Source organism: Dromiciops gliroides, chromosome 3 (genome assembly GCF_019393635.1).
Source record: "Dromiciops gliroides isolate mDroGli1 chromosome 3, mDroGli1.pri, whole genome shotgun sequence".
NCBI lineage: Eukaryota > Metazoa > Chordata > Mammalia > Microbiotheria > Microbiotheriidae > Dromiciops > Dromiciops gliroides.
The window spans coordinates 65,634,481-65,919,723 of record NC_057863.1 but is presented as its reverse complement, the minus strand read 5'-3'; the positions used below and the strand labels follow the sequence as shown (position 1 = coordinate 65,919,723).

Below are 285,243 nucleotides of genomic sequence, written 5' to 3'. Positions count from 1 at the left end.
GGCAAGTCACTTAACCCTCATTGTCCCGCAAAACAAAACAAAAACAAAAAAGAATGTAAGCTCCACAAGGTTAGGGAGTATCTCAACTTTTCTTTGTTTGTTTCACCTGCATTTGTATTCCTAGTGCTTAGCATATTGCCTGGCATGGAGTAAGCACTTAATAAATACTTGCTGACTTGACTTGACTGATACTTACATAGCATTTTATGGTTTATAAAGTTCCTTGGATATATGCCTATATTATATATATATGAATATTTATACATACATATGTAAATATACATATATATTCAGTTTTAGTATATATTGATTTTTCTCAATAATCCTAAGAGAATACTCTTACTGGTTTATTTTGTTTGTTTTATAGTTTCTGTTTTCCTATCATCTTCATTTCCCAACATAGTCCTCTTTCTTCCCCACTTAGAGAGGCATTCCTAAAGGCAAAGAAGAAAAGAAAAATAAAGTAAAAATAAAATCAGTTCATCATAACTCACCACCACATCAATCCATCAACAAGCATTTATTAAGTACCTACTATGTGCTAGGCACTGTGCTAAGTGCTAGGGATACAAAGAGAGACAGAGACAGACAAAAATCCATAGCAGATTCATTCTCATGTCTCTTCTTGGGGGAAAAAAAAGTATGGTCATTAAAATCACCTAATGCATGATTTTGATTAGTTTTTGTTCTATCTTATTACATTGTTCAAGTCATTCTTTAGATTGCTTTCCTGGTTCTGCTTTGCAAAGTTCTCACTTTGCATTAGTTCTTATCAGCCTTCCTATGCTTCTATTTATCCTATATATTCATCATTTCTAACAGTGCAGTAATTTTCCATTGCATTCACAAATCACGATTTGTCCAACCATTATACAAAACACTTTATTTCTTGTTCTTTGCTACTACAAAAAAAAGTAGTACCTATAAATATTTTGGGTACAATGTACCTATTATTTTTGTTTCCATTTTGCAGAAACTAGTGTCTGGAGAAGGGCAGTCACTTCCAAATAGACTGAGAATCCAAGTCTCCTAATTTTTTGGTCTGGAGCTCCTTCCACTTTATGATGCATGCTTGGTTTTTGATACATAGTTATTAAATTGAGCCTGTACAAAAGATCAAAAGAAAGACGTGGGATCTGGGATTCATACTTAATCATAGTACTAGCACCAGCACTTGATAAACATTGGTCAGGATGCTAACAATAGAGCCCAGTGGAGTCTTCTTCCCTTTTCCCAACTAAACCCTCTTCCTTGTTTCAACCCAGAATGAGTTGGACCTAGAATTGGGCCCTGATTTGGCTATCATTTGCTACAAAGACAGGTTGGTTATACAGATATCTTTTACCCAGATAGAGCCCCAGCATGTTTGCCTAATGGTGTGGCTTCAAAGAAAGGGTAAAAACTTTCCAATGATGACAGAACGAGTTCATCCACCACTACCCCCAACCCCCAAGGAAAATAGCCCTGCTGTCATTTTAAGAACAGAGAAACCTGTTTCTTATAATAGTCAGTGCTGTATTACCATTTCCTTTCCTCATCCTCAGGTCATTATCTGTCATTATCTGCTATTCAAGCCTTCCCTTTCTCTTTTCTTATAGGAGACAAAAATAAGGAATTTCTCCATTCCTTGAAAGCCAGGCCATTGTTCAGTGTTATCCTTTGGTGCCCATTCAGTGTAGCTTTTGGATCTCTTAAGAAACCTTGTCATAGGGTCTTAAGCAGAGTTTGGCAGCTGCTAATCTGTCTGCCACCATTGTCTTAACTTCTTCCCTCTCTTTAGACAGATTATACTGATGCCACCTGGTACAGTACTGCCCTAAGGCATTTTCCTTGCCCCATTGTCCTTTCAGGGGTATTTGGTTCCCAAGCTCTTTGATGGGACTGATTATTTCATTGGGCTTAAATGTTTATCTGGGTAAGGGCAGGGGTCCAGGGGTCAGGAGTGCACATTAAGGAAGGCATTGTTTGTGACATTCAATGAAGGCACCCGAAAAAGATTGGTCAATTTCCCAGTGATTGGTCCTTTAGGCAGATTCAGTTGACTTGGCAGGGAGAAGGCAAACAAATTGAAATAAAAGAAGAGAACAAAACTTTAAAAAAGAAAAGAAAAATGAAAAACAAAGAAAAGAAAAAGAAAACTCTCCAAAACACAAGATGTTTTCAAACTGATATCTCCTATATATATATATATGTATATATATATATATCCTTTTCACTGTACAGTGATGAAAAAATTCAGTCCACAAAACTCCTGCAGATCACAGGGAAGATATGGATAAAGCTGATAAAGGTGCTTTACAATTAGGGTTGCAGGTACCTGCCTATAGACAGAGAAAGCCTTTGAAGTAATATGGGCATCATAAAAACAGAAAGAACCACAAAGCTTGGAAATTAGAATTCATTTAGAACAGGTTCTTAACCTGGTATCCATGGTCCTCTGAGAGATCCAAGGATAGATTTCAGGAAATCTGTGAACTTGGATGGGAAAAATAAATAAACTTTTTATTCAATAGAGTCGGTTTCCTCTGCAATTCCATGTATTTCATTGTAGGCATTTAAAAGTACTATTCTGAGAAGAGGTCCCAGATTTCGAGGGTGCATAATACACATACACACATATATGTAAAGAACAGATTATTAAGAATGCTGGAACTTCCCCCATTGTGGTAATTCTACACCAATCACCCCGACCCAGTGCCTCAATCCCAAAAGCATGATATTGGGGCAAATAGACACATCTGGCTATTTCATTTGCCACAGGTTTTTCATCAAGAAATGGATCCAGATGTTTCTAGAGGATTTGTATTGGACCTGAAAGAATCTGGATCCTTTAGGGAAAGTGCTATTTTGTAGGATAGTAACCAAGCCTTTTTCTCCAATCTATAAAAAAGTGGTCAGCTTTTCCCTGTCCTCCATGCGAGTTAGAACCATTGGAGGTACAAAATGTTGCTGCAATATACATGTTTCATTCTACGGGGCCTGGATTCTCTCCTTCTGCTTGCACCTGCAGACCACCCTTGAGACCAAAGGAACCTTGGCATCCCCTTAGTATAATGCAGTGTTTCCCAACACTTGCAAGCATCAAAAATGTTTTTAACATTAAAAAAATTTCAAGGAACCCCATAGGGGAATGCATAGACTGAGAAACTAGATAGTAAAAATCCATTATGAATCCATAACACTTTTAAATGCATTTATATGTTATTAATAATAACAGAATCATCACATTAAAAACAGCAAAATAGAAGTGAGAGATGGTATTTTTCAGTATGTATGTTTGCTTATTTATTAATTTATATTTGGATTCATGAATCCTTTGCAAAATCTCTGTGGCCACTCCTGAAATTCGTAGCTCACCAGCTAGGAACCATTGTTCTCTTAGGGAGATCATAATGCAGTGTGCTGGGTTATTAAAGATTGCACCCCACAGAAAATGTTTATTCCCTTGGGAACCCAAACTACATCACATTCCACAAATCCTAAGGCTAAGAAGAACCTTAGGAAGTCTGTAACCTATTGCTCACTTGTGGAAAGAGACATCCTTCAATACTAGCATTAACACTGATGAAATCCAATCCTCCTTTGCAAGATCTTTCTAGAAAGGGATCCTATAACCACCCTCAGTAACCTATGCCAATGTTTAACAACTCCCACTGACAGGAGGTTATTTTTATTTGGAGTTGAACCAGCCCAGTGGGTTTTTCCAGGCGTGTTGGGTTTGCCAGGGTGACCAGAGAAGAAATGGAAGTTGTCACATTGAACACTAGACATCTCATTCTGGGCGAGCCCTCCCCCCACCCCAGCCCTCTACCAGTGACCATGTTATAGAAAACCCTGACTCTGAATAGATAAATTCATTGGCTGTTATATGTCATGTGCACTTGCGCATACTGTGGCAAGCTCCTTTGCAAAGTCCTACTGGAGGCTTAGTACTACCTATTGTTTCTAAGGTCTCAACAACTACCTCCATAGGTCTATGTGTGTGCCTCTGTCTCTCTGTGTGTCTGTGTGTGTGTCTCTCACTGTCTGTCTCTTTATCTCTTTGCCTCTTTCTTGCTCTCTGTTTCTCTCTCTCTGTGACTCTCTCTGTCTGTCTCTATCTCTGTCATTCTCTCTGTTTCTGTTTGTCTTTGTGTCTATCTGTCTCTCTTTTTCTCTCTCTCTCACACACACACAAACACACACGCACACACGCTCACATCTCATTATAGCTAAATCTCATGGATCTAAATTGCCCTAAACCATATCTTATAACCCACAGCTGTTACCTAAAGAAAATGGTGTGGGTCAAGGAAATTCCAAACTGCTTCTATAGATATATCAGACAATCCCAGCTTGTGGAGTCTTACAAGTATCTTGATAAGGTCTCATTTCTCAAATATATAGGCAACTGACACAAATTTATAAAATTGCAAGTCATTTCTCAATTGATAAATAGTCAAAGGATATCAACAGTTATCAGACAAAGAAATCAAAAATACCTATAATCATGTGAAAAAATACTCTAGATCACTATTGATCAGACAAATGCATACTAAAACAAGTCTGAGGTATCATTTCACACCTATCAGAGTGGCAAATATAACAGAAATGGAAAATATTGGATGTTGGAGGGGATGTTGGAAAGCTAGGACACTAATCTATTGTTGGTGGAATTGTGAAAAGATCCAACCTTCTGGTGAGCAAGTTGGAACTATGCCTAAAGGGCATAAAACTGTGCATACCCTTTGAGCCAGCAATACCACTGCTAGGTTAAGATCTGAAAGATATTTCCAAAAAGAGAAAAAAGACCTATTTGTACAAATAATTGCCAATATTTATAGCAGTTCTTTTTGTCCTGGCTAAGAATTGAAAAGCAAAGGAATGCCCATTAATTGGGGAATGGCTAAACAAACATATGATGGCCATGGAATATTATTGTTCTGTAAGAAATTAAAAGCAAGATGATTTCAGGAAGGCTTGGGAAGACATGTATGAAATGATGTTAGTGAAGTGAGCAGAACCAAGAGAACGTTGTGCACAAAGATAGCAATACTGTTTGATGAAGAACTGTAAATTGCTTGACTATTCTCAACAATACAATGATCCAAGACAATTCCAAAGGACTATTGATGAAACATACCATCCACCTCCAAACAAAGAACAGACTGAAGTATACTGTTTTTCACTTTCTTTCATTTTTTTTCTTTTAATCAAATTTTCTTGTACAAAATGACAAATATGTTAATGTTTTACATAATCATACATATATAACCCATATCTGATTGCCTGCCCCCTCACAGAGGGTGGACGAGAGGGAGGGAAAGAGGGATAAAAATTGGAACCCAAAACTTTTTATTCAATTTTTATTTATTTATTTATTTTATTACATTTATAAAAAAGAAGTATCCTAAGGAATGAAAAAGGAAGACAGTAGAGATGATTCTCTGAGGCTTAAGTAGGGGCTCTCAAATACCCCATCCATCAGGGAATAACTCCTCTGGATTTGTAATATTGTCTTATTGGATTCCACTGATCATGTAACTCAAGGTTGATTTTGAGCTAAGTTCATTTGGTTTTTACAATTTCAGTCTTCAAAGCACTCATCTGAGTGCCATAAGTTACATTGCCCTGTATGTCCCTTCAATAATATTATGTGCTCACCTCAGAGACAGCATTCTCATTATTTACTACTGACCACATATGATACAATAGAAAGCCAAACTTGGAGTCAGAAAGATACAAGTTCAAGTCCCGAATCTTTTTTTTTTTTTGAGAGACAATGGGGGTTAAGTGACTTGCCTGGGTTCACACAGCTAGTGAGTGTCAAGTGTCTGAGGCCGGATTTGAATTCAGGTACTCCTGAATCCAGGGCTGGTGCTTTATCCACTGCGCCACCTAGCTGCCCCCTCAAGTCCTGAATCTTGATACTTAGGGCAAGCAACCATGGGCAAATTACATAATGTCTCAGTGTCCCTAGGCAACTTTCTAAGGTTGTAAATTCCCAATATATACACATAGAGGGAAATTCTTACAACAGGAAAATCTCCTCTCTTGGTATATGTGAATATACACACACATACACACATATTATACATATAAATATATGTATACATGTATGTATTTATACAAATATGCACATATAATATATATAATCATACTATGTGAACCTAGCAAAAGTCAAGAAATATTGGGTAGATAAATTTCATTCAATGTAATAAGCCTAAACTTGTTGTAAAAGATTAAAGTAAAGGAATCTGACTTTAGCAATAAGCTATCTCAGAGGTTCTTGATTTGGGACTATTGAGTCTTTGAAAATATATTTTTTACAATTCTATTTCAATATAACTGATTTCCTTTGTAATCCTATGTATTTTATTGTATGCATTTAAAAACATTATTCTTAGAAGAGGCCCAAAGGCTTCATCAGACTGACAAAGGGGTGTACAATACCAAAAAGGGTTAAGAATCTCTAATCTATTCTAACACTCTAATTTAGCCCAAATGGGGAAAAATTCAGCAAATGGAGACAAAATTAATCAACCAAAGTCACAGAACTAGTCTAATGGCAGAGATGAGATTAGAACCTAGTCATCACAATTATCAGTCCAGGGGACTTTTCACTGTACCCAATTGGCCTGATATGATTCGTGCCATCATTATTGGTTGCCTATTTAAATCGAGTCAATAAGCATTGTTTAAGCACCTACTCTTTTTCCAAGTGCTGTACTCAGCACTGGGGATCCAAAGAAAGGAAAACAGCCTATTGTGTTTCTAAACTAGAGGCAGCAACTTGAGGGAATATGAGCTAGGCTTTGAATCACCAACACTCATAACAAGAAGTATGACTTTATAATCCTTAGCATGGATGGCACTTGGGTTGTAGGAACTAATGAAGCTATGTGACTGCAAAATTGTAGAAGAACGGAGGCAATAATAACAATCTCTTTCCATCACCCCTCTGTGATTCCACTGTCTCTAGTTACATGGAGCTTTCAACACTATGCCAGTCTTTGCGTAAATAAGTTCCAGAAATCTTCTTAGCCAAGTTTCTCAACACAGTTTATAGCCTATGACTAGGCTAGACCTCAAGAGGTTGGACAAGTGGCTTGGGAGCTGGTCCAAAGTAGAGTCACACCACAATGCAGCAAAATGAAGAAGTGGGTTTTTAAGGTTATTTCTTCCTGTGGATCTAAACCTACCTTTAAAAAGCACATGTATACATTTTTTTTTTGCTGTGTTCACAAAAAAGAAAAGAAAGAAATGTCTTAAGTCCCATAAGTACGTGAATTTGCCTATGCCTTTATATGGCAGAATATAGCAGTGAGTGGGAGGCCTTATAGTCAGAATGAGCTAGATTCAAGTCTTTACTTTTATATAAATTAGCTATGTGACCCTGAGCAAGTCATTTAACCTCTGCCTTAATCCAATAACAAACCACTCCAGTATCTTTGCCAAGAAAACCCCATGCACATTATGGTCCATGGGGTCACAAAGAGTCAGACCTGACTAAATGACTAAACAACATACACACATTCAAATACTCAAAAGTATCTGTGATCAAATCTGTGGGTGGTGTCTCCTCCATTAGAATGCAAACTGCTTGAGAGCCGAGACTGTCTTAACTTTTCTATTTGTATCTCCAGAGCATTGTACATAATAAGAACTTCATAATATGCAATAATAATGATATGCATGCATTCATTCATTCATTATTTTTTTTTTTTGGTGAGGCAATTGGGGTTAAGTGACTTGCCCAGGGTCACACAGCTAGTAAGTGTTAAGTGTCTGAGGCTGGATTTGAACTCAGGTACTCCTGAATCCAGGGCCAGTGCTCTATCCACTGCACCATCTAGCTGCCCCTCATTCATTCTTTTCAACCCATATATTCTCTTTAGAATCTTTCCATGCTTCTCCATCCTTTGGAAATCTTATCTCTAGCCTCCGATTCATCCAACATGCTGGATGGAGAACTTCCTTGATAGTTCCTTTTATCATGAGGATGGGACAAGTAGGTGGATAGAGCACTGGCCAAGGAGTCAGGAGGATCTCAGTTCAAATCTTACCTCAGATACTTACTAGCTATGTGACTCTGAGCAAGTCACTTAAACCCAATTGCCTTAAAATATCCAAGATCATCTCTAGTCATCTTGATATACATCTTGCCACTGGACCCAGATGGCTCTGGAGGAGAAAGAGAGGTTGGTGACCTTGCACAGCCCTCCCTCGCTTAAATTCAATTCAGTGCAAGACATGACATCACCCTGATGTCATGATATTCTACTGGAATGAAGGACAAACAACAACAATGATATCATGAGGCTACCAGTGCATCTTTAACCCCCTCCATTTCAGCAGCCCATCTTCTTTTCCTAGCATGAATCCCCTAATAATATATTTTATGCCTTTTCTTCTTTATAGTACCTTGCCTTCTTATGCCCTCCATGGGCTTTCCATTGTTCTCTATGTAATATTCAGAGATGGGGGGTGGGTTATAGGGCGATGAATATAAATATAGAGATGTTATGCAGTCTTATAGAGAAAGAGCATGAATTTATGTATCTATTTTAATATAGATAAAATATATGAGTTGAAAAGAATGAATGAAGATTATTGTGAAGATCAAATGTAAAATTGTGTATATACAACTGTGTAGCTCTACATATGTGGATATAGAGATACAAAACACGTTAACATGTATAGGCATTCCTTCTCCTGACTTTGCAACAGGCTAAATTCCGGAAATGAAATTCCTAAAATGTCCTCTTCCTCACCTCCCCTTCTTATAATTTGTGATTACGTTCAAAACTCACCTCATGGGCCACCTCCCACTTGAAGCCTTTCCTGATTACTTTATTTGTTAGAGCTCTCTCAGCTAAGCAGGTAGACACTTGTCTATTTTCATGGTATACATTCCCCTCCCCCAACAAAATGTAAGCTCCTGGAGGTCAAGAACTGTTTGTGTTATCTTTCTATCTCCAGCCCTTTAAGGTACCTTAGTCAAAGTAGGTACATAATAAAAGCACTTCCCATTGGATTATATATGCACTCTTAGGTATGAAGATGTAGATGTTTAGAAGCTAGAATTGCTTGGGTTGGACTAAATGATGATGATGTGTGAGTTGCCTTTGAATTTCAATATTCTTGAACTCATTCTCTCTCTCTGTCCCTCTCTCTGTCTCTGTCTCTATATTCTCTATCTCTATATTTCTCTGTCTCTCTCTGTCTCTCTCTGTCTCTCTCTCTGTCTCTCTCTCTCTGTCTCTCTCTCTCTCTCTCTCTCTCTCTCTCTATATATATATGTATATATATATATATATATACATATATGCATGCATACATACACATATAGAGATAGAGATACACACATATGAGTGTGTGTACTTATAGCCAATTGGAGCAGATTGATTAGAATGTGCACAGGTCATAAGTCCCACTCACATGGTCTACAAACTGATGCGGTTTTTCTTGTTCTTTTTCTTTCCCTCTCAAGAAGAATTTGATGACCACCACCAGATATTGGGTGACTGAAAGCTCCCTCTCGGTATCAGGGCTGACAATCTCCCTTCATTGTAAATGTTGACTTGGAGGAATGGTTTTATTGTCCAGTCACTGGGTAGAATATTTCCATGTTATTTCTTTTTTCGGGGGAGAGGGGGGCAGGGCAATGAGGGTTAAGTGACTTGCCCAGGGTCACACAGCCAGTAAGTATCAAGTGTCTGAGGTCAGATTTGAACTCAGGTGCTCTAGCCACTGCACCACCTGGCTGCCCCTCTTCCCATGTTATTTCAATTCTGATCTGCATGCTTGTATTGCTGAGGGACAATCTTAGCAATCCTTATTTAGTCTCAAACATCAAAACAGAACAAGGTGGGGTTCTTTTTTTTTCTTTAAAACATGTTCCATCAAAAAAAGGGTTGGGGGTGGGGGGAGAGAATCTAATTATATCTGAACTGGAGTGCAACCATTGCCCTATTAAAAAGGTAGCAGTTATGGGCTATTGATCGCAGCTCACAGGAAAAGCTTGTCATGTAGAGTCAGGGGGTTAATGTAATTACAAGAATGGGCAGCAGGATCAGCTGTAGTATAGAATAGGAGAATAACTAAAAACTGCTTTAGAGACACGTAATGTTGTCAAAGCATAAATAATTCATCCCAACATTCGAGAAGAAATTACTCCTCCGTTCCAGCGTATTATTCAGCCATTAAAATCTTGCCCTTCTAAAGACTTTTGATGTAGTCATATTATCAGTTCCCAGAGTCATTTTGAGGCATTCAGCTTTTATTAAGGTTTATATCATGCTGTTTTCAAAGTATTAAAAGGATAAGAAATAGACTTTCAATTTATTGAATAACCGCATTGCCCCTCAGATAAGAGAGAAGGAAATGTGTAGATTGCAGGAGTCAAAGAGTGGACCAAACTGGGGCTATAATATGTCATGGAATTCTTTAATTCCTCTAAGCTAGAGTGAATTCTGTCTACTTCAGCTATTTTTTGTGTGCCCTTTCACTGGAGGACACTCAAGGGAAATAGCAACACGCCCAGGTGACTTTTCTGATGGCCTTCTTGCTGGAGCTTTGTGTGAGCTCCGACGACAAGGGCTATCTGGTTTGAAATTAAATCCACTTTTCATTAAATATGTACTTTGCCTGGGACTTAACAGGCCTTTCATAGCCTAGCTCCTTTCTACCTTTCCAGTCTTCTTGTACCCTGCTACTCAACATGTACTCTTCAATCCGGTGACCGAGGCCTCCTGGCTGTCCCACAAACAAAACACTCTATCCTCAGTTTTGGGCCCTCTCTCTGGCTTCCCCATCCCCCATCCATGGAACATTCTCCCTGCTAAACTCAGACTTCTGACTTCCCTGGCTTTAAGTCCCAATTAAAATCCCACCTTGTATGGGAACCTTTCTCTAAGCCCTCTTAAATCCAGAGCTATCTCTCTTTTATTTATATTCTATATAAGGGGCAGCTAGGTGGTGCAGTGGATAAAGCAACGGCCCTGGATTCAGGAGGACCTGAGTTCAAATCCAATCTCAGAAAATTGACACTTACTAGCTGTGTGACCCTGGACAATTTACTTAACTCTCATTGCCCCCCCCCAAAAAAAAAATATGTTGTATTTACCTTGTTCTGTATATATTTGTTTATATGTTGTCTCCCCCATTAGATTGTAAGCTCCTTGATGACAGGTACTATCTTTTGCCTCTCTTTAAAGCCATAGCTCGTAGCACAGTTCCTGGCACAAAGCAAGAGCTGTACAATATTGATTGATTAATGACAGATCTTGCATTTGTTTTCTGAGAACCAGACTAGCTTATCACCCAGTATGGTGGCAACTGGGTGATGATATTTTTTTATTTTATAGAACCACATAGGGAGTAACTTTAGACTTGCAGTTAGGAGGGCCTGAGTTTGAATCCTGACTCAGAGACTTACTAGGTAAATGACACTGGGCAAGTCACTTAAGGCTCTATGAGGCACTATATAAATGCAAGTAATCATCATTATTAGCCTCAGATTCATTTTCCATAAAACTGGGCTGTTGAATATCACTTCAAGGGGCAGCTAGGTGGCACAGTGAATAGAGCATCAACCCTGGAGTCAGGAGGACCTGAGTTCAAATGTGGCCTCAAACACTTAACACTTACTAGCTGTATGACCCTGGGCAAGTCACTTAACCCCAATTGCCTCACCAAAAAAAAAAGTTCTCCCTTGAATATCACCTCACCTCCCAAGATTACCACGAGGATCAAATGTAAAATTATCTTATATGCAGCAATGTGGTATATAGTGGTAGCTATTAGATTTTATTATCTCCTAAATTGCTGTTGTTTGTCCTTCATTCTCAAAGAGGACCGTTACATCTGGGTGATGTCATGACTTGCAGTGAATTGGATTTAAGTGAGGGAGGGCTATGCAAGGTCACCAATCTCACTCTCTCCTCCAGAGCCATCTGGGCCCAGTAGCAAGATATACATCAGGATGACTGGAGATGGACCCAGATGTTTAAGACAATTGGGGTTAGGTGACTTGCCCAGGGTCACACAGCTAGTAAGTGCCTGAGGTAAGATTTCAACTCAGGTCCTCCTGACTCCAGAGCCAGTGTTTTATCCACTGTGCCACTTAGCTGCCCCTATTTCCTAAGACCTAAAGGATGAAACCAGAGATTTTGTTTATACTCTGGCTACAGTTTCCTGCCCACAATATGTATTCCATTATATGACTGATTCTGGATACCGCACCTACAGGTTTGAGATTTGTGTCTAAAGGACACAGAATCTGAGGCAATGACCAACATGGTATAGTAGAAAGAAACCAAGCTCATACTTCAACTCTGAAACTAACTAGCTGAATGACTATGGTCAAGTCATTTACCATCCCTGAGCCTTGAATCACTCCTCTGTGAAACAGATTTTTTAAAAAGTTTCATAATCTACTTCATAGGGTTGTTGTGATTTATAATCCTTCAAGTTCTCTATAAATATGAATAATTACTATTATAACTGTACTTGTCTGGCAATGTGTGACATCCTGAAGGCTGTGAATCATTTAAAAGTTTGCCTAATTAGATCTTACCATTTGATATAGCATTACTCATGACTCATTTCAGCTGAGTTATCAGCAATATTTTACTTCTACAAATTTTCTAATTGTTTAAGTCAACATTTATGAAATGCCTACTACATGCCTGGAATGCCCTCCCTCCAGGCAATGAGGACAAAAGTGCAAATGAAAGCATCTCTTCTTTCAAGGACTATAGTGCAGATTTCACATATACACAGATCAGTAAACACAAAGTATACGCCAGGTAAATGAAAAAAATTCTAGAAGAAAAAAATCAATTATTAATTTATTAACATAAATTAATATAAAACATATAAAAATTAATTTCAAGGAGGATCATGTAAGTTCTCATGTAGGAAGTAGAAACCTCTGAGCTGTATTTTGAGGGAAGCCAGAGAGTCTACCAGGCAGGGATGAGGAAGGAGGCATTGTTTTCATGTTTCACTGATTTTTCTTTCATATCTATTACTATCCATTAATCTGCCATCATCCCTTCCAAATAGGAACCTTCTCTGTAACAAATATGTATAATCAAGTAAAACAAATCAACATGTTAGACATCTCTGAAAATGCATTTCTCATTCTGCACCCCATTTGGTACAATGCCTTCTCTGCCAAGAGGTGGGAGGTATATTTCATCATGGGTCTTGTGAGGTCATGATTGTTGACTACCTTGGTCAGAATTCTGACCTCTTTCAAAGTTGCTTCCCTTTTCCTATCTAACAAAATCACGTTAATGCCTTATAGTTCCAATGCAATCTTACCCTCAGGCCATGAACCTGGCTCCCTCCTTCCAATTCCCATGCATTTACATTTTACAAATAAAATCATGTAATAAGAAGTCCAAGGTAGTAGGGGTGGGGGGGCGTAATGGGGAACTATTGGAAGCTATCTCTTGCTCCTTGGCTGCTACCCTACTTGCACCAGCTTGGACTTAGCCTCCAGATATTCAAAGGACAAAGAGAAAATAAAGACCAGTGAGCCTGAGGGGCAACACTCATCACCTAGGTGCCCTTTATATAGGGCTCAGGGAATACCCAGTCCAGATTTACTCAGCTCTCCTTTGGAGCCTTTGCAGAATAAACTAGGAAACTGGTCTATAGAACTTTAAGCTAATTTGGGTCTGGTCCTGTGGCTGGCAGACAAACCACCATAGACAACTGTTGTCATCTGCCGCCATTGTTCTTTTTTTTTTCTCTTTCATTAAAACGTAAAAAGAAATCCGTTTAGCTTCTCCTAAATTCAAGGATTGGCTCCTAGATCAAAATCACCTTAATAGAGCCCTAGGTATTTCTGCCACCAGAATTAGGAACAAGTTTTTTGCTACTTTGGATTGTCATGTAAAGCAGCAAAAAGAGAACAACTGGCTTTCAAAGGACTTGTCAAGGGGTAAAAAGAGATTTGAGTCCTCAAACAGCTGTGCAAAAACAATAAAGGCCTTGGAATGAATATGAGCTAAATTCTCTGACCCAGAGGTCAGAGACCAGGCTTACATCAACAGGTGAAAGGAAGCCCACCTCTGATTTCTTAAATGGGGGTAGAAGGGAGGGGTGGAAACGAGTAAAAACATGGGATCTAAAGGTGGTGATGGAAGGGAGGGCAGCAAAGGGACAAAAAGAATTGAGACACTTTAGCCTAAGAGCTGAAGAATTGTTTTCCTGCTTTGTGGTAGGCTCAAGGATGGGGACTGGACCTAAGATGGAAATGGTTCAGGGAATTCCAAGATGAGGAAACTCCCCTGCCTGTTCTGTTCAATAACTTTCCCTAAAATTTATAATCTCAGAGAGTTGCTTAGAGCACTGATAGAGATTAAGTGACTTGCTCAGAGTCACACAGCCAGCGTGAGTCAGAGGCAGGAGTGGTTCCTGAATTCCTGGTTCCAAGGTCAGTACTCTATCACCTTGGCTGTGCTGCTTCTGCATGGAACAACCTGTATTTGAATAATAAAATGTACACAAGGTTGATACGGTACTTTTCTTACAATATCCCTACGCGGGCGATAGTTCCAATATCATTTCCCCCTCTTTCCAGGTGAGGAAACTGAGGCTGTGGCAGGTTTATATCAAAGCCAAAATCTTAATGCAGGGCTTGCAACTCAAAGACAGTATACTTTTCAATACGCTACACTACATCCCTCCCTAAATCAGTTAGTCAACAAAAATATATATTGGCATGTGCAGAGCATTTTGCTGACTGAGTATTGTGGGATTACAAAGATAAATGAGACACAGTATTTCCCTCAGGACATAGACTATATCCTAGACAGAGAGCATGGAAAGGCAGTGTGGTATAATAGGAAGATCACCGGGTCTCAAGATCAATGATCAGGCTTTAAATACTGGCTCTAGCACTTAATATCTTGTAAACAGAAGTAAATGTTTAACAACCAGCTGTGGGGGTGGGGAGAGAAACTATACATTCAAATACCATCACTGTCTCAGTTTGGCAAGCTGCAGGCAGCAACCTGCAGCCTGCATTTGCCCATCAGCTAAGAATGTTGTTGTTGGATTTTCTCTTTATGTTTTTAAATATAAACATGTAACTGGGGGGGGGGGAGACAGTATTCTACAAAAAAAAAAAATCCCTTCTTTCAAAAAAATTTTAAATGAAGTTTTATTGTATTTGAACATGTAAAAACCATTCTTAGCTTCGGCTTTGCCCTGATAGACAGTCAACAAAACATAAATCAAGCCCTAATTATTTGCCAAATTCCCAGGTGCAAATTCTCACACTGAAATGTTACCAATCAGCTGGCTGCAGCACACCCATGCTACCATTCATGTCACCTTGGTTACTTGAACTCTCTGAATCTCGGGTCCATCCTCTATAAAATGAAAACTTTGAACTACATCATTCCTGATGTCCTATCCAGCCCTAACATGCTGTGATCAATGCTGGACTTGGACTCATTAAGGCCTGGGTTTGAATCCTAGTTGAATTACTTACTAATCATCTGAACTTTGACAAGGTCTTTATCCTCTTTCAATCTATTTCCTCATCTGTAAAAGGATGCTGATAGCATTCACCTTACAGGGTTCGTATAAGGATCAAATGAGATAACAAGAAGTAAAGTGCTTTATAAACTTTAAAGTCCTATATAACTGTCAGATAAGCTACTGGTGATAAGTAGTTCATCTCAGGATGGAGCCTATGAAATGGCTAAAGTCCAAGAGTGTAATCCAAAGGCCCTCCACGGGTGACAGCCACATGAACTCAGCCAACAATATGTTGACAAAAATGTTATCAACCACAAGGCTGAGTAATGTAGATTATTTTTTTGCGTGGAAATGGAGAGTGGGATTTTGGCAATTTGGGACCGAGTCACTGCCAGGAGAAACTAGAGAAGGATTATCCTTAAGGATCTCAGACTTAGTGATTAATGTAGATTATTCAAGGAAATGATAGCAGCTTTATAATGTACATCACTATAAACTGGAAAAAAAATTGTCTCCTACCAAATACCTAGCAAGACATGAGCATGATCTAGTGGTTAGAATTACATATCCAAAACAGCCTATCTACCATGGACTGACAGAGAACAAATCCCCATGCTATACATACAGACCTCAAGTATCCTGGAGGAGTCTCACAATTAACTGTACTGAAACCAGACCATTATCACAGCCTGAATTGTTACTCATACTGACCCAGCCATAACACTGGGCAATCAAAACTTAAGACAATGATTTTTAAGGTGTCCAATCCATATTTATATGAAATCTTCCAAATGAGGTGAGGGTACTCACCACATTCCAAGTCCATATATTCCCTTGATGGATAATTCTAATTGCTAGGATTTTTTTTTTTCTGAGAGCAAGCCTAAAATCTGAATTTTGGTTCAGCCCACTGGGACCAAACAGAATAAGTATAATTCCTCATCCAAACGAAAGCCTTTCAAATATTTTGGCTCCTAAGATCCTGGATTTAAAACTGGAAGAGATCCAAGATAGATATCATGAACCCTTACTCTAGCACTTTTCTTCTCCAAACTAAACATCCCTGGTTTCTTCAACTTATCCTGATATATGTCTTTATTATAACTATAATGCAAAAAGAGACTATAATGGGAGAATTACCATGGAACCTGCCTGGGCTTCAACCCAGTTGGTCCTTTTGCTTATTTTATAAGGACTCAATTGAAAGATTTATATCAGTTTATTTACTTATCCAGAGCAGTTCCCTAACATAGATATAACATCAAAGTGATTCAAATACCAAACCAGGAAAAAGAGGAAACGAAGGCATCACCAATGAAACCTGCTATATCCTCATCACATACTATTCCTCTTTTGTAAAGTGGGGTGGGGGTTAGATGTTATATCATTGTTAGGGAACTGTGCTGAATAAGTAACAGAAGACCTAAATTCAAACCCTGATTCTGGCTTTCTAGTTATATGACCCTGGTCAAGTCATTTACCATTTTCCGGGCTTCAATTCTTCATCTACATAATAAGGGAGCATATAGGACTCAATGGAAAAGACCCTGATATTGTCATGACAACATATATTTTTTAAGTATTTTTTTTAGTGTGATGGATGGAGTTCTGGTCTTGGAGACAGGAAGACCCAGGTTCAAGTTCTCACTCTGATGTTCTAGCTATGTGATCCTGGATCACTTCACCTCTCTGTGTTTCTGGAGACTCTCTGGGACTTATTCACTAATTTGTAGATGGGTTGAGAGCTGTTTGGGGAAAATCCTTCCACCAACACTCAAGTTCTCACCACTGGAAAAAAAAAATCTCAGCTATTTCCCATACACTGTATTCCACTGACACCAAGATAATACAGGTGGGATGGATGCTGGCTACTCATCAACAACAATCAATCAATGGTCTTGCCCCACCATCCCCCACCCCCTCTGCCTCAATCCCTTTCAACATATGTCCATCCTTCAGATTGAGTGTTCCCATGTGGCTGTCTCTTTGGCTGCTTCTTTTCTCCTAAAGCACTTCAACATCTAGTCTTCCTAATGTTTATGCACACAGTTCTATTGATCAAAAGGGCATCCTTGATGTTCACATGATTTTTTTTTACCTTTATAAAGAGGTTAGAGAGTGAAGAAGATAACTGTGTAATTGATACTATGTCTCACTCCTCCCATCCTATCCTTGAGCTTAGGAATGGCCTTCCCTAGTGATTTTAATTACAAATAAGCATTCTACAGTGTTCCTTACAGAATCATAAGATTTAGAAGTAGAAGGGACCTTAGAGGTAGGAGTATGCTGATACATATTTAGCAATCAGTTCTCTTTAAAAACAATTATGCATAAAACACATTTTTAATAGCAAATTGCATGATTAACATTTTCTCCTTCAGTTTCTTAAGTTTAGATAACCAAAACCTAATTAAATCAGCTCTAAAACACCTCAGCAAGTTACAGGTAATCTAGTCCAATTTCCTTATTTTTCAAAGGAGAAAACTATAGTGTAGAGATAGTTAATGATTTGATCATCAAATCCTTTTGTGCACAGGCACTGACTGAGGTCATAAGTTTGTCTTTGGGGTGCATGGTTTCATGGTGATCAGCATTGCATTCATAAGGCTAGACTGACCAAAGTGCAAATTTTTTCATGTGATCAGAACCCAATTATCATTTGATATCCCTTGGTCTATATCTAAAATACAAAGAGGGTGAATCCCAACATGAACAGCCTCTAGGGAGAAATCACATGTGCCCATATTTCTGTGCCAAAAAAAATTTGTGCTCAAATTATTCTGGAATCAGGAAAGTCCAGTCTTCAGAAATGCCACAACTATCATAAGACAGAGGGAAACGTTCCCTTGTTGCATCTGGCTGAATATGAAGCCCAGCAACAGCAGAAAACAAGGACTGGGGTTGGTTAGCACACTCCAAATCAGGCATTCCAAAAGAATTTTCTGGGGAATTTTGCTTACCCCATAGAAATCCTCTGGTATCCATTGAACACTGGTTTAAAACCACCACTCCAGGCTACTATTCATAATAAGTTTCCTTCCTCTTATTAAATTTGTGGCAAGTTTTCTCCTCAAATAAGATAGTGGTCCTTGGCACTGAAATGCCTTCTTACTGTTGTTAACAAAATAATATTTTGTTGGTGAAATCAGTAAGGAATATGATCATCCAGAATGCTAAGTAAAAGCAAAATGTCCCCATTTTGACCAAAGCCATGCCCAGTTCTCAGGAGAGTTGCCTACATATTTTGTGTTTATCTGTTTATGTGAATTTATTTACTCTTCATCATATAATCACTCAAAATCCTGACTGATGGGGAATGGTGCTACAGTATTCAGTTGTTTCCAAAGAACCTAATAAGTTCCATCATTTCAGAAGCCTGATATTCTCATGAAATATCACTCATGAAAAGATACAAAAGAGAGGTCTCCGAAGGGCTGTCCTTTGGGAAAACTTTGTGTTGTCCTCTACTCAGCTGACTTAGTGATTTTTCCAAAGCCTGGGTGTGATCATATTACCCTCTGCTCATTGAATTCCATCTTACCTCCAGGAGAAAATATAGTGTTCTCTGGCATTTAAAACAGGTGGTCCCTTTCTACCTTCCAACGCTTGTTATACATTGCTCCCCTCTACACACTCCACAACAGATACAACACACTATGTTCCATCTCCATGTCTTTGTAGTGACCATCACCCATGCCTATAATGCTCTGCTCCTTCACCTCCACCTCTAGTTTCCCTGGCTTCTTTTACCTCTTAAAGGATGCCTCTCCTAGCCTAGTGGCTGTTAGTGACTTTCCCTCTCATATCACATTCCATCTACTCCTAGAATGTAGATATCATCTATGTACCTGATCATTTTCATGTTGTTTCTTGCATTAAATACATACTACTTGAAGAAAGGGACATTTTTTTTGCCTTTGTTTATAGCCCCATTACTTAGCGCAGTGCCTACCATGTAGTAAACACTTAAGAAATGCTTGTGGTTTTATTTATCATGACTTGAGGAAAAATAAATTTTTATTTGGTAGAAATCAGTATCACAGCCACACCTGTGCTCCCAAGGGCATCCTGAGTGGTCTAGACTAGACGCTAAAGTCAAGATTGGAGGTGAGATTCTAGCCAAGGAGTTAGAGAAAAAGAATAGACCTATGCTTTCCTTGGTACAAGGAACTCCCAGATAAGGGAACTCTCTCTTCCACTGAAGATTGGCATCTTTTCCGAAACTTATAGTCTTAGAGAGTTGCTTGAAACACTGGGAATTTGAGTTGCTAAGGGTCACACAGTCAATATGTGTCAACAACCAACAGTTCACTATCAGTTATGCCATACTGCCTCTCAGCCCAGGGGATTCTGTGTAAATTCTGTGTCACATATGGTCCAAAATCTTTAAGCTGGCACTTAAAACCCATGATCATCAGGCCTGGTATAAAAGGAGAAGGGGAATATTTTAATAACCCAAAAGAGTCTTTTACTTTTTGAGGATGCTGGACCTATTGAAATTTATTTTGATATTTGCTTAAATGGCTCATTTGTAAATTAGGGACTTCCATTGATTTTTTTAGTCAGCAGGCATTTGTTGTACTTCCTACGTACCAAGCATCATGCTTGGCGTAGGGAACACAGAGACAAAGAAAGAAACAGTCATTATATTTAAGTAGTTTATTACTACTATATTTGGTAGTATCTCTCAGGAGAAATATCTAGTTGGGAAAAAATAGACAAATTCTTATAAGCAGCTGAAGGGTCCCCTTATCCAAATTATGCTCACTAGGTCCTTCTTCTGACTCCCCCAACATCATCTTAGCCTTTTACCATTTCTCATCTTAAGGAGTTCTCCATCAGCTTCAATCCTGGCCAAGCCCTGGGAAAACTGAGAAACCACACTGTCCTGGTCTAATGAAATGGAGACACAGAGCTTACATATTTCTCTTCCATTAGCATTCAAGTATTTTAATGAACACCAGATTTCCCTATTTGTAACTTTTGGAGGATATTTGAGTTTGTCGTAGCCCATTTTCTTTTCAGTTTTTTCCCCTAAAAACACATTTCCTTGATTAGTCACAACTGTAATTACATCTGTAAGGAGTTGGCTGTGTTTGGTTAATGGAACATGCTTTATAAAAGTGGTGACAAAAATTAATTTCGTGTTCCTTTTGTGGGGCTTCTCACTTTTCTTTAGTAAGCTCAGAATGCCTTTAAACCGGCCTTTGACCTATGAAGTTGAACTATTGAGGCCCTGAAATACATAGAAATCTATCTATCCATACAAGCACATTGAAAAGAAAACTCTGGCGCAGTCAAAGTAAGAGATATTCAAATTGCTCCCTCTAACCACAAAGAAGAGCAAATCATCCCCAAACTGTAAAGTGGTTTAAAGACAGGGAATTGAGAACTAAATTTAAAACTGACATCTTGACAGTCTGGTGACCTAGTTTCAGAGCTGTAAAAGAAAGTGAAGGAAAAAGGAAGGGAACTAGGAAGAAGCAGGGAGAAAAGAAAAAGGAGGGGGTATAACAGGAGAGAGGAGAGGAAGTAGGGAGAGAGAGGAAGAAGAGAAGAATGAGAGAAAAGGAAAGAGAGAAAGGAGGGAAAGAAGGAGGGAAGGAAGGAAGGAGGGAGGGAGGGAGGGAAGGAGGGAGGGAGGGAGGGAGGGAGGGAAGGAAGGAAGGAAGGAAGGAAGGAAGGAAGGAAGGAAGGAAGGAAGGAAGGAAGGAAGGAAGGAAGGAAGGAAGGAAGGAAGGAAGGAAGGAAGGAAGGAAGGAAGGAAGGAAGGAAGGAAGGAAGGAAGGAAGGAAGGAAGGAAGGAGGGAAGTGTGGGGACCAATTTTTAATTGAGGGGTGCTAGCTAAGCGGCTCGCCACAATATTGGGGCAAGGAAGGAGACCAGCAGCCTCCCTCAAAACAGAACAAGATTTATTTTAACAAGAACGAACTTAAAAAAAACACAAACAGGATCAGTAGGATCAAGGGAAAGGAAATAAAAATGGGGAAAGGGAAATTATAATACCTGAAAAATACTACCGCCCAGGAATCAGCTGAAACTACGCAGCAGAATGCCTGTCGCTTTCCAGCTTCCACCTAGAATGCCCAATTCTCCTCCTCCAAACCTAGAAATACCCCACACAGTCCCAGCCAATGGGATGGCCACTCTGACAGTCACATGACTGCCCTCACTAGGCTTCCAATCATTATAATTTTGCCAGGCCCATGTAGGTGTCGGCGAGTGGTGATGACGTGAGGTGCCAGAGCCCTGGCAAGGGCTACAACCAGTGGGTGGAGCACCTTGCAGTTTTCGGAGTTCCAGGCCAGTGCTCGCTGAGGCATAAAAACTTCAAATAACAATTAATTCTTTACAGAAGGAAGGAAGAAAGGAAAGAAGGAAGGAGGGAGGGAAGAAAGGAAGGAAAGAAAGAAGGGAGGGAGGAAGGAAGGAAGGAAGGAAGGAAGGAAGGAAGGAAGGAAGGAAGGAAGGAAGGAAGGAAGGAAGGAAGGAAGGAAGGAAGGAAGGAAGGAAGGAAGGGAGGAAGGGAGGAAGGGAAGGAAGGGAGGAAGGGAGGAAGGGAGGAAGGGAGGAAGGGAGGAAGGGAGGAAGGGAGGAAGGAAGGGAGGAAGGGAGGAAGGGAGGAAGGGAGGAAGGGAGGAAGGGAGGAAGGGAGGAAGGGAGGAAGGGAGGGAGGGAGGGAGGGAGGGAGGGAGGAAGAAAAGAAAGAAAAAATTACTGAATACAGAAGTAGCCTAAGTCTAATTCATAATTTTTCAGTTCCATTACCAACTTTCTGGATATCCCTTGGAGAGTCACTTCTGCTGTTTTCCCAAAGGAGCTACCTGAATAAAACAAGAGAAAATTCAGGCATTTATTTGGCTATTTCCAAATATTTTGATTTTTGGCATCATATGCACCAAATTTTTGGATGTTTGATGGTATTTTTGTTTTGTTTTTGTATCTCAAACTCCTAGCATAGTAAGCAGATCCTTAGTAAATGCTTATTGGATTGCAGTGAATTTATTTATTTATCCGTTGGTTTGGTACTATGTAAAAATAACACTTGGCATCTCTATATCCAAATTGATATAATATATAATATAAGATTCCATGTATCTTTCAAGGAAAGCTAAGAATAAATGAACTATGCTTTGGGGATTTCCTATTGGCATTGAAAAACTTGAGGTAAAAGTCATGGTATCCAAAGGAAAATGTACTAATGGGCCAGATTGTCACAGTGCCTTTGACTGACATTGTCATGGGTCCTTTCCATCTGGAAGAAATACAAAAAGACTCAGGAGAAGATGGAAGCCTGGTGATTATTACTCTGATATGCTTTACCCCATGCAAATAACATCATATTTAAAAGCTGAAAGGGAAAGGGCATTGAATTAGGATGAAAAGCTTTGAGTCTGCAATGGTTTTCCATTTAAAAGGGTAATTTGGGAAACCTGAAAAGGTAAAATATGGCCCCATGTCAACTTTCATTATCGTGAATTAGAAAATAAAGTTCTGGTAAAGCAAACAAACCCATAGCCACCATGAGTAATCAAACTCCCTTGAAAGATGACGCTTATGGAAAAAGGAAAAAGGAACCTTATTAGCTCATGGATGAATGAGCATTAGAAACATGTCTCAGTATAAAAAGACATTTCAGAGTGTTAGCAACAATGGAGGTTGGACAACTTGACTGTTGATTAAGCCTGTAAGATGCTAGAGAGTGAAAAGACTGAACAATATGATGGGGTGGCGGGAAGATATGTAACTTCTTGGCCCTAGTCTCCATCCTAACAAAATACATGGAAGAAATTGTCTAATAAGTCATTATACTTTTATTTTTCATTAATAGGCTCATTTTCAAAGACTATATATGTTAATTCCAATGTTTAAGTCTCTTGAACATTTTTTTCTTGTAACCCTGTATTTTGGTAAAGGCCTCCCAAGCAGCGCATATTTAGAAGACACATATGGAACTAACATGTTGAATGTAATATATACACTTTACAAACAAATAAAAAGTGAGCTGTACATAATGAAATTTGCAGTTTTATATACAATAATCTTTCTGGTCTACTTTGTGAATAGAAATATTCATCTTTATTGGGGCTTCTCAAGTTGAGAATAATAATAACAATGAACACAGGGAAGGATCTCTCCAGTCCCCATCACCATATATCTTTTTTCAAAAATATAAACATAAATCTCTTATAATCTGTTGCATTTTGAACACCATAAAACCAGTTTGCTTTATACCAAGGAAATGCAATCATAAAATCCCTAGCAACTTACCTGTTGTGTCATTTAATCGTGCTAATGCACTGTGCATTGAGATTAGGGGAACTCCTTAGGAACCGAACAGTGACGTTCATTGGAAATCATATTCTGGACAAGCTAGGTGGCACACTGGCTAGAGCACCAGGCCTAAAGTCACAAGGACTTATCTTTGAGAGTTCAAATGTGGCCTCAGACACTAGCTGTGTGACCCCAGGCAAGTTGTTTAACCCTGTTTACCTTAGTTCCTCATCTGTAAAATGAGCTGGAGAAGGAAATGACAAACCATTCCAGTATCTCTGCCAAGAAAACCCCAAATGGGATCACAAAAAATTGGACAAAACTGATCTATGACCCAGAAATAGGTTTCTTTCCCAAGGTGATCAGGGGAAAAGGAAAAGAACCTTATATGTGCCAAAATTTTTATAGCAGCTCTTTTTGTGGTGGCACGGAACTGGAAATTGTAGGGATACCCATCAATTGGGAAATGACTGAAGAAATTGTGGTATATAATTGTGATGGAATACTACTGTGCTGTAAGAAATGATCAGCAGGTTGATTTTAGAAAAACATGGAAAGACTTACACGAAATAACAAAGAGTTAAATGAATAGACCCAAGAGAACAGTGAATACCGTAACAGTGATATTGTTCAAAGAATAACTGTTAACAACTAAGCTATTCTGAGTATTCTAAATATTCGCTCAGCTGCAAAGGAGTTATCCACATTCAGAGAAAGAACTCTTAAATAGAAGTGTGTGTGTGTGTGTGTGTGTGTGTGTGTGTGTGTGTGTGTGTGTGAGAGAGAGAGAGTGAAAGAGACAGAAAGACACAGAGACAGAGACAGAGACACAGAGAGAGACAGAGAGACAGACAGAGAGATAGAGAGACAGAGACAGAGAAATGGTGGCCTTTAGTGCAAGGTAGGGAGAGAAAGAGGAAAGCAGCTTGGAACTTAAAATGTAACAAAAACTGAATTTAATTTAATTTTTTTTAAAAAAAGAGTATTCCAAAAAAAAATGAGTATTCCATTTGAAGTCAGTGGTTCTGGGTTCAAATGCCAATTGATTGGGAAATTCACTTAGCCTCTTTTGGCCTCAGTTTCCTTAGCTGTAAAATAAGAGGATTTCAATTGGCTAATATGATGAAGGAAAATGATAAATGTTGGATAAGCTGTGGGAAAATTGGAGCACTAATGTGTTGGTGGAGTTGTGAACTGATCCAACCATTCTGGAGAGCAATTTGGAACCATCTCCAAAATGCTTTAAAACTGTGCTTAATCTTTGACTCCTCAATAGCACTACTAGATCTATATCCCAAAGACGTCATAAAATAGGGAAAATGACCCACATGTACAAAAATGTTTATAGCTGCTCTTTTTATGGTAGCAAAGAATTGGAAATTCATGGGATGCCCATCAATTGGGGAACAGCTGAACAAGTTGTGATATATGAATGTAACATAATACTGAGCTGTAAGAAATGATTAGCAGGGGACAGCTAGGTGGCACAGTGGATAAAGCACCAGCCCTGAATTCAAGAGGACCTGAGTTCAAATCTGACCTCTGACACTTGACACTTACTAGCTGTGTGACCCTGCGCAAGTCACTTAACCCGCATTGCCCGGCAAAAAAAAAAAAAAAAAAAAAAAAAGGAAAAAACGAAATGATAAACAGATGGATTTCAGAAAAACCTGGAAAGACTTACATGAATTGATGATGAGTGAAATGAGCAGAACCAAGAGAACATTGTACACAGTATCAACAACAGTGTGGGATGATCAACTGTGATCATCTCAGCAATACAAGACAATGCCAAAAGACTGATGGTGGAAAATGCCCTCCACATGCAGAAAAAGAACTGTAGAATCTGAATGCAGATTGAAGCATACTATTTTCCCTTTGGTTGTTGCCTTTTTGTTCTTGTTCTTGTTTATTCTTTCTTGAGTTTTTCTTTTCTTTCCGTTGTGATCCTTCTCTTACAACATGACTAATGTGTGTAATTTAAATTTCTAAATGTAGGTTCTAATCTGTTCCCCCAATTTTGGGGGAAACTGACTAAAATCACTGATAAAATTAGTTTAGGTTTTTAAGGGTTTATTGAAAGATAGTAAAAGAAAGAGAAAGATTGAGAACAGAATTCCTACAACCTGGCAATCCTATCTTTCCTCAATTCTCCTGAGAAGTCCTCTGGAGTCTCTCCCCTCCACTGTGGTGAAGTCAAGAACCAAAAGAGACAGAACTCCTCCCCCGCTTCCTACTTTCTGTGTACCTCCCAGAAATAGGAAGCTCCTCAAGTTGATTGGCTGGTAGCCTTGATAGACAATACCCATGAGCAAACGTCACTTCTTGATGCCAAGGAAAAGCCGCATGGCCTTGCCCTCAGAGGCATTCTCCTCATGGTGGAGCTTTCCAATAGTAAGTCTCCAGCAGGTGGCATCATTCCAATCTTTCATGTGGAAATATGTTTAAGATGATTGTAATGTATAACCTATATCAGATTGTTTGATGGCCTCAGGAGGGGGGAGGGAAAGGAGGATGGGAGAAAAAATCGGAACTAAAAAAGTATCTTAACATGTAATTGGAAAACAATTTTCAATAAAATTTTTTAAAAGTAAGATTGGGTTAATTGACCCCTGAAGTACCTTCTGACTCTAAATATGCAATTGAGTTTCTAATGTTTTTAGTGGTACTGACTATTCCCTACTACCTCTTCTCCACTGTCATAGTCTGATTCTCTTACTTTGACCCCTCACTAGTAATCTTCAACATCTTTCTAATCCTTGTGCTTTGAGCCTAATTGTCTCAGCAAGATTCTCATTGAAAAACTGTACGCCCATTTGGTCTCGGTCCACCAGTCAGTTGTTCACTGTGTGGGAATTAAGTGCTTTTAAGCCTACACTCCACTTTGCCAAGGTATGGAAGTTTCCCCCCAGGGTACATGCAGTGCTTCCTGAGGAGCAGAACTGAGCCAAGCCTGCAAGATAATGTACCCCTAAATTATACTATGTGAATTAGTTTGTTTACTGTGGGAAATTTTCCAGCTAATACAGGTCATCACCAGTCATTTTGAGAATCCAAATTCCAAATGAGGTGATAGAAGGAGTTTTTACCAAGAAGTTAGCCTCATCATTGGCTCCTGGAAAACCTAGCCCTGCCTGTTTGAATTCACTATGTAAGCGGATACAGAGGGACACAGGAAGGAAGCAGGACATAGGGATTTCAGCAGAGACATATACTGAATAGGTCTCAGCTGCCTCTCTTTGCTGCTGCTAGTGTGGTAATAATCATTTATTAAGCACCTGTTATTTATCAAACACTGGCTAATTTCTGGTTTTACAAAGAAATGCAAAAAAAAAAAAAAGTCTTTGCTCTCAAGGAGCTCACAGGTTACACAATCAGTAAACAATTATCCTGCCCCTATCTTCCAGGGATGTTGCGAGGATAAAATGAGATAATAATTTTAAAGTGCTTAGCAAAGTGCCTGGCTCATAGCAACCCTTATGGAAGAGTCTGGTAACAGCAGCAACAGCAGTAGCAGCAGTAGTAGCAGTAGTGGTGGTGGTGGTGGTAGTAGTAGTAGCAGTAGCAGTAGCAGTAGTAGCAGTAGTCATAGTCGTAGTCATAGTTGTAGTAGTAAAACAAGACATAGAGAGAAATTTGGAAATAATCAACAAAGGGAAGACATAGCATTATGGGGATCAGGAAATCTTGTAGAAGAAGGGATTTTAGTTGGGGCTTGAAGGAAACCAGAGAGGCCAGGAGATAGAGATGAGGAGGGAGAGAATTCCAGGCATAGGGAACAATCAGTGAAAATGCTCAGTCAAAAGATAGAGTGGCTCAAGTGAGGAACAGCAAGGACAGCAATGTCACTGGATCATAGAGTACATGGATGGAGAGGAGTCGAGGACAAGAAGACTGAAAAGATAGGTAGGAGCCAAGTTAAGCAGGGCTTTAAAGCCAAGCAGAGGATTTTATTTTTAATCCTGAAAATAATAGGTAGCCACTGGAGTTTATTGAATAGGGAGGTGGTGTAGAATGACAGGGACAGACGTACTTTAGGAAGATGAATTGAACAGCTAGGAAGAGGATAAATTAGAGTGGGGGGATCCTTAAGGAGAGATCATCTGAGGTTTATAACAGGTCATTGATTCATTCTAAAGGAATTCTGTCTAACCCTTTTTACATTAAGGGAAGGATTCCTAGATTCTAAAGAATAAGACCTGTGAGTAGGAAGGAAAAAGGAAAGCTGCCAAAATGTAGATTTGGGTTCAATGTAAGAACAAAAAGACAAAACAATTCCATGAATTCAGTGCTGTCCAAAAGAGAATACCACCAACAGTGGTGATTTTCCCCATCACTAGAAATCTTTGTGCAAAGACTGGAGGACCACTTGCTGTGGCTGTAGTCGTGGGGATTCATATAACAGGTGGGATTAGATAATCTCTGTTGTTGTTGAGTCATTTTTTGGGGGGGGTTGTTGGGATTTTCTTGGCAATGATATTGGAGCAGTATTGTATTTTCTTCTCCAGCTCTTTTTACAGATGAGGAAACTGAGGCAAACAGGGTTAAATGACTTGCCCAGCTAGCGAGTGTCTGAGGTCAGATTTGAACTCATGAAGATGAGTCTTTCTGAAGCCAGGCCTAGTGTTCTATCCATTGTGCCACCTAGCTGCCCTAGATAATCTCTGAAATCTTTTTCAATTCTGAGATTCTGTGATTTTTCTGATTCTATGAAATGAGGCTGAAAAAGAGTCAGAAAACAAAATGCAAGGCTAACACTTGGACTAATCATAACATTCCCTAGGAATATAAATCTGGCACCAAGAATGAGTATGAAGCCCAGATGAATAACAAATCTTGTGCAAGTAGAATTGAGATTGAGAAAAAACAGGGACAGCGTCAGCAGCAAATGGGGAGCTAATACCTGATTAATGGACATAAGGGGTTTTTTGAGGTTTTTTTATGTCCTGCTACACTGTTTCTTATACATTTTGTTCAATGTTCAAGATGTGAATTGTATTCAATTACATAGGTAAGAAAAGCAAAATCATCAAATAATGTTTCTAGATTTTCTAATTCTCATATGCTTGCCTGTAATTGCTTATATTTTGGTCAATTTGAAGCATATACACACACACATGCATATATATATATATACACATATGTGTGTTTATATATATGCTACAAAATGAAATATATATGTATATATACTTATATATTTTACTTTGTAGCATATATAACCTGAAAAGTGACCAAAATATATAGTATATATTTTGAGATTATATATCTATATTATATAAATATAATAGTACCTGTATTTACAATATAAAACCAAGAATTTGACCTTTCTTAAATTAATCTTTAACAAAGAATATGAAAAACATCTAAAAGTCTAAAAATATCCCATCAGTTATGCACCCACTATAAGATTTTTGCCAGTGCTTAGCCAGTAAAATCAGAAAAGTATCATTTTCTTTCATTTCTACTTCATTTCCCTTTTTGCAACTACTTTTAAAATTATAAAGATTGATCCAATCCACCTGGTGTCCTCTGCATGAGATGATGAAATACATTCTAGATGAAGAAATATAGTTTACATGCCCTGATAATATTACACCACTTTCTGGAAAGGTAACATTTGTGACTCACAAGGAAATAACACAAACCTGTACAAATAGCAATATTAATTATCGTGCCAGACAGTAAACACAAGAAACTGATCATTCTAGCTTTTCAGTGCCCAAACTATGCCAACATAGTAAATGTTGATCAAGGTGAAGTGATTTGGCAGGATAAAAATTGTATTCATAAGGATCTGGAATTTGAAGAGGAACAACTTAGAGTGTAGGGAAAATGAATGATGGGAAATTATAAAGTTGGTTCACTAAGAGAAATTCACTCTCTCCAGAAAGTCACTTACTTAACCAGTTGGTATGTAAGCAAAATTCCCCAGCTAACATAAAGCTCAGGAGGAAAATTCACACTATGGATAACAGAATATAGATTCAAAAAGATCTTTATAGGATAGCACATTGAACCAAATCTTATATGATTAAATGTAAAAGGAAGAAATATAAAGTCTTACTTGGCTTTAAAAAATAAACTTCAAAAGTAGAAGATAGAAGAGTTATGACTATGGGTTTTAGTTTAACATGAGTCAGCAGTGTGACTCCAGCAGGGCCTAGAGTTAGGAAGAGTGGAGTCCAAATATGGACTCATATATTACTAACTGTGTGACTCTGGGCTTTAGTCTCTGTTTGCCTCAGTTTCCTCATCTGTAAAATGGAAATCATAATAGTGACTACCTCCCAGGATTGCTGTGAGGATCAAATGAGATAATAATTGTCTTATTAGTGACGCTCCAGGTTTATGTACTGGAGCACTAGGATGTGTGGCTAGAATTTTTTTTTTCTTTTAGATTTTTTTTTAACCTTTCATCTTTTTTTTCTTATATCCACAGTAACTTACCGCCTACTTCCTTCCTCAATATTTGATCTTTCCCCTTTCATTGACATGGAATGATCTCTTCTTTAAAAAGCTCATGGCTTGGGATCCTTGTTCTCTTCTCAGTGGAAGACAGAAGGATCTAGCATGTTCCCTATGGAGAATAAAACCCTTTGGGAGAGAACTGACCCCCAACTAGTTTTCTAGTTCCCTTTCATTGCTCATGGAAGTCACTTTCTCTCTTACCATCACCTCCCTGCTGTGTCTTCCCTCCATTGTCTTTCCTTTTGTTTCTGTGGTTACACAGAATCAATGTTTTCTGTTTCATATGGGGTAGGAAGGTGTCATACTGAATCAATGGTATGGGGAAATTGGACAAGATTTCCTTCAGCGGGAGCCTGAAACACAAGCTCATTAGGTTGGTTGCACTGACTGGACCCATCACAGTGGGTGGGGTGGGTGAACAGAAGCTCAAACTGTTTAACTTCTGTGATCTTATTTCGTGAGGCTTTCACCTTGTTTTTCTGCTTTATGATCATTCGGATTCAGTTTTAATTATAGATCTGGAACATATTTCCCTTTTGAAGAGCTGGAGAATTTTGAGGAAAATAAAGTATTCTGCCATCTTTCTGTTCCCATAACTGTAGATTCTTTTAGCTAAACAAGAGCAGGCTAGTGGCTGCCAATGCCACCTAGTGGTTAAAATTATAATTATTATAGTATAGACATTAAACATTTTTGTTTGACTGTGTCTATGTTTTCTATATAAGGCAATATATTTATCTTCGTCCAACACAAAATTTAGTACAATGTTTTATATGCATAACACTTCATTGTTTCAAGAAAATGTGATTTCTTCAGGGTGATTACTTCCCACTCCCTAGATGTAGCTTATGACCTTACTTTTTTTTTTTTTTGGTGAGGCAATTGCAGTTAAGTGACTTGCCCAAGGTCACACAGCTAGTAAGTGTTAAGTGTCTGAGGTTGGATTTGAACTCAAGTCCTACTGAATCCAGCTCCAGTGCTCTATCCACTGTGCCACCTATCTGCCCCTGACCTTACTTTCACAGACAATTTAATATGACCTCCATAGCACCCCCCACATCTCCCCCAATCATCATCTTAAGATCAAGTCTAGTGAAAGGTTTTTTTAATTTAGCTAGGTTTGTCCTTTGGTAACAGGCATATAGTTTGCTATCCCCCTCCCTCTTTGCCCTCCCAATACTTGAAGCCTTTCTAATTTATTAGAATCTATCAGGGCTTTTATTACAACAGAGAAGAAGCCAGGATCACATCAATATTAAAATGAGGCATATAACCAAGGTTGGAACTCAACCCAGATCTTACTGACTCTAAGGCCAGGTCTATTCACTACATGATGCTGCCTCTCATTGATTACTAATGCTGTGTATAAATGTTTCCTTAGCCATATCTTCATCATTATTGATGGTGATGGTGGTGGTGCTGGTGATGATGGTGACGATGATGATAAATAATATTTATATAGTGCTTTAAGGTTTACTAAGTATTTATTTAGATTAATGTATTTGGTACTGTGGATTAGTGTGGATAGTAGTGAAACACCTGAAAGAAAAAGTGAGCAAATTAAATTGTATTTATTAATCATCTGTTTTGATTAACACAAGGCTAGGTGCTTTAGCATAGAAAGGATTAAAAAATAAATAGTGGAAATTGCAGAATTTTAGATTTCCATAATTTAAAGGGAACTTAATGGCTATGTAATCCAACATGCATCTAAAAATTAATTCTCTCCAAAACACAATCAACAGGTTTCTCTTGAAGACCTCCTATAGGGAGAACCCACTACATCCTGAAGTAACCTATTCTATTTTTAAATCCCTCTAATTGTCAGGGAAATGTTCTTTACCTTAATCCAAAATCCTCATCTTTTCAACTTCTACTTATTATTCCTAGTCCCACATTCTAGGGTTTACCAGAACGAGTCTATTCCCTTTCCCATGTGACACCCTACTTGATGAAATCTAGAATATTCCACATGAATCAACTTCTGTTGTTTTATGTGACTAGGATTTTTGAGAAGTAAAGTGATATTTCCAGGGTCACACACCCAGTGTGTTAGAAATGGGGTAACATCTTATATTTTCTTCACTTGAAGTTCAGATTTCTATTTACTGTGCACAGAAATTTATGACAATATGTAGCACTCATTTATGCTAAAAAATTTAAAATAGGAATAGAAGGGCATTTTAATATATTTATCACCACAATCTAACCTTAACTCAATTAAAAAACTCTAAAAGATTTCCCAGTGAACAGAGGAATAGAGCAAGGAAGTCACCTCTTCTGCTGTTATTTAATATAGTTCTAAAAATAGTAGTCATAGCAATAATGCAAGAGAAAGAAATTAAAGGTACAAATGTCAGCAAAAAAGGGGAGGGGTATTCTGTTTGTTGGTGATATGACAGTTCACTTAGAAAACTCCAAAGAAACAGAAAAAAAAAAAACCTTTTGAGACAAATAACTCCAGTGATCATACATTCACATATATCTACAAGAATGACCATGTTTTCTATACAGTAATAACAAAATACAAGAAGAAATGATATAAAAGAAATCTCAATAAATAAATAGCATATCTGGAAATCAACTTACTAAGACACTGTCAAGACACACAAATTATGCAGTTTCTTTACAGAAATATAGGAAGCCTTATATAATTGGAGCAATATTTAATGCTCATGATTTCATCATGCCACCATAATAAAAATAATTATACTACCTAAATTAATTTATGGATTTGGCCCTATACCAGCTTATGGTCTAAGTTATAGAACTGATCAGAGTAATAGCAACATTCAGTTGGAAGAAAAAGAGACCAAAAATCTCAAGGGGAATGTGAAAAGTAAAGTTATGATAGTATTCCCAGTTATAAAACAATACTTTAAAGCAGTCATCATCAAGTTGTTTTGTACTGGTTTAAAAAATCAATGGAACATAATAATGAATGATTAAAAACACAAAAAGATATACAGTCCAATATTTGACTAAAAAAACCCACAAAGTACTTTGAAAGGACTTTCTATTCAACAATTGTTGAAAAAACTAGAAAGCAGTTTGTTAGACCAGCATCTTATACCATATACAAGTTGTATCTTAAATGAAACCAGAGAAAAATAAGGTGGTACTTCTCACAACTATGACTGCTGGGTGAATTTTTAATTAAACAAGAGATAGAAGAGACCATTGTCATTGTTGTCGTTGTCATCATCATCATCATCCCAATTACATGAAATTGAAAAACCTTTGTATTAATAATATCAAAATAGCTTGGACAAAAAAGGAAAAGTGTTGATTGTTTAAAAAAACTTTATATAAAATATTTATGATAAAGGTTTGCTATTATTCTAATGTATAGGTTTATATATGTATATAATATATAAAATATATAGTTATTAGAACACATATTATATGTAGTTATTGAATAGATCTCTCTATACATGTAGCTATACATATGTTTATATCTATATCTATCTATACTCCACAGCTAATACTTGGGGAACACCCAGCATATGGGGAAATGAATAAATTTATGAAAAAAATTCATTAATTACTTAGCATGTGTTAAATATGGTACTAAACACTGAGGATCAAAAGGATAAAAATAGAAAAGTAATACAATCTCTGTCCTCAATAAGTTGACATCCTAATTAGGGGAGTCAACATGTATAGAAGGGTTTAGCTATAGGGCAGATAAAAAATCTCAGTTGTCCTTAGAGTAAAACAGTACAGAGAAATGGCAAGTTCCTAAGTTTCTTAGGGAGAATTATCAGACCATATGGCAATTCCCAGGGCTCTGGAGAACATGGTGGCAGGGCAGAGTATAAATCCTATTGGGACAGAGGGCATAGCAACAGGGCAGATGATAATACAGCCTGGGGTTTTATGATCTCATCAGAAGGATTAGTTGGTGACTCTGTTCATCTAAGTGGTTTAAACATCTATGCTCAACTCATAGGGAAAAGAGACATAGAAAAGCCCAGACCACAACCATTGCAAAGGGAGAATATGGGTCCAAGGGTCAGAGTGGAACAGGAGATCTGCATTACCTCTCAAGGGAATTCAGATACAATATCAGCATCTAGCCAGAAGACAGAAAGTGAAAGGGGAAATCGGAAGGAAATTTGTTGCTGCTTTTCTGGACCCATTGTGGTATCACATGAGAACTGATAATCAGAAAGACTAGGATGGGGAGGGAGAGGACACCTCATAGAACCTGCTCCTGCTGGATACAAATATTTAGACAAATATATCAGACCAAGAGCAATTCCCCCATGGGTAAGTGGTCAAAGGATATGAACAAATACTTCTCAAAAGAATTGTAAACTAAGAATTGTAGCATGAAAGATTGTTCCAAACCACTAATAATGAGAAATACAAGCCAAAACAACTCTGTGGTTTCACTTTACACCCAACAAATTGGCATAAATTATAAAAGACAGAAAAAGTCGATGTTAAAGGAGCTACAGAAAGACATCAATACATTTTAGGTGGTGCCATGAATTGGTCTAATTCTTCTGGAATATAATTTTAAATTGTAGAAAAAAATATAATGTACACACCCTTTAACCAAGAAGAGATACCACTGCTAGGCATATATACCAAGAATAGAAAGATAAGACTCATAAAAAACAAAATACTCATGGTATCAGTTTTGTGGTGGCAAAGACCTGGAAACAAAGTGGGTGCACATCAATAGAGAAAGTGTTTAAATATAGTGTGTGTATGTGTGTGTATATGTATGTGTATGAATATATATATGTGTGTGTGTATTGTACATATATGTACATGTAGATATAGGTATAGATTTAGATGTAATTTACCATAAATTATGAAAATTATGAAAATGAGGGATTCAGAGAAAATTGGGAAACCATGATACAGAGAGAAGTAAACAGAAAGAAGAGTGAACGTAATAAATACAACAATGTAAATAAAAAGAACAATACAATGAAATTGAATGGTTTGTCATTATAATGACCAAATGTGTCCCTAGAAAAGAAATGAGGAAATACATTTCTATTGGAGAAATGACTGACTCTCTACATGGAATGTCACATACAAGTGTCAAACACATTTGATGCATGCGTTGGTTTTATGTAACCATTTCCCCCCTCTGTTATAATGAAAGACTCCCAGGGTGGGGGGAGGGGTAGAAAAATATTACAAATCATTATGACTTTTTTTAAAAGCATCAACAAAATTTTTAGAGGAAAAAGCTAAATACTTTAAAACTTGGTTAGGAAAAAATAAAAAAAGAATCTGTGTCCTGAGGAGTTCCATCTTCATCCTGGTGGACTGGATGTGCCCTTCTGGACAGGGAAACAATAACAATTACCCTGCTCTCATGGTTTTGAAAGAGTAAGAGACATTTTTATATCTCTCTGCCTTTCTTTATGCAATACTAACTCATTGTCAGGAGTTATAAGTATTTGTCCATTTACCCAGTCAGAATTAGCTCTGAGTCCCCAGTTACTAGAAGCTAAATCCTGACTTCTTTATGAACTTAGAGATATTTTAGTAAACCTTAGTCATATGGCTTTAGCATAATGTAGTTGAGTCTCCACAATGACAGACAAAAATACTGGGATCCTGCAGACAGCTGGTTTTCACTCAGCCTAGAATCACTATACAAATAAACAGTACTTAGTAACAAGGAAGCATACTAACAAAACATCTACCAAGCAGTCATGAGTTCTCAGCCCTCTTCCATCCCCTGAAGTCCCTCAGATAGTACAAAAGTGACCATGACCCAGGAGTTTTGGGAAATGCTCAATGTGATTTGTGTTTCCTTTCCCACAACTCCACCACTGCTGCGGGCAAATAAATACTCACTTGTTCTGGACTCACATTTCTAGCAGGGCTAATTTTTAGATAAGGGCATAGAAATTTTGGAAGAACTCTAAACCTGGAACAAAGGGTAGACTCGGGGTGTATGTGGACTTGGGAGAAAACAGAAACACTCATGGGATGAGAGGCAGCTAGATGCCACAGTGAATAGAGCTTAGATAGGAAGTTAAGAAGTCTCAAATTCAAACCTGCTTCAGAAACTGCTCCTGCTGGGTACAAATATTTTGACAAATATATAAGACCAAGAGCTTCCAACAATTACTCTGTGACCCACCCCACCATGCCCAAGGCAAATCCCTTACTTTCTCTATGCCTCAATTTCTTCATCCATAGAACTGGGATAATAGATCTACCTCTCAGAGTTGTTGCAAGGATAAAATTGTATTTATAAAGTGCTTTGTAAACCATAAAGTACTATTTAAAAGCTATTTATGAGGATAAGGATGATGTTGTCTCTTCTCGACCCTCTCCTAGCTATCATTAGTCCATTACAGAACTGGCTGAGAAGACTTCATGACATGACTCATCAGGAAGACTGACACTCTCATTGTGCCCCAGCAACTCTCTCTCTAACCTTGAATGTGGCAACCTATACCTTGTCTCTTCTCTCTCTCCTCCTCTTTCTTTCCCTCACTCCTTCTCTCTCTCCTCTCTCTCTCTCTGTCTCTCTCTCTCTCTGTCTCTCTCTCTCTTTCTCTCTGTCTCTCTGTCTCTTCATGTGTCTGTCTGTCTGTCTCTCTCTCTCTCTTTCTGTCTCAGATCACTCCACCTTTGTTTATTTCTCTACGGGGAGCTTTCATAAGACAGGCCTCTGTCTTGACTGGTTGTCATATTTAATGAGTCATTTTAATGAGTCAATTTTATATCCAGCTTGATCTTCCAGATTTGGAATAGCTCAAACTAGTTGGTGCATACAGAGTGGGTAATGGTTGAACAAAATGATTGAACTCTCTTACATCTTATACACCCAATCTAATCTGAGCAGCAATTTCCTAATTCCAGTCTAGAAAGCAAGAAATAGTTAATACCCTTCCCAAAAGTATCATTTTTTGAGAGTAGCACTCAATCCATCAATAGATCAATCAGTCAAGATTTGCTAAGCATCCATCCAACTGATTGGAAACTAAAAAGCAGGAATCAATAGTCTCATAGCTGTGTTTTGAACAGGAGCCAGTATCTATTGAGCAGGGTCTGTTTTTAAAATCAGAATTTTAAGCTAATCTCATCATCTGTGGGGTAAGGTGGTAGGCTTCAGTTCATAAATAAAATGATACAACATTACATATTACGGATGCAAAATCAGATGTGCCAAAGAGATAACAGTCTGCCATACATTAGAGACATCCGCTGTTCATCTTTGTTCTAATCTGGAAGCTGTCTCTCATAAAGCACTCTCATACAAGACAATTTAACTAGTAACAGATTGTACCTTATAATAGATTTTTTTAATGACATCTAGTTTTGCTAGGTATCAGAGAGTATGTTTTTAATTGGCCAAATTGAAAAAAGCTTCCGCAGGATTAATTAACTACGTTACCTTGTTATTATGGCTACAGGGTTAAATAAAAACTCCTTTTAAGGAAAAACGTAGGACATCTCCCACATTTGAACCTTGGCTCAATCATTGAAATTTGGGCTGGAAATTTTAGGAGAGTTATACAGGATTGTGTCTATACCGCAATATTTCATTTGTCATAGAGCCATATCTTAGCTTTATTCTGTTTTTTGCCCCTTTTCCGTCCATATGCTCAAGTGCAATTCATCACACAAGAATCATTGAAATATACCACTTAAAGAAGCTGGGGCAACCACATTTTTCAACACATATTTTTGGGCAATGGAGAATTAACCTAAGTCCATATGTATAGGGACATATCATTTTGATATTAACATTGTTCTTTGGGTGCTGTTGTTGTTGTTTTCATTCAAGGCACAGGGTATTTGCAGTATGATACAGTGTACTTAAAACTGGCCTGGGATTCAAGAAACTCAGATCCTTGTCTACAGATCTGACAATAATTAGTAATAACAATAAACTCTGCAGCCTTGGTAAACGTGATTTAGTTCCCTTTTGTTCAATTTATTAAGTGCTCCTTATTATGATTATTAATGCAAAGAACTATGCCAGGTATTAGAAATACAAAACAACAAAAACAAAGCTTTCTCAATAAGCTTGTACTCAAGGGAAAACATACTAAATTTGGAGTCAGAAAGATCTGAGGCTGATTCCTGCCTCAGGCAATTAACCTTTTTACCTTGAACAAGTCACTTAGATTCTATTGCTCTCAGTTTCTTCATTTGTAAGAAGTTGGACTTAGTGACTTCTATTTCTATATCCATGATCCTATCACCTGCTAGGTTGAACAACAAATAAAGAAGTACAAAACATGATGATTTGAGGTAGGAGAGAGACCTACTATCCAGGATAGAAGGTTAGGGATCAGAGAGGACTTCAAAGAGGAGTTGACATTTGGGTTTACCCAGTAAGAGAACTCTGAGACACAAAGATAAAAGAGCCAGGGCATTCCAAGCAGAAACCATGACTTGAATTGGTAGTATAATCAGACTTGTACCTTAGGAAAATTATCTTTTGTAGTTATGTGAAAGAAGGATTAGAAAAAAAGAAAGATCAATTAGAAGACTTTGACAGAAGTTCAGGAAAGAGGTGGTAAAGTTGTGGCTATGCAAGAAAGAGAAAGAAGCAGTTGTAAGAAATGTTATAGCCAAATTTACAAGACAATAATTTATTGACTATGGGCAATGAGGAAGAGGGACTAGAAAAAGATGGCTCCAAAGTTACAAACCGAAGTGATTAGCAGGATGGGGGTGCTCTCATCAAGTAAGAAAGTTTGGAGGAAGAAAAAGGGGACATAATCAGTTGTGTTTTGAACACAATAACCTTGCAATTCCAATGGGACATGCACTGGGAATGTCTATCCTGCAACTGATTATGTTAAGGGGATGGTAAAAAGATAACGGCTGGTTGGAATAGAAAAGATAATTAAATCCATGGGAATTGATGAGATTACTAAGAGAGAGGGTGTGGAGAGAGAGAAAATAAAAGGACTCAATGCAGTTTTAAGAGACACCAATACTTAGAGGGAAAGAGATAGATAAACTAGCAAAGGAGTGGAGAAGCAGATAGAACTAGAGGAGAACCTGGCATGCCAGCTAAGAGAGGAGAGAGTTTTCAGGAAGAAAGAAAGATCAACAGTATCAAAAGCCTCAGAAAAGTCAAGAATGAAGACCAAGAAAAGGTCATTGGATTTAGCATTAGAGAGATCATCGATAACTTTGGAAGAGCAATTTCAATGGAGTAGTAGTGTTGGAAGCCAGATTGCAAGAGTTGAGAAATGAGTGGGTGAGGAAGGAGAAGCAGTGAGTGTAGACAACTTTTTTTTTTCTCAGAGTTTGGCTGTGAAATGGAAAAAAAAATATATATATATATATATATATGAGGGTAGCTGTAGGAGATGATGTGGTTAAGTGAAAAAATATCTTCTAACTAAAGTGTATAGGTGGCTGTGTAATGACAAAAACAGAGTGAGTATATATTAATAAATAAATTTATGTGTGTATGGGTGTGTATGTATATGTGTATGTGTGCATGTTGTGAGGGCCAAAATTTGATATACTGAGCATTATTTGGGAGACTCGCCTTAATATTGGGATCCTGGAAATATGAGGGACCTTTAAGGTTTAACCCTCCCCTCTGAACAGCCCTTTTTTTAGATATTTCTCCCAGGCCAATAAGAAAGGAGCCTCTAAGCTTTAGTTCACAAAAGAATCAGATTTTATTACTTGGGAATGAATCAAACAACAAAGGTGAAACAAATAAAAATCAAAGATGAGGAAATAGGAAAATAGAAATACAGATAGATATTCTTAACTCTAAGCTTAACCTGGACCCTTTCCAATTTAGCTAGTTCAAAGGAATTTAGGGTTTTCTATAAGTAACTCACCAAACAACTGAACAGCCTGCCAGTCTAAGGTTGCTTACACAGAGACAGCAGTCGCCCGAGACAGAGCAATGAACACACACTGCCAGCTCAAGGGCCCCAGCAGAAAGAACGCCAGCTTGAGCTCTCGTACCAGAAGTAGCCCGCCTCCCTTCCGGGAGCATTCAATGTCCCCTTCCCCCAAAGGGGAGGTCCTTCAAAAAGCTGCCTTCGTAACCTCAGGATGGGCCAGGTGTGGCCTCTCCCAAATGAGTTAGCTAAAATTGGGAATATTAATCTTTACCACAAATAATTTTTACCACAATGTGTATATGTGTATGTATACACACACATAAAGAGCCACATGGACATATGGACACAATGTATATATGTATTGCATGTGTATGTGTGTATAGGCATATGTGTACATACAATATATATACACATGAATATGCACATACACATGCACATACACATACAAATACACATCCATTTTTCTCCCTCTTCTCCTAGGGGCCATGTAGCTGGACTCATTCAACAGATAAGAGGAAGAAAGATGCCAAACTAGTATGAAGGAAATGTCAAGTAATACCCTGGATACTCCTTTCATGTAACTGACAGGGCTGATATCTTTTACTAGGAATAGAGTCATAACATCAAAAGTGAATGATGTCAGTACTCAGTCTCTTTCATGAGTATGTAATAGGATCATTTCAAGTTAACCTCAATCGAAGGAAGACTTTGCCTAGATTCAAGTGCCTGTAATGGATGGGGCCAGAGAGGGGAATGCCAGGGAATGACAGTCCAACCAAACCTTATGCCTGGACACAGGGATGATGTCACAGTCGGTCTGAATTTAGAGGAAGGAATAGGAGAGAGCACACAGTGAGTCATAGGGAAGCATGAGTCCTGGCGCATTCCTGAAATCCTACTGGTAGAGTTAAACTGAACCAGTCTGATGTTGTGGGACATGATCCAATCAGCAAAGGATGCTGATGCTTCGACCCATACTTGGTACCTTTGTTTCCAGAGACTTCAGAGGATGGGGGTTTTATTCCATATGGAAAGAACCGTCAGCCCAGATTTGGAGCTGAAGCAAATATAACCTAAAGGGGCTGCAGTAGACCTCTATGCTGGATATTAAAAGCATTCCAAGAAGAGACAGGAAATGTACTGAGGGATAATTTTTCCACTTCTTTTTACATTTCTAATGCTGGAGAGGCAATTATTCCTATTTTTGCATCTGAAGTAGAGACCCTGTTACTTGTTTCTGTCTTGTAATTTGCATAGATTTACAACTTAATTAAATGCTTCGGATTTGTGGCTCTGATATGGACTATACCAGGGGTCAGCAAACTATGACCCATGGGCCAAATTCCACTGGCCACCCATTTTTATAAGCCCATAAGAAAATGGTTAATAATGGTTTCAATAATGGTTTTCTTGCTTGCAGGCCTATGAAAACAATCATTGGGCTGGCTTCAGCCTGTAAGTCATAGTTTACTGTACCCTGGACTATTTCAAAGAATATTGCCCTAGATTCTGGGCTCAGGCTGTGATTTACATAATTGATTATCTTGGTAAGAAGAATCACCGAAGTCATAGTTCTCAGGAAACAATCAGGCCTCAGATTTTACATGGGGAAAGTTTTCAATGAAAAGAATGAGGTCTCCACCAGAAATCTATGATAGCTATATAGTTGCTCCCAGAGTTTTTTGGACTACAATGCAGGATTTCAAAGAAAAGTAAAAATGACAGCGTAGCTTGTCTCAACTTCAATATACTTGCTTTTATCTTGAAAACCAAGACTTTTATGCCAGATCTATACAGAAAACATGTCTGTTTTATATACCATAGAAGAACTGAGTGTGGATAGTGTTTCAGAACAAAAGTAACCCTCCTATCCTCCTAGTAAGTAAGGGTTAATGAGAACAGAAGTTGCCTTTTCTGCAAGTAGTGCTAGACTTCACCAAGAGCTAGTCAAGCCCTCAGATGCAATTCTCCAGACCAGCTGGCTTTCATCCACAAATAATTTTCTTTGCTTCTCTTTCACTGGGCCCACAACCTCTTTCTTATTAGTTTCACTAGAAAAATCCCCTGGAGATCAATACCTAGTTGAGACAGGCATATTGATACTGATTTCACGATCATACAAAAGAGGCCCAGTGCAAGGATTTTCAATAGAATTTCCATGGGATACAAACGATTACTAGAGATGCACATTCAGATATGAAATTCTTCATTCTCTAAACCTACTTGGCAGAATTCTGGATGTTTCATTGGCCCTGTGCTCTCATCATTGTGATTGCTCTCTCTGCTTGTGCAGACCCATGCTTTTTATCCTGTGCCATTTTTTTCTGTCTTTAAATATTTTTATGCATTTATGAGCTCATCGATAGGAATATTCTCTCCAACCTGTCCATACCTCCTCATCCTATGCAACACCATGGCCCTGTGTAAATAGTCCAATGGGGATCCATCTAGTGGGCTGAGCTATTGAAATTGCTTGGATACCAATGGTACACACAATCTATCCATTGATTATCTCATCTTGTCTTCAAATAATAATCGCATTTTATAAACTTCTGTAAGGTTAACAAGGTGCTTTATAAATATTGTCTCATTTGACCCTTACAAAAATCCTGTAAGGTAGATGCTGTTATTATCAAAATTTTATAGCTGAGGATACTAAGGCACCAAGCAGTTAAGTGACTTACCCAGGGTCTCATAGCTAGTAAGTGTCTGAGGCTGCATTTGAAGTCAGTTTTTCCTGACTCCTATCCCAACATTCTTATCTTTTGTAGCACCTAACTACCTAGATGGTTAGTCTACTCCCTCCAGATGTAACTCCTCCTGTGTAGTTCTTCCTTGTTAATATGCTACAGCTTAGTCATACCTATCATCTTTTTTCCCTCTTTGGGTGACCTGCAACTTGAAGTCTTCAGAGACTGTTATTCCATGTATTCCATGCTAGACAGCCAGACAACATCACTTTAAAACATTGGTGTTAAAAGGATGTGCTTTTGTTTCAGGAAAAAGAAAAAAGAAAAACTCGGGGTCATTAAAAAGCCCTGCATGATTTCCCCAAATTCATGTCCTTCCATAAATCCTCCATAGAGAATCTATCCAACATGCTAGAAGCTTCTCTCTAGTTCTTTTAATATTTCATGGATACGAGTGCAGCACTGGGGCTGTCCATCTGTTATCTCTCAGCTGTGCTCTAACCTTACCTCACATCCCCACTTTGCCTTCTAGTGAATTTCATAAGAGCACCATTCGATTGAGCAAAATGTGCCATTCTTTCAAAGTATAAAATATTCATGTGCCTGTATTATTCCAACAGTGACTGAGGAGTCAGAATGTGGATTAGCCTGGTGTAGTAGGGAAATGACTTAATTAGGAGAAGGAAATAGGAAATGGAATTTAATTCAGTCAATGATGTGTAAAAATTAAGAAGAAAAAAAGCCACTATAACAAAATATGCATCAACCAGACTGGGGAGAGGTGAAGGAGAGAGAGAAGGGGGCTGGGGCGGGGGATGGGGAAGGTTGATTGTCCCAAAATGGAGTGGCTGCTGTGGGAAATTAAGTATATTTTTCTCTTTGTGAAATGCTGAGCATCTCTGTTTCTCATTTGCGTTCTGAGGAGTTGGGGGGGGGAGGGGAGAGGAGAGGAGAACAAAATAATAGTAATAGCTAGCATTTATGTAATACTTTATGCTACAGATTTGTTTATGTATATAAAAAATAATATATTTATATATTCATAGATAACATAAATATTATGTGTTTATATATTATAGTAATTATATATAATATTACATATTATATAACACACTCATATATGTATACCTATACATATACATATACAAAATTTCACTTGATCCATACAATAATCTCAATTGGTAGATATGTATTATCCCCAAATGACAGATGAGGAAACAGTCTGAGAGAGATTAAATGACTTGCCCCAAAGTGATAGAGTACCTATGGTAGGATTTGAACTCAGTTCTGCCTGATTCAACCATAGCACACCATCTACTCTGCCACATAGCAAAGGGAAGAAATATTGTTTTGGGGAGAAGATGGACTAGGTCAACTAACCATTACTGTGATTATTTCCATTGTCCTTTGACTACTTTAGGAATTCACTATTTTTTAATGAGACTCTTTTATATTTGACCTATTTTATTGGAGTGATAAAAAAACAAGTACTAGAGCGCTGGCCTTAAGATGACAGCAGGTTTTATGTTCCAGCTTATGAAATAAAGCTTTCCAGATGCCTCCATAGCTCTCGGCTGAACCCTTTTCTAGCTCTTCAATCTTTTTTTAAGGACGTCAGGCAGACAATGGACTTTGCTCTAATCATCAGTTTTTCACTCAAAGATTGCAGGGCTAGACGTTGGTCTTTCTGTCTTGGCTGAAATTTGAAAACACTCCTTGCAAGTTTTCTCTTACAGAGTCACTCACAAGAAAAGAACTTCCCAAGAGATGTAATAAGAATCTAGCCAGGGATCAAAGATGAAGAAGTCAGAGGATTGGGGGATTCTCCTGCACCAACCTCATCATGGGTTGATCTAAATGACAAAAAGCCAGCTATCGACTCAAATGAGGCTTCTTCTTAAGTACCATCTATACCTTCTCTTTTATATATAATTATATGTGTACATATGTATACACGTGTGGAGATAGAAAGGAGGGAGAAGAGAAAAATAAGAGAGAGAATAGAGAGGGTGAGAGAAGAGAGAGAGAGAGAGAGAGAGAGAGAGAGAGAGAGAGAGAGAGAGAGAGAGAGGAGAGAGAATTACTATGTGTTGAATTTGTGTGCTACTAAGTGGCACAATAGATAGAATACAAATGTTGGAGTCATTCCTGAGTTTAAATCTGGCCTTAGAAACTTACTAGCTGTGTGACCCTGGGCAAGAGACTTAACCCTGCTTACCTCAGTTTCTTCATCTGCAAAATGAACTGGAGAAAGAAATGGCAAACCACTCCAGAATCTTTCATAAGAAAACCCCCAAATAGGTTCACAAAGAATCAGACATGCCTGAAAAATGACTGAACAACAACATTTAAATTTGCATTATTCAAAATTATAATAATATAAAACATGGTCATTGGCTCTAGACCAATGGAAATATGCAATACAAATTCAAATTTATATACATATATATATGCACACATATGTATGTGTGTATATAATGTATGTATAAACATATAAACACATATACATATGTACAGGATGTTCCAAAAGTCTTTAAGCTATTAAAACCTAAAACTACACTAAGACAGAACATCATATACACATCTATCTGTCTGTCTGTCTATCTGTATATTTGTGTGTATATGTATCTATCTATATGTACATATAGATACATACATACACACATACGATGTGCAAAAAGTTTTTAAGTATATAAAATTCTCTATTCATTTTGCCATGCTGCTCCTCTCCCATATAGTTTATAGAATAGAATTAACTTATAGAAGAGAATGTCAGAGCTGAAGAGAATTTGTTGTTGTCCAGTTGTCTCAGTTGTGCCTGACTCTTTGTGACCCCATTTGGGGTTTTCTTGGAAGAGATCCTGGATTGATATGCCATTTTCTTTTCCAGGTCATTTTACAGATTATGAAACTGAGGCAAACAGTGTTAAGTGACTTGCCCAGGGTCACACAGCTAGTAAATGTCTGAACTCACGTCTTCTTAACTCCAGGCCTGGTGTTTTATCTACCACACCACCTAGCTGCCCTGAATGAGTATGCAGTGGCATAGGTGTCTCGTCTCTTCCCAGAACAAGATACCTCATCTCTCTCGGTTCCAATTATTTTCTTTGGTTATTTCAATGCCTGAAATACTCCCCTCCTCAGCTCTACCTTCTGATTCCCTTGACTTCCTTCAAGTTCCAACTAAAACCCCATCTTCTACAGGAGGCTTCCCCAATCCCTCTTAATGCCAATTTCTTCCCTTTGTTAACTATCTTCTATTTATCCTGTACATAGCTTGTTTCTATGCTGTCTCCCCCATTTGATTATAGGCTTCTTGGGGGCAGCTAGGTGGCGCAGTGGATAAAGCACTGGCCTTGGATTCAGGAGGACCTGAGTTCAAATCAGCTCAGTCACTTGACACTGAACTAGCTCTGTGACCCTGGGCAAGTCACTTAACCCTCATTGCCCTTAAAAAAAAAAAAAAAAAAGGATGATGATTTCCATAATCCACAGGATAATTAGCACAGACTCCACAGACATACCAGTTTAAGCATAGAGAACAATGGAGGGGTCACAAAATCCAGTAGAAAACCCACAAAACAAAACACCAAGGGTGGATTATTCTGAGGCTCTGAATCAGAGACAGTCCTAAAAAGCAACAACAAAAACAACATATACACACTCTATGGAAGGTGAGTTATATTATTTATTATCTTTTAGGGAAGGAATGGGTACCCTGTTTTCACTAGAATTCTAGAAATAAAAAAGAGAAGAGTGATGATTTAAGACAAACCCTATATATGATTTCTACCTTTTTTTATCCTTCCAATAAAAAGAAAAAAATAAATCTCACCAACCCAGATAAATGACTTTCCTATATCAAATACATATTACGAACACACGGATTTTCATAGTCCTGAAAGATTTTGGGAATGCAGAGTGTTTCTTATTAGAATTTCTCTTTTCCCCTCTTCTGTGTTAGTGATATTGCTCATTTGTCTTGATTGGGAGTGAGGGACTGGCCTATGCTTTCATTAGTGGAAGATAATCTCAATACAGAAACTTTTTACAGTGATATATGTCAACAACCCTTCCTTTACCTTATAGAATTATAGAACATTGAATGGTAGAGATTTGCCCATGATTTCCCAGCTAATAGATTTCAGAGACTGGTATCTTTGACTCAAGGCCTTCTCTATAAGAAATATTATTTGGTCATGGAAAAAGAAAAAAAAATGGAGGCTTTCTTCAGAAAGAGAAAACCTGTAGCTGAGTTCCCTTTTCTTGACCATAATTAAAAGACTTGAGTGAATTTATAAATACTCTGCTGCCTGGTTCCTACAAGTGTTTCTAATCTGAGCCATGACAGGTGTTTGTTGTTTAAAATAAACAGTGAACTCTGGGTCTTTTGCTTAGGATCCAAAATATGCCATCATGAAAGCACTAAATAGAATATCAAATAAATTGAGTTCAGTAACAACTTGGTCAACTCCTGCCTGCCTCTGCTCCTAGGCCAGTTAACAGTACCCAGAGTACACAGGGACTAAAATCTGTTCTGTCAACATAGTGATTGGTGCCAAATCCTGTGCTTAGAAGTTTCAGCTAAAATCAGAAAAGCTATGGGGTAGTATAGCTGGTCAGGGACAGCTTGGAAAGGAGACTTGAGGGGTTTCAAAGAAAGTAGTGATCCAAACCAATCCCCAACCCATCCCACCCCTATAAGTTCACAGCGTATGAAATACAATGAGTCAGGGAGGATCACAGTTGGGCTCACCTACAATGGGAAGGGATCATAGCTCTAGAGCTATCAGGGTACTAGAACAGGCTTCTTATTCTTATTCTTATTTTTCTTAAGTACATCGTCATGATTTGACTTGCCTATAATCACCCATGTAATGAATGTCATAGGTGAGATTTAAATGGAGCTTCTCTGATCCTAGAACCAGTCCTCATAGGATCTAGCCTCTCGGACTAGCTCCGGACTCCGGGACCTCTGACACTGTTGTTTGGGATCTTGACAACAGTGAATTTTTTGCCACTTCCTTACCCTCCCCGGGCTCTAATGCCCTCATCTATAAAAGGAGGAGGCTGGATCAGATGGTCTCGAATGCTCTATCTGCTTCCAGAGCTATGATCCTATGAAATCTTAAGAAAAGGGAAAGCACATGGGGTATGCTGGAAAATGTTTCATAATGGATTCCCTGAAAAGTAGAACACATTTTAAAGTTTAATCTGCCTTAACATTTCCTCCATATCTTTCTTAAGTCTAAAAATAAACAAAACAATACATGGAGCCCTGGGTTGTAATACTTGCCCATTTCGAGGGTGTAAATGCTCGCACTAAAGATTTAACAATTAGCTCTTCTGATCTGGCTGCAGCATATCGCTGGAAGCCCATGAAACTATGGAGATGCTAGTAATTGGTCAGATCTGCTTTCCTCTCCATACGGTACAGGGAAGAGGAGAATACATCTATTAAGAAAACATTGGGGGCAGCCAGGTGGCGCAGTGGATAGAGCACCGGCCCTGGAGTCAGGAGGACATGAGTTCAAATCCAGCCTCAGACACTTGATACTTCCTAGCTGCGTGACCCTGGGCAAGTCACTTAACCCCAATTCCCTCACCCAGAAAGAAAGAAAGAAAGAAAGGAAGGAAGGAAGGAAGGAAGGAAGGAAGGAAGGAAGGAAGGAAGGAAGGAAGGAAGGAAGGAAGGAAGGAAGGAAGGAAGGAAGGAAGAAAGAAAGAAAGAAAGAAAGAAAGAAAGAAAGAAAGAAAGAAAGAAAGAAAGAAAGAAAGAAAGAAAGAAAGAAAGAAAGAAAGAAAGAAAGAAGAAAACATTGGACACCTCATGGGGGCCAAGGGGGCTCCAATCATAGGATTTTCAGTTAAGATCTGTATACCTCATAAGGAGTTGTGCTGGGGACAGAATTTTGAACTTTAAAACCAAGTTCAAATCCCACTTCAGACATTTACTGGCTGTATAACCATGGGCAAGTCAATTAACCTCTCTGAGTATTATTGTCTTTAACCATAAAATGGGATTCATATATATCCTTGAGCACGTGCTTTTGTTTTTAATCAAACCTGTAATTCCATCAGTGTTCAGCAGGTGAGAAACTCATTCTACCAAAGCATCCAGGAACCTTCTCTATAACCTATGTAGTAAATTTTAGCATTGCCCAGAGGCACCTAGAAGTGTGTGTGTGTGTGGGGGGGGGGTAAGGCTCGGCATTTTGGCCATAGTTACACAGCCAGTAGGTGTTAGCTGTAGCACTTAAACTCAGTCTTCCTGACTCTGATACCAGGTCTTCTCCTACTACCTTTCAATGAGTCTTCCCCTCACCAAAAAAAGAGTGTCCTCTTCTTCCTTCTCCCTTCAGCTTGTATCAAATGGGATAATGTATGTAATGCACTTTACAAACTTAAAGTGCTATATATTAAAGTGAGCCATCACTGTGACCTTTTCACAGAAAAGAAGACTGAGGCAATCCAGGGGGTGAGGGGGGTGACTTACCGAAACAACAAGCAGCAAATTGAGAATTCATATACAGACCCTCAAAGTGGCTGCTCCAGCACTTTTTAACCATTACACCATCCTGCTTTCTCTTAAGGCTGAAAAAATCTAGAAGTCTTCCATAGGTGAAAAGAAAGCCACTGGAGACAAAGCACCTACTTCATAGGTTTGCCTAAGGCAGGTCTGCTCCTGCAGTAGGACTTTAAGAGATTGCTCCATAAAGCACCTACATGTAGCAAGAAGGAAATAGCCATTATTCCACTGCTGAATTGTTTCCCTAGCACCTTGGGTTTCAGGAAGGCTGCACAGCCATTCATTAATTATTCCCCAAGGCATTTTGGAAAGATCTAACTGATGAGGAGACAGGTGCATCAAGATCAAGTAACTTCCCAAGGCCTACTTAGCACCACAAAGAGAAGAACCCAGCCAGCTCATAGCCTCCTTGTTCCACCCCAGTGTCCAAGCCCCCATAAACCTCCATGCTTCCAACATTGTTTCAGGGAAGAGCCAAAGGAGCATGGTAATGGCTCTCACAGGCAGCCAGAGATTTGAAATTCATGCTCTTGTGCTTAAAGAAAATGGGTGAAAACTCTCAGGTAAAAAAGAAAAAAGGAATTTGGCTTTCGAGAGTAGAATGGAGAGGAGAGAGCAGGACCAAAGAACACATACCCCTAAGATAAAGAATGAAGCTCCGAGAACAGCGCTTTCTGCAACCTGTAGGAGAGGCAAAAGAGATGGAATGGAAATTTATTTGAGTGTGCACAGGGGTCAAAAGATATTTTTTAAAGTAATTTCCAAAGAGAAAATCCAAATTTTTAGTCACTTTATGAAAAGATGCTCCATACTGCTAGTAATTAAAGAAGTGTAAATTAGAACATATATGAGGTTCCACTTCATCCTTATCAGATTGGCAAGGATGACTCCCACATAAAAAAAAAAAAGGAAAATGACAAATGTTGGAGTGGCTATGGGAAAACAGATACACAAATATACTGTTGGGGGAGCTCTGAATCATTCCATCCATTCTGGAAAACAATTTGGAACTCTGACCCCAAGTTACTAAATTCTGCATAAACCCTTTGACCAAGTGATACCACTGGGCCTACAACCTACAGAAATCAAAAGAACAAAAGGCCTATAAGTACAGATATATTTATAGTAGCTCTTTATGTAGTGACAAAGAACTAGAAACAATGGAGATGCCCATCAATTGGAAATTAGTTGAAAAAATTATAGTATGTGAATCTACTCAAATAGTATTACAAGAGATTCTTCTTTTCCTTTTTTCTTTTTTGAAGGGAGGAACGAGAGGTAGAGAAAGTAGATTTTTGTTGAAATTGAAAAATAAAATAAGTTCAAAAGAATCTACACTGGGAAGTCTCAGTTCTCCATTTGTGCCTTGGAGACAGGGAGGGGAACTGTTATCTACTCTCATGGGAAATTAGGTTCCTCAGCAACCTGGCATCACATAAGGAGTGTCCTGGTAAAGAGTGTCTCTTAGAGAATAGGGATCTCAACAGACCAAGAATAATGATACCATGGGAGTACATCTAGGAACAAGAATTCCCTCACTTGGCCACCCTTCCCTATCTGAATTCTTCACATAGAAATATCCATAAAAGAAGAAAAGAGTCTTCTTCCTCCTTTTCCCTTCAGGTTCTTCAAGAGTTCTTCTTCTCATCCAAGTTTATGTAGTTCAGACTAGAGAGGAAGACTTACAATGAAGGTCTGGAATTCTAACCCTCCATTGGAGACAGAACACAGTAGAGTGGAAAAAGTGTACCCTGGGTTCAAATCACAGCTCTATCATCTTCTACCTGTGGGTAATTGGACAAGCCAGTAATTTCCCAGTTTCTTCATCTGTAAAATGAGAAACTTTAAATCCCTAGGGGCCTTTCCTACCCCAAGTCTATGAAAACTTGTGCTACCATGTTTTATATCCTATAAATCTCTGCCATGAATTGTAGTCTCCAGCCAGTGTACAATATGCTATCCTCTCCCAAATGGGATATGCACTTTTTTTTTTTGCTACCTTGCTTTTACTCACCCTCTTCCCTATGCCAAGAATGCCCTCGTTCCTTTTCTTTCCTTCTTTAATTCCTATCTATACTTTAAGAATACAGGCTCCAGAGTCAGAAGTCCTGAGTTAAATCCCACTTCTGACACTGCCTGAAAAACTCCCTGTACCTCAGTTTTCTCATCTGTTAAGAACAAATACAAGAGAAGGTATAAAATGTAAAACCTATGAGATTTGGTAATGGATTGGATATGGGGGTTGAGTGAAAGTGAGGAGTGGACTCCTATGGCAGAGTGTTACTTGATGGAAGATTTTATAAAATGCCATGTGGTTACAAAAGCATAAACATTAAGAAATTAAATTAGAGCAAAACAGAGTCAATGTTAACACACTAAAAATGTTTTTGTAAAAGTTTGAGTAATTATAGAAATATTTGTTAGAATTTTAAATGATAGAGATCATGATTTGATAGAAGATAATTTTAAATTTTGTTTGTATCAGTTTTTATATTTATTGACAATTTCCAAATGTATTATGAAATATAGTCCATTCACTCTGACACTTCTTTCGGGTTAATAGGCTTAGTGTACAAGTAATAGCTATCTCAAGCCCCCATCTAGCAGCCTAATCTATTAACAGTCAAGGCAAGAACCACTAATCAAATGACAAAATATTTTTATGGGGCAGGATAATAATGTAAAAGGGGGCAGCTAGATGGCACAATGGATAGAGCACCAGCCCTGGAGTCAGGAGGACCTGAGTTCAGATCTGGCCTCAGACATTTAACACTTACTAGCTGTGTGACCCTGGGCAAGTCACTTAACCCCAAATGCCTCACTAAAAAAAAAATAATAATAAAATAATGTAAAAGGGGGGAAATAAAATTATAGACTAATTTTTAGTATTCTTTTCCTTTCTCACACACTATTATATATATATATATATCAGCTAGTCTCCTATAGACTTGCCTGTCAGTGGACCATCCAGAAGTTCCATGAAATTATGAAAAACCTGGTGGAGAAATAAAAGTTGGAAACATCTGCCAACATTCCTAGCATTGTAACTAATCCCATATCTCTGTTACATTAAACAAACAAAACAACAACATCAAACAGGAGAGAGGGAGAAATACTGTTAGCAAGACTAAGAAAAAAAAATGGATGGAAATATGAGGAAACCAAGTCATTATTTTTGTACAGGGTGGGCCAAAAGTCATGAAGGGGTTTCAATATTCAATAAGTTCTTTTTGTTGTTTTTAATTTACAATACCATAGCATCATATACAGTTTGTATAGGAAATGAATTTATACATTTTAAGTTATTAAAGTTATTAAAAGTTAATTTATAATTAACATTTTAAGTTATTAAAACATCAGGCCCCTTCCCTTTGTGACTTCTGGCCCACCCTGTAGTTTAAAATTGTTACATATAATTGGAAACAGAACAGAATATCACTGTGAACTAACTTAATGCTGTAGATCTAAAATACATAGCATCAGGATCATTTCTATGATATAATTATATTCTGCATTTTACCTTTAATTTAATCATTTGCAATTCCATTGTCTTTCTGTGGTCATATAACTGATACACACAAATATACATATTATATATATATTATTACGTGTGTGTGTGTCTGTGTGTGTATCCATTCAGTTAAAGATAGGATATAGAATATAATTTGATGTGGGTAAGTTAAACAACAATGCAATGACTTCTGTAATTAAATACTTTTTCAGCATTATTCAGTTCATCCAAAACTGGAAATAAAATACCAGAACCAACAATGACAACAAAAACCAATCTTCCATAGAAATCCAAGATCAATCTACTAAGTAAACTAAATATATTCATTCAACCAGGGCTGATTGAAATTGACTTTGTTTCTGCTATAGCTCCACCCACTTTCTAAACTAATTAAAGAAGCACACTTGCAATATACTCAGTCCAATAAGCAAGATAAGTGAACTTCAAAACTAATTGACTGAAAAATTCAGTCAAGAATAGCAATAGCTCTCTTCCTGGAGCTTCTCCGAAATGTGCAAGAGCTAATGGTGTCAGTCAGAAGAACAAAAGGCCAGGTAGCTGGGCCCCAAACAAAGGCAAGCAACTTCAGGTGAGCATTCCAAGCATGGAGTCCGTCCATAGAGAAGGAAAAGCAAAACTACTCTGAAGATAGGTTCATCATAACATCTTAAATCCATCTAAATTCCCAGTCCTCAAGAGAGCAATGATGATCATATCTAGCTCATAACATTTGAAGGGGTCAGCAAAGAACAAAAGTTTCCCTTTTCTATAAATGTCTAGCCTAGAGAAGGTAGGCTCATTTGAGTATATTATGACATTGGTTAATAAAAGTCCCTAAATTATATCTCTTTCATTTGTTTTACTTTTTCAGGAAAAGGCTGCTTTCTGTTTGCATTGCCAATAGCATAAGATTGTCAGGGTTGTGTCTTTTTTCCCCCCTCCCCTTCATATTCAGCATACTGGAAGCCAAAAGCCTGCTTTCTTAATTGAAATACATCAGACTCTTAAAATATCTTCTCTGTTAACAGCCATAGCTGAAAAATTCAAGGAAGTCCAAAGAAATCACATGTGGGTTTCTAAGGATCAAATGCTCCCATCCTTTACCACTTAGCTGGAAAAACAATCAATGGCTAGTAGTGGAAACTGAGCAAGAACAAAACTCTGAGCACATTTTCTCCAATAGCTCTTTTTCTTATCTTACATACCTCACTTCTATCCCTGAGTACTGAATAATAATAGTTCTGATGTAGCAAAAATAAAACACTTTTTTAAAAATTAAAAAAGCCTACCTATTTTTCAAAAGATGCATGGAAAAAAACAACTTCTTTGAAAGGTCTAGAATGGAGTTTCAAAAGCATATATACATAAATTTTTTTGTACTATATTTGTGCTGCTATTACCACAACAATGAATCTTTGACAACTATCTTATTGATTTTAAATTGTAGTATTAAGCTGATTCCTATGTGTTAATGCTGGTGTGAATATTCTGTATTTGAATTTTAGACATGAGTTTTTAATAGAGGCTATTTGATCTCTGAGTGATCACAAAGATGACTGTAATAATAATGTCAATGATAATAAGAGCTAACATTTATTTACTATTTTAAACTTTTCAGAGTACTTAATCTCATTTGATACTCCTAACAATTCTGTGAGCTGGGCAATAGGAATAGAAGAATGAACGGGACTGTTTGTGATTTCAGTGCCCTAAGTAGCTCACAAATGAATATTCTTCTGGTATTCAATGCATATTTATAGCTTCTTTGTACCTTAGAGTCTTAGAGAGGTTCTAGGACACTTTGAGGTTAAAGGAGAGTCATACAAGCAGTATTTGTCAAAAATCAGACTTGGACCCAAAATTCTGACTCCAAGGCCATCACTCTTTTTTATACTATAACATGCTGCCTCTCTGATGTGCATATTATTACTCTGTTTTATCAGTGAGGAAACTGAGACAAGAAAAAACTAAGTGACTTATAGTCACAGGATTATAGTAAGAAAAGTATTTTGGAGACCTTCAAGTGCTATGCAAATATATGAAGTTATTAATCATATTTGAATCATTTTTATTGACTTTAAAATTTAGAATTGAACTGTTTTCTAAGTTTGAAAGATGGTGTATTTATTCCCAATCTGAATTTTCTAAATGAGGTTTGGGTCTAATTGATTTGGTTTCTGAATAATCTAGAAGATATCATTGTATAATTTGCAAGAGGAGCAGCTAGGTGGTGCAGTGGGTAGAGCATTGACCCTAGAGTCAAGAGGACCTGAATTCAAATCTCCTCAGACACTTAATAGCTATGTGAACCTGGGCAAGTCTCTTAACCCCGATTGCCTTAAACATCCAGGGCCATCTCAAGTTGTAGTAATATATATCTTGCTACTGGACCCAGATGTCTCTGGAGAAGAGAGTTAAGTTGGTGACCTTGCACAGTCCTCCCTTAAATCCAATTCACTGCAAGTAGTGACATCACTTGAGAACAAAGGACAAACAACAACAGCAACATAATTTGGAAGATCACTGTCAAGAAGAGTTATCCTACCTTCACCAAGAAACCATATGCTATCTAAAAAGCAATACCGTGACATTTTCAGCACCCTGGCCAATCAATGCTTCGGTATCAATTCAAAGAAAGCAAATGCTATTTATCATCCATGCTACTCATCAAAGTAGTCTAGGTTTTCACAGAAGATCTTCCATCAGAACTGAAGCTATAACCCATAAAACAAGATAGTCACAAGTATCCATATGTTTTCTGGTTGCCTCTTAATATGCCCGGATTCCTTTGCCCTTTGAGGGGAAAAAAAAATTACATTTTCCAGCTACGTTAAAACTTCAAGAAAACCTTAAATGTTTGGTAAATGGTATGGTAATTCTCTAATAGGATACACAGGCTAATGTACAGGCAATAAGAAATTATAAGCCCATCAGTCCATGGGAAGATCCTAAGTTTTCAATAAATCACAGGTGAAAACTGTTGAGTGATTTTATAGGATCTGAATCCTGAAATTGATGTGAATCCTGAAAACATATTTTTCTCTATTGTTTTGGATCCATTTAAAACAAAACAAAACAAAAGAAAGCAAAGCAAAATGGTGTCTTTTGTTTTTGCCAAGTAAATCCTTGAGTTTCTTTGAAACTTTTTAGCCATTCATTGCTTCTTCTGGTAGATTTTGAAATTATGTTAATTGATAGAGGAAGGGGGGAAAAACATTGGTAATGGAATAAAACAGAATGTTGCTTCTTAAAGCATCTGGTGCAATCTGAGCCATTTCAAAGTGCATCATACGAAATAAAGATCAGAATAAGCAATGCCAGACTGATTACAAACAACATGGGTCTCATTAGAATACGTCAGCCTGATTGCTAGGCGGTGATACACTGCAGATTCCCAGACTAGAATCGACTCCTATGTATTGTGGGTACTGCACAGAGTTTCTGTGGAAGGGTATCAAAGCAATCTTTCTCTCGAGGCTGACTTGTCCAGCCAAGCACAAAACAGCAGACATGTTTTGCTGTGCTGGTTTTAACCCAATACTTTTGGTCCTAATTGTGTTTTCTTTTAAGAGTTTGTCAGATTTTCTGTAGGACTGTTATAAACCCCAAATTAAGTCCCGGGCTACTGCCAGAAATAAGATATGTCAGAGACCTATTACCCATTCGAAGGAGAGGCAGTCAATGGCCCAAGGGCACTTCCTCAAAAGGGAAAGGGTAAAATAACGGAGGTCAGGGCCTGCAATGTTGCTACAAGTCTTAATTATGTTGTTGATTTAAGTGCACTGTGCACTTTTTCATTGTCACAATCTATTTTGATTTTTTAACATGGTTGGAAAAATTCAAATCTTAGCCAGGGCTGTGACTTGTGCATATGCTGCCCAGATCATTGCTTAAAAGAGGATGCCACCGACCAAGAAAGTAGGAGCTAAAATTTTACAATGTGTCAGAAACACTGCCTTCAGTCAGTTGATAGACATTTATTAAATGCCTACTGTGTGCCAGACACTATGCTAAATGCTGGGAATACAAAGAAAGGGAAAAAAAATAGCCCTTGCTCACCATCTAATGGATCTTGTCATACTAATCATTGGTAGGTAAAATTCAGTTCTCCTTCAAATAGGAAGCCTTGGATTGGTAGAGGAGGGCATTAGGCAGGTGTGGGTGGCATACCCAGATAAGTAGGAGTCAGTAGCCCTGTGTTTTAGTTCTGGCTTTGGTCCTGTCTGTGGGGTCTTAGACAAATCATATCAAATTTCTGAGTCTCAATATCTTCCCTTGGTAAATGAAGTTCTCTTCTAAACCTAAGATTCTATGAACTAGTTACACTATTACTGGGGAAACCTCAGTGTAGTGGAGAGACAAACTCAGAATCAAAACACTTGGCTTTGGATCTGGGCTCTGAGTCTTACTAGCTTTGTGATTTTGAATCAAAGAGTCCATCTGTCTGAGCGTCAGTTTATTCATATGTAAAATGGGGATAATATTAATACCTTAGTATTTGCAATACCTACTTGACAAGGTGGTTATGAACAGAGTACTTTGTAAACCTTAACATGTTGTCAAGATGTAAATTCATATAAGGATTTTTTTCCTGCTTCAAACCTACTATTTAATGGGTATAAGGAGTGCCTATTATGGAAACTCCCTCTGCTAGATATATCTGACAACTCACTTTCAATTTATCATCTTAGAGAATTACTTGGGGTACAAAGAGATCCATCTAATGCCTTGTCCAGGGTCACCCAGTCCTTATATGTCAGAGGTGAAGACTTAAACCTAGGTCTTCCAGACTTTCAGGCTGACCCTCTATCAACAGTACCATGCTGTCCTTCTTATTATAATGTATATAAGAATATACTTTGCATTGATTTCAAGTTTCAAAGTGCATTTAAAAACAAACAAAATATTTAGGACTATTTTTCTTTCATTATAGAAGGTAAACTTTTTTGCCCATTTTCTTGAAGTATGGGGGGAAAGTGTTCTCACAGCTACTAACACAGGGTAAGTTATTGTGTCACTTTTATTTACATTGGGTAAGTCATTGCCCCTTTGTGCTTCACTTTTTTTTCCATTAAGAAAATAGTGCACCAGCCCTGGAGTCAGGAGTACCTGAGTTCAAATCCGGCCTCAGACACTTAACACTTACTAGTTGTGTGACCCTGAGCAAGTCACTTAACCCCAATTGCCTCACTTTAAAAAAAAGAAAGAAAGAAAGAAAATAGTGCAAAGGACCTGCTTGCATTACTGCTGTAGAACTGATTGTTACCAAAAAAAAAAAAAATCATCAAAATTTAGAGCAAAAAAGGACCATATAGGCCCAACTTTCACTTAAAACTCACAGAAAGTTCATTCTAGAAAGAAAAAGTGACTTGATGAAAATCACGGAGCTAGTTCATCTTAGAACCAGCAATTCCCTTAGTTTGTGGCTCATTAAAATGGCTTCACCCATGTCAAGGGCAAGGGTCCTCTAGTTTTAGTTCCAGTTTCACAGCAATCATGAACACCTGTGAAACAAGTGAGTCTGAGTTTGCTCTTCCTTTTACTCATGGCTATTGTCTCTTCTTGCTTTCCTACTATTCCCTCTTTTGTCATGGTATCCAGGTTTAGGCTTTCCTCTTTTCTTTTCCAAAAGGTATAATTCCACCTTTGTTTTGAGAAGAACAAAATGCAATAAAAAAGACCGACTAGCCTCAGCCCTAATATGAACTGGTTGTGTGATCTACAGTGAAAAGAACACTGTTTGGGAGTCAAAGGTCCAGAGTTCAAATTATATCTCAGATTGTGTTATTCTCTGATGCCATGAAAAAAGAACTCAGAAGACTTGAGTTCAAATGTCAGCTTTGCCACTCATGACCTATATGACCTTGGGCAAAATACAAAATGAGGCAGTTGAAATGTAAATTAAAAGAACAAAAACAAGCAACTAAACTAATCAATTTTAATGACCAAGAGTATCCCTAAAGAAAAGATGAGAAAATTACCCCCTTCTCCTTTGCCTTCATTAAAGAGGACTATTGGTGGATCATTGGTTTGGAACACTGTCAAACTGTCAAACTGAGTTTGGACATTGTCCTACTTTGTTTTGATTTGTTTCCTGAGATGCTTCTCCCCACCCCACCCCACCCCACCCCCGCTGCCATTTTTTTCAATCATTCATTTATTTACCCATTCATTTATTGACTTTTTGTTTATTTGTTGCTGTGGCAAGAGATGGTTCATTGAATAGCATAGCAAAAGTAGGGAAGAGAGAGGAGTTATATGCATAGCTGAAGATGATATCAAAGTTAAAGATATCAATAAAAATATTTTAAATTCTAAGGCTGAACTGCATGACCTCTAAGGTCCTTTGCATCTTAATGCCTATGATCCTGTGACCTTAATTCTTCCTTGTCTCTCACCATGTTTGTCATATTGCTGCCTTTTCTTTGGTTTGAGCTGATTTGCTCCTTGTCTCTGGGTCTATCTCCTGGCTCTGCTTGGTTAATTATTAGCTTCTCCCTATAGCACCTGAACATCCTCAGGGGAAAAAATGGTCCGTGAGAAGACCTGTCTGAGGCCTTTATGCTTAGAGCATGGAAACAATAATTAGGAAAATCATTACCCCCTCCTCTAGGAGATACAGTATCTTGGTATCTGTGAAGCAACAAGTTATTCTATGCTTTTAGTGAAAAGCAGAGAAGGGGAATTCAACCATAAATTAATTCTTACTAAACACAGTGAGGTAGGTAGTACAATACTTAATTTATGGTTGGGCCACCCATAGTCTAGCAAGGATAATAAACTCACATAATCCCTGTAGTATAAATCTCACTAACTGGAAAATTATGTTGTGAAAATGAATGGATTGGTACATGTTTTTGGTGTATATGTGACTTAACCAATGGACTCACCAAAGTCCACTGATGAAACAGTTGAGCAAACTTGGTTGTGGGATCTTGTATGATTCTCTTTAGTAAATATTGTTTAAGTGCCTCCTACAAGTGAATGGTAGGTAGCACAGTGGATAGAGCCCTAGGTTTGGAATCAGGAAGACTCATCTTCATGCCTTCAAATCTGGCCTCAGACACTTAGTAGCTCTGACCCTTGGCAAGTCACTTAATCCTGTTTGCCTCAGTTTCCTCATCTGTAAAATGAGCAGAAGAAGGAAATGGCAAACCATTCCATTATCTCTGCCAAGAAAATCCCAAATGGGATCAAAACTGAACAACAACGTGTGAAGAGCTGCAGTAGGCCCTGTCGAGAAAGTGAAACTGAATAAGAAGACACGGTTCTCGCTTTCCTGGAGTGTACGGTTCAGTTATGGGAGATGATATGCCACATATCCACAAGGATCATGAGTGGTACAGAATAAAGCATCTGGGAGCACATAGAGAATGAAGAATTCTTTCTAGCCAATGCAATTCAGAAATACTTCATGGAACAGGTCCTTTTGAACTGCACCTAGAGGCAAGGATATTCTCAATGTCAAGAAGTTCCAAAGCCAAGATTTCAAACCAGGGGAATCAGCCTGAAAACCTGGGCTCTAACTTCAACTCTTATATATCTTTGAGAAGCAATCAAGGGAATTCTTAGGATCATAGAGTTCAAGCTAGAAGGAAGCTTATAGGCCATGTGGCCCAACCTCATTATTTTCTAGATGTCCAGGTTAAGTGATTTCTCTCATTCAGCTAGGAATTGTCAGAAGTGGGATTTGACGGCCTAATTTCAGGTCTCACTCTCTTTTCACCATATACTACATTGTTTCTCTAACTTGATGGAGAGCTGCTGTGGAGCTGAGGCCTGATGGAGTCTGGATACTGTAGCCTGGATAATAGGGTAGAGTGAACATAACTTCCTTTGGACCAGTCTCTTTCTGCAGTTTCCTTTGGGAGAGGTGTGAGTGGGCACAAAGGTACTGTTTGTAAGGAAAGCGTTTCTTATTTGTGAGTGAAGAACTTATCTTAAGTTAAGAGTAATTGAGAGGTATATAGTACAAAAGCAAAAAATGAAATTAAAAAAAAAATGTGAGAGCAGCAAGGACAATAAGAACACAAGAAACGTAATACAAGTTTCAACCCAGGGTCCATGTAGCTTAAAGTCTCTCACAGTGATGAGGGATACGTTGTGTATTCCCTATAATATCAAATTCAAAGATTAAAGGTATCTACCTGTCAACTTCATCCCTACAATATCTTCAGTGTTGTCCTTTGAATCTAATCAGATGAATTTAATCAAATGATATAATACATGCAAAGCTTCAGACATGTTCTAACTATGTGACCCTGGATAATAGACGATGACTTTTTGCCTCAATTTTCACATATGTAAAATGGGAACAATAATGCCCCCTACTTCCCGGAGTTGTGAGGATCCGTTGAGATCATATTTACAAAGCACTTTGCAAGCCTTAAAGCATTATCTAAATGCTAGCTATCATCATGAAAGTACTTTGAAAAATTAATAGTGCTTACAGGTGCTTTGCAAACCTTAGAGATATTATCATTAACTCTTCTCTAATCTAGTGATATTTTCAACCTAGAAGTGACTCTACACTAATGGCTTTCTTTACAAAATAAAAGTATAGATTTGTCTAGCCCCATATTATTAGAGTGAAGAAAGGGTTGGCCCTGGGTAAAATGCTGAGAGAAGTAAATCTTTTATTCACTTTCTGTTTGGTTTCTTGGCTCCTGTCTTCATGCCTACTCTCTCTATGCCCCACCCATGAGCTCTTTGTCAAATACTAAATGAATGAATGAATGGATGGATGGATGGATGGATGGATGGATGGATGGATGGATGGATGGATGGATGGATGGATGGATGGATGGATAAATAAATGATAAATCATTGTCAAATAATTTCTCTTAGGGTATCTTACACACATAGCTCCAAGAACTCCCAGAATTTTAATGAGAAAATCAAAACCCTCAGAGCTTAAAAAAACGAACCTCTTTGAGTTCAGTGTGGTACAGGAAGAAAGTGCTATGTTGAATTTCAACTGTTACTGTGTGACCTCTGGAAAGTGGCCCAGCATCTCTAGTCCTCAGACTCCCACAGGGGTTTTACTAGAAGGCCTTCTAAATTTCTTTTAAAGAATAAGCCTGGGGCAGCTAAGTGACAGAGTGGATAAAGCACTGGCCTTGGATTCAAGAGGACCTGAGTTTAAATCCAGCCTCAGACACTTGGCATTTACTAGCTGTGTGACCCTGGGCAAGTCACTTAACCCTCATTGCTCTGCAATAAAAAAATAAAAAGAAAAGAAAAGAAATACTAAGAACAAGATTCTTTCCATGGAGAGGGGAACTGGACCCTTTCAAGAAGAATCAACTTAGGGGGCAGCTAGGTGGCACAGTGGATAAAGCACCAGCCCTGGATTTAGGAGGACCTTTGTTCAAATCCGGCAAGACACTTGACACTTACTAGCTGTGTGACCCTGGGCAAGTCACTTAACCCTCATTGCCCTGAATAAACAAAACAAAACAAAATAAAAAAACAAAAACAAACTGCTGACCTATTTGGGGATGCCTGTCTGCTCTTTGTGGTGTAAGAGCTTTGTTCAACATGGTGGCACCTGACTTGGCATCCATGTTAAGACCTGTAGTTTTGGGGTCACTTGCCATCATCCAGATACAGCAGTGACATACAGGAAAGAGCCATGGAAATATGTATAAATAAAATCATAACAAGGAGAAAAACAGGGACTCTGCAGGGCTAGGGCTTCAGTACAGTACATTCCTCAAAGTGACAGAGGACAGCCCTTAGGCAAGGTGATGGTGGAATCCGTCAGGCGGCAAGGATGCCAGGGTTAGGCAATCTAGTAAACTCTCCGCCCCATGTGCTATTTTCTTGTTCCCAAGAGTGGAGCTCAGGTGGACGTGCATGCTTGTGCTGTATTAAGTTGGGGCCACTCCAAGCTTTTCTACTTGAATCATGAACCAACAACAAATGGAACACAATAGACTGTGTGTGTGTGTGTGTGTGTGTGTGTGTGTGTGTGTGTATGTTGGGGAGAGGGGGAATTCACAGAAATACCTAATTTCAGACAAAGATGCTTAAAAGAAGCAAGTCTATTTCGGGTTGGTACAGCAACTACTTTATTATTTTCAAATGCAAACTTTTGCATTGAGTTTGCTATTTTACAATTTTACAAACTAGGTATAAAAGACCATAAATAAATGACATAAGTTATGTGTACCTAAAGTCCAAATAAGAAAAAAAATGACAAATTAAAACAAAATAGAAAATCTATGTCTAACTCAGAGATCACTCAAACTTATGGACATTTATAAACCAAGCAATGGTCTGTTAAAAAATTTTTTTAGCATGAACTAAATTATAATATGCCTTATACATTCTAATTTTAACCACAGTCCTTGCATATTCCAATATACTTGCAGTGATACAAAAAAATAAATGCACTCTTTAGTTTGTGTCAATGTTTGTTCTTGGTAGGAGAATGTTAAATGAAAATATTGCTTTTCAAAGTCTCATTTCCTGGTGAGATTTTTTTTTTGTCTTCAAACATATACATGGATATAAGTGTGTATGCATTAATACACACCTCCATCATAAATTGAATACAGCAAGAGATCTCAAAGTATATTTACCAGCATTGTCAAGAGCACAACCTTCCCCTAGCCCCCCTCCCTCCCTCAACCCCCACCATACTGCAGTTTGCTTAGTAGAGTTTCCTATTGATAACTTCCTTTAAAAACAAGGGGTCGGCAGACAAACACTGGCATCACATAATTTGGTCTGGGTTGAAGAGGGAGATTAATTAAAGCTGCCTTGTTCACTAGGTGATGGCAATTTGCTATCTGAGCCTGCGGTATTTGTGACAGTGCTCAGATCACAATCGATTCAACTCAATTAAAAAGAAGACATTTATTAAGTGCCTACTATGTGCAAAGCACTGTGCTAGGTTCTAGGGAAGATATAAAGTGGAGCAAAAACAGGGTCCCTCATCCTGTTTATTGCTTCTAGCACAGTAGACCTCTTTGGCCAATTATCTAGCCCCTCTCATTTTAGAGATCAGGAAATAAACTTATATTTGAGAGAGTGTCTGCTCAGAGCAACCTATGGTTTATACTTTTATTCTCCAAGTATCTATTTATAGGCACTTCCCTTTAAAAAAAATTAAGGGCGTAAGGAGGGGTAACATACAGGAAAATTACTTTTGACTCTCTAGTACAGTTTCTAGAGTACGGTGCCGCACGCCCTGTCTGAATACAATCAAGGTTGGTTGATGGTGGGCATAGGTTCAGCATTTTGCCTCTCGTTAGTGGTGTGTTTTTTTTTTCCTGATACATGATGCCATAGCAATCTTTGCAACCATCGTGCAAGGCAGTCGCTTAACAGAACCCACAGAATGGCAGTACGTTGGCTGGAGTTTGGTATACATTTCCCGTCCAAGAACGAGTAGCATTTTTCAACACTCAATCTTCACATTCTAGACTTCGGATTCTAGATGCTGGTGCCATTGTGAGGGCCAAAGGAGTTTGTGGTAGATTATTTCCCTTTACAAAAGTAACTTTCCATGAAAATTGGGAACTTGGAAGTGCTCAAAGCTACTTGGCTTGGACCCAAGAGTGTACCCTCAAGCATCACTGGCATGTGGTTTTCTGTGATGTGGGGAGACAAGCTATTAATTGTAGGACACAACCTTCTTAGCACCTGACGCTGATGTCAGAATGCAGCTCTGACTGTATGTAAGAATTGCATATATTTGTTCACATTTAACAAGTCCATTTATGCGGGAAAATAGGCTTTTGTTGTTTTACATTTCAGGTAACCAGATACAGATCTCATCCCCTTCCCTCTTTCAATAAGTGCGATTCTGAAATGACTTGAATCAGAATTAGCAACATTGATGGTTGCTCCATCAACTGAACGGACTTTTTTTTTTTTCATCAATTGTTCCGTAACTAAGGTGAAAGTGCCTCCGTCTTAGGCTGCAGGATTATTGATTAAGGTTAGTGTGGCAGCTACAAAATACACTTAGATACAGGAAACTTAACACATCTGTGTTTTCTTGCTAGTAGGAAAGACAGTCTACAGACCCACTATCTCATGTAGTTTGTTAGCTTGGATGCGGTGGAAAGCCAGCACCCTAGGAGGGGCTTTCCAAAACATCCATAGGCAGTTCTAAGCATGAGACAATACATGTACATACATGCCTGCACTCAGACTCACTCACGCTCACGCACACACACTCACTCACCCCTATGTACACACATCAAAAGAGAGTGTCAGCTCATTATTTAGTCTAGAAAAAAAATATATTTATATCACTGCAATGGCACATCTCGTGTAAAATGTAACTTCAGCAATGCATATACTAGGCAGCTCCCATGAACTGGCTTTGTTCAACGTGGTGGCACCTGACTTGGCGTCCATGTTAAGACCTGTAGTTTTGGGGTCACTTGCCATCATCCAGATGCAGCAGTGACATACAGGAAAGAGCTATGGAAATATGTATAAATAAAATCATAACAAGGAGAAAAACAGGGACTCTGCAGGGCTAGCGCTTCAGTACAGTACATTCCTCAAAGTGACAACTGGAAAGAATAGATGCTGAGCCTAGGAGGTTTGGTGGTGGTGTTGTGGTTGTGGTGTCGGTAGTAGTGATGGTGTCTTCTTCCAATGTAAAAAAGGAAATCTGAAAGTCACATGCTTTTGCTTTTTAGGGACCAATGCTCTTTTGTCCAATGTCTCTGCTCCATCCCAACCTGGCGTAGTGGAAGCAGGAGGCCCGTGGAATTTGGAAGGATTCAAGTTCAAGTTTGGCTTCTTGAATTTCTTTTCCCCATGGTCAATGTGATCAACGGGAAGGGCTGTGAGGCCAAAAATAAAAGAATCCACTTTCCCTACAAACAGAAGACAAAAACATATCAGGCAAACATCCCGGCAAAGTTTAAAGGCAGACACAAATCTACCTTCAAGCCTTCTCTACAAAAAGATCTGGTCAGAAAGTATGACTCAGTGAGTTAAACAGCAACCTCCAAAATGAGACGGGAAGAGGGCTTCAGGTTCTAATCTTAGCTCAGTTATGCACTTTTGCTGAATCTTTCTACCTTGCCTTTCTCTTCTGAAAAAAAAAATGGGGATAAAAATGCTTAACTACCCCAGAATCCAACTAGATGATCTCTGGGGTCTTTTCCAATTTTAAAACCCTATATTCTGTAACTCTTTGTAGAGAAGTGTTAACCACCTAATTGCAGAACATGAAATAAATACATTAGTTTTTCCCATTGTAAACTACATGATGTCAGTGGCTATATCTTATCTAACCGTCACCTGCCTAAGCATGTAGCAAGATGTTTATATATGGCAGGGACTCATTAAAATTTTGTTTCACCAAGGAATAAATGACTGTTTCTAATACAGCACAAAATCCTAAAGTATTACATCTAGTTGACACCACCAATCTCAAGGGAGAAGAATTTATTTGATTTATTAATATTTATGAATAGATTAGATACCTAGGTAGATAGACATAGATAGATAAATAGATAGAAGGATAGATGATAGCTAGATAGACAAATAGGCAATGGTTAGAGATAGACTGATAGATAATTGATAGATGCATGGATAGACATAGATAGATAGATAGCCCAATAGATCGAAAAATTCTTTGAGGGCAGCGACTATTTTTTTAACTGTCTTTCTCCTGAACCTAGAACCCATATCTTGAATTTACTAGATGCTACAGAAATATTTTTTGGTTGATTGATGACAGAGAAGTATCAAGAATTTAAAAATAACATATTAGATAATAATAAGATGGCTTTTCAAATGAATCATGTGACAAATGTTAAGCACGGAGCTAATATTTACTAACTGACTGATAGTTGTTTAATTCAATAATTAGCCAATAACAGTGATAAGAACATGATCTTCTCTAAAGGATGAAAGGAACTCTTGGACTATGAGACAAAGTGAGGAAACTAAATTGGATGCCAAAAATGTTGATCAAAGTAATTAGAAACTGAATCTTCTGGGTGGGGTGGTCACTGGAAACTAGTCCATCACAACCTACATATTACTGTGGCATCAAGGGAGGTTGCCATTGAGACAATGAAGTCATTTATGTTGTTCCAATGTGTAAAAAATCTCCTCTGAATATAAGTACCATTTTTGACCTGGTTCATTTTGACTATTAAGTCTATTAAGACTATTGATATTATTATACCTCTAACAGCATTGAGCAATAGGAATATAGGAGTATATAGCAGTCAGTATAGGAACCTGTAATCTATGAAAAAAAATCATAATAGTCAAAGGTCTATACTTAGAATACTACTTTTTTTCTTTTGATATGAAGGAAGGAGAGGAAAGGCAAATAAATTATTAAAATCAATTCTTAGGGGCTATTTCTTCTTAAGTGAGAATTGTTTGAAGAATATATTGTGTTCAGCTAGAATTCCAGAAGATAGAAAAGAAAGTTTTCCTTAAGATTGAGTTCACCTATCAAGTCTTCCCTCTGTAATTTTAAAGTGAGGGGTGCAACCACTAATGTCCTCAAGTAGTCACCTATTCAGGCCATTCATTGTAACTAATAAGATATACGTTTTAAAAATGAGATTGATTTTCAAATGGTTTCCACTATAGAATAAATGGAGGCCAACAAATGGAGTCTTTGAAATCTTGGGTATGATTATGAGGATCTCTGCATGGTTTCCATGGAAAATGCAAGAAGAGGGAATGGTGCAAAATCAGGCTTTGCATCTCTACATGGCTCAGTTTTCACTGTAACAAACTTGGCTCACCCACAATTTGGGCTGGTAGATTTTTTGTTCTAAGGATGACGACAGTAAAGAAATTCCATTTTCTTCAAAGGGTGGTTGCAAATATATATCTCCTTCTATCCCTCTCCATTCATTTTCCCCAAATAAGGATCTAGATGGTTTGGGGTTTCATTTTGTTTTAGTGGATATTTTGCAAAAATGAATAGAATTTTGGCTAGTTGTCCTCTGAACAAAAGGCCGGTAAGAGGTCAGCTCTCCACAGGCAACTCCTTTATGGTAAAAATATTTATTGTGTGGGATTATGTATGGAAGGCAATACATTGTAACAAAGCATTATTAGTATGGTTCACTCTTTGAAATTAAAAAAAAAATAGCTGTGTTATCTAATGCCATTCATTGCAGAGGTATTTATAATAGGGTTTGGGATAAACATTTCATGAGCTTTCTGACCAAGAATTGTCTCATCGTCCTAATATGAGTCTTCTGGGGTATCCAAAACTCTGTTAAACCTTGATTTTATTCTGTTTTTTTCTTAACATTCTCTTCATTGTTCATTTCATCACCTCTGACAATCACCTCTTCAATTATTATCTCTATAGATAAAGCTCCCCAATCTAAATATCTAGGCCTAATCTTTCTCCTGAACACCAGGACCACATTATCAGTGCCTACTGGATCTCTCCATCTAGATGTTCCATAGTCATCTCAAATTCAAGGTCCCCAACACCAAAATCATCATATTTCCTTCTAAACCTATGCTTCCTTCAGATTTTTTTCTCTATTTTTGTTGAGGGTTCCAACATCCCTCCAAGTCACCCCTTTTTACAACCTTGGGGTTAGTGTTGACTCTGTCTTCTCTCTCACCACTCCCCTCCATATCCAAACAGCTTCCAATTTAGCTTAATTTTTACCTCCATGGCCTCTCTCACTTCCCTCCCCCACTCTCCACCCATGCAGTCGCCACTCTCAAAACCCCTTATTTTTACTATTTTAATGGCCTCCTTGTGCTATCCCTGAATCAAGTCTCTCTCTTCTCCAAGCCACCACACAGGTGCCAACCAGATATTCCTAAAACACACATTTAATTATCCCACTCCCCTATTCAGAGACTATCAGTGGCTCTCTATTATCTCTAGGATAAAATAGAGAATCCTTAGACTGCCAATTCTGTATTCTGGTTCCTGCCGGCCTTTCCCAGTCCTTTTATATATTACTGTATTTCTCTAGTCAAATGAGCACAGTAGCTCTTCCCTGCATGACACTCCAGCTGCTATTCCATAACCAGAATGCAATGTTGCTTTGGTTTCGCACCTAGCACAGTGCCTTTCACTAAGTAGATGTTCAGTCGAATCTTCATGAACCTATCTTAGTAGGTTCATAGGCACTTCAGTTTAGCTGTGGTTATTTTAAAGCAACTTACAAGCTTTCTATTCCAAAGCATTCATTTTACAGATGAGGAAACTAAATCCTAGAGAAGGGAAGAGATTTGCTCAAGGTCATATAGGAAGTGACAAGGGCAGGATTTGAACCCAGGTCATCTGAACTCAAATTTCTTTCATGGTGGTGGTAGGAGAGGTTTATTGAAGGAAGAAATGACAGGACTTAGCAAATGATTGGAGATAGGGGCTGGGAGAGAAAGGAAAAGAGAGATGTGGGGGAGAGACAGAGACAAAGAAAGATAGGGGGGCCACTAGGTGGTGCAGTGGATAGAGCACTGGCCCAGAATTCAGGAGGACCTGAGTTTAAATCCGGCCTCAGACCCTTGATACTTACTAGCTATGTGACCCTGGGCAAGTCACTTAACCCCAATTGCCTCACAAAAAGAGAGAGAGAGAGAGAGAGAGAGAGAGAGAGAGAGAGAGAGAGACTGAAACAGAGACAGGGAGGGGGTAGGGGAGAGACAGAGAAAATGAGAGAGAGGAAGAGAGGTGGGAGAGAGAGAAAAAGAAAGAAGGGGTAAGGTGGGGTGGGAGGGAGAGAGAGACAGAAAAGTGAGGGAGAGACAGAGAGAGGCATAGACAGAGAGGAGGGCAGGAGAGAAAGACAGACAGAGAGAGATAGGCAGGGGAAGCAGGAGACAAAAATGAGAGAGAGAGAGAGAGAGAGAGAGAGAGAGAGAGAGAGAGAGAGAGAGAGAGAGAGAGAGAGAGAGAGAGAGAGTCAATGATAATACCTGGCTTGCAAGTCTGGTGACAGGGAGGATGATCATATCTTTGACAATAATTGAGAAGTCAGGAAGAAGGGAGGGCTTCGGGGGAAAGATAATATGTTCAAGACTTTGTTTAATTGAATTTAAAAATATGCTTGCTTGTACAGAAAGAGTAAGTCCCTTTCTGTACTACACTATGTTAATGAACTTAATTTCACCCCTGTCTGGCATGTCTCAATAAAACACTCTGAATCACCAATGAAAGATGGATGAATGATACTACAACTAGCCTGGATTTATATAGCACCTTTCTTCTCAGGGGCTCAAGGTGTTTCACATAAGAATATTTCACATATCTTTACAACATCCCTGTGAGTTAGCTAAGGTATCATTACTAGGGTATCATTATCCTTAATTTTCAGGTGGAGAGACAGAGCTACAAAAAAGGCTAAGTGACTTTCCCAGGGTCACACTCAGCATAGACAGACCTGAATTCAAACCCTAGATCTGCCTCATTCTCAGGCTTAGATGGTATTTGGTCCCCTCCCTCCCATTGTCCACATTTATATTTTCATCATATATTTACTCTGATGCCTATAGTGTGTCAGTGGGAAAGGTAAGCCAAAAATACCTTTCAATGTCCTTAGCCAACAGTACACCAGACAATTTGTCTTTTTTGATGTTGTTTCTCACATTAAAGGTGTTAAACTAAGAAGGCAGCATTTGAAACAAATTCACTGTAAAAATGGCTTCAACCTTGACCTTCATTTTAATCACCTACCAGTTCCTGCTTTATAGAGGTATTTACTGAGCATAAGAAAATTAACTAATGCCAAGGTTGACAACTGTGGAGATTTTGAATAACATTTTGGAATTATCAGAAGTTTCTTTGTATCCCCAGGCCTTAGCACAGTACTTGGCACATAGTAGGTGCTTACCAAGTACTTGTTTACTTAAATATCATGCAGCATAGTGAATAGATCTAGAATCAGGAAGACCTTAGTTCAAATCTGCCTTCGGATATTTACTAGCTGTGTGATTCTGGTCAAGTCACTTAGCCTTTGTATGCCTCAGTTTCCTCATCTCTAAAATGGGGAATAATAATAGTACCTACCTCCCAGGATTGTTGGGATGATCAAATGAGAGATTAATAAAAACACTTTGTAAACCTCAAAGTGTTATATAAATGTTATTATTGTTATTATTAATAATGATAATAATCATTATTGACAATAGCACCAAACCTAGTGGTGAGACCCTAGTCAAACTACTTAATCTCTTAATCACTCTGCACTTCATCTGGAAAATAAAGATAAAACCCACTTCACAAGATGTTGTGAGGATCAGCTGAAATACTGTATGATATAAAAGTCAACTATAGCTAAAGTCAAAACAACCCTAAATTCTCCAAAATTTTCCAATATAAATCCTGGTGTTGATTTGGGGGGGGGGGGGCTTTTTTTTTTCCTCTCCCATAAAAGATAAGACTATGCCTTTGGAACTTGTTCACAGAAGGAGAAAATAAAATTCTCAATAGGTTTCCTGAAAGAAGTGGAAGGTTGGGTTACTCTAAACAAGTAAAAAAAACAAAACTAATCTACATTTGTCATATCTTCCCATAAATATCTAGGTCTCCTAGGCATCAGCTGAAGTGGCACTAAAACACAAATCACTGGAATAGCTTTTTTTTTTTTTAAACAAATCTCAAATTCCTTCTGAACAGAAAAGATTTTACTACCAGTATTGCAAATGAGGTTTTCACCCAACTGCCATCACTTGACAGCATCAAATTTAACATCACATGCACTAAAGAAGTAGCTTTCAGGTTAAAGCCTAGAGGGGAATGTTGTTTAAAAAAAAAAATCAGCCTGCCATTGTTTAGAGGTGATAGAAATGGCATAGTTAAAGAAGTTAGATTTTCCCAGTCCAATAAATAAATAAATATCCAGAGTGTTGCTTTGGAGATTAAATGGAGCTATTTAAGCCAACAACTTGAAGAAGAATTTTCTGAACTGTTGCTGAGGTGTGTGGAATAGAGCCATTCAACGGAAGGCTTTGGGGATGAAAAGGGAAGAGCAGGAGGAGTATATCAGTGCAGTGTCTATAATGGGCAAGTTATGACCAGTTGTCTCAGATTGTCTAGTTGGGGGCCTTGGAATTGTTCCCTGTCTGATCCTGTTTATTGTTCCTATTATTGGTCAATGTGACAGGAAAGGAGTATTAAAGAAAAAAGAAAAGAGGGCCTAGAAGTGTTTCTTCTTCAGTTAATCAGTCAATAAACATTTATGAAGTGCCTAGTATGTGCCAGAGTTAGAGTCAATAAACATTTATTAAGCACCTAGTATGTGCCAGGCTTTGTGCTAAGTATATAAGAAAAGGCAAAAGACAGTCCTAGTCTCTGTTCTCAAGGAACTCAAAGTCTAAATGGGGGTGGGGGGAAGTTCCAAGACCTCCAGGGCAAATAGAAGGAAAGGGGAGTCTCCATTAGTCTGGGGGGTGGGGGTGGAGTAGACTGTTTCTCCTCTCTTTACCTCGGTGTATTTTGTAGGGTTGAGAATGTGGACTATTTCCCATTTTTCTTCCCAATGTCCTACTATTATGAACTGTCTGGCTTCCCTGATCAAAGTCCTACCTTACTGACACGGAGTACATATTCACCCAAGCGTGTTCACCATCTCCCCATTCCTCAACACTCTTTTCAATGGACCCATCAGCCACCTTGATGCCACTTGCATACTCCTTCCATGTCTCCCACCTCCAGTTCTTGAACCCTGCTCCAATCAATTCTGCCATTGTTTCCAGAAAAGGCATATCATTGTTCCCTATTATGGCCCTAAGTGTCCTTTACTCTCCTATCTGTATGCTGTCCTCCCCTATTAGAATGTAAGCTAGGGGCAGCTAGGTGGCGCAGTGGATAGAGCACCGGCCCTGGAATCAGGAGTACCTGAGTTCAAATCCGGCTTCAGACACATAACACTTACTAGCTGTGTGACCCTGGGCAAGTCACTTAACCCCAATTGCCTCACTAAAAAATAAAAGAATGTAAGCTAGGGGTAGCTAGGTGGTGCAGTGGATAGAGCACCGGCTCTGGAATCAGGAGTACCTGAGTTCAAATCTGGCCTCAGACACATAACACTTACTAGCTGTGTGACCCTGGGCAAGTCACTTAACCCCAATTGCCTCACTAAAAAAAAAAAAAAAAGAATGCAAGCTTATCAAATAAGGTACTGTCTTGCTTGCTTGTGTGTATATTCTTGGCCCTTAGCACAATACTTACAAGACAGTAAGGTTTCAATAAATTTGCTTTTTCATTCATTAATTCATTTTGGGGGGGGGGGGCAATGAGGGTTAAGTGACTTGTCCAAGGTCACATAGCTAGTAAGTGTCAAGTGTCTGAGGTCATATTTGAACTCAGGTCTTCCTTAATCCAGGGCCAGTGCTTTATCCACTACTGTGCCATCTAGTTGCCCCTACTAATTCATTCTTTTTTTTTTTTTTTGGTGAGGCAGTTGGGGTTAAATGACTTGGCCAGGGTCACACAGCTAGTAATTTTCAAATGTCTGAGGCCAGATTTGAACTCAGGTACTCCTGACTCCAGGGCCGGTGCTCTATCCACTGCATCCCCCCTCTTTCTAGGGCCCCCCCCTAATTCATTCTTAAGAAAAATAAATACCACTAATCCAAAGAGACATGGTAAGAAAAGTTTGAAATGATGCAGTGTAAAGGAAGCAATACCATAAAAATATGCCTACAATAAAGTAAATGAAAATACTAAAAGACAGATAAACTCATCTTAATTGCAAATTAAGTTAATTCTAGAGTGAGTTTTATAGATCAGAGGATGAGATGTAGAGAAGTAGGGAGGGGATAAGAAGTTTGAATTATTGCCTCAAACTGTCAGTTTTAGATGCTTTCTTGGACAGATGCTTTGTTACCAGGTAGGTTCAATGACATGAGCATTTCCAACACTGGGAAACAACTGTAATTTTTTTTTTAAATGCAAATGGTAGCAATAAAAAAAATGGAAAAAATAAATAGTTAGATTGGCTTATTATAGAAGGCAAGGGAATACAGGGAGGTGTTCTCTTGGGCTCAGCCAGAGTTATAGCAGAGCCATAAAAGGCTGCTCCTAATGAAATGTAATCACTAGATTTTTGCATGAAGTGAGAGACTGAAGCAAAGGGAAATTTTTGTCTTGCTTGAGCCTTAGGCAAGCTACCAGAGCTCAGAGCAGGGAGTGCCTCTTCTTAGAAACCTATGATTTCATTGTCCTACAAGGCAGAGATTAAACAGCATGTTTATCAGGTGATTATTTCAAGTAAGCAGACTGTTAACAGGGGAAATGCATAGTTTGCTTTTTCACTGACCTTTTTGCTTTGTGGTTGCTTCTAAAAACGAGGGAAGTATGGAAGTTGCCAATCCGAGATTGTCACAGGCAGATGTCAGTAAGGTAGTTACAAAAAGTCCATAGCGTTCATAGGATAAAGATATTATATGGCACAGAAACAACCAGAAAAGAAACAGACCTCATTTGTCGAGGTTTCAGCGTGTTATGTTTTTCCCTGTTTTTCTTTCTTTCTTCCTTTCTTTTCCAGTAATCCACAAGGCAGCTTAAGCCTGGCCCCAGCCAAGCACCTATGGTGAGGTACTGAGCAGCCACATGGTATTTTTCACGGAGATTTTCCCTCAGTATCTATGATGCCCTGTAAACCAAGATCAAGTCTGTAGAGGATATCCTGGGCAAATTCTTCATTCCAGTGAAAGATGCAGGAGGGTGATTTATCCCACAAATAAAATACTATGGATGTAATTCCAAGGGGAGAGGAGAAAGGCTATGGGTAGAAGCCCAGCATCTGGCGACGAACACAACACCAAAAACTTGGAGGTGATGTTATATTTATATAGGTACATGTATATTACACACTGTGGATCGACGGCGATATATTTTGAGAAACAATTTGTTCCAGGTCTGGTTTCAATGACGTGCTGTCATTTCGATAGTGGAGGCCCCACAGTTTCAGCAATTCCATCCACCAAGCAATGCTGCAGATTTTTATTTCAGAGGGCGAGAACGAAGTAAAAAAAGTGCAGGTCTTCAATTAAAGTGCATGGATGAGGTAAACTAATTGCAAGAGTTTTGAGTTTATTCAGTACTGGCTCAGACAGGAACCATCCTGCCATGCATCTGTTGCATTTGGGTCCGCATTGCCTGGACGCTGTTCAAGATCTTGTTCTGGTGCGTGGCGGCCGTGATGCCGATTCTCGCCAGGTCACTGCATCAGGGCAAAAGAGAGAGAAAGGAGGGCTCAGGTTTCTCGTTTCTGAGGCTGATGCAGAAACACATTTGAATCAGGCACAATTAATATAGCACAAGGCAGGTGTAGAGAAATGTTTAATTAAGCAATCCAATGTAACAATGTAGGGTGCTTTGCAAAATTACATTCAATCAAAATGAGAGGCATTCCATGTCATAATGAGCGGGATGAGTATGCAAGCTCCAAGCAAAATAAATAAATAAAATTAAATTTAAAAGACTGATTAAATCTAGATTTACCCTTTTTTGTTACATCGCTGAGTACTTACTCCTGGTTCATGTGCACCACAGCCTCAAGGGTGGTGTAACCAGCAGCTGTGAAGTTGTCCTTATACCGATCCATTTTAATAGCCTGCAGCCAATCACCTACAGATACCACAGCAGAGAACTCAGGAGAGCTAGGATCCAACAAGGCAGTGTTGGGCCTGGAAATAGAATGAGTGGGGGACAAATGGTTGGTATCAAAGAGATAACAAGACACAGTGTTCAAACTCCCTAAAGATTATGAGTGTAAGCAGGAAGGGACAAAATCTCTGGGTGACATGGTCTGTTTTGTTCCTTTAGAGAGGAGAGGAGAAAAGTCTGGATCCCTGATTTCAATTTCTGAGTTGGAAGCTACCTACCAAAACTGTTGGGCAACTTGTCGTCTGTAACTTATAGTCCAAATCTGTAACTTATAGTTGTGTTTTGCTATAAGAGAAATGTAAACCCGAGGTTTTTTCATGAAGTGAGAGCCTGAGCAAGGGGCAAAATGTTGGCTTTCTTGAGTTATAGGCAAACTACCAGGGCTCAAAGTGGGGAGTATCCCTTCTAAGAAATCTGTGATTTCACTATCCTAGAAGGCACATATTAAATAGCATGTTTATCTAGCAGTATTTCAGTAAGGAAACACTTAAGAATATAATATGTAAGTCTGTAACGTAAAGTCTCATAAAGATGCCCAGGGCAGTAGGACTGTAAGTGACCCACGGTCACCAGATCAACACTGATAAGAGGCAAGATTTGAATTCACAGCTTCTTGGCTCCCCACCATTCACTGGGTAATGCTACCTCTCCTGGATACCATAACTATAAAGGGTACTCTAAGGAATATATTTTTTTCCTCTTACAAAGTTATAAGGTCATATATGTTACCTGCCATATTTATATTTTGTGTGTGTGTGTGTTTTAATTCAGTTTTCAGGATTGGTCATAACTGGTTTTCCAGTACATTAATGTTCATTGCTTCTATCATATTATTTCTCATAGCATTTACACCTTGGCTGGGCTTCTTTGGCCATATCCCACACAGAATGAGCTTGGCCCTCACCAGCATGACATATCACAGGTCAGCAACTATAGAAACCCTAGTGAAGGATGAGTTTGGGTTGGGGAGGGGTCCATGAAGAAGGCAGGAACCATGAGCCTGTATGTAGCCTGCCAAATTTGAAAGAAGCACAGAAAACAGCAAGAGCTCAAGTCAAGCATGTTTCCAACCAGTTTTTTAGGCAAGCTCAGTGCATTGAAACAAACTTGGGACAGCAGGGAGTTAATCCCTCTTTTAATCAATCCATTCCTGAGCAGCACGTGTGCCAAGACTGGCGGGAATAATGGTCACTTTGATCATTGTTTGGGCAGTGGAATGTGCTTCTCATATTCCCCTGACTGGGGCTGCAAAATAATGATTTCAACAAATTCAATGCACTTATTATTAGCTTATTTATTAGTTTATGTATATTTCATACCAGGTGTTTTTCATAAGGTCACTGTCAAACACTACCAAGGATCCAGACAGAATTCTTGGCATTCCTTATGGTATTAAGACATGCTACCATATTGATAGGGGCTATCAGTCAGGGTGGCTGTGGTCGTCTTTTTCTTCATTGGCCATAACTCGACAGGCGTTATCTTGGTACTCAACTGGTATACTTGTACTTAGAATTAACTATAAAATCATATTGACATCTGTGGGCTATTTTTTTTTGAGAAAGCTATTCAGTATTCCTATCTATGTATATGTATAGGCATATGTGTATGTGTATATATATGTGTGTGTATATGTCATATTTGAGTTATGATCTACTTGTTATGATCACAGTGGACTTGATTTAAAATGCTGGACACGGACAAAGGTTGATCTGCTTTGCATGATGCCCCTGGTCTCAAATCCTTGTAGGGTGAAAAATAAAATTGGATTTGGAGTCAAAGGACTGAGGTTTGAATCCCAGCTCTGCTACTCACGACCTTGGAAACTTTAGCCAAACTGACAAAATTCATCCTGTGTAAAATGAAGGGACCATTGAGATCCCTTCCAGGTCTCACTCTATCTTTCGAGGAGCCCTCTCTCTTTTCCATGATAAAGCAAACCTGTCTATTAAAGGGGTTCTTAATCTGGGGTCCCATAAGCTTTTTAAAAAAGTATTTTGATAATTATATTTCAATATAATAGATTTCCTTGGCAATCGGAACATATTTTATTTTATGTATTTAAAAACATTATTTCTGAGAAGGACACACAGGTTTCGCCAGATTGTCCAGGGCATTCATGATACAAAAAAGAACCCCTAGTCTATGCCTTCTCCAATTCTACATCTCATAGGATCTATGAGTTAGATTAGCATATGAAAACTATAATAGAGGGATGGGAAAGCTAGTGGGGGGGGGCAAAGAATGTGTCCACTTTAGGGATCTTTTGGTTTAGGTAGGAGAAGAAAAAAAAATAGCAAAATGTGAGAATGAGGAATGCTCCCCCCCCCACAAGGGGCAGGATTCACTTGATATCATTACTTTTATCTTCTGAAACAATTTAGCCAAGAAAGTTGCATTTCACTCCTAAGCTAACAAACGCTTTGCAAAAATCATGGAGGAATTAGAATAAAAATAGCTTCTTTTGTCAAATAGCCTGCTTTTTCTTGAATATGCATGATAAATCATCATCCAGGGCATAACTGTCTGAAAGTGAAAAATGGGTTCCCCCTTGATGCCATCCAGGAATATCAGGAACAGAATTAGGAACAGCAACACCTTGCCTGTTACTTATCATTTCAAGAAAACATGTTCTTGGGGGGGCAGTTAGGTGGTACAGTAGATAAAGCACTGGCCTTGGATTCAGGAGGACCTGAGTTAAAATCTGGTCTTAGATACTTGACATTTACTAGCTGTGGGACCCTGGGCAAATCACTTAACCCTCATTGCCCTGCAAAAAAGAAAAAATTAAGAGAGAGAGAGAGAAAGGAAGGAAGGAAGGAGGGAAGGAAGGAAGGAAGGAAAGGAAAGGAAAACATGCTCTGGGCAATGTACCACATGGTCAGACAAAATGGCTATGATTGAAACATGGCTACTCTTCAGCGGCTATGTCCCATCTACATTGTGCTCCTCCCCACTCCTGTGCCAGCCCGCTGATAGAGATCAAAAACAAACTCAGGGATGGCCACTGCTGAATTCTATCTTTCCCAGATCAAGGTGACGACTGGCACAAAGGTCCCCTGAGTAGGGGATGTGAAAACTGGAAAGCATGCCTCACAAAATTACTATCACAAAATCTTCTCTGGTTTTGTCCTTAGCAAAGTTTAAATTTAATAGGCATAGTTGGAGATAGGGAATAATATAAGGATGAGAAAACTTCCTTCCTCTTGCTCCCTCCTTGTCCCCACTACCCATTTCCAGAGTAAAGCTAGCCAGGGGTGCCAGGAGGGCCTGACAATCCACTCTCTATTAGCTATTCTGCATTTTACAATGCAGGGTCCTGCACTGGGTATATTCTGGAGGGATAGGGGCTGGACTTGTGATTTCATTGGTGTCAGGAACTCCCAAGAGAGAACTCTCATTACTAATGCAAGTCAGCATCTTCTGAGACAGAGCAAGCCAGGGTGTCAAATTTAAACAGAAAGAAATCCCTGTGGGCTTCAGATTGACTTCAAAACATTATCTATGCAGTATTGTTTTACTTATTTTGTTCAATATTTCCCAATTTTATATATAGATATAGATAGATAGATAGATAAAGATATAGATAGATAGATAGATAGATAGATAGATAGATAGATAGTTTTTTTTGCAGGGCAATGAGGGTTGAGTGACTTGCCCAGGGTCACACAACTAGTAAGTATCAAGTGTCTGAGGCTGGATTTGAACTCAGGTCTTCCTGAATCCAGGGCAAGTGCTTTATCCACTGCACCACTTAGCTGCTCCTGCCCAATTATATTTTAATCCATTTTAGACAGCACTTGAGAGTTTTGATGGAGTTTGACACTGCCCTAGAGCATTGAGGGGTTAAATGACTTAACCAGGGCCATACAGTCTGTATGTATAAGAAGTGGGATTTTAATCTAGGTCTCCTGTGGTTTCAAGGACAGCTTTCTTTCCACTATACCATGCTGTATAATGTTTGGTGTGTGTGTGTGGAAGGGTTAGGATACAAGAGGGAAGTGGGGAGGGGAATACAAAACAAATGGGTAGGAGTAGAAAGTAAAGAAAGTTGGTTCCACAGATACATTGTGTGTGAATGTGTAAACATTTCTTTTTATTATCTTTGTGACCTCCTGAGTCCTACACAAGAAGTTCCTTGGATTGAGAATGTTATCTCTGTATGTGCTTCTCTAAGCCTACGTCAAACATATTTGTACATTGTCCATGAATGGGAAATGTAATTGATACAAATTCACAGGTTACGTCATAGTCTTTATGTGGAAAGATCATTTTTGGGGGGGCTTTACAAAATACATATTTCCTTTTTACCCTCTTTAAAAAGATTAAATGTTTTCTTAACAACTTCATACAGAACATCAGTTCAACCAACAAAACTTACTTAGGGACAATTTATACTTAAGTTAATTAATTTCTACAAGTAAGGTATCATTACAAGTTCTCATCCCTTCCTCTCCATAGGATTCTGACTTGTCCATTCATTCTCCTCCTCTCTCTTCTTATTTGGTTGTAGGGATTGTGTAATCTCTTCTCGTCCTGCTCACCCCTTCGCCCCCTTTGCATTATTTCATAAAAGGTCTTTACAGATGGCTTTGTATTTCTCACAACTGTCATTCTTAATTGCATTATAATAGCCCATTGCATGACTGAGCCACAATTTATTTAGCCACTCTCTTACTGTTGGACACGTAAGAAGCTTCCAGTTTTATTTTATTTTTAATTACATGCAACCCCACTATGGAAATCTTGAACCAGACTGCCCTTTTTGGTAACTGTTTGTCCTTTATAATGTTTTCAGGGCCTACTATTTGCCCATTTTCTTTACCAATAGTGTCCTTATCTTGCTCTCCTCAACCTCACCTCATGCCCAAAATGACATATTCATGGTAGTACACTTATTTTATATTTTAACTACATTCTGTAAGCTTCAGACTATGGTCTTTTCCTCTACATCAGCTCAATGTCCATACATTCTGGAAGCTGGATAGTAAGCACTAGGGGACTGGAATTGCTCACCTGTCTTAGGAGATGTAGTACCATTTTTTCCCCCAGACTAATGTTTCAATATCTAACCATTATATATGAAGCAGAAGAACAGTTTCTCACATCGGATTTTTCACTTGCAAATCCAAAATCAGCCTCAGCTTTTTGTAAATAATGATGCATTTTTAGTTTCTAAATAATTTTTCTCCCTCTTTTCTATACTGAGTTACCTGACTCTAAGTTGTTTCTTCCTTCTCCCTTTTCAGGAATTTTAACATCATGGAATGCCTTTCAAAACTACACTTGAATAGAGATATATAGATATAACCTATATCAGATTACCTGCTGTCTAGGGGAGGGGGGAGGGAGGGGAGGGAGGGAGAAAAATCTGAAATTGTAAAGCATGTATAAACAAAAGTTGAGAACTATCTTTACATGTAACGGAATAAATAAAATATCTCAAAAAAAAAAACTACACTTGATGTCCCTTTTTCCTAATTTTTCAAGACTAATCAGACCAGATTTAGGTAATGGTCTCATTGACTTTTTAAAAAATCAGTATTATTCCTTTGGGACTGCCAGGTGAGAAGCTCTTCAGCACTGACAAGGAATACTGGCAGGAGCATTTCTAAAAGGAAAAGGCTGCCCATGTTGGGGAGTGCCATGAAGCATCCTCTGATGTGAGAATAGTAATAGTGAAAGTGAGTTGTTGCCTGCCTATCACCTTCTCCAAGCTCCCTCATCTATCACCGTCATGTAAGCACTACTGACCTGGAGCTCTCAGTGCCCGTCCTCTTCAAGCTGTTGGGGTTGCGGATGAGTTTGTCCAACATGTTGACAATCTGTCCAAATTTAGGCCTGTCACTTCTTTCCTTCTGCCAACAGTCCAACATTAGCTGGTGGAGAGCAATGGGGCAATCCATCGGTGGGGGTAGCCGGTAGCCTTCCTCGATGGCTTTTATAACCTGTGCATGACAATACAAAGAACATCATAAGCTGCCAGACATATGGGCTCCCTATCCCACCCCTGCTCCTATCCCTGTGCCTGCCTTGCCAATAAGGTGAAAGTTTGGAAACTGCTTCCAGCTCCATCTTCTTCAGAGTGGCCAAATCTGGCCACCATTATTCATGACTACAAAAAAAGAAAGGTTTGTAATTGTCACGGGATGTTCCCAACTGGCAAGCATTTCCAGTCTGAATGCCTGAAGTGAGAGCACAGGGAAATTTAGCATTTATTTTTTAAAAGAGAAAGGTAGGAATAGAGGGAGGGCAGCCAGGTGGCACAGTAGATAGAGTGCTGGGCCTAGAGTCAAGGAGCCTCATTGTTTGCCTCAGTTTACTTATGTATAAAATGAGCTGGAGAAGGAAATGGCAAACCACTGTATTATCTTTGCCAAGAAAAATCCAAATGGGGTGGGGAAGAGACCGACATGACCGAAAGGAATGAACAACACCACCACCAAAGAAATAGAGAGTGTCAGAAGGAACCCTGAGAGGTTATTGAGTCTACTCTTCTACCCCTGTAGCTCTCAGACATCATCACATCTAAATAATCCTAGAGAGGAGAAATGAATTCTTAACTTCTATTTAAGGCCCTCCCTCAGAAAAGAGTTCCAATGTTTAATATCCCTCACTAAGACCCAAATCCCTCATGTTTCAGCTTAAGCCCATTTCCTCTTATTCTGCCAGAATGGAGATTAAAAATAAAAAAGAAAAGAAAAAAGATCTGGCTGATCACTAGCACCAGACAGGCCAGCAAGACAGTGATGGAGGTGAAGTTTGTCTTTGGCATCTGTCTTCTTCCTCTTGGGCCCCTCCTCTTTCATTCAGCATCTCCTGGAGCCTTTCAGGTACCTGACTCATTCCTACCCTCAGCTGCTGGTCCATCATTAGTCACTAAAGGTATTAACAGATAATCTGAGAAAGGGGCATTTATAGATTTAAAAGGATTCTCAGAGACATTGGGGGAGGAAAAAATGCTGAATTGGGAGACAGAGGGCCCAGGTTAAGATCCCAGTCTGACAGTTTCTACCTCAAGAAAATCACTTTTCTGGTTCTCAATTTTTTCACCTATACAATGAGAAGGTTGTACTAGATGACTTGTAAGGTCCCTTTCATCTCTCAAATAATCTAGTGACTTTTAAAATGGAAAAAAAGATGGAATGACCAGTAGGGGAGTTCCTGCTCAAACCTGTCAATGTACTACTTAAAAGCTTTTTGTTTTTTAACACTATTATTGTCAGAATTCATCCTTCACTTTGCCAGGTTCATAATCCTAATTCTTTTAACTTTTTTCTCATAGGCACTATTCATCCATTTAACCATCTTCATGGTTATTTTTTTTTAATCCTTTCCACATTCCCAATAGCTTTCTTTACAAGTTACCACTGCCCCCCAAATCAGTCTACTGTTCATTATGACCATCAGCTTCTTATTATAAAACTAATGAATAGACACAGCTGAATTTATAGTTTTTGTTTTTTCCCTATAGCTGTGCTTGATGAACCTTATTTAGTTTGCTTTTGACTATTCCTGTCAGCCTAAGAATTAAATTCCTGTTAAAGATAAGGAAGTGAGAAATAAAGAGTAGATTCCCTTGGTTGGAAGACAGGCACAAAATTAGTAGGAGTGTCAGCAACTGTGGATCAAGTTAAGCTGGGAGTGGGGAAAAGGGAGGAGGAGGAGGATGCAGACACTACAGTCAGAGCCACATATAACCTTCAGTAGTATATCACATTGAGGGACACAGAAGGATAGCAATATAGAATGTAATCTTCTTAAGGGAAGGTCCTGGTTTTATTTTTTACTTTATTTACCCATAGTGCCTAACACAACAGAAGCACTAAATAAATGATTGTTGGATGGGAATGAACCAGTTTAGTACTTTTGAATTCTAGTTACATCCTCCTAGCTACTGGCCATGCCCTAGATCATGATTCAACTCCATATTTCAGGAGAATGTTCTACATTCAACTAATGAAAAAGTATAGAACAATGGGGTCTCGGACCAATGGCTGCCTACCACCATCTGTTATGTCAGACAGACACTGACCCTGGAGCCAGTTGGGAAACTACTTATGAGTCCTAGACCATATTTTCTTAGCTTATTGATGAGTGTGTCATGTAGCACAGAATCAGAAATCTTGCTAACGTTGAGATAGATTCACATTGCTTTCTTTTTCTCAATGTGCCGAAGTGCCAATCATTCCTAGTCATGGAAGCCATTCCTCAGTTGCATTTCCTGAGGTCAAGACGTGTCCACGTCCGTGCTGTCTGCTTTGAAACTACAAGAATTCACACTTGTTTTATATATTGTTTGGCCCAAAGCCACATGCATGAAGCTATAAGCATGGTAATCTGGGTCTATTGGAAACCTGCTGTTTCCTCTATATAACTTACAAAATGTAAAGGCTTAAAACAATGAAAAGCATATTCAAAATGATAGAAAATAGGCAGGGCTGAAGTGAGACAAATCAGGCCTTCTCCCGAATGCCCAAAATGGAAAGACTTAGTTAAATAGCTAAAGGCCTTTGTCAAAGCTACAGGTTTGAAAATAGACACAGCAAGACAAGTGACATCTGGAAATATTTTTAAAGGCTCTGCTCTTATGGGAACGATACTCTGACTCTCAGATGAAACTAAAGAAAGCTCAGGAAAATCAAAATAAATATACAAATGTACACACTGCCCTCATGTTGGCTCTCCTTGGCTCTCTCCAACTCGAATCCTAATACTGCAGGAAGCTACTTTATGCTCTTTGAGTAGAATAATGGCACCAAACGATATATCACGCTACCCGTCACCACCACACAGTCTTTTCCAGGCTGTAATTATCCATCAGTTATGCTAGCTGCTGCCTTTCTTCCTATCTGCAGTGATTCTTCCTTTGTAATTTACACATAATACCATGTCAACATTAACTACCCTATTTAATCTAGTTACTTAGATTCAGGGATCCTTTTTGACCCACAAAATAAGAAATGTATTTGCTGCTTTCTTGATGAAAAATCTAACACATCATCTTTCTTAAGCACATCTGGTTTTTAGATTAATTGTTAAACCCTGATGACCTCCTGTTGATTCAGGAGAGCAAGGGAGTCTTAAGGAGCTTTTATATGAATAGAGAATTGAAAAGGATATCCTTTAAAATTTTTTTTTAATTGAAAATACATTTTTCATGTCTTTTGTCATTATATCACAATGGAGGTGGGGGGGGTAGAGGAGATTCTTGTCTCCACTCCAAACTGAACCCTCTCTTTTATTTATTTTTATTGGGGGGTGGGGGTAGAGGCAGGGCAATGAGGGTTAAGTGACTTTCCCAAGGTCACACAGCTAGTAAGTGTCAAGAGTCTGAGGTCAGATTTGAACTCAGGTCTTCCTGAATCCAGGGCTGAACCCTCTCTTTTTTTTTTTTTGTTGTTTTTGCGGGGCAATGGGGGTTAAGTGACTTGCCCAGGGTCACACAGCTAGTAAGTGTCAAGTGTCTGAGGCTGGATTTGAACTCAGATACTCCTGAATCCAGGGCCGGTGCTTTCTCCACTGCGCCACCTAGCCACCCCCTGAACCCTCTCTTTTAACAAAGAAAAACAAATAAGCAAAAATACCCAATACAAGGATAATATAGAATATCCTTTTTTCAAATGGGATAGACTGAAAATGTCAGCAAGCTATAACTTCTTGCCAACATTCTAACATTTATACAATAAAAGGTCACACACATTCACCCAATAATAACAAGAGCAACTTCATTTTATTGGGATCTACTTGTTAGTCACCTGATTGACACTTTGCATCTTGCACCTGTTTCCATATTTACATAATGGGCTAATAAATACTTGTACCACGTATTTCACAGGATGGGTATGAGGATAGCATTCTGCTAACTTCAAAGCACTATATAAATGTGAATGATTATTGTTGTTGTTATAATTCCTTTCCACAAACAGTTGAGTTCAAATTCTGGGTTAATTATTTTTTAAAAATATCTTCCAATCAATCTCTCAGGAATGCAATCAGGGCCCAGATTTTTTTTTCCCCCCTGCCATAGATGTATGCCACCAAGTTCTCTCCCCACAGAATCTTATTAGTGTCATTATTGAGTGCTTTTCCTGAAATTGCAGGCACTGTGTGTAGACACTCCCTTATGAAATGGACTGAAAGTCCAGATGGCACAGTTAAACGGATGTGCATAATTTACAAAGGGTCATTTAGTGAAGCTGTTTTTTAGTGTCCTCAAGGGGCAGCTCTTCTGTTATTGAGACACTGGTGCAAGTTCTAATTACAACTTCACCAGAGTTAAAATATTAACCCCTTTCCCCTCACTAACCCTAACTTTTCAGGAAATGTATGTGAGAAATTGATGTTCACTTCACATTTGGGTCTATTTTATTTTCCTTTCTCCTAACCCTCCCCATATTATACATAATTATACTTTTATCTTAGTTTTGAAAGCTTAACAAGTGTTTCCTATATCTATAATATTAAGTGTAGAAGAATTTAAATTCCCTGAAGGCAGGTAATGATTTTTTATTTGGTTGGGTTTTTTTTTTTCCCTTTTAATTATCAATAACTTGCTAATAGTGGGTACTTACTAATTCTTGTTGGATTGGGTGATCATAACAACACATTAAATTGATAGGGTTTACTGTTTCACAGAACACTATTCTACGCCTCCTGGTCTCCCACCCCACCCCACCCCCAGAACAACCACACTGAGAATCTCAATCCAGAACCATTTGTTTCAGAATAGAGAACTCACATCCTGGTTGGACATATCCCAGTAGGGCCGCTCTCCATAGGACATCACTTCCCACATCACAATTCCATAGCTCCATACATCACTCGCAGATGTGAATTTACGATAAGCAATTGCTTCTGGTGCAGTCCACCGGATGGGAATCTTGCCACCCTATAAACATTGAACTATAAGTTATTTCCTAAGTACAACACTGACTCTGCAATTTTGGAATGACATCACTGCTTTTTGAAGATGACAGTACAGCGCCTGGGAAAGCTCTCAAAACAATTCCAGAAAGTAAGATAACCTTGCTTATTTCATCTAAGTTTTTCATGATGAGAAGAAGCAATTTCACCCATATGTTTCCTTTAGTCATGGGGACATGGGTCAGTAAATTGTTTAATGTGCTTTTCTTAAACCAAACTACTATCTGACCTTGGCTTAATATGCTATCAGGGAGGTGGTAGGGGTGGTGGAAGTTACAAAAGGCTAGATGCATATGTTATCCACACTAGATAAATAAAATGTAGAAGTTCTAGGAGACTGGGCACTTTTCTTGCCTTAGTCCCTAGATGCATACTAATTTGGCAGCAAAAAGGTCCCAGCTTTGTTTTTTGTTTTGTTTTTGTGAAGGTCCCTGATTTAAAGATTGCTTTGGAAATCATGAAAGGGAGGCTAAATGGAAAATGGGATATGCTATATACTCTCTTCTTCTCACACTATCATCCTGCCTCTTACTGAACACGAGAGGCATGTTCAAAGTAATCAAGAGATGAAGTGGTAAGTAGGCTCTTTGAGACAAAAGAAAAGAAACTAGATATAGTATTATATTAATTCATTTTTTTTTTCTATGAGCTGTGCGGTGTGGGAGAAGAGTAGGAAGGTGTGATCTCATTGAAGTTTTAAAAAAGACAACTTTTCAACCCAAGGTAGAGAGCCATCTGTTAAGAGTTTAAGGGACATTCTAACTAGTTATCTGATTCTCTTTCACCATAGTCATCCCATGCCAGGAATTGCTCTGTTTGTTTATGTTAATGTACAAGGTGTTTTTAATTGACTTTAAACTTTACTAGGGTACCATCTGGGGGAACTGATTCAAACTCAAGTAGTCCTGTTTTAAGCTGTTCAATGGAAAGAATCCAAAAATTTCCTTTCCTTTATTATGCATACTAAAACAAGCCTAGAGAGTGGGCAGCAAGTGGCATTGTTTCTCAGCATCTTCTTCTGAAGAACACTAAAATTCTCTATGTTCATGTAGGAAGTGCCACATTGATTTCTGCCTCTGCCTCCTTTAAAGTTTTCTGTAACTGCTCACCTTCAGATTATTAGTGGAAAAGGAGAGCTCTTCATTGTTCAACACAGCTCACTCCTTTTTTTTTTTTTTTTTGAGTTGAATGAACTCTAGATGCAAGGGGATACAGATTACAATTAGTGATTACAGCCACAGCAACTGAATATTGAAATCAGGCTCCAGGCACAGATGGAAAATGGCAAATATTTAAAGGGGATAGGGGGGTGGGGGGTGGGGGGAAGAATGGAAACTTTCAGCTTTGTGTTAATTTTAATGGTGCTGGTCTTAATGGTCAGTAAATTGTTTTATGAGCTGCTGTGTTTATTCCATTAGTATTTTATACCCAGATTGCTTAGGCCGGACCGCAGACTCATTAACTGCCGACTGATAACTCTTAACTGTACTCAAATCCCTGCTTATCTTTCAACAGTAAAATGCAGACCATTAGCAACTGGAAAAAAAATCCCCATATTCTATACATTTTACATTCCCTCACCAACCAAGTAAATACAATTTTTTTGGAGGGGAAGGAGTTTTCAAAAGATGAAAACTTTAAAAAGATCAAAGAGAAATGAAATAGAGAAAATATTCTGAGTCTCATAGATTTAAAGCTGGGTGGGAAGTGAAAGGCTGAGTAGCCCAATTCCTTCATTTGCAAATGAAGAAACCAAGGCCCAGAGAGATTAAATGATTTGCCCAAGGCCAAACAGGAAATAAGCAATAGAGCAAAGATCCAAATTCAGGTCCTCTGCCTCTAAATTGGACTGTACTATGCCATCTCCTTCCTTGCCTTCTTGCAGCTATCTTTAATTAATTTGTTAATTAATTTAATTAAGATTACTCCTCATCCAAAAAAAAAATCGAACTAGAGCTCAGTTTGCTTAGTAGTTCTGGTGAAAGTTAACACATCTGGGATCTTTTTTCTTTGAGGCAAAAACCTTCGGAGAAAGATACCTTAAAAAAAAATAATAAAGTAGCCATTTAGAGAAGAGTCCAGAGAATTGAAGACTTTCTTTTTACGGGAATTATTCATTTTCCTGACACATTAAAAGGTGATGGTTTTTTGGAGGCCAAAGAGTTTATCATCAAATTTTCAGAAGAAAAAACCAATGGTACAAGACTTACCCTGGTTGTGTAAGCTGCTTCTGGATCATCTTCGAGAACACGTGACATGCCAAAATCAGATACTTTACAGACCAAGTTGCTATTGACCAAGATGTTCCGAGCAGCAAGATCTCTATGTACATAGCTCATATCAGAGAGGTATTTCATCCCAGAACCAATACCACGAAGCATCCCAACCAACTGAATCACTGTAAATCTTCCATCATTCTTCTACCCAGAAAGGATGGGGGGAGGGAGGAAATGGGAAAATTTCATTAGCACTATACCAAAATGAATTATTGCCAAGTATTATTAAGCTATTTTTGATTATCCTCATCTACCTCAAAACACAACACCACAGTGTTTCTTTGCCTTTCTGACCAAATTCAGTAGGTGAACACATCTTATAATCTAGGTTCATACTTCCTGTGATAAATGGAATTTATCCAACTATAATGAATCTATGGCATTGCCAAATCCACTGAAAGGGGATAAATCAAGCACAGAACTGACTAAACATGGATTATTTAATAGGCTCTTTAAAAAATCATTGATTCTGTATTTCCTTTCTTCTCCTGTCCCCACCCACCCAAAGTCAATAAAGATAGTCAAACATAACTCATACCTAGAATGGGGGGTGAGTTCATTTACCAAGTGCAAACAATCTTGAATATAATATCAAATAGTCACATACCCTAAGGAATGCATCCAAGGAGCCATTCTCCATGTACTCGGTTATGATCATTACAGGTTTACCTAGAGTTTTCAGAAAGAAAAACATAATTCCTTGATGAACACCGCCGTTAATGAGATAAAAATGGGCTACGCACGATTTTACTGCCAAGACACCTGTCTTATGTGATCTAATTTAATTAAAACAAGCCAAGCTTATGCCTCAGCTGTGGGGAGCTGGGAATGAAATATTAAAAGGACGACTAGGTTTAATCTCCATCTGGAAGGTTAACCCTTTGGGTGACTTGTTGACAAGGTCTTTAACTAAAGTGGCCTCTGGTATCCAGGGACCATATGAATGGATAATTGCTCATTCAAGGGGGAGCAATGGGGGAGGGGGGAGACAGGAAAGATAAAGGGGCAGATCTGCTTAAACATGTAAAAAATTTTAGGATAATTAAATCCACCTCTCCCCTCCCCCAACAAGAGTCATTTAAGTGATGCTAGAGTCAATGGATGAGGAGATTTTTTTCCCTTATTACTTCAGAGACACATTGAACCTTAAACATGCATGATTTAAACTTTTTCTTCACTTTTCTCAGATCAAGCTGAGTACATCCCTTTTTTTCTCCTTTTCTTCCTCATATCCATAAATTCTATCCATCTGCTTCTCAAAAGAAAGAAAGAAAAGAGAGAAAGAAAAGAGGAAAAAGAGAGAAAAAAAGGAAAGCACCACCAGAGAAGAGACTAAATGAATTGTTTTATCTCGAGGGGAGTTTAATGCAATATCAACACTTCATTTCATTGTGCTATGTACAGCAGAAAAAATCAATGGTTCATAAGCAGGGTGATGGAAATGACACCTACTTTTCTTGTTTGTTTTCCTTTTCTTTTCTTTTGCAAAGAAGGTTTTGGAGGAAAGTTATGCTTATTATTATTAACCTCCTCAACTTTTAAATTTCTTCAGTCTTGGGAAAATTGCATTTGATTTTAAATGTGCATTATCATAAGAAATTTTCATTGAGGGTTTTTGCTTTTGTTTTGTTTTGTATTTTGAGAGGGGATTTCCCTCTCCCTGGGTCCCCCCCCTTTGGGATAGGGGGAAAGCATGGGGTCACTAAAGATGTCCTAGAAGAGAGTAAAATGCTAGCCTGATAGATCAAAAATGTTTACAATTTGCTCACTACATTTACCATCACTATCCATTTAGACAATCAGTTAGGGAAAATAGCTGTGGAATATTTCAACATTGAAAAGCTCCCATAATTATTCTGCACCAATAAATTTCTGTTCATTCCAAAATCCTACTTTGCTTGCAATTTCCAGAATGGGCTCTTAATTTCTGAAGTGAAATCTCTGGATTAGAAAATAAGACTATGAATGCTGTAATGTGAGAAACCATAAAGGCAGGAAAGAGATTCTTCAATTCTGGAGCCCAGCAAAGAGATGAGTAAATATATCATCCTTCACTTTGCTCTTACTTCACTGCATTAGGGTAGAAAATCTACCTTTTTGTGCCTCCTCAGTATAAATGAGAACCTCTAACCCAAACTGCATATTTCCCAGTTTCCTTCACCCCTTGCATTCGTGACCAGGGTTTTTGACAGAACAGATACATCTAAATGAGTTTTAATTAACCTGCCTCCATCAAAAGATACTTTGTCAGCCAACAAGGATTGGGACCACTCTTTCAGTGCATTAACCCATAATTCCATTACTCAGATACTACTTGAGTGGTAGGAAAGAGAGGGAGATTGAGAGAGGCAGGATAGAGGGGGTTGTGAAGGGAATTTACGATCTTACCATCAATAATAAAAGTTACTCAACTAGCATCTGGTAATGGATTCACACTCTTGCTTCCCACTTCTATACCTTCCCACTCCAACAGCCCAACTCCCGTGGCACCTCCCTCATATATTTTGGGGGGTTACATTTTCATTTTTGTTTATTAAAGGCATGCATTTTCCATAGCCTTTACAAGCTCTGTAAGAAAAATGAAGAGAAATGTATTTCTAAAAGAAGCAATGTTAACAAAAGAGTAAGAGCTTGAAGATAGCCCATCTGAGCTCACAGTGGACTCCTTCATCAGGAATGAGACAGACAGAAATCCAACATGGGGGGAGCAAAGGAGGTCTATCCCATTTACCCTCCTCAACCTCCCAACTGCCACACACACCACCACCCCACCTCCCAACCACCACCTCATTTGGTGGAAATTTTAAATCATTTTAATTCAGTGACAAGTGCATTATGCAAATGCATCTAGTCATTTATAACAGTTACAGCTGTAATAGCTATGGGTTTTAGAGGCACAGTGGGATTTTAAGACAAAGATCCCCTGTTACCTCTCTCTTTTACTGAGGTGCTATGAAATTCACTGTCTATAGCAAAAAAATACCCCAAGCCAAACAGAGACTTCTTTTTACAGAATGGGACCTGCAGAAGTATTTAAAGAGAATGTTATCTTTTAATTAAAGGACTGAGGTGCTCAGAGTGGCCCTGTAGGCCACAGAAAAATATCCTTTCTAAAAAACTAATCTTAAAAAGTAAAGTGAGATGTTCTATACTAATTGTATTCTCAACCATAAAAAATGTCATATTATATTTTATATATGTTATTTGATCACTTTTTCTATCATTTGAAAATATCCCTGCCATAGAATAGAATAAGGATTATATATAATATATATTATATGTATATATAGATCTAGATATAAAATCACATTTCCCTGTGACAGAGAATGAATGTAATTAACATAGCCCATCTCACTTTATCTTTTTAAGGTTAGCTTTATGGAAAAACTCTAGATCTATCTAGATCTCTATACATAGAGATCTTGAGAGAGATCAGTCATTTTAGTTACCACTAATTGCTTTCTTCAGGAATTCCATTGGAAGGAAGCAGGTAGCTCTTAAGATGCCTTTGAGAAGTATTTATAACATGTCTTCTCATTTTTACAACTTGAAGCATATTTCCCCCTTCCTCAGACTCCAAGAAAACACCATGGATCTCATTGGTTTTATTTTCATAATCTCTTTCATCTCTATCAACTATAGTGATTCCATTATCTTTATGTTTTTAATCCTATATAAAGCACATCTTCAGATTGTAGATTTAGCTTTGGAACAGAATTTAAAGGTCTTCTTGTCTAACCCTTTAATTTTAAAAGTGAAGAAACTGAGGCAAAGAGAAATTAAGTGACAAGGTCAAAATGGCAGAATGAGGGTTTGACCCAAGGTCTGCCCCTCCAAATGCAGAGCTTTTTACCCGCTGTAAGACCTCGGCACCTTCCTCAACAAGAGAAGTACTGGCTTCACTGAAAACATACTTCTGAGTTCACTCTGATCCTCAACTCATAGTAAGTGTACCGAGAGGGCATATTCACTGCACACAGCCCTTGGAATAGGGCCATTCCAAACACTATCTGCTTCAACTATACTGTCTTCATGACACTTTATAAGCTGGGCTGAGCCAGCCTTACAGATGTATTTGGGCTTTGGCTTGGAAACTGCATCTGCCGAGCTCTGTCATATTTTAACTGAAGCGTAGTTCACAGGCTCAGTGAATGCTAATGGACTAAGAAAGCAAGGTTCAACCAGGTGTTACTGGGAATGGGAGCTGAGCTTCAGGAGCCATAAATCAGAAAGGGCAGACAAGTCTCTAAATATAATAAAGATTCCTTCAACTCAACACGCTGCATTTGAATTTGAAACTTCCAGCACAAGGTGTGGGTAAGATTTTGTTGTGTTTATGTAAAAAGTGTGTAAATCTATTTGGCTCACCATCTGCTCTTGCCTATCCTATGACAATCACTTTGGCCTAGCAGATATTTGAACAATGCCATGGCATACAAAAAAGTTGCAGTATTAATTTCCTGAAAATCACACACAAGCTGCCTTGAGGTAGGGTATCAGACGAAACCATAAACCCATTTAGAGCTGACTCCAAGATTAATGACTTGTCCTGCACTGACTTCCTCCTATTAGCAATCAGTGGATCTGCTCCATCTGTCATTTCCCTAGAAAGAAAATGTGGATTTAATTTCCCAGTGATTCCCAGGTTGGCCTGGAAAAGGAGTGACCTACTTACATTTGGTGACTACACCTTCTAAGTGGATGATATTTGGGTGGTCAAACTGTCCCATGATGCTGGCCTCACTCAGGAAATCCCTCCTCTGCTTGTCTGTATACCCAGCTTTAAGAGTTTTAATAGCCACACAGATCTCTCTCTTTCCAGGTACTTTGAGACGACCACTGCACACTTCACCAAACTCACCTTTGGGAGAAAAAAAAAATCCACTAGGATCTAGGGATTCATTTGGGATCACATCACCTCCTCCACACCCCACCCCCAACCTAATTTTCTGCTACAACTCCCCACTGAATACCTACTTTTGTTTTTCAAACAAGACCAACATTATTCAGGCAATATATATTGGGTTTTTTTTTAAAACCCCAAACCTTCCTATCAAAATAGGAATGTGTGAGGGGGCAGCTAGGTGGCGCAGTAGATAAAGCACTGGTCCTGGATTCAGGAGTTCCTGAGTTCAAATCTGACCTCAGACACTTGATACTTACTAGCTGTCTGTCCCTGGGCAAGTCACTCAACCCCCATTGCCCCGCAAAAATTAAAAAAAAAAAAAAGGAATGTTAAAAAGTTCCAATATTGGGGGCAGCTAGGTGGCGCAGTGGATAGAGCACTGGCCCTGGATTCAGGAGGACCTGAATTCAAATCTAGCCTCAGACACTTAACACTTACTAGCTGTGTGACCCTGGGCAAGTCACTGAACCCCAATTGCCTCACCACAAAAAAAAAGTTCCAATACTTACCCACTCCTATGACTTTTTCAATCTTAATGCAGGATGCATCAATTTCTTTGGCAAACTCTCGAACAGCTTGGTTGGGATCTTCATAAGTAAAAGGGTCAACATAGGTTCTTACACCTAAAAGGCAAAAATATCATAGCTTGGTTTAAGGCTTTGACCATGCCCATCAGAAGAGTCTTGAATTTTTTAAGCAAGAAAGAGAACATGTGGCTAATATTGCTGTGTAGATCTAAATAAAATAAGAATTAAGAACTGAAGTCCATTATGCAAGGGACAAATGTTTAGAGTTCTATCCTGCTGTCTTCTAGTTAGGGATAAAAATTTGTTAGATCCAAAAGGAGATCCTTCGTGTTGAAGACTGAAATTCTACTGCCTTCTTGGAATATAGAAATGAAGAGAACAAAAATTAATGGAGAATTGATCAAATAGAAAAAGGTGTGCTTTTGTGGAGAGATGCATTTTTTCACTTGCCAATCATTCAGGTGATTGAAAGAAGGTCCCCAGTTGGCAATAGGTTTCTGACATAAAAATGGTCATCTAGAAATTCATATTGGGATTACCCAATAGGAAGGCCAATTAACTACAAAAACTTCTTTTACTTCCTCGTTGTTTGATATTCCCTTTCCTCCCCCTACTCAATTATACCTGCAGTCCTAGACTCTCTTTGCCATGTTTCATGTCATTAGATATCACTCTATCTAGGATTCTCACTTAACGCCCTAGGTGAGGGCTTTGATGGAATGATTAGTAGGGACAAGGGAAAAAAAGGAAGAAATAAGGTAGAGTAGCCATTAGAGGAAATAATTTCCTATGCTTTTGCTACCAGTCTACTAACCCTCATTAAGCTGTCGATAATCCCTGCCCCCTTTCCTTGAGGCTCTGACCATTCTCTAGAGACCCAAGGGCCACTGCATCTGGCCCGGTTCCTATGTTAAAACATACAGGATTGCTTCAGTATGCACATGTTTACTTCAGTTCTCCATGTTTAAGACACCCTTATATTACTGAGTTGACCATTTAAACGTATGAAATTATCCAGCTGCAGATTATCAGATATCTGAAAATAATAAAATAACCTGTGATAACCCAGTATTCTATCTATTCCATGGTGAGGGATAAAATAAGGACTTTATTGGAGATCTTTGCTCTAGCTATATCCCATTGACATTTTTATAACTGATGCTCAACCAAAATGAATTGATGGTGATAATGTCTTCCTCTTTAAATTGCATAACAATTGTTTCATTGTGGCAGGGAGGTGACTTTGAATTCTTAAAAGTTACACTAGTGGACCTTAAGCTCTAGAAAGTCATATTAAGATATGAAGCTATCACAAATAGCCTGAGACAGACTATGTGTTTGAGCACCAGCCTTGTAAAGTTTGGAGAAGCTGGTGTCCAGAAAGTTCACCATCAGGTGAAAATTTTTCTTTTTGGGGGGGGGGAGGGGCACATGAGGCAATGAGGGTTAAGTGACTTGCCCAGGGTCACAAAGCTAGTAAATGTCAAGTGTCTGAGGCTGGATTTGAACTCAGGTCCTCCTGAATCCAGGGCCAGTGCTTTAACCACTGTGCCACCTAGCTGCCCCTGATGATGATTTTTGTTGTTGTGGTGGTGGTGGTTGCTGTTGAGAACTAATCCCCCAAACTAAAACTTGAAAGAGTTGTGATCTTCCTCACCCAAGAAAGCACCCACATGAATGAAGTAATAATGTCATGCCACCCAGATGAAGAGTAGTCAACAAGTATAATACCCTTTCAGGCTGGAAAGCAAAAAGAGTGGGGAAAAAAATCAAGAGAGGTTTAGGGAATTTCCTCTTCTTTAAACCTTTTATCCCTTAAAAAATAAAAAATAGAAATCACATACAGCTATTATGACTTGATTCACTTGAAGTGAATTACTTTGAGTGGTTGCTTGAAAGGAAAACACAAAATAGGTCTCTCCAGATGAAGACCATTTACATTTCCTAAACATAAGGACATGATATGAGCTTCCCAGAAGAGATCAAAAAACTCAACCTCAAAGATTTTTTTTTTTACCTTGATTCAAATGTTTCTCTTCATCTGCTTCCTGCTTTGCCTTACTGTATTTACTCCGTCTGTTGGGAGAAAAGAACCAAACAAAATTAAATTTTAAAAAATCCAAATTGTTAGAATTTGAAATCAATACCTTTTCTAAAGACAGGCTAATAGTGTGAATCGAGCAAATTCTTCCCTAATGAAGCTTAAAATGGGAGTCATGTGATAATATCATTAACACCTAAAACAGGGAAGTCTTGCTTTATTATTCTATAGTTTGGACCCAGACGCAGCAGGCTGCTTCTCCAACATGCTACAGTCTGACTATCTTTCCTTCTAGCCATGAGAATAGTAATCAAGTCAACCTTACTATTTCCGGAAAGGACGTATCAGTCAATTCCTGGATAGCTCTATTCACCATCTCTGTAATTTCTAAGCCCCAAACAGCTCCTTGGACACTCCCTTATACCAGTGGTCTTTCCACATCAGATGTAAGCAATAAAGGGCAAAGATAGTCTTTTTCTGTATTTGTATCCTCAATACTATTGTGTGGAAAGTACTTTTAGGAAATTTTAAGGTACTACATGGGGTGATATTCACATCCACCCCCATCCACACACTCCCTTACAAAACATAGTTTTCTTTTTTTAAAGTTCTTGGACTTAGAAACACTTGTTAAGCTTTCAAAACTAAGATAAAGTATAATCTAAGTCTCCTCATGTCTATTACCATTGGTCCTTGGTTTTTCTCAGCTCCTAGTTGAATGTGTGACCTTAAATAAGTGACTTCAGCTCAGTGGGCTTTATTTAAACAGAGATATGTTTGAGTCAGATAATCTCTAAGGTTCCTTCTGAAACTAATGTTCTACAAATAATCACACTGCTACACTTTCCAAGCACAAACCACTAAAAATGGATTCATAGGTTCTTAAAAAATCCATTGATTCATCAATGAAGTTAAATAGCTTGATGCACTCTATAACATAGAACTTAGAGCAAGAACAAATCAAAGCACTATGGATGTCAATGAACATGTGGCTGCATATGGCTGTGAATGCCTATGTGATTTCCATATTACTGGAACTTCTAAAACCATTATCTGAAACTCCAAAGATATTTTAAACCCATTCTAGATCTAAAACACTGATTCAAATTGCTTTTCGCCTAAAAAAAGAAAAGTTCAGGAGGGATTGCTTTTGTACTTGATTTTGGCTTTCTGTGAATTAGCTTAGTCAAATATCATACTTCTCTACTTTCAAAAACCAAGGTCTAGCTCAGTGCCCGGGATCCCAGTCTGCAGCAATCATGGTGAATTTGATTCAGGCTGTGTGTGACCACTGGGTTCATATCCTGGTACCAATGGGATTTGTTGTTGGCCATTATCTAGACAAGAGGAGTGATGAAAACCTAACTGCTTTTTGGAATAAGAGCATGTTATTTAAAAGGGAATTGAAACCTAATAAAGAAGTTACCTGGAAATAAAGGCTTTACTTGAATTGAGAGATTTTCATGTTGCATAAAAATATTTAGTTAAATAAATAAAATAAATTTAAAAAAAACCCAAGATCTAGTAAGAGAATGCCAGTCCTTTAACTATAGTAGCAATTAAAGGGTGGTAATATTGTTATCCCTGAATCAAGCATGTTTCTCAAAGAACATAAGGCAAGAAATGAAATTACAAAACTACTTAATTTGAAGTTCTACACCCAACTCCTCTCATAAAATGAGTGGGATGAATATTTAAATATGGACAGAGAAATTAATGTAAGTGGGTTGGAGTTAGTGGCAAAGTCTTATTATTAAAAACATCTTTAGGTCTGACTTTGGAGGAGAAAAAACAAGGAAAGGTCATGTTAAAAATAAGGAAGAAAAAGGAAACAGAAACACAAGGATTATTGTTCAAACGCTAATTGTAGCTTATTAACTTTTAATAATACCTTTAAAAGCAAAAATACCCTGCTTCCAATTCTAGCTTTGTCACCTGTTGACCTTTTTTCTTTAATTCAGGGTAGGGGAACAGAACACTAAGGGCAGTTATTGTTCAGGAAAGAAAACCGCTTGGAAGCTCATTATTCAGTCCATGGGCCATAGGGAAACACCCCAGCCTAAGAAGAGCTGACATTCAGAGGTTTCTTCACCTGAATGACAGAAGGAAACCTTTGTGGGAAGTTTGAATTTGGTAATTATAGGGATTTGGATGGTGCTGATTAAAAGGGGGTGGGGGAGGAGGGAGAAGAGGATAAAGAAGGCACACAGAAGTTTTCAGAAACTGCAGGAGTCTAAGAAGAGAGAAAGCTACAGGTGAGCCTGAAGAAAGAATGAATGAAAGAAAGAATGATGAAGGCCTTCCCAGAGGCTAAGGGATATTTGCAAAAAAAGAGTATTTAACCAGCTTTGTTCAGAAACAGCATGGGCTCCTAAGTGCAGCTTTCTCAACCAATGTGCGCTAGTTGTCATCTTGACTATTTCCAAATCAGACAAAGGGAAAAAAAATAGACAAATCCAGAGTTAGGCCTTATCTGATTAAGATACTAACTTCAATGATTCACAAGAAGGGTTTGATTGATGTAGTCCACTGTTCCGAAACTAATTAGTAAAAGGTAGGTAATTTATTCAACTGGAGTACAGATTAAAAAGTAAAGCAATCTAATAACCAGAATGACTCCTGGGGGACACTCTCAAGCTTCTGCTCTATTGTCAATGAGGATTCATAAAACCCATCCTTCTTGCCTTCCCCCTTTCGGAAGCCTCTGTGGCCCTTACTCCAAATGGTTCCTAACTGTTCTTTTCGAGTGACATTTTCAGATGGTTGGAGTACAGTAATACAATGGTAAGGAGCGGCATGGAAACGTTCAGGCGGCACCATCTGCCCTCTCTCATTGTATGAATTTACATGACTTCATCAGTGCCAATTTAAGTTACCATTCATTCTTATGTGAACATAATCTTCCAGAAGAGCCCAACAGAGCACCCAGGGAAGAAGGAGCTAGCTGTATAGAAACAGGCTAGCATCCCATGAGTCGATTTTTTCCTCAACGGAAGAACTTAACCTTCAACAAAAGCAGGAGGCAGATTATTGGAGTCTGACTTGGCTGTACATTTTACTGGTACATCAATTCATATGGAAAGCAGGCCTAGATTTGGAGACTTTCTAGCGGAGGCCTCAAAGGACCCTGAAACTTTGCCTGATATCACAACTGTTGAAACCTTATTATAAACAATGGTATTGTTAGGTTGGAATTCTATTTAAGATTCATCTAGGAGTTGGGAAACCTGGTGTAGCACCTGTTCCTGACATTAACTTTGAGAAATGCGGTTTTAAAGCATTTAGTGAGTACTTCCTATGAGCCTAGAAATGTGCTAACTTAAGAAGAGACATTCAGAATAAGGACTAGGAAGGTAGCTAGGTGATGCAGTGGATAAAGTGCCACCCCTAGATTCAGGAGGACCTGAGTTCAAATTTGACCTCAGACACTTGACCTTACTAGCTGTGTGACCCTGGGCAAATCACTTAACCCTCATTGCCCCCCCCCAAAAGGATTAGGGTAGCCATAGATGACCATAGATTTAGAACTAAAAGGAACCTTAGAAGTTTCCTATATTTTCTCCCATTTTACAGATAAAGAAACTGAAGCGAAGAGAGATTAAGGGACTTTGTCAAGATTGTGGAGCAAGTAGCAGAACTGAGATTTGAACCTAGGTCCTCTGAGTCCAAATACAAAACATTAAGTGGTACCAGTTCATCAATCAATCCACAAGCATTCATTCAGCCCTACTTTGGGTTTTCACTGCACCCTGGGCCTAGAGATCAGGCAAAATGAGTACCTGATGAAGAACTAGGGATGTTTAACTTGGAGAAGCAAAGCTTTAGAGGGGATAGAAGAGCTGTCAAAGAGACAGACAGAAGTCTGTTTCTGTATGTAATCACACAATTAGAATTGTTCTGCTTGCTCCAATAAAACACATCTAGGAGCAGAAGGGTGGTGGCTGCAAAGATTTGGGTTTGGGCTGGTCCTAACCATTACAGAGGTCTAAAAATGGAACAGGCTACTCAGGGCAGTGTTGGTTTCCCCCTCACTTAAAGCATTCTCTGAATTAAAGGGCGGACTGTCCATTTGTCCATTTGATGGAGTGTGTGCTTGATGCAGGAAAACCTGGGTTCAAATCCTGCCTTTTGACACTTCTTCACTGTGTGAATATAGGAAATTATGAGCCTCATTTTGATCATTTGCAGAATAAAAGATTTGTAGTATCCACTTCATCGGGTTCTTTTGTTGTTGTTGAGTCATTTCAGTCATGTATGATTTTCTGTGACCCCATTTGGGGTTTTCTTAGCAAAGATACTAGGGTGGTTTGTCATTTCCTTCTCCAGTTCATTTTACAGATGAGGTAACTGAGACAAACAAGGTCAAATGACTTGCCCAGGATCACAGATCTAGTAAGTGTCTGAGGCAGAATTAGAACTCAAGGAGATAAGTCTTCCTGATTTCAGACCTGGGCCACTATCCACTGCACCACCTAGCTGACCCCAGAGAGTTGTATTGAGGCTCAAATGAGATAATATACATTATTATAAAATGTATTATAAACTTTGAAAGGGTAATTTCCAGGGGCAGCTAGGTGGCACAGTGGATAAAGCACCAGCCCTAGATTCAGGGGCACCTGAGTTCAAATACAGTCTCAGATACTTGACACTTACTAGCTATGTGACCTTGGGCAAATCACTCAACCCCCATTGCCTTGCCCCCTGCCTCTCAAAAAAAAGGGTAATTTGTTAACCATGAGATGCTGCTATTGATGCTGATTCTGTAGTAAGGAGGATTCTCATTCAGGTGTGCGTTAGACTAGATGTTTCCTTACATAAGGAGACAAGCCTCAAAGGCAGCCTGCCATGGTGGATTAAGCAATGAATTTGGAAGCAGAGGACCTGGGTTCAAATTCTGGCTTTTCCATTTACTAGTTTGTGATGTTGGACACTATCCCTCTTCAGCTTCAGTCACCTCATTTATAAAGTGAGAGGGCTGGCCTCCAGAATGACTCCCAGCTCTAAAAGTCTGCTTCTAAGAAGCAGAGAACCTAGAAGAATTGGGGCAATCAGCAAGAGGAAACCATCCTCATTTCCCTGGCTTGCTTTCCAGGAACCTCTGCCAAACTCCAGCTCATCGTCTAAGGGGAGATCCCAAAAGTTCTCCAACATCTCTTTGTCACTTTTCATTTTTTATTCTCCCTAAAAGCCTAGGCTAGACTTCTGTCCCTGGTACCTGTCTCCTCTTTACCTCTTCTTGTCCAATTGAAGCACTACCAGCTTGAGATAAAGAAATAGACAGCCAGAGCCGGGAGAAGAATCGGCTGAGTGTGCAGTAGCCGCAGTGAGCCTGTCAACTACCTGGCTCCAGGCAGCCTTTCCTTTGACAGCTTTATGGCCAATACTAAAGAAGAATCAATATGAGGGCAAGGGGTTGACATTTCATTTTCTAAAAAGTGATCCATTGAGGGCCAATCACCAAGCAATGTTTATCAGCCTTGGGAAGTGACATTTTTTTTTCTTTTACGAGGGAGATGGGATAGGAATCATCTTTGGGAACTCAGCAGGCTCAATTCTCCAAGGTGGCAACTCATAATTAGAAATCCAATGCATCCAGCTATCAATCCTGCCTTAAATAATAAAGTGATCAATAAAACCGGAAAGGAAATTAAGTCATCAAGCTTGACGATGCTATTTTCTGTAGCCATGGCTTTTAATAAACCTGTCTCTCTACATTACATTTTCATATGTTCAGATCTTTCTTTGGGTAGTAAGCTCCTGAACTAGAAGCTAAGGCTCAGAGAGAAACTATTACATCGAAGGGTGAGTAATTTATAATTACACAGATTTCACTACTTTATTTAAGGCTACTTAAGAGAGAGGAAAAAAAAGAATAAATCAAGAGCAAAGTTGGAATGACCTTAAGAGAAGGACTAGACAATACCAGTGGCTATTTACTTTTGAAAAGGGATAGTCACTCAACCCTTGTAAGAGGTAAGAGGTTAGACTTAATTTTCATGAGATTATTTTCTCACCCAGCACTAAGACATTATAATGCTTTGTTTTCACTTGAAATCTGAGCTGCCAGAGTCACCTTGAGTCTTCACAGAAAGAAATGCCATGAGAAATAAACTAGGCTTCCAAATTCCCTGCCTCAGTAAACCAACATTTACGAGGCATGTTCAGAATGTTTCTTCTAAAGGAAATGTTTTAAGGGACTGATCAATGTCTGTAGTGAAATAGCATTCCTTTTTTGGTAAGGATTTAATCCTAGGCTTACAGAATTCTAGAGAGGACAGTGGGAATTTTCAAGGTTATGTTGTGTAAACCCCTCATTTTACAGAAGAAAAACCTGAAATCTAGATAGGACAACTTGAGCAAAGTCACACAGGTACTAAGGCAGACTCAAGATTCACATGGAATCATCATCTTTCATGTTTATATGATACTTTGCTCATGACAATCAATCAATAAAAAATTATTAATAAAATAGATGGTCTTATTCCCCCTTTTACCAATACAGAAACTCGGCTAATTGTGGCTAAATCACTTGCCCCAAACCTCAAACTAGTAAATAGCACAGCCAGGACTTGAATCCAGGTCCTCTGACTTTAAATCCCATGCTTGGTACACCATGGTAGGCTACTTTTCAGTCACATCTTAGTATACTCTTTACCAAAGAGAGTTATCTTTAATGCAGATACTTGCAGATAGAGTGAGGAAAACTTTCTAAATTAACCTGAGTTCCAGTGAATTTGTTAAGTTGTTTCAGTCATGTCTGACTCTTTATGATCCCATTTGGGATTTTCTTGGCAGAGACTGCAGTGGTTTGCCATTTCCTTCTCTAGCTCATTTTACAGATGAGGAAACTAAGATAATCAGTATTAAGGCATTTGTCCAGGATCACAGAGCTAGTAAGTGTCTGAGGCTGGATTTGAACTAAGGTCTTCCTGACTCCAGGCCTGATATTCTATCCACTGTGCCACCTAGCAACTCTCCCAGTCAATAAATTAATGGATATAAAGAACTTTGTAAGTATTAAAGCCTTATATAAATTTCAGTAATAGTTGCTGTTATTATCACATGACTAGATAAAACCAGTTACAGAATTCAGTAAAAACAGGATGTGCCTAGATGTAGCAAGCATGGGATTCTAACCCAATCTCTGGGAGAGTGTCCTGACACCCTCATTCACTCATTCATTCAATTCAATAAATATTCAATAAATACTACTGTGCTAGGCAATGAGACAAGATAATATTCATTGAGCAGAACTCAAATGCTATGTAACCACAGGCCAGTCACTTTACCTTCTCTGAACTGCAGATTCTGCCTGTAAAATGGAGGCAATAATTCGTATATCACCTGTACCTATCAGGGTTATCTTTGGGTCTCAAATGAGATATCATTGGATTTTACAAACTTTAAAGAGCTATATATAAACAAGTTATTTTGTGATGAGGGTGATGATTTTTTAAAAAACACTTTAGCATAGTACCTGACACAGAAGAGGCTTTTAATAAGTCTCTATGATTAATTATTGATTGAGTTTTAATTTCCTCCTTTTAGTTATATACAATCATTACAGGTGATATGCAAAACCCATTAAATTATTTTTTTTTTAAGTGAGGCAATTGGGGTTAAGTGACTTGCCCAGGGTCACAGAGCTAGTAAGTGTTAAGTGTCTGAGGCCGGATTTGAACTCAGGTATTCCTGACTCCAGGGCCAGTGCGCCACCTAGCTGCCCCCAAACCCATTAAATTCTTCACCAGCTATAGTATCAGAGTCTTCATACAGAAAGCAAGGTTACCATTTGTTGTTATTGTTACTGTTATTAGTTTTTTCATGAGGGGCTGCAAGGAGTCTGACCACAGCCTTAGGAAGGCAGAGGCCCCAACAACTGAAGATCAAAGGGACAAGGGAGGGAGCTTGTAATGCAAATGTACTTTTATGATGCTAATCCAAGAATGTAGCTTTGTGTGGAGGAGACAAAAGGTTCCCTTATAAAGTAGGAGGAGGGGCCCCAGGCTAGAGGCTTAAATCCTTACCTCCGGCTGATGACAAAGGCTGCTATCAGAATGACCACAAGCACCACACTGCCCGAAACTGACACCAGGAGCACCGTGGAGTTTGTTCCATCTCCAATGATTCGGGAAGGCACTGAAAGAAGAAAATAAGACATTTGCCCTAAGACCGGAGACACATTCAACTTTAGTGAGGGTGAGGAGATCCCTAATGGGAAGAGATGGGCTTTCCCTCCCCCAAGACTTTCCCTTTAGAATTCTCCTCCCTAGCCTCTCTCAGCCCTTCATTAAGCATTCCTTCAACACCTCCTTACAGACAGGTTTAATGAGATAGAGACCTTTTCAGAGTGCCTAGAGAAGAACTGGATCTAGCTAAGAACTGGAGCCAGGGCCAGTTCATGCCTCAGTGGAAAGACATAATAGGAGACCAATGGTATAGGAGAACTATTCCTCTGAATCTGGAATACAGCCTGTGTGACTTCGAACAAGTCACTTCACCTCAGGACCTCCATTTCTTCACCTGAAATTTTTCTTTACCTCGATTAAATAAATGCCCTCCAAAGTCCCTTCCAGCTGTGTGACTCTAGAATCAAAAAAGGTTATATCATCCGCTGCCCACCTTTATTTGCTGAAAGCAAAGGAGGCTATCTGTATGTGTCCAGTAAAAAGATGGCTGGTTCTGAAGACAAAGAATCTCGGTTTTGCCATTTACTACCTGTGTGACCTTGAGCCTTGAGGGGATTAGACTAGCTGGCCTCTGAGCACCTCTCCAGCTCTAGATGTATGATCATGTGACTGAAGGCTTTGATGTTGACCGGCAAGCTTGCCAACATCCAAGTGGATTCAATAGATATCCCTCAAGTGCCTCCAAGGCACAAACAAAGTCAGGCTCTCAGGTTCAAAGGACTATTTTTTTTTTTTTTTGGTGAGGCAATTGGGGTTAAGTGACTTGCCCAGGGTCACACAGCTAGTAAGTGTTAAGTGTCTGAGGCCGGATTTGAACTCAGGTCCTCCTGACTCCAGGGCTGGTGCTTTATCCACTGTGCCACCTAGCTGCCCTCAAAGGACTATTTTGTCCATGCTCATAAGAAATCTACATGAATACCCCTGGCCCCTAAAAGCAAGCCTGCCCTAATCAGTAGAACTCTTCCTCTGAATTCATAGCCCAGATTTGCCCGGGAATTTCTCTTTCAGTACTTTCTTTTATAAGCCCTAGGTAAAGTCATCAAGCAACCACAAGGTAAATCTCTCCAAAGGTGTCCTTGATCCTATCTTCTCCCAGCTGTCCCAGAAGATTGACTCCTAACCACTGTGCCACTCGATCTTACCTTCTACTTCTCCCAGTCTTAGGTGGCTGCAAACACTCCCATGGGGACCTATCCTTAAAACTCTCACTTTATTGACCAACCATGGTTAATCCATGGTCCCACCCTAATGGAAGTTGCAGTATAGTATGAAGAGATGACATATACATATATAACTACAATATAAAATAACGCATCATAAATGCATAAAAAAGGATAAGAGAATTGTTTTTTTGAGGACCAAGACAGGATTAGGTAATTAATGTCTGATCATAGAGGGCTTCCTGGAAGAGGGGGCATCTGTGTTGGGCTTTAAAAGAGAGATAAGGGGCAGTTAGGTGGCACAATGGATAATGCACTGGCCCTGGATTCAGGAGGACCTAAGCTCAAATTTGGCCTCAGACACTTGACACTTCCTAGTTGTATGTCTCTGGGCAAGTCACTTAACCCTCATTGCCCAGCAAAAAAAAAAAGGGGGGGGGGGTTAAAGGATAGATGGGGGAGAGGCTAGGCAGCTTTAGAAGGGCATTCTAAGCATGTTGGGAACAGGGTGAGGAATTTCAAGGAAACAACAAAGTAGAAAAGACAGTGACCAGTACAGGTGGCTGACTAAGGTATGGCATAGCTGGGAGGGAATGGTATAAGGTTTGAAACAAATACCTCTAACAGAGAATTTGTGAATAACAAGATTTTCAAGTCACAGTCATTTATTTCAAGCCATATTCAACACAACAAAGTCCATACATAAATCTTTGGAGAGTGAATTGATGTTTAGCTTAATGATTAAATGAAATAATACTTGTAAGGCCCTTTACCGACCTTAAAATGCTTATAAACGTGAGTTTATAAAGGTATAAAGCATTATCAAAGTATTATCAGTAATAGGACTTAATCTGTACTTCAGATGTAGAGAAAAGCACTTTGCAGACTTGAATGCATTTTATAAACATCACCTATGATTCTTGTTATTGTCACTAATATTTTTATTACTCCACTAAAAGTCTCAGAAGGATTCTGCTCCTGGTCAGGCTTCAGTTCTTCTTACCTGTGTTAGTTGTGACCTCAAAGGGCTCACTGAAGTCTCCATAGCCAGCTGCTGTTCGGGCTCTCACATGGAATACATAGGAAGTCAAGGGATTCAGGCCTTTGATGTCCGTGTTCCTGGAGGCTGTCCGAACAATCCTATAACTCCGTTCATTCTGATCCTGCAAGAGAAGGTACGATTGAAGAAAAGGAGAAGCTGATTAAAAACAAAAACAAATCCACTTAGACACAGACATTATATGTAGATCGCATTTTTTTTTAAGTCCCAAATGCACTTCATTTTTCTAATTGCTACGTTTTTCTTCTTAGCTCTCAACCAAATAGAAAAGACACGGGATGGTAGGTATCAGTGATCACTTTTGACACAGAATACTGGAAACTTCAGGTAAACATTCAGGTCTTTGATTATAATCCCTTTTGACAATAACACTTAAAGAAAGCGGGTAGGCTCCTCCCTCAATAATACACAACAGAAGTAAGAACATGAAGGACTCTGTCAAAGTCTTTTTTGTATTTTCTGGCTAGAAAATGTCAAAAAAATATGTTGTAATCTAGTTTGAATAAAAATCTTCTGTCCTTTTCTGCTTTTAATAGGCTGCAAATAAGCGATTATCTTTTTTTTTTGAAAGAGAAAGAGAAGGTAATTGTTCATTTTCTAGACAACCTTGCATGCAAATAGCTCTTTTCATAGTTCTTTTCTTGAAGAGAGACAAGTTATTTGTAAAAAAAAAAAAATGTCTTTCTATAACTTAGAGAAGCTGAAGAATGTAATTTTCCCTCCCCTATTTTCTATTAAAAGCCATCAAACTCATACCATCATTCTGAACAGAAGCTATGCACTTAAACAGATGTTATTATTATTACTGTCTTATATGTCTCACTTTTACATTACTGTCTTGGCTAGTATCTTGAGCGCCTTAAGTGACACTGATTTACATGGTAAATACCCCTCACTCCATCCTAGGAATAAAATGTACAATCATACCAGGAGGCGCTGTATTATTCCTACTATTCAGAATCACAATTTGAGCATATGAAATTCATCAATGACCATACCAAACTTATTAGGAAGCCAAATATATTCAGCCTTGAAAATATGTAAGGATCTAGAGTTAGTCTTAAATCTTAATTCAAAAGAAAATCTGATTTCCCCTTTTTAAATCATACCTTCTCATAATATTTGACTTCATACTCTAAGATGACACCATTTGGCCGATCAGGTTCCAGCCAAGCCAGTGCAACACTGTATCTTGTTATTTCTTTAGCCTGGATCAAAGCGATGGATGATGGAGCTGCCAGAAACATTGAGAAGACAGAGGCAAAGAGTTTATTTTAACAATTTTCTTAATGTTAATGATCATAATACATCCATTTTATCCTTTATTTTCTTTTGACACATGCAGACCATCTTCATCCCTACTCCCTTCCTTACCCCATCCTATATTACAAAAGGGGTCTTATTTTTTTAAGAATCCATAAGCATTCTGGTTTCCTGGTCTTTACTCTAAAGAGAATCTCTGAAGTGAGAGTTGGTGGTCCAAAGTGCTGTGATGTTACACAGTGCCTATAGCCAGTCCCTCATAAAAGGCCAAAGTTATAGAATGCTGACTTGCTTCTGACCTTTTGTGAAACACAAAAGCTTTTAGAAGAGCTTCTCTTAGCTCTATAAAACTCTGTCTCCCTCCAAAATACTAATGGGAGGCTTTTTATGGGTCTTTAACTTCATTAAAAAGAAGAAGAAGAAAGATAGATAGATAGATGGAAAAGAAAATTCATAGCTCTCTTAAGAGGATGGGACTATGAGGAAGAGAATTCATATATCCAATTCTCTGGAAAGAGAAACACGATTCTATACTATAAACAATTTATATAATTTAACAACACTAATTAAAATGCCAAACACAACACCCATAACAGTTTGTACTATGTAAAATCAGGGAAAAATACAAACAATTCAATATTTAGTTTCTCTGGTCATGGATAACATTTACTAACAGTTTCTCAGTGTTTTTGTGTTTTTTTTGGGGTGGTGGGGAGAGTTGGCGAGTAGACAATGCCTCCCTCCCTTAACACATACAGGAACAGATTCAGTACACTACTGAGGAAAAGGATTGCTAAAGATTTATTAGCCAGCCTACCCAATTTCTGTTGTGTTGCTACTGTGTGGTCAAATCTCTAGCCAGCTGTTATCAAGCTCTGCCATGGCTGACAATAACTGGTACAAATGTGGGGTCTCCTGGGATAAAAGGGCACATTCATGAAATTTTTAATCTTATCTAACAAAGCTGTCCTGTAGAAGTAGAGATTAGAGGTCTTCCTAAATTGAATGTATTTTCTGTTCTTTCATTCATTTATTTATTTATTTATTTATTTATTTATTTATTTATTTATTTATTTATTTATTTTTGCCTCCCAAACTGTAGAAATGTATGGGATTTTATAGACAAGAATGAATGCCAACTAAAAAATGGAGCCAATACAATGCAATTGCATCAGCTCCTCCTCTACCACCCCCACCAGTAACTTCCCAATATGAGGTAAGACAGATAAATACAATTGTCACCCCAAACGGAAATGAAACAAGAAAAAAAAAAGCTTCAAATCTGCTTGACCATATCCGACAGGTCTCCTGATGGGAATGAGAACAACCAACAGACACCACAGAGGAACAAAAGAAGGACTCCCAGCTGAAGCAAAAGCCATCAGGAATCGTCCCCTTGATTTAATGTTTGACAGCTTGGCATCTCTGTTAAAAATGCCTCCAGAGCTGAACTCTCCCTCCCTCCCTGCCTCCCTCTCTCTCTCTCTCTCTCTCTCTCTCTCTCACACACACACACACACACACACATTTGGTGTCTCTCCTCTCCTCAACGACAATGTCATGTACATGTAGACAAGCTTTCATAAGAGAACAAATACAAAGAGATCCTCATTAAATCCTCATTAAATGATTCGAGAGAAATATCCTTAAGATAAGCAATACCAAACTAGAGGAGTAATCATTCCTGACATTTTCATAGCATTCTGAGGCATACAAAAACATGGTATTGTAAGGGCTAAAATTCTAGCTATACTGTCTAAAATATCGAATGAGTGGTTGCCAATAAATTATAAGCTTTAGCAAGAGTTAGAATTTTAAGCATTTATTAAGGAGAATAAGAATTTGAGGAAGAGAAAGAGAAAGGCCTAGCTTCATCTATCTATTAAAGGGAGAGAGCATTCCTAGCTCCACTCTCCGCCAGAGTCCACATGAAAGAGAGTGAGCCAGTGCACCAGCCTCCCCCTTCTTCCTCCCACAAGCAAAAGTCACTTCCTGATGCTAAAGAAAAGATGCCTGGTCTCCAGCAGGTGGCGTCATTCCAATCACTGCAGTATCCAAATTGAAGGGCACGAACTTCTCTGAATGGGGTTGTCTGGGTGTCCTATGCCAAAATTTGATGTGTGGACTAGTCTCTGTCCACCCTTACCACTGAACTGTAATTCGTCTAGTTGAATTATGACTGGTTAGTTCGAAGGTGAAGATGAGCTTTCTTTTAAGTTCTCTTCACCAATCCCCTTTAAAAACAAGTGTCCTTGGGGGCAGCTAGGTGGCACAGTGGATAAAACAACCGGCCCTAGATTCAGGAGGACCTGTGTTCAAATCTTGCCTCAGACACTTGACACTTACTAGCTGTGTGACCCTGGGGAAGTCACTTAACCCTCATTGCCCCCAAACTTAACCCACCCCCCCAAACAAAACAAAACAAAACAAAACAACAAGTGTCCTCCAAGGACTTGTAAGTTTTTATTTCTTTCCAAGTATTTGCACAAAAGTTGGAAATACCCTTAGCTTATCTCCTTTCTTTCAATCATAGTGAATAGTAGTACCACTATACATTTATACAATACTTTATGATTAGTAAAGTCTTTATTTAACCCTCACAACAACCCTCTGAGGTTAGATATGGTATTGTTGCCATTCTGTATTTGAAACTGAGACTCAGAAAAAGGTGAATGACTTTGCCAGGGTCACAGAGCTGCTAAGTGTCAGAGGGAAGATTCAAATCCAGGCCTTTCAGCTCCTTTCTGGTCGATTTAATTTACAGAGATGCCAAGAAGGATGTTGGGTAGGAGTTAACAATACAATAATGTTAGGATAATGTAATATTTCAAGGCATATATCCCCACACTATGGGGGGAAACTAGTTAGCAAAAATGCAAAGGTAAAACCAACTATCGTTATTCTATGTGAGCATTTATAAAGATGAAAGGGGGAATACGGGGGAAAATAAGTTCCAGGTAAAGATTTAAGGAAAATGGAGGACCCGATGTCAATGTTAGTATGAGGGAGAAGACCAAGGAAATTGAAACCCTGCAATTTTTCTCCAGTTCTCGACTCTAAGGTAAAATTTGCAAGTAGATCAAATTTATTGCTCTTCTACCTCCCTCATGGGGACTCCGTTCCCCAACAAGCACATATCCTAAATAACCCCTATCCAGCACTGTCCAGAGATGCCCAAGCCTATCCTTTTCAGGCTTTCCTTTCATGACAGAGTCCCCACATTCATCATATATCAGTCCCATGCCAGTTAATCTGTCTTAAAAAGCCTTTGTTATTATGATAACTGGATAGGAAAGAAAAATAGGAGAGGAGGGGGCAGAGAGACAGTGCAAAGATTTTGTTTAGTTTTGTTTATTATTGTATTAATACTCCCATGGAAAAAAAATCTTGCATTTTAATAGGAATTTAGAGGCCCATAGAATCACAGGATCTCAGAGGTGGAAGATTCTTCATAAGCCCTTTAAAACAATCCTTGCCTGACTAGGATTCCATTCTCCAGAAGCCCTGATAGGTATTTATCCAGCCCCTGTTTGAATATGTTTAATAATAGGGGGCCCACTAGCCCCTACTACTGCCATCATGTCATGGAGTCATGCAAAGAAGAGCAGTTCTTCCTTTTTTTCTCTAGCAACCCAAAATAATCACAAGGTGTGATACGGCATCTCATCTCTTTTTCACTTTGTTGTTCAGTCTTTTCAGTAGCATCTGCTTCTTCGTGACCCATTTGGGGTTTTCTTGGCAAAGATACTGGAGTGGTTCACCATTTCCTTCTCCAGTTCATTTTACAGATGAGGAAACTGAGGCAAAGTAGGTTAAGTGACTTGTCCAGGGTCACATAGCTAGTGAGTATCTGAGGCCACACTTGAACTCCTGACTCTAGACCTGGCATTCTATCCACTGTTCCAACTAGCTTCTTCTTTCTCAACAAGTTTGTTGCCTACATTCATGATTGAAATGCTAAACTTGAGCTAGATGCCAGCAAAGAAAAAGACGTATTTTTCTTTTCCTTTCCAAGTTCAAGGACACCCTGATATTCCTGTGCACACACATGTATTTACGTGTTAATTTACATGTTAATCTAGGTTAAGAATCCATGGTGTAAACCACAGGCATCAATCATACCGGTGTGCTGCCTGAACCAGATTAAAACGCATTTGGGAAGTGTTTATCAAAATAAAATAATAAAATAAAACATAAATATTACATTTTAAAATTAAATCAATATGTGGTCCACAGGGATCCTTAGGTACCATTTAGTTAGTTGCCTCCCTACCCCCTTTCTCCCATTACTATCTGGGTTTGACAACACTGTTCTAAACCAGCCTCTGGGGATTGCCTAGGGAATGGGGAACACCTCTGAGCCCTCCTTACAAAGAAAGAAATACATTTAAAACACACTTAAAAGAGTTTTGCAGATCCAGCAGTAGAAACAAAGGCAGCAGGGTACATATGCAGAACAGGCAGCAGAATTTTAACCGCTATCTTAAAAGTAAAGGTACATTCTTCTTATTTGTCTTTAAAATGAATCAGTACTTTTCATTTTGACACAACAAATATCCTCTTACCCCTTAAAAAAAAAAAGTACATCAACCCAAATTAGTTTATCAAAGTTCAGCTCAAGCATCAACCTCTACAGGATACTTATTCTGGTCCCTCCAGGATCTTGTGGCCTCTGGCTGCGATAATATGTTTTCAAGGAAGCAAGTATTTATTGAATTGCTACTGGGTTGCAGGCACTATGCTAAGTACTGGGAATACAAAGTCAAGTCAACACACACACACACACACACACACACACACACACACACACACACACACACACACACACACACACACAGAGTCCCTGATCTCAAGCTCACAGTCTAACTGCAGAGACATTGTGAAAATAACTCTGTACAAGCCAGCTATAGACAAGATAAATCAAAAGATAGAAGATACTAGCATGAATAAGTATCGAGAAAGGAGTCCTGTAGAAGTCGAGGATTGGGGAAATAAGGAGGCAGAGATGATGAAGAAAAGCATTCCAGGCCTGGGGGGACAGCAAGGGAAAATACCTGGAGTTGAGAGTGTGATTTGTGTAAGACAGCCAAGAGCCCAGTAGCACTTGTATTGGCTCTGTGTATATATTTTTGTAGTACATGTTTTACCTTCCCCTACCTGCACCAACACCTAAAATGTATGTTCTTTAACACCTAAAATGTATGTTCTTTGAGGGTAGGGATTATTTCATTTTTGTGTCCTTAGCACCTAATATAGTACCTGTCACACAGGAGCTACCTAATGAATGTCTGTTAAATCACAATGAACTGAATGTGTCCTTCCCTTTGGGGAGTATGGAATAACATCGACCCCTGAATTTGGCCAGAGTTTTATTGACCTCAAAAAGTTGACTTCATTTACACTGGTGCATTCATTGTGTGCACTGCTCTGTGGAGCCCTGCTGCTTCACTCCAGTTCACTTCATGGAAGTTCTTCCCCATTTCTCAGAATTCTTCATATTTGTCATTCCTTTACAGTACAGTAATATTCCATTATATTCAAACACAGCCCCCCTTTTTTTTTGCCATTCCCAAATTATTGGATGTGCTTTTAGTTTCTACCTTTTGGTCGTCACAAATATGAACAACTGAATTTTTTGAAATTAACAATAACCTCCTTGGGGTATAATCCAAGTAGTGATATATTTGGAGGTAGGAACAATTTGGTAACTTTTCTTGTGTAATTCCAAATTGTTTTCCAAAATGGCTCAACCAATGCAAAGCTCCCCTAGGAATCAATGAATTCCACTGTCTTCCCACAGCAACTCGACTGGTGATTTCTCATCCTTTCTAGCACAATGGATATGATGTGATTTTCTTGAGGTTACTTTGGTTTACTTTTCTTTGATTATTAGTAATTTTCAAGTGTAAATATAATTTAGACTGCTTGAATTAATTTTTTCAATAAACAATTATTGATTTTTTTTCTCCCTCTCATCTCCTACATAAACTTGGGGTGGGGGTAGGAACAAAACAAGAACCCTCCTTACATTATTTGATTATTTTTTAAAAAGGAGTATAGATTATGTCAGAGATGGTATTCAAACCTAAGTCTCTTACTCCAAATATAGTGGTGTTTCCATCATGTCATTAACAATAATAATATGCTATGCCTAGATTATGTCCCAGAAGAAGATCCTTAAAGTTACCAAAAGCTCTAGCACTATAAGCATCTGAATTACATAACATGATTTTAGTGGTTATAATTTAGACATACACACACATATATGTGTGTATGTATATATATATATATATGTATGTATGTATGTATGTATGTATGTATGCATGTATATTCTCCAACCTCAAATTAACCTAACACTTTTAACTCTGTACCTGAGGAAATGATTTTACTCTCCCTATGTTATATTTTTTTCTCATCACTTGAAGCATTGGATTCTTCCCAGGCCATCCTTTCCAGATCTTTCGGGAATAGTCTGCTCCTTGAGAGAGGAGTGATGTTATTATTCATAAAGTCTAACATCAAATTGTCCCATCTTGGGGCAGCTAGGTGGAGCAGTGGATAGAGCACCGGCCCTGGAGTCAGGAGTACCTGAGTTGAAATGCAGCCTCAGACACTTAACACTTACTAGCTGTGTGACCCTGGGCAAGTCACTTAACCCCAATTGCCTCACTAAAACAAACAAACAAACAAACAACAAAAACAAATTGTCCCATCTTGACTTAACATCGGATATTTCCTTCAGTCAACTGGATCATACACAGTTGTCAACCAAGGATCTGCAAATTAATAGACTGCATGTATTGATCATTTAGTTCCAAACTAAGATCTATTGAATTTATGGTTTTTACCCTTGTGAGAAAATGAATGAATGAATGAATGAATGAATGATAGTTTTGTCCTTCAGAGGGAGGTAAGAAAAGCCATGCTGAATAAGGTCCATTCTGATATGCCAAGACAGAATCTCCACTTATGTCTTTTTCTTTCTGACTGACCTTCCAATGGGACAAAACTATGTTTACTAGATGGGGGATAGGATGAGGAAGAGGAATTCCCCAAACAGGATGTCTCTATATGACTAGGAAGCTTTTACCAAAAATGAACTAAAGATGCAGTAGTGATGTAGAAAATGTACTTTGAAATATAATTTAATTCAATTCAACAAACACGGTGTCAACAAGTGCTATTCTAGTCATAGAGGTTATGATGAGGCACAGCACAGCCCTTATCTTCATGGAGCTTACAATCTAGTAGAGGGTTAAACCAGACAAACCCATAAGAATAATATCAAATTTTAAATGTGTTTGAGAGGTATGTTATTGGAGAGGTGTGAAGAAAATGCCATTTAAACTCCCCATATAGCATCTAGAAGTTTGTACATATACACACCATTTTTTTTTTTGCTTTATTTTATTATATCAGTAAAAGTTCTTTAAATTTTCAGATAGCTCATGGATTTGCCAGGAGGAATACAACCCTTACTGCAACCTTCCATTTAATTCTTAAACAAAGAGAAAGTATCACCATAATATTGGGGGTGTGGGGGGTGGCAGGGAAACAACTCAAAAAGCCAGAGAAAAGCTTTGGTAATTTAGGAAGAAAATATAGGTGGTATCATGGAACCAAAATGGGCAAACGACTGACTTGTGGAGTTCTTGACTCTTGCTCCTGACCAAGGATTTCCATTATTGTCCTCATTCAAAACCTTTAGTCCATTGAAAACAAACCAAAACGATCACTCAAGCCTGCCAGTGTGCTTCTTTGTGGCTATTTCCTTGCTGCCAAAATTTCATTTTATCATTGAAAAGGAAGATGGTTATTCTCATGGACAACAGCAATAGGCATAAGATGGCAAATGGAAGATGATGGAACAGGAATCTAGAATTTCCAATTTGGGCATATAGTTCTTTACTGAGCCTTTGGGATTTAATTTATGAATTCCTCACGTCTAACACTCTGGTAATTATTTTCATTAATGGCTAACTACGTTTCCCTTCTGCAATGTCTATTCTGGAGTGCAACTTTTCAAATATCCATTTTTACTTCAAAATTTCATATTCTTTATTTAGTTGCTCATCATAAAATATTCATTCTGGGTCAGCTAGGTGGTGCAGTGGATAAAGCACCGGCCCTGGATTCAGGAGGACCTGAGTTCAAATCCAGCCTCAGACACTTGACACTTATTAGCTGTGTGACCCTGGTCAAGTCACTTAACCACCATTGGCCTGCAAATATATATATATATATATATATATATATATATTCAATCCACAAATTTTTCCTGAGTGCCAAGAATGATACCTACTCCCTATATGACTTTGGGCAAGTCACTTTACCTCCAGAGAAAGAACTGATAAATAGACATATGGATAGAATAATTTTACATATGTGTGTGTGTGTATACATATATATTATTTATATATTAACTTAGAAATAATATACAACATACACATACACTTATTTGTGACTAATGGAAGCCATCTCTAGGGTGGGTTCAGGAATACTATATGTATTTAAAAGAAACAGCAAGTCATACACATAATAGATTTTCAGTTTCATGTGCAATCATATCTTTTTCATACTATGCTATGGAAATGTTTATTACATAAATCAATAACAAAATTAAATGGTAAATTTAACTTTTTTGATTCAAAGACCAAAAGCCTGCCTACCTGCTTAAAAAAAAACACCCCCCCCAAAATCCCCTCACTTCCCCTTAATATGACTATAACATTATTTACAGCTATCCATTTCTCCCAGTAACTTGATATTAAATACCTATTAGTGAATTTACTGGCAGTTTGCTACTTACAGATAAGAAATGGGTAGAAAGGAAGAAGGAAGGCATGTAGAGGTGGGGAAGGGAAAAGAGCATTCACTACAAAACTTCATTCCCTGGCCAAGAGGTTTTCTCATGGACAACAAGTACTGCATTCAAAAGACACTTGAAAAAAGAACAGCAACAGACTTGATGGCATTTCATTGCTGGCTCAAATTAACAGGGTTAGGAGGGGTAGGGTCAAGACGAGAAATAAACAGATGCCATGAGAAGCCTTGGGCCCGTAGGCAACTAAGAATGAAAACGGTCCTTTATGAGACACCAAGAACTGAGCACCTGGTTGTCCATAGTCCACAATAACCAGTGTTTCAGAGAGGATGCCATTATAACCACAGCACAATTTATTTTCCACTCCCTAGAATTTAAATTTAAATGGATCCTGTTTATTCAAGGGGTTTTTCACTGAGGGGAAAGAATATCTGTAGTTTACATATTATCTCCTTTATTTTCAAATAGTATTTTAAAATTTGATTACTTGAAGCTTATGAATTGTTTGTTTTATTTCCTTTCTCTCAAGGAAACACCATAGGTCTCATCTGATCTTTGCACATTTTAAAAAATAATGTTCAGCATCATCATTCAACACTTCAGAACATGAATAATATTTCTTTGACAAGGGATTTTTCCTTGGAGATGTTAGGAGTCTTAATTCTGATAATAATTGCTTCTTCTTCTTCCAAGCTCCCAACCCATCCGGCCACCCAAGAAGAGAAAGATTCCTCCCAAGAGGTCAACAATGCTAATGGTGAGAAATCCAATATTTCCATTTTTATGGACTGGCATATCCTAAGCATTTCACCAAACCACTGTCTCAGTTCAAACTTAGCACCTGTTCAATTAAACTATCCTAGTTCCCTTTCCTCAAAGTCAGAGAGGAAATGAATTTATTTACTTTAAGGATAAAATATGAAAATTATTTATTGAAAAATATAAGAAACATAAGCCATTTAAAATCACCAGGTCTTGGTTTTATTGTAATTTCAGGGAAGTCTCCTATGGAGTAAGGTAAAGAAGCCAGTGAAATGATTTTATGTTGAAGGGGATAAGGAGAGAATTTACAATCCTAGTTCTCCTGAAAATTTGTATTGCACTGAATTTTTACTATGGTCAATGTCAGTGATTTGAAGTGATCTGAAATGTGGGTGAATTTGATTGAATATGGAAAGAAAATATATCTTTTGAATGAGTATTTCATGCTTCTGGGTCCTAATGATAATGGATTTCATGAACAACACCATAGTTGAACTGGGATAACCTATTTCCCTTAGATGAAGTCCAATTTGGTCTCAGTTATGTAACCACTGTGTGAATTCTGGGCCAGGCAATTCATGGAGTCATGAAGCCAGAAAGATCTTTGAAGGCCATCTCATCCAGGATTCGACAAGTCTCAGGCACTAGGATGCCACAGAACCAGTCAATTTTATTCCTTTGCCTGAAATTTTTAATGCAATTTTGTCTGAAATGGTATAGACATAAGTAGGGGCCCACCTGCGAACTCCTTGAGTTGTACTCATGCCCCTGTATATGTTCCAGCTTTGAAATGGGCTCATCTTGTATGCACATAAGAGAGGAGAGTGCAATGGATGGGGCAGAGAAAGAAAGGTTGGATATGATAGTTTTTAGCCACATCAGGAAGGACCCTATTTACCTCTTAGTCTGTTCAATTTATGAACACAAAATATAAACCACTTCTGAGGCTCCTTGTGGACCCTTGGATCCTTAATTTATATAGAAAACTAAGGTTGGGAATCAACCATAAGAATATACTTAGTTTTTCTCCTACAATCTGAAAATGGAAAAATTCACTGGGTTCCTAAATCTGGCAGGTGGATCTTAGATCCAAAGCATATTCTCTGAACCTTGATCTGGTCTTCTTAACAACAGATGAGGAAACAGAGGCCAGGGGATGTTAAAGTGTTTCCCAAAAGCCACATAGTTGTCATCATTTGGGATTAAAGGACCTGGATTCAAATTCTGACACCACTACAGAGCACCTGTGTGACCTGGGGCAAATCACTCACTGGGTTGGTTTCTTCATTTTCAAAATGGAGAACTGGGGGGGGGGAGCAGCTAGGTGGTGCAGTGGATAAAGCACTGGACTTGGATTCAGGAGGACCTGAGTTCAAATCCAGCCTCAGACACTAGACACTAGCTGTGTGACCCTGGGCAAGTCACTTAACCCTCACTGCCCTGCAAAAAACAAAAAAACAAAACAAAATGGAGAACTGGGACTAGACACCATCTTAATTCTCTTCCAACTCCAATTTTGTTATCTTTTTTTTTTTTTTTGCGGGGCAGTGGGGGTTAAGTGACTTGCCCATGGTCACACAGCTAGTAAGTGTCAAGTGTCTGAGGCCGGATTTGAACTCAGGAACTCCTGAATCCAGGGCCGGTGCTTTATCCACTGTGCCACCTAGCCGCCCCATTTTGTTATCTTTTAATGTTTTGGATTTATTGTCAGATAAGGGTTTAGCTCTAGTAGGGCCCATAGAGATTAGATAGCCCAATGATGATTTTATAGATGAGTACATTATAAAGCCCAGAGAAAGAAAAGGACTTGGTTAAATTAAACAAAGAGGATGAGAGCAAGGATTCATACCCAGGCCTTCTGTCTCTAAATTTAGGGCTCTTTCACAATGTCTGCCTCTTTCACAGTTAGATCTCTGCCCATCTCAAACATTTTCTCCCCTGTAGAACCATCCCTGATTGCCTTCTTTTGCCAAATTGCTCATGAACTTCAACTTCTTCTCCCTGCTGGACTTCATGTAGAACTTTCTGTCTTTCTTATATACTAATCATTTATTAATTTTATTACAGCTATTTAATCTGTCACATCCCTGGACTAGACCACAAGCTTCAACACAAGGAACTACCCTATAGGAAAGAAGTTCTCTCTCTCTCTCTCTCTCTCTCTCTCTCTCTCTCTCTCTCTCTCTCTCTCTCTCTCTCTCATAGTGCTGAATAGTTGTTAAATTAAAATTAAATTAATAAATACAATTAAAATAGTTGCTGAATTAAGTTGAATATAGAATAAGGATGAGAAATTAGAAAAACCAAAACCTTTCTGCTATCATTCACCTCAGCTCAGATCAGAGAAACACAACTCAAATACATCTGAAAATAAATCTCCAGGTAAGTCAAATTTCCCCACAAGCTAAGCAAAGAATGCTCTGAAATGGAAGTTCAAGTTGAAATAAATCACTATAATCTTAAAGAACTTTAGTAATATAAAGGTATTCTGAAAGGATCGCAGCATGCATTTCAGACATTTTTTGGAAGGACACACCCATTGTTTCTACTTAACTATTGGGTAAAGATTGAAGTGTAAGTGACCTCAAAGATCTAAGAGGCTTTTTACCAAATCTGGCATTAAAAGGTCCCTAATAATGATTCTAGTATGTCATTGGAAACAGTCACACAGTAACCAGAGTGCTCTTGAAATAAAGAAAATGCTTCTCTCTCTGTCTCTCTCTCTCTCTCTGTATGCATGTGTCTTTGTCTGTCTCTCTGTGTCTCCATGTCTCCATCTCTCTGTCTGTCTCTCTATGCTTTGAAAATGCTAAATACCACCCTTGGTCAATGAGGCTACACAGAAAGCCATTCAATTAGCTGTATAGTTAGAAGCAAGTACTAAGATATGTTCCAACATTACCACAAATCAACCTCCCCAAGCAGAGGCTTTATATGGAATTAAGGGATACCCATTATTCTGCATATACCCAGAGTGTTCCTTCTGTTTGGTCTCAGTGCTCCTTGTGTCAGTTTCTGCTGACTTACTTAGAAATTTTATTTGCCAACAGGAAAATGGCAGGATTCTGTGCCTCTATCTCCTTTAAGGATGAATGCCAATATAAAGCAAACAGGAAAACAATTCTTGCCATTGAGGGGAAGTACCCAAAAATGGGAATGGACAGCAAGATTATTTTAATAAAAGAAAATGATGATGACTTTTTTTCTTTTAAATCTTAAATGTTCTAAGCACAGAAATTAGGTCAGCAGAGATGAATCTGCTGATAGGGCCAAAACTTTTTAAAGATATTATCTACCTATAAGTATGTAGCATTATAAAATCACAGAATTGGGGCTGGAGGAAACCTAAAAAGGTATCTATTCCAGCTCCCTTGTTTTGAAAATTTTGTTTTTAAAGTGCAATACAGAGAATGAGTTACCCCAAATCATTGTTATTCAGTCATTTCTAACTCTTCATGACCCTATTTGGGGTTTTTGTGGCAGAGATCCTGGAGTGGTTTGCCATTTCCTTCTCCAGCTCATTTTACAAATGAGGAAACTGATGCAAAGTGGGTTAAGTGACTTGCCTAGGGTCACACAGCTAGTGTCTGAGGCCAGATCTGAACTCAGTCTTCCTGACTTCAGGTTGGGCACTCTAGCAGCCCTTGCTCAAGATCATATAAGTAGCAGAGCCTGGGTTAGAATCCAGGTGCTTTGATTCCAAATGCAATGTGATTTGGAATTTCATGTCACTGTTTCTTTAATTTTTTTCAAGACATTATGGTTTATTATCACAACTATTCCAATGTGTTTGAAGCAGATAGCTTTACTTCTACAGCCCAGTCTGCCCTGCTCCCCTCCAATGCATTCAGTTTCACACCACCCAGTGGAAACCCTCAACATAGTTACATTTCTCAACTCTGAGATCCTCCAAAGTTGCAGTTTAAAGGAAGGAGGAGCTGTTCTCAAAATGAATATTTCAAGTAGGTGCCAGTGATCTGTTACATTAACTCGGAGTATGGCCCATGAAGCCAATGAGAAAGGAATGTTTCTGCTCAGTAGATGAAAGCCTAACTATACAAAAGAAGAGAAGCCTTCAGTTGTTCTGTCATAAGGCTCCCCTCTTTCCAGTGGGTAGATCCATCATTGGCTTCAAGCCCTCCAAATCTGAACAAAAGGAAAACAATCCTTCCATGCTCAGGTTCCTTTTGTTAGCCAACTGGCTGATAATTGACCTGCTGTGTCAGGAGCCAATAAGACAATTCCTAGAGCATTTCACTTTCTGACACTCAGAGCATCTAGATCCACTCCCCAGTTAAAGATGTATTAATCACATGGACTCTAAAAGCCTAGATTATATATTACACACACACACACACACACACACACACACACACACACACACACACACACAGAGTAAATCTTGCTTCTTGCCTTTTACCTTCCATACTCAAAAATTTAGATTTATAGGCAAATTAAAAAAAAATTAAGAGCCCACTCTGGAAAACCAACCAATAAAAAAAGTTTATTCATTAGTCTCTGTCACACTCTTGAAGATTTCTGACCCATGAAGAAACCTTTCAGACAGAGCTAAGGCATTGCTCATCCTATTAAGGCACAGATCTGGGGAAGTTGTATCATTTTTAGTGTTTATTTATTTATTTTGGTTAAGTGACTTGCTCAGGGTCACACAGCTAGTAAGTGTTGTCTCAGGCTGGATTTGAATCATGTTCTCCTGACTCCTGGGCCGGTGCTCTATTCACTCATTTTGAGTGGTAAGGATAATCTGAGAATGGGATTGTTCCCACCACAGATGAACCATATGTAGCAAAAAACAAAAAAACAAAACTGAAAAAGGAAGCTGACATCTTTGAGATGCTCAAAAGGGAAAAGAATAAGAAATTTCATATTGTTGTCTTTGTCAATCTGTTTTCCACTAGGACCAGGTCATCTTTGGGTCTTTGTCCACATGACAAATAGAAACTTTCATCATCACAAAGTAACATGGCTTGAGATTGCTGTTGCCTGAGATTTTGTTTATTTTTGACAAAAACAGAATTTGAATTCTGAAATGGTAGATTGGCCATAACAAAAACAATCCATGCTCTCCACTCTGTTTTGTCCTCCACTTCACACAGAAGGAATTAAAGCAGAGTTTCAATTTCCCATCAAAGTAAACCATCTGTAGGTCTTTATTTTAATAAGTGACCTCATCATCACATTTCCCCCCCAAAAAATAGGCAACATGAATGACACCATCAACTTGTGTGCCTCTTTACATATACATATATATATGGAAAGCATGTGAAGATTTGTGAGCTCCAAGCTCCAATGAAAAACAAAAACACAAACTTCAAGTTTTTCTGACCTCAGCAAAATGGAAAAATAAGGGTCCCCTAGATTATTGGAATTCTTTTTTTTTGTTTTGTTTTGTTTGTTTGTTTTTGTAGGGCAATGGGAGTTAACTGACTTGCCTAGGGTCACACAGCTAGTAAGTGTCAAGTGTCTGAGGCGGGATTTGAACTCAGGTACTCCTGAATCCAGGGCCGGTGCTTTATCCACTGGGCCACCTAGCCACCCCCTATTGGAATTCTTTTAAAAGTGAATGCCTCGGGGCAGCTAGGTGGGGTAGTGGATAAAGCACCAGCCCTGGATTCAGGAGAACCTGAGTTCAAATCCGACCTCAGACACTTGATACTTATTAGCTATGTGGCCCTGGGCAAGTCACTTAACCCTCATTGCCCTGCCCCCCCCCAAAAAAAGTGAATGCTTCTGTGTGACCCTGAGCAAGTCACTTAACCCTCAGTGCCCCACAAAAAAAAAGAAAAAGAAAGTGAATGCCTACTTTATATTTCTCAAATTGATGGCATATTCCTAAGAGCAGTAGACCATTTGCAAGAAGTGGCATATTGTTCTTGGCTAAAGAAACCCACTGTCTTTTTTTATGAATGGCACCTGAATTCATCATGGACAACCTAATTCCCTATCATTATATCAATGAAGGTCCACCCTGTTCAAAGCTGAGATAATGGGGAGTCAATTAGTGTCACTTATAATGGGAACACCAGTCCACTAAGACCTGGCTGGAGACCAACTCCATTTACATAGCCACTAAACAGCCAGATGACATGGGCTCGGGCCACTTACTGATGTATTCTAGATTCAAGTAGGTGACCTAAAAAAAAAGGTCCAGAGTCCCATTATTTATCTTGTGAGCCATCCAGTTCCCTTTCATATATATGCAGTTGGGAAGGGAATCCTATTTTCCTAATGGTCATTTTAAAAGGGCAATCTTGACATTCAAAAGGACAAAATATCGTAGCTGAAGAACTGAGAAAGCCAGCTCCTTACTGCTTTGTCAGCACTAAGAAATCTTTGGATTTCTTTCTCTGAAATGTCTTTGAAGTTGAATTCACCTTTCTATTTTTTTTTTATATTTTCTGGACATGCTTACAGGACAGGAGAAAAACAAAACTGACAAAGAATGCTTCCAGTTATGAGTAGAAGGAAGTGAGGGGGGACCAAGATAAGCCAGAGTAAACAATTCCACAGTGTTGGCTTTGGAACTGGGTTTTTTTACTGTTCTGGAGGGAGTTTTTTAGGCCAAAGTTTCTTAGCCTTCTTTCAGATGATTACAAAACTTGGCTTGAATGGCAACTATTCTGTGATCATGTGTAAAAGATTCAATTCCAGTTCTGGAAATACTTATTAGAGTACCCAGAGTGAGCAATGAATTGTGCTACGAGCTGGAGAAACACAAGCAAATAAGACATGAAATTTATAAGGTAGAAGATGGTAAAATCGTTGGGATAGATAGGTTCAGAGAAGTTCCATTATCTGGAAAACTAGTCCAAGTATGAGGAAACAAATTATCAAGGGGCTGCTTTGGTATCATCCTTTATTAAGGTGCCTCTTTTCTTTTCTTTTCTTTTCTCTCCTCTCCTCTCCTCTCCTCTCCTCTCCTCTCCTCTCCTCTCCTCTCCTCTCCTTTCTTTTTGTGGGGCAATAAGTGTTAAGTGACTTGCCCAGAGTCACACAGTTAGTAAGCATCAAGTGTCTAAAGCCAGATTTGAACTCTGGTCCTCCTGAATCCAGGGCTGGTGCTTTATCCACTGCACCACCTAGCTGCCCCAAGGTGCCACTTTTCAAGGCCATCTCAAGTCCCATCCAAAGGATAGTTTATTATTTTATTTTCTTTGCCCATATTTCCCTTGTTTTCAATAAAGACAAAAGTCAGAAATAAGCTAGAGGCAGGAGTGTGTGGAGACCTTTTAGATTAAATCATAATACAGCATTTTTAAAGACTATGTTGCCTCCTGTACCAATGGCCATAGGTACATTGAAAAAAGAGTACAGATTTGGTTGGGATTAAGGGAAGGGGAAAGAAGAAAGTTCAGATCTGTACATCTAAAGGATTAATATGAAATAAAACTGGACATTTCCAAATAGAAAAATGGTCAAAGCATATGAAAAGGCAGGTCCTAAAGGAAGAAATCTAAGCTATTCATAGCCATGTGGGGAAAAAATGCTTCAAATCACAAATAAGTAGGAGAAATGAATAAACAGTTCTCAGCATGAAAAATCCATCTTCAATGAGCTCAGAGAGAGTATCAGTAAGATGAAGATTAGTGGAACACAACTTGCAAATTTTTCAAGAAGTTAAGCATGAAGGGGAAGAAGAGAGATATGATCATAGCTTAATAGCCAGAGGGATATAGGGAAGAAGGTTCTTATAGCATCTGTGTGACCTCAACATATTTATAGGTGGATAAGAAGGGGCCAAGAGCAAGGAAGTGATTCCAAGGTTCATGAAAAGAGATTAGTGTTAGAGCTAGGTACTGGAAGAGGTGGGAAGGAATGGGACCAAAGCTGCAGACAGATAAATGAACCTTACGATTCTACTGAATTCTCCTCTGAGAGTGAAGGGAAAGAGAAGAAGACCGAATAGGTTTAAAGAACAGAGCAGAGGAGCTGAGGGAATTTGCATTTCTGTGAAACGAGGGAGTTAGCAGTAGATGACCTCTAAGGATGCCATACAACTTCAAAATGATGATTTTATTCATTTTAGAACTGATGGTGGATACACTGTAAATCTCATCTGGTTGAACCACCCAAAGTAGGAACCTCTTCTACAACCTTCCAAATTGTTTGTGGATTGCATGAATTTCATAACATGGACATATCTCCATATGTTGCCCAAAAGCCTTTTCTGTTCTTTAAGGTGACATTTGAAATATTGTATATATTATTCTGGACTCTTGCCATGACACAACTTGCTAAAGTGGGAATTTCAGTGTAACAATGTTTCATCTTGGAAACTATCTGGATGTGCCAGAAAGATGGTGGTATATCTTACCTATGAAGAATCACACAGCTTGGGCTCCCTAAATGGCATTGGAGCATGGCTCCATTTCACCATCATCATTGTTTATGGAAGCTGTCCGGTTTGTGGCTTAATATGGGAAAAGCTCCCTTCAGAGTTAGTGTTCGTGAAAGATATAATCTTGAAGAGAGTTAAAGAGGAAATTTAAAGGCTTTCTCAATTATCCTTCTCCTTGAGCAATAAGATTTTTAACATGTTTAGACAATCTTCTATGTGAACAATCTGTTAAGATTCACAGACCCTTCTTTTCAAATCTATACAAGTTCATGAGTTTATAGTAGATGCTACAAATACTGCCTTTGCTCCTTTCATTTTCCATTGTAAACCTAACCCATTGAGATAGAATAGGTTACTCTTATTTCTATAGGATTGGATCTGCTGTTAAAATCGTTGAATTTTATCATTTTTTTTCCCTCAAAGACAAAGTTGACGGAGCATTTAAACCCATGACTGTACACACCCTTATTCAACAGAAAAGAGCATTCAGTGGTCTAGCCAACTATGAACTATTTTCTATAGTCCATGCAAAACAGTCTCCCATCTCTATGCTCTTGCACAGACTGTCTCCCATGTTTGGAGTATTCTCTCTCCTCATGCTACTATCCACAATTCAAAGATCAGTCAAAGTGGCCCTTCCTATAATACAACTATCTTGATTTCCCCAAATACTAGTGATTTCTCCCAAGGAAATTACTTTATACTTTAACAACAATGACAATGACATCAACAGCTAGCATTTTATAGCACTTAAAGTTTTGCAAAGTGATTTACATGTTATCTCATCTGATTCTCACAAAAATACTGCAAGGTAGGTGTTATTATTATTATTTTCACTTCACAGATGAGGAAACAGGCTGAGAAAAGTAAAGTGACTTTCCTACAGTCCCACAAAAAGTAATTGCCTGAACAGGATTCAAACCTAGGTCTTTCTGACTCTAAACTCTTAACACTTCCATCTACCACACTACCTAAATGTCCCAAAATATTGTCTCTATTTTGCATTTGTTTGTATCTGTACATGTTGTTCCCCTGATACAATGTAAGCTTCTTAAGGGCAAAGGACTTTTTTCATTTCTCCTGGAATCCCCAGCAACTCTCCTAGTACTTGTTACACAGAAGCAATAAATGTTTAATGAATGAATGAATGGTAGCTAAAATAATGATAAATGTTTAGACATCTCCTTATGTCTCTGTTTCCTTTTAGTTAAGTTCTATAAGCTATGCAAATATCTATGTAGTCCGAAGGTAAGTCTATCTTCCAGTGAGTTTTGACCTAAGCAACAGCTCTGCCAACTAATCTTGCAAAAGTCTTCAGTTTCCAAATGTTAGAAAAGACTTTATTTACCCTGGGAGTAGAGAAACACCGGATTAAGTGTAATTCTACTTGGATATTCAAAGCCTTTGACCGGTGGCTGTGAATAGCTAAAGCTTTGGAAGAGAAAGTAAAAAGTGGTAGGCTTTGACCTGCCTTCATTGCTACATACTTATTATGCTTTTAAAGAAAAAAAAATTGGGGCAGCTAGATGGTGCAGTGGATAGAGCACTGGCCCTGGATTCAGGAGTACCTGAGTTCAAATCCGGCCTCAGACACCTAACACTTACTAGCTGTGTGACCCTGGGCAAGTCGCTTAACCCCAATTGCCTCACTAAAAAAAAAAAAATCAGGGTTGACTCATCAGGCAGACATAAAGCATGCAGCATGTTAACCAGACAAATGCAATATTCCCAGGGATCCACTATGAGTATGCCCTACTGCAACATTCATTCCAATGAATGAATGTTAGCCAATCTAATTGCATATATTAGCTAATGCATGTATCCAACCTGTCTGGGGGCAGGTGTTTTCATTCAGTTCACACTCTTGAATTTGTAGCTATGTATTCAAATCTAGGAGTCATCTGTATATTTTTTTGCAATTCCATGCCACTTTTCTTTGAGATCATGAGAAAAAAAGACTTTTACACAATAAAATCCATTCTCTGCTCTAGCATTTGCCTTTTGACAAATACACATTTTTAAACATGAAGAATGTATCTACATGTCTACAGGATTTCAAATAATATTCTTCCTGTCTTGGGGTATATACCAAAATACTAAACAAACATCACAGATAGGATTTTTAAAATTTATCTTTCGCTTTCTCTACAAAATCCATTAAAGAGAGAATTTTGGAAGCTAGCCATCACTCTTTGCTACAAGCAAACAGCAAAATATGGTGCACAGGGGATCCATAGTAAAGCTACTTTATGGTAGACCTGACTACTTTATCAGAATTCAAAAAATGACTATGGAATTTAACCAGGATTTTTGGATGGACCAAAACAGTCTCCATAGTGTCCTTTCAGTATATGCTAATGTCAGCAAAGCTCTTGTCTTACTCATTGGAAGTTTGAAGAAGTCACTGAAGACCTACCCTACTAACAGAACCTCCCTATACACTAATTCACAAGTAGGTCCAAATGGGAAGTGACATTTCCCAATGAAAGAGGCAGTGTTCAGCAGGAAATTGACGACACCAACGTCTGGTAGGATTTCTCATCTTTGATTATAATGCCCTACAAGCATCCTGTGGAATTTTTTCTTACCTTGTGTCCTTCTTCACATATTTGAAGGAGGAAGGTGAATTGAAGAAAAAGTACCAAAATGAAGCAATCTATTTTTCACATAGGTGGATGAAATCAATGCTCCATTTACATGGCAAAAACCCCACAAGCCAAACCAAATTAATAATGATAATAATGATAATGATAGGATGATGATGATAAATAACAATAATAACAATAAACAATAACAATTTTGTACTTAGAAGAAAACAAACTGCCTCCCACTACAGACAATCAGGATAAATATCATGCATTACATGTCAAATTGTGAAATAGGCCAGAACTCTGAGATTCAGCAGCAGGCCATGTTTATTTGTGCTCCATAGTCTGGCATTTTAATTAGTCACCATAGATTTAAAACGTCTCAATGCACTAACAGGGCCAGTGGTTCAGTGCTGTCTTTGTGTTTTCATATTGTTAAAAAAAAAAATCCTCTTTAAGGACATCAGCAGGGGGTTAATGGAAGCTTTGATAAAGTTTCCCTGAATCTTTTTATTGATGCTCAACTGCAGACTGGACCCTTGGTGTCTCTGGCCACTTTGGGGGATATAGTAATTAATTCAGTCAGTTGGAGTGACAAGGAGAAAATTTAGAAGCCCATCAAAAACCTGCACTAGTCTTGTGTTCATTTCTCATCCCAGCCATGGTATGTATTTTTCAAAGCAATTGATGGCTCTTCCAGAGGGTGCACAAGCTGGTGGCGTTCAGGGTAACAAGCCAAGAAATGAAATATCAGACTCCAGACAGTCAGTTTTAAGAAAAATCTGGTGAGCGAATGTCCTCATGAGTGTGTGTGTTTTTGTGTTTGTGGAGGAGTGAGGGGAGGGAAGTAAGGAGACAGGAATAATAGTGAGCTCAGCCTGGGGGATGCATAAGTAACCTTCATTTCTCACAGTGAAACATTCACATTTTCAGAAAAAAAAATGAGACCCAACTTTTATTTAAGTGTCATAATTACCACTTGGTTCTCTTTGACATACTGCTTGTCTAAGCTGTTCATTCAAGCTTGAAGCTGGTTAATTTAGTAAGGCGCTTTGGAATGCTGGGATTTCTCCCTCTTTACCAAGGCATGGAGTATCACCCACCTAGAATGCAAATTCATGGAAACTGGTGGGGCATCAGACTGAAGCCCCAAGAACACAGACACTGACATGGGACTATCACAGTCTCCATTAATACTCATCACTAACCACAATGGTAGTGGTACCAATATGCAATAGAACTGAAAATTCCTTTCATGATGAAACCAAATATAAACTTCATCTACTCTTTTTGTTTTAATAGACATAAATACATGGTTTAAAATACACATTTAACATTTGCTATCAACTCAGCCAGCAGTCTGTGTCTGAATACAGAGTTGTTAATGAGAAAATTACAGCTTGGCTACAATGCTCTCTATTCTGGGGTACTGTCTCAGGCCTATAATAACATGTGCATTGAAAAGGAAACTTCAATGGGTCATCATTCCTTTCTGCTCCTTTGAGGTCTTGAAAGATCTCATCTCAATAGCTGAGACTAGGTGAATGGCAAAAAGACTTCTCGGCAAGTGTTGTGCAAGGATTTTTAGTCATTTTTTTTGAGTTTTACCTTTCTTATATTTCTGGAGATTCTCCCCCCCCCCAAAAAAAAAAAAGATTCAGTGAATGAAAGGCCTATATAATAAAGCAAATTAGTTGATATTAATATATTTTAACATAGATGTGTATATGCACACACACATAAATACACATATATTCCAGCATAAAGATATTACAGCATTGAAAATGCATACTTGAATAAGAATCAGGTCATTGTGTAGTAAGAGTCATACTCACATCAAAGTATACATACAGTCAGTGTAATCAGAAAAAGAACCAAATCAGTGCAGTGACCAACCACAATCCCAAGGAACCAATGATGAAGTTTAGAGAAGGGGATGTGTTTTTGTACATGGCAAATATGGGGATTTATTAGGCTCGACTATCTATTTATTACAATAATTTTCTTTCTCTTACTTTTTCTCCCCAAATAGGAGGGATAGTAGGAGAAAGAGAAAATAAATACTTGTCAATTAAAAAGAAGAAAGACAAATGGATCATCTACTGATTGCAAGCAGCACATGCCTTTTTAAAACTTTTGAACTTCAGAAGTCTTTCCTGAAAATTCATACTATATTGAATGAGCAATGAACCTAAAAGTTAATTCTTTATATCATTCTCTTGCCCGCTGTTTTTATTTATTTGTTTGTTTTTAACATTTCACAAAGTGCCTTAAGCGAAAAAAACCCACAGACATTTATTTGTCATCATCTCTTACTTAGTTGTACATTCAACGCTATTGACAAAACCAACCACATTTACTTTTTCAATCTCCTGAATCCTTCCTATCCTTTCCTTCCTTCCTTCCTTCCTTCCTTCCTTCCTTCCTTCCTTCCTTCCTTCCTTCCTTCCTTCCTTCCTTCCTTCCTTCCTTCCTTCCTTCCTTCCTTCCTTCCTTCCTTCCTTCCTTCCTTATTCATGGTAAGACCACTGCACTTGGAGTCAGGAAGACCTGGATTCAAGTCCTCCCTTAGACACTTACAAGGTGTGTGACATTGGACATCTCAGTTGCCATCTCTGAACCTTAATTTCCTCATGTATAAAAATGAGAGGGATGCACTTATTGATCTTAAAGGTCCCTTCTAATTCTATACCAAGAGTCCAATTAACCTGAGGAAGCTAGGTGGTACAGTAGTTTGATATTTGGGTCTGAAGTCAGGAAGATTTGAGTTCAAATTTGGCCCCAGACACTCACTAGATGGGCAAGTCATTTAACCCTGTTTGCCTAAGTTTACTTATCTGTAAAATAAGTTAGAAAAGGAAATGCAAACCACTCCAGTATCTTTGCCAAGAAAACCCCAAATACGGTCACAAAGAGTCAGACATGACTGAACAACATTAACCTGAACTCAAACCACCAACAGTCTTCATTCCTCTTTGATGCTTTGACCACGATAAGCTGCTTAGAGTTTCATCTTCACCTTTTGCCTCACCAGGACACCCTGAATGATTCAATTTCCCTTCAATCAACAATGTTCCTAGTCTTGTCTTGATAACCCTGTCCCCAGTAATGTCACTGTGGCCTCTGACATTTGTTGCGACATGAAGAACCCTGGAATGTATTCCCAGGCCAAGCTTGCCAAGCTTTCTCTCTCCTCTCACATGAAACCTTCCCTTACCATCTGGAAGACATATCAATTTCCCTTTAAGTGGAATTGCCAGGATCCCCTGTGTTCTACATCATCCCACTAAATGCACCCACACTTTTTCTTGCATTAACTCTTTCAACATTGGGAAGGGAAAAAAAGGGGGGAAGGGAGGGGAAAAGGGAGAGGGGAAAGGAGAAAATAATGACCAATTCAGAGCACTATGGCTTAACAAATTATCTAATTTAACAAGATAGTTTTTTAAATAGGTAATGAAAAATAGATTAGAGTTTTAAAAAAATCATTTTAAAATCCCTGACGGAACAAAATACCTCTTTGCTTTTCACTCAGTGAACTCACTTAAATCAGATTCTATAAAATTCAATTGCTTAAAGTCACTAATGCAAAAATCAGATCCAGAGGAAGAACTGAGTTGATTTTTGATCACTCATTCAGCAATGAAACCGCTCCAGTGTGACCATTCATTGTCAGATCAGGTCTTCTTCCTTCCCATAAAGGTCAAACACTCATCAGTGGCATTCCTTGGGTTGAAAAGGGCCTGGAGGATGATCAGCCATTGTTCTATGTTATGAAGCCATAGTTTAAGGCCAGAAGATAGGTGAGATACAGAATGAGGGGTGGAGGCTAGCTGCCATGGCATTGACTTTTAATGTTCCTGGTTCAGTTGGATGGTGAATAAAACACTGCCTTTATTTATACGATAGCTCCTTCTACATTCATCTGACTCTTGATGGCTGCCCACTTAAGACCAAGTAAACTAAAGGTATTCTGAAAAAGAAACAGCACTCAGTATGTGTTTGGTTTTAAAGGTCAACCAGTTAATTCTTCCTTCCAAAGAAGGAAGGAAGGGAAGCTGTGGTCTTTTATACTGAATAGGAATTCAACATAACAGGATAAACAATGTAACATAAAGAAGCTTGGGGTGGCAATACTGGTTTCAAAGATGACGAAACACAACTCCATCTTTTTAGTTACGGATGTAAGGGACTACAATTGCTGTTAAACACAATCATTTTAACTACTGATTTTGCTTCTCTGTTTGTCTTTGCCATAAGAGAGAGTACCTACTGTGAAGGACTGAGGACAAATTTTTGAATATTTATGGTGTTAAAAACAAAAACCATCAGTAAAATTTGGAATAAAAAGTTTGAATTGGGAGAAGGGTTTGACCATACTATAAGGTGTCCACTATGTTCATGATGCACACACATTTTTCACTGGGCTATGAAGATGTAGCTTTAGCAGCATTATGTGTGTGTATGTGAATGTGTATGTGTGTATATTTATAGGTATATGAATGATATATATATATATATATATAAGAAGTTACATGTAGAAAGAGCTCACCCATTGACTCACTGTTTTCTCACCTTACACTCACTTATCAGTGCCTTAAATTCTGACATTTCTCTTCATCACTCAGTTGAAACTATTTTCTCCAGAGTTACCAATGATGTATAAAATGTCAGATCTGATGACCTTTATTCAGTTATTATCCTTGACCTCTCTGTAGCATTGATCATTATCCCTGTCCCATCTTCTCAGTGTAGTTATTCCTTATGGATCCATCCTGGATCTTATTCTCTTTTTTCTTGGTGATTTTACCAGCTGCCATGGGTTGTTATTACCTCTATGCAAATGATTCCTAGATCAGTCTACCCAGACCTAGTCTTTCTCTCTCCTGAACTGTAATCTGACATCATCAACTTCCCAATGGGTATCTCAACAAAAATTCTGGGAAATGATTCATCTCAAACCTTCCATGTTGAAAAGGAGATTCATTATCTTTCCCTTCAAATCTTCCTTTTCCCCTAACTTCTTTATTTCTCTTGGGAGCACCACGATCATTTCTGACATCCATCCAGGTTTGCAACCTCCGTCATTCTTGATTCTTCCCTCTGACTCATTCCTCACACCCAATCATTTTCCAAACCTTGTCATTTTGTGTCCATGATGCAGTTTTCATCCAATCCCTGGTTTCTACTCACAAAACCACTAACTTAGTTCAGGCCCTACTCACATCATGCCTTGACTATTGCAACAGTCTCCTAATTGGCATCATTGCATTCAGCCTTTCTCTTTTTCTTCATATAATTGCCAAATGGAACTTCCTAAAGCACAGGTCTCATCATTTCATTCATCTGACCAAAACACTTTCGTGAATCTCTTTTGCTTTTAGGATAAAATACCAATTCCTCAGTTTGGTTGGCAAAACGCTTCACTTCACAATCTGGAATCACCCTACCTTCCATGGCAGCTTAATTCACATTACTCCCTGGAATGGACACCCATTTTCCTCTGCCTCATAGAACCCTTAGTTTCTGTCAAAGCTTAGTTCAAATATCACCTCCTACAGGAATCCTCTTTTTCCCCCAATGTTTCTCGTGCTGAGTCTTTGGAAATTACTGTGTCAGTTTTTAAAATTTAATTTACTGTGTATGTATTTTTTTTCCTTTTTAAAGAGTGTAAGATGCTTGAGGTCAGGGACTGTTTAATTCCTGCCCCGCCCCCCAGAACCCAGCATATAATAAGCTTGTTGAATTATCTAATTGAATTCAGACTAACTGTGAAAGCCAGTCTGTATTACCAGGAAAGTCTCCCTATAGAATGGTTTGGAATTGTCTCTTTACTGCTTTCAGGGACATATTTTAGATAGGCTAACCAAGTTGCCTAGTAGAGGTCCTAAGGGAATTTGCTTTAATGAAAAGATTGGAATGATTTGTAATTAGCATGTAATTGTGGGGTGTGTGTGTGTGTGTGTGTGTGTGTGTGTGTGTGTGTGTGTGTGTGTGTGTTTAAATGGGTGTTCTTAATGTGTTTGAGAAAGCTTAAAACATTCTGGAATTTAAACATTTACCCAGAATCTTCATCTACCCTGTTAATTTGCACTAACTATGAAGGAAGAGTTTGTTAAGCAAAGGTAAACTACTCTGGTGATTTTGAATCAGTAAAGTCTAAATTATGGAGAGGTAATAAGGTTTTACTGGGCTTGTCTGCAATTCTTTCTAAACCAAAGGGTTTCTGGAAGGCCTCATGGGAGGTCTCTTTATGGAAAGATTTACTTTTAATTTTGAACAGCTTCCCAATATTACCCTCTAAGAAAATTAAATAAGTATATGGCATTTTATACTATTCAGCAAACTTCCTGCCAGTACTGCTTTCTACAGCAGGAAGGGGGCATCTTGTTAGTGTCATGAGAAGTTCTTATCTACTTTCTCTTGCTTTTTAAAGAATGAATAGCTATAGCATTATGGAAACTACCTTGGACAAATAATAGCTTGATTTGGGGTAAAAATTGTAGAGAGATGGATTTTTGGCTCCATGTAAAGAAAAATTTCCTCTAACAATTAGTTATAATGAAAGGGAAATGGCCTATCCCAAGAGATAACCCCCCATTTCTACACCCGATCTAAAAACCCATGTCTCCCTTAATAGAAGTCTTCAAGCAAAGGCTAAAGGACCATTTCTCAAGGATGTTTTTCAGGTATGAGTTAGACTAGATGATCTCAATGATCCCATTGCACTGCACGATTCTGTTATTCTCTAGTGCCAGATAATTTAATTTATTCTTCAGGGTGTGAGGAGAAAAGCCCATAGGCAGCAGGTCCCCAAAGCCTTAGTTTAGTTTTAAGCTCTTTAAGCTACCAATGCTTAAAATCGCACTGTCTTTTAGGATAGCCAGCATTTTTAGGCTTAAAGGATTATAGATTCAGAGCTGGAAGGGATCTTGGAGATGATATAGGTCAACCCCCATCATTTTACAGATGAGGAAACTGAGGCCTAGAGAGATAAAGTGACTTCACGGGTCACATAAGTAATGTGTGGCACAGCTAGATCTCCTGACTCCAAATCCAGAATTCTTTCCATTCTGTAACTGATTCTCTCCTAGTTATAAATATACGGAGGGCAAGACCAGCACCTATCATTGGGTCATCCAGCCAATTCACAAAACATTTATTTATCTATTTATTCATTTATTTATTCATTCATTCATTCATTTAGTTAGTTTTGTCGGGACAATGGGGGGTTAAGTGACTTGCCCAGGGTCACACAGCTAGTAAGTGTCAAGTGTCCGAGGCTGGATTTGAACTCAAGTTTTCCTGAATCCAGGGCTGGTGCTTTATCTACCACAAAATGTTTATTGAGTATCTACTACATAAAAAAGGCCCCATACAAATGGGTCCCACATGTAACCATACTGTGCTGTTTTACCATCCTTTTTTGAATAGTTATTATGCTTTGGGGGATATGATTTATCTATTGATAGGGCTGCATCCACTTTATGAAGCATAACGTAATTCTAATCATTGGAATAGCCACCTCATTAGTCTCCCTGAATCTTCTTTCTTCCCTTCCACAACCCACCTACAGATTTACCAAAATAATCTTTTTAAGGCAAATATTTGACCCTTCACACCCCTGATCAAAAATGACTAGAGGCTTCTTATTATCCCTAGAATAAATGCAGACTCCTTCTAGCCAAAGACTTCCACAATCTGGCTCTGACTTACATCTTTCTAATCTTTTTCATATCATTTTTTCATAAATGATGATGCTGATAATGGATGGATAATGATAGTAATTAGCATTTATATAACACACTAAAATTTGGAAAGTACTTAGCACGTGTTCTCTTATTTGATCCTCCCAACAACCCTATGATGAAGTTGCTAATATTATTTCTCTTTTACAGATGAGGAAACTGCGGCTCAAAGAGACTAGGTGACTGGCCTAGGATCACACAGCTATTGTCCCTGTATCCTCTCAGCTTAAGTGCCACTTTCCTAGGTCCTTCCAGCTGCTCGTGCTCTCTATCACCTCAAATTCCTTTGTATTTACATATGTTTGTACACGCTGTTTGCCTTTCTCTTTTGTATCTTTGTAGATACTGAGCTAACCAATCCCAAGTACTTCAGTTGCCAGAGAATTCTACAGGAAAGAAAAGAAGAAGAACACCACACAGGTCTATCTCTGGGTCGCTGAGTGCCTTCATCCATATTTCTAGATGCTTCCCCTCCATGCCCCGCAAGCCTGCCAATAAGAATTATTTCATCTGGCATTAAGTGGAGACTCAAATGATCCATCAAGAGACCCATCCCAAACTCAGATAACAAGTGGAACGTGAAGCAGGACGTGCCTTTGAGAGCAGTTTCAAAAAGCATGGAATGTTGATTTGCCACAAGCCCGCTTCCCCACTGTGTATAATATTAGGCTTAGACCTCTCTGAATGACTTCAGTCTCCTATTATCCTCAGATGCTTCTCTCACATGAATATATCTATGCTAATATTCTCTTAGATATAACACTTGGTTGTATTACTTCAAGGGTGAATCAAGCACACACAAAAAAATAGAAACCCAACATTAGAGGTGCTTCTGTGATGATTCAGAAATTCTTAAATTCCATCAGTCACATGAGCAAGTGGGTGTAAGTTAATCAACGACCCATTAACAAGCATTTCTTAGGGCTTTGCATGGAGGGTGAGGAGGGCAACAAGGTATAGTGGATACAAAGGTGGACCTGAAACCCGGAAGACCAGGGGTCAAGTGCCACATATGATCCATACCGGATAGAAGACTCTGGACAGATCCCTTAACCTCTCAGTGCCCCAAGCACTTCTGTGAGACCATAGGTAGCAGAAGAAGTGCTGACCTACATCAGCAGAAAGAGTTTCCTCACCAGGAAATTCTCGATACCAATGGAATCATGAGTCTAATCTTTATCAACTTATCAGCATGGCATAACAGATGGCATCTTCCTGTCAGAGACAGAAAGACCTAGGTTAAAGTCTTCCCTGAAACTGCACAAACTGGGCCAATCATCTGAGCTCTCTGTGCCCTCAGGCAACTCTCTGAGAAGCGAAGTGGTAGAACAGGAAATAACTTTCTCATTGTCAGACTTTAGCTAGAGGACTATGTTCAGTTGTAGGCATCACAGTTTATTTACAATAAGCAGATATGTTAATAGCGAGGACTCATTTCATATATGGGTTGGACTGGAGGGCTGACAAAATGCCTTCCACCTTTGTGTGATTCTAGGAGTTTTCTATACTGATGACATCAAAGATCATTTATATATGTGTGTGTATATACATACATGTTATATGCATATTTTTCTATGTTCTTTCTCTCCACATATTATGTATATAAAAATTGTATTGTGTTGCATTGCATTACATTATATTATGTCATGTCATGTTACATTCTAGTACATATATAAGTACATTTTTTTGTGAGGTATGGGTGGTATTTAGTCAGGAGGACCTGAGGTCAAATCCAGCCTTCAATACATATTAGCTATGTGACCCCAGGCAAATCAATTAATCTCTATTTGCCTCAGTTTCCTTAAATTTAAAGTGGAGATGATAATATTAGCACCTGCTTACCAGGGTTGTTGTAATGATCAAATGAAATAGTATTTGTAAAGGGTCTTTAAGCACTATATGAAAGCCACCTATTCTCATTATGATTATCATCATTACTATTGTTACTGGGCGAGACTGAGAACCACACACACACACACACACACACACACACACACACACACACACACACACACACACACACTATAGAAAGCCCCTCTCCAACATGCAGATTCCAAAAGGCTGTCTTTTGAAGGGTAGCTAAAGCAGCAATTTGTGCTTCTATTTTGGAAGTTGCTTTGCCAGAAGTCCATTGGGAGAATCACATCATTTAAATGTATATATCATGCCAGAGTCTTAGCCTTTCTTAGCCTAGTCTATCACTGGAAGATTCACTTTAGCTTGCCGGTTACTTCATTTCTGATGTTATGATAGCCCCACAAGACACTTTAGAAACAAACTCTGTTGTGTGCAAAGAGTTACTTTGTCAAAGAAAAAAAAAGAGCTTAAATGAGTGTAGAAAGACCTGAATTCTGATCTCATTGCGACACTGTGACCTTGAGCAAGTCACTCTTCTAAGGTTACCACTAGCAGGAGAGGATGAAGATTCTGATTGGGCTTAAATGCCTCAGGAGAATCTAGAAACAAACCACTCAAGCTCTAGTTGAAAAACTCTCAGGGTTAAAGAAAATCTTAAAGCTGTGTAGATTCTAAACTGAGTGAGTCTCATCTCTATCCCAATAATGATTCTTGGGTGTCATCAATGGTATTACTCTGGAGTTTTGGGACAGGCATATTCACCTAAGAGGAGCACACGACAGAGACACAGAAACTCTTGATCTAAGCTAAATGAATCATGACATTCCAATGTGCCAGATGAAAAAGACTTTAGAAAAATCACTTAAAGACAATTAACAGGCAATATAAGGCTTCACTGATCTTAGGATGACTGAAATGCTTCAGAGTCTACCAGGAATATTTTATCAAAAATTACATGTGAAGAAATGTCAATATCTTAGCCCCTTAGTTATGAAAAATGAAGCTCCCTCCCTTTTGTCATAGACATGCCTTCAATGTCATTTAATTTCCATTATAATACTATCATCACCAGTCTGCTATTATGCTAAATCTTGGTGTCAATTCTACATCAGGGCTTACGTTTGAAATATTTTGCTATCAGAAAAAGAAACGATAAGTGCTTTTAAAATGTTTGCAAAAAAAAAGTTTGAAAAAAGATAAAACCCACATTAGATACATGTTGGACTAAGAAACAACAAATGTAAAAATTGTGAAACTGGTGGAAATCATTCTATCATACAACATTAATACCAAGAAACCACTAAAACAACAAATAGAACATTTTTTCATTTGTATTTGTTCCTTTTGTAATTGTAGATAATAGATTTATGAATTGGAGGGATTCAATGGTGAGTAAAAGAAAGCATCTTCACATTGTTGAGTTTTGCTTAAGACCTAACATCATTCAAGATAATCAGAATAGGATATGTTTGGGAATGGGGATGGAGGTCTGGGAGTCATGCTCACTGAGCTAAGGATAATAGATGAACTACCTTGGTGCTTAACAGTTGCCTTTGAAATGTAAAAAGATCTATTAAAACACTAGCCTTGGATTTAGGAGGACCTGAGTTCAAATCTGACCCTCAGACACTTGACACTTACTAGCTGTGTGACCCTCATTGCCCCGCAAAACAAACAGACAGACAGATAGATAGATGGATGGATAGATAGTTAAATGAATGAATTAATGAATAAATAGATGAATAAATAAATAAAGACTTTTATTTTATTGAGTGGATCCTATGGGAAAGAGAATCACCCAGGGGAAGATATGGGTGAGTTTTGACATGTAATGAAGGAGAAAATATCTACATCAATGAAGGCAAGTGCCTTTCCCTCTGAAGTTACCTTCTATTTACTTTGTATATATTTAGTTACTGACATACTATCTCTCCCATTAGAATGTAACCTCTACAAGAACTGGAAGTCTTTGGCCTTTCTTTGTATTCCCAGAATGGAGCACAGTGCCTGGCACCTAGTAGGTGCTTTAAAAAGTTTGTTGAATGAGTAGATGAATCAATCAATGAGAAATCTTGTGTCTACTATGGACAATGAACTGTATTAAGTGCTGGGGATATGGGTAGGTGGAGAACAGTCCCTGCCCTCAAGAAACTTTATATTCTACTAGAAGATACAATAAAAAATCATAATTAGCAAATATTTTTACAGAATTTTAAAATTTTCAAAGACTTTTCCCCATATAATTCACATACTAGAAGTCATATTATTCACATATTTCATATATATATAGTGAAGCTCATCAAGCTTCACAACACACTGGTAAGGTGAGTGCAATAGTTGTTGTAGTCTCTCTTGTAAAGACAAAACACAGGAAAGTGCATTAAAAGGAATTACAAAGCTGAAAGAAGACTAAGAAAAAGGGGGATTGGCAAAAGCTTGACCTAGGAGGTGGCCCCTGAGTCACAAAGAAACCAGGAACTCTTAAGAGGCAGATGTGAGAAGGGAGTGAATTCTGGGCACAGCTTATTTAAGCCACTGAGGCAGGAAATGCCAAGTTTTGTTTAGAAAACAACCAGTAGGCCACTTTGGCTATAATTGAAAGAGCAGACACGGAATATGCAAAATTGAATAGTGAAGAAGTATAGATAAATATTACTCAACAAAACATGAAAATTTGTGATGTTTGAAATGTCTTATAGCACTTTCATTTCTCCTTTCTCTCCTCTGCTTTTATGCAGGTGATTCCTTGAAATCAGGGATTTAAAATTTTTCTCCTTTCTCTTAACAGTATTGCACCAATGGCAGGAGAAAGGAAGGAAGGAAGGCTCCCCCCAGCACACTGGGTAGACACCATGTGGCATAATTATGGGAGGGCATGGACAAGCATGGGCAGGCAAAAATAGATTATGTTCTCCATCTTTGGAGGGAATATTCCCATTGATGAGATCATAGATCCATCAGAGAAAACACATCAAAATGGGGTAAGTAGTGAAGAAATACTTGTTGAATTGGATGGAATGACTGCATGGGGTAAAGTCTCCATGATCTTTCAGTGAAAACACAACTAACATCACCAGAAAATGGTACTCATGGTGAACAAGGCATTATTACAACTAATGAGATCAACTTTCCCATTCTAGCCTGCAAGGCACAGCAGTACATCCCCCAAAGATGCACAGAAGAGAATGTGTTATATTGGGTACTCCTGTTGGGAAGTGAGGGGGAATCATCTCATTGCCTCCCAGCTTGCAGATGGCATCTCCATGTGAAGCAATGTTACCCCAGACTACTTATACTCTGTGGCTCAGAGAAGCTGATGAAACAATATTTTAGGAATAAAAAAATGTGATTCTTCACTTGGAAAAGGAAAAGAGGATAATTCAGTGGAACTCAGATTCAAAACCTGCATTTTATCGATAACAACCATTAACTACAGGGGCAGGACTTGATCTGTTCATCCCCACTATCCAACATCCCATATATTTCCTTCCTTTTGTAGTTAAATTCCTTAAGAAGGCTGTCATTAATTGGTGCTTCCACTTACTTTCCTCTCACTTTCTTAATTCTAGGCAATTTGGATTCTAATCTTATCATTCAACTGGAAACTGCTCTCTCTATAATTACCAGTGGTCTCAACCATCAGATCTAATGGATTTTTCTTGATTCTTATTCTTTTGGCCTCTCTATAGCCTTTGACATTGTTGAATACCCTCTTCCCATGGATGCTCTCTTCTGCCTAGGTTTTCATGACACCACTCTCTCCTGGTTCTACTCATACCTATCTGATCACTCCTTGGTCTCCTTTAATACATCTTCACCTAGGTGATACCTACAAATGGGTGCACCTCAACAATCTTTTCAAATGAGATAATGTTTGTAAGAAGCATTTAGAAGAATGCCTGGCACATAGTAGGCACTATAGAAACACCTATTCCCTTCCCTTGTTTGGGGCCTTCTCTCTCTCTCTCTCTCTCTCTCTCTCTCTCTCTCTCTCTATATATATATATATATATATATATATATATATATATATACATTTTCTGTCTCTTAGTTATCTCATCAGCTTCCATGGATTCACTCATCATTTCCTTACTCAACATTATTGGGTCTACTTATCAAGCCCTAACCTCTTCTAACTTCCAGGCTCTTATCTCCATCTGCTTATTGGGTATTTCATACTGAATATCCTGTAGACATGTGGAATTCACCATGTGCAAAACTGAACTCATTATCTTCCCCACTTAGCCTGACCCTGTTCCAAACTTGCATCTTACTATCGAGGGCATCACTATCCTCCCAGTTACCCAAGCTTGCAACCTAAGTGTCATCCTTTATCCCTTTTTCTTACCACCAATCACTTCAAGGCCTTTTGATTCCACCTTCTCAACATGCCTTATGTGTACTTTTTTCTGTCCCCTGACACTGCCACCACCTTGGTTCAGGCTGTAAGATGTCTTGCATGGAGTATTGCAATAGATAGCCTCCTGACTGGCTTCTCTGACCCAAATCTCTCCCCACTCCAGTCTATCATCCATTGAGTTTTCAAATTAGTCTTCCTAACAACTAAATCTGAGCACGTTACTCCCCTATTCAACAGTAAATCCTTTTCACCAAGTATCATCTTCTGTTTGCCTTTTTAAAACTCTTCATGGGGGCAGCTAGGTGTTACAATGGATAGAGCACTGGCCCTGGATTCAGGAGTACCTGAGTTCAAATCTGGTCTCAAACACTTGACACTTATTAGCTGTATGACGCTGGGCAGGTCATTTAACCCTCATTGCCCCCTCCACCAAAAAAGGAAAAACTTCATAAGCTGGCCCCTTCCTACTTTCCTTGTCTTTTTATATTCTCCTTTCTATGTATCTGGTGATCCAGTAACACTGACCTCCTTGCTGAATGCCTCACACAAGACATCTCATCCAGCCACTGAAGCCCAGGGAGGATAAGTATCTTACCTAAGTTTGCTCAGGTAATAAATAACGGAGCCAGGATTTGAACTCGGCTCCTCCTAGTTCCTAATCCAGCATCCTTTCCATTGTTACAGGTTGCCTTCAATTACCAAGGCTTCACAAAAAATGGAAATTATTTTATTTGGAAAACATGATGGGCCAGAGTCTTTGGCTATTACAATTTTCCCTGTTACACCAACTGTTATACTTAAACATATTTACTGTTAAGTTCATATAGGAAAATGGTCAGGAAGGTATGATATCACTGTTCATGATTGACAGTTCTCTTTCTTTCTTTCTTTTTTTTTTTTGCAGGGCATTGGGGTTAAGCGACTTGCCCAGGGTCACACAACTAGTAAGTGTTAAGTGTCTGAGGCTGGATTTGAACTCAGGTCCTCCTGAATCCAGGGCTAGTGCTCTATTGACTGCGCCATCTAGCTGCCCCTGACAGTACTCTTTCAATATTAATATCTTCTTTAGACTTAAGTACACCCATATCTCTTCCATGAGACTTGCAGGTAGCAATCCTATATGATTTTTGTCCTATTCCGTCAGAGCTTTTTCAGAGAGGCTATACCCACTGGTCTGGTGGACTTCTAGCAGAGTTTCTAAGCATTTTATAAGTACGAATAGGACACTTGGGTAGTTAACTCAGGCTACATGGTCAGTCTACCTTCTTTTCAGATTGGAAGCCCTTATAAGGCCATTTCCTTTTAACTCCTTTCAGAACCCATTTTAACCTCCCAGAAAGACAGAGACCACTACAACAAAGACATGAGACTCTCTGAACAAGAAGCCATAACTGTCAAAGTTCAAGACCGCACCATCAGTTTGCTTGATCTACATAACTGTGGGTCCATGTAAACTCATATGGGGAAAAAAATGTACGGTAAAAGAAGTAAAAAATATGTTCATGAAAATTACATTTATAGTGCTAGGTTTCAGTCTTATTGAGTTGAGAGGTCCTGGAAAGGATTCTTACTCTTCTCATTTCCATAAATAGGCTATACCTGATTGAATAAAAATTCACCATGGCCTCTGGTGAAATACCACTTATAGATTTTTCATTAAACTCATGGGGTTCAACTTCATTTGCAAAACTTGAACATTGGCTATGGATAGGATGACACCTTGCTCCATTCCCCATAATAAATGTCAATTTGACACCAGAAGGCAGACCGAGGTCCCTACCTGCTTGGTTCGTTGTCACGGTAACTGAAACTGATTGATCCTGACTCGGGTTATACTTGGATACTCCATTCACGGCCCAGATTTCGAAAGTATAGTTCGTATGTGCCAGGAGGTCTGTAATGGAGACTTTGGTGCTCTTAAGACCATTCTGCTGGGGCGTATAGTGGACCCCACTGCCACAGGATCGACAGCGGCTGGCATCCCCAGCACCGCACTTCTTACATACTACATTGTAGGAAATGTCCTGACGGCCCCCCGTGTTCTCAGGGCTGCTCCACTCCAGGTTCACTGAGGTTTCGTTGACATTCGAAATCAAGTTGAGGGGAGCAGATGGTGGACCTGCGGAAACAGTCAAATGCAATGATGTTACACATGAGTACCTGAAAGTCTCCCTTAAGGATATCTCAGAATCTGCTTGGTCATTTATATAAAATGAGAGGGTCACAACTATTATATCAGAACATTAAGCATCCATAAAGTAAAGAGTTTCCCGAGGCTCACGGACAATGGGTTAGCCATGATTACACAAGAAGAGCTAGAATCTACATCTGAATTCATATATCCCATACCACAGTATGCTATCTACTATACCAAGCTGTTTCTTTAGCAAAACAAGCCAAGAGCAAGCAGGTCATTTAAAAGAATCATGTGACAAAAAGTACTTTGCTGAAGTTTCATTTTAATTCCTGGGAAAACAATCTTACGTCAGCCTTTCCTTTGGCATATGGGACAATTAGATCAAACAGTCTCTTGTGCCCATCCATACCTTTACTTTGAAGTGGCAGAGAACCATAATAGAATTCCTTTATATCTCAATTGTTATCATCCGGAAAATGGGTCTAATAATACAATTGTAATTCCTGGAGCTGTTATGAGACCCAGTTAATTAGTGTTTGCAAACCACTTTTGCAGATAAAAATATTACAAAAGTACAGGTTATCATCAATGTCATTATGAAAAAAAAACCAGCTGAATTTTACAGATCTGCCATTGGTAGCAAAATGTGACAGGCAAGTTAAGCTATTTAAGGGTAATTAAGAGAAACTGGTTTAACCTGGTTACATAGGTGCAGGAGGCCCAGCTATTGGAGATATCAGGCAGAGCCTGACTTGACTGGCTCCAGGCCCTTCTCTTTCCCTTCAAAATGGAAAGAACTCTATCATGTTCTTTATTAATTTACTTATTCCCACTGACATCAAAGAGATTGCACAAATATGAGCTGAAGGGATTTATAGGTCCCATTCATTCTTGAGCATGTGGGATTAAATGATTGCCTTAATGGTGGTGTTTTTGAAGGAGAACTGCCCACTGCAAACAGTATTTAGGGAAGAAAAGAGGACTCAAAAGCAGCAATAAATATTCTTGCTTTCTGCAGAAGATAATAGAGGTTCTGTGCAGGGAAGCCCTGAAATCTCCCTGAACCTGGGACAGAGGCAACTTCTAAGGCTGGCCTTATTCCAAGAGATCCATCAGATGCAATCATTGAACTAGAAAAGGGACTTGGAGATAAACTATTCCAACCCTTTAGGTCTTACAAGATGGAACGGAGGCCCAAGTAAGATGAACAATTTGTCAGGGTCACATGGCTGGTGAATAGTGGAGCCAGAACTAAAATTCAGGTTGGCTAATAAGAGACCACAACTCTTCCTGCTACAACACAGTCACTTCCCCTGGTAAAAGAAGAAGGAAGCAAGGAAGCTCTCTCCCATGATGGTGAGTTGTTTATTACTCTGGAAGGTTGAAAAGCATCTTTTCTCTTTTCCCATCAGAGAGAATAGCTGACCAACCAGCCTTTGACACATCTGACTTGTAGTTAAGTTCACTGTTAGTAATTAAATTAATACTTGTGCAGGAGAAGCAGGCCACCTTGAAACAATGGAGAGAGTTAAATGTCAGCGGGCCTCAGTTCAAATCTGCAGTCTGCCACTGATGACTTTCGTGACCAGGGAAAATCATGCAAGCTGTCTGGGACACCAGTTTCCTTATCTGTAAAGTGAGAGGGCTGTCCTTGAATCTAGGCTGTTATAAAATGTGGGGACATAAGATTATTCAGTTTAAACTGTTTGGAGGAAAGATGATGAAGATGATAAAACCCTGTGTGATTCTTAGGTCCCTGCCCATGCTCCTCAGGTATAGTGATTAATTGGTCATTTACTATCTTATGTATAAAAGAAATCCCTGGCTTTCTCACCACAGTTGTGTGAAAATCCTTAGGGGATTTTTTTCTTAAACCTAGAGCTGCAATTTTCCCACTAGTCAGGAAGCTTCGCTGCAAGCAAGTCCCTTTTTTTAATGAAGCCCAGCATTTTCTCTTACAGTCTTAGAGAATTGTTTAGAATACTGAGAAGTGATTTGCTTAGGACTGCTTAAGTCAGTATATATCAAAAGTTGAACTTGAACTTAGGTCTTTCTGAATTGTAGACCAGTTCTCTATTCACTAGGCCATGCTCCCTCTCTCACAAGTAAACCATTATAGAATGTTAAGAGGTCAGCCACTTGTCAACTTATAGGGGTAGGCTATTTATTATTTATTATTTGGTTCAAAGTGATGGATGGTAAAAGGATTTTAGTGGTAACATTTAATAATTCACTGTTCTTGTCTCCTCATACAGATTAATTGAGGGATTGAAAAAGATAACATTCCCTACAAACTCTCCCTCGGGCCTATTTATTCTCTCCATTTCTTAACACTAATATCGGTCTATTCTTTGGTTAATTTAAACAGGCATGGGGAAGACATTGAATACTCAATAGAGGGAGGCAGTGTGATGAAACAAGGAACCTGAGTTTTGGAATCAGAGAACCAAAATCTAAGGCTAGCTTCCACCACTTATTTCCTGGCTGATCTTAGATGAGTAAATTAGCCTCTCTTGGTCTCAGTTTCTTCATCTGTAAAATGAAGAGGGATAGATTAGATAGCCTTTAAGGCCCTTGCCAGTTCTAAATATATAATTCTATTAGTTTCATCAACATTTTCAGCAGTAGTGAGTCATAAGTAATAGAGTTACAAGTCAAATCCAAAAAAATCTTGATGGGCAAGAACAAGGACTGAAGTTTTTCAGTAGGTCAATGGCAATTTCTCTCTCATTTGGATCCCTGCTTATATATCTCCATATCGATATTTATCTATCTATGTACATATATGTATAGTATACATATATAGGTATATGTATGTAAATACACATGTGCATGTATGGAGTAGGTTCATGTCCTCTGTAATCTAAGAAGACCAAAATGACACCTCTCTGTTAGGGTCAATGTATAGTGTGTCCAACTGTAGCTTATCAGACCAATTCAAGCTTAGAACTTTCTACCACACATCAGACACGAATAGTCCATATGAACATTTGGAATGGGGATGATTCTAAGTATGCATACACACATATATTTATATAAACACATTTATAGATATAGATATCTGGAAGAGATTATCTTGTCTAAACATTTCATTTTATAGTTTAAAAAAAACAAGGGAAATTAAGAGATATGCCTAGTGTCACACAGGTAATACATAAGCATCAAAGACAGATCTGAATCCTGGTCCTCTGATTCCAAAGTCAATACTCTTTATACTATACCAAGAACTCAAATTTCTTGCTATTTACAAGTCCATGCTTTCTCTTACTTGATTGCTAAAACCCAATATAGATATAGTTGCTCTGTGGCCATATTTCCCTTCTGTTGATTTGTGTCAAATGCTGGAGTAATACCAAAGAAAGAGACAATAGTAAAGGATGAAATTTCTGTGAAAGCCTGTTTGGCCCATCCTTTTGGCAGGTAAAGAGAGAAACAAGAGAGCAAGGGTGTTTTCAGGATTGCCAAATGCAGCCAATAGTGGCCATTACTGTGAGATGAACCGCTACCCTCTAGCATAAAAAAATATCATCGGGTTTTGGTCTCTAAAAGAGATTAGCTACCAGTTCCTATGGTGCAGTAACTTTCAGGTTAACTCATAATGATTCTGAAATCCATTAAGCTTACTGCCAAGGTTCTGCGTCCATTTTCACGTGGGAAAATGTGCCACTGTGAATCAAGGGAGGCAGCGGCAAGAAGTCAGTCATTAGTATGTGGGACAGAGCACTCATGGCAGTATCTGAACAGAAAAGAAATGGAGCAGAAACTAAGCAGGCAAATGGCAACTGGTCCCAGGGATAGAAGTAGCAGCCCTGGCCTGAAAAGGCGGGATGTCAATGGATTACAAAATGGAAGACTGGCGGGGAGAGAAAAAAAAAAAGCATGGGATGCTTCTTTCTGGCAATTGTTCCTAATGGGGCCTCTAGGTCACAACTCAAAGAACAGACAATGAGGACATTTTCTGTTGGCAACTCAATCTCTCCCCAATAATATGAAAACTCTATTTCAAATGTACTTTCCATGATTCTTCTACCTTCCTCTCCAAACCCCCCACAAAGGGACTCTTTTTCCTCAGGAAGGCAGTAGAAAATACATATTCACTAAATGTGAAGTGGAGAACTTGAGCTTGATTCCTAACTGTGTGACCTTCAGCAAGTCCTATACCTCTTGGGAATTGACAAAAATTAACTCTTTAGTCACTTCTAGGTCTAAATCTTATGCCAACAAACCAACCAGGGAGGAGGAGTTTAGAATTCTAGTCAGTCTGGTCTAACTGATTTACTTCACAATGCCACCTTAAAAAAATTATAGACAAAGGTATATTTCCTTCAGGTAAAAGAAAATCATCTAGCAGCAAGGTGGCATTGGCTCTATATTGCAGATGCCAAAGCATCAAATTTCAGCATCAAAACAATGGGGGCAGGGGGCAGCTAGGTGGTGCAGTGGATAGAGCACCAGCCTGGAGTCAGGAGTACCTAAGTTCCAAATCTGGGCCTCAGACATTTGACACTTACTAGCTGTGTGACCCTGGGCAAGTCACTTAACCCGCATTGCCCTGCAAAAAAACAAAACAAAAACAAAAACAATGGAGGCAAATGATCCCCTGGATGTTTTGTCTTGATACGCCAAATGTATGGAAACATTTAGATGTTTCACATCATAGAGATGCACCCATTCCTAGGAATAATCTTTGAATTAAGTGTCTGAAGCGTTTCCCTCATGTCTACAATGGAAGAACTACATTTGGGAAGCAGGTTAGGGGCAAAGAGGATGGGGCTATAAAACATGCATAAGTATCCAACATCATTAGTATGTTCCAATGTCAAATGGTAGACTTGTGGTAAAGAAGGATATTGTTTTGCTTTTTCATGGGTCTAACAAACCATACCAATAACACATTCATTATTCCTTTGTTAGAATTGTTCCAATCACTCAATATTGGGGGGCATACTTTAGAATAGTCCATTTTATGGTTAATCATGATTAGCCTGAAATGTAGGGTTCCCAGATATCCTTGATAAATGGAATTATCCCATATTCAGGAACGTTGTCCATGAGATTGTTCTATAGTGACTGGTAGCAGAGAACAAACTTCTTCAAAACTATGAATTTTACTTGACAAGCTAAAAATCTGGCAATTCTGTCCAAATAGCAAAGGAAGCCCAAATGTGGTTTCCTAATTTTTTCTGAGGGTTGAAACATTATTGAGCTCAAAAGTCCCTTCCAACTTTGTCAGCATTGCTATCATCTTGTAACTCAACTGTGTTTTCAACAGCCATTAATGTTTATTAATGAAGAAGAAGAATTTAGGTCTGAACAGAATTTAACAGTCTGGAATGATTGGGGCAAATCTAGAATGGCAAAATTTAATGGATGTAAATGTAAAGTCCTGCATTCAGGGGTCAAAAACTGAATTATTTGCATGAGTCCAAGATTAGAGGGGAAACCTTCCTAATTAAAGCAATTAACTTTGGCTTGAGGGTATTTTGACAGAAATACAGCATCCACAAAGTAATCTCTTTTGGTCAAGACCATGTTTAGTTTGGGACAGGGTGGATATTGACAAATAGGAAGAAGAACAGAATGGTTGGGAAACTCAAAAATCATGTCTTGTGAGGGAAATATATATATATATAGATAGATAGATAGATATAGATATAGAGAGAGAATAGTTGGAGCAACTGGGACTTCTTCACTGACAAAAGATTTAGACAAGACCTGATAGCCATTTTTTAAAAATCTGAAGAACTGTCATGAAGAAAGTAAGGATTAGATGTATTCTACTTGGATTCAGAAGGCAGAAAATTATAGGGAGGCATACTTCAGATCAATAGAAAGAATTTGCTAACAAATACAGCTGTCAAAAAAGAGAGAGAGAGAGAAAAGGAATGTGCTTCTTTGAAAGGTTGTAAGTAGCCTCTCATTAGAAGTATTCAAGTGGAGACTGGGTAAGTACCTGCTAGAGCTATTGAGACGAGGATTTCTGTAGGAGAATAAGACTAAGGAAACAGTTATGGTCCCTTTTACCTCTGAGCTTCTAAGGTCCAAAACAGTATCAGACTTCCCTGTTACCAAGCTCCTGCACCACTACCCCTTGAGTCTGAAATGCTGAATTTCTGGTAAAACCCCATATGATTATGTTCACTTTCTGAAAACCAAGGGTAACTGTTACTGAAGCTGAGGTTTTATTACCCATGTTTTTACATATTGTGTTTTTATGAGTAACATGCCTTGTATTTTATGAGAAATTGCCTTGGTGTGGTGTGGAAATGATCCTGCATTTTCAAATGCTTTACCAGCAAAACTACAAGCTCTGGCAGGTCCTATTGAGCCAAAAAAAAAAAAAAAAAAAGGAGCCCTGTGATGGCCCATGTGCTAGTCAGTCAGTCTGAGGACCAGTTCGACTACATTTTTTAAAAGTGCACAAAAGGGGCTGGTATCAAGAGTGACATTTTTTTTTTCATTCATGGAAGCTCATGAAATAGTCTATGAAGGTGTGGGAGGAGTTGTGATTAGCATAGAGGGAAGGTAAATCCACATGGATGAAATCATGAATCCTAGAACTAAGAAACCCTACCTTGTAAGGATGCTCCCTGGAAGCCTGTGGGTGGGTGTTGGCTGAATATTAAATTAAAGTTTCCTTTGACTGGGCTAGGGACACTAGAAAGGAGGAGCAAATATTGTGACCACAAGACAAGTTCATTCTGGTCCATGAGGAAAAGCACCACCAGTTTTCTTTTGTTAACATCCTTTAAGCATCTTAATCTAATGGAATTACAGTGACATTACCTATGTTACTAGCACTATTTTTGTATTCAAGGTAAGGGATCTGCTAGCTGCCCACCTAGCTTCCTCAATAAACCATGATCCATCAATTAATCAACATTTATTAGATGCCTACTAAGTGTCTCTAACAGAGATCTCCTCAGCCCAACTGGCTTCTACTCCAGTGACACCAGTGACAAAACACAACTATGTGCTAATCACCACTAAAAGAAGGAAATTATAGAATGCCTAAGATACTAGGGGCCTGATTCATATTTTCTTACATTCCTGCATAAGAAAGGGGCACTACTTTTTTGCCATTATGAATAAATTTAATGAGCATCCATTCCTTTCAGTGGTGTAAAATACTATTTCTACATCACCCAGCAGGATCCTGGTGAAAGGTGCGACAATGGGTAATTATTATTTTCTGGTAGGATGTCACCTTGCATTCATTTGACATTAACTTGACAGTGTGAAACTCAAGGGAAGCTGTAGCCAATTTCTAACACAGATATAGGATCCATATATGAGGAAAAGGAGTCTTTTCCACATGGGTTCTCTTAGGTTGGGGGAGGAGAAGAGGGGCAGGAAGTAGGGGAATGAGAACAAGTTTCCTGATTTGAGCAATGAGAATGAGAAAATGAATACAGGTGCTTGGTAAAATATAAAGCAAATTATGGCGAGTAATAAAGAAAATGTTACAATTTCATAGCTCTCCCAAGATCACACAAGTTGGAATGCACATGTGCTGATGTGCTTCCAACATCTAATCGCTGGGTGGCCCTGGGCAAAGTCTCTTCACATTTCAAAGCCTCGATTTCCTCATGTCCTATGAAATAGTGATAACGGTGTTTCCTTTAGAAGGATATTAGGCAGATCAAATGAGATAGCCTTGTGATATACACTGGGCTTTAAAAAACTGTAATCTGCTACAAATACTATGCTTACTTCTGTTGTCAAAGAAGCCATATAGTCCTGTGGCTAGAGCTCAGAGCTTAGAGTCAAGAAGACTTGAGTTCAAATCTGACCTCAGATACTCACTAGCCGTGTGACCCTGGGCAAATCACTTAAGCCTGTTTGTCTCCATTTCCTCATCTATAAATGAGCCAAGAAAATCCCAAATGGGGTCACGAAGAGTCAGGCATGATTAAAATGTCTGAACAATAACAAACTACTGTCGTCATTTTTGGCTTCCTTGCTATGGAACAAGTGAATGTCATAGCCACATAAGTCCTACATGAATGGTAATATGGCCACTGAACAAAGATGCTTTGCCAGAGGCAATATTTAGATAGATTTTGTTATACACAGACACATACAATTAATTTTTTGACACTGACCCATCTGTGAACCAGCTCTGGAATGTCTGATAAATAGAAAGAACTTCTTACTCAAAGTAACTGCCCTTGTTCCCCAAGCAGGTGGGATTCACCTCCGTCTTCCTGGGAGCAAACCTGGAATTTTACATGTGGCATAAAAATCGTGACATCTCAACAAAACAGTTCTAATAACAGCAATGACATATGGCTTCTGTAGAAGGCCAAACACTGATGTCGGCACAGAATTCAACATATTACTTAATGTTAAAGATTCTTCCCTTCTGTGGTCCATAATCAAGATCCAAGTGCAACTCTATCAATCAGCACAGGCCCAGGTGCAGTAAAAAAAAATGAGACAAACCTTAGAACTCATCTTGTTGGTGAGTAGGAATTTATAAATAAAACCCAAATACTTCCACAAACAACTGATTCTCATTACTGCCAGATGTATCACCACCATTTCACTAGTATGTGTGGGAAGGCCTGGTAAAAACATTTTTATAGAGTGAATTAAAAAAAAAGTTTGTAAACTGATGAGATAAAATTAAATCTCTTCCAGGCTGCAATAAAAACAAAGAAAAAAGCACAATGGTAGGAATGTGACAAGTAGCAAAACAACCTTGATGGGATTCGTGTGATGAGTGGTTTCCAGGGCTAAGAGATATTTTTATTGCTGAATGGATTTTTAATCATCATGCTAAAATTCAGCTCCTGAGCCATAACATCAAAAGCTGGGTTGTAGACAGAGATAGTCCTTCTGCATAGATATGTCACTCTTAAAGAGAGAAGCATCGGTAAGCCCCTCAGTCACCCTGCTCAAATGCCAAGTCAATTGGTACAAGGTCCATATCTTCTAAACAAGTATCTTGGGCTGCTTCTCCTATTTCATAGGGTTCCATTAATCATGTACAACTTTGAGACTGTCAATAATACTTCAGGGTCTTAGCTGGAAAACCCTTCAGATAAGCCTTTGTTGTTAATCTCTCTCCAGCTGAAGAAAGACAGGTTATAACACAGAGTAAACACTTGGGAATGTAGAAGTTTTGACTATGAAATAAAGCTCATGCTTTGCCCCTGACAGTTGTATATGTTGCTGCCACTAATAGCTTTCTTCCAGCCCCTGTTGCTGTGGGTGAGTTTACACAAAGACTGCTGTTCTGGGAAGCCCCCTTTTCTGCAGATGCATGGGAAATTCCTCAACCTTTCATCGCTGAAGCTTCTGTGGGCTCACAATGGTTCTGACCAAACCTCAGCAGCCCATTATGAAAAACAGGCACATGGCTCATTTGTAACCCTCTTTTCATAAAGTGCTATCTCCTTGGTTTATCATTTACAATAGCCAGCATCTATTTAACATTCTCAGGTAGTTTACCTTGCTTATTTGAGCCTTACCACAACACCATGAAGTGGATCCTACATATATTAATATCCCTGTTTCATCTATAGGGAAAATGAGGTTTAAAGAAGTTAAATAACTTGTCCATAGTCACAGTAAATGTCATTGGAAGGAGTTGAACCTAGGCATGACCTTCTAGCTAGCCAGCACTTTTCTGATAAGTACTATGAGTCTGAAGGAAGGAGAAATTACTGGATAGGACAATCAGAGAAAGCTTCAAAGTAATGGAAGGAATTTGAAGGATAGGTAATATCAAAATTTTAAAACTGGAAGAGACCTTCAGAGTTAGCTAATTCTCTCATTTTATAAAAAAGGGAAATGAAGCCCAATATAGTTAAATGACTTGCCTAAGGTAACACAGCTATTAAATGGCAAATCTGAAATGTGAACCCAGATCTTATGATACAATTCCAGGAATCTTTCTATAGTACTAGAAGATTTCAAAAGATTTAGGGTGACACCAAAAGCCAAATCACAAAAGATTAGGGGGTGAGTAGAGAGAAAGGAGATGGAGGTCATGCATTTAGGAAGATGGCTCTTCTTCCTAAGACTATGAATATGAAAAGGAAGAGAAATGTGGGATGATAAGATGATAGGACAATAGTGTTACTGAAGTTTTTTATTTTTATTTTTTCCCCCACAAGGATGAGGGAATATTGTGAATTTTGAAGGGAATCAAAAAAGGAACCCATCGATGGGAATAAATCATATGTTACAGGGGGTTGGGTCTGAATGAAGAAGCTTCTGGAGAAAAGAGGGAGAGGATAGGAAGTGGTAGCGAGCATTGTGAGGAGATCAAGAGATGCTTGAAGCAACAAGAGTTTGATAACTGAACAGCTGTGAGAGACATCAAAGAAGATCCCAAGTTTATGCACATAGATGATTGGGGAAACCATAGTATTACCCCCTATGATAAGTCAGGAAGAGAATAAGCTTTCAAGAGAAAGATGTCAGTTTCATTTGGGATGCGTAGATCCAGAGATGACAGTGGGGTATCTAGATGGAGATATCTGGTAGGTGACTGGAAATGTCAATTTAGAGATTGAGAGATAAGAACTAAAGAAAGATTTGTGAGTCATGAGGATGGTAGTGGTGGTTTAGACAGTAAGTAGATGAGTTCATCAAGGCACAAGGTGTAGACAAAATAGAGAACACTAGGTTAAGCCCTAGAGGATGACCCTTTGGAAGGGGAAGTAGAAGAACCAGTTAAAAGTTGTCAGATAAATATGGGAACCAAGAGAATCTGATATGGGAGCCAAGGGAGGAGAATGGACAGATCTGAGAATGGTAGACTTGTGAAGAAAGATGTTGAGAATGAGGATTGAGAAAAGCACATTGGATGTGGCAATTTGCTTGTCATTTGGGGAGTCTGAAGGGAGTAATTTCAATAGAGTAGAGAGAGAATGGAAGACAGATTACAAGGGATATTGAAGAGTAAGCAGATGAAAAGACAGAGGAGACAGTAAGTCTAGAGTACTCTTTCAAGAATCATTACATTAAAATGAGAAGAGAGAGTGATAGCTGGAAGGGAGTAGCAGAGTGATAGAAAGATGGATGCTTTTTGTTTTGCTTTGCTTTGGTTCAATTGTTTTTTTAGGCTAGAGAGACATGAGCATGTATTAGTAGGTGAACAAGCCAACACCCCAGTTCAGATTAAATCACACAAAAGAATGAAATCATAGCATTTAGCCCCAAATGAAAACTGCTATTCCTCACCCCCTCCCTTTATTCAACTACTCCTAGTGTTCTATTGTTGACTTCATGCTGAATACATACATGACATTATTCTGCAAACCACAGCCAGGCTTCTCTGTATGGCTCATGGTTTCTCCGAAGGAAATATAGCAAGTGTTTTTCTTTCAAAGGCTTCTTCTAATCCTGGATGCTATGATCAAATGGGATAATATTTTTTAAAGATCTTAGCACAGCACCTGGCACCTAACAGGCACTGTTTTTTCTGTTCCCTCCCTTACCCTTTGTGAAAAGAGAGGAGATAATATTGTCCTCTGCTATCTCTAATTCCCATCCTTTACCAATGCTGCTAGGTCCCAAGTCACAAAATGGAGAAAAATCAACAGAAGTCCAAAGCAAAGATGATGACCATTCCCCACGTCTTCCCTTGAGGATAATTCATAGAGAGGTGAGTAAGAACTTCTCAGGAACAGTGATGTGGTATCCATAATGACATTAAGATAGGAAAGGGGTCATTTTATTTCGATTGAAATGGAATTTTTCAGTTATAGAATAAAACAGACATTTATCATCTTGTGTTAGCCCTAAATCATGGCAACACTTTTGACACTTTCCTATTAATCACCTTTGTGAGGACAAAGGCTCCTGTGAGCACCCAGTGCAAAAAAAAAACAATAATAATTACTGACAGGTATAGAGCTCTATAAGTTTTCAGTGCATTTCACAAGCATTATGTCTTTTGAGCCTCATGGCAATTTTGTGAGGAAAAAAGGAACTTCAGGCACCCATTATACAGATCAGGAAACCAAAGCTCAGAGATGTTAAATGACTTGCCAAGGATCAAACAGGGAGTATCTGAAAGCAGGTCTTCCTGAGTCCAAGTCCAACATATTATCCAATCCTTATTCCTGGAACTTCCTTAGATAATCCACTTCAGGAACTGAGAATGGCATTAGCTTTTGATGAGACAACAATGAACATTTTTTTAAATTAAGTAATAAATTGTTCATGGTAGAAACAATTTAGCATCTCATCATCACAAAAAATGACAAGTAATCAGGTTGGTGGCCACACTTTGGGAACTCTGGGGCTATTCTGTTATCTCCTATTATCCAGGGCAGTTAACAAGTTCACTTGTACCATGTTTACTCTCTGCTGGTAAGTGGCGAATTGGAAGGAAGGCACTGCAGAGAAGGGGAGTGGAAATGGATAGGATTAATCTGATAACTGGACAATCATCCTATTCTTGATTAGAATCTTTAGAAAGAAACTTTGCAGAAATGCAATCACATTTAAGCATCCATCAGTATTATATGCATGGGAGAATTGGATATATATACATATATATATATACACACACATGTGTGTATGTATGTGTGCGTGTGTATATATATATATATATATATATATATATATATATATATATATATATGTTAGCATTTGATGGGATTTGGAACATGAGTAGTCCAAATAGACTATTTGCCCAAATCGACTCAACCATGGAACAGTCTGTTCAGTTGTCTATTCAAACAAACAAACAAAAAAAACCCCTATAACTTAGTATTAGTGATTACTTCCAAATGACATAAAATCTCTTAGAACAGCATAGCTCTTAGCTGACTTTATCCTCAACTGGACCTTTTTTTCAGTGGACATCTCAAAAAGAATCATTCTACTATTTATTGATGATAATTAAAGTAATTAGAATAAAAAAAAACATGGAAGAAGTACATGACTGTAGTATAATAGAAACAACCTTGGACTTCATTCATAAGGCTACAGGTTAAACTCTAAGCTTTTCCATTCACTAGCTCTGTGACCATAGGCAAGCCACCGAGCCTTTCTTAAGTCTCAGGTTTCTCATCTATAAAATGGGTATAATGATACTTGTATCACCTATCATAGAACTGTTGTGAGAAAAGTGCTTTACAGGGTATGACTACTAGGTTATATGGATGTGTGGTATTGTTTGAAAAGGAAAAATAAGCATTATATGGTGATGTGGAAAGAGCATTTCAGTTATTATTACTGTTTTTTGTTTTGTTTTTGTGAGCTGGGTGCACATTGGAGTCAAAGGATCTGGATTTGATTCTTGGCTCTGTTATTTACTCTTGGTATGTTTTTGAGCAATCCATGTGTGCTTCTGTTTCCTTATCTGTAGAGGGATGGGGTTGAACAAGATCAGTGGTGTCAAACTCAAATAGAAATGGCGGCTACTAATCTGTGCATGAGGATCCCGCAGGCTGCACATGGACAGTTTTAAAGTATAATGTTGTCTATGTTGTATTTTTATAAATGTTATTAAATATTTCCCAATTACATGTTAATTTGGTTCTCACCCCACCTGGGCGTGTTGCTGGCCACATGTGGCCTGGGTCAAGTGTTTGACACCGCTAGAGCAAATGACCCTTCACGATCCCATTCTCCTCTAGATCTATGCTTTGATTTGACAAGATGGCACAATGGACAGAAACTTGGATTTGCAATTAAAGACCTAGACTTTAAATCCTGGTTTTGCTGCTGTGGATTCAAATCTTGGCTCATTTGACCTCTCTGAGGCTCAGTTTCTACCATTGCAAAAATGATGTGGTTAGAGTAGATCATTGCTAAGGTCCCTTCCAATTTTACATTCATGCTCCTGGCTAAATGCTATTTTTTAGTTGATAACTTAAATACCAAAGCCTTTTTACAGATGCCTTTCCAAAACCCAGACTATTATAAGAATAATACTTTGTGGGGGATATATTTAAATTATTATATCAGATACACAGTTAAGGGCTGATTTAAAAAGTGGATGCAAGTCAACTAGGATTAAAGCATTTTAAAAATCCCATCAAAAAAAAAAACTTCACTCTGACCTTGGAAACAAGTAAGGACGATGTTATTTTAATTTGCATTCAAATTTTAACAACACAGTCACACACCACCAGTGGAATCCACATTGGGTTTCCACTGAAGATTGCTCATCATTTCATTATGGTTCATTATGTTGATAACTGTCAGAAAGCATTAGAAGCAAGGGCTTTGAGTAATAGGAATGAAATGGTAATTTAAAAACAATATACTTTCTGGAGGAAATACAGCAGTGCACTAAATTCAATTAGAAAAGGCGAATGTAAAGACAAACTAAGTGACGTTTGTTGTCTGAAGTAGGGCCATTTCAATTTCTTGCTAACCTAAAACTGCAGAGACCTTTTTCAAATTGGGCCCTTTTGTCATACACTGTGGTAAAATTTCCATCCTTAGTTCTGAGCTCTTCCAGTATAAACTGTCTTAAAAGCTACAATTTTAGGAAGATTTCAGGCCATGTCTAAATATCAATCACTCTTTGCTTGACACAGCTGACTCGATTCTTCAAGGCCATTGACTTGGAGACAGATTCATGAAGGCCCTTCAACTTGGAAATCTAAAATAATAATCTCTCCTTTATCAAGCACCCCCAAGCATAATGGACTAATAAGTTCTATCACAAGTTTAATAAAGAGCACCAAAGCATTTGAGAGATTTCAAATGAAAAATGTTTTAAAATATTATTTTATAACCAAACTCCACAGAAATATTCCTCAGGCAGGTCATATACCATGAAAGAAGGATAACAGGTGGACAGCCCAATTATTTCACTACTATACAAAATAATAAAACAAAAATCAAAAGATGTCCAATATATCAGGTTGATTCTCAGTGTGAGATTGATGGAAAGTCAGGGACAGGATTTATACAGTATGAGAAAGTTGTGTGTGGGTTCCAATCTGTACTAGTGCAGGGAACCCCAAAAGAGATGGGGTCACTGATCTATCAAAGTAAGAGTAACCAAGCTCAAAAGTAAGGTTAGGGGGCAGCTAGATGGTGCAGTGGATAGAACACCGGCCCTGGAGTCAGGAGTACCTGAGTTCAAATCTGGCCTCAGACACTTAACACTTACTAGCTGTGTGACCCTGGGCAAGTCACTTAACCCCAATTGCCTCACTAAAAAAAAAAAAAAAGTAAGGTTAGCAAAATGATAAAAAACCACCTATTTCCTGGTTACATAAAGAACACCCTTTGAGGACTCACCTTTTGACAAGCCTTCTTTTGAACAAAAATTGAAATGTAACGAGAAGTTGAATGTGACATTAATGTGGCATTGTCTCTGCTTCCAGAATGGGGTAGAGGATGGGAGGCAGAAATTATTCTCTCACAGTCTGTGCCCAGGTAGATGTGTGTGATAAGTCAATCCTGTGGTTTCATGCACAAGCATGTAGGTGACATTTTTACCACATAAGATTTCTAGTTTGCATTCCTGACTTAGATGAACAAGGCAAATATAAGGCAGAAAAAAAGGGGGCAGAGAAGAAGAGTTGCAAGGACACGCGTTTCACTGACATTTTCAAAAATTTCTACCAAATGATTTATGAAACCCTAATTCCTGTACAGCCTTAGACTGAGTCCTGCTACCCACACGGTGGTATCTTTTCTACTTCTAAGGAAAATTCTCCAAAAGGCTTTTTATATGTTTTGACTGATCCTTGTTTTCAGAAGTAGGCATCTTACTCATTATTCATTGGATGGAAGGATTCGATTTGTTGTTATTACTGTTGTTTTCCCAGATCATATTGAATAGTCTTCAATTCCTCAGAAAGGAAACAGACATTTTTCCAGTGCGGGGGAATGGGAAGAAAATGTGAAAAGTCCTTCTAAGGTCATCAAAGTACCAAAAAAGCCATATCCATTAACTTCTTCCAGGCCAGGATGGAGAAAAAAATTGCAATGATTGCATCACAGAATCTCAAAAGAAATTAATTTCTTCCATTGGCCTTCAATCAGAACAGCAGCTAAACTCTCCCAGAAAATATAATAATCTTTTATTTTCTTTAGAATATCCAGAAGGTCCTCTTATGAGAACACATTAAAGCATCTCAGAAACAGCAATGGATCAGTGCTGTTAGGTCAATACAACATTAACCAAAACAATAGTCAAAAGATGGAGCTTTTTACACCAAATCCCGAGAAGATAACATTCCTCTCATAATCCCCCCCCTAAGGAATAGGGTGGAAGGAGTGAACTTTTAGCTCATCCCAGGTGTTTCCTCCTAAATTAGCCAATGATACTTTTATTCACCTGGTCTAATAGTTCTGCTAGTGAACAAAAACCTGATTTTACAAGCCAGTGGAGCAGAGTCTATCTCTCACTAGAAGAATGGGTCTCTGCGAGTGTGTTTTATTTCTTCATTAGTGTGCCGTCACAATGAGTGCTCACTAAATGCGGGGCTGAATAAGAATGCCGGGGTTAAAGAGAGCATAATGAACAAAGAAGGACCCTGATTACCATGGCTGTCAGCACAAGGGAATTGGGTTTGTCACCTGGCTTAACCAACTGGGAAGAACTGATTAGAGGCTGAAATCAGTTTGAAAAGATCCCTCCCTACATGTTTAAGTTTCCCTCCATCTCCATAGCCTGTCAAGAGAGACTGACAAAGGAGGCAGAATAGGGCAATAGAAAGGACACTGGCCAATGAGACAACTGACTTGCGTTCTGACCCCAGTTTCTGCCACTAAGCTAACTGAATGACCTTAGTTGGGCAAAGTGGGTCATCTGTTGGGGCCTTAGTTTCCTTATTTGTAAAATATAGAGATTAATGGAAATTACCTAAAAAGATCTAAAATTCATGTTTACACATGCGTGCATGTGTGTGTGTGTGTGTGTGTGTGAGAGAGAGAGAGAGAGAGAGAGAGAGAGAGAGAGAGAGAGAAAGATTTCACTGAGGTTAGAAACTCTCAATGAGGGGACTCCCTCTTCCAAAGTGTTTGCTTTGCAACTTACAGACTTAAATAGATGTCTATGACAAAGGTTAAATGACTTGCTCAGGGTCACACAGCTAGTATGTGTCAATGAACCGAGGTCTTCCTGACTCTAAGATCAGCATTCATTTCACTACATAATTCTTCTTCTCTGAATAATGCTTAAGGTATCTATGATTCTAATAATCAAGAGTAGAAAACTTTGTTCAGGAAGAATATTGTAGTAGGAGAGAGGGAGAGTTAATAGCAGATAGAGAAACAGCCTCAGAATCAGGAAGTATTCATGCTAAGCGGATGCAAGTGAGAAAGGAAAACCATTATTGTTTTTGTGATTTCAAAGTTCATTCTGAGCTTTGATACATGGCTAGACCAATAAAAAATTCAAGTAAAATATATTTTTAGGTAATGTCCATTAATCTCTATATTCTACAGATAAACTGAGGCCCAGAAAAATGGCCTAATTTGCCCAACTAAGGTCATTCAGTTAGTTATTGGCAGAAGCTGGGGACAGAACCCAAGTCAGTTGTCTCATAGACCAGGGTACTTCCCACTGCCCTATTCTGCTTCCTTTGTCAGTCTCTCTTGACAGACTATGCAGATGGAAGGAAACTTAAACAGGTAGGCAGGGATCTTTTCAAACTTATTTCAGACTCTAATCACTTCTTCCCAGTGGATTGAGCTTGCTTCTTTCTTTATTAGTGCAAGATCTATGCCAATAAATGAGCTAGGTTGAGTGGCCTCTGCACTGTACTACTGGCCCTAGGGGAGCTGGAAAGACCCAGTCTTGGACAGATGATGACACATAGATAGATGATAGAGTGAGCTAAAGATAGGTAATAGATTTATTTAGACAGTAGGTAGGTAGATAGGTAGGTAGATAGATAGATAGGTAGGTAGGTAGGTAGGTAGGTAGGTAGGTAGGTAGGTAGGTAGGTAGGTAGGTAGATAGATAGATAGATAGATAGATAGATAGATAGATAGATAGATAGATAGATAGATAGATAGATAGATGGATGAATAGATTATAGTGATAGATGATAGATTGAGAGAGATGGAGATAAACATCATAGATTGAAATATATAGAGATGATAGAAATAGATAAAGGTTGAAATAAAGATAAATGATAGATTGAGATAGATATAGGTGATAGATTGAGATAGTCAGTAGATAGGTAGATGGGTAGATAATTAGAGATGGACAGTGATAGGTGAATGAAGATAAATAGATCATTGACTGAAATAGAGATAGATGATAGACTGAGATAGAGATGGATGATAAAGTGAGATAGAGATAGATAACAGATTGAGATCTATGGAGATAGATCACTGATTGAAATAAGACAGAAATAGATGATAGGTTGAAATAGACAGTGATAGTTGATAAATTGAGAGCAATAGCTAGATCATAGACTGAAATATATAGAGATGATAGATTGAGATAGAGACAAGTAGATAGAGAAAAAAAGTGAAATGAAGGGAAGTAGAGTCAAGTGAGGTAAAAAGTAAAGATAGGCGCCTTGAAAGGAAAATCCAAAGTATACAGGTGAAGGACAGAGCTCTGTATTCCATTACTGACTGCCACTAAATTACAAGTTCACTATTGATGTAGTTGAGTACCTTCTGGGTTATGGGAGTTTACTCATTTGTAAAATGAGCCCAGATCATTCCACCCTCACAGGAGATTTTAAGAGCTTAATTAGTTAATGTTTGCCAAGTACTTACAAGACCCTTAGCTTGAAAAGACTTATAAAATCAACCATAAAGAGGAAGTTAGTGTGATTCCAAAGAAGTAGTGACAATGGACACTACTTCAGGGAGTCAGATGGCATAGGCTTCTTGTGTCCGCTCCAGTCTGTGGCCAAAGACCTTCACTTAACAACTGCAACAGGGACATGCTTCACAGTTAGCAGATTCTGAGGCATGAACTGACATATAAACAATGTCCCGACTTCACCAAATTTAACATCAATACCAGGGAGATTTTTCCCAGGAAGCGGGACCAACAAGAAAAAGGAATGAAGCCTAGCTCATTTATTGCCATGGATCTTGCACTTAAGAGGAAAGAAGAAAGCCTAATCTGCTGCATGTTAAAAACCTACCTTTATTCTATTCCATGGCCAGATATGCTTTTACTCAGATTATTATTATTTTTTTTTGGTCCAGCCACATGCCAAAGCTCAGAATGAACTTTGAAAACACAAAAACAATAATGATTTTCATTTCTCACTTGCATCCACTTAGCAAATTGAACGATAATTTCTCCAAAAATAATGTTGACAGGCTCTGCTAGCACCTCTTCGATGAGTGTGGTCAGTACTTCATATATCATATACAGAAGTTAGATGAATATTGCTTGAACTGGATGTTTCCAATGTTCTTGTGACTAACAACTGACTGCTAAAAAGGTTCATCATTTCATAGATGATAAATCTAAGTTGCCACAATTAAATGACTTGTATAAGATCATTCTCTACATTGGTGAGCAAATCTTGGAATCACAGGGAGGAAAGTATGGAAAAGGAAGTACAATCTTGTTCTCTCACCGAACAATGGATCTCAAGACAGAACTGGAAATATGTGTGTGGTATTTAAAGGGAGGAGAGTTTTCTATATGATGAGAACTTTGAAAAGCCCAAGGTCCCCTGCTCCCATTATTTAGATAAGAAATTCTTATGTCCCTAAGTTATTTTGAATTATAAATATCTCCTAGAAATGCATCACAAAGGTAAGGAAATGGTATGAAAAGGAGAAATGAAGAATTAGTTCATCAAAGACAGTTACTTAGAAAAGGGGAATGAGACACTGAAAAGGTAAATTTTGATAGGGAGTAAGTAGGGAAAGATAGATTGGAATATGGAGTCAAAGAGGTAAGGCCTAGGTAGAATGACTAAGTGGGAAAGGTATGTGAATCTGAGGTGATCAATACAGGGGAAGTGGTATCCAGAAGTGGGGGAAAGGAATAAAAAAAGAGATGGAAATGGCTGGAGGCAAACCAGCTACTTCTTAATTCTAAGACTGGCACCAGTTAATCGCTTGTCACTTGAGCTCAACTGCTCTTGACCAGAGAGGCCCCCCTAGGATTCTCCCTTGTCCATAAAAATTATGAGAAATCAAGGTTAGTTCTAATTCGTTTCTAGCCTAGAACTTCATGAAATAAGGAAAATTTCAGGGCCAAGCCAAGCATTCATAACTATCGCATTTGCATCCCGAATGGTTGGCCTTCAGGTTTCCTGCATTCTGTTCCTCAGTTCTCTGAGCAGGTATCTGAATGTCCTGGAGAATGTCCTAGATGCTACAGTAGTTGCTTGGGGGAGCCCAGAAGAGACTCTCAATTACAAAAAAATATCATCTGCATAGTTATGATTTCCTCTGGTAGGGCACGGTCGGGCAAGGCAAGAGTATACAATATCTGGGAAGCAGAACTGCCACATCACAGTGGTAATTAACTATATTAAATTATAATAAACTACATAGCTATGATCCATAATGTGCTCTGCCCAGTCCTGGGCTGTAACCCCCTCTGGGTCCATGCAGGGAAGAGTGTGCATAGATAGAGGAACTCTGCCCTTACCCACCAGAAAGATTTCTTTACTCCTCCATCACTAATGGCACAACATAAATGTATGAACAAAGAGAGAAGCTATACTTTAATAATAATATAATAATAACAATAATAATAATAATAACCAAGGTCCCCATTTGTATTTATATTGTTCCTTTCCTCCCAAAAGCTGCTGGGACTTTTATTTTTATAATCCCATTCACAAAGCCTTGCCCGATATGCTTTTCTCCTTCAGCTATCAAGATTATTGAGCATCCTGGATGGAATGGTAAAGCAGTTTATAAATTCAAATCTTCAGCCCTAATTACACTGTCAGATGCCCACAAAAAGCTCAACTGGAACTCCCTCCACAAAGTTTTCTGCTGGCAGGATATGCATTTGAAATGAAACCAGAACAGTGAACCAGATCCTCTCATTTCCATTGGCTATTATCCTGCTATTATTGGGGAGAGGAGGGGATACAAGAAGGGAGAGATCGCTGGTCTAATTTGCCCACTGAAGAGCGGCTATGCTGAGAAGACCTGGTTTTGCCCAGTACTGCCCCACAGTGTAACCAGCCAGGGCATGAAGATGAATGCAAGCTACTGACTGCTTGTGCAGCTTCTCAAAGGGAGTTTTGTTTTTGTTTTTCCTGTGGGCATGACTGAAGAAGGGCAGGAAGAGAGATGGAATGGGGCTGGGAGGGAAGCCTTCAACTTACGAGTGCAGGGCATGGAAGCTGCATCATCCTCTGCTCGAAAATACCCTCGGTCACAGGTACAGGAGGTGGCTCCCTCCCAGACGGAGTAGCTGTGGGGCGGGCACTTGGCACAGGTATTGTCGGTGGAAAGGGCCTTGTAGTATCCGATCTTGCAGGCTGTGGGGGCAGAAGGGGAGGAAAAACAGATGTTTATATCATGATTCGAGCAGGGAGTAGTAACGCATGGGCATCTTTGTGACTGGGAGGAAAGCCTAGAGTTTGGCCTCAGGTATGAAATGAGCAGACTTATCAAGGCTGATCACTCTCACTCATCCCAGCACTGCCAACATTCCTACTCATAGGACAACCACCTCCAAAACTGGCACTGGCACTTCTAAGTGGATTCTACAGTCAGAAAATCCCCTGCCCCTACACAAGGCCATTTCCATTCTTTCTGTCTCTGTCCTCTATCTTTCTCCCTGTCCCACCCCCACTCTTCCTTTCCTTGTCTCTTCTTCCCTCTCCATTTCTAAGACCAGAGTTAATATTTCAGACTGATGTCATGGTTTTAGTAGTGGGAAATGGACTTGAACCACCTACCTACCTCAACAATTCTGAAACATGACATACCACATTTTATTTCTTGGAAAGGAAGGAAGGAGGAGGGGGAGGGAGGAGAGAAGGAAGAAAAGAAAGGAAAGGAAAGAAAAGGAAAGAAAAGGAAAGGAAAGGGGAACAAAAAGGAAAGGGGAAGAAAACAAAAGAGCATCTTCTGTCCCCTCCCTGCCCTACCCAGAAACAGAGCCAAAGAATGTATATCATAGACCTCTTTGTACTATTGGTAAACTTTGCAAGACATCAGCTTTATAAACACCATGCTGATGCCAGTGGCTGCTTTTACAGTATGGGGGACTCACTATTAATATTGAAACAATAATTTTTAAAATTAATATGGTTAAACCAAGGCCCTGGTCTCATCTTGCTCTCAGCCACCTTTCCCTACCCTTTAGAATTGTGTCAAACTTGAATTATCTCCCTGGCCTGAAATAAAAACTGACTAAGTTGGGGGGGGGGGAGAGGAAGGAAGGAGTAGGGGAAGGGAAAAAGAAGGGGAAGTGGAAGGAAGGAAGGAAACAAAGAAGGAAGGGAGGGAAGACAGAATTAGGGGTAGGAAGGGAGACACATAAGCATAAAACACCATAACAGTATCCTTGATTTCCATGATAAGACACAAGCCAAGACAGTCAGCTACTCAAAACAACCTGGCAATCCTGCTAGCATCATTAGCTTCCAAAGATTCAAAGAAAAGACAAAGTAAATGGATTTTTGAAAAGCCCAGTCATTCCATGAGATCAGAGAATAAAAAGAATGGCAGTCATACTTAAATTTTTCTGTATAATTATTTTTATTTCTTTTCCCCTTTCTAAGACTGCATCTTAGGTTGTATCTATATTACCAAAATACCAACTGGCAAAAGTATTAACCAGCTGCTTTCCATCATCTTGGCAACAACTAAATCAGACCCAGCCACTGTTGTTGCTGCCCATGTACCAGATTGCACTGAAGCCACCTGATAAAGAAATCCTGAACAAAAACGATTTGATTCAGTGGTTCCGAATCAACGTAGCCACAGTTATCCCAGCATTACTCATACATGAGGCAGGCATCAGTGTGGGTTTCAACTCAAAGTCCATTCCTCTCTCATGCACATCCTGTTGGTATTTCATTAATCATGCACTGGTCATGGTGAGTGGAAAGAGAACTTAGCAAGAGCACAAGGAAGACATCGTAACTTCCCTCTTATTAACCATAGTTGTTTATGGAATTTCCTCCAAGGAATTCAGACTTTATGATGTGTTCAGCCTTGACAATAAAAGTGCTAAGAGATCAATCTCTCCCTCATTTGCTTTGTCTTTCACTGGACCGGAGATTCTTAGAAAACAAGTTGCTGCAGTGACTAAGATTTATGTTTCTAGAGTTTATACACATCACATAATTAGATAAGGTTCAACTTGCAAGCTGCCTTTTGGCCAGGCTTAAACTGGCCCGAGGGTTTCGATTCAAATCAGAAACCACAGCTCTGGCAGGAAGAAGCCAAGGGTCAAGCCTAGCCTTCCCACATCAAACACAATAAGTCCCTGAACACCAATGCAAACCCACCGGGGACAGCCTGTCACTCAGTCAGTCACAGTAAACAAAGGCAACTTGTCTAAGAGTGGTTACTCTGCTCCTGTTGGAGGGATTCGAGCAGATAGGCCCCAATTTTTTATTCTATCTTCTTTCTCCTCTTTCACATCTGAACAAGAGTGTGTGAGAAAAACCCTGTTTCCCTCTAACTGGACTTCATCTGCCCAAAGAATAATCTAAATTAAAATCTAAGAATCCACAGATGGAAGGAAAAAGATACCACTTTATTCTCATCTGACATTATGAGTCAAACTCATAAGGCTTTGAAGTCATATCCAGGTCAACTGGATTTCTACTTCTAGCTGATCTAGAGACCCATGGATGGAAGGATGGATGAATAAATGAATAAACAGATAAGTAGGTAAAGAGATGAATGAACAAATAAAGCACAAAAGTATGTGATGGACAGATGTAAATTTCCATAAATTTTGAAAGCATGGAGAGAATCTCTATGTGGAAGTATACAAGCACGTATTAAGAACTCACTGTGTGCCAGGTACTGTGCTAACCACTTAGCACAGTCCTCTCATTTGGTCCTTACTACAACTCTTTTCAAGGTTTAAGAGGAGATGGTCACTGGTGGTTGTTCTTATTAATGGTTTTGTGTGTGTGTGTGTGTGTGTGTGTGTGTGTGTGTGTGTGTGTGTGTGTGTTTTGCGGGGCAATGAGGGTTAAGTGACTTGCCCAGGGTCACACAGCTAGTAAGTGTCAAGTGTCTGAGGCTGAATTTGAACTCAGGTACTCCTGAATCCAGGGCAGGTACTTTATCCACAGCGCCACCTAGCTGCCCCTCTTATTAATGTTTAAATAAAAATGAAAGACCTACAAGGGCAAAGGGAGTTTGGGGTATCTTTCTTCCATTCCTCTGTCTCATTTTTCCCTTGGCTCCTCCCAGTCCTCATTGTTAATACCAAGAACAAACTAAAGCAATCTAATCCAATAACTATTTATTCTTCTTTCTATGGTTTGGTGCAAAGAGTGGTGGATTAAGAATCAGAGGACCTGGACTGGAATCCTTCTTTGTGCTTCCTACCTGTGGTGACCCTGGGCAAATTCATTTAACCTGTCTGGGTCTTTTTCCCCCACATCTGTGAAATGAAGCGATTGGAATAAATGGTCTCTAAGATTTAGGGCAGCTTTGAATCTATGATTCTATTTGTAAGAAGGAAGAGGGGGAAAACAATTATTAAGCAGCTACTGTGTGACAGATAGAGGATCACCTTTGATCCTCACTACAATCCTGGGAGGTAGGTGCTATTATTAACCCCTTTTTACAGATGAGGAAACTGAAGCAAAAAGAAAAAAAAAAGTTAAGCGACTTGCCCACGGTCACACAGCAAGTAAGTGTCCGAGAATGGATTCGAAGTCAAGTCTTCCTGACTACAAGTCCAATGCTCTATCCACTGTGCACTCAGCTACATTAAGGTGCTACACAAACACAAAAGGAAAAAATAGTCTCTTTCCTATAGAAACTTAAGAGTTTACGGGTCTGTACAAGTACAGGATTACAGGTAAAACATCTGTCTGCTATTGTTAAGTATTCTGAATGACCTTCCTTTCCCCCACCACTTTACTTTGATTTTTGTTTCTAAACCAAAAGGGGTATAATTCTGGTTCTCTTAACAATCCCACCCCACCCTTCACCTCAGCACCCCATGCTTTTGCCTTCAAGACCTCTTGCCAATGTTTCAGGACCCCCAAAACACCTCTCATTTCCAATGTCCTGCACGCTACATTTTTTCTTTCTACATTCAATAAAATGGATGGTTTGGGGGTATTTTTTTATATTCCACAATTTATAGGACTTCAAATCTCACTATAATGGATGAGTACCTTAGTTAGGTCTTAAAACATTTGATGTATCTTTTAGCCTAAACAAAACTCTGATAAAGGACCTGCTTGGGGTGTAGATTGCAACAATACATTATGACTAACCATACAAGTCTTAGGGGTGAGAATATTATCCTGTATCTTCCAAAGGTTAATGGCTTAGTGGGCAAGAAGCGTATGGAGGGCCTCAAAGGGATTGCTTAAAAGATTCCTGCATTTTGCTCCTTATTAGGTTGAGGATTTGCTTGATGGGACAGAGCGTGAATGGTAACCTTACACAGCTTTCCAGAGATGTCATTGTACCCAGATTAGTTCACTTGTGCAATATAAACTTTGAATTCAATTCCCAGGTTTGGCTTTAATTAGTTCTTTCTGCTGGTTTACAAGTCCCCGTCCCGTCCCCGTTCCCCTCCCCTCCCCTCACTGTGCCTCTTCTCTTCTGTTGAGCTCACCCACTAACATAACAAAGTTACATTTTAAGATAGAATCTTCCTTAAAACTACTTGGGAAAATTCTTCAGCTTAATTACTCAAAGTATGAGGGAAAACACACACACACACACACACACACACACACACCAATATAAAGCTTTGCTATTTGGGGCGGGGGAATCAATAGCATAACCACTGGCTTAATGGGTTTTGTTTAAATTTTCTCTTTATTTGAAATATTCAAGATATTTCATCTTTCTCCTTCTTTATATGGAAATACCAATTAAATTATTCTGATTTTTACTTGTACACTCCCACAAATTAAATGAAGAAAGGGTTAGCCCTGACTAAAATGATAAAGGAAAACCACCCTTTCTCCTTTACTTCTGAATTTTCCTCATTGTCACTAGACCATTGTCACCAGTCACGATTGGTCCTTCTGAGGGCTCCCTTCCTGCTCTGCTCCCAAGGGTTCCCTATGATGGTATCCCTTACCCCCTTTAAAGCTGACCTCCCCAGAGAGTGCTCCATGTACAAAGGTTTTCAAGCTCCATTTCCTCATCAAAGCTTATGTCTTGGGTTCCAAGTCTTCAGGACCCTCTGTACTTGATCTAAGTAATCTGATCAATATATTCGTGCTAAAGTGTTAACAGGAATGAAAGGATTAATGATACCATTCCTGGGTTACACATCCCACATTTTAACAGAAGTTCAGGAGAAATCAATTCTACCTAATTTTTTTAAAAAAAGGATCAAATTATGATAGAGACTGGAAGCAAGGAGTTATCTTGAGTCAGTGTTTTTTGTTTCTAAAATGCAGCAAATACCCAGCACTAGAGACAGGACAAAACCAGACATGCCTCTATGAGGAAAGGATGTGGTCCCTTACACCTACCTTCACTCCCTTTACCTCATATCTTTGCCAATACTCAAATGCCACCGATGATAAGATCATAAACCTCTTCAAGGTTAAGAATTTTGTCCAGGGTCAAAAAATGATCATCATCAGAGGACAGACAGAAGAATGATGTGCTGTCCTCTAAAATGGCCAGTTTTCAGGGTGGGCATCTGAAGAATCTCAACAGGATGAATCAAGGAGTCCCATGTGAAACTATGGTGTTCTTCTGGCCCAATGTAATTCATCCCTGCAATGCCCACGACAATTATGGAACCAACCGTTAAAAAGAAACTTCTAAAGAAAACAATTCCATATGAACAGAGAAAAAAAGAGAGGAAAAAACCCACACACAAAAATCTGTTCTTCTAAGAGTCATATTGTAGAATCCAATAGCAATATTACTAATGCTGCCTCAAATAAGTCTTTTGATATTAACACTGTGTAATCTGCCTCATTTTGTTTCTTCCCAAGGTTCAACCTTGTAAGTTTCATAGATCTCTCCTGCTCTCCATCATAAGCAGAGCTCCAAAGTTGGCCAATCTTTAGAGAGGCTGTTTAGATAAGGTTCCGGGTAGCACTTACTTGGTTTTTGTTTTGTTTTGTTTTTTTGTTTTTAGTGAGGCAATTGGGGTTAAGTGACTTGCCCAGGGTCACACAGCTAGTAAGTGTCAAGTGTCTGAGGCCGGATTTGAACTCAGGTACTCCTGAATCCAGGGCCGGTGCTTATCCACTGCGCCACCTAGCCGCCCCTATTTGTTTTTAATAATAAGTGAATTAAAATAATTTTGAAGATGGTCAGTTACACTTAAAGTAACTGGAGAAGCCTTGATTTCTCAAAAGTACACCATTACTGTTCCATGCTTGCTGAGTATTTGATGTTATCTGTTCTTCATTGCCATGTCCTATTCTTTGTTAAATTGAAAAGTTTTATCCATAGCCAACAAGTTAATTATCTCTTAGAGGGAATATAATGACCAGTTCATTTCAATTTTGGCTTCCTGTCCAAATGATGGCTATAAAGACTGTCCAGTTTTGGAGTGCTGCTTGCTCATGGCAAATTAAAAGATATTGGACATCCATGATTATGTGTGTGTGTTTGTGTGTATTCCTCCCTTAACTGGACAGAAAATTTCACAATTCATCAGGATCACAGATTGCTAGTGGTAGGAGAGAGACCTGAGCAATCATCTAATTTCAACTCCCTCATTTTACAGGAGAGAAACCTGAGGCCATGAAAAGCTAAACAAATTGCCCATGGTCAGAAACAAGGAAGTAGCAGAGTCAAAATGAGAACCTAAAATATACATTTAGATCTGGACAGATCCTGAGGGGTCATCTAGTACAAATGTCTGCATTTTTATGATAAGAAAAAATGAGGCAAGGCAATACAATGAAGAAGCAGCAGGACAAAATTAGAAGCCCACAACATAAATTAAGAAATGGACATATGATGACTAAGAAAAATGGGGCCCTGGAAAGGTTGAGTTATGACCACAGTCACACAAGTAGCAAGTGGCTAAGCTAAAATTTGAACCCCAGGCCATCTGACTTCAAAGCTGATACTCTATCCACTGTAACATACTGCCTCCCAATAAAAGCTGGTGCTTTTTCCTCTATACAATGATGTCTGCTTCAATTGGAACTAAAGGTAGTAAGCAGCAGTTGTTTAAACAGATACTTTATCAAGGCTGGAATATTTCCTATGTTTCTTAAAAATCTCACACCCTCACAGTGTCATAAACTATTTGAAAAAGGACCTTAGAAGACATTCCCTGAAGACATATTACAGCATATTGATTTGAAAAATCACAGATGATGCTTGCCTTCTCAGTGGGTGGGGGAGAAGCTACAGGGAAGGGTAGAATTTGGAATTCCAAATTTTAAAACTGAATGTTAAAGAAAGTTTAAAAAATTATCTGATTGTTTGTATTTTTATTTATTTTGTTTAAGATTTCCCAATTACATTTTCATTTGGTTGGAGACACTGAGGAATGTTGACACCTGATCTCATTATCTCCTATCTACACACACACACACACACACACACACACACACACACACACACACACACACACACACACGCGAGACTCTCTTAATCTGAACCACATTCTTAGTGTTTGTAGAAAATCTGCTTAGAAACTGTAGACAGGTACATGGGAAGATTACCACACTCTACCAGGCAAAGAGTTTAGCATTTTCCCATAGATATGTGGGCAAATCTATGGTGACTGGTATTATAGATGACTTTCAAATAAGTAATGTCAAAATGTCAAATGAAACATTATTTGCAAAGGACTTAACGTAGTGCCCGGCACATAGTAGGTGCTTCACAAACACCTGATCCCTTCCCTTCCTCTACAAAAGGCAAATCCAGAGCCCATTAAATTGTCTCTATAAAAAATTACTCAACAGAAAAAAAAGAATAAAGTAGAAAATGAAGGGTTTTTTTTGGGGGGGGGTGATTTAAATGAACAATAAAATCATTTAAAAACTATTTTTGCTGCTACTCTAGGAGACACATTGGTTTCCCAAAAGAAGGATCCAAATTACTCCCCTCATCTGCTGGGTACAGGGCAGTGCCTTGTGCAGGGAACATTGCTAGCCAAAGTTCTGTTCAACCCTGGATAAAGCCAATTAATTAGCAGAATCCTGGACATTTACAAGATCTAATCCCATTGTTGAGGAGGTTGTCAGATGTTTTCAAAGCAGTCCTCTTCAATGTATATAAAAGTACTAATGGGAACTAAGATGTCTCTCAAGATGCCTGTTGGTCTGCCCATGATTCTCATCTGGAAAATCTTCAAATCTAGTTAAAAAAATGTGCCCACATGCACACACAAATAAACACACACACACACACAAGATTCCAAATTCAGACTAAAGCTATATTTTGACACATGAGGGATTAGGCATATTTAAAAAGTAACCTCATTTTCAGATCTGAGGGCTCAGCTTTAAGATTAACTTTTCATTGATGATATCATGATGCTATTGTGTTTGGCCACATCTTTTCACTAGTTTTTTTTTCTAATTATGGTTACTATATTTATTAGATAGGCTTCATGATAAAGGAGAAAGGACTGGATCTGAATTCAAATGACTAGAGTTCAAATCCCAGCTATCCCACTAATTATCCATCTGATCTTGGGGCAAATCACTTGATCTTTCTGGGTTTTAGTTTCCTCAATAGCAAAATAAGGGGGGGGAGGTTGAATGAGATGACCTCTTAGGTTGCTTTCTGTTCTAAATCTATGATCCTTTGTAGGATCCAATCCAAATAAGCAATGTCAGAGTCTCTCAAATAGGAAAAAGATACAGACTTAAAAAAAATAGACTTCCTTACCTCACTGATTTACTTCACTGCAATGGCCTCATGACAAAAATGGGCAAATGATTTCAATTCCCAAGAAATGAAGAGCCATTCCTTGAGCTGAACATCTAAATTAGGATGCCACACAGAAATTAGAATAGCAAGCATGTGAATGTCAAATCTCAAATAAAGATTCCATACCTCCCACTCTCACCCTGCCTCAAATCCCCCCACACACAAAGTAACAGAAAATCTGCTATATTTAAAAAAAGAAAAAAATAATAACCCTCCAAAATAGCCACAGACTTCAGTTTTCATTTTGGTAAGGGAAAAATATTATCAGAAACGGAAACTAATCCTAGGAAGTTATAAAAGGTTTGAGGGAGTTTCTTCTCTTGTGAAACTCAAATTCCAAATGACTGATTGTAATTTTACAAGGAGAACATTGTATTGCCCACCAGGGCCCCTTCCCCTAAAAGGAAGCCAATGAGGTGTTTGGGGCTAACTTCAGGACCAAGAGCAGATCAGTCAGTCCAGTAGACTGTGAAAAAAAAAGTCCTTTGAGTGAGACTCCTCAGTAATATAGATACTCTGCAAATGACCAAGATTTTAATGTTTTCCTATTATATTATCAGCCATGCATAGAAAAGACCACAGTATCAGGGAAATTAAATTTTTAAAAATCGACTCAAATCTAAAGTCATCCAAAAAAACAAACAAACAAAAAAACCTGCTCTAAGGGTTTTTTAAAAAGCATTTGGGGGGCAGCTAGGTGGTGCAGTGGATAAAGCACTGGCCCTGGATTCGGGAGGACCTGAGTTCAAATTCAGGCACTTGAAGTGTCAGGCCTCAGACACTTGATATTTACTAGCTGTGAGCCCCTGGGCAAGTCACTTAACCCTCATTGCCCCACCCCCAAACAAACAAAAGCATATGACACCATACACAGAACATAGAAATTGTTATAAATTAGAAGGGAGAATATTAGATTTGAAACAGACCTTATCATTGTCTTATGCTTGACGGAAATTAATGACTGAAAATACCTAGACAGGCAGGCAAAAGACTTTACTAAGCAGCACGCTGTAAACTATCAATCCTCATCGTCTACATGGGGCATCAATCAAGGATGGCATGCAAATTAGGACCTATTAGCCCCTGCACTTGATTACTCATGACATTTCAGCAAGGGCCAGACTTCTGATGAGTTGTTTTCTCTACTTCATTCTTTGATATTTAGGGTATATAAAGAGCAGGAACTTATTAAAAATGTGCAAATTTAAACAAAAAAACCCCACAGGTTTCCCTAAGGGGTAAGGAAGTGGCTGTTATTTTTGTCTGTTTATCATCCTTTCTAGAAACTCCCCTTTCTAACCCCCAACTAAATTTGCTTTTTAATTCTGTAAACCTGAAAACTTGCATAGTGCCTGGCACATATTAAACCCTTAATAAATGATAACTGATTGAGTGATTCTCATTCCATTTAGCCATGATTCAAGTCAAAGGCTGTTTTCATTACCTCAAAACTCTCTCCTCCTCTTATCTGCCCTCTTTCCATAAAAGGTAAGAGCCACTCTCCCCTATTCACATCCACTCTTATGCACTTACCAAACTCATTGATTCTTGTTCCACTCAAAACCTGAGTTCAAATCAGTCCTCAGATGCTTACTAGCTGTGTGACCCTGTGCAAGTCACCTAACCTTTGTTTTCCTTAATCCTCTGGTGAAGTAAATGGCAAACTACTCCAGTGCCAAGAAAACCCCATAAAAGAGTCATAAAGAGTAGGAGGACACAACTGAACAGCAACAAGTATTTATTGCACAGGGGTTTGGAGAAACTCTAAATGAGATGATGAATGTTAATCATTTTCCAAACCCTAAATCCTATGTAAATATCAGTTATTATCACCAAGTTTTGGATATCTTAGTAGAGGTCATTTCTAGGTGGGGAGGTCTGGGAAGGGAAGGGAAGGGAAGGGAAGGGAAAGATGGTTTGTGTTTATAAAATACACTGCAAGGTTCTTGGGTAACCTGAAATTGACAGAATGTTGTTCTAAGAAGTCAGTTTAAATACCAAGCAGAAAATGCAATGGTACTTAGTGCCAGGGGGCACCTCTGCCTTGCTGGAGAAGACTGGGGTGGTTTTTCTGTGCCTCCCTATGACCTAGCTACCTTACAGCACATTAGAGGAATGCACTCAAATTGAGGAGGAGCATGGTAAAGGAAGTGATAGTACTTACAAAACCAATTAAACCTTTTAAAATCAAATGTACAAAGACATCTTGTCTTGCTTGTGTTCATTCTCCTCTTCATGGAAGCAAAAAGTCAACAACCATATATTTTCCCTTCCCCAGATGCCCCATAGAGTGGAAGCGCCTGGAGAACAGGCATCATCAGTTTCTGTTTAGTTTAACACCTTTTAAATGCTGAGTGCTTCCTAAAGTGTTTGTTGGATTGAATTGAATTAAATTGAAATGAACTGAGGTCAGCCTCCCACCCTTGGGTGTTCTGGGTGCTTATATGTGCAATGTGTCTGGGGAGCAGCTGCATTCTTTGTCATCCAGTCCGTTCCATGGGAAAGGGCGAGATGCCAAGCCTGCTTGCAGGTGAATTCCTCGTCCCTTTCAAGTTCATCTGATTTACACTGATGGTTTCTAAGTGTGTTTATCTTTGTGTTTGGAGGATTATCAGTCAGGTCAGTACATCTCTTCCATATATAAATTATAAATTATGAACAGGAATGTCAAGTGAATTAACAAGTCAGAATTTGTTCCTTTGTCTGTAACAGTGTTTTATCACAAATGCTTCTGTACTTTCAAGATCACTTTTAAAAATTTTTTTTGGTCTGTATAGGCCACTCCCTCCAAGGTAGATTACCATCAGTCTGTAACTCTTCAAGAGCTTCAGTGGCTAAGAAGTACCTTCATCTGAAGCCACCAACATGGTAATGAGCTTCTCCAAACTTAAGGAAGTTCTCTCCTGACACCAGACTTGCATTCCAGGTGATGTAATTGAGTACTGGATTTGCTTCAGATACTTCCCAGTGACATGATCTTGGACAAGTCACTTGGACAAGCCTCGGTTTCCTCATTTGTTAAAATAGGGATAATAATAGCCCCTACCAAGCAGGGTTGCTGTAAAGCTCAAACAAGATAATATATGTAAAGTACTTTATAAATCTTAAAGTACTCTTCTTATCTTAGCTGTAATTCCATCACTGAATTCCATACTCAAGACTCTCCAAAATGAGTAGAACCTGCTGGAGATTGTACCCGCTAGCATACAAGGTTACTTGTACTTCAGATTAGGACATAGGCAAGAAGACCCAAGAATCTTACTTGTACTCACTAAGCCTGGCTCTACACAATACCCTTCCTCCAAAATAGCACCTCCTGAAAATGCAGGAGTTTTTTGTTTTTGTTCTTTTTGGCCAGGCAATGAGGGTTAAGTGACTTGCCCAGGGTCACACACTAGTAAATGTCAAATGTCTGCGGCTGGATTTGAACTCAGGTACTCCTGAATCCAGGGCCGTTGCTTTATCCACTGCTCCACCTAGCTGCCCCAATGCTGGAGTTATTAAGGACACTACTTCCAAAATTTCCCCACATAGAAATGAGCCTTCCTCAAACCTCCAAACGAAGCAAAAATAGAATTCAAACCCAGCTTTCCTGCCCCCATATTGAGTAACCACTCTGAAAACATATACTACCTCTTAGGTTTTTATTTTTATTTTTATTTTATTTTTTAATTTTAGCAGGGCAATGAGGGTTAAGTGACTTGCCCAGGGTCACACAGCTAGTAAGTGTCAAGTGTCTGAGGCCAGATTTGAACTCAGGTACTCCTGAATCCAGGGCCGGTGCTTTATCCACTGCGCCACCTAGCTGCTCCCTTTTTAGTTTTTATCGCATCCAAACGAGAAAGGTTAATATCTCTGGTGCTTTTCTCCAGTAGGCAACCTAGCAGGTATGATTGTGCACATCACTTCCTTCCTATGTAAATAGATGGGAGTCCTGTGAATCATTCCTGAATCTTTGAGCTACTGGGCTTCCTGGACTTTGCAGGCTACCACAAATTTGGACTCAGGAAATGGCTTAGCACATCGAGAGCTAATTGTTCTTTCCTTCTGGGTATCTCAAAGCAATTGAAAATCAGCAACTAATTAGATGTTCCAAGGGGGCTGTAAAAGTAGATGATAGGTATCTCAATAGCCCAGGAAACCAAGACACTGAGAAGAACTTAATCTTTATTTAATAAAGAGACAATGTGGATTCGTTAGCTCTTTGTGACATTCTCTAAAGAAGACTCTTCTTGAAAGCTTTTCAGGTCTGGTAAAAGAGAAGCCATGAAATATCGTTTCAAACAGAAAAGGCTTTTGTCAGGCAGACGAACACCAACATGTCACAAATAAAACTGTTTAGCTCAAAGCAGTGATAGGGTTATGCTAGGCAGGTCAGGAGTACAGCACTTTGTTGCAGTATAAAATTATACATTAGTAGTATATCCCTTCTAGTATAATAGAGAGTGTCCTGGATAGGCACTCAAGGAGGAGGAAAAGAAGGAAATATTTATTAAGCACATACTATATGCCAGGTACTGTGCTAAGCCCTTTATATCATCTCATTTGATTGTCACAATAGTCCTTCGAGGTGAGTGCTATTATCATCACAGTTGAGGAAACTCGGGCAAACAGAGATGAAGTTATTTACCCGAAACCACACAGTAAATGTTTAAGATCAAATTTGAACTCAGGTCTTCCTGACTACATTCAAAGCTCTTTCTGCTCTACTACCTAGCTGCCCTATCTCAACTCCCTTCATGAACTTGGATTTTAATTTCCTCATCTGTCAAATAAAGAGAGCCAGACTGGATGCTTTCTAACATTCTTTCCCACTTTTAATATTTATGACCACTCCCATGATCTTCTGGCAGAAGCCTCTTCCTATAGCACATCTTTTAGACTTTCCTAAAACACCTTACAACTCACTCACCGTCAACTTGACTTGTCCTGAAGAGATATGGAGCTGTCTCCCTCACTTCAAGTGTACAGACACACTTGTTCTCATTTTATCATACTTCTCAAGGATCTTGCTTCATTATATTAACCACCTCTTTTCTCCTTTCACTATCAAGGATCAGTACAAATCACCATCTCCCATGATCATATTTCAGTCTTTCCTCACTCACTAGTCAGAATGGAAGTCTTGTGAATAACCAGAATTCATGTTCTCATGTTCATTGTTTTCATCTCTCTTCAAATGCCTGGATGATGGACTTGCCCCACTAACATTTTGGCCTCATGACACTAGATGTGATGGTAACAAAAATGGCCAGTGCATAATTTGGAACCTCCATTCTCCAGCGTCACCTACTATATTGCCTACAAGTTCAGAGATTGTTTTTGGTGGGGATAGGGAAGTAACCTTAAAAAAAATCAATGGGAAGAGTAAAGAATTCACCAGGAATGGAAAGTAATTCCATGATTAATTCATCAATCAATCAGTTACAAGTATTGATTATGTTCTTAATATGTAGCAGACACTGTGCTAGGGATACCAACAAAAATGAGACAATCCCTTCTTGCAAAGTGTTTAATTAAAAAAAAGAGCGCCAACAAAACATTCATTTTAAAATGTAATAATAACAGGCAATCTCAATCCACTTTTTACACGTGATTATAAGGGTCACACTACGTATACAAGCAATCTCAGAGATTGTGAGGAAATCCTTTTTCAATGCCAAAGTATCATAAATGCACTGTTAGTTCATAATGGCAAGCTCAATTAATGGATTGTACTTATACGGTACTCTGTATTTGACAGAGGGATTTCTTTATATCAATCCCATGGGGTAAATGATACAAACGTTTTACCCCTATTTCACAAATGAGGACACCAAGTCTCAAAAAGTTTTTGTAAACTTTAATTTAGAGATAAAGACATTCAGCTAAATGGATTTTAGTTTCAACTTTGTCACCTCATTGTGACCTTACCTTTCTGGACCTCAATTTCTTCATCTGTATAATGAGAAGGTTAGATCAATTGAATCTCCAAACTGGGTTTGAAAACAGCTTTCAATTCTAACATAATGTAATCCTAAATTAAATAGGCAGGATGGGAATTCCATCTTTCTTACTAGCTTACAAATTCATTGGGAGCAGGATCGATAGCTTATTCATCTTTATGTGTCCTTATGCTCCTAACACAGTTCCAGGCACAAAGTAGAGAAGTAACAGACAATAAGAATCTGCTGAATGAAAGAATCATTTAATTAGATTCACCATAACCCCCCTGAACTATGACCTATAGCTCTTTCTACTTCACATCTTTGTAATACCTACATGTCACACCAATAATCTATTCCTTTAATCTAACCTCTGAGCCAGACACAAAAGACTGAAGTCAGTGTATCCAACACAGTGGATTTTTTTGTGTGTGTGAAATCTATACTTTTCACCCCTTGGATTCTACATTCTAATCCCACATCCTATTCTAACTTTTCACTTTTCAAAAGCAGTCATGAGTTCTTTCAATGAGATAGTTAGACAGCATTTTCCAGTTTGCGGATGATGGTTTACTATTTTCCAGGGGGAAAGAATACAACCATACATAAGTCCTCACCTATAGGCTGATCACTGGGCAAATTCCCAAAGTTAGAGTGTTTCCACTATTTCATATCAGCGTGTTCTATTTTTAAAAAGAAAGCCTGAGTTATGGGTTTCATCAAATCTCCTTGCACTGTCACTTATGGATCCATGGCCTTCTATCACTAGCCATAGGAGAGATTCTTTTTTTTTTTTTTTTTTTTTGGTGGGGCAATGAGGGTTAAGTGACTTGCCCAGGGTCACACAGAGGAGAGATTCTTAATGTTCTTTCTCTTTTGCTTCTTACTAATATATTAAGCAATCATTGAATTACCAAATATTAGCTTTGAAAAGTCCCTTAGAAGCCATCTACTGCAGATCCCTTATTTTGCAGATAAGAAAACAAGCCCAGATATAAGAGTAACTTACCCAAGTTTGAAAAAACCTAAAAAGGGAAAATCTTTTTTTTTTCCTTTAGGGGAGTCTAAGACCTGAAAATAAAGTCACATAAGGAAATAAAACCACTCCATATTTACTGTCCTTCAAAAATGAGTCAGATCTCGATCTACCTGAGAAGACATCACTTCCACAACCAATTATGGTACTGAATGCCTCTCTGATTTCCTAATGCACCTCCTGTTCTGTAGCCTTTAACTATATTATGTGGTCTAAACCACTCTGGGGAGGGCCACACCTTGATAAAGGAAGAACAAGATGATGGCACCTACTGGTACGTTGCCCTCTTAAGCCGTCAGCTGAGGGGGCTAGATTCCTGAGCATGATTCAAACCTCCACCAGGTTGGTCACTGGAGTAAGAAGCTTATGAATGTCAACAGTCAGGGAAGTGAATTAAGAGTTATTAGGTTTGAAGTTGACATTAACCGGTGCTGGTTGCTGGCATGGGCAGCTGTGTTATTTTGGAAGTGAATGAATCACCTTCCTGTTTGTTGAGAGACAGAGAAAAAGACCAAGAGACAGATAGACAGGCCATGAAATAGAGAGAGAGACAGAGACAGAGACAGAGAGAGTTGTGTTAGCTACCCCAGAGGTAGCAGGTAGCTGGCTTTCTGGAGAGATGGGGAGAAGTGGCAACATTTCTACTGTATGACACTCAGGGGGCCTGTTACCAAGGACATTTTTATTTTTCTTGGTTATTATACCTCTTCATTGCATCAAAATCTCAAGAGATGGAAAGGACTTCTAATCAGTACCTGAACAAGAAACTCATCTAGAATACTTCTGTCAAGTGACCATTCAATTTTTGCTTGAAGGCCCCTAATGAGAGAGAACCCATCAACTCCTTGGACAGCCTGTTTTGCTTTAAGATGATTTCTAAATGTTAGGAAGCCTTTCCCTACTTCAAGCTGATATATGTGCCTCACCCTTATTTCCACTCATTGTTACTATTTCTTCCCTCTTAGGACAAGGAGAACAAGCAACAGACCTACATACCCTGGGTCAGCTTTGCCCACTGCAGCTCACAAGCCCCAGAATGAAGAGATCTGCCAGCTTCATGAGCCTCTCTGGGAGCAGGTATTACAGGTATGCCCCACCATGCCCAGGAATCTAGGCTTTCCTTCCTGGTGTTTTTGTTTTATTTTTAAATAAATACCAGTTCAGAAACCACCTTACCTTTGGCCAAGAAGAAAACTCAGATTGGAAATCCTTTAGGCATCAGGGTTAATCATATTGGACCTTGGTCTTACTTTCTTCATTTGTAAAAATTGGGAGAACAGATTAAGTATCTGCAGGCTAAACATGCTATTGAACCATAATTTCAGAGTTGGAAGGGCCCATAAAAATCATGAAATTCCAAATCCTTTACAACATCCCTAGGGGTCTGACTCTATGTATGCTGAAGGCAGATTAAAATCACCCCCTGACCAGGAGATCATGTTAGGATCACTTTCTTTATCTTAGATTTGTTTCACTATTCCCATCAAATTTCTTTAAAATGGCCTTATAGAATGAGTGGTTAATTCAACAGAGGTCTGTTGAAAGAGATGCAGGAGGGGCAGCTAAGTGTCCCAGTGGATAAAGTACCAGCCCTGGATCAGGAGGACCTGAGTCCAAATTCGGCCTCAGACACTTGATACTTACTAGCTGTGTGACCCCAGACAATTGACTTACCTCATTGCCCTGCAAAGAAGAAGGAGGATGAGGACGAGAAGGAAAGAGATACAGGATCCCAATTCATGCAAGTAGGAGCTGGGTTATTTATTTTTTTTTAAATGGTACTCTAAATTCTCATCCTATCATTCTTGTGTCAATGGAGGTGAAGGCAGAGTCTCTGGGCCCATATTCCCATATAACCAGTGCACAAGTGTTTTACTTTGAAAGTTTAAAATATTTAGATATGAATCATAGTCTGAGAAAAGATAACAGAAAAGGTTGGGGGTGGGGTGAGAATGAGGGGGAAGGAACAAGTCATACATCAAAGGCAGACTGGGGAGTTCAGGGAGATAGGATAACAGATAAGTCCTTTGCTGAGTTAGTCACACCCTCCTACAGACAATTCTTTTGGCACAGGAAATTTTTCAAGCAAAGGAGACACATTTAAAAAAAATTCCACCTTAGTATCGTATCTAGGATTTCTACATTGGTTGTAAAATAAGTGGGAGGTAGGCAAAACATGTTTGGGGGAGTCAAATCTGATGATCCCTGAGTTGTGCGAGCACAAATGAGAATTGATCTCTATTTTTTGGCAGTGGTAACATTTCCTAATTATAGTTTATACACGAAAGTTATGAAAAAAGGGGTGGCATTTTGAGTTAGTGGCAAGACAAATAAATCTCTGCATGATAGATATAAACTTCAAGGGCAGGGGCAGCTAAGTGGCACAGTGGATAGAGCGCTAGCCCTGGAGTCAGGAGTACCTGAGTTCAAATCTGGCCTCAGACACTTAACACTTAACTAGCTGTGTGGCCCTGGGCAAGTCACTTAACCCCAATTGCCTCACAAAAAAAATAATAATAATAGTAACTTCAAGGTCAGAGATTATTTTAGTTTGGTCATCGTATTCCCAGCACCTAGTACTAGGCCTTGAACATAATCAACTTCATAAATAATTATAGATTTATTGATTATAGTATGAGAAAGAAAACTAATGGTGACTCTAATCCTAAGGTAAATAGTACCAAAGACAAAGATACTTTAACTCTCAGAATGGAAGGATTATAATCAAGATAGTAAACTCACTCTCTTCCCTTCATTTTTTCACCCTATTGGTATTTTTGTTTTTGTAAGACATGGAGGCTCTTTTCCTTAGGTTGATGAGGTGAGCATAATACAACGCCAAACCTCTATCTCCACTCCAGAGAGGCTACCAAGATACACTCTTTGTTTGTTTGTTTTTGTTTTGTTTTGGGGCAGGGCAATGAATGACTTGCACAGGGTCTAGTAAGTGTCAAGTGTCTGAGGTTGTATTTGAACACAGGTCCTCCTGAATCCAAGGCCAGTGCTTTATCCACTGCGCCACCTAGCTGCCCCCCCCAAGATACACTCTTATCAGCTCTCATCTGCTGTTATAATCTTCTATAGAAAAGGTCCAGGGCAGAAGGATTTGACTTAAGTGGTCAGAGATAGTAAAAATATCATATAAATATTGTCTATTATTATTGTGATTATTATTATTATTATTATTAACAACAAAGGCAATAATTTCTTCCCTGAAGGAATTGGATGGCTGGGTCATTCAAGATGGAGCCTCTTTCCAGTTTGAAGGACAAAGAAAAATTGAAGAGCTTCTAATAGTAGTTAAAACAGTGAACTGATATTTTGAATGCAATGATCATGGCACCACACCCTAAGAACAACATCAGAAGTATGTAGACGGGGGCTGCATGAACAGTTGATCCGTAATTTACTCCACTAATTCAAAGAATAGTCAATAATGGATCACAACTTCTCTTTGACTTAGTATGTCTTCAAGTATGTCATTAGCCTAAATATTCATCACCCAACAGCCAATCTGGAAATGAATCTCTCTGAAATTGGCAAGGCAGATCATCAAATGGCAGACATACAATTAATTACCAGGCCCTTCATTATATCTATCCAGCTTGGGAGGCCCTCCCGGAGTTTAAGCTTTGGTGGCCTGGTTATCAAGAACCCAGTATCATTATCTCACCACAGTTAGTCAGCAGAGGGAGAATTCAAAGGGTTCCTGACTTAAAACCTACAAGACATTGGTTCAAGGCCCATCTCTCATATTTACAAGTTGTATAATCATAGGCCAATCAATTTCTCTAAGTTCAGTTTCTTCATCTGTAAGGTAGAATCAGTCCACCAATATCAAGCCTAGTTCACTCCATAGCCAGCCTTGAAAAAAAGAAGGGAAGAGGCAACAGAGAAGCTTGGGGGGGAAGGAGGGGCTTTAGGATAGGAAATAAAAGTGAAGCTGCTAATGTGATCCGTGAGAAAGGAATCCCCCTTGGAAGCATTAGAACAGCAAGTACAACAGTACTACCAGTCTTAGGAAGTAATAATGAACTGAGGTTGGTAGAGGAAGGCCGTTGGTTTAAAAGTGCTGGCAATTCCTAACTAACCTGTGTTTATATGAGCACCCATGAAGAGTGTAAGATAAAACCCCTCAAGGGCAAAGACTGTCTTCTTTTTGTCTTTATACCTCCAGTACCTAAAATTCTCTGTATCTTTTCCTGTATCTGTATCGATGTATATTTATCTCTATACACACACACACACGAATATATATGTGGGTATGTATGTATGCATGTATATGCACATACATATATACATATTTCATATATATGTGTATATATCTATGCCTAAGTGAAATGTCTTGTAATTATAGATAGATATAGATGCACACATGAATATTATGTAACAAATGTGGAATTGAAATGAACAAACCTATTTTGAGACTGCATGACCAAAAACATGACTGATACATTTATTTTAGCTACATTAATGAGTGAACCAGATTGCACTGATGTTAATCCAGTTGAAGTTACATGATTGACTGGGAAAGTGGCCAAAACACAGCCAACTGACTATACTATGACCAATTCATTTTCTGCATAAAGGCTGCATCTTAGAAAGACTGAATAAAATAATGTTCATTATTAAAGGGACCAGGGATCTAAATAATCTCCCCTTAAAACAACAATAATTCTTCAATATTTCAAGAATGTCTAGTTTCATCTTCACGGGTAGTCCCTACACTGATGTTGATGACAATTCTTTCCATACCCTCATAGGTGACCTTCACCAGTTACAGCAGCTAAAGGAAATTCATCACTAAGTGATGAATATATAATTCTAGGACCTCTCCAAACTTAGCCAGGCTTGTCCTAAAAATATGGTCCATCACCAGGTCTACAGATAAAACATCTCCATATTAGTGGGTATAATCAAATTTGTTTATTGGTACAAACTTGAAGGTCACTCATATGAATCACATTAATGATCGCTCTGAGATATCAACTAGGGCTTCTGTGGAGGATACACTAATACCTTCACATGATTGTTACCCTCTGATGTGTACATCAGTCCTCTCCCCTAATAACTAGAAGGATATTTCACCACATATGACTTTACACCACATAGAGTTTCATTGGGTTCAACTCGGTGGTGGGTTTCTGGTGAAAATCTAGTTTTGCAAAAGAATAAGGCCTTTTATAAAAAAAATTAGCTCTACCATCATCGAGGCACATGGACATAAAATATGTAACTCAATGCCAGTTGAGTCACATCTATCTGTTGAGGGTTCCTGGACTACTCTCCTGGGTTTGGTGAATCTTCATGCTTTTTGACCTTCTCTCAGTCATTGAACACTGCTGGCCACTCACTCCATCTGAAAACTGAGCTCTCTGTGTCTTTAGGCCACCTGTTCTCTTTGTCTTACTCTGACCTCTTGGATCTTTTAGTCTCATTTCCTGATTATTGTGGCAGCCAAGTTGGCGAAAGACCCAATATGGTAAATGAGTATCAGTTTAAGAAACTGGCCTTCCCTATTATAGAGAACAGAAAGCTTAGGGGGCACAGAACAGTAGTCTTCCAGTATCAAAAGGGCGACATATGGGGGCAGCTAGGTGGCACAGTGGATAAAGCACCGGCCCTGGATTTAGGAGGACCTGAGTTCAAATCCGGCCTCAGACACTTGACACTTATTAGCTGTGTGACCCTGGGCAAGTCACTTAAACTCCATTGCCCCACAAAAAAAACAAAAACAAAAACAGGGCGACATATTTTTAACAAAAGAAAATTTTTAAAAAATCATTAGATTCATTCTGCTTGACCCCAGAGGACAGAACTAGAAGAAACTGGGAGCACTTAGAAGAGGACAGATTTAAACTTGATAGAAGGGAAACCTTCCAAATACTTAGACTTACCCAAAAGTATAATGGATTGCCTCAGGATATAGTAGGTTCCCATTCCCTAGAAGATTGTGAGAAAATGCTTGATAGGTTCTTTCTAATATGTACTGTAGGGTAGCATCTCAGTCAGGTACTAGTCAGGTACTGGGTGGCCCTTCTAATTGTGATTCTGTGAATAGATTTTTATTTTTAAATGCTCAGCAAATGGCTCGTACAGAAAGAATTTTCTATTTCCTAAGATAATGTGACAAAATAGATTGTACAAATGAGATGAATTTATCAAATATTTCAGCCTTCTAAATAGCTCAAAGGCAAATCTTACTCATGTCAGATCTCTGGTCTGTGTCATTTATATGTAACATAACTTTAAGCCCCAAGTGAAACTTCCTATTTAAGTTCACGGTAACTTAGAGCAAAAATAAATGTCCTTCAGCATATGTCAAATTATAGAAACAGATTTTCTGACCCATGGGGCATTGGGACATAACTGGCTCTTGTAAATGGAGATAATCTGATCATCTAGAGTTGTACCTCCCAAATTAATTTGGCCATGGGAACATTAGGGTGCTTGAAATAGATTCATGGAACCCATCTTTGTGAGGTCTATGTGAGACTCTGGTCTGGAGGCTATTGAAAACTCCAAGGAACAAAAAGAAGGAAGTGGGACGTTTTAATGTTGTCTATTTTTGTAGGAAAAAAAAAGCAAAACAAAACTCCCATGTAGGATGTCTTCGGAGAAACACATAATATTATATATAATATGTTAGAGGGAGATGAGAAAGGGGAAGGGAATCAGTATTTATAAACTGCTTACTATATACTAGGCACTGTGCTAAGCCCTATATAAACATTTCCGATTTAGATTTTGGTACAACCATGAGATGCAAATCACAACCACAGAAAAATTTAACTGGAATGTAAAAAAAAAAAAAAAGATGATTCTTGAAGGCAGGAGTCTATTATTTATTTATTGCTTTTTTTGTCTGTATCCATAATGCCTTGCATATAGTAGGTTTGTAATAAGTAGTTTTTGGTTTAGAATAAAGCGAAATACTATGCAAAGCCCCCCCCCCCCCATAATATTCCTGGGCCTTCTGACCTTCCTCAGGAGCCCTGTTCTGAGATGACTAGCCATTTCTACACTTGAGGGAAGAAGGAAACCTGGGTTGTAGCAGCATCACAACACATTTGAATTTCTTCTCAGTGCACCAAGGGTACTGAGGAGTCAAAATACCTTTGGAGATCAACTCAAAAGTGCTAACCACAAGACCTTTGAGGATGTCCCAACCTAGACCTCAATGTGTCCTACAGACTTTCTTTTTCCAGTTCTGGAGTCAGAATCCCAATCTGGTGAAATAATAGAAATGAATGTTACCCTGAGTCTAGAGACACTGTAAAACAGAGCTAGTAGAAACAGGTCCCAAATGATCCAGGAACCCCTGCCAACCCAATTACTTTGGCTCAGGAGTTGAGAGACAAAGAAAGTCATTCACACATCGAGCTTGTTTATAAGACACACACAAAAATCTTATCTGTTGTTTAAAACACACAGGCAGGTTGCTCTGCTCTGTCTCTTGTGTAAATGAAATGAGATTCCTCATATCAAGAACTGTAATCCCCCAAAAATGTCTGATAAGGCTCTCTTAGGTGAGAGAGCAAACCTATCTGTCATACAGGGGAATTCATTCACTTAGGCAAACACACAGAGTAAAAAGGGAAAAAAAGTTTCAAGGATTTGGGTAAACACACAAAAAGGACTAGCTGCCCCAACCTGGAGTGTTTAAAAAAGACCAGGACACTGTTGCCTCTATTCTAGAAAACCATCCTGCACAAATATTCTCGTTAGGAAGGTGGGCTAATTCTCAACTTGGAAATAAATAGCCACCTCAACACAAACAGTGCAATACATAAATGTCAGCCTTGTAGACAGATTGGGGAAACACACGCAGATTGTTAAAGAATTTCCTGGACTGTCCCACCCTAGTCCTCTTGACCTTTTTTGGCAAAATCCTTTGAAAGGGGAGTTGTGTCCTTTGAGAGAAGCATAAGTCGGCTGCATAGAAGCAATGAACAAAACTCGGCCCTTGTAAGACGATGCTGCATGGGATTTCCAAGGACTTACTGGAGAAGAGTATTGCAAAATGGATGAAGATCATGATGAGAAAGAAGAGGAGAAGGAAAGAGAAGAGGAGGAAGTACAAGCATGACACCAGGAAGACCTGGGCTCAAATCCTGCCCTGGATATCAGGAAACTCTCTAAGACTTGTGAGACTTACAAGCCCCATTATTGATCTTCATTGGTGGACAATTTGCACTCTGGGAGTTCCCTAAACAGATAAATCACAGATCTAGACTTCCATCATAGTCCACATTTATATAGAATTTTAAGGCTTATTTTTTTTCTATAAAGCAACAGACAATTAACCTGTTCTGCTCCTTTTTAAATCATCTCCAGCCATTTTTCTTTGTTTTATTCTTGCCCTTGACTTTCCTCATCCAGACTCCCTAATCCTTTGACCCTCCCAACTCTTAGCTAATATACTGCCATGGCAGGCTTTTAAAAGGTGCTTTTTTTAAAAAAAAAATCCCCTCACAACTATAAAAGTGTTCTGTCTGTCTCTGTCACAGATATACCCAGAGACACGTAAATCTAGACAAAGGGGCAAGTCAGAATTCTCAGCCTCCCGTGTTTTAATTGCTTAACGTTTTGACCTCAAGCAAATAAGGGTTTTCTTGCCTCTTGAAAAGAAAAAAAATGAATCGCCTGGGGAAGGAAGGAAAGAAGTTAAAAGAACAGGACTACTGTGTCCAGCTAGTGGGGAGACCTTTTTTTTTCCCCTGGACCTGAAGAGGACTGTACAGAGCAAGGGTAGAAGGCACTGGTCAACACTCCATAAAGCACAGACAGGAAAGTGAGCAGACAGCTTCCTCTCATCACCACTGATCATAGATTCTGGGAAATATACTCCTAGTCCCCAAGGGTTGGCAACTCTCTATACACATAAACACCCTTGATGCTGACTTGTAGCCAACTAAGTCTACTTATACTCTGAAACATGTGAGAGGGGAAGGGGAGAAAAACACCCTGCAGCCGGAAAGTAAAGAAGGAGTTCATTATTATAGGCCAGCTCCTAACCTGAACTTCCATTGTGAAAGGCACCTCTCCTCACACACCTCAATCTCTTGAAAGGCAATCACAGACCATTCCAGCTGCAGACACTTTCACAAAATGAGAAAACCAAAAGGGAATATTTCGGGAGATCCTTTATATCTCTAGGGCAATATTGGTTTGGATTATTATTTAAATCTACTGTATTCAAGACTGGCTATGTACTTAGCACTGTATAGAACATATGAAATTGCTGGCACTGCAGAGCTAAGATTGGCTTTTGGGCACATTGCTATGGAAAAGTTTGATTTCTTAGTAAAATATCTCACTTGACCTCAAATACTGGTTATGTCTGCCTGAAATTGAAGGCAGAATATTAATACCAGAAGAGGTGATCCAAGATGCCCCAAGTTTCAGTGTCTGAATAAGCACTCACTTGCACAGTTGTTGTTTATGTGACAAAGTATTATGTTTTTTAAAAAGTGAAATTGTGTCAAATGTTAGGTTAACTAAATATGAAGATTATAAACAACAAAAGCAAACAGTCCAGTACAAACAGGTAATAAATCACAATTCTTGTGGGAATCAGGTCTCATTAGGGTTGGAACAAAGAACACTGTTGCCCAAGCTGATGATTAGTACCATATCCCCTCCTTTTTTCCTCCTTTAAAAAAAAAAAAGAAAAAACAACTTGGGGCCAAGATCCAAACTTCTTATGTGCAATGTCATTTCATTTCTTATGCTGCATGCCTCAGCAAGTCCCTATCAGCTGTTATTTTTCAGGACAAGCATATGGCAACAGGGCTGACTCATATGTAAGTTTAGGTAAGGGGAGAGCAGAATGTCCATGTTGTAACTTTCATTCATAATAATGATGGGCATGAGTCCCAATGTGGATGGCAGTCTTTAAAGCCCAAGAAGACTGTGAATGATTGAGTCCAAGGAAGGTCAAATGAAAGACAGAGGCCATGTCACTGGATTCAAGACAGGAAGACTGAGATTCAAATCTTGCCTCAAGGGGCAGCTAGGTGGCACAGTGAATAGAAATAGAGCAAAGGCTCTGGATTCAGGAGGACCTGAGTTCAGATCCGGCCTCAGACATTTGACACTTAGTAGCTGTGTGACCTTGGGCAAGTCACTTAACCCCCATTGCCCGGCAAAAACAAAAACAAAAAACAAAAAACCAAATCCTGTCTCACATACATACAATGTGTTTGACCTTGTAGAGGTCATTTTAACCTCTCCTGGCCAAAGCAACTCTCTGAGACCTTGAATTGAAGACAAATTGTCAATCTGCCTAGGTAGAGAAAATTTTCACAGGTCCAGACCAAAAAAAAAAAAAAGTGGGAAAGGGGAAGAGGAAGAATTAGCAGTGAATCACATGGAGAATTCCTGAGTATTATTTAGTGTGGGCAGTAGCTCTCCCCATAGTAGAAAATGTGGGGGTGATAGGGGTATGTATATCCCTGGGCATTCTCCCAGGTGTGGAGCAATCACTAACAAAAACTGCCAGGTATGGGTCGCTGGTTTCTCTTGGCTCCTTTGTGGGTGGGAAGAAAATTAGGCAGCCCAGGAAGGGAGAAAGAGGAGACTAGTTGTACTTTCTATAGCATAAAGTGCATTTCAAAGTCCTCTGGGCACAGGAAGGGGGGAAAAATTAAACCAGATATTAGCAACCTCTGGAAATTAATATTTTTTGCTGACCAAAAATAGAGTGAATCTTACTTTTGGTATTTGTAAATGTGGTTCTTTGGGGACTTTAGATAGTGGAAGCCCTTTTGTTACATTGGATTATAAGAATCAGAGATGGAACTTAGAATTCATTTAGTCATGAGGTTGTCATGTCTAACAGATTAGGATAAATAAGCCCCCTCCCCTCACAAGAGGGAAAGGTGGTTTCTCCAGGGTTATACAAGTGTGGAGGATACTCACAGAGGAATCACCATGCAGGGCTTCTGAATCCAAACCTGGCATTTTTTGTCTTACACCACAAGGTTTCTTCTCATGAACAGGTGGAGAATAATATTGATGCCCACCTTAATCGTTTAATGCACCTGAACTCAACATGAACTTATTAATTGCCTCCCATGGGCAAGGTATACAGCTGGAGAGGGTGCTACAAAGATGAGTAAGAGACATTGTGTTGGGGGCCAACTAGGTGATACAGTGGATAAAGCACTGGCCCTGGATTCAGGAGGACCTGAGTTCAGATCCGGCCTCAGACATTTGACACTTAGTAGCTGTGTGACCTTGGGCAAGTCACTTAGCCCTCATTGCCCTTCAAAAAACAAAAACAAACAAACAAAAAAAAGAGACTGTGTTCATGGGGCTTTTTAAAAATATAGTTATGTTTGGGGAAGCAACCAATTTAGCCAGTGACATGAATGGAGAGCTACATTCAAATATCACTGGAAGTAGAGCAATAAGAACTTAACTGTCCACTATCTACATTGTCTCTCTATTATATTCCATTTACCATACAATGAACACTCACTCCCCTCCAGCTCAAAAACTTGGGCTGGCTCCCTCTTACCTGTAAGACAAAATGAAAACTCTCTGTCCAGGTAGCCAAAGCTGTCACAATATGACTCCAGTCTACCATTTTGGCTTTATTTCACATTACTTCCCTTCGCCCACAAAGGATAGATAGGAGCCAAATTCCATCATGGGCTGTACCCCAAACATTCCTTATCCTGACTTTCTCACAAGCTGTCTTTCCCGCTCCCTACTCCCCCCACCCACCCACCCAGATTGGAAAGCACTCCCTCCCCCGGACTCCCTGTCAGAATCTTCCTCTTCTTCCAAATGTCTCCTCCTTTGGGGAGAGTTCCTCAGTACCCTCAATAGCAATTCCCACCCCCACTCCCCAAGTATAACATAAGCTTCTTGAGGACAGGCAATATTTTAGTTTTGTCTTCATCAACGAGATCTCTGTCTATAAAAATGAAAAATACCAGACCACCCAATGTTGCTTTGGACTATCTTTATGGTGATTTAGATGAACACAGGGCAACCCAATATATTATAAGATAAAATGTTAATATGTATCTTCCCCTAATCCAAACATTCAACAACGTCGCAGCTGATTCTACCATGTCATCCTGTCTTCCCCCTAAAGCGCCTTGTGAATGGAAGGTCAAAAAAGAATTGCTTACAGAAAAGCCCAAGCCTGAATGCTTTCACACACCATTCCATTACATTTAATTAGACTCATGGACTTGGCTAAAGTTGATTAGTAAAAAAACAAAGAAAACAAACAACAAAAAAATGTGGTTTGGACAAAAACATAGAAAAATAAGCCTGATACTTACCTTTTTCAGTATACCTAGGCCAGAACTTCTATAAGGTAGGCATACATGACTTTTTACTGTTGCCAAATTTTTATTGACCTGGAAATTCAGTTACATGACTCCATACAAGGTCAAGACCCACAGTTTAAGAAGCTTTGACCTAGACCTTGAAAGTCTGGCTGTAAAATGCTTATCCTTGTGACTTTAGCACTCTTTCCCTAGATTAACTTAACTCCTTCATGTGCCTCTGAGATACTAATCATTTCTTACCTTCTTTGAAACATTAAACCTGTTTCTACCTGCAAAATCCTCATGTGCTTTGTAAGCTCTGGGAGTAAAACGCTTGTCCAACCCTAAATCCTATTTTAAAGGTCTTTCCTACTGTAGAATTTTGTTGCTGAAACACTGACCAGACTGTCTCTGGCAAGGTGGGAATTCTAGGCTAATGACCCACAGAAATAAAAAAGCAAAGTTTGGAAATGGACATTTCCACCTGACCCAAGGGAAACAGCATCCTTGGCAATAATACCACCCCTGTCTCCCAAAGGCAAATTTTCCAAATATAGATGAAGTGCATCATGAGCAATACTCCTATCTCCTCAAAAATCACAAGTCACATTCTTTTAACATATGGAGGCCAAACTGTCAGTAAGGCCTTCCAGGGTCATACCAGAGGGCTGAAGTTTGCAATATTTATGCATTGTTATGGTTGTTCAGTCATTATAGACTCTCCAGTAAAATAGTTGGGATTCCCTTGGCAAAGATACTGGAGTGGTTTCCCATTTCTTTCTCCAGCTCATCTGTAAGATGAGCAAACTGTGGCAAACAGGGTTAAGTGACTTGGCCAGGGTCACACAGCTAGTCAGTGTCTGAGGCCAGATCTGAACTCAGGAAGATGAGTCTTTCTGATTGAAGGCCTAGCACTCCACTATATCACCTAGCTGCTCAGATTTTGCATATCTGCCTTCAAACTCAATAGTTAATTTGGAATACCAGAGCTTTATTTCAGGTCTGAATTATATGATCTACTGTTTCAAGTGCAGGAAGTCTATGTCCTCAATTTAAAATTAAACACATAAATACAATGTAAGGATCTTCCAAGAGTACAAGTGGCTTCTTTTACATTTTACTAACCACACCTGCAACAATCAACTTCAATTGTATTTGGAAGCTCCTCCAAATAGTCAGACTTTATTTGGACTGAGGCAGTGGTGGTTAATTGGGAAATATCTTTGGCTGAATTCTGGAATGCAAACTTATCAGGAAGCAGGCTCCATCTCTGTCAATAGGTTGATTGATCCAAGGCTAACTGCTGAGATGGGTGTTCTTAATAAGGAGAAGAGCCTGGAAGAGAGCAAACAGGCCTAGGCTGTTTGTAAGGTGAATTTCAAACACCATTCAATTGTCACAGGAATATCTGAACTATCTGAAAAGATAAAGAAAAAAAAGCTGATGGAGCAAGGTTTGACTATCCAGCTACACTCAACAATAGAAATGGCTTCAGAATTAACCAGATTCCTTGTCACTACCAATAACCACGATTAATGTCTATTTCCTGCTGCTCAAGGAGTAAAGTCATTATGAATACCGCCCCCCCCCACCTCATGTTCCTCAAAAACTACAGCCAGGACTGGCCCTGAAATTTGAGGACACAATGGTGATAGCAAAACTGCATGTGATTTTTAATCGGAGCCACACTTGTGGCATAGGGATAGGAAGAGGGAGGGGGATTGGTATGTATGAAATTTTCCTGGCACCAAGAGAGCAGAAGTGCCAGGAGATGGTGCCAAGGGGTAATGACCTTGAATAAAATATTGGTATGTAAGGTTATTTCATAAGCTTTCATATATACTGATTCTATTGTATCGATCACAAAGGCTTCAACCCCCATATCTCCAATTATTGTCATTTTTGCAAGTTAGGAAAAGGAAACATCTTGGAACAAATGCTAAAAAGCTCCTGTCACCTACTGACTTGTTTCTGAACTATTCCTATAGCCTATACAGGTCTTATGTTTTGGTGAACAGTGAAGGTAGCCTAATTATGTCCTTTGATTTAATAAGAGGGTGGGATGTTGGAGGTACAATGGACTAAGGAATGACTACAGGGCAAGGAGGAAGGCTGGTATGTCTTAGAAAGTTCCCAGGGGTGTTTCTGATTGGAAGAAGTTGAGAAACACTGGTCTACACCCATCTGTTAATCCTAAAGCCAACAGGGCTTCCAGATTCACAGATTACAGAATCTACACTAATGTAGATGTTACAAAGCTATTAAAAAACCATAAATAATAAAAACACCCTGGATATATAGATTCCCTTTCTTTCTAGGAGTTCAAAGTGATTCTAAATGCATTCTGACCCAGAATTCTACTATGAAGTCTACTATGAACCCATGTGGGGGAGGGAGAATAGTACTCTGCATAAGAAAAAAGGTAATACTGTAATATTTATCTCCTGTGAGAAGAAGAGAGTTTCCTTCCATGGTACTTCCATACTATAGTGTATTTCCCACCTTCCTTTCAAAGCATGTTGACGTCCCTCTGTGTTTGGAAATTTTCCTGGCACCAAGATATCAGAAGTACCAGGAGACAGTGCCAAGGGGGTAATGACCTTGCATAAAAAAAGCAGAGACTCTCTCTTCAAATTGGGTTCATCCCTGGTTCTTGGCAGAGAATCAGAAACCCTCAGAATTCAATGGGAATAAGCCATTATCTCGAAATCGAACTAATGTTTGAAAAGAAAAGAAATCAAGTGAAGAAAAACAAATACCACTGATTCATATCATACAGGGCACTAATAATGGGTGATAACCTACTTGGTTACACACACCCAAAGTGACTAGCTTCTACTTGTCTATGAACTGTCAATTTTTTTTTCTCCTGTAGGTTAGTAGTCATCTGTAGAAAAAAAAAAAAAGAGTTGCCCAAATCACTGTCCTTGACCAACATGTTTCTCTTTAGAAGGTGACATGATTTAATTCTTGCCTGTTTTGCACAATTGATTACATCATTCAATATAAAAATTGATATACTTGAATTGGCTAAAGGCCACCAAGGGCTCTCAGTCAAGTCCCAGTTATCAAGGGCTGATCTAGATAGGTTAGGGATTATATAATCCACCAAGTCCTCAGATACTTGAAGTGTGGCGGTAATGGTCCTTTCAAAAACACTATTGCCATATACCCAGGACTTCTCTGGATAAACAAAGCCATTACCAGAGAGTGACCCAACACAGTCTCCTCTACTGAACCTTACACTTGACTCAGACACATACAAAAGATGACAGAACTGGAAGATACTTCAAAATTCATTGAATCTCAAATTTCACAGAATTTAGAGCCAGAATAGAACTTGGGGAACATCTAGCCCTTCCACCTCAAAATTCCCAGTGCTGGTCCCTTGCTTCTGAGATAACTTCTGCCTACTCTATGTAGATCTTGCTCATACCTAATTATTTGTATATTCTGGCCCCCATTGGAATGGGAGGTCTGTAAGAGCAGAGACAACAATCTTACCTTTCTTTGTATTTCTAGTAGTTAGTAGTTCCTGGCACATCATAGGTGCTTAATAAATGCTTGTTGACTGAAAAAGCATATTTAACAAACATGAGATAGCCTGCCACTCTCACCTTGAGCTTTATATTTCTGCTTAAATTTTTGATACCCAAGAGTAAACCAATACTATGATTTTTGCCTTTTTGCTTGTGTTTATTTCCCCCAGAAATTAGATCCTCTCAACCTCTATCAGAAAGAGGAAAGCCTTTTACTGCTTCTCTTGAACTCACAGTTCTGCTCCTTTTGTAGATGTCCTATGCAAGGCAAGCTAGGGAAAATTTCATCCTCAAACAGTGATCAAGTCCCAGCCCAAGGTTATAGCCTCAGGTACCTACTCCTACCCTATGGGAATTAGTTTCTGTGAAAAAGCTGAGTCAGTACTTTTCCATCTGGGTATAAGGGAGAGGTTGAGTCACTTTGCTGTGGGGGGGAATGATCCCAGACACTGCTAAAGAAATCTCAGTTATGATCAGTGGGGCTTACTGTGTCCCAGTCAACAGGAATCTGGGGTCTGGGATAATACATAGTGGTTTAGGTTGTTGGTTCAGCGTCTACAATAGACTGTACTCTTTGCTGCTGGACACCTGTCTCTTCTATGGCTTCATCCCATGATCACCATCAGTCTCTCACTCATTTCCTGCACCACTTAACTTAAACAGAACAAGACACCTGAAACTAGGGAGGGTCAATCAGGTCTTTGTCCCAGGGCCTTAAACTTAGGACTTGTTACTTTCAGTCCTTTTGAAATATGGAAACAAGTGAGGTTGACATCTAATTAGTAAAAATTAATTAAAATAGGGGCAGCTAGGTGGCGCAGTGGATAGAGCACCGGCCCTGGATTCAGGAGGACCTGAGTTCAAAGCCAGCCTCAGACACTAGACACTTACCAGCTGTGTGACCCTGGGCAAGTCACTTAACCCCAATTGCCTCACCAAAAAAAAAATAAAATAAAATAAAATAGAATGCTACTATATGGCTTTCTTAACTCACTCCTCATCAACCTAACTATTAAACCCCAGATAAGATCCTCCCCAATCTGATATCCCACCTTACCCCTTACCCTTGTGTGGCCTGCCCAGCAGCAGGCTCACAGTACACTGAGGTCTCCATCACCTCCTCCCACATATTATCAACTGAATTGAAGACATATTTTATCCTATTTGGACTATGCACAAAAACTCCTCACTATACCTCTACAAGCACTAGCATGTCTACCAGGCCCAAAACATCCATCATGTCTGTCTGTCTTTCTGTCTATTGGTCCATCATCTATTTATCTATCTCTAGTATGTATGTATATATGTATGTATCTATCCATCCATCCATCTATCTATCCATCTACCTATCTATCATCTATCTATCCATCCATCCACCATCCATCCATCTATCTATCTTTCTATCTTTCTATCCATCTATCTATCCTATCTATCCTATCTATCCTATCTATCTATCCATCCATCCATCTATCTTTCTATCTTTCTATCTGGATATGCACATGTCTTATTGCCCCTACTAGATCCTAACTTCCTTAACTGAGTTTTTCTCATCATGTATACCCCATGGTACCTACAACACAGCAGATGCCTAAAAAATGTTTGTTGAATCACTGGATGTTTGTTAAAAAAAGAAAGAAAGAAAGACAATAAAAATGCAAAAACTTTTTTTTTCTTCAATTTGTAAGCACCTCATTGATTTGTGAATTATAGGCATATGAATACAGAGCATTTTTTAGTATGAAACTAGCATTTATTACCAACCCTGTTACAGCACTGGATATGTCATAAATTTAAATACTGTAATTGAAGTTGAAATTTCTACGGATTTATTTACCAGATCAAAGAGTGACTTCAACTTTCAGCACTCATTCTATTTGCCAGCATAAACTCATGGGTTTAGCCAAGTGCCAAGAAAAAAAATAATCATCTTATTTCTGTGAAATTCTGGCAAGTTATTCTTTTTTTTTTAAGAAAGAATAAGCTTCAAGTTTGTTTCCTTTTTTCCTGAAAAAATCCAGCTGATTGTAACATTAGCAAGTGTAAGGTTTCTAGTAACTAATGAAAGGGCTTTAGGCAACCCCCTAATCATTCTAGAGAAGTGACAAAAGCTACAATGCACTTTTAGGTCCTCTTAACACATCACTGAGATAGAATTCAATTGATTTTTACATAAGAGACATTTTCTGTCATGTCTCTAACCCAGAATACATTGACAATGCATTAATGTGCCTCCCCCCCCCAGCAAAAAAAAAAAAAAAAAAACATTCACACAAAAATAATGCAGGAATAAGTTAATTGTATTGTTGTATCCCTAGGGATCTTCGATTTTTTTGCCTTTGAAATATAAAACTTAGTTGTATCATCCCCAAACCCCCTCCAGCCCATTCATTTCCGTATTTTCAATCTTACAGGTATGAGTGAGTACCTACCCTGGGCCCAGCACTCCAGAAGCTCAAGGGTGTACAAGAAAAAGGTAAGAGGTGTGAACACCAAAAAAAAGAAAGTTGTTTTAAAATGAACTCTCAGGTTATATATCCTAAGGAATATCTCCTCTTTAAAGCAGCCACACTGGGACCTCTCTCAAAATATTGTTGCTAAACTTTGGTGGATCTCTTCTCTTGGGACAGCTTTCAGAATCTGAGGCACTATTCTTCTGACTAGACCTGATAGTGGAAAATCTTCCCTGCCTAGTAGGAGTAGATTTGAGTTTTAGAAATTACATATGTATATGATATAGATACACACACACATTTATATCCAAGCCTGATGACTGTAAGATAAGCAAACTAAACAATACCATTAAGGGAGAGAGAAAAATAAACAAATATGGTATGACTTTAAAGCAATCAGCCAACAAAAGTTCCTATAGTGTAGAAACACTGGGTATTCTTATACAATGATACAAATTATTCTCAAGAAGCTTACATTATCAATCAATTAAGCAATTATCAATGTATTAAGCACCTACTATATACCAGGTCATGCACTAGGGATACAAAGGCAAAAATTTTTATTGTGGGATATAGGTTTTACGTAATCACATATAAAATACAAGTAAGGTTAAGTTTGGGGAAAAGCAGAAGGGGCTGATCAGGAAAAGATCCCTGTAGAAGGTGGCAGCTGTATTTAATTAATCCACTCTGAAATAAAAGAGATTTTAAAGTGTGTGCACCTTGTAAACCTGCTCTGATAGCTATCCCTTTAAAGGGCAGCACTTGGTTGTCTTTCGGGTGTGAATGGTTAGGTCTATCTCTTTTCCAATGAGGTGGATTTCACCAAGGAGGCTTTCTAGTGCTCTAGGTGTGAGTGCAATCGGTACAAGGCGATGCTTGTGAGCATTTGGAGAACACTTGCCATCAACATTATGTGGTGAGGACTTTGCTCCAGAGCTCCAGAGACCTTGACCAGTAAAGTGAGAATATGCCTCTTTGGTTTATCCCTACTTAAGGTCAGTACTAGATTATTAAAGAAAGTCAATCTTTACAGTTACATCTGAAAAACTTTTGTATACTTTTAATGTATACCCAGGAAGCACACTTTGTGAAGAGCCTTTGAAGTGAAATTCTGTTTTGAGTCAATTACTTAAAAAACAAAATCCGTAAACCCAGAGGAAGCTTATTCTCTCTTTCTCTCTGTCAGTTGTGTGACCACAAACATATGAGTCTACTGTAAACTCAAAATCTGACTATCACTTATGAGAGCATGCCTGTTCTCATGTTTTCCTAAAAGATAACCAATCATTCTATGTGCATCGGCCATTCTCATAAACATTTTAAAGAGCTAAGAAGTCATGGGTCAGTACTTGTTTATTATGTCTTTTTGGTCCCTTTCCTTTTCCTAGATAACAGCATGGCCTGTAATCTTTTCTATTCCTTTGAAATCTTCCTTGTGTTTCATTATCATGTAACCAGGTAATGGAATTCAAGTGTGGCTGTTCCAGGATTGTTGCAGATGAAAATAGATCACCATCAACAATCCATTCTATTTCCTGCATGTTTGGTTCTTCCATCTGGGTTTTTTTGTTTGTTTGTTTGTTTGTATGAGGCAATTGAGGTTAAGTGACTTGCCCAGGGTCACACAGCTAGTAAGTGTCAAGTGTCTGAGGTTGAATTTGAACTCAGGTCCTCCTGAATCCAGGGCCAATGCTTTATCCACTGCGCTACCTAGCTGCCTCTCATCTTGTTTTAACTACAAATGCTTTGGCTTTGGGGCAGCTAGGTGGCACAGTGGATAAAGCACTGGCCCTGGATTCAGGAGGACCTGAGTTCAAATTCAACCTCAGACACTTGATACTTACTAGCTGTGTGACCCTGGGCAAGTCACTTAACCCTCATTGCCCTACAAAACATTAAAAAAACAAAAAAAAAAACAAATGCTTTGGGTTTAACAGGATCTGCTGCATCTCAGGCCAAACTTTCCTCATACTTGATTTTTTTTCCCCTCATGGCTCATCACTCTTTTGTGATATGGCCATGCCTAAAGTCTTTTCTGTGATCGATTGCACGTTTTTTGCAGTCAATAGCTTGTGCTAAATATTCAGGTAATGATCTCCTACAGTGTGTTCCCATGTATATTTTTCTTCTAATTTATCATTTACTTTGACTTTAGATCTAACCAATCAATGAATCTGAATGCCAGCAAATGGCTTATTCTGAAATAACTCCTATGTAAGTGACCAATCATTTGCTTTTCATTAAGATACAGTTCATTTCATTTTCTCCTTTTTTCCAGAGTTGGACAAATCCAGCACCTAATTTCTTCTTAAAGAAAATACACATAATATATTATTATAAAGCTTATGATTAATCTACATCATTCTGCCCTTTTTCATTGCTGAATCCCTACCATATTTTCCAACATCAATTTTGCTCTGATCACTTTCCCAAGAAAGTCATCAAGTATTAGGGAATACGCTACCTGACACTGAAGAACATTTAGAGAAGACTGGCAGATTCAACCATCAAAAACAACAACAAACTCGGCCTGTCTTTTGGAAACCATCACTGTTGGTGCTGTGTCATGAGCTTCTTTTATATAGGGTATCCCAAAAGTCTTAGTGCAATTTTAAGTTTTGGCAGTTTGAAATTGCACTAAGACTTTTGGGATACTCTGCATGTGCCATAATGTTCAGAATAATGCCACCCATAGGATAACAAATAGCTCCAAATACAATTATAGGAAGAATTTATCACTGAATTTCAGAATTGGAAGGGATCTTAAGTATTATCTAGTCAAATCTCCCACTTACTGAATTACATTCTTCTCTATCACTTAAAGTTTTCAACCTTTGTTTCAACATTTCCAATGAAAGTCAAAGGTTGAAAGGTCAAGGCTGTAAGTTCTTTAAGGATAGGGACCTAGTTTATTAATGAGCTTTTGTTTTTTTTGTTAACTCAGCTGCATGTCTCAAGAAACTGCCACAGACACCTCTGATCAACATGGGGCTATCTCTATATGGGACCTGAACTTTAACAGGTGTTACTAATTGTTATTCAGGACTAAAGCAAGAGTATTACTTAGTCATGCAAACAGGTGATAAGTCCAGACTAATTAGAGCAAAGTCTTGAGTAAGAGATTGATCAGAAAGACAAGAGAGAAATGCAGGCTGAGGAATAATCACTAGCATTGACACAAGAAAAGTCATAGGAAGAAGTCTAAGGGAAGAGAAGAATGGGCACAGGGGCAGTTCATGAACAGTGGTTAAAAACTGGAGAAACTGAGAAGGTGAAAGATGGGAGTCAGACCAAGGTCATGTGCAGCATCACACATTTCTGCCACTCAACTGGAGGCTTTCCGGAAGCCTTGCTCTAGGGCAGTCCACATTATTCTTAGAAAGAAGATGTCTGGATTCACCCTGATGGAAGGAAGGGAGGAAGGAAGGAAGGAAGGAAAGAAGGAAGGAAGGAAGGAAGGGAGGGAGGAAGGAAGGAAATATAAGGCTCTCCCCAACATTAAATGCATCCAATCTTTGACTTTGGGGTCACAGAGAGTTGGACACACTGAAACAGCAACAACAGCAACAACAGAGCATACCAAGTTTTCCACAGTTACCAGAGCATTAAGGCTGATAACACAAAGGACACTATCTTAAAATGTGAAATGCTGCATTGGGCATTACACAGCAGAAAGGTGACACCTATCACTGTGTGGTTTCAAAGCTCAGTTTTGCCATCTGCCACCTGTATGATGTTGAGCAAGCCTCTAACCTCTCTGCGCCTTCATTTCCTCATCTTTAGAATTAGGGAGCTGAGCCAGATGACCTTTGAGGTCTCTTAGAACATGACATCTATGCTCCTATAATCTCTTATAGGCTTTATGAGCTATAAACTATCCATATGCACAAACACATATTGTGTCTTTAAACAATTGTTTCCCCAGTTCAAAATCTTGAACTGCTTAAATAGGGAGAAGGGCATGTTGGCTAAAGAGCATTTGAGAGAAGAGTGAATAGCTTTGAAGTTCTCAATGTAAGCATTGACTTTTTTGTTTGTTTTGGTTTGGTCTTCATGTTTCTAAAGGGTGGGGCACAGGAAGAAGGATGTCCTCTGACTGAGCAAATCCAGTCCTTAGCTCACCCTCCCATTTTACAACTTTCTCCAGATTCTCCAAGGACATCATCCATCAAATAGCTTTTTTTCTTCCTTCCATGTCAATCCCCAAGCCAATCAGGATTTTCTATCATGTGCTTAGATGAACCAGATAGCCCAGCTGAAATGGATCCTATTACCTTGGAGGAATGCTAGATATGGAATCAAGATGACCCAAGTCCTAATGCCATTTCAGAAGATCCCCTGGCTGTGTGACACTGTACAAGTAATTTCATCTCTTTGAGCTTCAATGTCCTTCTCTGTAAATGGGGATAACAATAACCATTACCTGCCAGGGTTGTTGGGAAGGGCAAATGAGAAAATGAAGGCAAAGTCTCTTACAAACACTAAAGTGCTATGTAAATATCACTTATTATTAACTAAAATTGAAAGAGGTAAGGGAAGGGTTGCCAAGGGCATTTCTGTTTTGGCCATCATCCTTGGAAAGAAGAAATTGTTCAACTCATAATAATATGAAAGATACAGTTATAAAGAGAGAAGGGGGAATATTTAAAAAAAACTCATATACTAGAACTACAATTCAATCCTCCAAATTGAAATCCAGTGTCAAAGGAGTGGACTATGAGGTCACCTTGTGGAATTTTGGCACAAGATGCCAATATGACCCCATTTGAAAGTGTTTGAACTCTGACCATGATCCTGTGATTTTTATGGACACTCAACACGTGATTACATACTCATCCACGGCCCAGAAGGAAAAAAAAGCTAGCAAAACCTACTGGGACCTGAACCTGTGGTTCCAGTATGTGTAGGTATTTCAAACATGATGGTTAGTCAATGAAGTCATTTCCTTTCCCAGGTTGTGAACCAGTGAAGGCATTTTTTAAAAATGGAATATATGAGAAATTAATTACATGAAAGATTACTGCAACAAATAGCATCTTTCAAAAGACTGCTTTTCATAGTTTTAAAATTTTTTTAAATTTTTTCATAGGTTTTTAAGAGTAATATCTCACCTAGATGGGGCGGGGAGAATTAAACCTTGGTGGAAGAAGGAGGAAGGATAGTTCCCGTCAAACGTTGGAGATCAATCACCCTTTTACTGTTGACTCTGGGCAGCTGGAGCAAGTAATGTAGCCCACCAATAGGAACCTTGTTTAAGCAAGCTTGACCAATTAATTGGTTTTAGAATGGAAAGAAAGTCTTTGTTGGCATTACCTTGAATGGTGTAAATCAAGAGGAGAAGCTTTCTCACACAAGAGTGCTAATGGCTGCTGCATCCACTTTGGAGGTTCATTTCATTAATTGGCTTTGTATGAAAGCTAACAAATAATGCCACTTATATAGGTATGATTTTTCCTCAATAATCCTCATCCATCTTTTTTTTGTGAGCTTTGCCTAGGATGTGTGCCATAATATCATGACTCAAAATTGATGCCCTTTTGATACCTCTTATTACTTTTAAGTGGTTTCAAACCACATCTCTACAATCCAAAAGGTAGAGGTTCTCACAGATAGCATAGCAGATATATTTATGAGATGAATAGATGTGCACATCTATATATCCAAACAGCAGTGTGCAAATCCGAAAGAGGTAACAACATTGGATTCCAGTGAGGCAATTTTTAATTTTGGAGACTCAGATATATAGAAATATTTTTGCTAAAGATTTGTTGTTCTCGATTTAGATCCATGAAAGAGAATGATGTAATTAAGAAAAGTATAATTTGATACACCAGCTTTACACAGAGGTATGAAGTAAAGTGAATACTCGGGTGACTAAGAATCTAATTCTACACAGGATCATGTCTACATAGCAGAAGGATTTTTGTATTTTGGAGTCATTGCTTAAAGACATATTACAAACTGGTGAGGAAAACATTCTGACCTCCCCAAAGACAATCCCAATCTGGGATTCCCCAGAACCAATTGATAGAAATTAATCCCAAACATAAATACAAATACTTCTTAACATCTTTGGAGAATTCTGAGGTTCAAAGAAAATAGAAAGTTCATAAAAAAGCATTTCTACAGACTGGAGGCTTCACTGAGACTACAGCAAATGAACTAATTTAACTCATTATAATACCCTAGGAGAGGGATAGGGATGGGGGGGGGGGTGTCGGGGAAAGAGTGTGAAAAAGTGAACTTCTAAGGTTGTTGGAGATGGGGAGAGAGCCCTTCAGCACCTGTAGTCCAATCTTTCTTCATTTAAGCCAAAAGTTGCAGGGAAGGAAATGTTTAATAAATTCATATTATGGGGCAGTTAGAGAGACACTCATCATCTTAAGAATTAAGAATGATTTCTCCTTCTGCTGTCTCAGTAGAAAACAGCAAACAGTAAGATCGTTCTGGCCTCTTCAACTCTCAGGCTGAGGAAGAAAGTCGGAACCACAATGGACCACAAATCTCACTATTAGAAGGGACATCTCAGGTCATTTAATCCAATTTACACCTGATTAAGACCTTCCTCTATAACACTGGTCAAGCAGCCTTTGGTTGGATAACAGTCCAAGATGTTTCATTAGCCTGTATGAGTAATCTCCAAACTTTAGGATGTATCACGAAGAGTCCCCAAGTATGGAGTAGAATTCATAAACAAAGACTCTAGCTATAACCTGAATAAATGTCTCAACCATATATGTTTCTTATTTTTTCAAATGCATGCAAATTCTATTGTGTTCAAGACAATACAGTCTTTTCAAAGCATGACTTAATTCAAGCTAACTTCTCTCCTCCTTACATATTTTCTCATTTAGTTGTACAACTAATAATCAATTTTTGAATACACAAAACATTTTAACATTAAAAATAGAGCCCTAACAATTGGAAAGGTTGGGAACCACTGTTCCTTGGGTCACCAGTGTCGAACTGGAGGGCAGCTTAGAGGCCATATAATCCAACTCCTCCAACAGAGGAGTGTAGTAAGAACCAGAATGTTTAAGTGACCAGTATAGTCACACAGATTTGGGCACTTGCAATTTGGACCCAGGTCACCCTATTCCAAGGCCAGTGACCTTTCCACTGTGCCTCTGTGTGCCTCTAATGACATGATCTAAATGACTACTTTTACAGGGAATCACTCCTTGTGATATAATGTACCACATTACAGGAATCATTTCATAATAGGAACCAGTAAGTGTTGTAAGATTACCACCCAGGAAAACTACATACAATTATCTTCTTACTTCTTTATTCCCTATGATAAAGAAAAATTCTAAACTAGTAGAAAAGGGGTAAAATTCTTCAGCAAGTATTGATAACCATATCTTCTCTTGGAAAAATATTTCAGCATACATTCCGGGTGAAGAGTCACAGAATCATAAATTTAAAATCAGAAGTCAACCTTGCCCGCCATTACACAAAGGAGGAAATGAGGCAGAATGGGGTTAAGTAATTTTCTCAAGAGTCCCGCAACTAGAATCTGAGGTGGGATTTGAACTCCTGGTTTAGATTTTTGGATTCTTAGAAACTTATCTTATTTGGATCATTGGTTCCAGAACTGGAAGAGTCATCTAATCCAACTCATTTTTTATAGGTGGGGAAATTGGAACCCAGAGAAGGTAGGGGGCTTTCCTAAGGTCATACAAGTAGAAAAGAGCAGACAGAATACTCCAAGTATAAATCCAGCACTCAAAATAAGTTCTCTCCTAAACCTCTATAGATTTAATGGTCAGCATTTAAGGACTCAGAAAAGGTATTTAGCTAGTCTGCCCTACCCATAGGAATGTGAAATGGTTCTCTATTGCTGACTGGAGACATCCTTCAAAGCCCATAACCCTGTTATTTAGCAAAGCCCAAGGACAATTTATCATCCCTCCCTGCTAAGGTAGAGTCAAATGAATAGTAATTGCTCAAGAATGCTCCCTAACATGAGGCCCCCAGCCTTAAGACTTACCTAGTTATATTTCTCTTTGCAAGGCCATGCAAAAGTTATATAGAGGCTCCTGATTGACATAAATGTGTTTGAATTCCATGGCATAGACTTCTGTGAAAAATGCAAGATGCTGCTTACATGAGGGTAAAACTTGGGCATTTGAAATTCTCAGCAGAATAATCAGAACAAAGGAAAAGAAAAGCCAAGTTCACAAAGAGTAGCTAAAAGCACATATCTTAAGGCTTATCAGTCTCTAAAATTTTATACCTCATATAAGCTCTTAGGGTGCAATCCTTCTCTATCTCCCCCTACACACACACACACACACACACACACACACACACACACCCAACAAGTCAAATAAGATACCGTTTATAAAAGTAACACATTTCCTCCTATCAGTATTGATCCAGTGCCTTAATGGATTATTTTTTTTTCCATAAAGGTTGTGAATGTCTTCAATTCCTGCCTTCCCAATCTAGTGTGACTTTTCCCATTCTCTTCTGTTCAGACCAAGAGAAAGAAAAGGACTGAGTTTAAGAAACTCTAAGGCATCTTGTGAATCAATCTTTCCCTTTCAAGCTTAGAAGATAAAAGACTATAGATACCATAAGCTGCTTCCCTCACAGGGTTGGTGCTAGGTTACATGGCTACCTTACACACAAGACCACAACACCCTCAGGGACATGGCCTGTTAGGGGGTAGGCTGAGACTATTAGGCTTATCCCATCTTCCCACTATGTAAAATTAATAATTTAAAATTCATATTCAAATACTGCTCTAAAGTTTTTAATGTGATTTCTTCTTGTGGGGTAAGGATAAGGAAGATAAAGAGAAAATGACTTTACCCAAAAGGAAACTGAGGCACAGAGAAGAAATATGCCCACAATCCCCTAGCTAGTAAGCATCAGAATCAAAATTTGGATCAATATTTCTTGCTCTGTTAGCTGTCTACCTGCTGTCCAATGGGAAATGGGGAGGTGTTGGACTAAATGGAAGGAGGGGTTACATAATTGAGCTTAAGTCCATTTCCAGGTTTGACCCTTACCACCATCTATACCTGTCACCTAAGCAGCTGCTTCATTTGCACATGTGTTAGCAGTGACCCTAGTTTTATGTTGTGATGTACCATAATAAATGGAGTAAATATGTCATATGAGGACTTACCATGTGTGTGAATATGGACAAATCCTTTACCATTTATGGACCTAATTTTCAACTGCAGAATTGAGGAGGGAGATATACAGAAGGAAGACTAGACAGCTTTTAAGGTCCCTTTGAGTTCTAACTCCATGATCCTTTAAGCAACAAGAGGAAATTCTACTTCTTTTCCTCTTTCAATCATGTGGTAAAGGGGTGGAGAGAGAGAACAAATCCTGGCAAACAGTCATTTCAGAGTTGCTATAGCAGTATTTCATTCAGGTGCCCTTTCCCATCTGACCAATTATCTGTTCTACCTCTCATTGTAAGGATAAGAAAAATGAGTCCCAGAGAGGGCAAGTGGTATGGAGGAAGGATTATGATCACATGAACTTTTCCAAGACTTAATGTCCTAATTTACCAAATGAAGGGGGGGTGGTGGCTTGAATGATCTCTAGGGTCTTTTCCCGCTCCTATGATCCTGTGAAGGATGACTAGTCCAAGGTCACAGAGCTGGCCAGTGGCAAAGTCAGGAAATGAAACAGGTCCATCCACAATTAAGTACCCTGGAATCACACTCCAGGTCATCAATATGCCCAAGAACAAAACAAAACAATATGCTTCAGTGAGGCTCCACCTGAGTTTCCTTTTTCAATGAAATGTAGCTTTTTCTAAGAGGATATTTAACATTTTCTCAGGGAGAGTCTCATTAACAGATGACCTTCTGATTAATGAGTAACCCAACCATGCCCAAAGATTAACTCAGATTTAAGTTAATTTTGCTTTAGCCTGAATGCTAGGGATCTACAGGAACAACAGGGAAATCCAATAACGTGATTATGGAGGGGAAGGAAATAGAATCCTTGTTTTGACTTGATGAAGGCAGCAAGGTTGGGAATCATCTGGATCAAGTGAAATGTATCTACTGTTGGATTTGAAGGATTGTTATATTAAGCCACTTAAATTATTTTTAAAACTCAATGGGAATGAATTTTTTTCAATAATTACCCACACTAGAGGTGAACAAACAATTTATTTGGAGCGCTCCTTTTTAGGATACCTGCCCCCTAGAACTTCAATTCTATTTGTACTTCTTACAGCATTGAGCTTTGCTCTCAAAAGAAGAAAAATCTCAGGCAGCCAAAGCATAATTAAAAAGTATGGACAGTAGATATAGCTACATCAAATGACCAGCCATGACTTAGGAAGAAAAAAATAGTGTAAGAGATATCTTCAGAGGAGTTTATGATCATAAATGGAAGTGGGCCAGGCATGCAGTGATAGTGAGGGACAAAAGACAGGCATCCTGAGTGCTGAGCTGATAGACATGAAAATTAAAAGGTCCAGAAAGCCTCTAGTACCTTAGGTAGATCCTTTGAGGAGGATTTATGGAAAAATATGGGCAAAGATGATAGAAGATGAAAAGGCCTAGATAGGTGGTAAGCAGTACCTAGAGAGAGAATACCTACTACACCAATGAGATTATGGACCCAGAGACAGATAAAAAAATACAGCTTTCTCAAAAGAGACTTTTTCTTCTAGGAAAAAAGGAAAAATGGAAATCTTAAGACCGAAAAATAACTTTTCCCCCAATGATATTTAAACTTTTTATCAGAGTGAGTGTATCTTTCTAAAAGATGTATATTACTTTCCTCTCTACTATATAACTACATGACCTTGGACAAGTCATTTGATTTCTCCAGGCCTATTTTCTCATCTATAAAATAAGAGAGGGTGGACCAGAAAACCTATAAAAATCACTTCCAGCTCTAAATCAATTATCTTTTTTTTTTTTTTATGGTGAGGCAATTGGGGTTTAGTGACTTGCCCAGGGTCGAACTGCTAGAACGAGTCAAGTGTCTGAGCCTGGATTTGAACTCAGGTCCTCCTGACTCCAGGGCCAGTGCTCTATCCACTGTACCACCTAGCTGCCCCTAAATCAATTATCTTAAGGCCTATGGATTTCTATTTTGGATATGTCCAACATCCAGAAGCACTTAAACAAAAGTAGGACCAGTTGAGTAAGACTCAACTGGAACTTGTCTTACTTTGAAACTCTTAGATTTTACTTTGATATGTTGTTCCTATCCCTTTATTTTTGAAGAAAATCAGCGACATCACAGGATCTATACCTGTTATCTTAATGTATCTCCCATGGCAACCCTGTCCCTACTAAGTCAATTTCAAAGCTTCCCCCCACCACTCTCTCTATTATAAGACATCCCTTATTGCATTGAACAAATGGTAAAGAAGACAGTGAAATCAGTTAACCAGCTACCCAGGCCTCTGAATCTCACGGGAAATGTGTGCCACAATGAGATCACCAAAGTCCAGGATCTGGTTCTCAGTTTTGCACATTCAGAAACTCCATCTTATCAGCTTATTCGAGGGCAATCAAGTTCTGAGCATCTGAGTCACACTAGACAAACTGAAGAAACTTAGTTATCAACTAGAATGTCAATTTCTTAATTTACACAGAGATAGACAACTTCCAAAGAAGCATGAATGCTCCTATCATCTAGTAAGCACATCTCCTTCTAGCAAGAAATTTTACTTGAGAAAAATGATATTCTAAGATCAGGAGGTAATGCGGCAAGCATAGAATCAAAGGGAATTTGTCGGTCTGAAGAGATATTGTCATCAAGCTATAATGGGCAAATGTATTTATTTTTACTACCATATATAATATATATGCACATATTTATGTATACATATCTTCTTAGAGATTATAGATGAATAGTCTATAAACCAGAACAGCCTCTCTCTCTGAAAAGTAACAAATTGTCAAATTCTTATCCTGTCTTTCCTTTTCGGTATTCCCTATCAGCCACCTCTTAATGGCAAGCACAATCCATTTACCAATATTACCAGTTTATTTTATGTGATTACATTTTAAATTGGTACATTTCTTTTAGGGTAGCACCACAAGCCCCCTAACTGAGATCAAAGAAACATTCATATGGCATAAACTAAGGTGCTTTCAAGATCCAACTTTTAGCCATAGTGGACAGAAGGCTGGTTTCAGGACCAAGACAAATGGGTTCAAGTCCAGCCTTTGATATATATTTTGACTGTGTGACCCTGGGCAAGTCAAACTTCTTGATGCTTTAGACAATTCTATAAGATTGTAAATCATGAATATGTTGCCTTTATTTGGTGAATTTCCTCATCAGAAACTTCCCTAGATCAATTAAATTCCAAATCCAGTTCTATTAGAAGCTGGCATTTTCCCAACCCTTTCTCCTATGGTACAAAGATGTGTACTTTATTGGGTTCTAAAGCCCTCTATGCATTGATTACACATATTTTTTCAAACACCCATATTTTTCTTTAAAAATTATAAGAGTAAAAACTAACAACCTTTTACATCATAGCTGAGGTGAAACCTTGCTTCAGACTTTCAAATGGAAGGGGGGAGTATCTTCAATGCAGTTTTTTAAAGGTATTTTACAAAGGAATACTGAATGAATAAATATTTCCAGCTGCACCACAGTAACAGCACCTTGTTAAGGAACATGTAGTAATGAAATCACAACTTCTACCATTAGTTAATTAGCACCTTTGCATCTTGTCTTAAGTGGGGGAAGCATTTTACTGTTAATTACATATAACTGCACTCAGTACATTTCTATGAAATCAGTAGCTGCTTATTTCTTGGTTTTTTTTTCTCCTATAGTTAGGTTTATATACACCCTTCAAAAAAATAAAAAAACCCACCCACCTATAAAATATTCTTCCCTATGCACAGGGTAAGTGCTACAAAATTGAGTACTTCAACAATTAAAGAGAAGTTCAGGCTCTGAGTACCCTTGTATTGATCTCCTATTTCTCCCAACACTTTCCTTCTAATCCTCTCTATAATTACATGAAATGCTTGAGTTTTCCTGGAGCTGTCAATTTCTTTTACATCTGTTTTCAAATGGCCATCCTAGACACGGTCTGGGCTCTAGATCAGGCTGTCAATGTTACCCACCCAGCAATCGACAATCCTCTTGAAGTATACTGGCACATCCGTCAAAGGCCCAAAGGCCTCCTTAGCTGGCTTCTAACTCTTTCACCTCTGAAGAGGGAGAGAAGGGTGGGGCCAGGGGAAAGTATTGATCCAATTCTTTTAACATGCTAATTTGCTTAGGGCTGTTTCAATTACAGCCAGGCTGGACACTTCAAAAGGAAACTCTTTTCAAAGTGCAGATGTCTTTTTCAACCACAGAAAACACTTAAAACTGAAAACAAATGAATTCAAGGACCAAGTTCATAGGCCAATATTGTTGATACTTTTTTTCCCCCACAGTGGGCCAAGCAGAAACAGTATATTACAAAATATTTAATATTCAAAAAGGCAGGGCTTATTCACACACACACACACACACACACACACACACACACACACACACACACACAAAATCTGCAAAGGCAAGAACTCCCTAGGATTGAAAGACAATGTTAAGCGACCTATAAAGATAATGTGTACATTATAACTAATAAGGAATAAGAAAAAAACAAAAACAAAACCCTATAACCTGGTGAAAGCTCACATTGATCTTGTTTCAAGCCACCTGTTTTTAGGATAAAAATTAAGCTAGCTGTAATTAAACCACTGTAATTCATTAACAGCATTGATACTGATGAATGCTTGAACCTTCCCTTAAAGTGTTGATAATGAGAAATAAAGCTGATTGTTCATTTAATTACACCTCTGATTGGAAACACACCATGAAAGCCAGACACACAAAAAAGTGACAGCAAAATTATTAAAGTATCTTTGTCTCCTCCCTTTGTTATCTGCTTATTATTCCATCAATGAAACATAAGGAACAGATATGACTACAAGACATAATTAAGTGTCTTAAGACTGGAGAGTGTATTACCATATTAAGTTGGCAAAATTAGTTCATCAAAAGCAATGATTTGCTCACTGCTTTTGGGTCACACATTTCTGGGGACATACTAGTTATGAATGGTGGTAGTTCATGGGAGAAGTGACTAGAAATCAGAATCCTATGAAGGAATCTACTCTGTTAAGCAGTAGCTGGGAAACTCCTGGTCTTAAAGAGGAGGTGTTCTTATGGACAAAAAGCTCAAGAGAAAGGGATTCCAAAGTGAACTGTGTCTTAACTAATCATGAGGTTTACCCATATTTACCTGCCATGGTATTATGGGAGGAAATCAGTATTCTGTTAACCTCTGACCCTATGGAACTAAAGCAGACAAAGAGCCAATCTGGAACCATGGGAGACTGTAGCCAAATGTCAAGCAGCAGGGAACCGATTGTTAAAGAAACATTTGGCTTTGGAGTAGGCATTTTCACTGGTGCAAACTGCTATTCACAGAAACAAGGCATGAAGAGATAACACCATAAAATATGAACAAAATGGAGCTTTTTTTTTTTTTGCCTGGCTCCTAAATTGTTGGCTTTATGGGACTTCATGCTGAACAGTATGAAAAAAAAATCCAATTTGCTTTGAAGCGTATTAGTCTGTCTAACATCCTAATTATTGTTTACACTGCCATTTGCCTTCTAATAAGAATTGAATAATTACCCAGCACTTCATAGTTTAAAAATACAAGCAAACAGGATTATCTGGGCAATTAAGAAACTGTACCACAGCTTTGTACTGGTGCTCTGAAAATATCTGCACACGGAGAGGGGAAATGATAATTATCAATCAACTTTACTTCAAATGGTATTTTAAGGATTTGGAGCAATTTGAGATCTGTAACTTATTAAGAGAAGGTTAGCAGGATCACCTTTGTGAAGTGTGGGTCGGTTTAAATCCATCCATAGTAAAGAAAGCCAGATAAATCAGCTGAATTTTCTCATCCACTAATGACACCAGAGCAAATACCAAGTACAGAGAAGCCTTCTGCTGTTCTTTAATCCAAATAATCCATCCCAAATGGACTTTGAACAGCACCAGCAAAGTTTTTCAAAGGATGGTAGAGTTCAACCAAAGCTTTTCCATCTTTCCATGTTGTGTTGCCTGACCTTGCATCCTTTACTTAATCATGCTGCAGTCTGAGCCCATCTTCGGTACCCTGTGAAATTAGGTTTAACCTCCACTTGCTAGATTTCAAAAAAAAGCTGGACACAATCCTCTCCCTTTGTTTATTGGATGTAGAGGGTCATGGCCTTTCCAGGGTATCATCATACCAGAGTTACGTGAAAAACATGGCCAGGCAACTGTAGCATCTCCACATCACCCTCTCAGTAGGCTATCAAAAGCAATGGTTCAATAAACTTGGAAAATATCATAAAGAAATAAATTGAAGGTATTTTGACTGTAAGGATTCCATAAAGGGGAATCCTTATGTAACAGGATTCATTTCAATTGTAAGAATACAGTCAATCAACAAGCAGTTATTAAGCCCTTCTTGTGGTCCAGGCACTATCCTAAGTAGAGGTTACAAAGAAATGCTCAAGCCCTCAAAGAGCTCACATTCTACTTGGGGACACAAAGTAACAATAACTAGGTACATGAAAGAATCCTGGGATATACAAAAACATTTCTCAATGTTACTTATCACAGTCCCACCATTCCACTCCCAGATGCTTTTGGTGGCTTCTGAAATGCAGCAAGATTTCCCTCCAAAGTATCCATTGTACCTTTCATTTTACAGTTTGCTTTCGAGTTTTAAGGGCAAATACCAGTCAATGTCTCAGGCCAAGACAGGTGTTTGGGCTCTGTCATCTCCTCCCACCAATCTCCACCAGAAGGATAACACCAAAGCCTGTAGCCGAAGCAGTCCTGGCATAAACAAGCTGGAAGGATTCTCCTATGTGCAGCTCCTTCCCAAAGGTCAAAATGAAATGAGCAGCAAGAGGTTCAGTTGTTTGGTATAGGGCAGGAGAGAGTGAAACCCAGCCATGGGGCAAAACTAAGACCTCAGGCACAAAAGGAGCCCTGTGCAAATAGGGACAACTCCCTGCCCCCAACCTCCACCCCCCAATCTCTCCAACAAAGCCTTAAAATCAAAACTGAATTAATTTGCATGGAATCCAAATCATGGGGTTCTGCATAAACAGAAGGGGATTTTGGCTAGGATTTCCAAAGGAAGCTCTTATCTCTTTTGTGAAAGGGGGAAATGGGTGTGCTGTTTTGCATGAGGTTGTATACAAAATATGCAAATGAGGAATCTGCTCCTTGAAAAGGAAAGACTGGCCAGACAGCTGACAATCCCATTCACACACAGACACACACAAAAAAAAAACTTTCGGAGGCCCCAGTGGGAAGGACAAGAAGGGGTACCAACATTTTTGTTTCCCAGGGAGCTGAACAAGGTCTGAATATTCATAAAATGTCCATTTAGTCATGGGAGTGTTAATTGTCTCCTGGATCATGAAATTCTGTGACCTCACCTGCTCTCCCTAAAGACATATCAAAAGGACCAGCCCTAATGGGATGCAATGAGCAACTTGCACCCCAGTCAAAAAAGATAGCTTCAAAAGAGACAAGGGGACAGCCAAGGGTTGTCTTCATTATTTCTTCTTACAAGGGCAATAAAAATCAGAGATCACTGAACCATGTTATTGAGCAGAGATAAATAGTACTTAAACAGCCATGATCTATATGCCAAATATCTAATTGTACGGACATATCATAAATGTTCAACAACAACAACAACAACAAAATGTGTCCTAATTTCACTCCAAAACTTCCCTATTTCTGATTTTCAGTTTAGAGATCACCAGATTTTAAATTCCATTTTAAAGACAGTGTGGTTCATTACCCACAATGTAAATGGAAATACAAGTCTAATGCAAGAGAGGAAGATCGAGGACAGCTAGGTGGCACAGTGGATAAAGTACCGACCCTGGATTCAGGAGGACCTGAGTTCAAATCCAACTTCAGATACTTGACACTAACTAGCTGTGTGACCCTGGGCAAGTCACTTAACCTTCACTGCCTCTCCAAAAAAAAGAGAGAGAGAGGAAGATCTAAGAGGGCAGCACATCCTATCGCAAAGAATTAGACATTTAAACTGTACACTAAGAGGGTGTAATGGGAATGGGCAATAATGCCTCCAATCTGATCAATGGAGCCAACAAAACCAGATACTTTACCTCCAAAAATCCATTCTGGAGCCGAGTAATCTCTTTGAAGCATCAAAAGTAGAGTTGCCAAAACTCCACAACTCCACTCTGTGTAGAGTTTTAGGCACTGAAGAGGAGAAGCCATAGGTCTCCCACCTTTCAACATGAAAGCCCTATGGGATCTATGAATATAGGAACTACTTATACAACACTCCCATGGGATTCTTATTGCACAGATTCAGATATACCACTCTCCTATTAACCCCAAAGTATAACTCCATAAAGAAGAGATGCTTGATGGAACAGTCAGTCAATAGCATATTAGTTGTCCTGTGTGTTATCTACCTTCAATGCCTCCCCATATATACATTTCAGGAATGTGTGTGTTATATAGGTGTGTGTGTGTATACTATTATAATTCTTAGAACTTTTTTCTCAGTATACTTATTCTATAGAAAAGAGGCTATTACCCTTCCATGCATCATTTCACATCATCATCGATCATCTCTCCCCCTTCTCTCTATTTATATGCTCACATATACATATATGTACATATCTATACATGTATGTATATACTTTATGTGTGTACATATACATACATATATAAAACTCACTCATCCATCCAAAAAAGTATTTAAGTTTCTACTCTATGCAGTAAATTGTGCTAGGCAGAGGTTTGCTAGATTGAGGCACCTCTCACAGAACTAGATATGAGCTCTGGCTCTTTGCTAAGGGGTGGGGGGACATGCCTCTTGTGAAGATGTCATAGGGAATGCCTAATTGATCACCAGTGAGTGGTAGAAAAATCCTCAAAGCTGACGGTGACAAAGTAAAGGATGCTCTATACCGATAATTCCCTTCTAGACCCCTTGTCCTTTACACAGCATTTTACATAATTACGTTGGACATCCAAGAAAAGGTGGGATACCCCACCCCCACATGGCAATGCAGACTGCAGCATGAGTACAAACTTTTATGAACTAAAGATGGGAGAGATTCTTCAACAAGACTCTTATTTTCTCCAATCAGGTTCAGGATAACGCCATCACTGAGGACCAATCAGGACATTCCTATCTCATTTCACCAAAGTTCGCGTCCAGATCCATGTAATGTACCCCTAGCCAACAAATGAGGGATTCCCCTGATTACTTCTGCTATAAATACAAAGTAATTTCAAGGGCAGGGGGAGAAAACTAACAACCTGGAGAATCAGGCTAGATCTCAAATAGGAGGTTGCACCTTAGTTTGAAGAGAACTAGGGATTCCAATAAGCAGAAGTGAGGAAGGATGGCATTCTGGTCCTGGAAAACAACCTATATAAAGGCTCCAGAGGCAGAAGTGGGGATGCTAATTCAGGGGAGGATAGCAAATAGGTAGAGTTAACTGAAAGGCACCATCAGAATCCAATCCAACCCAAACTAAAGTATATCTTATTCAATGCTTACTACCTACAAAATACTGTGTTAGGTCTGGCAATAAAAAGACAACACAAGAACGGCTCCTAACTTCAAGAAGTTCATTCTACTGGGGGGAAGCAGTACACTTTTAGCATGATTCTATCTAAATCATATAGTTGTAATTGAATTAATTTAATCCTTCCCCATGTTTTAACATAAATCCTTTTGGACCCATCATATTTTAATTCACTGAGGGGCTTAGGGGTTTTTTGTTTGGGTTTTTTTGTGAGTTACAGAAAAGTGGGAGAGGGGCAAAGGGGTGGAGGAATCTGAAAATCTAAAATGGCATACTCAGAACTTCTTAACTGAGGGATTGGCTGTATCACCTTTTGTGTAACCAGAATAGATCACTACCTGAGTCCTACAAAAATCTGGTCAAAAACAGAAGAAAAAAGGCATAACAGTGGAACAGGGGTGGTGGGAAGGATCATAATTAAACCCTGCTCTTCTGATATAAAATGAAACTCTCCTTTCAACAAGCATAGGTATGTTTCAAAGCCTCTGAGATAAAAGCGACCATTCAAGTGATTGCTTCCTAAGGACACTTATCAAAGGTAAAAGAAAAATTTCAAAAAATACAAGGATATAAAAATACATCTCTCTGAATGAACTACATTTTAAATACTTTCTCACCATAAGGTCCTAATAGTATTAGAAATTTTATAGTTTAAAATATACTATAATACACTAATATAATATACTAATGTACTATAGTATATTAGAAAAACAAAGTATTCGCTTTCTTGATATTGGTTACTTTCGAGCAAAAGAAAATAAAATTGAAGTGCTCAGTTTTATAAACATAAAATCATCTTTAACTGCTAGTATGCAGCTATAAGCCCTTTATTATTCCTCTATTTTAAAAATATTTTTAATACAATATCTTCTCCCCAGAAAATGACATGTAAATAACTAGATATAAAACAGATTCCATCATTTACATCATCAAAATGATGCATTTAAAATAAGGTTGGATTTCTATCTAGGATGACTATACCCCAAACTGTTATTATGTTGGCCTTCAGATAGTCACTATACAAGGGAATCTCCTAGTTTGCTGCTAGTATTCATTATGGAACTTCTCCTAAAATATTGTTTATTAATGTTTTAGAAACCAAAAAGAGTAAATATTTATATCTCCTGGGATTAGCTTCTCAATTTACAAACATTGCAAAAAAATTTTTTTTAAAAATAGAAAGAGCCTCTTTTCCTCCAGTTCCTACATACCCTAATAGAATTGCTTAATATTTCTAAAGTAATCAAAAACCACTGTAAAACATCTGGAACATTTCTTCAGGGGAAAAAAAAGTGGGTGAGCATTAAGCTGGATTTCTTTCTCCTTTTTTGAAGGCATGACAAGGTCTCAGCAGAACAGTTATCCTCCATACCAAACTCTCTCTCCCCAAGTTCAAACTGCCAACTCCAGCCATCCATTCTCCTCGAGGGGGCTGAAGAGTTACTTAACAGCCTTTGTTGTCTCAGTGCAACTGAACAAAATCATTTCAGAAAATATTATTCGAGAACAGAAGCTAGAATGAACTTGCAGCTGCTTTGGGGGGCAAACCAACAGTCACCTAAACTCTTGACATGCCTCTTCATTCGGGGCTTCCATTAGCATGTGCTGCTTATAGGGAAGAACGGCAAGAGGAAATGTTGTTCTGTTCCCCAAGGCCCCTTGAAGACTCCACCAGATGACTAGGGTTAGGTCTCAAACAACAGGACACCACAGGCCCCCAGCCACCATGGCCATTTTTGCCCACCAATCCTTTGTCAAACATTTAAGATCTTAATCAATCTTAGCACTGACCTCCAAGCACCCAAGGAAGATGGATGAGGGAGCAGGTGACCTTTCCCCTTCTCTTGTATTTTATCCTGCCACAGTAGACCCATTGAAAAAACAATTGGGGCGGAACCTGCCCCCAGAGTTCTGAAGCATCTACCAGGACTCTGCTCTATAGGTTTTCCTAGCTTAAGCTTGTTTCATCCAGATTCTCTCTTGCCCAATCCCCACCCCAACTCATCTCACACAATAGAAAATTTTCTTTCTTTCTAAGGAATCCAGAAATGAGTAGAAATTAATACAACTTAATTTTAAACAAAAATAAAAGATTCAAGTGTCTAATTTATTTTGGTTGGACGATAACCCGAATATCAGAGGGAAAGCAATATCACAATAAAGTATGCTCTGACCCAAACTAGTGTCCAGGCAAATAGCTGTGAACTTGGGGAAAGGATTCTGAGAAAAATAAAATCACAATAAACATGGAAGGGTGTAATTTTTTTTCCATTGATTAAAAATATTGTCTTAAGTCATGTGAAAATAGCCACAAACTATTTTAGCATTGGAAAAATTGTCATTTAAGTTTTTCCTCTCTGATACCCATGATATTTCATCAGAGATTGTTATTGGGGAAGAGGATGGGAATAGAAAAGCCCTGCAGGAGAAGATAAGAGGTAGAAGAAATTTGAGGAAGACCAGGCAAGACCAGTCTTTCAAAGAAAAGTTCTTTGAAGGTAAGAGTAGAATCTCTGACAATTTCCCATGTATTCATTCCTTCTAAAATGACTTAACATATCTCTACTATCAACCAATAAATAGGAGGTTCTTAAGCTAAAACCAGTTTGCTCAGGAAATGGACTGAGCACCTGACTTATTCAACAACTCCTCTTGACCCTTCTACTAGGTAGTATTTTATTCTGCCTCCTCCTTTTTAAAATTCCTATGCTTATTTCAATTAAACAAACCACTAAATAGGTCAATTGTCTTTCCATTCACTTTCCTTTCCATACTTTTCTCCCTGCCCCCCCCCAATTTGAATTGTAAAAATGACAGGAACCCTCACCAAAAAACCACTATATGAGTTATTGGACTCTGTAACAGTTGAACATCAACGACTTTGGATACACCAAGAACTAACTACTAATGCTCAAAGAGTGAGCATTTAGTATGAAGTGGAAGCCAACAGCGTTTCATATGGTTCTTGAGATATGGAGATATGTAAGTTACTGTCTTACAAAAATCCAAAAGGCAGAATAATTTACTCTAAATATGATGCCTTGTCACTGCACTATTTTTCAATTTTTGCCATCATCATTGTGATTTAGTTCCTATAAGATATGCTTATATAGTTTCTCATCAGAATGTCAGAAAGCATCACAAGTTTGAAATGTGGCACAGGGCTAAATAGTGGTTATTAACTCAAGGGCAAAACAATGAAATGACAAGGAATTACGGTTTTAAAAGTATTTCAAATATGATATTTAAATGCAAATTACTTCCTTACACTAGGTCTGCAGCAACAGTTGACAGACAACCTTTCTCATTATTTTATAGTGAAATTTAAAAAAGAGCTGGAAATAGTTACTTCCCCTCCCCTCTCAAAAGAAAATAGCAACACCTGAGGAAAGGTGGTATAAAATTCCTTTTCAAATATCTCACTAACTACCATGAATTATGAAAGTCAAATCCAATATATTTCTATGATCCAACAGAATCTTTTTTCTAAAAGCCATAACTATTGCCTGCTTCTCAATCAATTGGAATGCCACACAGTTGATCAATACTCTCTTTTAAGTTAGTTAAAAGATCTGAACAGCCATTTGGCAACCACCTATCTTAGTCACCCTAATGAACAAATCAGATGTGGCAATTCCATCTATTGCTCAGCAATCTGATAAGCCACCTATGGGCCAATTCTGAGTTATACTAGACTGTAACTGTGTAGTACTGATATCTATAATAAAGATAGCAAAAATAAAAGTCATTGCTACGTATTTTAAAAAACCAGTTTAGGAAAATATTGGAAAATGTTGTCTTATCAGTAACTTTTAATTTCTATCATTGATCAGACCTAGAGGGCATTATAAATGAAATTTTTAGTCCCTATCACAGAAGTACAATAACTACAAATATGATTTAGTTCATATATATGTACACATATATATTTAACATATATGATACATACACACACAAAATCACAATCTTCTGTTTGAAATGTAAAGTTATAGAAACAGAGGTAGCAATAAGCTACACACACAAATTACTCGATAAAAATCACCATTAGCTATTAATGAGATACTGCTTAGAATTCTTAGAAGATTAGAATAATCAAAAAATACATCACAATTTGCTGTCTATGACCACAAATCAAATCAAAGGGCTCTTACCAACTTTGTATCACCTCCTAAGGGAAATAAAGATGGTTTATGTCAAAATTAATTTTACTTAGGAGTGGTGTCTATCTGTGCATTGTGGAAGTGAGTGTGTGCCTGAGAGAAACAGCCATAGCAGTTTATAACATGTTTGTCCAAAGATGGACAGGGCACAGTGATGGACAGGTTATTCACAATGGGTCCATCTTAATCAACTGGGCTGGTTGGATTGGAGTGACCCAACCATCTCATCATATCTGACTCACCCATACATTAACACATGCCTACACACATATTGGTGCTTTGCTCTTTTACCAAACATTCCTAGTACAAAACTATGTTTTAAGAAATGAGGGCCCTTTCTCTTTAACTGAGGATCAGTCAAGTGTATCTATTGCTTCAGTGGGTTCATTTAAATTGCATAGGATACATCAAGCCAGTTCAGATCTAAGAGCCTGTTAGCAAATGTGTTTGACCTTCTGCTGATTATAGCAAGATCATTTGTTTTGTCAGAATTATAAACGTCTTAGCCTTGCCACCTGGAGCTTTTGGACTTGCTCATTAGACCCCTCTGTCCCACTGCATCCCACAGGGGCTGCTAATTACTGGCTTTACTCCATTTAGTCTCATCTCTGATTTAATTATGTGCACTAAGGCCTAATGAAAAGTACAATATGGCTGTTCCTACCTTGGCATTCTCCATTTCTCTCTTCATGCCCAGCATTGCATAGACAGTTGCCAATGGGTACCAGCCATTCACCATCTGCCCCACAATACATTTTTGGCACATCCTTCTCTTCTGAGTTGTTGACACAGGAGCCTCGAACTTCCACTAGGGAGGATGTATCAGCCCCAGTGATGGTATCTGGAAATTGAGCCAGATTGCGGACTGTCAATGGGCACTTCTTGTAGAAAACCCGAACAGACACTAGGGCAATGCAAGCTCCGACATCCTGAAAAGCCAAATAGAACCCTTTCTTGCTCAATGGCCCCACATCTCTGATTTCAGTGTTCAACTTCATGATTCTGTCCCCAATGTCCACTTGGGTGAAGCTCTCATCAGCAGCAATGGTGTCGATCTTGGCAAACTGGCTTTCTCTGATAAAGCGCTCTTTGTCATTGTTGGATTCATAGTAGTACAAGTTAAAAGTCTCTTTGCAAGTTCCCATAACTCCTGGTAGGCTATTGCAGTCCCTCAGTGTGAATTTAATCTCAATATACACTCTCTGAGCCCCTTCCCGGGGAATCCAATCAGTTCGTAACCAGTTGTTTTGGCTGGACTCCATCACATTGCAGACTTGGTAAGTACGGATTGGAGTATTTTTCTCATCCATAATGCTCACTTCTTCCCACTGTGAATATCCAAAGAGAAATAAACCCAATGAAAATTTACATTAAAGCATTACTTGGTAATCCTGTCTTCCTCTAGTAGGACCCTAATTTTATTTGTTTCCAGAACTACTAAAAGATAGGTAAACAAAACCTGAGAAATACAAAAACCAACTACAGAAGTCTCTTAAGAGATATACAATCATAATCAGTTAGAAGATATCTTGGTGGCTAAGCATTTTTCAATGGTTCTATCTCTTGAATAGACCCAGGTAATCCCATTTATGGTGAGTTTATTGTCTGTGAGTTCTCCACAGTTATTTCTGGTGGTCTAGCAGCCTCCAGTTCACCTATTACAACAGCCCCAATTGGAAGTGGCAACAGTTCAAATTTGCTTATAAATGAAAACCCAGTAATGTGTATTGTTTCAACAATTGAGCAGAGACCTGCAAATTAAGGACAGGAAGAGTGTAGCTTGCCAAAGGAAGACAATTATCAGTTAATTAGTAGAACTCCTGTCAGAACTTTGCTCCCTAATACCTAAAAAATGTCAGTCTTTCTTTTTGGCACAATCACTGTTCTTTAAAAAAAAGAAAAAAAAACATTCACACCATTCTGTGATCCTAAGTAATCCCAAGAAAATGGGCAGTCAACAGTAGAGCCAAGAATACCAGATATGGGGCCATTTGCAATGGAAGCTCTAACTCTAAAACCATTTGTTCCTATAATCATCACGTATGTTTGTTTATTCCTTTGGAAATTTCAGAAATCCAGAAGTTTTAAGAAAGGAATATGGCATTGGACCCACTTTATTTCACTCTAAATCTGCCTTGAAGAGTGGAAAATAAACTAGCAGATGGAAATCATGTCACCAAGAAGGAGAAAATATAACAAGAGTGGTAGCCGTGATATGCAGGCTGAATTTGATGTGCCTGGAAAATCTGCTTGGTCCTAGGTGTTATTCAAAGGATTACAGATGTAGAGACCATTGAGTTCAACCCCTTTGGTTTATAGAGGAAACTGAGGCTCAGGAAAATACTTGCCCAAGTTCATGCAGGTTGTATCTGAGGTAGGATCTCTACCCAGGTCCTTTGATTTCAGAGCTAGGGTCCTTCCCATTATACCTCATACTTCCCATATCACTTGTTAGAGATGCCCCTCCCTACATTGGAACAAGTTTGGAGGCATAATAGGCTGGATTGTCCACCTCAATCACTCATTAACATCCAATCTCCTGAATTTCTATAGACCTGACATAAATCTGCCAGAGTAGCAACACTAGAATATCACTAGAAGGAAAAGAGGTGACTTTAAAATGTGTATTATATAATAGTTCCACTTAAACCTTTGTTTTGCACAAAGAAGTATATAAAATTATTATATATCTTCCAGAGGCATCCCCAGAGATACTATTGAATATTAGTAGTGGAGAAAATTAGCTATAAGTGAGAGAGTTCATAGCATATTTTCTTTTATCTCATAAATATATAACATGTTTATTTTATCTGCTACCATTGAAAAAGTTGAATTAAGAGAGCTAGGTCCATCTTTGAAGTATGAAATATGAATGAAAATTTATTTTCTTCTTTCTAATTTGCAAGCAATTGCCAGTAATTTCCTTTATTTGGGAAAACAGTTGAAGAATCCAATATATGATCTCCACCCCTTCTTCCCCCCCTCCGAAATATTCACTAAATTATTCCACCTCAGAGTAAAAGGGAATATCTTAATCTAAACTGAGACACGCAGGTTTTGTCTACACAGTGTGAAATAGGATATCTGAAGCCCCAAAGTGGGATTTTTCCACCGATACTTCCTGCTTGACTAACTACATAGCTCAAATTAACTGAACCACTGACAAAACTCCCCATTCACTGCATCCTAGGGTATACAGAGCAAGACCATGAGTGGTCAGCTCTTTTAAATGAGAATTGCCCTTGAATGAAGTTCTATGTTAAAAGGATACCAAGGAGATTAAGTTCTGTAGAGTTGGTCCCATGGATGAAGGTGGGAGAGAATAAGGAGTCTCCCATGACTTATGATGGTTTGTTTGGTGTCTTTTCCAAAATATGTTCTTATTAACAAAAATCAGTCAATGAGGCTAGATGGTAATCATTATTGTCCCAGGGTAACTATATTTCAATCAGATTCCCAACCAAAAAGAAAAGATACCAAATGTCGTAAATAACAATAAGAATGATACATAACTTTATATTATTTTATATAGCACTTTACAGTTTGCATCTCTCTTTACATATGATGAGCAGTTAAATAAAAAGGTAGACAGTTTTAACAATACAATCTAACTCCTATTAGAAATCCAAAGCATTAAGCTTTTTCAATTATGAAATTTAGATAAAAGTATAAATTAAGTTTATTAATTGTATTAGGGCTACTCTGTATTCGGGAATATGTAGTCCAATATAATTCATAAGTTTTATCACCACCATCTCATAGTATTGGACATTTAAAGAATTGTCTATGATATACCCATAAGGCAGTTCTATAGTATGTGTGTGTGTGTGTGTGTGTGTGTGTGTGTGTGTGTGTATGTATCCAGGAATGGTTTCCAATAAATAAATAAATAAATAATCTTTTTTTTTTTTTTTAAAGAAAAGGAAGATGGAAAAAAAGTTTTCTGTCTCTAAAAAATGACTAGGATGCTCTTTCAACAATTCCTGGGGAAAAAATTGAGAATATGTTAATTTGCAATATAAACTTGCAAAGAAAAAGACAGCCTATAGAGTAGGCTCTCAAATTTGTCACTAACTTGCTTAAAGTAGGCCACATGTACAGGGATTTAGTGAAATGTCAGGTCCAACGTAAAACTGTAGGCATTCCCGCCTCAAACCAGAGAATAGCTTTCAATAAGGAAAATCTGGCAAGTTAACATGATTAATAATTCACTGACACCTTCCATCTTCAATTTTACTGGTAGGTCTCATATATTTTAATCTACAGAGAAGTACCCCTGGTGCAGCCGAGAAAGCCTGTCTGAATCAGTGACCTTTCCAGGGTATAGGATTAACAAGAAGCCTGACTCTCACTGAGATAAAGCTGTACATTTCTCCACTGTCAAAGGATGAGGGCAATTGCCTACAATCAACAGTGAATACAGCCTGTCTACACTGCCAGAGACCTGCCAATCACACTGCCCCTTTAAGAAAAAATGGTTTTGAGGAGAGTCTAGTATTTTTTAGCACAAACCCACCGAAAACTGCAGTCAAGTTCAGGCAAAAAGAAAACAAAACAAAAATCAATGAGGCAAAGTAATATTTCATTATTATTTGAGTCAGATGGACGAGTTAAATTTCTGCTGGAAAAGAGACTAAAAAAAAAGCAGCCTAAAATTTCTGCAGCTCCACTAGCCATTCTTTGCCTTCTTTTTAGAAGGAGAACGTGTTCACCTGCAATAGCTCCTATAAATCTTTTTCCTTATAAATCACTCAAGTGTTTACTCAGCTCATGGGTGTGTGGCACCATACTGGGGACTAGTTCTTGTATTTTGCCTTAGTAAAGCCTCTTAATCTTGCAACCCCATTATTTTCAATCAGCGAATCTTAGTCACAGAATACTAAGAGTGTTAGGCAGGGTCATTTGTTTAATTTCTAAAGGATTTGAGAGTTATTTTAATTTGGCAGGAGCAAGATGCACAATGCTGACATATTTCAAAGACTGTTTCCTAGGACTAATAATTAAGCGGGGGATGGGGAGGGAGGAGAAATGTTACCATTTGCCTATTTTCATTTCTTACATCTTCAGATGCAGGCAGTGATCGGCAAGTGCTACACATACTGAGACAAATTAACAGTGCATATTTGCATATTTGCAAGGAAGATGAGGTCTCTCCTACTTAACCAGCTATTCCCAACCCTTAGCACCCTAGGGTAGAAATTTTCTAACTTTCCACATTCAGCACAAACAATGCCCAAATCTTAGCTCTTGGGTCGTTTTTTTTGTTGAAGACAATCGATGCAACTGGCACAAGATCAGATGGCTTCCCCACAAAGTACAGTGGGAAACACCAATGACTGGAGGTTGTGAAATGGAGGTATGAAGTTTTAAGGATGAGTATTCTCAGATTTGGACCTGCTTGCATGCAGTAAGACCTGCCTTCTCCCTCTTCTATCTTTATTTATTCACTTTCTTAACCTGGAAATAACACAATTGTTCCAAAGTTAACCCCTGTAAGGTCTTCCACAGCTATAACAGAAATAGGCATAGATTCCAATTTGGTCCCCAGATCATGTTTCTTGTCGGTATTTTAGTTTTAAATAGGCATCTAAGTCCATGCCTCAACCAATCTCCTAATTTTGAAACCCCTTTCTGCCCTTTTGGTTTCTAGTTCTTCCATGACAGAGTTATCCAAGGGGAGTATAGGATTTCTCCAACAAAGCCTAATTCACTTCATAGGCCACGGAGGAAATCTGACCTCCTTACCACAATCAACAATAATCGAGCCATTAGGACTCTCCAGAAACTTACTAATCACTCTTAAAAAAAAACCAACCCTCTTTTGATCAGCTACCCATTCAGAACTTACCCCTCCTTCCAAAGGGCTGGCTATCCACCCAAGCTCTCCCTGAACCGATCTGGAATCCAATAAGGTAACTGCAGAAAAACAAAGCAAAATAGATTAATTTCCAATCACTAAAAGCCAATAGTACAGAAACTATTTGCTTGAGCGTTTCCATATGTGAGGAGGGTAAGCAATCCAACTCTGATCTAAACCCAAACTTTGTTTCACTTATGTAAATAATCATTATTCACTTGATCTTCTCCCCCCTTTAAATCTGCAAGTTTTTATTTATTTAACTTGCCTAGCAGTTAAAATTCCTTCCAAGGACTCTGTTAATCCACTTGGTTTTAAAGATAAATGCAGAATTCCAAATAAAATGAGAAGACAATATGGGGCAATTAATAAACTCCAGAGTAAAATATGCAGATATCTATTCGTGGCAAAGGATGGAATTATATTTATTTTCACAAGTTTCAGGTGACTATATAACCTAACTGCCTGGCAAAGTCATAATTGAATTCTTTATGAGACTTCCCCAAGGAGCATAAAAGACTAAAGGTTCTTCTTTTTTCCTCTTGCTTGGCTTTTTTTCCCTTTTTCCCTCCTTTTCTGCTTATCACAACTAAACCTACATGGCATGAATGTGGGAGAAATATTTTTTAAAATAGCAAAGTTTCAAAGAAAAGACGCCTGATGTGTTCCAGAATCACAGCCCAGTATGGAGAATAGCAATAGTCTATGGTCTCTTGGTGGAGGTGGTTTGATGTTACTGCCTTTGTTTTTCCTTTCACACCTCGGAAGGGAATTAAAGGTTGTAATTTTAGGTATATACAGTAGTATCTAATGGATTTGATATGCTTCTGTCACCTTACCTCGGAGTTGCAAACCAGGGAGTTATGTATGAGACTACAGAAGTATGAAAGACGTCCTTTTTTGGGAACAGCTAAGGTCATTTACCTTTATGACATTGAGACAGGGCAAATGAATTCCCAATCCTCTATCCCCATTCCCTTTCCCACGGTCCCTGATGATCTGGAGGCCCAAAGATCCACTAAAAATGAACCAATGGCATATTAACTTGATCAGCAAGGCCATCCAGAAGAGGGTGAGGGGTAACAATTCCCCGGAATGTGTATGATGAATCCTTCCTTACTCCAACACCGCCCCCTTCCCATTATCCCAAATTCTTTCCTCCCCAGTGGTCCCCCCTTGTCCCAATCCATCTAGTTATAATCTATTTCTCTATCTTTTCTTCCTCTGCAAGGACTGAAATATCTTTAATCTGTTGATTATTTTAAAATGTAAACGCCATCTCCCCAACCTCCCCCCCCCCCCACCTCCAGCACCTAGGTCTCCCTCCACCCTTCCCCCACCTCCATATCTTTCTTCTCTCCCAAGAGAAAAGCATGCTACATCCATTTGGATTAATGTAAGGTGGATTAAGGAAACAAAGGGAACAATGCGACCCAATTTACAAAAAAAAGGGGGGGGGTGAAAGAGAGGGTAAAATGGGAGAAAAGGAAACGTGATGAGAATCAAAAGAAGCAACAAAATGAATTTATTGAAAAAAAATAAAGGGAGGGGGAATTAGAGGAGGAGACATCCTGGCTTCTCCCTACTGCGGCTACTTTGGTGGGTTTGGGCAACGGCTATTTCACCCCAACTCCAAGTTTAGACTATCTAGCCACCCTAGCCCCAAGGCTCTCCTTCCTTTCCCCAGAAAAAAAGAAAGAAAGAAAAGAAAGGAAAGGAAGAAAAGAGAGGAAAGGGACTCTGCGTTTGGCGACAAACAGGAATACAGGAGTCTCTCGGGACAGACTATCAAGTTCACGAAGTAGCAGAGGGAGCGCACAGGGCCTGGAGATTATCGGCTGCCTAACCTCCTCCACAGGACCCCCGCCTCCCACATATGACAAGCTGACTCAGGAGAATAGGCCCTGCGTGATCTTGGGGGACGGAGATGAGCTAGAAACATCTTCCCCTCCCTCACAGAGAGTTTTTCTCCGTAGTCAGGTGTGTATGTCTCTTATCTCTAACCTTTATAGTTCTGGGTATCCGTCTACTTCTACAATATGTGGCTGAGACTGCGTTGTTTTTCAACCCCCTATCCCTTCCTACGGAGAAAATGATAGATTGGATAGGAATGCGTAGATAGACTAGAGATAGATTGATATCAATCACTCTTTCATACACACACACACACACACACACACACACACACACACACACACACACCCCTTCTCTATTGCCTCCCTTCTAAGGAAATCATACTAATACATTAACCATTAACCCAGTTTCTTGGACATCACAGATGCGCTCGGTCCAGACGCACAGAGAATGAGCGGAGAAAGAGCTAGGTCCCTAAGCTGTCCAAATCCTTTCTTTTGGAACTAAGACGCCACCTCCAGGGACGCTCGCAGGGAGGGCCGCGAAGGGAAACCCTACAATCTGTTGGATTCCAACTTGCTTCTCCTTCCCCGAGAGCAGTGAGGATTATTTTAGCGGAGGAATGAGAAGGCTCCCAGACCGCCAGTGCCAGGAGCGCATCCAGGAGTGTAGAGGTAATCCAACATCTGAGGCACGTCCCTGAAAAATCAGGTCACTCACTTTCTACTGCTGGCGCAGCCGCCGCCGTCCCACTGCAGCCCCAAAGCCTTATTTCTCAGGTTTAAAAAAGAAGAAGAAGAAGAAAAGAAAAAGAAAAAAGAAAGAAAATAGCTCTGAGAAAGGGGGAAAAACCCAACTTTAAGCCGCCAGGAGCGAGGGATGAAGTCTCGGAAGAAACAGAATCTCCTACCCCACCCCTTTCCAAACGCTAGACTTGCATCTCTCGCCCACCACTAACTCTCGATCCTTTGCAGAACTCCCTTCTGGGATCTGCGTGGCGTTGTATTACACCGTTCTCCGATGCCCGGTGCCCCGTCCCGTTCTCTAGAGACACTGGCCCGCGGATGCTAATGAACTTTGGCCCCTCTCACCAAACTTGGGCAGGCTTGCAGCTTGCAGCCCCCGCGGCGCCCACCTGAACTACCCCAATCCCCCCCCCCTCCCGCCCTTCCGTCCTCTCTCTTCTCTGGCTTGCACTACCCTGGCCCATCCCATACATCCAGGAGGCTGGCGCACACTCGGACCCCGGATCCAGTATCTCCGCAATAACCGGGGAAACCATCCTCTCTCCTTCGCGTCCGTCCTCAGAGCGCTCACCCGGCAAACCCTTACCTTCGTTGGCGGGATATATCCTAGAACCGGTGACACCATTGCAAATCCCAAACAGGAATGAAAAGAGGATGAAATAGAAAATCCCAGCCATGATTTTGTCGATGCCAGCGCTGCTCCTGCCTCTTCTATCCCAGTGGAATAAATGCTTAAGTTAGGAGTGCAGCGGGCTGTAGACATTGCCAAGGGGGAGGAGAGCAGTGACGTCAGCCCGCCAGTCTGAAGGGCTGGGCCAATGGCGCGGGAGATCGCGCCGCCTCGTCCCCGCCCCGGCCTCCTGCTTAAAGTCCGCACTTCTCAGGTTTCCTCTCGTTTTTGCATTTTGCCGGGTGCTAGTCTCGGCAGAGGGAGATGCTAGTGTGCTGGGGGCTCTCCGCCTCGGGGGTTGCTTCTTTAATCTGGAGTATCAACCCTGTCCCCTAGCTGGCTCGCTCCAGCCTGAGAGTAAGGGTGAATGAGAATCAAGGGCTAGGGGGATACCATTACGACCCTTCATCTGCGGGGTCCTCCCTCACTCACTAAGTACCTGAAATAAGAGTCAAAACCCCGCGAGGAAGGGAAAAGGGAATTGTTGAGCTTGAAATGGTTCCTTAACTGAACAGAAAGAAGGGTGCGGATCCCCTTGCCTCACTGAGATGAGGTCCCTTAAAAATATATTTTCATATCTTACCACCACCACTCTCCTCCACCTCTTTAAAATATGCGCAACTGTTTCTTGATGTTTGTTTCTAATCGTGGACCATTCAATTTTCTATGAGTTTAAGACAGCTCTAGGCTAGTGGGAGTTGTGGGGTACCCAACCAATTCTCACCTCTCCTTTACGTTTCAATAACCGACTCCCATCTTCCTCCACACCCCACACACATCCTTTTCTCTTCTAGGTGGAGATGTTGGGCTCCATCTCATTCAATCAGTTAAGGAAAGCGTCAGAAACAGGGACGACAATTTCTCTCTAGGCGTCGATAATAGGGTGCCGGGGGGCGGGAGGGGGGTGCATCAGGGTGAATAGATGAATAGAGGGGTAAAATCCAAAGATGCATAGTCAGGAAACAGACTCTCACTTGCAAGTGTTTAGCAGCGCTCGGCCCCTCGCCTCCTTTTCTCAGGTGAAGTTCCAGGGAAATGAAAAACAGAGAGAGGGGAGAATTAGCTGGTCCCCCTAATCTGCACAGTTTGGGCATAAAGAAATTCGGGAGCCTGGCTCTGAATGAAGATGTGGTGTACATGAAAGGGTCAAGTTTCAAAGGCTACATTCTCTTACCCTACCCCACCCTCTCATCACCCACTTTTTAAAAGGAAAAAAAATAGAAAGTATCTCTTTCTGTCTGGGGAGAAAGTCCTCTGTAAAATACACTTAGGCACCTGGCACATCTCAATGCAGTGACAAGGTCGAGATCACATAAGTGCTGTCCATTGATTCCATTGCCCAGCGCCAATTCATCTTGGCCTCTTTTGGGGGCTGGAAGGGTGGGGGTGGGGAATAGGGCATGCATGGAGGGCAAGATCCAGGGACGCATTAACCTTCCAGGATTTCTCGCAGTTGTGTTTTCTTCTGACCATCTTCCATCTCCTCCTCTAGCTGCCCCTCCTCCTACTTCTTTTTTGTTTTCCTGGGATTTCCTCCTCAGCCTAAAAAAACAGTCAGCGCTAACCTCCCCCCCTCCCCCCATTACCTCCCGTCCCCCCACCCCCACCCCCTTCCAGGGCAGCAGCCCAGGGTTTTGCTGCTGGCTCGGCTCCGGCCCGAGCGGTTGCAGCTCATTTTAAACCAATAGCGCCACCTTCTGGACAAACGTAGGTCCAGGAGGCGAGGGCAGGCGGAGCAAGAGGAGGGAAAAGAGGGAGAGGGGAGGGGGCGCGGGGGTGCAGACAAAGACGTCAATGTGACAAATCAATGGAGAAAGAAGGGTCTTTCGCTCCAGGAGGGCATCCTTCTGCCCCACAACCTTCCGCCGCAGCCTTGTGCAGCCGCAACCCCCACCCCCGGAAAAGCTTATAGCTGCTGAAGGAAAGAATGGGCAAGCATTTGAAGGAGAAAGTCAGGCTAGCAAAAAGGAGCGTTCTTTCCTAGAGGCAGCTAACAGCTGTCTTTAAAGTGTGATCTATGCATGTGAATGGTGAGAGGGGCAGCAGGTGGGGATGGGGGGGAGAGAGGAAAGAGGAGAACAAGCCCGTTAATACCCTGACTTACTTCCTCGACTGCCTAACCTTTCCCAAGTCTTTAGGAGCTGCGGCACTCTTGGACTTCCCACTTGAAGCGGCCCGGTTTCTCGTGAGGGTTCATATCCGAACCCAACCCCTTCTCCCGCCTTTAGCTGCGAGGGAGTAGAGATCGGCCCTTTGCAATCAGCTAGACAAGGGTTGTTCGGAGAAAGGGGTCTTATATCCCAGCGACCTTCACATTTAGTTGCTATGATTATTAATTTCAGCATATTAGAGGGGGGAAATGCTAAATTTCAATATTTTTAAACAGAGAAAACCCTTTTAGAAAAGTCTGTTCCCCCCTCCCCCAAAAGAGCATTTCTGGGTTCCCTTCAACTCCCTCCAGGGTTTGGGGGGAGGACAATAGATTTTCCTGGGCCTGTCCATTTGACTCACCCAACAATAACCAACGCTAGAATTTTTCAAATGGTTGTGTGCTGTCTCTCCTGATGAGCATTTCTATTTTTGCCTGTGTGTATTTGTTTGAAGTGGGCCATAGGCGGCTGCCTGAATCCTTAAAAAATCAGGGAAATTTCTCAAACATGTACTGACTTTTAGGAATATGCAGCCAGAATATTAAAGGAAGCCTTCCCAGCCACAGCTGCCTGAAACCAATGCATCATTTAACTGTGATACACTGAGTGACTTTTTTCGTTTTCTGCTGCTTTTTCATTTTGAGGCCCCATAGCAGCCTAATAATTTGGAGGGCTAAGAGTTCTGCATGGAAAAAGACCTGGAACATAACTGCTCCCCTTTGAAACAGCTTTGTGCTCTAGGTCAGAAATCAGCTGCTTAAAATTCTCCTGTACATTGCCACATTGTTCCAACACGAAGAAAAGTGCTTGAACAGCCAGACTCCTAAAAATAGGGCAAAGGGGAAGAAGGGGCGCTTGGATTGGCCACAGTCTCCTCCACTAGCAATTCAGAATTCCTGTTTTATCAGGAAGGAAATGCCCACAGGTGTTGAAAGAGATCTCAAGGCATTTACCCACAAGCGCCAATGATATAATAAATGACCTCTTTTTAAAAAATTTGCTTGAGCTCTTTCTACTCTTTAAATGATTTTCTTTCCCCTCTGTAAAGAAACACTGACCAGATATATACACTGCCAGAAAATTGTTTGACACTTTGGATTCATCTTTGCTACAAGGTCAAATGTACTTCAAAGTCCACTTAATGGCAAAACAAAAGGAAAGGCACCAACATGTGAAATATCTCCTTTAGTTTCAATGTTGCCCAGGTCCTGACTTGAAGTCCTTATCTTAAAGTCATTTAATGCACACTAACCCAAGATTGCCTTAACTTTTGAAATGTGTTATTATAATTTAAAGTCTAACCCAATAGACATATTTATGAATAGTAGTCTGGATCCTGGTGATCCACAGTTGTAAGCCTAAAAGGGGAAGTAAATTTGACCCATGGATTATTTTTTTAATTTTTTTGTTTGTTTGTTTTGTTTTGTTTTTGCAGGGCAAAGAGGGTTAAGTGACTTGCCCAGGGTCACACAGCTAGTTAAGTGTCAAGTGTCTGAGGCTGGATTTGAACTCAGGTCCTCCTGAATCCACAGGCCAGTGCTTTATCCTCTGCACCATCTAGCTGCCCCAACCCATGGATTATTAAACAATAGAACAGTGAACAAGACATTGGGTCAGTCTTGGTCAGGGAATGAAACCCACAACCCCTTTAGCTAACTTCCCTATGGTACAGTCTCTTGATCAGAAAAATGGTGCATGGTAAAAAGAAAACCTTTAAATAATCTTGATTCTCCCCTTCCATAGCAAGAGGTCATTTCCTGAATTCTAAGAATGTCAAAAGTATTCTTCTCACCTCCACTGTAGTAGAGGAAAATGATTTCTCCCACCTGCAAGTAAACCCTCAAACTATTTCTTCTCATTGATTTGTGGAAGCCCAATCTTCCAATAACTATTATATAAATTAGATCTGCCAAAAGGTTTAAAGACTAGAAATGTTACCATTCTGTCTCTGTCTCTTCCTTTCTATATATGTATATATGCAATTGGAAAGCAATGTCCCGCCTTTGATAAGGGCTAGCCTTACAGAGAGAGAGAGAGAGAGAGAGAGGGGGGGGGGGGATACAGACAGAGACAGAGAGAGATAGAGGAGATAGAGCTAGAGAGATAGAGATGTATATACACACAGGGCATCCCAAAAGTCTTAATGCCTTTTTTTTTTTGTGAGGCAATTGGAGTTAAGTGACTTGCCCAGGTTCACGCAGCTAATAAGTGTCAAGTGTCCGAGGCCTCCCCGCTGCCTTTTTAAAAATATTGAAGCTTAATATGCCTTTATACCTTTCAAAATTATTTCACTTTCTTTTTTCACTAAGTTTACAAATAGACATCTTATATTTTGCCATCTAGGACTTATTTTTCATATGGGCAGAATCAGGAGATCTGAGTTCTAGTTGTTGCCTGCCACCATCTGGCTAAAAAGCAGCTTTCTATAATCTTAGGCAAGTCTCAGGATCTCTTTTGTTATTCCTTATTTTTTCTCATGAGCCCCTAAGTGACACAGTGGATAGACTGAAACCTCTGGAGTCAGGAAGACCTGAGTTCAAATCTGACCTCAGATACTGTTCAACCCTAGGCAAATCACTTAACCTAGTTTGTCTCAATTTCCTCATCTGTCAAATGAGCAGGAGAAGGAAATGGAAAGCCACTCTAATATCTCTGACAAGAAAACTTCAAATGGGGTCACAGAGTCAGACATGATTAATGGACTAAAATAAAAATCTCCCTTATAATAGCTCATTTTCAAAGACTTTCCATTGGAAGGGACCTCAGAGGTGATTCAATCCAAATTGTACCTGACCTAGTATTCTTTCTACAATTTCCAACCTTCTAGCCTTTGTTGAAAGACTTCTCATTAGAGGGAGTCCACTGCCTCCCAAGGCAACCCAGTGCATTTTTTGATAGGTCCAATTTGTAAAAAGTTTTTCTTCTACATCAAATACAAATCACCTTTGTTCTTTTCATTTATTACCCCAACTCTAGCTCCATGATTTGGAGGCAAATAGAACAAGGCTAATCCTTTTCTTACACAACAGCCCTTCAAATATTGAAGACAATGAATCTGAATAATTCCCCTTTTAAGGGTATGATACTTAAAAATTTACAAAACACTTCTCTCAACACAACTTTTTGAGATATCTAGTGAATGTAAATATTATTATCCCAGTTTTAGAGATAAGGAAAAAAAAGCTCAACATATTTAAGTCACTTCCCTGAGGTTATTTTCTTCATCCATTTTTTTTTCCAGTCATACTTGGCTCTTTGTGACCCTATGTGAGGTTTTCCTGGCAAAGATACTAGAATAGTTTGCCATTTCCTTCTCCAGATGAAGAAATTGAGGCAAACAGGGTTAAGTAACTTGCCCAGTATCTGAGGCCTGATTTGAACTCAGGAAGATGAGAATTCCTGACTCCAGGCCTGGCACTCTAGCTACTTCAAAACCTAGCTGCCTGGGGTTATACAGTCAGCAAGTGCTCAAAACCCAGGATTTAATCTTACGGTCTCCTGATGCCAAATCCATTATTATTTCCACTACACTCCTGTTGCCTCTGACCTTTTAAAAAGCATGGCGGTGAGAGGAATGACAGGGGGAGGGGTTCAGTACATTATGAGATCTCTAATGTTTCTTATAGCTCTGGAATTCAAGGAATACTTTTCCCTCAAAAAAAATAGGGGGTCTTGTTTTAAAGCAGTGAAGATTCTGGGTGTTTCTTACTCAAGGGACCAGAAGAGTCTTACTGGTGATTTTGCAATGAACCAAGCTTGGTGTAGCTCACTTTATATGATAAGACACTAAGGGACCATAAAGTAAGGACTGGCCAATGTCTAGAAACCATAGAATTGTTAAAGAATCTAGAAACGGAAGGGACCACAGAGATCATCCAATCCAATACCTTCTTTCAGTTCACAGATAAAGAGACTCAGTCCTTTGTTTCCAATATGCCACCATAAAAGTTTGTTGAGGATAATAAAGCCTGTTGGAATAGTCATCCTCTTTTTTATTTCATTTTTTTTTTGCAGGGCAATGAGGGTTAAGTGACTTGCTCAGGGTCACACAGATAGCAAGTGTCAAGTGTCTGAAGTTGGATTTGAACTCAAGTCCTCCTGAATCCAGTGCAGGTGCTTTATCCACTGCACAACCTAGTTGCCCCCAAGTCATCTTTTTATGTTAAGGATTTTAGTCTTATTGACTTGTAAATACCCTTAAGAGTTTGACACTTTAAACCACATTCAGTTCTTAGGCAAAATGAAGAATCTGAAAGCAGGTTTTGATAGGCCATGGGGAGAAAGCAAGAGAGCAATGAGGACTGGGGTGGGAAGAAGTGGAGGGCATGTCTAGAGGAGAAAAGTGGAAATACATCAAGTAGCTTGTAGGCAACTGAAGAAATGCTTTCTCTATCCACCACTTTGCTTAGGTCTGATTCTAAGCACAAGGAAATACACAACATGAATTCAGTTTAGAGAAAGCCCAAAACTTGAAATTCTTAGACTTATTGAAAGGTTTTCCTTAGCTCTCTTTGACACCTTTGGATTTTGCAGCAGGTCTGCTCCCTTTTCCAAGAAGACATAGGAGCTAATCCATGCTACTACATCCTACTACATAACAGTATGTTTTAAGACTTAGAATGGTCTTTTATGAATGAAAGCCATGCCCTCAATGAAGGGTAGTAGAGTCTTAATTGGAGTCATGCATGAATAATACCTGGCAGAAGCAAAACCAGGGATAGCCGCATAGGAGAACCATGCATTCATTTGTACTCATTTAAAATACTAGTACTAAACTTCTGATTAGACACTGGTCTTAAATTTAAAGATAGGGCTACAGTGATTGTTAGATTTCCTGGGAGAATCTTTGAAACAATGTTATTTTATCATGAAAACAAATAGCAAAGTGGATTGTTATTATATGACTTACAATGATATCTATAACACTGTTTTTCTTTTCTTTTCTTTTTTAAAGTTATTCTGAAATAAAGAATATCATCAGACCTGAGCAGCAATTCCTGAGTTCTTGGGGAGTGGCTTTCCAAGTCTTTTCAGAGAGAAAAATAATTGCATCCAAATCTTAGAAGGGAGATAGAGAGGGAAAGAAAGATTATAACAATGAAAATAATTTATGACTTATTCCATAATGAACTGGAGAGGTTGGAAACCCAACTTCTTTTACTTTCTTTCCATTACTTCATGCAGTCTTTATGGAGCACTTACTTGACAAACATTTATTTTGAAACTTCAAAAACCAAGATTCTAAAGATGACTGAAATGATACCTAATATATTTCTTTGGGAACAAAAACAAACCTTTAAGGAATTTTATAAATTGGAAAATGTAACATTTGAAACATTATATTTTCTTCAATTAATTATATAGTAAATGGGGAATAGGGAGTGGCTTTTTTTTTCTTCCACGGAAAAGGAATTATCCTTCCTTAGATTTATTTATCCAAAATTTTTTTAAAAAGGTACATTCAATTAAAATCTCTTGAAATACAGTACTGTTAGTTTGCATTAGATAACATTTTTCATCAGCTACTTCCTGGGGGCCACTGTAAATCCACAAAAACTTGTTCAACGCAGTTAAATTCACATCTATATTCATTCTATGAAATGCAAAAATGATATTTCTCTCATTGGGGTAACCTGAGATTAATTTATATAACAAATTGTTAATGGAGAATTCAAAGTACCTGGACAGTGTCTGGGGCACTAGATTGGCAGAAGGACAGCTCAGTAGATAGAGTGCTGAAGCAGGGTTCGGGAACATCTGAGTTCAAATCTGGCCTCAGGCACTTATTAGCTTTGTGATCCTGGGCAAGTCATTTAACATTGATTGACTGAATAATGAAATGGCAAACCACTTTGCCAAGAAAATCCCACATACAATATGGTCCATGGGACCAGGAAGTCAGATATGACTGAACAATGAAAGACAGTGTTGAACTTGGTAGGATTTGTTTTGTCTGTAAAATAATGAGGCAAGTGTACAAAATAGAACCAATCATTTCAATAGTCTTCAGAAAAATATTGTTGGTGGTGGTCCTTTCTTCTCAAAGAGGACCAATGACATCAGGAGGGTGATGTCTTGACTTGCAAGGTAATTGGATTTAAGTGAGACAGGGCTGTGCAAAGTCATCAGCCTCATTCTCCTCCAGAATCATCAGAGTCCAGTGGCAAGACATAGATCAGTCTGACTGACAATGGCCCAAGGAGTAAGAGACCGTGATCTTTTTAAGCTTAGGTCTTTCCCAGGTCTCAGTTTTTCTGAGGCAACACCCATTCAGTAGTTAAAGGCTAGATAAGAATTGAAGGGAAAAAAGGGTCTACTTTGCCTTCACTAAAGACTCATAGAGGGAGAGGAAGTTTCTCAGAAAACAATTTGATCATCCAACGCATTAAATACATAAATCTACCTTTGCTCACTTTCACAAGCAGGAATACAATTGAATAGAGTTGATGACCTCCAATTTTGCTAACTAGTTTTTCTTAGACTTTACACAAAATAATGACTGCCACTTATGCTGCACATTCATACTTTAACATAATATTCCTCAATAATAGCCCTCTGAAGCAAGTAGTAGCAACAAGTATGATTCCCCTACTTTCATACATAAAGAAACTAGTCTCAAATTTAAATAAATAGATCGATAGATAAACAAGTAAATGAAATGAATCAATGAATGAATAAATAAATAAATAAATGAAAGACTGAAAGAAACTAAGTCTCACGTCAAAAGTAACTCCACCTGAGGTCACACAGGTAATAAGTTCAATAAGGGCTGGGATTGAACCTGTTCCACACTCCAAGTCCAGGATTCATTCCTCTATATCAGTTTGTATCCACAAAGTACATAAACAAAATAATTGAATTCACTTGAACAATGTGTTATTTGAAGTAGAGGGGGGGTGGAGAATGCAATTCAGCTGATAACCAATTGTTTAACTGAGGTTCAACTGTTCCCACACCCATCCCCGTCTCATACACCCAAGATTCCTCATGTAAGTTCAAATGTTTTTTGTTTCATTTTGTTCTGTTTTCTCCCTGTGTGCGTGTGAATACAGCTTCATTTCTTTACATGGTGGCTATAGGGAGGATGTGTTGCCACTTTTAGCTGTCATGGGAAGAAAATGGCTTATGTTTTCTATTGTTGTTAATATTAAATGGTGGCCCAGAAAGAACTAACCCTTTAAGGCACCTCCTATAGATGAATTCCAGCTGATTCTGAGGCCTACTTAATCAGTTTGGTGCAAGTCTTCTATGAGGAACCATTTAATGTAGCATAAACATTTCAAGTCAACCATTCTGATTTCAGTTCCTCATGGTGATAGTCAAGTACAGTGGAACAAGGGGCAGTCTGGATAGACAGCTACTTGGGCTGTAGTAGGCAGAAGTATAACAAGGGACATTTTTTTGTCACCTTTCTAAAAAATAAATACACTTTTTTTTTTAAACAACAGAAGATTCCACTCCCCACTGCATACAGATACTTATTTGTAATACATCTAGCTGCATGTTTTATAGCAAATCTCCAAGTATCTGGTGGACTGTAATACAGATAGGGTATTATTTTCCAAACCCTGCCTAGGGCAAATAAGTGTCTTGTCCTGCCTCCACATTGCTGATATTTCCATTCTCCTGGTTTTATATTACTGAAAAACCTCCATCCACCTTGTCTTACCACAAGCACTGACTTAAAAAAAGTTCTTTAAGTGCTAGAGAGAGTTTTTTCAACATTCAAGCCTACCAGCTCAGCCCGTGATAGTAACTGCCTATTTAGATCAGGGTGGCCACATATCCATAGTCATTTAGCTTGGATAGAAAACTAATCAGTAGCTACTATTAGATGGGTAAGCTAATGTTACTCAGTAATGCATGACCAGGTTTCCTCTGCTTGTCTCATTATGTCCTCATTGAAAACTTTTATAGCGTTCACTGAAATTATCACAATTTAAAAATACTTTGTTAAATGTCCATATTGCCTAACAGCTCATGAGTGAATAGATTAAAAATGTAGAAAGCAATTGAACTGAACAAGGAAATGTGGGATGCTTGTTATCTGTTGGGTTCTGTGAGTTTCTAGAAACCTATTACATTATTTTGCAAAAGAGATAAAATGTTATAATATATTTTATTAATAACATTTATATTAAAATTGTATACCACACATAATGTTATAATATATTTATAATTATGATATTTATATTATAGTGGTTTTATAAAATACAAAATAAAAATGTTTGATGGCTCAAACGTGCCATCTGTTCATATACTTGGAAAGAGACCCCCCAAAAAAGTGGATTAGAAGGTAGATTAACATGAAAATGATTACATTTGTTTTCCACACATCTAATGACCCAGGCCAAAGAGTTTAGAAGCTTTCCAAAGAATGAAGGTTTTTAAGGACCTTCACTTGCCTGGATTCTGATTTAATCTGGTTTAGACCTCTATTTTTTTCTGGTCCCACCTACTCATGTCCTTCCATCTCTTGAGAAGCTTTTTGCTGTCAGTCAGTGACAGCCTTAGATGGAAGCTTTGTGTTGCATAGGCCTCCGAGGGCCATCGGTACATTTCTGTTTGAGGGGGGGGGGGGCGGGGAAGGGCCGGCGTCTGTTGGATCCAGCAGCTTCCTTTTGTATGCAATCCTCTGGCAAAGCTGGGGGTGGATGAGGGGTAGTGGGAGGGCTTGGGTATCCAGCTCCTTCCCAAGCTGTTTTTACACACACACACACACACACACACACACACACACACACACACACACACACACACACACACGTGTGCACATGCACAAGCACATGCGAATGCACACACACACACACACATACACATACACACACATATTCTAAACTCCCACAGCCACAGCTCTGCAACAAAATTCAGAAGTGAGGATAAAATTATCCTAGGAAGTTGAAGTTGAGCACTCTGTAGTCTTGTTGTCTGTCACAAGGAATAAAGCATCCAAGATGTACTTTAATGGAGGTAGTCATCAGAGAATAAATAGCATTAAGTTTCTTTCCTAGTATGGATGTTGTCATGTAGCTAGTTTTTCTTATCATGGACTGACAGATTCTTAGCTGACCTGTAAGTATGCACCTTTACTATAAATTAGCTCAAGAACTTCATTGCTAAACATTTAAGATCAGTATTTGGGACTTTGGAACAGATCTCACTCTACTTGTTCAAGAAGCATATTTCTATGAGGAACTGATTGTATTCTAGGATATAAAACCATACCACGAAAAAGACAATGACGGTTGTTGATTATAGCTGTTGTTTCTTTGAAGTGATTATTAGTAAATCAGAAGTTTGATCTTTAGAAGAGGAGGCTGCTAGATTATACCTAAATGTATTCTCAATTGTTCTGTTTCATCTGGGGCCTTCTTCATTCAGATATAATGTTCTTTGCAACTTGACTTGTTTCTTAATGATGGGAGCAAATTATAAATTTGGGACAAAGACTTGATTTGACCAATTATATAGGAATCTGGAAAGGGAGCATGGTGGAAGAATGGATTGTTAGATTTGATATTAGGAAGATCTGAGTTCAATAGTGCCACATATTACTGGTTGTGTGACTCAGAATCAAGACACTTAGCATCTTTGTGGCTCAAGAAGTAACCATAAATTTACGTACCAAACAATGTGTTGAGATTCTCTGCATATTTACATATAAGAGTCATTAAAAGAAAGATTCCTAATATCTGCTAAGATCTGTAGGAGTACTTATGCAGACTAGAGATAAATAATGATTTCCAAATCTCAGATCTAGAAAAGAATATGTTACCACCACAATCCATTTTTTTTTACATCATCTGAGTTTGTAGGTTACTTTTGCTTTATTCAGACAAGTAAACTGATGGTTGTTAGAGTATTTAGGGAAAGGAAAATATGAATAGATTGAACATAGAAAAAAATCACAGATAATTATGTCAACTTAGTTATCGTAACTTGTTATGAACAAATCAAAAGTAATAAATAGAAATGTCAATCCCTGCAATATGGCAGGAAGCACAATTCCTTGTGACAGTTGGGTCTCTTCATATGGCCAGGCAAAAGGCAAATTGTGTTTCTCTCTGGCAGACATTCAGCCAATAAACCTGTGCAAATAACTTTATAGCCCTGGAGTTTATTTGGGATGTTAACACAGATGCTTGACGAGCCAGTGAGGAATGTTTGGCAAATGTTCGATTCTCCCAATTACTTAAAGCTGCTGAAGCTAAAGTATTTCTTTTTGAGTTTTTTTTTCCCTTTTGGTGACTACCCTTAATCCTCAGAAGCGTTGCTCTTTCTTAGTACATAGGCTATGTTAAGTGACCAAACTCAACAGCAAAGTTCAAGAAAGTAAGAAATTCTCTATATTAAAAAGAAAAAGTCACTTACACCAAGTGAGACAAATATACAATACAAATGTGATATTTGCATGATTTGAACTTTTCATACAGACTGTAATAAGTCAAATGATTATAAAACCATAATAAATGTATGCAAATATCAGGAAATCTTTAACTGATGACAATAACGCCATGCTACTGATGATAGGCACTGTGAAGAGGCAGATTATTTTCCAAACTACATATTTTCCAGAACTATCCTGTGAATATTTTTTTAATTTCCATTTCATCTGGTAAAACACATACATAATTTAACCTTTATATCACTTACATTCTAAATTTTGAAAGTTGATTCATTTTTATTTCATTTTAAAAATGATGACAAGGGTAAGAATAAATATAGTGCTCAAAATTTATATTTTCAAGTCCTGGAAATTCCCAGTAAATTATACTCAGTTGCATATTGAAGTTGCCTTTTAGTGAGTTATCTTCTTAGTAAGACAATGCCAAGAATAATGTCAGAATCACGAGGATCCAATTTGTGTTGATTTGGTATATTTCAATGCAAAAGTGTGCCTGGAGATTATTTGCGCAAATATGACACAAATCAAAACACATCCAGAAAGACTCCCTGTCAGGCTATGAAGAGGTTTGTCATTTCCATGGAATATAAATTCTAAGTAATGACACATTCTTGCTTTCTGACTCATAATGAAGAAAAAAAGATCTACATAAGAGAGAAAAGAAAACCAAACTAAGATTGCTTGAATTAGCAAGGCTAAAAACAAGCTATTCAAAAACCGTCATCTGTACAGACTGACCCTTTTTTTTTTAAATGGTGGAAAAGCAACTTGTATGCATTCCTCTCTTCAGCCATATAAGTGAATGTCTTTTTAGTTTGTTTTCTTTCACTAGAATAGATGATTGTACATAAAGCAGATTTTTTTTGTAGTGGTTGTCTTCTTAGAAAAAGAAACAATAATGACGATTGTTTGAATGAGTGGTAATTATTCCTCCAAATAAATTGAAGTGTCTGTATATTATGTAGTTGTAAATGAATCAAAGGTAGTGCACTGAATTTCAATTTAGTTCAATCTTGTGAACATTTATTGAGCACCTACTAGATTCAAAATGGTATACTAGTCTCCAGGAAGACAAAAATAAACTAATCCTTGCCTTCAAGGAGCTTATAGTCTATCTAGGGATAGAATATTTAAACAAATACAAAATATATATAAAGTAAATAAATACATAATAATTTCAGGGGAGCAGCAACAGCTAGGGGGAACTGCTGCAAAGGCTTCATATAAGATCATAGTATCATGTATTTAGAGATGGAAGGGATTTTAGAAGTCATCAAGTTCAATCCCCTATTTTACTTTATTTTATTTTATTTTTGCAAGGCAATGAGGGTTAAGTGACTTACCCAGAGTCACTCAGCTAGTAAGTATCAAGTGTATGAAGCTAGATTTGAACTCAGGTCCTCCTGAATCCAGGGCCAGTGTTTTATCCAACAATCCCCTAATTTGACAGAAGAGGAAACTGAGGTTAAGTGAGAGGTTAAAGTGACTTGCCCAGGGTCATATAGCTAGTAAGTATGTTTGAAATGATTGCAAATAAATTTCTCAGGAGTTTAGTTGTCCTTTACTCTCAGATTTTCTCAATTTATTCTTCTCTGGTATTAGAGCCTTAATTTGCTTCTAGGCAAAATTGGTATGATATAGCTTTGTTATGGGATAGAATCAATCTTGGGTTCTCAACAACCATGGCAATGGAATGAAAATTCTGCCAGGTCCTACTTAGCTAGAACAGTTTTGGGGTTGGGCTCAGGAGCAGACCATGCCTATTGTCTGACGAATAGCCTTGGTAAGTATGGAGAAGCCTATCACTAGGCTTTCAGTGTGCTAGATTTTTCAGCCAGAAACACTCTAGAAGACTCCATGCCAAGTTGCAGATGTATTGTTATCTGTGATGTTGAAGAGACTACCTACAATTATAGAGTCACAGATTTTTGAAGAATCATTTCAGTTTTGTGGGTTTTTTTTTGCAGGGGTCCTATGCCATTCGTTAGAATGATTACTGCCTAATCCATTCATCCCAGCAAATTTTGATGCTTAGTATAGATCACCACAAAAATGTTTGGTCACTGCCATGACAAAATGAATGAGTTGGTTGTACCACATACAGTTTTCCCACAATGTAGAGACAGAAAGGTTGTTTTACTCTTGTTCTTTTTTTGGGGGGGAGGGGTGGGGCAATGGGGGGTTAAGTGACTTGCCCAAGGTCACACAGCTAGTAAGTGTCAAGTGTCTGAGGCTGGATTTGAACTCAGGGCCTCCTGAATCCAGGGCCAGTGCTTTAACCACTGCACCACTCAGCTGCCATCCCCCTTATTTTTTAGAGGAGGAAATTGGGAGTTCAGAGATTATGTATATCATCTCATTTGAGCCTCGCAACAACCTTGGTAAGTATGTGCTTGCTTGTATCATTCTACCAGTTTTGCCAAGGAGCAAATTAAGGCTCAGTAAGGTCAAATAACTTCCCCAAGGTCACACCAGTAGAGTTATGATTCAGATCCAAGTTCCTGACACTTAAAGTCACTTAAACTCACTGAGCCTCTGTTTCCTCATCTGAAAAAAGCAGATGACATTTCTTATAATATCTATATCTGAGACTTTCGTATGACTCAAATGAGATGCATTATTTAAAACAAATGAGATACATTATTTATTAAATAATTACTTATTTTCAGTCTTTAAAGAAGTATATAGATATCAGATGTTATTAATTATGCTATACCACACAACCTTTTGATTATTCATTCATTCATTCATTTATTTGTTTGTTCATTCATTCTTTTGCTTATTTGTTTATTTCAGTGGTCTGTATTTTTGGTTTCATTATGTTGGACACTCCCAGAGTAGAAGCTTCCCTCACAGATGGGAAGTTTTCTGTAATATGTAGGTTTAGAGAATTTTCTGGATACTGTGAGGTAAATGACTTGGCCAAGTTCACATAGCTTGGAAGAACTTGAGTCTTGTTATCTCTATGACCTGTACTGTACTCTCCCTATTAGGCCACATTGTCTCACCCTTTTGATAAGGGGGACTGATTATCTAGTTTTGGATCATCCAGAAATTATCTTTTGCTTTTCCTTCTTATTGCTATTTATCATTGAGTCATTTGACAACCTCCAGTAGATCTGGAAAGCAGAAAAGGGAATTAAACTCTGAATTGGTCAACTTAGCTATTCACTCATAGATCTGGTTTGAAAAATTAAATTAAATTAAAAAAAACTTGACTGATGTTGAAATTTTGAATAAAATGAAGTTTTGCAGACTAATGTTCATCCCTTTCTTTATTTTCAACAATCATAAGACAATTCAAAATGGGTAGAAATTTAATGAATACCCTTAGGGCAAAAAGGAAATTTATTTCTTCACATTCATTTCTGTATGGGCTCTTTGTACAGTGATAACACTATGTCGTTTGGCTGAATAACAAAGTTTCTTGACCTAGAACGTTAGCAACTCAAACTCTTTCCTGCTATCCAGAAACAGCCTGGTCTCACCATTCTGGTCAAAACCAGTGATAATGTGAATCTGGATTAGGCATCACCAGGCCAAAGAAAATAGAAATATAATCATTAGTTTTCTCTAACTCTGAATAGTTTAGACCTGAACCTAATGCAATTTGATTGGAACATGATTGATCCGAAGGTTTTTGTTTATACATACAGGTTGTTGTTGTTGTTGAGTTTTTTCTGTTGTGCCCAACTCTTTGGGATCCCATCTGGGGTTTTCCTGGCAGAGATACTGGAGTGGTTTCCCATTTCCTTCTCCAGCTCATTTTACAGATAAGGAAACTGAGGCAAACAGGGCTAAGTGACTTGCACAGGGTCACAGAGCTAGTAAATGTCTATGGTCAGATTTGAATTTAGGTTTTTCTGACTCCAGGATGGGCGGTCTATCTACTGTGCCACTAGTTGCCTCCCCGCATACATATACACATATTTCTATAATAACTATTTTTATATAGAGCTTTAAGGCTTGTAACTTGTTTTATAAAAACTTAACCCTTGAAACAACTTTGGGAGGTAGTTACTATTATTATCTCCATTTTACAATTGAAGAAACTGGGGCAGACAGAAGCTAAGTTGCTTGGCCAGGGTCACATAACTAGTAATGCTGAATTTGAATTCTCATCTTCCTGATTCCAGGTCTAGCCCTGTATCCACTGTGCTGTTTTCAGCATTGCCTCTCAATAATTCATGCTGCTGTCCTCAAATGCTAATTCCTTGTGTTTTGAAGTGTTAGGCTTTGATAGGCACCTTCATTTTAATATATGAACACTGGAAATCATCCATATTCTCCATTTTGTTGCTGTCTGGCTCCTAAGACAGAGAGAATCTGGAAGCCCATGTTTGCTGGGAATTGGGGGCATCCCTCCAACTTGATAATAAAGTGTACACTCACCATACTTGTAGACTGCTTTAAGATTTGTGTGTAAATCAGTTTCAAAACCCTTAATCTCTTCCCCCCCTCCTCCTCCCCCATTGCGTTCCATGGAAATTTCAGCAATGCTTTAAAGGGTCTCACAGCCACTAGTCTGCCAATCAGCTGTCTATGTTCCCACCTATCATCTGTCACAGGCACAAACATGCTTACTGTGAATATAGGCATCTGATCATCACCCTCTCATAGAGCAAAGAATCCTCTTGCAATAAAAAAATGCATCTCATCAGTGGTAAGCCTGTTTTGTAAACTAGGATTTCATGAACTGCTTATTGGCCACAGAGTAACCCTTACCTTAAATGATCTATTTTCTTTGAATCTGAATCCTGTGTAACCCTGGATGGTTTTCTAATACATAAAATGTGATCTACAATTTCTACTGTTTCTGTGATTTTCTTCTAAGTATATATCAGTCCAGATCACATCCTCCCTTCCCCCATAACATAGTAATGAATAATGTATCCCATATATGGTGTTAAAAAGTTGGGGGATGGAACCAAATGGTTTAATTTAACAGTCATACAGAAACATTTTATATTAAATAAAGTACACTAGGCTTGGAGTCCAGTTCTAGAATCACCCACAAGTTTTATAATTTTGAGTGACTACACTCACTGTCTCCAACCCTCAGTTTCCCTATCTCTAAAATGAAGAGGTGGCAATAGTTGATCTGTAATGCCCTGACTATCTCTAAAATTCTATCATTCTAATACAAGCAGCTTCTCAATAGTATGAAATGTCTTTTTTTTTAATTAGGAGAAATTGTTGATAAAACTAAATGCAGTGTTATTTTGATTCTGGTATCAAATTCTTTAAAACAAAGCAAATACTGGAAATGACCCATGCCATTTTAAAAAATGTATGTGTAAAATCTATAAACCATAATGTCAGTGCTAGATATAAATCAATGGGAATATATAACATTATTTTGTATTTTTGCTCCCCCAACAAAAAAAAATAGGGCAACCTCTGTTTTCCAAATATATGTGCTCCCAAAACCAAGTTAGTGCATTTCTATAAAGCTCTACATATTTAATTTCTGCAACAGTGTCTACTTTTATTGCTGCATGTTTATGAATGCATAGTTCTCAGTGTTATAAGGTCTTCATAAATAAATCAACCTCCTTAGATCGGCATGTGTCGAATAACAAGGCAGCAGCCACCCCAGCAGATGGATGCATTTTTAATTAGTCAATCAGTTGCTGTCCTTTGGTTCGGGAATTCTCTTGCCAGTTTTAAACAAAATATTTCAAAGACTAGGGGAAAATAAAGGCAATTTCAAAATTGCAGGTTCCCTAAAAGAATCCTGCCACTCAATATTTTCAGGTTTGTATAACTATAAGCTAAACTTAATCCTATTGAGTAAGAGGGGCAAAAGTAATTTGGGGGAATTATAATAAATGAAATTATTGTCAGCACCCTGTTTGATTTTTTTCTGATCTAAAAATCAGTTGAGTAGGCCTGCGTAATCCAAATGAATTCAAGCTTTTTTCTCTAATCTTGTAAGGAAACAGTCCACAATGATATTATGGTGCTGTTTTAAATTTGCATTATTCTGTCCCATAAATTTAGAAGAAGAAGTTACTGCAAAAAATGACTACATCAAAATGGGAAAGAAAAATAATATTATACAAGAAAGTCAGAGATGCAAAATTGTGGTTTGTGGGGGAAGGAAGTCAATTATACATTGAATTTTTCTTGTTTTGTGACTGGTTATTTTAAAGGGAAAAATTGTAAGGTTTATTAAACTATCCCTACACATACATACATGAAAATGGAGAATTGAAGATAATTATCTGAATAATAAAGGAACTAAGACCTTTCATCTGAAATATAGATAATTGAGATAATAATTGTTTTTGTCTCACTTTACCATTTCTCATTTGGTGTGTAAATTAATTTTAAGATACCATGGACTTTCCCCAACACAAATAGGACGTGGAAAAAGTATGGCTATACAACCATTAGTTTGAAAAAAATGGAGGCTTTTAGAGGACTGGAAGCTTAAAACAAATCAACAGTGTGATTTGAGAGCCAAAAGCCTAATGTAGTCTTCAACTACATTAAGAGAAGGATAGTGGCAAAGAGAAAGGAGGCAACAACCCAATTTTATCATCCAGTGGTCAGACCATCTTTGGAAGATTGTATTCAATTCCAGATGCCCCATTTTAGGAAGAGCTTGTACAAATTGGAACTTAATCAGAGAACAATCAGTTAGTTAGCCAGTCAGTAAATATTTATTGAGCACCTACTATGTGCTCAATCAGTGCTCTATCCACTTATATTTTTCTTAGAAAAGGCTTTTTAGGGGCAGCTAGGTGGTGCAGTGGATAAAGCACTGGCCCTGGATTCAGGAGGACCTGAGCTCAAATCTGGTCTCAGACACTTGACACTTACTAGCTGTGTGACCCTGGGCAAGTCACTTAACCCTCATTGCCCTGCAAAAAAAAAAGAAAGAAAGAAAGAAAGAAGGAAAGAAAGAAAGAAGGAAAGAAAGAAAAAGGAAAAGCTTTATAATAATTATTAATAATAATTATGTATTTTAATCTTATTGATATTTTTGCTTGTACAGCAACCTTATTTCCAAATATATTCCCCTACTTTCCCCTGCCCAACAACCCTAACCCTAACCCTTTTAACAAAGAATATAAGAAAAAGAAAGGGCAAAAAATTAGTCTAGCAAAACTGCCCAACATAGCAACTGAGTCTAACAATAATTTTCATATTCCACATGTATATTTCCTCCCTCTTCAAGGAAAGCGTGAAGATAAATTTTCTAATCTTTTCTTTTGGGTATAGCATTGTCATAATAATTACAATGCCCAGTTTTATTTAATTTAAGTTGTAGTCATTTCTTTTCTTTGTATCAGTTCAAGTAAGTCTTCCCATGTATCTCTGAATTATTTATTATTCATTACTTCCTCTAGCACATTAATAATTCATTACATTCATGGACCATAATTTGCTTTACCATTCCTCAAACAAAGGGAACCTACCTTGTTTCTGGTTCTTTATAAACATAAAAAGTGCTGTTAGGAAAATGTTGCTATATATGGCACATTTTTTTTTTCTGCCTCTGATCTTCTTGAGGTATATGCCTAACAGTGGGATCTCTGCATCAAAAAAGCTGTATGCATTTCACTCACTTTTAAAAAATCATCATTCTAAATTGTTTCCCAGTTCGAACCGACTCACAACTCCACCAATTGTGTATTAGTACAAGAAGTCACATGTTTAACTAGTTCTTAGAGACCCACATTTTATATTGATTTTGATTGGCTCCCATTAGCCCAAAGCCCAATACAAATCTCCAAACATTATGTGATTTCCATCAAAAAATACAAAGCCTTTTGAAAACTTCTGTTGAAGTGTCACTGTCATCAATAACCTTGCAGAGTGACAAACTTCCCCAATGTCAGTTTCACAGAACAGTAGGCATGTGTAATGAAATGAGGGTCTTTAACTAGATCTGTTGTTTCATCTACTTGCAATATAAAGCAAGATTTTAGTTTCTCAATTTATTGTTTGCAAAGATCTTCAGACATATGAACAATTCTTTTTCCCATTGCATCAGCTCCAAGTGGAACCAGTTGAAGGTGCTTTGTAAATGATTCACTAGTATTGTATTAGTAGCTGCAAGTAGGATCAGTGTTTTTCCTATCTTATGAGGTTTATTAAGTTTAAGCAACTTTAAAATATGCAAGCAATCCTTTTGATATTGCAGACATGACTTCTGAAAAAAATGGATTTGCTTATTAAAATATAATTTTCTCTGAAAAAATATCTTGCTTTGGGGCAGCTAGGTGGCACAAGGAATAGAGTACTAGCCCAGGAGTTAGGAAGACCTTAGTTGAAATCTGGCCTTTGTGGCATTTAAAATTAAATGGGAGGGGCAGTTAGGTGGTGCAGTGGATAGAGCACTGGCCCTGGAGTCAGGAGTACCTGAGTTCAAATCCGGCCTCAGACACTTAACACTTACTAGCTGTGTGACCCTGGGCAAGTCACTTAACCCCAATTGCCTCACTAAAAAAAAAAAATTAAATGGGGTTGCTTTATTTTTGTCCCAAGTTTTAGGGAAACTTAGATGGGGTTTCTAATATATTGCTTCTTATAAATTAGAAGCTCTAGCACCAGTTTTGGGCATTAAGCATTTATTAAAGCATACCAAATATTAATAAAGAGAGAACATGTGGCTCAAAAAGTTAAGAAGGCCTATCTAGCCTAGAGGAGAGATAGAGCTCAGCCTGGCTTTCTTCTTTCTTCAAGTCCTCCACCAAGAGTGCACATTGGAGAGCCTCCCTACCTACCTCCCTCTCTGAAGGAGAGCTGCCCTCTCATACAGGCCCAAGCTAACTGGTAAGCATCCTTCAAATCTATTGGTTTACTGTACTTGAGGGTGATCCATGAACAGAATGTGCTGAGGTCAGAGTTCAGAGAACACATCATCTGAGGGCCAGGTTTTCAGGTAGATATGGTTGTCATTAAGTTAACTTAAGTGAGTTAATCAGCAAAGTCATCCAATCAATCTTATTGTTATCCCTTGGCGGGGCGGGCTCTGGGTCCCCAAAAGCCATTATTTTCTCACCTCAGACATTGACACTTCCTAGCTGTGTGATCCTGGGCAAGTCACTTAATCCTGATTGCCTTGCCTTATATACACATGCACATGAATAATACATGTATGTATACATATATATATCTTACTTTGAAAATGCATTCTGGACATGAACTTTCAAAATGCCATTTTAACTTATTAATTTTAATATTATCTGGAGATAAAGCATCCATACAAAGAAACTCAGCAGTCTTTTCTTTCTTTCTTTCTTTTTCTGGGGCAACGAGGGTTAAGTGACTTGCCCAGGGTCACACAGCTAGTAAGTGTCAAATGTCTGAGGTCAGATTTGAACTCAGGTCCTCCTGAATCCAGAGCTAATGCTTTATCCACTGCACCACCTAGCTGCCCCTTCAGCAGTCTTTTCAATCAATAACTATTTCTGAATGCAAATGATATAGTAGATTGTATTTTTTCAGTTTGGTCTTTTTTTTTTTTTTTTTGGTGAGGCAACTGGGGTTAAGTGACTTGCCCAGGGTCACACAGCCAGTAAGTGTTAAGCATCTGAGGCCAGATTTGAACTCGGATACTCCTGAATCCAGGGCTGGTGCCTTATCCACTGTGCCATCTAGCTGCCCCGGTCCTTTTTTTTTTTATATTGAGACACTATATTTCAAATAGTTAAATGTCTATTATCTTTGTACTACTTTTGGCTTTGGTGGATTTTTTTGTTTAAATGAGTAATGTATTTTTGCCATGATGAAGGAATGTGTGAAGATATAAATACATATCTTTGTGGGTAAATTTTTTAAAAATACTAGAGATGGGGCAGCTAGATGGCATAGTGGATAAGGCACCAGCCCTGGATTCAGAGGACCTGAGTTCAAATCCAGCCTCAGACACTTGACACTTACTAGCTGTGTGACCCTGGGCAAGTCACTTAACCCCCATTGCCCTGCAAAAAAAAAAAAAAAAACTAGAGATAATACAAATTAAGAAAATTAAGTCTTAATTTAATTTTTAAATGTAAAAGGCTTATCTGTGACTACTAGAATTATTTCAGTTTTTTAATTGAATTTTTAAAAAATCAATTCTCTATATCATACTTACTAAAGTAAATACCACTAAAATATAACAGAGGGATATTATAGTACATCTACACAAAGATTGTTTAACTTCAAATTTGTATATTTCATGTTCAGCCACAAGAGCACACAATTCATTGGTCTCATAAACCCAATATAGACTTATGTTGATGGTAGTAGATTACACTCACAATGAGGTCTGATCCATGATGCATTGTTTGACCTTATTTGAGCATACCATATTCAATAATCATTTCAGTATACTCACTGTTATTTGTACTTTACCTTGTTAGTTTTAGAAGGAGGGAGGAAGGAAGGAAGGAAGGAAGGAAGAAAGGAAGAAAGGAGAAAAAGAAGGAAGATGAAAGGAAGGAAGAAAGGAAGGAGGGATGGAGGAGAGAGGGAGGGAGGGAGGGTGGAAGAAGAAGAACAAGAAGAATAAGCACAGAAGACAACAACAGGCTAAAGACTGGAGAAAAATAGAGTCCCACAAAGTACTGTTTTTGTGGGGATAAAATTATTTTGATCTTCCTTCTTTCAAGATGAATCATATATTGAGTGGTCCTTAGCATTCTTAAACTTGCTTTCCTGCTGAGAGAGATAAGCATTTGGAATTTCTACAAATAAAAGGAAGGAGGTTTCATATGTGATTCTGGCCATTGGCAGCTGTAGTGGAAGGTCTAGGCAGTTGGTGGGAGAAGGAAATTTTTTTTGTTTCTTGGTTTAACCAGTTTGTCCATAGTATAATTGCAAGTTCTTTAGAGGAATGCCTTTCTGCAATTGTGGACGTGCATTACAGAATTTAATTTCATATCTGCACATTGTAGCCTAAACAGAATCTTTATTGCTTGCTACTTTTTGAAAGCTTTAGAAAAAAATTTCATTATAATCTGTTCTGTTTTTCTACGTACATACATGCAACTAAGATTTGAAAATATATTCTTAAAGTGGCACTACCTTGCTACTCTTCAGCCATTAGATTCTTTGAATGAGAATTCCTTCTTATAGTTATATTCTACAGGGAAAAAAAGCTGCTTTTCATCAGTACAATTAGACGCCACCATAAATTCTGTATCACTTTTGGCTAAAAAGAAACTTTGCCAAATGCAGAAAACATGAGTCTTAAATGCAACTTGCAATACTCATTTAATGGACTTTTTGGGCCTGATTTTATAGACTAAGTAATGATACAATATCCCAAGGATTTCAGAAATTTTAATTAAACCTATACTGTAACTTATCGAAAAGAATCTTATATTTCTCCTTTTAGTTAGCTATGTGGAAAAGCATGTGCACTGCTTACTGAAAATTAACTTTCCACATTATTTCCAACTTTGCAAAACATTTGACTCCAATGAAATTCTTTATGTTGAGTGGTATTATAAAAACATAATTACATATGCTTAAAATAATATTTCTTTAACTCCATTTGCCCACTTAACAGAACATTATAATCTGATATCTAGACATATTAATTTCAGGATTTACTAAGCATTTTAAAAGTTTCTTATGACTATATAAGAAATAATTAAACTTAGGCAGATATTTCTATCTGCTGATGCAAATATAAAATAAATGCAGGGGCTTAGGAACATTTTAACACTTTCTTATGGGTATACTATAATATATTTCATCCCTTTCCTTCTTGTGGTCCTCATTCTATTTTCCCTCAGTTTTCTATTTCATGTAACTGGAATAGTGTGCAGGGCCTAATAGTGAAAATGTGCCAGGTAGAGTCAGAATCAAATATGTTTGAAAGGTTCAATTGAATTTATTTTACATAGTCCATTGATATTGTTCTAGCTAAGAATAAGACTATAGGGGCGGGGCAGCTAGATGGCGCAGTGGATAGAGCACCGGCCCTGGAGTCAGGAGTACCTGAGTTCAAATCCAGCCTCAGACACTTAACACTCACTAGCTGTGTGACCCTGGGCAAGTCACTTAACCCCAATTGCCTCACTAAAACAAAACACTAACAAAACAAAAATTAAAAAAAAAAGAATATAGGGGCAGCTTAGTGTAGTCTTCTTAGACAAAGGAAAAGCTACTTTTCAATCCCACCTTTGACACTTACTAGCTGATTGACCATGGGAATGTAAAACTACTCCCTTTGGGTTTTAGTTTTCATATCAGTACAATGTAAAGTCAGGGGTTTCTTTTGTATTTGTATCTTCAGTGCCCAGCAAAATGTCTACCACATAGTAAATATTTAAAAATGCTTGTTGATTAATTGACACATAAAATGGGGATAATAATACTTGAAGTATAAAATATACATAAATGGCAATAGTAGTAGTAGTAGTAGTAGCAGCGCAGTGGTGGTGGTGGTGGTGGAAGAAGAGGAGTAATGTAGTAATGATGGCCAGTGGCAGTGGAATGGAGAGGTTGGCAGTGTTGGTAGTGGTGGGTGGTGGTATTTCCAGATACTCAACTGATGAAATCTTACAGGCCTGATTCTCCTATTCATTTTTAAATAGACTCTAGATAATAATATTATGGCTGCTATTTATGTAGCATTAATCATTACCTATTACAATATCTTTTCACATATGTTATCTCATTTGAGCCTCACAACAGCACTAGGTGGTAGGTAGTTAAAAGGATATTACCCTTACTTTAGAGCTGAGAAAAGATAATTCTCAGATTGTTTAAATAAATCTACTCCAAGTCACACAGTTAGTATGTGTTAGAGCTCGAATTTCAGCTCAAGTCTTCCAATCCCAAGCCTAGCACCCTTTCCACTATATTACAGAGCTTGTAAAACAATTACTATTGAAGTTATATGCCCATTTCCATACTGAATGGTTTCTAAAATAACTACCCACAAATCCTTTCTAACTGACTTTGCACAGGATGACTTTTATGCTGAATTATAGCAGATCCATCTGAGGCTTTGTAGTTCTTAGTACAGCTCTTAGAGATCTGTCCATTCTCTACATATTATGGGTTTTCTAGAGGAAGAAAGCTCCCTAAGAGTAGGATCTATTATAGAACCCGCCATACTTAAAGCCTTTTACTCAATAGCATCTTGATAAATGTTTGATGAATGGATAGATGGATGTCAACCAACCTTTCAACCTCAGCATAAAACTATGCATACAACGTGGAGGATTCAACAAATACAATTTAAAATTAACAAGCATTTACAATGCAGAATATGATATTCCACTGTAATGATTGGAATGATGCCACCTACTGGAGACTTTCTATAGGAAAGCTCCACCATGAGGAAAATGCCTCAGAGGGCAAGGCCATGTACTTTTCCTTGGCGTCAGGAAGTGACATTTGCTCATGGGTGCTGGTCTATCAAGGCTACCAGCCAATCAACTTGAGGAGTCTCCTATTTCTGGGAGGAGACAGGAAGGAAGAAGGAAGGCCTTCTCAGAGAGCTCTCGCTCCTGTGGGGTTCCTGACTTGATGGTGGTGGTGGCGGCAGAGGACTTCACAGGAAATTTGAGGAAAGATAGGAATGCCAGGCTGTTGAATTCTGTTCTCAATCTTTTTCTTTCTATTTTTCAATAAACCCTTAAAAACCTAAACTCGTTTTATCAGTGATTTTAGTCAGTTTTCCCCCAAAACTGGGGAACAGATTAGAATCCACATTTAGAATCTTTAAATTACACACCGCTCTATAACAATTATAGTTATACATAAATTAGTAGGTTAATGTATATCTTGATTCTAACCACAGCAATTCTAGAGATATTATATACATCCAATACATTCTAACATTCTACTATGCTCAAATTGATTTTTGCGTGTGTCTTTTCTGTTTTTTTTTCCCCTCCACATATAAAACATATAGGCAGATATGATAGAGAATCATCCAATCTCAGTTGGAAAGAATGTCAAAGGTCATCTAGTTCACATTATGCTTGAGCCGACATTCCTTCCATGACATCCCTAACAAGTGATCATCCTGCCTCAGGTTGATGAGTTCCACTGGTATGTCCTGAGGCAATGATTCTATTTTGGAGAGCTCTAATTCTTTGTAGTTTCTTTCTTATTGAGCAAAATATTCTTCACTAAAACCTCCAGTTCCTCTAAATTCTGTCCCTGGGGGGCCACATGGACAACACACTGGAAAATTTTCTCATGTCCCCCATATGACTTTCCTCCCCAGGCTAATCATCCATGATTCCTTGAAAAGGCCTCCTTCCCATTGTGTCATCTTTATATGGAGGGGGAAGCTAGGTGCTTCAATGGATAGAGCACTGATCCTGGAGTCAGGAGGACCTGAGTTCAAATCTGGCCTCAGACACTTGACACTACTAGCTGTGTGACCCTGGGCAAGTCACTTGACCTTGATTGCCTCAAACATCTGGGGCTATCTCCAGTTGTCCTGAGGTTTATCTTGTCACTGGACCCAAATGGCTGTAGAGGAGAGAGTGAGGCTGGTGGACTTTGCACAGTCCCTCCTACACTTCAATTCAGTGCCATCACCCTGATCATATGGGTCCTCTTCAAGAATGGACAAAAAAACCCCCCACCAATAACAATCTTTATATGTACCCACAAATCTAACATTTGACACTGAGCCTACCAAAGAATGTGTGTTGTTTCTCTTCTTTTTAGACTGTCAGTTTCTATATGGGCCCAAGCTGTCCTTATATTTTCTTTGTAGAGCACAGCCCTTTCTGAAAAACAAAACAAAACAAAACAAAAAATACTAAAAAAGAAACAAAAGAAAGAAAGAACTCATATTCACCAATCCTGGCAACATCTGGTTCTCTTGTTCCCATAAGTCTTTGATTCAGTGCCTCCTATTCTCATACTGCCCCATTTCTCTTAGCCCATGTATAAAGAGCATCAAGTTTTCTCAATAGATCAGAAGACTAGGTTTTGCTCCATACAGAATAGAATGGATTTGAATGAGACCTACAGATTCCCTTAGAGCATGCTGATTTTGTCAATTCAACCCATATTTATGAACAGACAAACAAGCAACTACTATGGGTAAGGTAATATAGGTACATATAGGAATAGAGTTTTGTCTATACAAGACAGTTATACAATATTATAAGGTTGTGTTGTCATATTGTCCCTGATGCAAATATGCTGAATGAAAACCATTGTCAATTTGCAATGTATTATTAATATAATGGTTACTAAGACACATTTTAGGAACTCCAAAATAGAATATATATGGATTTCCATATGGGAGCACAAACTCAATGCAAACTATTTTCCCAGTCAATAGAGAGAATTCTCTATTGATTTGCAGAAACAAAAATAGCAATCTAGGTAAAATGAAAACAGTTTATGTAACCAAACCATCTACATAAAAATACCATAGCTATTCAAGTAAAAAACAGAATCCCATTCCTCTATTTCCATATTATGTGGCTATTTCTTGGTAAACTTGTAGTGCTAGTTTAGGAAATGAGAGTGCATATTTGCAGGTCATGCTATACCCACTGGAATTCTTTCATTCTTAAAGACAGATGAAGTTCCTATTGTTTCATATGCAATCAAGTATTGGCCAGGAATAGGCTCCCCTTGGACACACATTAAGTGACTCCCAGAAGCCACTGCCAGATATAATTAGAAATGTATGATTTGTGAAAGGAAGGTCCTTTCACTCTGGCTTATAACAGAGTGGAACTTGCATTGGGGGTGCAGATTTTAGGTTGTTAGCCTAGATAGTTCTCCTCCTGAGCTTACAAATTCTGAGGTAGACAATTTACTCATCAGAGCAAGTAAAAGTTGAATTGTACTTCTCTGATAAGCACTCCAGACCTGGTCTTGGCACATATCCCAACAATGTCTCAGATCACCTTCCAGGTTGTTAGAAATTTTCTCTTTTTTTTTTTTTGCAGGGCAATGAGGGTTAAGTGACTTGCCCAGGGTCACATAGCTAGTAAGTGTCAAGTGTCTGATGCCGGATTTGAACTCAGGTACTCCTGAATCCAGGGCCAGTGCTTTATCCACTGTGCCACCTAGCTGTCCCCAAATTTTCTCAATTTTTTACAAAGATCGATCAATTAAACATGAAGTATTTATGGATCAACCTTTATATGCTCAGCATTAATGTATCTTCCCTGTCTCCTAGCAGGTCATGGTCATGTTGGAGAGACAAGGCCAATACATATAAAACAAGAAAGGACAAAACAGAGTTATATAAATTAATTTTAATTCCCCTGAAACAGAAAAAACAAATGAGTGTCTTACATGCACTTTGGGGAGAAGAGGGGACTGTTGTAAAATCAAATGAACAAGAACAGGAGTCCTAACTGGGAAAAAAGCCTGAATTTTTCCCTTGTCTAAGGCATTTCTACTGATTTGTCTATTGATAAATCTGGCTTAATTGTCATTTCATTCATTAGGATGATTGCTTAAAATTAACGTCTGGGATGCAAATGAAGACGAAGAGATGGAGACATTAGACCTTATTCTGAGTCTTTGGCCAGCTGTCCATGTGAAAGATTCTGAGCACCCGTGTGCCCCTGATTGGCCTGTATTGTTCCCATCCTCAAGGAATGGCGCAGTTTGCGCTAACACAATTTACCAGGTCCTGGCAACATCTGGCGGTGTTGGCACCCTCACTTAACATTGATTGTCACTCTATGTCAAAGGATGAATGTGTCTTGACTGCCTGTTAGAGTGTGCAATAATAAAGTCTGGAGTCTTGACTGTTGGGTGGGGGAGGGGAGGAAAGCCCAGCATTCTTTGGGCCTCCCCATCCAATGAAGAAGAGGGGGCCATAAGTAGTGTGCACAAAAGTGCTGATGCCAGGGGGACTGACACACTGCAGGCGGTTGTTGACATCTCCTGGCTTTTGGCTGTTGTTGGTCGTGATTTATGTCACCCTCATGATGGATGACTTTCAGATCTTTCCCATTATATCATATGGGTACAAAATCCCCTCCTGGTCAAATGACTTTTTGTTTCCCCCACTCTGAACCACAGATGGCATCTGCCCACGCATTCCCATTGTTTGGAGACCACAGAGAACTTCTCCATTCTTCTGGGAGCAGGCTCATGGTTGAGTTGATAGCATTCAATTAAGACTTGAAATGATGGCTTTGGGCAGTTTGACTTTCCCCTCCCCCCCTAAAGAAGAACATGTTGTCCATTGACGAATGTTATGAGGTGTCACAGCTACATTTCAGTAAGAACTAAAAGGAATGAGGCTGCAGACAAAGTAGCAAGAAACAACAGCTTTTGGTTTCTTCTACTGTTTATTTCTTCCTAATAAAAACAATGGCAACAACTGTACCTCACATTCAGAGTCATAAAAGCTGGAGACATTAGACCTTATAGTGATCAGATATGCTTTGCATATGTCATCTCAATTGAACCTCACGAAATTCATGGCCATTTATACAACATGCTTACAACTTCAAGTCTGTCAGGACACTCATTCATACTATCCATAGGTCAGGTATATGTAAGCTGATAATCTATCCATGAAGAAGGTTAATTCAATCTATCATTTCTGTCTATTTCCCTTCTTTTTTCTTCTTCCTTTCTGCTCCTTTTCTTTTTCTTCTCTTCCTCCTTTTCTTCCCTTTTCCTTCTTTTTCCTTTCCTTTCTTCCTCTTCTTTTTCTTCCTTCATCCTACCTTCTTTTCTTCCATTCTTCCATTCTTCTTTCCTTCCTTCCCTCCCTCCCTCCCTCCCTCTATCCCTCTTTCCCTCCCTCCTTTCTTCCTTCCTTCCGTCCCTCCATTCCTCTTTCCTTCCTTCCTTCCTTCTTTCCCCCCCTTTAGTCTTAATTTCTCCCTTTCTCTCTGTAACATGGATTTTGCCTACCTTATTTAGGAAACAATTTTTTTCCTCTAAGAAAACACTACACATTTATGTGAGTGGAGAAGGGAGAATGGAGTGGTACCATTACTGAGTCACCTTTGGCCTCTCTTTCTTATGACTAATCAAAACCCTATACAAATATGTGCTTGCTCTCTCTCTCTCTCTCTCTCTCTCTCTCTCTCTCTCTCTCTCTCTCTCTCTCTCTCTCTCTTGCTTTCCCTCTCTCTCTCTCTCTCTCTCTCTCTCTCTCTCACTCTCTCTCTCACTCTCTCTCGGTCTCACTCTCTTGCTCATTCTCTCTCTCTCTCTCTCTCTCTCTCTCTCTCTCTCTCACACACACACACACACACACACACACACACACACACAGAATTCTTGCAACCTAAAATGACAGTCTTCAGTGTTAGGGAAGACCTCTGTGAAAAGATACCTGGCTCAGTGTTTTCCCTTTGGAGAAATCCAATGTCTCCAGGATTGTCAGAAGGTTTACATCTCCTTAGGTCATTTCTCACCTCCATCTTGATTTGTGGTGTAAGAACTCATAACTAACTGTGTTGATGGTTCATACCATTTAAATGGAATCCTCTAAACTGATTATCACATATGTGCACCTGCCATAAGATCTGGAATTGACACAGTAGAAGAGGGAAGTTGGACAATTAATGAAATTCTGTTTTATTACTGTTGCATTTTCAAGAAAGATGGTGATTTGGCTAATATCTTCTGCCTTAATCAGAGGTGTTGGCATAGGGGCCTGTCCTATCCTAAGGTGATGGGTTCAATTCTATTCAATTTAGTTCCATTCCATTTTTATTAAGCAGCTGTTATTGAGCAAGGCACTGAGAGATACAAAAATTTAATAAATTGTGTTTTGGGAGGAGGTTGTAGAAGAAAGACCAACAGGCAAATATAATGAAAGCTAAAGTGTACAAGTACATGGAAAATGCAAAGAATAGAAGGCATCATTAAAAAGAGGGACCACTGCAAAGGCAGCTAGGTGACACAGTGGATAGAGTCTGAGACTTGGAGTTAGAATGACCTGAGTTCAAATATCCCCACAAGTACTTATTTGCTGTATGACCCTGAACAAGTCACTTAACCTTTGCCTGCCTCATTTTCTTCATCAGTAAAGCAGAACTAATAAAGCCTTGTTGGAAGGATAAAATGTAATAATATTTATAAAAGGCTCTGCAAATCTTTTTTCTTTTTTTTGCAGGGCAGTGAGGGTTAAGTGATTTGCCCAGGGTCACACAGCTTGTATGTGTCAAGTGTCTGAGGTGGGATCTGAACTCAGGTCAGGTGCTTTTATCCACTGTGCCACCTAGCTGCCCCCAAGGGCTCTGCAAATCTTAAAGCAACATATTAATTCTAGCTATTATTATTGTTTCTTCTGGCTATATAGATAAGGGAAGGCTAACAGGCATTTGAGCTGAACCTTGAAGGATGGGTAGAATTTCAAATGGAGAAAATTTCTTAGGTATAGAGAAGATCATAGACAAAAGGACTGAGGACAGATTCATTTGGCTTAAGCATAGTGCATGTGGGAATGGAGAGTAATGTAAAATGAGAATAGAAAGGTAGCGTTTTGAATGTCAATCTATTTGATGAGTTAGCTAATAAAATGTATACTATGTATATATTATATATTTATATGTATATATATTTATACGTGTATGTATTGGGATTCATTTTTAATGGCTCATTAAATCAATTCATTCATCAGTGACCACTAGGCATAATCACCAATAATTAAACAGTCACATTATATATAGCTTTATGGCTATAAAGTGCTTTACCTACATTATCTCATTCATAATCAAAGCACAACAAATCAGCTAAGCAAAGGAATACCTTTAAGTGTCTATTTGAAGTATGAATAGGATAATTCCTAATTTTGCTTTAGTTTTCTGAATATAGTGAACATTTTTTTCAGCAAGAATATATTAGGTCCTAAGAATTTGTCATGCCCTTCTGGGGAGACCCTACTGTAAGAAATATAAATACTTATAAATACTTATAAAGCTTCTGGTAGAGAAATAAATTGAATCTGCTTTATTGTTTAGTGTGTTTTGTTTTGTTTTTAAAGATAATCAATTGTTTTTATCCTTAGATAGAAGCAGAACTACAATACTCAATATACCACAACATTTCCTTACTCAAGATATTATTGTTATTGTAAGACTTTATTAATCTGGATTCTATTAGTTTAAAATTCATGATAATTGGGCACAGGTGAGCCCAAAGGTGACCTTAACAGAAACTATGAGAAAAAATGCCCTAAGGAACTAAAGAATGAAAATAGACTTATTTCTGTCTCAAAGGGCATAGGTAGTTTAATAACTCTTTGGGCATAATTCCAGATTGCTCCCCAAAATGATTAGATCAGCACCATGCTATAAAAGATGGGTAAACTTGCACAAAATAATGAAGAGTGAAATGAGCAGAACATTGTATATCGTAAGAGCATTATTCTTATAATAACAACTTTGAGTGACTAAGTCATTTTGACTATTATAAAAACCCAAAATAACTCTAAAGGACCTATGAAAAAAGATGCTATCTGCCCCCAGTGAAAGAATTGATAATAGAAGTATGCATAGAATAATTTTACACATACACACATATATACATACACAAATATACATATATGTATATACATACACACATATATAGGTATATACATATATACACACATATTTGTGGTTAACCATAGCCATGGGGGGTGGAGAAGAAATTTCTCTTTAAAAGGAATAGCAAGTTGACATGCAAGAGTTGCAGTTTCACGTGCAATTGCCTTTTAAAAAAATTATATTATGTTAAGGAAATTATTGTTTTATTCCATAAATTAAAATAAAAATAATTTTAAAAAGAATTAAATAAGATGACCATTAATCACTTAATCAAATCTAATGGCCCTCCTCGGTCTCCTTTGCTCAGTCCTCCTCTTTTCACTCTATACTATTAGCTCATTTGGCTATCTCATCTTTGCCATTAGATAGAATATCATTTTATGTGAATGCTTCCTAGATCTACAAATGCAGCTAGTTGGGATAGTGGATAGAGCAGGGGGCCTGGATTCAGGAAGATATGACTCTAAATCTAGCCTCAGACATGTACTAGCTGTGTGACCTTGGACAAGTCACTTAATCTCTGTCTGCCTCAGTGTCCCCATGTGTAAAATGAAGATAATTTTAGCATTTACCTATCAAGGGAGTCGTCGTCGTCGTCGTCGTAGTCGTTGTTGTTGAATCATTTCAGTCATGGCTGACTCTCCATGACCCCATTTGGAGTTTTCTTGACAAAGATACTAACGTGTTTTGCCATTTTCTTCTCTAGCTCATTTTATAGATGAGAGAACTAAGGCAAACAGGGAGAAGCAACTTGCCCAGGGTCACACAGTTAATAAGTGTTCTTCCTGACTCCAGACCTGGCACTCTATCCACTGTACCACCTTGCTGCCCAAAAGCTGATGTAAGAGTCAAATACAATAATATTTATAAAGTACTTAACACAATGCCTGGCATATAGTAAATGCTAAATAAATCATAGTTATTATCAGTATTGTTTTTAGTTATTACTTAGTTATTATCTTTATATCTAGACCAATTGAATATCTAATAGATATTTTAAATCCAATATATCCAAAACATTATTTATAATCTTTCTTCCCAAATACTTGTTTCTTCACAACATTATTATTATTATTATTATTATTATTATTATTATTATTATTATTATTATTATTATTATTATTATTATTATTATTACTCTTGAGAGTGCCACCATCCTAGTCACCCTTCCAGTCACTTAGGCTCTGTGCTAAGCCCAATGGATACAGATACAAAGAGCAGGACCTCACCTGACCTCAAGGAGTTTACTTTCTAGTAGGGAAATATAGCTCACATAGGACCATACAAAAGTGAGTGCCAGAGAGGCACTAGTTTTTTGGTCTGTGAAGTCACAGGGATGGTGAGCAAAGTAATAGGATTGGGCAGGCAGGAAGTAAAGGATGGGGTACCACACAACAAGAATGCAGCTTCTTGGATCTATGGTGATAAGTTCTCCCAAGTCAGAAAAACCACAGCCCCAAGACTGGAGCTGAGAGCAACATTGAATCTACTTTAGAAATCAGATCACTGACCATCTTTAAGTCCTCTTTAGCTTTCACTGGCATGTAAACTAAGCATGTCATCACAAGGAGTTCAATAAGCCCCTTTACTTGACAATTCCTTTGTAGCCAGTAAATCATGTTGTTCTATTCATGTAGACACTTTTTTTTTCTTAAAAAAAAGGGAAAAAAAAGAAGGGAAAAAAGAAATTATACAATTCAGGTTTTATTTTTTCTTTCTAGAACTCAGACTGATCTAGCTTCTAATTAGTTCATATTAGTGAGGTTTTACTTTGTTTGCAGTACCTTGCACTTAATCAGGATTTTCTGGAATTGAATTTATCCCTGAATTATAGAGGCAAGAGCAGCTTTTCTTCCTCGATGTACAGATATCAGACAGGTACCTAGCTATTTGGGGGTTTTAGTAGTTGTTTCTTATTACTGGGATTATTATTGGGCTAGAGAAAGGTTTTCCCTTTCACCAGATCATCTACTATAATTCATCTACCATTTTCAAGTGATATGGCCCTGAGCCCCAGATTTATCCCTACGGAATCCTTTCATCTACCCCTTTTAAGGAACTTTTCTAGGCATAGATTTAGCTTCTTTTTCATTATCTACTCTGTTTTGGTTACATTCTTATCTTTTCTGTTGACTCTGGACTTCCAAAGAGCCTTTTAATTCCTTATTTGTACATACAAGGTGCACTGCTTGTGAATTACAACATTCTCTTGATAACCATCTAAGCATATGCCTCATTATCATCCCCTAAATACAATTCCTTTGTTATCCTGGCTCTAAATCCTGATCTTTAAACGTTAATCTGAGATTTCCTGGGATTTCTCTGGCCTTCATTCTCAGTGGTTTATCTTCACCTTCGAATTTATTCATCTTTTATTTAAAACTCCACATATATCTTGTACTTTCTGGTGATTTGAATCCAATTTAGATATTTAAATGGAAGGCAACTAAGTGTTAAAACAAAGTACTGGACATTAGTATTCATTTTTTGTCTTCTTCATGTAGGTTTTTGTTTGATTTTTAAAAATTTCCATGTGGCTAGGAAGATGAGAAATCTGTATCCAGGGCTCTGGGACTCAGTGTGCCCTCTGAGTGAATATTAAAAGGATTGATCAGTGTTTTAAAATAACCAAGCAAATCTCTAGCAATATTTTATGTAAGTGGGTCAAAAAAACCGAAAGTAATCCTTGGGTAGCCTTCAAATATGTAGATTCATTATTTTTTTAAAAATCATTAAAAAATATAAACAACATCAGTTTCTTCCTTTCACCTTCCCTCTCCTGACTTCCCCCTTAAAATGCTAAGACTTAAAATTAAGTGAGATTTTCTGGACTACAAAATATGTGTGTGTGTGCGTGTGTGTGCATGTGTCTGTCTATGTGTGCATATATGTGTGTGTATATGTATATATGTGTGTATATATATCTATCTTTAGACAGGAAGGCAGAGAGTGAGACATAGGCACAAGAAGGTGGGTGGAGCTTGTTTTGCCCAGTTAGAAAAGACAATTTACATATTTCTATTCTGTTCTATTCTATTTTTTGTTCATGTATTGCCTCTAAAGCAATGTTGTCTTCACCCTTTTGGAAGATGTACTCAATCTTTTGTGCAATTTTAGAGACTCTTGAGTTATATTTATTTAAGAACAACAAAAAGTCCACCCTTATTCTAAAGTACCTCACTAAGTCATGGATTTTCTTATAGTGTAGGACAAATCATGTCCCTGGGTACATGATGTAAGTATGTACGTGTGTACATATATATGGTATGTGTGTATATATACATATACTCATATGATATAATAGGATGGCATATAGTATATAATATTACATTATATAATATATAGGATGTGTGTGTGTATATTGCATCTCCCACATTAACATTTACCCCGTTGTGGGGGGGTTAATATGCTTTCTGTCCCCACAACATAGGATTGACTATCTCATTCCCCACAAAGACTGAATAACTACATTTTCCAATCATACATGTCTGAGAGGATTTGAAGGACTCTGAAATTTATAAATGCCTCCCACTCATCAAACAATATTTGTACATTTTAAAGGGAACACCAGGATCCCACCTGCATTTTAATGACAAGAAAACTGGGAGAGCAAGGCAAGTGGAACTCTGAATCTGCCATTAGACAATCATTTTGTGAAACATCAAACCACTCCAAGAGGTCATACAAATGATATTGTAAAGCTTAGCTGCCCCTCATGCAAGGTTTTCGAAAGTCCTCCATGCAAAGAAAAGTGTAGGTGTGCAGTGTAAGGGACTGTCAATCCACCTCTGGGCAACAGATTCCTAATCACAGCATGAGGATACAGAAGCAGAGCTACCACAGATTGAATTACTACATTCTCAACAAAGGGTTTAGGCATAAACCCAGACTCCAACTGACTGGCCCAATAATCAAGCTGAATGCACGTAAAAACACTTTTGAATCCTGGAGAGTGCTCTACACACCCACTCCATTATCATCCCCATTATTTTAAAGGTGATTCTTTAAAACAAACCAAACCAAACCAAAAAAAAAAAGCAAAAAACAAAAACCAACAACAACAAACTACATTGTTCACTTAACTTTAACAAAACCAAATAAACACGTTTACAACTATTTATGATTAAAATGGATTTCTATGTATAATATGTCCATAACGACTTAATAGTCACTCTCTCTGTATTGCCATCTATTTTGTTTTCATTCATCTCTGTATTTGTGTATCTTTTTTTCTTGCATTGTAGCCATTATGCTATTCTTCTCAATCTGCTTTCTGTATAGTTTCCTCTCCCTTGACAAATGGTCAAATAAATTTATTTCTAAAACTTTTTTCAGGTCTTGGGGTTTTTTCTCAAATGACACTTCATATGTCTCAAAGGTCAAACCTTTGATATAACACTGAAATATGGATAGTTTGATAGAAAGAAAAATAGAGTAATATGTACGTCTTTTTAGCCCCAATACATGATTTTAGGATTAAAAGGAGAGTCTGCTCATTACTTCTGATATCAGAAACCTAGTTAAGTGTCACCCAAGGGAGAAGCTTCTTCCTTTAAAGAAAATCAGCAGTAAATCTTGGAAATAGTATGGTAAATAGGAATACAGTATATTAGCCTGGTAATTGTTCATACTTCATTTGGGGATATCATAATGCACAGATTTTTCTCTCTTTTTGCTTATCTGTAAAATAAGGGTAATAATAGCCCCTCCCTCCTGGGGTTGATGTGAGGATCAAATGAGACAATATAGATAAAGCGATCTGCAAGCCTTAAAAAGCACTACGTAAATATCAGTTAGTCTTATTGCACCCCAGGTGTTTGCTGGATCTCCTGTCTAAGAGTCTTAAGAACTTCTTCCCAAGGAATTATCCATTTTTTTGTTTGTTTGTTTTGTTTTGAGAAAACTACCACTTAATATTCACCTTATTGTCTCATCTTGATGATATGCTTCTATGATTGACATGCACTCAGGGAAGCAGTGATAAATATTTAATATAGGGAACTCCCCCTTTTTGCCCCCCCATTGCATTAAATTAATTGTTTTGTTTTAATAAGCAGAACTGCTTTCTCAACTGTTGTCTTGACCTGAAGGCTTCATCTACCCTTGAAAACTCTGTTACTAAGTGAATTTAAAACATCTTGAAAGATGACAGTTTCTTTTTGACATTCTCAAAAGACAGTCACCCAATAATGTTTGGTTTATTTATCTATTTATTTATTTGTTTATTCATTCATTCATTTAGCTATTTAGCTATCTTTTTATTTATTTATGTAATCATTCATTCATTCATGAATTTATTTATTCACCCATTAATTAATTAATTAATTAAACCATTAATCAATCAATCAATTAATTAATTAATTAAAATATTTATATTTGTGGGACAATGAGGGTTAAGTGAATTGCCCAGGGTCACACAGCTAGTAAGTGTCAAGTATCTGAGGCCAAATTTGAACTCAGGTCCTCCTGACTCCAGGGCCAGTGCTTTATCCACTATGTCACCTAGCTGCCCTCACCCAATAATGTTTAAAGGTTCTAGTGTATGTCCCCCTCCTCCCTTTTATGCTTCATCCACAGTGACCTCATTTTGATAATTTTCACTAAACTCTACAAGATTTTTGTTCAACACACACATAAACACACACACACACACATTTCTGTTACTGCATGGAAGGATTGATCTTCCACAGAACACTTTTTGTTTTTGTAGCATTCTATGCTGGTGGAAGGCATTCAGTGCTGGGTGAGCACTGCTCTTCCCATTCATGGTAATTATGCTCAACATCTTTGATCTTGGATGAGATCTCATGTGCATATATTGTTCTATTTTTGTCTTTGATCTGGGTTGCTTTTTTTTTTAATTTGAAAGACATCCAGACTACACTTTTAAAAAGGAAAATGATGAAATGTTAGTGTACCCATTGAAATGGTCTTATTAAGACCCAGTCCATACACCTTAACCTATATTCCCCAAATATTACCAATATGCAGTTTGGGGGCATATTGCTCAATAATGGACGGCCACATGGTCAAACCAATTTCCTCCAACTGTTTTGCAATCTGGTTACTTCTGTTCTCTTAAAAGAATCAGTTTGACTTTGCTATGATATGACCAATTGTCAAATAATAGACTGTCAAAGTAGTAAATGCATTTGGCTTATAGGTGGTTCAAGCATTATTGCTTTTAGAAGCATTACTAGCAACATAATTTTATTTAGAAGAGATCTGTTTCTTTCATCAGTGTTCTCCGCTTAAGCAAAATGCAAATTATGGAGGGATGTGAAGAATTCACCTGGGGAGACTAAAGGTGGTATGTATCAATAAAGGAAAAATAAAATCATAAGATAGCAGCTAGCAGTTGCTAGCTATAGTGACAGCAGAGCATGATGATAAAGGGGCCCCGACAGGACCAAGGAATGTACATGACAAAAATTCGTCTCCATGGCAACCCCCGAGCAGTGGGAGACAGAGAGCTGAGCAACATAGAACTTCAGGAGCCTGATTGAAAAGAACTGCCTTGTTATGTAATATATTTTCAGAACTATGCAAATGACTATGGAAAACCTGAATATCTAAAATACTTTATAAATCCAGACCAATAAAAACAGAAACCTTTCTGCTGGGAGGTCAGCGTGGAGGTGGAGATGGGAAATACAGAGATTTGGGACTGAAATTTCTGGAGATTTGAAAGTGTCTTTGTTTTATAATGTTATTCTATGAGAGATGCTGTGATAGACCCTCTCCCTGTAAGATATGATTAGAAAAATAGTATTTATTACCATTTTAAATGCATTTTTGTATATGTAGTTTCATATTTTCAACTATGGTTACAATTAGAAAGCTTAACAAAATTACTCAGGATGCTTGTAAATGGAAGATTGGGCAATTTTCTAGTGGGTTTAAGCAACAGAAATAAAATTCAGGTAAAATTCCCCCCTTATTCTTTGTGGCACCAAATCTGCATTTCTACTGGGGTAGAGAACTCCCGTTGAGGAAATTCCCTTTACCAAGGCATGTTGGCAGCTATTCTGAAATTTAGTCGTAAGAGAATTGCCAGGGAGCACTGTGAGATCATAAGGCCTTGCCCATGATCATGGAGTTAGTATGTATCAGAAGCAGGCCTGGGACCAGCTCTTCAAGCTCTGAGGCTATCTCTCTATGCAATATGCTCTAGCTGCTTCTTTATTATTGAGACTTTTTTTTACCCTATCTTATGAATAATTGCATCAGTTCTCCATCTTACTTTGCTTGTGTTTCATGGAATCATAGAAGTCACCAGAACTAGAGAAGCCACATAGAAGGAGAGGTCACCTGTACTGATAAAATTCTTTTCTTTTCTTTTTTTTTTTTGGTGGGGCAATGAGGGTTAAATGACTTGCCCAAGGTCACACAGCTAGTAAGTGTCAAGTGTCTGAGGCTTGATTTGAACTCAGGTTCTCCTGAATCTAGGGGCTGGTGTTTTATCCACTGAGCCACCTAGTTGCCCCTACTGATAAATATTTAAAAACTGACTCTTCATTTAAAAAAATGCATGCATGACATTTTAAGAAAGTTTAATCTGCACCAGTAATATTTTCTCCATCACTTTATTAAATCTAAACAACTAATAAAATAATAACTTGAGATTTGATTTGCTGATTTCTGAGGTATCAATGCTCATGCTGGCTCTGGAGTCAGGAGTACCTGAGTTCAAATCTGACCTCAGACACTTAACACTTACTAGCTGTGTGAGCCTGGGCAAGTCACTTAACCCCAATTGCCCTGCCACCCCCCAAAAAAAAGTGATGTATTTTTCAGGGGTTTCCATGTATACAACTTAGGTCTCTTGTATGTGTTTGTGTGTATGGCAGAAAGGGGTGCATAGGAGACAGAAAAGGAGGTAGAGGCAGAAAGAAAAACAAATTGAAAAGAAAAAGAGATAAAGATACAGAGACAGAGAGGCTAGTGGACAAAACAGAGATAATCTGGATTCACATTCCACTTCTGAAACATATAGGTTATGTGACTAAACCATTAAGTTGCTAGAGACAATTCTCTAAAAACATAAATTTCAGAGAAGGTGATAATCTGTATTAGTAAAGGGACTCCCTACATCAGTCAAATAGTAATGGTCTGATACTACTGTAAAAAAAAAATAGTCATAACATAATTTAATGTAAAATGTTACATTGTGAATGTAGCGACAACTGGATTTGTCATTCAGTCATTTCAGTGGTGTCCAACTCTCCACGAACTCATTTGGGGTTTTCTTGGCAGAGGTATTGGAATAGTTTGCCATTTCTTTCTCCAGCTCATTTTACAGATAAAGAAACTGAGACAAAGTGAAGTGACTTGCCCAGGGTCACACAGCTAGTAAGTGTCTCAGGCTGCATTTGAACTCCATTCCTCCTGACTCCAGGCTGGGCACTCTATCACCTAGTGGTCCTGAGAATTTGATTATTCCATTGTAATGTAAAGAGATCTGGGATCAAGCAGCCCAATTGTGCTGCTTGCTTCCTAGGTGACATTAGACAAGTCAATTCAAATTTATCGATCTGTTTGTTTATCTGTAAAATGAGAGCATTGGACTAAGTGATCCTATGACATGCTTATTTATTTAATTAGCAATTGCATTTGGTTAGATTGGAGACAAAGATGGATTATACTTCTGTTCAGAAGAACAATTGGATTCAATAAAGTTCCTGGGATTTTTTGGAGGCTTTTTTGGTAAACAGGGAGATGATTCTATATTCCTGGAGTAAAGAAAGGCCAGCTATCTTAGAATGAGATCCAAGACACTTTCCCCACCCTCACTGATATTGGCTAGACAGGATGGTGGTTGCAGGTACTGTTACTCAGGCTGAGTAGAGGGACATTCCAAAACAGACTGAAGTTGTATGGCTTAGGCAAATTTCTCTAGGTCTAGACAAGAAAAAATTTCAGCCAGAAAAGTCAGCTAAAGTGAGCCCCAAAGAAGGGATGGCATGGAGTTTAGACCAAAGCTTCTTTAACTGTGGGTCATAACCCCCTATAGGCTCGGGTCACTGAATGTGTAGGGTCACAAACACTTTGCCAACAGTAAAAGGTTATGGATAGCGCTTTTACATGGCCACGGTCATGAAAAACTTCTCAGAAAAAAAAAGGGTTCTCAAGTGGAAAAAGTTTAAGAAGCTCTGGTTTAGACAATCAGAGTCTATACCCCAGAAAGAAGAATGAGCTAAGTAGGCAAGAGATATTAAGGTAAACTTGATCCTTTGAAAGAGCTGCTTGCTTCTGATGCTCTTTTGGACATAAGACATCCCTGGTTGAAGCCAGAATAACGTTAAAAGATGATGGGGGCAGCTGGATGGCACAGTGGATAAAGCACTGGCCCTGGATTCAGGAGGACCTGAGTTCAAATCTGGCCTCAGACACTTGACACTTACTAGCTGTGTGACCCTGGGCAAGTCATGTAACCCTCATTGTCCCTTAAAAGAACAAAACAAAACAAAAGATGCTCAGAGGGTTGCTATACCTTTTCTCTAACCAGCTTGGGAGAGCTAATTAAATTTTTAGCATGCACACATATACCTTCCAAATCAGTAAGACATAAAGTATTACTTGATTTGTTGTTTTGCTGATTGTGAGAAAGCTATGGAGAAAATATTAATAATGAAAATTAAACTTAGAAGTGTTTCTTGTTTTATTTTATTTTATTTTTTTGAGAGCTGATTGTTAAGCTTTTACCAGCACACCACTGGATGGGTAAACCCTGATTGAATAAAGCGGTAATGCTAGGATTAGTTCATATCTGACAGTGCAAAGTCATAATAATCAGCATTTGTTAGCTTTTTTTTCTCTTGAAAAGTTACATTAAAATTGTAAATTGTAGACTTGGAAATATTAGATAGATGATTCTGACTAAAATAAGTACTGTATAGCAGAAGGCAGAAGGTTCAATACAGAATTGTTCAGAATGCCTCTCTCTATGTACATAAACATCGTACATGTTGATATGTCCATAAAGATTCCTATACTCACGCATACATGCATACATGTCAACATTGATATAGACTTTCTATAATTTCCTTGGTGTAGCAATTCCCCCCATCAATACAGATCACATCCAATCTATCTCTTATTAAAGAACTCTATGGAAATTACTGGAGCCAGAGGTTAGAACTCAACCCCCAAATCTTTTCTGATTCTTAATACTCTATCCACTTCACCAAATACATCTTGAACATACACACACACACACAAGCACATATGCATACACATATAAACACACATACTTGTATATATATATACATATATATATAATATGCATATGTGTGTTATGGGAGGACATGGATAAACAGGTATAAATAGGTTTTCATCTGTATCCACATTGATGAGATCACAGACTGACTTGACTAGATGGACAGATAGCTACATAGATAGATGACAGAGAGCCATAAATAGATACACAGACAGACAGAAGTATTTGGCTTAGTATTATCTGTTTCACATAAGAATTACTGGATGAAAGGTAAAATTGTAGGGGAAAGGTGTCAAGGATGATATAGTGATTTATCTCACACTTGTGGTTATACAATTGAACCTTACTTTCAAAGAGGTGAATCACAGAGTTAAAAGGACCGTAGACTGTGATAATTATAACTATTATAACTATTTCCCCCCTCTGTTTTGATATAGAGATGTCACAATGGAAAAAATCAAATTAAAAATAAATGCTGATATGATTTATTTAGAACCAAATTGACTTAGGAATGGGAATCAGAATCTCTTCTGGAAATAAATACCTTATATTTGGCTCAGAAAGTAAGTGGTTAAAAAAAAAAGTATATGGGAAGGCAAGGGGCCAGCTAAGTGGTGCCATGGATAGAGTGCCTAGCCTGGAGTCAGGAAAGCATCCTTGAGTTCAAATCCAACCTCAAACACTTAATAGCTGTGTAACTCTGGGCACATCACTTAACCTTGTTTGCCCCAGTTTCCTCATCTGTAAAATGAGCTGGAGGAGGAAATGGCAAACTACTGCAGTGTCTTTGCCAAGAAAACCCCAAATGGAGTCATGAAGAGCCAGACACGACTAAAATACCTCAACAACGAATTTAGGAAGGCAAGTTTTTTTTTTTCCTTTAAAAAAGCAGAGCTGAAACTAGGAAATTTTTTTACACCTGGGCTGAGCACCAAAACCACACCTGAGGCAAATTGCCAGAACAACTCCTTCAGTTGGAAGGTATGGGTGAAAACCACCATGTGGAGGGAGAAGGGACCCCAGTATACCATAGGAACATTAATGGTGACATTATCTTCTCTCCCAAATGAACACACACACACAAACAATGGAAGAATAAAAGTATATAGTAGCTAACCAGTTAAATTAATTATTCTTGAAAATTTGGTATTAATGGGGCCAGTTGTTGTTTTGCATATGTCATCCAAGAAGCCCTATTACTGAGATGGAGTGGTAATCCTTTTTTGTTTTGTTTTTGTTTTTGTTTTGTTTTGTGGGGCAATGAGAGTTAGGTGACTTGCCTAGGGTCACACAGCTAGTAAGTGTCAAGTGTCTGAAGCCAGATTTGAACTCAGGTACTCCTGAATCCAGGGCCAGTGCTTTATCCACTGAGCCACCTAGCTGCCCCCGGAGTGGTAATACTTATAGTGATAGGTGCTCCTGTGGAGGGCACTGCAAAAAGGCCTGAAGCCAGGGTCAATACTCTCTACCCTTCAGGATTCTGAGTCAGAGCTTGGGTACTTCCAGAGTCCTCCTTTGATCCAAACATCCCACAAAACAGGCATGCTACTTCCTCAATGGAAGCCTGTTCCCTCCTTTACTATCACCATCCATTCACTGGCTGTATCTGTCTACAGACCATCATTACCCTAGCACCAGGCTCCACCTTCTCCCATAAGGATGCTCGCCACCACCAAGCCCCACCCCTGCTTTCTTCCTTAGAAGATGGCTTGCCTTGCCCTCCCAACCAGATCCACTTTTATTTATTTTACTTTAGTATTTTTTTTCCAGGGCAATGAGGGTTAAGTGACTTGCCCAGGGTCACACAGCTAGTGTCAAGTGTCTGAGGTCAGATTTGAACTCAGGTCCTCCTGAATCCAGGGCCGGTGCTTTATCCACTGTACCACCTAGCTGCCCCGGAACCAGATCCATTTTTATATAAGTAAATCTCCTTCTGTAAAACTGTTGAATGACTTACCAGTGTCTTATATTCGTATTTTTATTGTTTTGGTTTTTTTTTGTTTTGTGAGGCTATTGGGCTTAAGTGACTTGCCCAGGGTCACACAGCTAGTAAGTGTTAAATGTCTGAGGCTGGATTTGAACTCAGGTCCTCCTGAATCCAGGGCTGGCACTTTATCCACTGCACCGCCTAGCTGCCCCTTTATATTAGTATTAAACCTAAACTTCCAAGGAACCAGACTGAGTTAGAGCCAGCCTAGGACAATTGTTTCTTCATTGTCTGAAAGGCAGCTTGTTATACTGGAAAATATCTTGAATTTAGAGCTATAATCTTTTATATTCAAATCCCATCTCAGACACTTAGCTAGACAGATGACATTTGGCAATTTACCTAACATCTCTGATCATTAGTTTCTTTATCTTTAAATTGGAAGTAATAATAACATCTATTGTACAGGATGATCATGAGACTTAAATAAGATAATATGTATAAAATGCTTTGAAAACCCCAAAGTTCTATCTTTGAAATTTTTGGTCATAGATAATATGGTCAGACTCACCAGGCTATATCCATCATACAGCTATTAGCCACAAAAAGTCATTACTTTTATTGCACAACAACAAAATCTGCCACCTGATTTTACTCTTGTTTCTTTATATCTACCCTTCACCAACATTATTTTGGGATTTTAAGAGTCTAATTTTTGGCACATGGACAATACCCCTTAGCTTAGACTCATTTATTTATTTACTCATACATTTATTCATTCATTCATTCATTCATTTATGTATTTATGTATTTATTCATTCATTCATTCATTTATTTATTTAATCATTCATTCATTCATTTATTTATTTAATCATTCATTCATCCATTCATTCATTCATTCATTCATTCATTCATTCATTCATTCATTTATTTATTTATTGCGGGGCAATTGGGGTTAAGTGACTTGCCCAGGGTCACACAGCTAGTAAGTGTTAAGTGTCTAAGGCCGGATTTGAACTCAGGTACTTCTGAATCCAGGGCCAGTGCTCTATCCACCGTGCCATCTAGCTGCCCCAGCTTAGACTCATTTATAACCCCATAGGCTGGGACTCTGGTACAATCAGGCCTTTTTACAAAGCTCAGGAACATAATTAGTAAACAAAAATGTAAACATGATATTTTTCATTTAATAATGGAGAAATATTTCTGTCTTTCTTTGAAGTCTCCTACAGAGGCCTATGTTTTTTACACATAAACATATATAGCCAAAGCTCATGCCTAACTTAATAGTTACTAATTTGGGCTACAATTATTCCCCCTGGCCAACCCATTACATAGCTAAATATGTCGAGTACCCACTGTGATTGTCAGAAGTACCCCATAATGGGTATGAAGAATTGGTACTTCCTTCACACTATTTATAGTCTAAGGAAAGACATAAACATATCCAAATGCTCACCTATGTGGGCACATCCTGAAGGTTGGATGAGACAAAACACCCATGGTATGGTTAAAAACAGTTTTCTAATTCCAATGGTATGCTGTTAGATGGGTAAGGGAGTAATCTCATCTTTTGACGAGATTATTGAAAGAGGGACATGATTATTTTGGCATTCATAAAGTTCATGGAATATGGCAGATCATAGGGATAATTTGAGGCTGACTCATGCTGGAAAGGAACAGCAACATTGATCTTGAATTGTGAATTGAATCAGAAGCTAAAAGTGAGAAAAAATAATAGAATTTCAGGATTTGAAATGATATCAGAAATCATCTGGCCAAACCTCTCCCAAAGTAAAAACTCTTTGTGCAAAACAACTTCTGTGAAACTTTTCCAGTAACAGGAAGTTCACTACTTGATACAGCAGTCCCTTCCATCATAGAAATGCAAAATTATAGGAAAACAGGATGCAGTGAAGTAGTCAACTGGTTAAAATCAAAGGTTGCATGCATGGAAGCAGTGAGTCATTTGCTTCAATAAGTGATCCAGTAGAGGACAGCTGGTGGAATGTCTTGAAGAAAATCAATGAGTTCGTTCATGATCTTCAGTGTGGGAAGTTATTAATTGGTGAGGAAGGAATGTGTATCATAGTTAAAACTGATTTATTAGATGGATGATAGTTTTAGGCGTACTTTATATGAACTATAACCCTAAAGAAAGCAAAGGAAATAGGAAAGGTCCTATATATGGAAATATATTTATGGCATCTTTTTTGTGGTAACAAAACAAACAACAAAACCCAACAACTAGAAACTAAAGGGATACCCATCTACTGGTTAATGGTTAAATAAATTGTGCTATATGAGTGTAATTGAATACTCTTCTGCTGTAAGAAAGGAAGCAATAGATGAGGTCAAAGACGTGGAAAAGCTTGTGTGAACTGATAACAAATGAAATGAGAGCGAAACTAGAAGACCAATTTGTACTGTAAAATCAACATTGTAAAAAAAATAATTATAAGGGTGTATAAAATGATGAAGAATAAAGTGAATAGAACCAGGAAAATCATGTATACAATAAAATGACATTGTCAAAACAAACAACTTTGAATGTTGCAAGAACTCTGATCAATGCAATGACCATCCATGACTCCAGAAGACCAATGTCGAAACATACTCTCAACCTCTTGAAAGGAAGAGGTTGTATTCAGGGGACAGAATCAGGCACGCACATATACATGTGTGTATACATATAAACATACATTTGTATATATATATATGCATATATACATGTGTGTATGACAGAGTCAATGAAGAAATTTGCTTTGCTTGACAGGAATTTGTTACAGGAATTTGGATTTTTCTTCATTAAAAAAGAAAATTCAAGTTTTTGTAAAGGAGTACCTGTGTGAACTGAAAGACACTAGGAAGAATGGTTCCCTAGAGAGATAAACAGGCACATACACACAGTCTGTTGATGCCTGAAACTTTTAAAAGAAGAAAATTATCACTATGGGTCAAGATTTTGTCCCCCCTGACAATGAAAATACCCCATAAAAAGAGTAACAGAAAAGAATAATTTTTTCATAAGGTTATAATATAATGAGATGGAAAAAAGCAAAAAAAAAATACAGGATTCTTGATATAAGGCATGTTAAGGAGATAGAGAGTTCTATAGAGGAAGATAAATGAGATAAAGGGGAATAAAGGTGCTGAAGATATACTTTGCCTATTTCAAAATGTTCTTCCTAAGTCACAGGTCTGCTTTTCTGTTATTCTTTTACTCAAAAACCTTCAGTGACTCCCTATTGACTCTAGGAAAAACTATAAGCTTCTTAGGTTGGTAGTCTCATTTGTAAGTGCCTCCAAAATCTGTCTCCAACTAACCTTTCCCTCCTAATTTCACATTACCACTCTTAACTCATTCTATATTCAAACTAAAATTCAGCGTGCAATCTCCCAATTTAAGCATTCACATGAGCTAGACCCCATAGCCAGAATGCACCCCTGCCTCCTCTCCACTTTTCAAATTTATCTCCCATCAAGGCATAGCTTAGGCATAATTTTCTTGGCCTAGAAATAGAACAAAAAGATCTCATCTCTACAAAACCTGTGGTAGCAATGACTGAGGGGAAGGGGGGAAGATATTAAAAATAATTCTATGGAGTCAAGAGCAAAACAAATGATTGGTGGATTTAAGAAGTGAGGAACAGAGAACAGAGGAAAGCCATAGTACCTGGAAGTGCTTTATGGATATTTAAGTATGAATTCTAATGGGGCTTTCCATTTTCTTCAGTCTGAACCCCAAGTCAGTTAATTTATTAATAGCATACTATGTGGCAAACACTGTACCAGGAATGGGAGGGGTGAGCTTTATAAAGACTAAAACTAAACAGTGTCTCCCAGAGTAGTGATGAGGCGATACATTCTAAGCAAGGAAGGCAATAGGAGGGAAGACATAGATGTGGGAAATGAATTTTGAGTTTGAAGAATACCAAGTAGGATCTTTTGCCTGGAATGTAGAGTAAGTGAAGGGGAAGAATGGAAAATCATGAAAGGTAGGATATAGGCTTGCCTTGCTTTGCCTTCCCCTCCCCTTCCCTCATCCTTTGCCTTTGCCTCTGCCTTTCTCTTCCTTTCCCCCTTCCCTTTCCCTCTTTTCCGTCTAGAAATATTTTTAAATATGTAAAGAGTATTTGGTTTCATTTAAAAATAAATACTGATAATTTTTTGCTTTGACACAACAAAGAAACAAACACTCCTTCTCACTCATCATCAATAAATTCATTATCCCCAAAGCATTTAGTTTATTGATTATTAACAGAAAGGAAAGACATATATCCTTTAACCTGGTTGCAGTGGTACCAGTGGTGGATTATGGAATTTGATGAGTTTTGTTACTTCTCCAATTTGACTTTACTTACTTTGTTGTAGTCATTGTATTAATCATTCTAGACTTTTCATTGCTTGATACATCTTTCCATTTTCTGTGGAGAAAATCATCATTTGTTCACCCATTCTACAATATTTTGTTTCCATCAGTCTTTCCATTTCTTTTTTGAGGAATGTCATACTTAATATCCCAAATATATATTTTTTCCAAGTTTCACATTACAAAATTTTTACCGGGGGGGGGGGGGATGAGAGAATGCTTTAGTATTAAGTTATACTTATTTTTACTATTATTTAGGGAGACAAAAAACATTGTTTTGCCTACTTCCTGTTTCTTTCCTCAAAAATCTAACCTCAGTGTTTAGATTTCTTGATTCTTGGATACTACTTGTCCTCCCTACCTTCTAGGATAATTGTAAGAAGAGGGTTTTGCCAAACCTAAAATATTCTATACATGTGAATGATTGTTGTTCTTATTTACTCCTAGGGGCTAATGTGTTTTCTCCCTTCTTTCAAATTTCTCATATCAATACTTAATCAAAATATTCAGTTTCATCAGTAAAAAGTCAGGAAGGTTAATATATTTCTTTTTTTTTTAATTCCTCAGGCTTCAGTCTTCTTTTGAGTTTCTGGATGGAGACAGTGGTGTTCAAGTTTTAATTGTCCCCTTCCTTTTCCCTGAAGGAAATAAAATTCATAATTCCTTTTGCCATTTTTATGTGACCACAGCTATGCCATCAATAGTTTTAGGAGGTTTTCTCCATTGCAAATGTAATAAAACAGTGAAAATTAATTTCCTATCGTTGGAATCCAAGTGTCCCAATGTCTCGATACAGTGCTAAAGTAAAACTGTAAAGTTAATGGAACAGTAAAATCGGCAAGATGCTCTTTTGTTGGAGAAAGAAAATTGGTTCATCATTGGGGTTTGAAAGGTTTATGACAACAGGACCATCTAAATCAGCAATTAACATTCAAAAACCCCAATAAAATGGCCCTGTTCTCTTTTGCCAATAGAACCAACAGCCCTATTGAAAGGCTGAAGTGCTTTTTCCAACTGAGTTTTAATCCAAAAGCAAATAACAGTTTTGCTTTCTCTCTAAATGTTGTGTTGAAAGGAAGGAGCCATATTTAAAAAGACCAACATTTACTTTTTGCTTTTCCTGGCATGATTAAAATGTTGATGGAATCACAGGATCCCTGAGCACCTTGACAGCTGTCATTGTTATTGAACACAAATAGAGCACCAAATAGAGGTTTATTGGTAAACTGTGCTGCTGGGCCATGGATGCACTTCTTCCATTTCAAGCAAACATCTGTTGCCATATTTTTTCAGTTTTTTTTCCCCATAAACTTTGACAAAGTCAAAGGATCCCATTCCACATGCAGTAGAGCCTCTAAATTTAGCAGCATTTGCTAGTATTTTTCCAGTCTTGGATCCATTAGGTTTGTATTCCAGGGTAAGAAGCCTTCAACAATAACTTTTCACTGTGATCTGGGTTGTTTGGTAGGCACTGGGATTTTGGAAGGTGGAGTGATTTTTAAGTTAGCATATCTCTAGTTGAAGGGAAAAGGCTGCTGAAAAGGTTCTCAAACAAGTCTGGGGAAATGGGTGCAACAAAAGCTTTTAGGAATGTCTAATTCTGCACCTCTTTTGGAGTTCCGGCTGAAGAGACCCCAGGACATCCCATGCTAACAAGCTCTTTAGAAGTATCTATAACCATGCTGCAGAAATATCCATCTAAAAAGAGAAGCATGGGGAAATCCAGTTTTGAAATTTAATGGATTCAGAGAAATATCTAGCTTTTTATGCCATCTCCTAGTTAAATGAATGAATAGGCTCACTATGACCAAAAAAAAAAAAAAAGGCAGCTAGAAACCAATGTAAAAGAAGTGTTACTCACCAAGATCTGAAAATAGCCCAGACTGAAAGGTATGCTTTTAGTCCAAGAAGGCAGAAAAAACTAATTAGACAAGAAGCAACCGTGAACAAACATGTTAGCAGAATCAATAACTGGAACTGATCAGCTATTTCTTTAATTGTGCCAGCTGGACTGCGGTGATGTGCTTAGCAGAGCATAATTACTACCTTCAATCCTATGACCAAGATCTTTGCTGAGTTTTTTTTCCTCTCTCTCTCTCTCTCTCTCTCTTTTTTACATCAATAGCTGGGCATATGCCATTTAATAATAATGCTAATAAAAAGGTTTGAAAAATTCATGGAAAATGGGCCACTCTTATATGTAAGATGATATTATGTGAATAATTAGAATTAGGCTGAATAAGTAAGGCAATTGTGACCTAATAAGAAGGTAGGCTATCAAGGAAATGTAACTAATTTCTTAATTTAAAGGCCATTATGTGCTCCGTGTGCAAAGCTGCATTATGAAAAGCAGGGACAATTTGCTTTGCTATTTTAGCATGGATTGTTCTAATTTGTACAGCTATGATTGATTCAAGCTTCAAGCATCGTGACTACTTGCAACTTGAAAGTCCATGCAGTCCATCTGCCTGCTACTATTAGTGAGGAATTAAGGCAGACTGCAAGTTACACAAATAAAGGGAGTAGAGTGGAGAAAGGTTTCACTGATTAATTCCAAAAAAAAAAATCCTAGCCCAATTGCTTTGTACACTTTTCCCCCAAATGACAGCAAAACAAAGGTTTGTAAGCATGTAATAGACTGGAAAGAGCAGTGTTTAAAGCCTATGGGTTTGGCTGTGTGTGTGTGACCGAAGAAAGCTTATCGTTTTTGACATACAGCTGTGGGAAAATGACCCTCTTTAGGGCAGTTGTCACCTGGAAAAGTGACATGTTAAAGGAAAATTTATACTCAGAAAGGGCAAAACCACAAAAGACTGGCAGATTCTGATAAAGATAAATAATTTCAGATGCTCATCCAAACAGCTCATTTTTGCTTGTCTGGAAATTAGGCCACAGGGTAACAATGCTTCTTTAATTCATTTTGAACCAAACAAGACCCTATAAAAATGAACCAATTAATAAGTCTGATTCTAAGCACAATCAAAATGCCTATGGGAAACAAAAAGTTTTCAGATGCAAATGGTTTTACAGTTTGTTTTATTTCTCTCACCTAATGGGTTTGGGTTTATTTGTCTTCATATTGGTTGGTTCCTCAGTAAACAGAAAATTCAAGAAAGCTACATCTTCTCAATTTTCTCAGAAGGGAAAAAAGGTGGATTCCCAGGAGTCCCTAGAAAAATTTTAGACATATTCATGAAATGAATAGTTTGTCAGTAATTAGAAAGTATCAATCTCTAGAAACAGGAATGGGTTCAATAAGCACAAATCTTTGCAAATTTAGATAATTTCTCCTTTGGACAAAGTTATTAAACTAGTAGATGAGGATAAAGTTATAGATACATCGTATCTGAATTTCAGAAGATATTGTATTAAAAAAACCTCTCAAGATAGCCTGGTGAATAAGATGGATAAGTGTAGTCTGAATGATATCATTAAATGGATTTCAAGTGGGTTGAATGATCAGACCCAAAGACTGTTGATTAATGGATTGATATCAACCATCATAGTTCATAGAGTCATGCCCCAGAGCTATCTTCAATCCTATCTGGTTCAATGTTTTTATCAATGATTTACATAAGGACATTAGTGATACATTTATCAAATGTTTGGTTGAAACAAAGTTTAGAGAAATTACTAGCATGCAGACATTTGGGATCCAGAAACATTGGAATGATGGACTACATGTAGCAATATAAAATTTAATAGGAACAAGTGTGCTTTAAATTCAGAAAATCTAAACAGAAGATTGAGGAAATGTGATTTAAGGATGCTCCTGTGATAAAGACTGGTTTAATTGCTGGCAAGCTCAAAATGAGTCAATAGTGTGATGTGGCTGACCAAAGAGTAACTTGTAATTTATGTGATCCAGATAAATACAAACAATCGTAATTCACCTTTATATGTTGTTTTAAGATTTACAGAGAGATCTACATAGAAGCATATCATTCAGGTCAAGGAATATGATGATTTCAGGATACTGTTGCAGATGCCTTCTAGAGTTCTGGGATCTGTTCTTTAAGAGAAACATTGGAAAGCTGAGACTTGTCCAGTGGAAAGTAACCAAGATACCAAAGGAACTTGAAACTATGGTTCTAAAGAATGGTTGAAAGAACTCTTTGAATGTTTGGCCTATAGCAAGGGTTCTTAATTTATTCTGTGTCATAAAATTCTTTGGAAACTGTATGAAGCCTATGGAAGTCTTCTCAGAATAATATTTTTGAATAATTGAAGGAAATGCTTAACATCAGTATAAAGATAATGAAAATAAAGACTTTTTTCCCTCATTCTATTCACAGAACTCCTGA

At 38.5% G+C, this 285,243-nt stretch overlaps 2 protein-coding genes across 4 annotated transcripts; one reads left to right on the top strand and one right to left on the bottom strand.

The window, feature by feature from the left end:
* Positions 1-62,827: 62,827 nt before the first annotated feature.
* Positions 62,828-231,483, bottom strand: EPHA4 (EPH receptor A4). Of its 3 annotated transcripts, none has more exons than XM_043994387.1 (18): positions 231,333-231,483; positions 228,138-228,205; positions 222,954-223,617; positions 165,561-165,716; positions 143,992-144,330; positions 107,560-107,684; positions 106,394-106,553; positions 104,069-104,180; positions 96,018-96,076; positions 93,983-94,096; positions 93,243-93,428; positions 89,175-89,236; positions 88,502-88,711; positions 86,107-86,256; positions 81,120-81,313; positions 75,230-75,385; positions 74,014-74,919; positions 62,828-65,616 (listed from the first exon to the last, which is right to left on the bottom strand). In XM_043994387.1, exons 1-17 carry the CDS (start codon positions 231,421-231,423, stop codon positions 74,805-74,807), a joined length of 2,961 nt encoding a protein of 986 aa, XP_043850322.1. In that variant the 5' UTR covers positions 231,424-231,483; the 3' UTR covers positions 62,828-65,616; positions 74,014-74,804. The 3 variants fall into 3 exon arrangements, with proteins under 3 accessions (XP_043850322.1, XP_043850323.1, XP_043850325.1); XM_043994388.1 differs by having other exon boundaries at positions 88,502-88,708; XM_043994390.1 differs by lacking the exon at positions 62,828-65,616 and having other exon boundaries at positions 74,783-74,919; positions 75,201-75,385.
* On the top strand, positions 97,301-97,477 carry LOC122748636 (NADH dehydrogenase [ubiquinone] 1 beta subcomplex subunit 1-like). The gene has a single exon (XM_043994391.1). The coding sequence runs from the start codon at positions 97,301-97,303 to the stop codon at positions 97,475-97,477; it is 177 nt and encodes a 58-aa protein (XP_043850326.1).
* Positions 231,484-285,243: the final 53,760 nt, after the last annotated feature.

Coding starts and splice junctions, on each gene's coding strand:
- LOC122748636 (XM_043994391.1), top strand. CDS start 97,301: ATGGTGAATTTGATTCAGGCTGTGTGTGACCACTGGGTTCATATCCTG.
- EPHA4 (XM_043994387.1), bottom strand. CDS start 231,423: ATGGCTGGGATTTTCTATTTCATCCTCTTTTCATTCCTGTTTGGGATT. Junction 165,717..222,953: donor GAGAAATGGAGAATGCCAAG/GTAGGAACAGCC, acceptor CTGCCCCCACAG/CCTGCAAGATCGGATACTAC. Junction 88,712..89,174: donor CCTTGGATGCATTCCTTAGG/GTATGTGACTAT, acceptor CTTTCTGGGTAG/AAGAATGATGGAAGATTTAC.